Source organism: Chanodichthys erythropterus, chromosome 2 (assembly GCF_024489055.1).
Source record: "Chanodichthys erythropterus isolate Z2021 chromosome 2, ASM2448905v1, whole genome shotgun sequence".
Classification (NCBI taxonomy): Eukaryota; Metazoa; Chordata; class Actinopteri; order Cypriniformes; family Xenocyprididae; genus Chanodichthys; species Chanodichthys erythropterus.
The window spans coordinates 11,788,687-12,077,044 of record NC_090222.1 but is presented as its reverse complement, the minus strand read 5'-3'; the positions used below and the strand labels follow the sequence as shown (position 1 = coordinate 12,077,044).

The following is a 288,358-nucleotide window of genomic DNA, read 5'->3' as shown; positions in this document are numbered from 1 at the left end:
GCTACATGTACTTGTCCCTATTGCCGTGTTTCTACAAAATATAAGCATTGAGATTTACAATATTACAAGTATTGCTTAAAAATATTTGCGTCCTTGTGGAAATTGTGTGATTTTATTTTTTAAAAGCCTTAGAAATAACCAGGTTAGGGTTAAGTGATGGTCATGCAGAATACGGCATTAATATGTGCTTCATAAGTACTAATAATCAGCCAATATGCTTGTAATATGCAAGCTAATAAGCAACTAGTTAATAGTGAATAGTGTTCTCTAATCTGAAGTGTTACCAACAATTTCACAGAGAAAATTCCTTTAATGTTATTCTTTTGAGATTATAACTTTACTTTATTTGTGTGTGTGTGTGTGTGTGTGTGTGTGTGTGTGTGTGTGTGTGTGTGTGTTCTTGTATATATGGTCTATGAGGACACAAATGTGTATAACGACATAGGTATTACAACGTAAACATGGTTTATGAGGACTCTTCCTATGTGCTAATGTAAACCAAATGGCTTAAGAAACGCATAGGAATTCAAATGAATCTGTGATGGGTAGGATTAGGGGTAGGGTTAGTGTAAGGGGATAAAATACACACACTGTTAAAAATTGTCCTGTTAAAAAACAGTAAGTAACTGGCAGCACGGTTGCCAGCAAGTTACTGTTAAATTAACAGTGTCTTGCTGTTGTTGAAATTTACAGTTTGTTACTGTTTTTGTAAATACAGCATAAAGCTGTTATTTTCTACATTAACAGTAAATTACTGTCAAAAGTATTAACAGTTAATTAATGTTTATTTGCACTTTTTAACTGTAAGCTACAAATGTTATTATATTGAGAAATGGACTGCTAAGAAAAAAAGGTGTAACTATTTTTCTAGATATTTCTTTGATTTTATTAATTACCCCTTAGACGTCTTGCTTTAAAACCATAATACAATGTACAAATATATCCTTTGAAACATTACAAATTTAACACAATGCAGATTAACTTCAAAATGTGCTTTATTAAAACTTTGAAAAACTTGAAAAATAAAGCCACTTTAAATCACAAAATATTCTCAAAATTACTTACCCCCATGCCGTTCCACACCCGTAAGACCTTCATTCATCTTCAGAACACAAATTAAGATATTTTAGTTGAAATCCAATGACTTAAAGAGGTCTACATTGAAATCCGATGGCTCCGTGAGGCTTTCATAGGGAGCAATGACATTTCCTCTCAAGATCCATTAATGTACTAAAAACATATTTAAATCAGTTCATGTGAGTACAGTGGTTCAATATTAATATTATAAAGCGATGAGAAATTTTTGGTGGGGCCAAAAAAAACAAAATAACGACTTATTCAGTGATGGTCAATTTCAAAACAATGCTTCAGGAAGCATCAGATCATTGTGAATCTGTGTGTCGAATCTGCAGTTCGGAGTGCCAAAGTCATGTGATTCCAGCCATTTGTCGGGTTTGAACTGCGATCTGATTCATGATTCGATAGACTGATTCATAATGCTCCGATGCTTCATGAAGCAGTGTTTTGAAATCGGTCATCACTATATAAGTCATTATTTTGTTTTTTTGCCGCACCAAAATATTCTTGTCGGTTTATAATATTAATATTGAACTGATTTCGATGTGTTTTTAGTACATTATGGATCTAGACAGAGGAAGTGTTATTACTCCCTACGTAGGCCTCAAGGAGCCATTGGATTTGAACTAAAATACCCTAATTTGTGTTCTGAAGATTAATGAAGGTCTTACGGGTGTGAAACGACATGAGTGTAAGTAATAAATGACAAAATTTTCATTTTTGGGTGAACTAACGCTTTAAGTCCATTAGCTTCTTAAGTAGACTGGCAACCCGAGTGTGATAAGTCTTGTCCACCCTTGGTGCCTTTTTCAGGATTTATTCCAATGAAGTGTCTGAAAAACAAATGCATACATTCAGAATTAGTGTGGGTAAAAGTTTACATAACGAGAATGTGAATAGAAATTAAGGTAACACTTTACAATACGGGTAATATGCATTAATTCATGCTTAACTAATGCACAAATAATCAAGTTAATGTATGACTTATGAAGAACTAAACCATTAATTAATGATTACTGCATCAGCAACTAATAAAGTTTCTATATGATTAATAGATTAAGTAATCATTATATTGTTATTAGTTAAATGTGTCATAATATATTAATTCCCTAATAGCATATTATATTAACTAATAATGTAAATGAACGTGTTAATTACCACAATCGGTCAAAGCCATGCATTTCAACTTCCAGTTGTCTGCTTTAAATAATCTTTAGCTAATGATTTACAAAGGTATCATGTTATGACTTTACTTGTTGAGGCACATGACTATTAACTAATTCAAAATTAATTCAAAACCCATAACCACAATGACATATTACTTAAACGGTAAGTTCACCCAAAAATGAAAATTCTGTCATTAATTACTCACCCTCATGTCGTTTCACACCCGTAAGACCTTTGTTGATCTTCGGAGCACAAATTAAGATATTTTAGTTGAAATCCGATGGCTCCGTGAGGCCTTCATAGGGAGCAATGACACTTCCTCTCTCAAGATCCATTAATGTACTAAAAACATATTTAAATCAGTTCATGTAAGTACAGTGGTTCAATATTAATATTATAAAGCGAAGGAAAAATTTTTGGTGCGGCAAAAAAACAAAATAACGACTTATTTAGTGATGGTCAATTTCAAAACAATGCTTCAGGAAGCATCAGATCATTGTGAATCTGTGTGTCAAGATCCATTAATGTACTAAAAACATATTTAAATCAGTTCATGTGAGTACAGTGGTTCAATATTAATATTATAAAGTGACAAGAATATTTTTTGTGCGCCAAAAAAACAAAATAACGACTTATATAGTGATGACCGATTTCAAAACACTGCTTCAGGAAGCATCGGAGCATAAATGAATCAGTGTGCGGAATCATGGTTTGGATTGTGTGTCAAACCGCCAAACTGCTGAAATCACGTGACTTTGGTTCTCTGAACTGCAGATTCGACACTTTGATTCATTTATGATTTTGAAATCAGCCATCACTGAATAAGTCGTTATTTTGTTTTTTTGGCGCACCAAAAATATTCTCGTCACTTTATAATATTAAAATTGAACCACTGTACTCACATGAACTGATTTAAATATGTTTTTAGTACATTAATGGATCTCGAGAGAGGAAATGTCATTGCTCCCTATGAAGGCCTCATGGAGCCATCGGATTTCAACTAAAATATCTTAATTTGTGTTCCGAAGATGAACGAAGGTGTCAAATGGCATGAGGGTAAGTAATAACTGACAGAATTTTCATTTTTGGGTGAACTAACCCTTTAACAATTAGTCATGTGCCACAAGTAAAATCATAACATAACAAATATTAATAAAAGTCTTGAGGGCTTGGAATGACATGAGTGTGGGTAAAAGATGGCAGCATATTTATTTTGTGTGAACTGTCCCTTTCAGTGTTGCACAAAAGCATTTACCATGTTTGCTGAAATACAAAAGAAAAAAAAAGAAGAAAAAAAAAAACACCCTTAGAGGCTTATGTAATAAAATAGACTAGTTCTATACATACCAAGGAGTATCAGTCGAGGAGTTGCAGGTTGTTCAATATATTATATATATATATATATAATATTCAGTATACACCCAACGCTAAAGAAGCAAAACAGCAACAAAAGAAAAACTCCCCTCATAATACAGTTATGTACAAATTAGAACAAGCTTACCCAAATTTGCAAGCACAACGTTATCGAAATCAACGTTTTGTCTAATATAAACTAAATGTAGGCTATATTATCCAATAAATGAAAAGATCTTAAGCTAAAATTAGCAAACGAGATGACGACAATTTCAGCGCGTTAGAAATAACTTACATCGATATTACTTTGTTGCTATGATGTTAAAGGCTTACTTTGCAGAAGAGTTTATAGTATATCATATTTGAAAAACTTGTATAGGTATACATAGTGAACTCACCTCGTACTCGGGAAATATATGAATCCGAAATTCAGCTCCACTCTGTGACGCAGTTTGCACGGTTGGCAGGTTTGGCACTGAAATGGACGTATAAAACAGTTACAAGCTCAGCATCCACAATTATACAGTTATTTGCACAGTTATTTGCAATTGCAAACGTGTAGCCTATCTTGTGTAAAAGGAGCAAGGCAAAGGTGCACTCACCGGTTCAATCACAGTGTAAAGACGGATAAAAATCCAGATGTGTTCGCTGCAGTTTTCAGTTCCAAAAATACTGTTAAGTACTGTTTTCTTTCCTTTGTGGAATAAATACGGTAAAATGCTGTTAAAATTTGTGTACGTCATTTCACCAACCGTAAAAAAACAGTAATGCGCTGCTTTTTAATATAACAGGATTATACTGTTAAAATTTTGCCGTAAATTAACAGCAATTTTTAACAGTGCAGTTTGTACAGTACAAAAAACATTACACCTATGGAGTAAACCACACATACAAGTGTGTGTGTGTGTGTGTGTGTGTGTGTGTGTGTGTGTGTGTGTGTGTGTGTATCCTTGAAAAAAAAAGATAGAAGATGATATTAGAGGTACTTGACTTCACTGTCTTAAACCTTTACTACCAACAATTAACCAAGACAGTTTTGTTAGCACTTAATTTTTTTAATTTAATTGTTTAGCACTTTATTCTGTTTCGCAAACTTTGTCTATTTATTGTAATAATAAAATATAGAATACAATACAAGGTGTTAATGTCTATAAAGCATTGCATGATCAGGCTTCTGAGTATTTAAAAGACTTGCTAATTCCTTACCAGTCTCAACGTCATCTGCGCTCCTCTCAGAGTATGCTTTTAACCCTCTCGATTGAGGTGTAGTGGAAACCGCACTTTTTCTGTTGCGGCTCCTGCCCTCTGGAATTTGCTTCCTTTTTCTATTGAATCCTCGTCAAGCATGGACATTTTTAAAAAGAACTTATTTTATCAAGCTTTCGGAGTTTGATTAGGTCAACTGTGAGTAACTGATTGCATGATTTTTTGGTGTTTTGGTTGTCATTTTATGTTTGCATTAATTTTATTAATTATCTACTACTTATGGACAGCACTTTGGTCCATTTTTATGGTTTTGAAAGTGCTTTACAAATAAAAATTGAGTTGAGTTGAGTTGAGTAACACTAACTGGGTAATAACTAGGTACTTACTCTGAACCTACACCTTAAAGGGATAGCTCACCCAAAAATGAAAATCACCCCATGATTTACTCTCCCTCAAGCCATCCTAGGTGTATATGACTGTCTTCTTTCAGACAAAAACAATCTGAGTTATATTAAATAATGTCCTGGCTCGTCCAAGCTTTATAATGGCAGTGAATAGAGGATGAGATTTGGCAGCATCCATCATAAAAGATAACCACACAGCTCTGGGGAGTTAATAAAGGCCTTCTGAAGCAAAGCAAAACATTTGTGTAAGAAAAATATCCATATTTAAAACTTAAATAACTGGCTTCCGGCAGACGGCTGTTATGCTCATCAACTTGCGGCAAAAGAGTAACCCCAGATGTTATGTAGGAGTAGCGTAAGCTTTGAAGCCATTCGCTGTTCAAACAAATAGGCCTGGGCAACAAACTCAAACTCTTCTTCTCTTAAATCGAAATTCTCATTTTAGACTTCTAATTCGTGACCGGTGTTTTGTTTTGCTCTATCCTCTGCGTTTCCGTGCTCGTCAATACGTCATGCGTCATGTCAGAGGTTACTCTTTCGCCATAAATCTATGCGTAAGGCCATCTGTCGGAAGCTAGTTATTTTAGTTTTTAAAGTTTAAAATACACCTAGGATGGCTTGGGGTGAGTAAATCATTGAGTGATTTTCATTTTTGGGTAAACTAACACTTTAACCGAACTTTAACCCATGTAGTTACCTTATATTATTCAGTAACCTACTTCCATTGGTAAGTACACTGCGAGTTCATTAAAATTGCACATACTGTAAAATAAAGTGCATCCACAACTTTGGTTGGTACAAATTATATGTATTCTTTTAATTAGTGAACTTATATTTAACATAAGTTTAGCTTGTATTTTCTTTTGCTTTGAATAGTTCTGATGATGATTTTAGACGATAAATGCATGTCAGGCAATTTGTCCCTAATGCCATGACTATAAGATGCTTATTTTTTCATTCTGGTGCTGAACAGACGCTGTTTCCCATCCTCTTACATTGTACAGAAGACAATACTACATCTGTAGCATATGTAAGATCCTAACAGAACAGAAACTGAATATAACAATAAAGAGAAGAAAGAAAAAATAGAAAGACCAGGATGGATAAAATTGTCCGACCTTGGCGATCCTTTGCTCATTGTATTCAGAACACCCACTGAACACCCGGCTATGAGAAAATAACACAAAATTCAACACGACTTCAGGCAACCACTCGGTCTGTCTTCAAGAGGATTGACTCCATCATGGGGATGCAGGTAAATGCACTGTAGCCTGGCTCACATGCTCAGCCTCAAGCTTATATCTTCTGTAAGCTTAGGAATTACTTCTGCCTGACAGATGTTTCACAGCACTATTTCAAATGAGTAATAAAACACAAAAAACTGACTCTGCCATCACAGTCCAAATAGTTCATATTCACTTTATATTTCAACTAAGATATGTATTAGGTTACTATTGTTGACTCAAATATTTAGTTTAAATCATTAATATGAGTTCAACATCACTTTCTGCTGTAATAAGAAAATTAAATGACCTCTCAGCCCCATAATAATTCGAACACTGCTATACTCTAACACTGCATGTTGACGTGAATCCTGATTCACTAAAATTTGGGTTACAGAGCGAAAGTTTTGTTTTCTGTATTTAAACACATTAGCATTGTTTTATTAGCTAGAAACTTCATATCTCTATACTAATTTTCTAAGAAATATTTATTGTCAGTGAATGATGCATGCAACTGTGAGTCATAAAATGGAAGGACGCTACATTTCAAGTCTCAATGAGGCTTCGTGTCTCTTTTTAAAATGCATTTCTGTGTGTTATCATCGTGGGTTTGTCTTTTTCTGAAATTGCGCACACTTGACCACCTACTCCTCAAAATGGTGTGTGTATAAACAGCCACTTGTGTATGAGTGTCTAGACTCAACAAAGCAAATGAACAATGATTTATAACAATCAGTTATAATGGTCTTCTCTTGAGGGATCATTAAAACAATTGTATAACATCATAACAAAAGCTATTCTCTTTGAATATAGGGGTGAATTGAATTTAGACGTTGATTTTAGTACTGATACCAAGGAAACTGGAATCATGTCTAAAATATATCTTACAATTCTCTAAGATTTGGTTCAAAGACAGATGGTTGTTTTATATCTTCCAGGTGGAAAAACACTGAATGAATATTCTGATCCAATAATGTACGCACTGAAGTCATTTTCTGCAAAGAACAAATTCTGCACCCAAGATGTCAGCCAAATTATGTCGAGCATCAGAATAACTTCCAACATTCACAGTTAATGTTTGTCAGTAGGAATGAAGAAATAGGAGAAATTTGTATTTAAACAATTTGTATTTAGCTTTGGGAAGAAACAGACTATCAGAATATCTTCTGTACAATTTGGCTTTCAGTCAATTGTTGTGTACTTTTATTGTAGTTTTAAAACACTGTCTTTCCATTTAAAAAGATCAGCTTTATTGGCTGCTGTATCTATCTATAACATTCCTGAAATGATTACCATTCAGTTTACATGACTAGTTTAGAACTTATACAAACATAGACTATTATGTGTAGTTAAAATTACACCAAATTCACAAGATAACTGGTATTATAGTTATTTTAAGCCTGTTCTACAATTATTATCCATATAGCAAGTCACCTTCATTTATATAGAGCGTTTTTCAATACAGATTGTTTCAACGCAGCTTTACAGAGATAAATGGGAAATAAATGATTCAGTGATGCAAACAGAATTCGATTCTGCTGTAAAGCAGCTCTAACAAGACAATAGTAAACAGCCATTATTCAGTTGAATTCAGTACAGTGTTGATTCAGTTTGGTTTAATAACTGTGTAAAAGGTCATTAATTATGGAGAGAGTTCAATTTGTCTATAAAGCATCTCTGGAGAAAGCAGTGATGTCATCAGTGATGTCATAATCAGTTCAGTTCTAATTAAGAAAGCCAGAGGCGACAATGGCAAGAAACCCAAACTCCATCAGTGACAGAAATGAAGTAAAAAAAATGGGAGAAACCAGGCTCTTCAGGGGACAGTTCTTCCCTGGCCAGACAAACCAACATGGTGTAGTTATAATTCCAGGCTGCATCATCAGTCAGAATGTGAATTGATATCATTCAGAATATTTCAGTCCCTTCCGCTTGAAGATTGGGATACATTATGCCAGCATTTGGTGGTAGAAGAGTTGAAGCTGGGTCTGTGCAGAGGACTTGTCTGGTTCTTGTGGTCTTCTGAGGATCTGTGCCAATGGCTGTCTAGTCAACAAGGTCTTCACAGATGTGAATATCTAGGGCTCGTCTAGTTGTCATGGTCTCCACTGACATTCAGGGCTGTTGTGGATGTCTCTAGGTTCAGGTCCTCCATCTTGTCTGGATACAGACCGGAAACAGCTGACTATGTTAACCTCAGGATAAGAATGAGACAGACAGTCTAATATTAGAATAGATGCCGTTCCATAATGACCATAACTGACCTAATTTATGCAGCCTAACAGTCCTTTAAGGGATATTAATTATTGAACTGTGATAGTGTGTTAACTGACAGAGTGTGTTATACTGTCTATTATAGTCTATTATACAGAGTGTATTATACTGTTATTATATTTATATTACACTGTTTATATAACTTTGTTCTAAACCTTTAGTTTTCATCATAAAATGATTCACACACTAAAAAACTTCTTTCACATATAGTGCAAAAGAGCTATTGTCTTTCTGATATTTGCCTCTTGCCGTTAGTTAACCTGTGGTCAAGGTTGCAGGCCCGTAAAGCATCTCTTCTCAGAATCTCAACAGAACAACAAACTGCATAATGAATAGCAATGAGCTTCAGTCCTACAGAGCAACCAGCGTTCAACACTCCAAAACAGTCTCCACGAAAACAGGCCAACATGATTCATTAAATAATCCAGTGGCAGAGTCCATCATTTGGAGTGGATATGAGGACGCTGGCGTACGAGTGTAGCAATTACTTTGAGTGTGTGAGTCAGAGAAACTGTGGCCTCATTGTCTCCACCCGCCCTCTTGCCACAGGGATCCCTCAGAGGCTTCTAGGTTGATGTCAATGGGAAAAGTATGAGGGCTATCAGGAAGACTAGAACTTCATAACCATGGAAGGACACCAGAAGAGAGCAGATCTAATGATGATAGTGAGGACATGACTGATTATTCAACAGTACAAACAATAACACCAGATGATTGTTGGAATCAGACAGAATGCTAAAAAAATAAAAAGACCAAAATATAATTCTAAAGGTCCGTTTACACCAACTATAACATTTTAATAACTGTTCTAAATGAGAAATGAAGTCCACTACAACTATAACAATAACTACACAGGGGAACAATATTTTTGGAATCACTTTCAGATTTTTTATGAACAATAAGGCAATCAAAATCCATCTTGCCTTAAAGAGCTCAAGCATTTAAAGTGGTTATATATTTGGCGCCAATATAGTTATTATTATAATATAGTTATTATAATATATATATATTTATATTTATTGTTCTTGGCACCTAAACCTGGCTGTGAGCCTAAACTTGACATAAACTGTAAGCCTAAATGTGTCCCTCAAATCTGAATAGTTGATTGGATGTTGTTCCAGGATCAACAATGATGTAAATCCAATAACATGTCTTACTTGGCAAAATCATGGTGACCAAAATTACATTCACCATACAAATCAGCATCACATTGTACTTTGTCATTTTTCTTCTTTTTTTTATCGATAGTTGCAAATGAATTTTTGCACATTTACAGGAAACAACTTACTTCCACATTGACAAAAATTAGGATTCCACGATTCAGAAAATGAACAACAATATATTTTTTTCCGTGAATTCAATATTTATTTTTTTCCACACAATTCAGGATCCAGATAACCTCTTTTGTGGACAAAATGCATATCATATTCAGAGAATTAGCATTTTGTGGACAAAATACATTTTGTGACATTCTGAATAACTAAATGTAACGCAAAGTAAACATCTTGTTTTGTGATCCAGGGCCCCTTCGTGGATTAAATGGATATTTAATAAAAAAAACTGAGCATTTTGCAGATGAAATGCAGTTGTAACATGCTGAGAGCATTTTGTCAATGAATGGTGTCATCCACAAAATAATAAAGTACATTCACCTTTATGTATAGAAAATGGAAAGAACAGCACTGACATAACATAAAATGAAAAATTACATAAAATGAAAACTTAAAGACTTTCAAATCACATGAATATTTTATTCACAATAGAACATAGATAATATAACAAATGTTTAAACAGATACATTTTACACTTTTATCCACTAAATGAGCTAATTTCAAATTTGATGCCTGCTATAGGTCTCAAAATAGTTGGCACGGGGTCAACAAATGGCTGAAAAAGCAAGACATTTTGAAAGATTCAGCTGGGAGAACATCTAGCAACTAATTAAGATAACTGATATCAGGTTTGTAACATGATTAGGTATAAAAGGGATGTCTTAAAGAGTCTCTCAGGAGTACAGATGGGCATAAGCTCTCCAATTTGTGAAAGAGTGTGGAAAAAGATTGTGGAAAACAATGTTCATCAATATCAAATTGCAAAGGCTTTGTAAGTCTACATCATCTACAGTGCATAACATCATCAAAAGATTCAGAGAAACTGGAGTAATCTCTGTGCGCAAGGGACAAGGCCAAAGACCTCCATTGGATGCCTGTGGTCTTCGGGCCTTCAGACGACACTGCATCACTCATTGGCATGATTGTGTCAATGACATTACTAAATGGGCCCAGGAATACTTCCAGAAACCCCTGTCGGTAAACACAATCCGCCGTGCCATCTGCAGATGCCAACTAAGCTCTATAATGCAAAAAGGAAGCCATATGTGAACATGGCCCACAGGACATGACAGAGCTTCTGGACCAAGGCTCATTTAGAATGGATTGTTTCAAAGGGGAAGTGTTCTATGGTCAGACGAGTCCAAATTTGACATTCTTGTTGGAAATCACGGACACCATGTCCTTCCAGTGTGTTATCAGCGTTCAGTTAAAAAGCCAACATCTCTGATGGTATAGGGGTGCATAAGTGCATACGGTATGGGCAGCTTGAATGTTCTGGAAGGCACTATGAACGCTAAAATATATATAAAGTTTTTCAGATGACATCTATTTCAGGGAAGGCCTTGTGTATTTCAGCAGGACAATGCAAAACCACATACTGCAGCTATTACAACAGCATGGCTTCGTTGTGGGAGAGTCCGGGTGCGGAATTGGCCTGCCTGCAGTCCAGATCTTTCACCTATAGAGAACATTTGGCCCATCATTAAACGAAAAACAAGTCAAAGACAACCATGAACTCTTCAGCAGCTGGAAAACTATATCAGGCAAGAATGGGACCAAATTCCAAAACCAAAACTCCAGAAACTCCTTACCTTGATGCCCAGATGTCTTCAAACTGTTTTGAAAATAAGAGGAGATGCTACACCATGGTAAACTTACCCCTGTCCCAACTATTTTGAGACCTGTAGCAGGCATTAAATTTGAAATGAGCTCATTTTGCGCATACAATTGTAAAATTTCTCCTTTAAAACATTTGTTATGTTATCTATGTTCTATTATGAATAAAATATTGGCTCATGTGATTTGAAAGTCATTTTATTCAAATTTAAAAAATGTCCCAACTTTTCTACTACTCGGGCTCTATTTTGTGTCACGGAATTCATTCACTACACAAAATCTGTCAGGTTACGCTTGGTGACCCATATAGAAGTTCAAACAATAACAAAATCCAATGCAAGCAATTGCTTCTATAACAATACTGATTTAGTAACTCACAAACACCCATTAGACACATAACAACTCATGAATAGAATAGAATTACTGTGAATAGAATGCATTACTGTTGTGGCTTCTGTAATGTTTCTGGGAATGGAAAAAATGACTAACAATGTTAAGCAAATGAAGACAGTAGAAGCTGCTGAAGCAACAGGAAGCAGAATTGCAGCTATTATCAGCCCAGAGATGATGCTAGTAGTGCAGAAACACTGTATCGATCTCACTGTGAGAGCGCTTGGTCTCTTTAACCCCCTGAACTTTGTGGAAATTCTAATACCTATACAACTTGTTCACAAATCCAGCATGTTCAGATTAATTTAAGCAGAAATTCCTAAACATTCATAATATTGTTATGTCAATATCATCTGTTCCATGATAAAAATGGTAATTCTGTCATTATTTATTTACTCTCATGTCATTCCAATCTCATATGGCTTTTCTGCCTTTGCAGAACAACAACGAAAATTTAATAAATGTTTCATTCGTTTTTATCCATATTAAAGTCAGTGGAGTCCAAAACTTTCAAGAACAAAAAGAACATAAAGGTAGGGTGAATTGCTTGACTGCTATATTCTTCTGAAACCATACAATCACTTGATGAACAGATAACAATAAAGCCTATATTCACTCTTGAAACAAATAATTTCACATTATATCAAAACACATTCATTAAGAGTATACATCAAATATGGTGACATGGGGTGTGTCTCAATCAGCTCCCTAGCTACCTAGGTTGTGAATCAGTATATCATTACATGAATTCGGGCACTAGTAAGGACTGTAAGGACCCTGGTTCACTACACATTGGGCCAATGATGGTGATATGACAGTATCCTCATTGTACAACGTCACTGGTATATGAACAAGAACAACAGAACTGTTATTTTTCTGACATTTATTTCTTTAACATTATTTTCTTACATTATTTTCATTCTTTAACATTATTATTAAGTTATTATAAATACTTTGATTGGTACATATACCTGTAATGAAGGGAGACTCATGGTAAGATCCATTTGCGACAGGGACAGACAGGGACAGACAGGGACAGACAGGGACAGACAGGGACAGACAGGGACAGACAGGGACAGACAGGAACAGACAGGAACAGACAGGAACAGACAGGAACAGACAGGAACAGACAGGAACAGACAGGAACAGACAGGAACAGACAGGAACAGACAGGAACAGACAGGAACAGACAGGAACAGACAGGAACAGACAGGAACAGACAGGATAACGCTTGGAATTGACACACAAGGTAATCAAGACTTTGCGGTGAGGTGGTGTGTGTGAGTCCTTTATAGTCCAGGTAATGTGTGGCAGCTGGGTGTGGTGATTAGTGTAGTGATTGGTAGAGTGAGTGCAGGTGAATGGTAGAGAGGATTATGGGGAACGTAGTCCGGGAAGTGACAGGAACGTGACAGGAACAGACGGTGATCATGACAATACCTGTGACATTTAATCATAAATTATAAATATTAGCTACTGTAGATTATGTTCAGTACTTGTATAACAATGTATGTTTATGCTGAAATATATCTAAATAACAGTTTGTTTTCTTCAAAACATTTATGGTGTATTATATGTGTAGTGAGATAGCTCACATGATTTAAGTTTCGTGCTTCTTTTAATGGAACATAGCGAACATGGATGCTCCCTGGTTTTCACTGTGCATTGTGGGACTTTTTAGGGAGCGAATACTTCAGTGCACTGGAAGGATTTTGCGATTGAGACTGATCAGTGATCAGTGCCCCGACTACTGAACAAAAGAGCTGATTGAGACGCACCCGTGAACACAAAATATCAATGGTTCTCACAATGTCATGCCATTTGGCACATGGCATGTGAGAACCAATGAGTTTTAGAAATTTTTGAGATTCATATTTGATGCTTTCTGTGTATGAAACATTAATTTGAGAATGAATAAAAGCTTAAATTTCAATCTGTCTTGTGTTAGTGTTGTGCATACCCCTTTTTCTCCATTTTCATTCATATTGTAGAATGAAAAAAGATCAGAGGATATAACACCCACATCAAAACCAGAACCTAAAGGCAAATTCAGACTTCCTATGACATTAATCCCATTTATTCCTCTGTTTAATTCAAATTCTTTGTGGATGAAGACATCTATCTTGCACTCTCTTCCCTTGTCTTTCTGTCAAACTTTTGTCCTCTTTGCTGAAAAATCTGCATGGGAACATAAACTTTGTGTTGTGGTGGCTCCCCTATACCATTTTTCAATACAGTTTAGATAGATAGATAGATAGATAGATAGATAGATAGATAGATAGATAGATAGATAGATAGATAGATAGATAGATAGATAGATAGATAGATAGATAGATAGATAGATAGATAGATAGATAGATAGATAGATAGTAATTCATTATAATTCACAACAAAGTCACAGTTATTGTTTTTCAGAGCAGCAGCAAAGGCAGGTGAAAGACAAACTGAGAGCAGCTGAAGTATTAAAATCTGAAAGGAGGAATATAAGTAAAATAAGCCACGAGTGCAGGCAAAGCCAGAGACAGGGACAACTCCTACGTTTATGATATATGACATCTAACTTTAATTTAAGAGAACATTTGCAAATACTTTGGATCTCCATTGAGCAATACTGAGATTCTGTTTAAGTTGAATCCAGCAGCAAAAATGTAATCCAAATTTATTACTTCTGAAGGAAATTATACATTTCGTACCTTTTAGCTTGGGGCTCTAATATTTGTTGTGCTATAATCCCATTCTCAGCAACAATAAATGGGTTCTCTGTGAGTGTTTCTGAACAGTTCTTCATGGCAGAAGGGACACATTTAGCAGGCTAGGTTGACCACAATTCACACAGTAACACCTTCTGACTTGCTCCAGGGCATTTTATCCCTCTTTTCTATCTCTCCATCTCTCACTCTCTGCTATGAACCAAAGAAGAAAATGAGACACAGTAAACTGTAACATTTGCTATTAGATAAAAAAAAAAGTATCTAGACACAATCCACAAAATAGGAGCTGATGAATATTGATCACTAATTATGAGAAGAAACAAAACTTTATTGCACTGAAACGATGATCGATAGCCTTTCACATAAATGTTTGTTCTTTCAACATGTAATTTTCCATCTGAACAGTTCTGAAGTTCTCTTTAAAATGCCCAATGGCTAGTCTTGCAGTTATCGGACAAACAACATACCCTCTTTCCAGGTGGCACGGTAAGATCAATTGTCTGAATCAACGCGTTTAACAGCTGTTTGCACATTTCCTATCCATGAAATGTGACCTTTTATAGACATGTGTAAGAGACAAGAGCCAATGTACTGTCATAGTAAAAGCTGGAACAACATAAATGTGCACTTAAAAAAGTAACACTTTAGAATATTGTTCCATCATTAATGAATAACTACACAGGAACACATGACTAATGTAACATTAAAATTTGGTTATACTTTATTTTAAGATATCCGTTGTAAGGCTTGATTTTCCTGCTAAATGAAAACTGAGATCAAGCATCCTGCAATAAAGCAATAAAACTCGCCTAGAGAAGAAGATCTCAAAGAAATAGCAATTGACAACGCCTTGCCCTAACCCCAAAAGGACAATGCCTCCCCCTCCACACACACACATTACACACACACACACCCTCCTTCTTTTACCTTGGCTCAAGTCACTGAAAATTCTTCAAGACATATAATGTAACTTGTGTATTTATTGTTTTTCCCTTTTTATGTGTGGTATCATTTTAAATGTCTCAGTGCGATTGGTAAAATGGTCTCAATTTTACAGCAGTCACTAGAATTATGAAGAAGATGGAAAATTAAGGAAAATTCTGTCCTCTTTTTGGGTGGTGTCTCTTCTCCTCTCCCCCAAGACAGAAGTTGGTGTAATAAACATTTACGATCCTTTTGTTCTGGTCCTTGTATAAAAGGTAAAGTTGGCATGATACAATTTACTTATACTATTACAAATAAAATGTTATATTTGGTTTATTCTGTATTATTCTTAATTCAAGTAGATCAAAGCGAAGGTATTACCTCAAATGTGTTCAGGTTTGTTCATACAAAGGGTTTAATAGATGGAGCATGGGGACATAAATTAAGTCCATTTCGATTTCTGACTATCGCTGCCTTAAATAAGTTGCAGTTTTCATAAATATATAAAAACTAATTTGTATCAGTATTCTAAAGTGAATTTCATGGTAACCCACTAGTAATGACTCAAGTGTTACTACTTCCTTCTAAACAAATTACTAATTATTTGGATCAGTATTCTAAAGTGAAGATCATGGTAACCCACTCGTAATGACTTGAGTGTTACCAAATCGGTCAGAATCAATTACTATCCAAAATCTTACAAAAACCTCAGAAGCTTACAATGAATTCAGTCATTACTAGAGAGTTATCATGCTTTTCACTAGAATACTGTTCCAAATAATTGGTAATTCTATCTGAAAGATTTGGTAATACTTGTGTCATTACTAGTAGGTTACTATGCTCTTCACTTTAGAATTAATTATACATTATGCATTATTTGTGAACCTGTATATAGTAGTTCTTATAGTAGTACTGTGGGAGGAATTTAAAAAAATTGTAGTTATCAGACATCAGAAATCAGAAAGAGCTTTATTGCCAAGTATTTTTGCATACACAAGGAATGTGTTTTGGTGACAGAAGAAGCTTCTAAAATACAGAGACAACAACAGTACACAGATAGTAAAATAAAAAATAAAGATATATGAATTACATACACATATGTATATAATATGTAAATAAACAAAAATAGACACATTTGTATGTACATGTGTGCTATATAGCAGAGTAGAATGGAATTTACAGGGTATGGAATTAAAGAGGAAGGTAATTGTCAAATAAATATAAGTATTATTGCACATATGTATCATTTCACAGTGGGGAAACATTTAACTGTTCATGAGGTAGACTGCCTGGGGAAAGAAACTTTTATTTGTGGTTGTTCTGGTGCTCAGTTCTCTGTAGCACAGGCCGGACGCCAACAGTTCAAAGAGAAAGTGACTTGGATGTGAGGGATCCAGAGAGATTTTCTGAGCGCTTTTCCTCACTCTGGATTTTGGAGGATGGACAGGGGATCACCAATAATCTTCTCAGAAGTCCAAACCATCTTCTGTAGTCTTCTGATGTCTGATTTTGTTGCTGAGCCAAACCAGATAGTTATGGAAGTGCAGAGCATAGACTCAATGAACTGCATCAACTAATAATGAACTACCTGAATAGTGAACTACCTCATTCAACAGAGCTCTATTGCTTACTAATTAATCAGCTTCCTGTTAGTTAACAGCAGTTACTAGAGCAAATATTGTGTTATTTGTTTGTTCCTATGTAGTTATTCATTATTGATGGAACTATTCGAAAGCAGTGGTTCTAAACCTTTTCCAACTCGCTGCCTACACAAACAAACATGTAAATTTCCACGGCAAGAATTTTAATGGACCCAACTATTTGTGTCATGTTGGTTAAAAAGGACTTAGAAATGGAGATTGTTAACACATTGCTCAACACTGCAAATGCACGTTCTAAATAGAAACATTTGACGCTCTCCAGAACGCAAACACAAATACGCACTGGAGCGTCTGCCAATATCCTATTATTACAGCTTCAACTGAGGGTGCTCTTGCTTTCATTTGAGAGTGCTTAGCACCCTCTGCACCCCCGTGGAACCGGGCCTGACCGAGCCTCAAGAGACTCTGGCACATAACAATTAGACAATTAGACCGTATAAACTAAAATTTTTGTGATTCACCCAATGCAAAGGTTAGTGTTGTTTAGCATTTGCTAAGCACTGTATATTGGGCTGAAGAGAAGAAAGTTGCAAACGGAGATCAGGCTTGACTTGAAGCTTATTCCGGCAAAATAATGGGTCAAGCTAAAAAAATGTAAGGATAAGTTAACTAATGTAAAGCTTAATTTCCGCAATACAGAACGGTAGCTGCTTGTTCTCTGCTCACACATGTGAAGACTAGTACTAGGTAGTCAGTACTGTATTTTCTTTGTTTAGCTTTATTTTTAGTCTTCATGTCAGGCATTGCTGAAGATTTATCCTTACAATATAGAAGAAGAAACATCTGCATTTGTCCTTTTTAGCGACCCTGTTGATAACCGTTTATCCATATTTAAATCTGTTGTAGCCTACAGTAACTGTATGCAGCAAAAAGAGATAAATTGGTGGTTAATTTAACACAACCAATCAGCAAGCTTAAATAATGAATACACAGTAACAATTTAATATTTATTTTTCATGATTTCATTATATGTTGAATTATTATATTTAATTTAACATTTTTACATATATTAATAATACATCTGTTCTAAAGTGTTACCATTTTTTCCCCTTGAACACACAGTCCTGGAGTGGCTTAATTCTGAGGTCACACACCATGTTGCCAGCTTTTGTAGCTTTGCAAAAAAGACACGCTGAGTGGTTTATTCATTTTAGTGAGTCATGGCTATTGTGACTAGCACTCATATTGACTTTTGTCCATTCATTCTCATTGTAAAGGCAAAGTCGGTCCAATTACACAATGCATAATGCACATTATCCTCTTCCCAAACAAACCTCACCTACAATGGAGGCAAGACCTTTGTGTTTTTGAGTGCAAAATATTTCAGTGTTTGTTTTTCATCTGCTTTGCATTTAACCTTAGTTTCTAGTGAGAGAAAGAACTAAATGAAAGATGGAAATAACATTGTGAAGTCTAATGAAGCACAAAGCGCTCTTCAGTTGATCATCTGTATAGATTGCCTCCCTGCAGTCTTGACAGAAGCTGCCATGCACCGAGTCGGGCTATAGAGTGATGGAGTGACTCCAGTGACATAAACGCCAAAGTGTCCCCAAGGGAAAGGACAAACAGATAGGAGTGCAAGACAACCACCCACTCTCAAGTGGAGTATTGGAGATAGAGAGAGAGGTCTGATAGATTACAGTAATGTTGCTTTGATTGTGCTCAAACTTGGGCAGAAACCACTGAGCAAGTGATACATAAGACCAATTTATTGGTGGCCCTTCATGAACAATTTAGTGTGTCTATATAAGATAAATATCATAACTTAGAATATGAACTTTTAAAAATGTATTATGAAGTTAAAATTAAGGCTGTTTAATGTGTTAAAAACAGAATTAATGCAGCATTTTCTTTCTCACTTTATGTTTTCCCTACTTTATTTGGTTAGCATATGATCACTATTATTTAAGGCAAGTTACAGGCAAACCATTTTTTTTTTTTTTTTTAATGGTCACATCAATTTTGGGTTTTTGAGATAGCTTGTTTCCATAACATCTTCTTTTAGACTAGTTGTAAGAACATACACTTCTTAAATTCCACAACTTACAATTGTAATACATATCTTTAACTCATTTTCTCAAAATTAGTTTTTTTTTTTTCTCATGCACTGATCCAGAAATCTCCACTTCAATAGCACTTACATACACCAGACTTTCCAGTTTTGTACCTATCTATTTTTACCAAGGCTTTTACAGAGGATTTTCCCACTTTATATTAGATGGCCTTAACTACTATGTACTTATATTTAAATGAATAATTTGAAACAATGCACTTATTGTGTACATACACACTTTTACATTTATATTTTTAAAAAATACCTGCATGCAATAACATCTGTATTTAATTTCTGTAATTACATTTATAATTACACTGTTGACCCATCCCTTACACCTTAACCCACCCTTAAACCTACCCATACCACCAAACCTGTCCATAACCTTACACGTATCCCACCTCAATAGCAGCAAAAGTGTTTTATAATACAATATGAACACAATAAGTACACTGAACTTATTTTCTGATGTTAGAACATAGTAGCTAAAGGGGACATATTATGAAAATCTGACTTTTTCTGTGATAAGTGCTAAAATCGGGTCCCCAGTGCAACAAACCAGAAAACATGAAAAAGGACAACCCAGTAACTTTGTTTTGTTACTTTCTCTGCAAGCATGTGAAAAAACAAGCCTTTCAGATTTCACTACTGTTGGGACGTAGGAAGGGGATCTTATCATAATATTACCGCCCTCTGTATCTGTTTTCATCCACACCGCCACCATTTTGTTTTCGCAAGCGACAACGGTCAAGTCACCTTTATTTATATAGCGCTTTTTACAATGCAGATTGTGTCAAAGCAACTTTACATTGTTAACTGGTTTTCTAACTTTTCTGCACAGCAGCTCTACAAGAATAGTGTCAATGCAGGCAGATCAAAGCACTGTTGAATAAATGTCAAGACAACTGCTGAATATCAAATGTCAAGTCAAATGTCAAGTGTCCCCAACTAAGCAAGCCAAAGGTGACAGCGGCAAGGAACCCAAACTCCAACAGGTGACATCAGGTGGCAAACAAGTGGCATATAGGTGTTAAAATGGAGAAAAAAAAAAACCTTGGGAGAAACCAGGCTTAGTCGGGGGGCCAGTTCTCCTCTGGCGAACAGTGCTTTGTTACGAATCAGGTTGCTATCATAAGTCTGATAGGATTGCAACAATCAAAGTATTTATTTCAGTGAGTTCAGTTCAGTTGAGGATCGTATTCATCACGCCGGTATGGACGGTTTGTTGAGGAACTGTGCTACTGGCTGTCGTGTCGATGATGTCTTCTCAATGGATGATCTAGTCGACTCAATCTCTGCTGATACTTCAGGGCTGCATTGTGGTCGTGTCCAATTGAGAATCCTATTCATCACGCCGGTATGGTCGGTTTGTTGAGGAACTGTGCTACTGGCTGTCGTGTTGATGATGTCTTCACAATGGATGATCTAGTTGACTCGATCTCTGCTGATACTTCAGGCCTGTGTTGTGGTCGTGTCAAGGCGCAGGTCCTTGGTCTCAGCTGGATACGGCCCGGATCTGGTTGACTACGGTAAACCTCGGGATAAACAGAAAGACTAGTATTAGCATAGATGCCATTCTTTTTCAGATGTAACGAGTACATCTGGTGTTATAGGAAGTGTTCCCGGTTCCGGCTGACCTAATTTATGCAGCCTAATAATCCTTTAACGGATTTGAAAATATAAATTAATAATGTGTTAAATGTGCAACGGTGTACCAGTAACACTGTTCCTGGAGTGCAGCTGTCCTGCACAGTTTAGCTACAACCCTGATCAAACACACTTGAATGTCTTCAGTATTATTAAAGCTAGTGAAGGAAGGCAAGATGGGTCAGAGCAAAACTCTGCAGGACAGCAGCCTTCAAGAACGACCATCCCTGAGCTCATGATATGCTCAGCTATGTAAACATTATCAATGATCTGTTAACGGCTGTAATAGTAAACATATGAGTCTCCATAAACTCCCGGCATTTGAGCCACTAAGGATGCAGTGGTGTAATTTTATTTATGAAGGGAATGTGTCCAGATAAACTGATATACCAGTATGTGCAAGTCATTTTACACTAGACTGCCTTTGCACACGAGAGTCACTAAAACACAGGATTTGCGCAGAAGCTGATTCTCAAAGATGGATCAATACCAACTGTTCATGATCTAATTTTTATATATATTTAGTGATGTTTGCAGATTGTCTTTCTGAATGTGTTTCCTTAGCATGTTGCTAATAGGTGTAAAAGTTACCATTGTTTCTTATTTTCATTTTTAACCCAAAAACACTTGCAGTCTGTATAATTCATAAACTCATCTCCATTATTATTGAGTCTCTCAGTCTCTCAGTGCAGCACAATATCAAACTCATTCAGAATCAAATGTTAGCAAACATCCACAAAATACTACATGCCGTACCTATGTGATCTGATGTGCTGCATCCCGAACAGTTTGTTATTATTGATTTAGAGAGTTATATTTGCTGTGTGAGCTTCGCCTGTATTATTTATGCCTCAGTGTATTGGAATCATGAGCTTGGGGGCGGGGAGCACAAGCTCATTTGCATTTAAAGGTACACATACCAAATCAGTGCATTTTTTCTCTCACCCTAAAATAGGCAGTTAAAACATGATATAATAAAAACATCCATTGGGTATTTTGAGCTGGAACTTCACAGACAAATTCTGGGGACTTACATTACATCTTGTAAAAAGGGGCATAATAGGTCACCTTTAAGGCCACCTAATATAAGGTGGGACCGAGTTTCCTCATATACCATTTATCTGATTTATATAGCCTTTAATTCCTAAAATATGGTGATTTTTTATTTATTTATTTATTTATTTTTTTCTGGCTGTTGGCAGTAATTTCTCATTAATGGAGCGATGAAAAGAGATATTTAAAAGCCTCACAGTCAAAACCTTTAACTCTAATATACAACAAAATAAATAAATAAGTAAATATATAAATAAAAATTCTGGCTTTATCCAATGTTAAAGTCGGCATGAAATCAAAATTAACAATTCTTATTTTTTTATGGAATATTGTAGTATTTATTATCAATAATGTATCCGTGAACTTCATTATTTAAAAAAAAATTCATGTGCCCTCATAATCTTTAATCAAAATCATTAAACTCCCATCCCCCTTCAAAACGACTCATCGTCTCTTCCTGTCACATGCTATGGCGCAAGGGTGGAGCTATCTGGAATTGCAGGACGTATGGGGTAAATGCTGTGCTTCACTTTATAGAGATTAATGCATTAAACACCGCTGATGCCAGTCATTGGGGTGTACAGTAAACATGGGCAAACATGAACCTGCGACACGCTCAGTCAGTCAGGTCCACTGGAGCAGAGCAAGCAACCAGAGCATTTTTAGATTAATTCTTATGAAAGTTGAGCGTCACTTAACTTACGCGCAGCTCAACTTCCATAGGAATGATCCGAAAACACTCGCTCTTTTAACTGCTCGCTCCGCGCCAACGGACACACACCGTCAGTCAGCCAGTCAGTCTCTCTGGCTGTTTAGTGCCGTTAACCGTCCTCGTCATCCTCAATAAAGCCCTTACAGTAACGTGAGTGCTCGGAGTTAGTAATTCATATCTGCCTCCATTTCGTTAGCAACGGCCAACTTCCAATCAATTTCCGAAGGACGAAATCAAGTCCCGCCCTCTCATTTCAGATGCCGTTTCACTTGGATAGACGTCACAGTACAGAAGAAAAGACAATCGCAACTTCCGTTTCATGCCGACTTTAAATGTTATACAAAAATTTTGTAGTGGCTTGACTTAAAAATGTTTTCCTTTTCATTAATCCTACATTAATTTTGGGATTTAATGTGCAATTATAATATACATTTATAATTAGGAGCGATGCATTGTGAATGATCACAAATAAACTAAAAATTTTGAATCAGTTCAAGACTCTAGTTAAAAAAATAATCCAAATACTCAAGTAAAGGTTTCTCTAACACTACCCTATCTGCCATTTGTCACACATATTCCTACCCTAAACTGCTATTAGTTGAGTCAGTGTTGCTGTGTTGGGCTAGTCAAAGAGCAATGTTTGAATAGCACCACAGAGCCATTTGTAGGTTGATTTTCCCAAAAACATATGGTGTCTCAGAACATTTTGTTTATTTGAGCATCCTATCTATCCTGACATGGCAACACTGGCTCAATCAGTGGTGTGAGTTTTTATCCTTCAGCTGTTATACATGAGGACCAGCAAACATGAGGACATTTTCTTGATTCTATTTCTGTCGTGATGAATTGGTTCCATCCACAGTGAAATCTCATTGGTCCAAAATCCCAACCACATACTTGTATATTTAACATCAAATATGATTGGCTGTGAATGTGTTGCTTTTCTCAGCATTTCTGCTTTCTGAGTGAACAAAAAAATGACATAATTGAAGACGTCACTGGAAACGTCACTGGAAACTGTGTCAGAGATTCTAAAGGAGATGCGCTCAGAGGTTAGATACAAATATACTATATTCACATGTGTTTCATATACAGTATTTCACCTTTTGTAGTATTCAGTCATAATGCATTTACTGTACAGTGTATTCAGTGCACTTTCTCAATCTACTTCACATTCTGTGTTTTTCCACAGAAAGGTGGCTCTGTTTAATGGACAATGATTTTCATACTGGCGTGTGTGTCTTCTGCCCTGATGTTAATTGTGTCCTAAAGCCAATAGTCTGATGCAACATGAGCTCTGACACTATTATTAACAATAACATTTATCTGAGCGATAATTAGAGAAGGCACTCTCATATAAACAGCTTCAAGTGCAATAATTACGTGACAAACATTTTAGCGATAAGAGCGCATGGAGGTTGGCAATTAAGAGTTCTTTGACTTTATGAGAGGCTCCTAATATGATTTGAAACATAAGCAACGATTTGGAGCGTAAGTGAGGTCACAGGCTTTTACAGCTCACAGCTCTATTTCTCCAGCTGCTGCTGATTGGAGCTACATGTATTTTATCAGAAAGACATGCCATCAGGGAAGTTAAATGTGTGAAGCAACACATGTTTATTGAAGGAGGTGGAAGAATGAATATAAAACACAGAGTAGTAGGTGGTTGTGGTGACCCTGAGGTCAACTAGATTCACTATTTGTGCAGTTATTAGTGCAATGTTATTAGTGGTGTGTTATAGCATCTCTATTATTATTACTCATTCTTTACTCTTGTGAATGAAATTACTGGTAAAAATGTACGTTAAATGGTTAATTCACTCAATAATGAAAATTCTCTCATCATTTACTCAGCTTTATGTCATTCCACAAACCTGAATGACTTTCTTTCTTGGAACATAAAAGAAAACTAGTAAATATGTAAGGAATAAATGACAACGGGCTGTTGAAAATAATGCACATCCGAGGTGGTAACATGGCCACGATGCAAAGCGGTTCTTTCTTGCCTTATATAATGCACACCTCCACACCTATAATGCATATCTCAGTATGATAAAGTTGGTTTATTTGATCTTTGTCAAGTGGAAAGCTGATTTACAACACATTCCTGTGATCTCTTTGACACTGCAGAGAGGCATTAAGTATCATGTACTTTTGAATCCTGCAGGCTGAATGCTGGCAGTCTGAGAAAAACACTCGAGTAGATAAGAACAGATCAACGAGACAAGGACCCAACAGACCGAAGGCAAAATGGCAGTTTGTGAGAATGTCCCGGGAGGCCTTAAGTGCTCTCATATCCGCCTGGGTGGAAAAGGAAAAGAACGTCATCAAAAGTCAGGTACATTTCAGTCAACGCAAATTTGCCAGACTGAAACGTGTGTATGCTGGAATACAAATGTCAAAGTGTCTGGAGAGATATGAAAGCAGCAAATAAAATGACAATGATTTCCAGTAATACAGCGCTGACACATGTCACATGAGTTTAATCAGGTATCAGAGACAATTCCTTTTGTTACTGGTCAAGAAGTGAACATGTTTGTATTGCTGCTATGCTTAAAGAGCTATTTCCATACCTGACTTGACCCTTAAAATGACTTAATTTGCTGGCAAAAGGAGTCGGAATGCACATAGGCTAATTTCGAGCTACAGGCAAAACAAGTGAAAAATGTCATTTTAGGTTGAAAATGACCAAAAATGGCCATGCATGTCTGCCTCTGGAACAGGCTCACTCATCTTTATTGATGACTTATTCAATGATGACAGCGAAAGAATGAATTCAGAAGTGTACAAAAGAATCTTCCTACCAGTGTTCAAGAAAATGCCACCAGACTCACTGGGATGTGCTTCATATGGCAACACAACAATAACCCAAAACACTAGTACCGCCAACGGCCAATAAATTTGGGGTCTTAGATTTTCACAAGGTCAGTCTCCAGATATAAATCCAATAGAACAAGCATTTCACCAGCTGAAGTGGAGACTAAAAACTCCCCAAAACAAGCAATTTTTGAAAATGGCTGTACTAAAGGCCTGGAAAAACATTTTAAAGTGTGAAACTGATGAAGTCTATGGGTCACAGACTCGCTCCTGTGATTGCTTGCAAGGGATTTACAGTTAAATATTAGCTTTTAAACATTTACATTTACTTTACGTTAAACCGTCCCAATACTTATGCTCACATTAGGCAGAGGGATGAAACTGTAAAAGTGCTGTACTTCGTAGTTGAAAAACATTTTGTGTTAAAATGCGACATTCTGTACTTCTGCCTCATATTAATCTTTTAATTATATATATATATATATATATATATATATATATATATATATATATATATATATATATATATAGATGTCTTGACACCACAGCTAACAGAGCAATTTTGTCTTTACTGTCCCAATACTTATGGAGGGCACTGTATACTAATTTTAATATATTTTCCTGTGTAGTTTTCTTTCAAATGCACAGTTGTAACATAACATTTAACCAGATCAAAGTGCAAACTCTTCAGAAACCATATTTACTTTCTCCTTAATCACAGGAAGAACCATTCCATGTAAGCATTCTCATTTATTACTGTGAACCTCAGGTGAAATCTGCTTCAGGAAGCAATTAGTTAAATAACCCAAGAGCAACACTGACACTGACTATCGCAGATCAATTGAACAGGCAGCATTATTTGAGGTGATTAATGCTTTTATTAATTTAGAGTCACCATTGATAAGGACAGTAGCCGTCTAGAGAGAGGTAATGATGTCAGATGCTACGTGTTTGGCCATGGGGGATGGAATGTCAAGTGCTTGTTTTGCCCATACAAACACAGGATGGATTTTATATTATGTTCAGGGAACATTAGATTATAGGCAAATATATGTGAAATCCATGCATCTGTCAATAAATAATCCTGCATTCAGTCTGCTAAATATCAATTTTAAAGTTCTGATTAAAATTTTATTCTAGAGGGACAAAATAAATCATTACCATTTACATTTTCAGTTTTCAGAATAGTTTTCAGTTTTGTTCTCTGCAGCATCACTTGCTTTGGTTGAGGTGGGGATGATGTTCCGTTTGGGTCACTGAATAGTGAATCCTTGTGACCGAGCCTGGCTGTTCTCTGTAGCCAAGAATAGGAATAGTCTTTGCTTGTGATGCAGAAAACTGATTGCATCATAAACTTTTCTCTACTATGTCCATAGGAATTAAATCACTGCAGAAAAAAGCAGGAACGCAGTGTGTCCCTACACTCCTGACCAGTGATGGAATCTTGCTTGACAGAGCAAGAAGACACTAAGGTTTTTGTCACAGCCTTAGACATAGAAGAATATACAGTTGAAAAGAAAACATTTAAGCTATATTTCTGAATTGATGTAGCACCATGAGAACTTATTAACAAATTATTTACAACTTATTATAAAAAAAAAAAGAAAAAAAAAAAAGACAATTCTGTGATCACTTATTCACCTTCATGTTGTTACAAACCTGTATGACTGTCTTCTGTGGAACACACACACCAAAAAGAGATTTTATTGGTAACCAGACCATTCTCTTTCGAAGTGGAACTCTACACTGTGTCATGGAGTTGACGCTATGGGAACACTCCTCATGAGCCAGACAGGTGTGCCAGCAGGGTATTTAAGGGCACCTAGAGAGGACATCGTCAGCTTCTTTGTCTTCAGCCGTTTGTTTGTACGCTATGTGTGAACTACTTATGCTAATCATTGTGATTATAAATACACATGTTTATGAAAAATACCAGAGAATGCTTTAGGAACTTAGACAATCATATATGATTATAGTCATGTATTTATTTGTTTTAAAGGTGCCCTAGAATTAAATATTGAATTTATATTGGCATAGTTGAATAATAAGAGTTCAGTACATGGAAAAGACAAGTTTCAAACTCCATTGTTTCCTCCTCCTTATATAAATCTCATTTGTTTAAAAGACCTCAGAAGAACAGGCGAATCTCAACATAACACCGACTGTTACGTAACAGTCGGGGTGTACGCCCCAATATTTGCATATGCCAGTCCATGATCAAGCCATTAGACAAGGGAAGAACGTTTGGATGTGCAGAGCTGAATCAACAGACTAGGTAAGCAAGCAAGAACAATAGCGAAAAATGGCAGATGGAGCGATAATAACTGACATGATCCATGATTACATGATATTTTTAGTGATATTTGTGAATTGTCTTTCTAAATGTTTCGTTAGCATGTTGCTAATGTACTGTTAAATGTGGTTAAAGTTACCATCGTTTCTTACTGTATTCACGGAGACAAGAGAGCTGTCGCTATTTTCATTTTTAAACACTTGCAGTCTGTATAATTCATAAACACAACTTCATTCTTTATAAATCTCTCCAAAAGTGTGTAATGTTAGCTTTAGCCACGCAGCATAGCCTCAAACTCATTCAGAATCAAATGTAATACATCTAAATAAATACTATACTCACATGATCCGATGTATGCATGCAGCATAAATAACGAACATCTTGTAAAGATCCATTTTGAGGGTTATATTAGCTGTGTGAACTGTGTTTATGCTGTTCAAAGCAAGCACGAGCTCAGGGGGAGGGAGAGCACAAGAATTAAAGGTGCCCTAGAATTAAAAATTGAATTTATATTGGCATAGTTAAATAACAAGAGTTCAATACATGGAAAAGACATACAGTGAGTTTCAAACTCCATTGTTTCCTCCTTCTTATATAAATCTCATTTGTTTAAAAGACCTCCGAAGAACAGGCGAATCTCAGCATAACACTGACTGTTACGTAACAGTCGGGGTATACGCCCCCAATATTTGCATAATGCCAGCCCATGATTGAGGTATAACACATGGGCAGTTAGTATTACACAAGGGCAGAACGTCTGGATAATCAGACTAGGTAAGCAAGCAAGGAAAACAGCGAAAAATGGCAGATGGAGCAATAATAACTGCATGTCAGTTATTATTGCTCCATCTGCCACTTTTCGCTGTTATCATGTTATCCATGATTACATGATATTTTTAGTGATATTTGTTAATTGTCTTTCTAAATGTTTCGTTAGCATGTAGCTAATGTACTGTTCAATGTGGTTAAAGTTACCATCGTTTCTTACTGTATTCACGGAGACCAGAGTCGTCGTTATTTTCATTATTAAACACTTGCAGTCTGTATAATGCATAAACACAATTTCATTTCTTATAAATCTCTCCAACAGTGTAGTGTTAGCCAGTTAGCCACAGAGCACAGCCTCAAACTCATTCAATATCAAATGTAAACACCCAGATAAATACAATACTCACAAAATCAGACGCATGCATTCAGTATGCATGACGAACACATTTAGAGGGATATATTAGCTGTGTAAACTTTGTTTATGCTGTGATAGAGTCGAGAGCTCGGAGATCACGGGCATCCAGTATGGTTTTCCGGCCTTGACCCTTACGCACAGAGATTGTTCCAGATTCTCTGAATCTTTGGATGATATTACGCACTGTAGATCATGATATCTTCAAACTCTTTGCAATTTTTCTCTGAGAAACTCCTTTCTGATATTGCTCCATTTTTTGCCGCAGCATTGGGGGAATTGGTGATCCTCTGTTCATCTTGACTTCTGAGAGACACTGCCATATGTGTTCTCACATGTTCTTTTTATACCCAATCATGTTGCCAATTGACCTAAGAAGCTGCAAATTGTTCCTGCAGCTGTTCTTTATATGTACATTTAACTTTTCCGGCCTGTTATTGCTACCTGTCCCAACTTTTTTGGAATGTGTAGCTCTAATGAAATCCAAAATGAGGCAATATTTGGCATGACATTTCAAAATGTCTCACTTTTAACATTTGGTATGTTATCTACAGGTGCTGGTCATATAATTAGAATATCATCGAAAAGTTGATTTATTTCACTAATTCCATTAAAAAAGTGCAACTTATAACAAGCCACGCAATATCGCGTTCAATATCGACGGCGATTCATATCTATATTGAACGTGATATTGCGTGGCTTATCAGTGAACTACGGCTCTGTCTATTAAATGCCGCTCCATTTGAAAGCAGGTGATGGCGATTTAGCGGCAATCAGGGAACCGGCTTTACTGACGAAATGCGCGTGACAAAAGCATTCAATATATCACCCAGCCCTAATTGCTTGTACACTTTTTTCTACTACATCTTTTCCTTCCCTTCGCTGCTCTATTAATGTGCTTGGACACAGAGCTCTGTGAACAGCCAGCCTCTTTTGCAATGACCTTTTGTGTCTTGCCCTCCTTGTGCAAGGTGTCAATGGTCATCTTTTGGACAACTGTCAAGTCAGCAGTCGTCCCCATGATTGTGTAGCCTACAGAACTAGACTGAGAGACCATTTAAAGGCCTTTGCAGGTGTTTTGAGTTAATTAGCTAATTAGAGTGTGGCACCAGGTGTCTTCAATATTGAACCTTTTCACAATATTTTATTTTTCTGAGATACTGAATTTGGGATTTTCCTTAGTTGTCCGTTATAATCATCAAAATTAAAAGAAATAAACATTTGAAATATATCAGTCTGTGTGTAATGAATGAATATAATATACAAGTGTCACTTTTTGAATGGAATTAATCACCTTTTTGATGATATTCTAATTATATGACCAGCACCTGTATATTCTATTGTGAATAAAATATAAATTTATTAATAATATAAGTTATAAGTTTATTCCTTTTTTATTCACAATTTGTACAGTGTCCCAACTTTTTTGGAATCTGATTTGTACATATTTTCCAACATCTTGTGCTTTTATTTATTCAATTCCCTTTTGCTGAATAATGCTTTAGATTCTTTGAATTCATTATGTTTTTCATTAATATTATTTAAATTGCAAATTTAGACAGTTAAAAACAAATATAATGCTGCTCATCATGTATCATAAAACAATGACATAAAACATTGCACTTCATGAAAATTCAACATTATGCAATCTTATGAGAGGAAGATTACGAACATGAGGCAGGTGCCACTTGCACCTGCCTTTTTGAGACACCATGGTAGGCCAGTGGTTGGTCTGGTCCAGTAGTACTGGCTGTGGTGGCAGTGGGCAGGCAGGTCTCCGATGTTGATTTATTCCATAATACAAATGCCATGGCAGGTGTGATGGTGCATTCCAGCGGTGTTTGCATCCAGCTTGCTGTGCACACAGGGCAGCATTCGCCCCTGGGCACTTCAGCTAAGAGTATTTCTCTAAAAGAGCAAGCAGGGCAGCGAGGGTCTTTTTAAAGACACCCCTCTGTCTGTGCATTCCTGGATACGGTCGTTTCCTGTTTTCAATTGATGGCCAGGCGCCACATGCCCAGCATGTTGATGCAGCATTCGTAAGTGATTTGTGTGTTCATGGGAACATGATCACGACACGCAGGTCGTGACTCTCCTTTCTCGTAAAGGCTTGAGTCCCCTTTGTAGTTGCCCGGCCGCCGTTTGTGTGTAAGAGCACAGCCACAGGTCTGTTCAACACTTTGGGAGACTGAGGGTTACAGCGAGAGCTTTCTGCCAGGAAAACCCCTGCAGATCTCCCACTCCTCAGTGTGTCGTGTGCCGGTGAGCTGCCTGCTGACAGCGCATGTTGCCACGGTAACCCAGCACATCATTGCTCTGGATGAGGATCAGATGTCGATAGCTGCATCAGTGAGAGGGCTATTGTTGAGAGGGCTATTGTTCCTCTGTAGAGGAATATGAAGCTGAGCTTCCCCCTTTGGCAGTGTTGCTCATGCTGAATCAGATTCAGGTTTGACAGCAATGCTTTACCTTACAGGGATGCAAGATGTCAACAAAGTGCGCTTTCTTGACGCTCCCATCTCACAAGGTGATCTCTTGGTGACACCGTTGGGGATTGCACAGCAGTTCCTAACAGTTCAGAAGCAGACCCTCTGACCATGGTCCAATCTGCTTGTCGCCAAGAACATCCCCCTGTGAGCACTGCTCCGCTCCGGCTCAGCTGTGAGAAAGGTGATGCAGCCCATCCCCAGGTCACTGCTAAGCCTAAATGATTAGTGAGGTGGCTCTGGGATGGGTGACCCAGAGTTACAGGGAATGGCTCTTTCTCTGGAGTTGGTGTATGCACCACCCCTTCCCCCGAGGAGGGCCGGGTGGAGAATTTTACTACTGTTCCTCCATTGGCCCAATGGCCAGTGGTCCCAAATTTTTAAGAAAGAGTGGTTTACTGACTCTGCGGTCATACAGGGTGTGCGTGGGCAGTGAGCGACGCACTGCTTCCTCCTTCCCAGCCCCTGTTCTTTCGCCACAGGCATGGAGTGTGCGTTAGAGGATGGGACCCACAGAACCAGGTAAGTGCACCACACTCACTGCCTCTACTTCGGGAGGCTGTGCTTCCCGGGTTAGGCACAAGTGCCCTCACTGCTCCCGTGGGTACGTCTGTGTCTCCCTTGCGTGACACTCATACGGGCCTTGGGAGCCTCGCTAGAGCTTCCCAGCCCGTTCCGCTGGCCCATTCAGACAGTCAGGTTTGGCTATGCGATTCAGTTCGCCAAGTGGTCCCCCAGGTTCAGCGGATTCCTGTTTGCCTCATGGCAGACAAGGACGCCCCTGTCCTGTGAGCGGAGATTGGGACACAGGGACCTGGTGCTCAGGCACCTCAACAATCTGGGGTTTTGGGTCAACTGGGAAAATAGCAAGCTCTTCTCTGAGCAGAGCACCTCTTTTCTTAGTATGGAGATGGACTCCTTAAACGGTCAGTCCGTGGTCGGATCTTGTCTTTCTAAAGGCTGGAGTGTCTCTAGAATAAGTGTCCATGCATGTTGTTGTCACAACAGATGGCTCCACCACCAGCTGGGGTGGCGTATGCAACGGGCATGCTGCATCAGGCTCCTGGGCAGGATCCCGTCTGCAGTAGCATATCAGTTGCCTCAAGTTGCTAGCAGTACTCCTTGCCCTGCACCGGTTTCGGCCGTTGCTGCACGGCAAGCATGTACTGGTCCGGACGGACAACACATCAACTGTAACGTACATCAACCATCAAGGTGGTCTACACTCCCGTTGCATGTCACAACTCACCCGCCATCTCGCTACGCGCCATTTATATCCTGGGTGACCTAAATTGTGTGGCCAACGCGTTCTCACGACAGCTTACGCTCCCGGGGGAATGGAAAATCCACCCCCAGGTGGTCCTACAAGGAATTTCGGTCAGCAAATTGTGCCTAGAATTCCTCTTCCTCTCATGTTATCCTGAGACCCCGGCTTGGATATGTGCCCAAATTTCCTACCACTCCCTTCCAGGATCAGGTGGTGAACTTGCATGCGCTGCCCCTGGAGAAGACAGACCCAGCCCTAGCATTGTTGTGTCCCGTTCAAGCCCTGCACATTTATATGTACCGCACGCAGAGCTTCAGAAGCTCTAAGCAGCTCTTTGTCTGCTTTGGAGGTCAGCAGAAGGAAAAGGCTGTCTCCAAACAGAGGTTGGCCAACTGGATAGTGGATGCCATCGCATTGGCGTAACAGTACTAAGGCGAGCCATGCCCCCTCGGGTTGAGAGCTCACTCCACTGTGAGCACTCCACTGTGAGGGTGTTGCTTCCTCCTGGGCATTGGGCACACGGCACCATTATGGCGGACATCTGCAGAGCTGCAGGCTGGGCGACACCAAACACATTTGTGAGGTTTTATAATCTCCAAGTGGACCCGGTGTCCTCCTGTGCGCTGTCTACACGTGGATAGCCACGGGTTCTCGCTTGTTGACGAGGGAATGCGAGCACTTTTCTGCTCCTCAGTTCAGTTCCCCAGATGGTGAACCCTGTGGAGTTCCTCCTGCATCCGAGTCCAGTACTCGTGTGCATGCCCGGTTGGTCAGCCCTTGTACTTGGCTAGATACCCATATGACAGGGCTATTCAACTGGCACCCTGCGGGCCAAGTCCAGCCCACTAATCATCTTCATCCAGCCCGTGGGTACCCACACCACTAATTCTACCCAAGACTACCAAGCGTATTATATGCACATCATAAAGTGAGTATCATATGTACGGCAAAACTCATTTTGGTCTATATTTTCTATGAGATTACACACACATACTATTGTTACACATTCTCATGATCGGGTTGGGTGGCCGTAGTGGCGCTTGCAGCTGCACTGTTCGTACCATGCATGCTCCTCTGACTGACCTGAGAAATGTTTTCCATGCAAATATTTCAGCAGTTATTATGTGTGTCCCGTATTTCTGTCGATTGAACCAGGGATACCAATCATTCATGAATTAATCATTCTTTTGTCTCGATTCTTTTCCATGAATTGGCCAAACACGTTTGCATAACGATCTGAAATGATTTGGATTCGTTCAGACTGCTCTGTCACTGAATCATCTGAAGTTATTTCACGGTCAGTAATAACAAATACAGTACAAATAGCGCTGTTTTCAGGTGTTTCATTAGTTTACTTTGAACTACACAGCACGGCCCAGTGGATAACGCAAAGAAAGCTTAAAGTAGTTGCATTTATTCCCGGTCACCATTATTAAACAGCGTTGTGACAAACGCAAGAAACGTTTCAGTTCGACACACACCTTTTGGTTACAAACCACAAAACACTCGATGACTCGATGAACTAGTTTTAAATCGGATGAAACAGCCTCAACATTCCCAACGAGAAAAACAGGAGAAACGTGCCATGAATGAAGATAGAAGACTTTTAAATCCCAAAATCACCACACTTACAAACTTTTACCATAAATTAACGAAGATCCTAAACGTAATTTAGGGAGGAGCGAGCCTATCTAATCTTCCAATCAACAGCCAGAGTATATAAGCAGCTGCTTACCTCTCTTCAGTCTCAGCTGTTTCAGCATCCTTCCACCTCCCCAAACTCCACCTTCATTTCAGGTACCTTGCCCTATGTAATCACATCCTATTTATTCACTGGGGGGTGTATCAGAGCTCGAGTTGAAGATGCTTCATCGAGCCCCTCCTCAATGGACAGCAAGCCAAATTAGCTAACCTAATACCCTAAAGATTATATGGGCAAACGAACTCGTTAAACTGTAGTAATTTACCATGGATTGTGGAAATGTGGAACATTTATATTGAATACCACATTGTAGCCTTTTATATTGCAATATATTAATTAGGTGGGTAGGGGGATATATAATTCATTTCTTTGTGAAGGTCTGTATAGTTTTTAGCTGCATATAGGCCTATATAACATATCATGATATAATATAATTTGACAGTGGTAAAATGATGTGAAACTATGTGAATAGCCCTGCCATATGATGTGATTCCCTAGGAGTAATCCCATGTGTGTTTGTTCACGGTACAGTTCCCTTGACGGTAAACCCGTGTCTTTCCCTGGGCGGCTCTGCTCTGCCCTATCTCTGTTCCGTAGTGTTCCTCCCCAGTTAGGTTGGTCCTACCTCAGAGATGTCCATATGCGTTACTGCCTAACAGGTCAGTCCATATGTGTCTTCCACACGCCACCTCCCTTCAGGCAGGGTGTGGTCTCCGTAGCTTTCCTCTCCCTTGGAATGGGAACGCTTTCCTTGCATTTTGGTCATGGCTGAGAAAAGTGGGAATCGAGTCCCGAAGCACTCTTCCCCAGGGGTAAGGAACAGCAGCTTTGACCATCCCCTGATTAATGCCCTGTCTGCTCCATCCCACTGGTATGGAAGACTTCCTCGGGCTTACTCCGGATGCTGGAAGGTTACAACATCTGTGGTAGCACTAGCATTGGGCACACCATGGCTTGCCGGCATCTGCTTCCCCAACACTCGTAACGTGGTTCAGTTGCTCTGCGTTTTACATTGGAACATTACGTCAGTATTGACGTAACGTCAAACGTGACTGACTGAATGGGAACGTCTAGGTTACTATTGTAACCCCCGTTCCCTAAAGGAGGAAATGGAGATGTTACGTCCCCTTGCCATAGCCCTGAATCACCGCTGAATGGCCAGGTTCCCTGTCTCAGCTCCTCAGCAAACTATGAATGGAAGTGAGTATGCCGGTCCTATTTATACCCGGATGCCGGGGGTGTGGACTGGCATGTAAATCTCACTGTCCAGTTCCCATTGGCTTGTTTTGTACCACTTGGAGGTGGTATTTTACTTCAGTATCGACGTAATGTCTCCGTTCCCTCCTTCAGGGAATGGGGGTTTCAATAGTAACCTAGACGTTTTCGGGTACAGTCGTGCTGTATGAAATACAGACTAAATGGCAGCTCAAAACACCAAACCGCTTCATGAACATAGGACACACAAACTAAATCTCTCAGTTGGATAAAGAAAACCAGTGTCACTAATTCATTTTTGATGGATGATGACTGTAATGAAGGTAAAGAAGATTACAGTGACATACAGGAGTCGTACATTAGGCATGCACGCTAGTGTCACGGAAAAACAAGGCAGATGCAAGTGCAAGTTAAATCTCATTTATTGAGCTTCACACCAGGTAAACACAAGCGAAGTTCACAGGACTGCAGGAGAGCGGTGACGCAGGGACTTCGATGGGCCGTGGAACAGGTGAGTGAAGATCGTGGTTGCAGGTCCTTAATGAGTGAAGATCGTGTGGAAGTCCGTGGTGAGTGAAGATCGTGTGAAGTCCGTGGTGAGTTGGTCAGTGCGAGTATATCCAACGAAGAACAAGAGACAGGAACACGAAGACACGAAGAACTCCAATCCAACAGGTAACACACACAAGGAACACTGGGAACACACGGGAAACTCCAAACAACGATCTGACAAAGACAGGGCATTAAATAGGCTGAGTAGATGACAAACAGCGACGCCCACACAAACCGATTACGTGACAAAACACACGTACACAAGACAACAGGGTGAGACAGCAGATCAGCAACCGTGACAGCGAGTCCATCATTGATGCACAAACAAACAGTCTATGGGCTCTCTTGGCTCTCTGATGGCTATAACATTGTATTTCTGCATGATACTGTTTAATATATTCACATAGTTGTCAAAATGAATGTACAACTGTGAGTGTTTTATAATGGATGCTCGCTGAGGAAGCATGTTTTGGAGGAGTTTGTGAACTATTTCATCAGTGAACAGTTACTCTGTCAGAACAAGCAATTGTGTCTATGCTTGTTGTCAATCGTGTCTATTGTGTCTTGCTTGTTCTGACAGAAGAACTGTTCACTGAGGACATCGACCCTCCATCAGATCGCAGAGTTTCTATACATTCAGATTGTTTTCATTTTTCATTTGTATATTGGTGTGTTTAATAATTCTGAATGTATCTGTATAGTAGCTATATGCAGTCCATTGGCATCTCCCTGTGGTCTTGTTTAGTATGCCAGGTTGACTTGTGCTTATTTAAGTTACTGTATAACTGAGCTTTTTAAGTTGTAAAGAATGTCTGCAAAGTATGTTTGCAAAAAAGAACACTAAATTTATCTTGAATTTCTTTTGTTTAAAAAATAACATGGAGATAAAAAGTAATAACACTAGAATACAAATGTTTTTGTGAATAAAAAGGGCAAGGGGACTTGCATTTTTGATTCGGAGAGTCAGTGAAGTACAATTGATTTACATGCTGATAAAAAAACATCTGATAAAAATTCATCATATCTTATTCATCAATTTATAATCTTCCCCTATTTATAATAGATGGAATCTTAGAAATAATTTACAGATACATGGGATCTTTATTTAAGCTGCGACTGTGAACTTTATTCACAATCAATATCGTGTTTATATTTTTGCTCTTGGTTAAAAAACAACAAGTTTTGTGAAGGCATTAGATTTCCACAGTGCATCATCATCTTGAGTCTTTGATAGCCAACTCATGAATTAGAAAATATAAGGTGAGGTTAGTTAATGATAAATCTCATTCTCTTTTTTTTTTTGTCCTGAAGACTGGTTTTCAGATAATCTTTCATTAGTTTGCCAGACACAGGAAGGGAATAATATTTTTGTTTTCCATATATTAAGCTTCTTTTCATTTCTTGAATCTATGATTTTTTTATTAATGTATCTAAAGAGTAACATGTTTTCCTATAGAAATGCAATGATTTTTATATTAAGTCAAATTAAAAATTAACGATTTTGTGTGTATTAAAAGCAAATATGAGAGTTCCAGTCTGTAGTGTATTCATCCTACACATGAATTTCAGCAGAATATATCTTTTGCTGATTTTTTGACCTGTGGGCCCTGCTTGTTAAAGAGATTTTGGGAGATTCTGAAATGAAGCGGAGCACTCTACTCTATGCCTGCGCTAATGGTGACATGGTGAGATGACATGGATTAGCGCTAAGTCAGGTTTACAGTTAATGAAAGTGAAAATGTTAACAGTTAAAGTAAATTGATCAAAAACAACATCCACAAGTGTTGTTTCAGAAAGACACCAAATTTGTATTATAAAGCTACAACCCATTAAAGATTCCATGTCTGTCCACAGATATGCTGGAATACCCTTTGGATAATATTCAGTCTTGGATCTCAAATATAAGGATTTGCATATATTGAGTATAAAGGTTGTGAAGGTATTTTTTCAGTTTAATGAGACTGCAGAATCTTCAAATTATATGTATACCAAATAAACAGCCCATCTCTGACCACACTGTTAAAAATAAGTGTAATTTTTCATTTGTCAAATATGACAGCAACAGTTATGGACTTCAGTTGTAACACAGAGTTTTGACACCATCAGTTTAACCAGTTTAAAGGTACAAGTATGAAATCACTATCCTAATCACTAGCCTAAGGGGTTAATATAAAAATCATTTTTTAACATTTTAGTACATTTTATTAAAATTGAATGGACATTTTCTACACAACCCACCTTCTGATACACCTCACCCAGTAGTGGGATAGGTTGCAGCAAAACACAATTAAAGGTTAATTAGGAGGGTTTTAAAACAACTTTTTCAAAATTTTAGTTTTCATTTAAAAAAAAAAGAAAAGTAAATAGCACATAATAAAACTGGCATTAAAGAAAAAAGTATTACAATCATCCCTAGTCTCCATTAATTGTCTTGACTGCACTTAAAATGTCAAGCTGACGTGACTTAAATTTTGCCATAATTTTTGCCCAAAATTTATTTTATGTAACTCCGAGAAGATTTCTAAAAGCTGCAGTCCGTAAGTTTTGCCTTTGTCACCATCTCTGTTTGAAACCTACAATTGCAGTTATTTGCGGAATTATCATCTTTACTGTACGCGGGTTGTTCATCGGCATGGCTCTTCAGCACGGATGAATCTAAAGTTTGCTGTCAGTGACCACGCTGATATGGATACTATACTTTGAAATCACAGTTTCTACATCTTGGAAGTATGACCAAATTAAGAATTTTCATTGGAAAATATCACCTGAACAAGTAACATGTCTGCCACTTTTGTTCTGACCAACTGAGAAAAAAATCATTACAATAAATCATGCTGCCAGTGGTGATTAAATTCAATGATCGCTAAACTGGGCTCACGTCAAACCATGCAAATTATTATTGTCGTTATACTTAGTTTTCAAATTGTTAATGTTAACAACAACAGTAACACTTTAGTATAGGGAACTTGTATTCACTATTAACTATGACTTTTCCCTCAATAAACTCCTAATTTACTGCTTATTAATAGTAAGTTAGTTGTTAAGTTTATGTATTGGGTAGGATTAAGAATGTAGAATAAGGTCATGCAGAATAAGGCATCAATATGTGCTTAATAATTACTAAGAAACAGCCAATATTCTAGTAATATGCATGCTAAAATGCAACTAGTTAAAAGACCCTAAAATAAAGTGTTTCCACAACATCAGCATTGCGTAACTGTGTATTTAGTGTGTATTAGCGTTACCTGTAGATTTCAATTTCTGCAGCCACTCCACAGTCTTAAAGGTGATAGAGAGGATTTTTTCGTCGACTGAGAATCCAAAGACTGTTACTGAGTTTTTGAAATGAGTGCATGCGTAAGAACAGCCCCCCTCCTTCACAGCTAATTTCAAAGGAACGCCTCCCAAAAATCGTGCACGAGTATTGGAACACGAGTGTTTACCACCGGCATTCACTGTGTCGTTTTTTTTTTGATTCATTATGTCGGACTCACCGCAGGCAACTCATAATGTGCACTTGTTATTCCTGTCTCCTGACAAAAACATTGCATGCGGCGCCTGTGGAGTGTGGAAAGTTACTGGAGCGCGCAGCTGCGCTCGTCTCTCACAAGGAACGTCACGGCAGTGATTGATGAGCCAGAGGGCCAATCCGCGCACGTCTTTCACAAGGAACGTCACGGCAGTGATGTACAAGCCAGAGGGCCAATCGTTTGGCTGATGTTTTTAAGGCCCTACCTTGTGCACAGATGATGTATATTAATATTATTACTTTCAGTGCACCTAATAGTCTTTTATCAGTTAGTAAAGACAGTTTCAAGTAATATTGCAAAAGTGTATAAAACAAAACATCCTCTTTAGCACCTTTAAGTCTTTTGCTTTTGACTACGAGTGAATCTCCAGTTGTCACTGATGATTGTCATTTGGTCCTTTCTGGATTACAATCCACCATCAAAATGATGTTTAATTATTCCAGCTGCTGTAAAAGCAAAGGCTATAAATGATCCGCAGCATTCTCACGTGCCATATAGCCTACTAGCTGGGACTCCTTCTTTATGTAAACAGACGTGACGTAATGAAGCAAAGACAAACGGGTGTGTGCTCGAATTTCTGGCGGAAATTCACCAGTACCGCTCTTATTAGAGCACATTATTACAAGCTTACAGTTGCGAATCAGGCTAAAGTAAGGAGATAGTTTTGAACACTGGCTGGTTATGTACTAGCTCAAAAATGGATTTCAATCATTTTAACTGAAAAGTTACAGACTGCAGCTTTTCAGTTTCCTTTTTATTTACATTCCTTTGATAACATGTTATTTAATACTACATTGTTTAGTTATAATATTGTGGCGACCAGGGCGGGCGAGAGCCATGAGGGAATGGCGCGAGGCCGGTGGCGCGAGTGTTAATGAGCTTCACCTGGAAGGCACACCGGCCTTGAGTCCCTCACGGAGGAGCTCCGGGAGCATAAAAGGAGGAGCGACTACCGTGGAGGACGAGAGAGGACCAGGCCTGGATATTATTTTATGTTTTATTGTGTTTGTGTGGCCGGCAGACGTCCGCGAGGGTCTGCCGGCATTACTTTCGTTTTTGTTCTTCGTTTATTTTGGATTAAAGTTTTGTTGAATGTTCGCCGGTTCCCGCCTCCTTCTTCCCATTTACAAACTGTGTTACATTGGTGCCGAAACCCGGGAGGAAGGAGGGACATGCTGTCGGAGAGCCCTCGCTGCTGAGGGGGATCGCGGTGCTGCGGAGTTCGGGCAGCGCGGGAGTGAAGACCGCGAGAGGCTGCCCGAAGCGGTGGTACTTGAGCCTAGTGAAAGGTGGGACGGAGAGCTCGAGGCCGTGCCCCTGGGACGAGGTGGGGTGGCTGCCGTCCAAGAGGGAGCGGAGGAGTCGCCGCCGTTCGCCGTGGGCCGGAGCCTGCTGCCGTCCGCCATAAAGGGGAGGAGCAGGGAACGGGGGACTCGCTGCCGGCTGCCCTCAGTCGGAGGAGCCATCGCCGGCCGCCAGGAGGCGGTCGAGGATCGGGCCGTCCACCGAGCATCCAGTGCCACCGCATGGCACCGCGAAGAAGAGCCTCTCGGCAGGCTGAGGACCAAGCGGCAGTGTGTCGGGGAACCGGACCAAGAATTTTTTTTTCTTTTTCCTCTCTCCCCTCTCTCGTCCTGTCGCTCCCCTTGCTTCCGTCTCCTTTCTCTCGTCTCGTCTGTCCTTACCCCCAGGTGCTGCGGCCGCCGAGACAGGCCCCGGGGGGGAGTAGAGCGTAGTCTCGGGAGTACCCCCCCGGCCTGCGAGGGGCGATGGGGGTATGTGGCGACCAGGGCGGGCGAGAGCCGTGAGGGAACGGCCTTGAGTCCCTCACGGAGGAGCTCCGGGAGCATAAAAGGAGGAGCGACTACCGTGGAGGGCGAGAGAGGACCAGGCCTGGATATTATTTTATGTTTTATTGTGTTTGTGTGGCCGGCAGATGTCCGCGAGGGTCTGCCGGCATTACTTTCGTTTTTGTTCTTTGTTTATTTTGGATTAAAGTTTTGTTGAATGTTCGCCGGTTCCCGCCTCCTTCTTCCCATTTACGAACTGTGTTACAAATATGTTTTATATGTTTCATTCATGTGCTTTATCTCATAAGAGAAATAAACATGTCCACTTTAATTTACATTTGGAAATTTTGAAAACGCAAAATTTTGAAAACAGGTTTCAATGTGCAGGTTTTTAAAAACAATACAGTTATTGTCTCAGACTACAAATTGAATACAAAAATACAAATGTTTTTGTGTATGCATACATATTATGCATTCAGTCTATAGGCATGTAGTGTTTATTTACAAAGTGACATCAACTACTGGCCTGGCATGCATAATCCAGAGTTTTTAGTCGTTTTCGCAGATTCGTGTGAACGGGGATCATTTTGACAACATTGTCGTCTATACACGAAACCTTTCACAAATGCAAAGGAAAAACTTTTAGTACATCATTGTCATGCAATTGTACCCTTAATTCTTGATTTTACCTTATTAGTTTCTATATTTACTCATTAGCACCACCTGTCTCTAGATTAGTTGCCTTTGTCTACCCCCTGTATATATAGCCTACATTTCAGTTCCCTGTCAGTTATCGTCTTTAGTTATAGTGTGCATGGCTTTGTTATTCTCCTATGACTCTTCTGAGTATTCTCCTTGTTCATTAAATACTAGTATTTGCATTTATTAAATGAGTTGTGCGTATTGGAAAGCCACACTACAGAACATGACACATACATGAACGTTAAAAAAAAAAAAAAGGGGATTAATTTATCATTCAAGTGAGAAAGATTTTGAAGAGTCAGTGTTAATATTTGATCTTAAAAGTGTCAAAGGTGTGATTGTTGGAGTTCATTCTTTCTAATTAAGTTTTATTTGTTTTGTTTTATTTCATTCTTTCACAAACTCCCATATTTTTTTCAGGAGACAAGTTTTCAGCAGCATCAAATTGCTTTTTTCTAAGTGCTGCACAAAATCAGATAGAATTCAATCGATAGTGGTTCCATCTACTTATTACTGAACTTCACATCCTTTTTCATCTTCATGGCACCAGTGTCATAAGTGAAGTCTAGCATGCCACTGTAGTGTTCGGAAATGAGACCGTGGGTGAGTAAGACAAGCATGACTCATTACAGCCAGCAGAATTACATGAATGACTGAATCGCCAGACCGATCTGTCTCCAAATTGTGAACTCAACCCATTTGTGGTGACTATTTTCTCAGTTATACAAAAGAAAAGCAGAATGAGAGAAAACGATTGAAAAGGCAAAAGGTGTCTCAACTCAGAAAAGGGAGTTTGACCTTTAAATGAGTACACTAATCATGTTGTTTTAAATGAGTATTTTTTCAGTGTAGTCGTTTCATTTCCAAAATAACTTACTGATAACTGATTAGGAGTTGTCGTAATATGCCTATTTCATCTTCCAGGGTCTCTCATCAGCCAATCTTAACGCACTCCCTCACTCACCCAAATATTAACCATGCACACCTGCACCTCGTCTGGACCCTCAACAAGCCAGCCATAAAAGCACACACCTCGTCTCAGCATATTGTCCGGTATTGCTTTAACAAAGTGGATTACTTACCTGATCTATAGCGATTTCCCCAGCAATTAATCCAGCGATATTCTCCAGCGATTCCCTCCACTGATCATTCTCCAATGTCTTCCTCTCCATTGTGTCTCCTGTCTGCACCTGTAACCATACCTGTATATATATACCCATCCAAACAAGGTGTGTGCATCCCATCTGCCACTAGTCATCCCATCCACTATCTCCTGGACATATAAGACAAGAATTAACATTACCAAGTTGTCCTTTGCATCTAACATATCATTGCACTGCCTACTTACCTGTTATCACCGTTCTGCTCAGCTGTTGTCAATAAACATCTTCACTGATTGTCATATCTGTGTCTGAGTCTACATTCCATAACAGAAGACGGGACCAAGACAGTACCAGCAACCTAAGTTCACCTGACCCGTTCCAAGAGATCATGGATTCTACCGCCACTTTCATCACCACCACCACCCCTCCTTCACAGACAGTTTTCACCAGTCCCATGGCCAAACTAGCAGCCTAGTCTGGCTTGGCGGAAGATTGCAACGGATTTCTCCTCCAGTGTTCAGTGGCCGTGGAAATGCTGCCGCATCTCTACGCCTCAGACAGAGTGAAAACTGCTTTTATCATCTCCCTGCTGATGGGGCGAGTGCTCCAATGGGTGGAAACCATCTGGACTCAGGCTGGTACAGTGACACAGTCCCTAGACAATTTCATCAATCACTTTCATGAGGTTTTTGGAAAGCCTGTGAAAGATACTTCTGTTGGTGAGCAACTTTATCATCTCTGCCAAGGAAAAAATGTCTATTAATGATTATGTTCAGGACTCTTGTGGCTGTCAGCAGATGAAATGAGCACTCGCTCCTCACCACCTAACTGCAGGGACTGGAACCCAAAGTGCGGCTACATCTCACTGCATATGATTATTCCATCAGCCTTGAACACTTCATCCAGTTATCCTTCAGAGATGTCAATCATATGTAGTCGTCCATCAGCGCTCCACAATTAGGCATTGAACCAATGCAAATAGACAACACTAGACTAGATCCCTGACGAAGAGCAATCCAACCAAGACCTCAACGGTGGAGCAGGGGGAGGATGATGGCTGGCCTTACATGAGCATCACAATGGCTGGGAAGGCAGATGAAGGCTGGCACAAGGCTTGGATGAAGGCTTGGAACAAGAGCCCAGCAATTGAGACCTCAATCCGGTTGTTAAATCTGACGTCACGCGGCAGCGCTTCTGGGTCCTAACGCTCTATCTCATACCACAAGAAAACAACAAATGGTGCTAATGTACATACACGATGTGGTGTAATACTACAAAAAAATATATAATTACAACCTTTATCTCCATATCAAAATTCCAGATGGCCAGACAATGATTCATCTTTTATAAATCATTAAAATATCAATATCTGTGACGCTGTGACCACGGAGACTGTTGAGTAGACTGTAAGTATTTAAAATGTTTAACTTTTTTAAATGATTGATGTTTAATATGAATAAATAGCGCTCATAATCGATGGCATTCTCAAGTGAAACGAGTCGAGGCTTGGACCCGGAAACGGCGTTCTTTACGTCACGACTTAACAAGCGGATAGGATTCACTCTGCTCACCCCATGAGGGGAAGGGGCTAGAAAAGGTGCCTTAGAAATAGCCTTCCTTAAACCTCCTGACTGGATTATCATGTCCAGAGTGATCACCATTTGCAGTCAGAAACATAAAACTATGAACTTTGGAGCCTGGAATGTGCGCACAATGATGGATAGTGCAACCAGTGACAGACTGGAGAGAAGAACTGCAAACATTGCTAGAGAACTGAGAAAATACCGGATTGACCTAGCCGCCCTTTCTGAAACCTAACTAGCAGATGAAGGACAACTGAAAGAGGAGAACGGTGGCTACACTTTCTTCTGAAAAGGAAAAGCTGATGATGAGCCCAGGATCCATGGTATTGGGACTGCCATTAGGAACAATCTTATCAGTCACCTCTATAAACGTCCTGTGGGGATTAGTGAGCGTCTCACGACCATCTGCTTGCCAACAACCAGAAAGCAACAGTTGTGAGCGCCTATGCCCTTACTTTAGACTCTGAAGAGGAAGCCAACATGACCATCTTCACCACTACAATAATGCAATACCAACTTGGATGGACAGGCCATGTCATCTGCATGTCCAATACACATCTCCCCAAACAGATCCTGTACTCCCTGCTGAAGGCAGGTGGTCAAGCAAGTGTCAGGAATGTTATAAGGACAATATCAAGGCCATTCTGAAGAAATTTCAAATCACATTGAGGAACTGGGAGCACATTGCACTGGACAGAAGCTCCTGGAAGAAATCAATGCAGGATGGTGTAGCACATCATGAAATAGAACTCTGCCATGTGTCACAATCCGTCCCAGATCAGTGACAAAGATAAAACTAAAATAATAAGGGACTTAAAGTTATCGACAGTTCCTCCTCTCCTGTCCCAGCTCACAATAACCAAAAAGTTTTTGAATTGTAAATCTTTTCTTTATTCTCTTCGTAAACCAAATAATAAAAAAACATTTCTCCGGAAGGGGGTTCAGGCCAAAACAACAAACAAAAGGGGAATTAACTAAGGGTTTAGAAAATGCTAACTTACCTGACAAAGAAAATTACAAATAAAATACAATAGTCTGCCCTAGCACACCAACTAAACAAAAACAGGAGAAAACAAGATTGCACAAATCAAAAGTGATGCTCCCCCAACCTACAGCTTCAAAAATAAAGAAAAATGGGTTAAAGAAACAAATGTCATAATCACAATGTGTAGAACGAAATAAAGAACGAGATGAATGAATTCTCACTGAGTACAGTTTGTTAAGGGATCTCTATCACACAATTAGGAGAAAGCAATTCTTACGCAATCTGACAACAACAGCATCAGTCACACAATAACACTCTTAAAAGTTGTCTGGTGCAGGAGACAGAGGACAGAACACACATGTGGAGCCTCACGACGAGCACAACACAGCTCAGCACCACTGTCCTTGTTTCCTGCATTTAAGCGCTCCCGCCCTTCCACCTAATTCGCCGCAGCTGTTCTCAATCAAGCGGCGCTGCCAGAGAGAGAGAGAGAGGGGGAGAGAGAGTGAAAGAGAAGACCATGTACAACACGCACAATACCATATACATCACAGTAACACCCAAATAATAATAACAACAACAACAACAACAACAACAACAACGTCCATGACTTAACACATGCCACAGAGACAAAGCGAGGAGAAAAACAAAAAGGCTCAACCACCATCAATGATCAACAGTCCCCTGCTCACACTGCTCTAAAGTATGCAGATTGGCCTCTACAACCATCTGAAGTCTCACAAGTAGACCCAACAGAAAGGACAGTCATACTCTTTTCGAGTGACCGCCAATGATGATGATAATTCTGGAGCACTCCACAGTGGCTATTGCAGCATGATCCCACCATGTCCTGGAGGACTAGTGAAGTCTTGAAGTGCGGCAAAAAATGTTTCCACGATTGTTTCCCACAAGTTCCCTGACCGGTTTCTCATCAGTCTATGATACTTCCTGTGAACTCCATGTCCATCGAGAGTCCCATTGAGAAAAAGACTGTTGACATCCCTACCAGTTACACCCCGTTCAGTTATCTCTCTGCCCTAAAAAGCCCTCTCAGCTGTCTCCACACTGGCCATGGAACTGTGCCATCGATCATATTTCGGGTGAGAAGGTTCATCCCCCGTCACATCCCAAATAGAAGGCCATGGAGGAGTACATAGAACAGTCTTTACAACAAGGCTACATCCACCCCTCTGTGTCCCCTGCTGCTTCAAGTTTCTTCTTTGTGGCCAAGAAGGATGGAGGCTTGCAGCCTTGTATTGATTATCGTGCACTCAACAAAATGACAGTCACGTTTCCTTACCCCATTACCCTCGTCCCAGTGGCACTTGAACATTTCCGCAGAGCCACAGTGTTCACCAAGTTGGACCTCCGTAGCTCTTACAACCTCATCCGGATATGTGAGGGGGACGAGTGGAAGACAGCTTTTGTGACACCTACAGGCCACTATGAGTACATTGTGATGACATATGAATTCCTCCATTGTTTTGTGCTCCTCTATATTGATGACATCCTTGTCTACTGCCGGAGCCTGGCTGAACATCGCCAGAACATTGTAGAGGTCCTGAAATGCCTGAGAGAATACCACATCTTCCTCAAAGCTGAAAAATGCTCATTCCACCAATCCTTGGTGCAGTTCCTTGGGTACAACAATAGCAGCCATGGTATCCGGGTGGACGAAGGGGAGGTATAGGGGAACTGGCCCACTCCAACCACCATTAAAGAACTCCAAGGCTTCTTGAGGTTTTCCAGCTTCTACTTACAGTTCATCCAGAATTGCAGCACCATCGCCAGCCAATTCACCAGTCTAGTATAGAACAAGCCCAAGTCTCTGTCCTGGTCACTATACTGTCACGGATCTGTCAGGCTCTGTCATCAGCCAATCGCAGCACACCTTATCACCCGAATATTAACTACGTACACCTGCACCTCGTCTGCACCCTCATCAAGCCACCCATAAAAGCACACACCTTGTCTCAGCTCATAGTCTGGTCTCAGTTTAATGAAGTGGACTACTTACCTGGGGTGCGTTTCCCAAAGCGAACTATGGTCGCAAGTTCCGTCGTTACCAATAGAGTTCAATGGGACTTACGACCATGGTTCACCAACGATACTTTCGGTAAACTCACCCCTGATCTATAGTGATTTCCCCAATTACTCCAACAATTTTCTCCAGTGATCATTCTCTAGCTTCTTCCTTTCTGTGTATTGGGGAGAGTTAAAGGGTTAGTTCACCCAAAAATGAAAATTCTGTCATTTATTACTTACCCTCATGCCGTTCCACACCGGTAAGACCTTCATTAATCTTCAGAACACAAATTAAGATATTTTAGTTGAAATCTGATGGCTCAGTGAGGCCTCCATAGGGAGCAATGGACACTTCCTCTCTCAAGATCCATAAAGGTACTAAAAACATATTTAAATCGGTTCATGAGAGTACAGTGGTTCAATATTAACATTATAAAGCGACGAGAATATTTTTGGAGCGCCAGAAAAAACTAAATTTAACTTATTTAGTGATGGCCGATTTCAAAACAATGCTTCAGGAAGCATCGGAGCACAGATAAATCAGTGTGTTGAATCTGCTGTTCGGAGTGCCAAAGTCACGTGATTTCAGCCGTTGGCAGTTTTACATGCAATCTGAATCATGATTCAACACACTGATTCATTTATGCTCCGAAGCTTCCTGAAGCAGTGTTTTGAAATCAGCCATCACTAAATAAGTCGTTATTTTGTTTTTTTTGGCTCTCCAAAAATATTCTCGTTGCTTTATAATATTAATATTGAACCACTGTACTCACATGAACTGATTTAAATATGTTTTTAGTACCTTTATGGATCTTGAGAGAGGAAGTGTCCATTGCTCCCTATGGAGGCCTCATGGAGCTATCAGATTTCAACAAAAATATCTTAATTTGTGTTCTGAAGATTAACAAAGGTCTTACGGGTGTGGAACGGCATGAGGGTAAGTAATAAATGACAGAATTTTCATTTTTGGGTCTCTCTTTCATTTTGGGTTCATTTTGGCTAACCCTTTAAGTACACTTGAAGTAAATTCCTATATGTTCATTACCAGTGGACTACACAAAAATTTAAATACTCAGAATATAAATCGATATTTTCAAACAAATCTATTGTATAGGATGCCAAAACATGAACGCTTATAAGACAGTATGTAAAACTATGTGGGGGGAAAAATTAATACTAAACACAACTTCAAGCCAAGTATACTTAAAATACTTATAGGCCAAATGTACTTAGACTTTTCTGTCAGTCTAAGTGTAATTGTATATTTCTGAGAAGTTCATAAAAGTAGACTGAAAGTATACTTTCTTATTTTTAGTTTAAAAGAAGTATACTAATAGGACACTTCAATAAACTTAAATAAAGGGTAATTACTAAATGTTAACTCATTATTGTCTTTTTCAAAAATGAATTCATAATAACTTTTCTCAGTTAGTGGGTTGAATAAAAATGTGGCGGCACTGAGCAAGCCAATTAAAGCAACCAGGCTGGCTCTCTAGAAAAAGATAGAGGTGTGTGTCAGCTTTGATGAGCTGGATTAAGAGAGAAGGTCCTGGATTAGTACCAGGAGCAAATGCAGTACTCAAATAATAATGATGAATAGAAAACTAAAATAAAATCTATTTTCTGTTCTTATTTTCATCATCAGTCTGAATTTGTGGTTATTTCTGCATAATGGTTTAGAAGAGGTTACAAAGTAGTGCAGGAATATACACTGTCACGTACCATAAGACACCTCCTGCACTCATTTATGCCAGAATGCACTTCAACTCAGGAATTTCATCAACCCAATTTAACAAGCTGCCTTTTCTGAACATCCAGTGTTAACCAGTTAGCCACTAGTGAAGGCAGAAACATAAACAGCGATTGTTTGAACATTTGTTTGAAATCGTCTCAGAGATCCACTAATGATTTTAAATTGATTTTCATGTATTAACCTTAGAACTTACATTTTAAATAACCAACATTACTGTTTAATAACATCTAAACAAAAATATTTATTTATTTTGTTGTGTAGCAAAACCTCCCACATGCACAAAACAATCTAAAAATACACACAACAAATCCACACATCCTCAATTCACACACTGGAATAATGCACAAATGCATTTTCTTTGCTCATGAAAATGAATCATTGTCAATATAAGTCATATAGACATATTTGCAATATGCCCCTTATACCACTACTAACTCTACTACTACTACACAGTCCCGGCGCCAGGACATTTTAGCAGGGCGGGCTACCCCTGCTGTCACGGTGCACATAAAAACAAGATGTTGAGATCCAGTTGCAGCATAAGTATTTATTGGAGAATCCAGAAACGTTAATCCAAAGGCAGGCAAGGGTCAAAATCCAAAATATCCAGTCCACAAAACAAAAGCCAGAGAAACAAACAGTGCACATAACAATACAACAAACCACAACCAAGGACAGACACAACTCAGTATAAATAGACAGACACTAATAACATAATACAGAACAGCTGAGTGCAATGAACGAGGTTAATGAGTCCAGGGAAGTGTCTATTGGGTAATGTAGTGAATGTATGGGTGGAAATGAGAGTCCGGGATGGAGTGCCCTCTAGTGGCTAATTCGGGCACTCTCACTGACGGTCGTGACATTACCCCCCCTCAAAGGAGCGGCTACCAGACGCTCCACCAGAAAACAAAAAAACAAAAACACCAGCAACTCAGGAGGGAGGTGGACAGGAGGAGGATCAGGGGGAGGGATGGCGGGCCAGATCCAGGGTCCCCAACTGATAGCCAGGGTGGTGCTGGAGGAACTGACCAGGCTGGTGCCAGCGCCTCTGGAATCCTGGCTGAGTGCCAGGGCGGTGCTGGCGGAACTGACCAGGCGGGTTCCAACGGTTCCAACGGACGGGGCAGTGGCAGCAGGGCAGGAAGCCTGGACGACGGTGGCAGGACAGAAGATCTGGGCGGTGGCGGCAGAGCAGAAGGCTTGGACGGCGGCAGGGCAGAAGGTTTGGAGGGGGGCAGGGCAGTAGGCTTGGACGGCGGCGACAGGGCTGGCCAAGGTTGCGTCGTGGCTGTATCAGGGAGAACGAGCAGCTCGGTGACGGCCTCCGTGGCCGTATCAGGGAGAGCGGAGGACTCAGGGACGGCAGCGGGCTCGGACTGGAACTGCTCCGGGACGGCAGCGGGCTCGGGCTGCTCTTGCGAAGGCGGCAGGGCAAGGCGCTTCGGTGGCGCCGGCAGGGCAAGGCGCTTCGGTGGCGCCGGCAGGGCAAGGCGCTAGGAGAACCCACGATCAACCACTAGAGTGGTCTCCAGGCCTTGTAGGATGGAGGAAGCCCTTCTCCTCCTTCTCCTCCACTTATGAGGGTGAGGCGGTGGCTTACCCAAAATGGCCTCACTGGCTGGAGCGGACTTACTGACTGGAGCGTACTCTGGAGTGGACTCACTGACTGGAGCAGGCTCTGGAGTGGACTCACTGACTGGAGCAGGCTCTGGATTGGACTCACTGACTGGAGCAGACTCTGGAGTGGACTCACTGACTGGAGCGGACTCACTGACTGAAGCGGGCTCTGGAGTGGACTCACTGACTGGAGCGGGTTCTGGAGTGGACTCACTAACTGGAGTGGACTCACTGACTGGAACGGGCTCTGGAGTGGACTCACTAACTGGAGCGGGCTCTGGAGTGGACTCACTAACTGGAGCGGACTCAATAACTGGAGCGGGCTGTGGAGTGGACTCACTGACTAGAGTGGACTCACTGCCTGGAACGGGCTCTGGAGTGGACTCACTGACTGGAGCGGACTCTGGAGTGGACTCACTGACTGGAGCAGACTCTGGAGTGGACTCACTGACTGGAGCGGACTCACTGACTGGAGTGGACTCACTGAATGGAGCGGACTCACTGAATGGAGCGGGCTCTGGAGTGGACTCACTGGCTGGAGCGGGCTCTGGAGTGGACTCACTGGCTGGAGCGGGCTCTGGAGTGGACTCACTGGCTGGAGCGGGCTCTGGAGTGGACTCACTGACTGGAGCGGACTCACTGACTGAAGCGGGCTCTGGAGTGGACTCACTGGCTGGAGCGGGCTCTGGAGTGGACTCACTGGCTGGAGCGGGCTCTGGAGTGGACTCACTGGCTGGAGCGGGCTCTGGAGTGGACTCACTAACTGAAGCGGGCTCTGGAGTGGATTCACTGACTGGAGCGGACTCACTGACTGAAGCGGGCTCTGGAGTGGACTCACTGGCTGGAGCGGGCTCTGGAGTGGACTCACTGGCTGGAGCGGGCTCTGGAGTGGACTCACTGGCTGGAGCGGGCTCTGGAGTGGACTCACTAACTGAAGCGGGCTCTGGAGTGGACTCACTGGCTGGAGCGGACTCTGGAGTGGACTCACTGACTGGAGCGGACTCACTGACTGAAGCGGGCTCTGGAGTGGACTCACTGGCTGGAGCGGGCTCTGGAGTGGACTCACTGACTGGAGCGGACTCACTGACTGAAGCGGGCTCTGGAGTGGACTCACTGGCTGGAGCGGGCTCTGGAGTGGACTCACTGGCTGGAGCGGGCTCTGGAGTGGACTCACTGGCTGGAGCGGGCTCTGGAGTGGGCTCACTGGCTGGAGCGGGCTCTGGAGTGGGCTCACTGGCTGGAGCGGGCTCTGGAGTGGGCTCACTGGCTGGAGCGGGCTCTGGAGTGGACTCACTGGCTGGAGCGGGCTCTGGAGTGGACTCACTGGCTGGAGCGGGCTCTGGAGTGGACTCACTAACTGAAGCGGGCTCTGGAGTGGATTCACTGACTGGAGCGGACTCACTGACTGAAGCGGGCTCTGGAGTGGACTCACTGGCTGGAGCGGGCTCTGGAGTGGACTCACTGGCTGGAGCGGGCTCTGGAGTGGACTCACTGGCTGGAGCGGGCTCTGGAGTGGACTCACTAACTGAAGCGGGCTCTGGAGTGGACTCACTGGCTGGAGCGGACTCTGGAGTGGACTCACTGACTGGAGCGGACTCACTGACTGAAGCGGGCTCTGGAGTGGACTCACTGGCTGGAGCGGGCTCTGGAGTGGACTCACTGGCTGGAGCGGGCTCTGGAGTGGACTCACTAACTGAAGCGGGCTCTGGAGTGGATTCACTGACTGGAGCGGACTCACTGACTGAAGCGGGCTCTGGAGTGGACTCACTGGCTGGAGCGGGCTCTGGAGTGGACTCACTGGCTGGAGCGGGCTCTGGAGTGGACTCACTGGCTGGAGCGGGCTCTGGAGTGGACTCACTGGCTGGAGCGGGCTCTGGAGTGGACTCACTGGCTGGAGCGGGCTCTGGAGTGGACTCACTGGCTGGAGCGGGCTCTGGAGTGGACTCACTGGCTGGAGCGGGCTCTGGAGTGGACTCACTGACTGGAGCGGACTCACTGACTGAAGCGGGCTCTGGAGTGGACTCACTGGCTGGAGCGGGCTCTGGAGTGGACTCACTGGCTGGAGCGGGCTCTGGAGTGGACTCACTGGCTGGAGCGGGCTCTGGAGTGGACTCACTAACTGAAGCGGGCTCTGGAGTGGACTCACTGACTGGAGCGGACTCACTGACTGAAGCGGGCTCTGGAGTGGACTCACTGGCTGGAGCGGGCTCTGGAGTGGACTCACTGGCTGGAGCGGGCTCTGGAGTGGACTCACTGGCTGGAGCGGGCTCTGGAGTGGACTCACTAACTGAAGCGGGCTCTGGAGTGGATTCACTGACTGGAGCGGGCTCTGGAGAGGACTCACTGGCTGGAGCGGGCTCTGGAGAGGACTCACTGGTTGGAGCGGGCTCTGGAGAGGACTCACTGGCTGGAGCGGGCTCATTGACTGGAGCGGCCTCCGGGCCTTGACGTCCGAAGGAAGCCTTCTTCCTTCTCCTCCTCCTCCCTCTACCGGGGTGAAGCTGAGGCTCAGTGCCCACCTCCCCTGTGACTTCAGAGACGGATTCATGATATGGAGCATGCACACTGCCTGGTTGACTTGGTGAGGCCCAATCTACCCGATGGCGGAGATAGGCGGCGAACCTCCAAAAATCCAAGTCCTGTAGCCCTTCCATCTCACACTGAGGTAGAGGATCATCAATGCAGCCATTAAAAATCTCCTTCAGCGCTGCATCGTTGTACCTCAGCCCCACCGCCATCGTCCAAAAGACCGTGGCGAAGCATCCTACCTCTTCTCCCTCCTGGCGTAGAGCCATCACTGTCCCAAGCAGTGCCATACGCTCCCTGCAAGTGCCTGCCAGAATGGTCCTCATGCTGCTGGATCTTAATATGGTGGTTCGTTCTGTCATGGTGCACATAAAAACAAGATGTTGAGATCCAGTTGCAGCATAAGTATTTATTGGAGAATCCAGAAACGTTAATCCAAAGGCAGGCAAGGGTCAAAATCCAAAATATCCAGTCCACAAAACAAAAGCCAGAGAAACAAACAGTGCACATAACAATACAACGAACCACAACCAAGGACAGACACAACTCAGTATAAATAGACAGACACTAATAACATAATACAGAACAGCTGAGTGCAATGAACGAGGTTAATGAGTCCAGGGAAGTGTCTATTGGGTAATGTAGTGAATGTATGGGTGGAAATGAGAGTCCGGGATGGAGTGCCCTCTAGTGGCTAATTCGGACACTCTCACTGACGGTCGTGACACCTGCTGCCCGGGGGGGCACATAGCGTGAGTGTCAGTGGGCATTTGGTATCGATATAATTAAATTTTGCCTATAAAACAAAGTGATTAGTATTACTAATTATATCACTATTCGCAAATAAGAAAAATGTATTATGATTTTGCACTGGGCCGATGCCATCAGAACTGGTTCAAACTTTACACAAAAATTTTTTTAAGTCAGGATTAAAATAAGATGACGTTATAAACAAACGTTATAAACGCATTCTATAATAAATAGAATAATACCAACTTGCTAGAACAGCTGGAGTCTGCGGCGCTTACTCTCTTTACTTCTCAGTAGAGTCGTAGCTACTAGGAGACAAATCTCCGCCTACTATCAAGTGGCTCGCACACCGGACGCGAAGCTCGGCGCCACGACAAGTCTTTCAAATTCGAACGCATTGTTTTTCCGCTGTGCGAGCCCCTTCAGTCCTACAGTCATGTCATATTTTTGCCTGATATTTTTTTAGTGGTTATGGTATGGTTAAAACTCGATTCAATTTAAAATGAATAACGTTTTGTTTTTTGTTTTTAATTGAAATTTCAAATCACATTTTATGTCACACTGTACTTATTTAATTACGTTTTTACGTTCTCTTCTGCCAGGCTTGGGAAAGGAGGGGCTTGAGATCATCGCAGGGTGGGCTAAGCCCCCCCAAGCCCCCCCTTGACGCCGGGCCTGCTACTACATATATATTTCTAAAGAGATGTATATCCTTGATTGAGCTCTGCAATTCTGTACTGGTCTAGAGAAGACATAGCTAATTTTATGTGTCATGACAATGGTATTTTGTTGCTTCATTTTACATTCTCTCAAATCACTTTAGAGATACACCACGTTAAAATTTTTACCAGAAGAAATTGTTCATAGATTAGCTGTGGGTCACAACAAGAAGCCAGATAAAAGTGTGTTTCTCTGTAATATTGTTTGCTTGTATGCATAATCCCCAATTCCCCCTCTAAGTTTTAAAGAATTGCTTTCCAGAAGCAATAACGTCTTTTCCCCAAACAAATAGGCCTTATTAACAATTATCTAACCACAAGTGTCTTGCATGTACAGGGCTTTCACTTGGCTGTCTCAACTAAAGCAATCCAACTTTTGTAAAGAGCAACAGCTGTAAAGCCTTCTAACAAAATTTAATGATAGATAAAAAATCCCACATCTTATCACTACATTGACATTGTTTTTCTTTTTTTCTCTCTTTCTCTCTCTCTGTTCACATGAAACACAGTATAACAGGAGTATTTCATAGATTTTCTTTTGGACAAGCAGTATTTCCTCTGAACTCCATTTTTATGCTGTATCTATTACCATAAATATTGGGGTTGAGCGAGAGAACTCTGTATGCATTTCCATATTGCACTATACATTTATATAGTGATATTTTCTACATTTTGGAATCCCATTTACACAGGTGTATATTGTGGTGCTTTTCAGGAAATTTGAGTTCTCTGAGGTTATAATTTTTTCTTTTTTTTTTTTTCTTTACAATCTTAAGGCACAAACTTAACACTTATTTTGACCAAAGCTTTTTTTATGAATTGTGGAAACAGAATTATTTATTATCTCAGATTTTTTATCTAGATATTTTTTTCACATTTATCATTAATATTTTAATTATTTTACTCACCTCCAGGCAATCAATTTATTCGAGAGGGAGGGAGGGAGGGAGGGAACCCCCCCCCCCCCCCCCCAAAAAAAAAAAAAAACAAAACAAAACAAAAACAAACAAACAAACAAACAAACTTAAAATCTATATTCAAAAATATGAAGCCTCAGAGTCATGACTGGATGCATCATATATTCCTTGAATATCCTGTTGGTTGGAGAGCATGTCAGGTAGTTCCTGAGGAAGTTAAGATGTGCATAGTTGAGAAAATGAACAGTCATAAGAATAATGACATGTATTTTCCATCTCAGGCAAGTTTTTGGGTCGGGTTGTCACAGATAACAGTGCTGAGAAACACACTGATAAATAGTGACGCCTTATATTACTGCTACAAAACGTGAAAAAAAATCTTATCATCATACATCTAATTCAGGCCACCATGGTTGAAAAGGATGTAACTATCTTCTACCTATTACAAAATGTTTTTTTTTTTTTTTCCCTCACCCTGAGGGAACAAGATGAAAAGCTCTTTTCCAAAATGCTATAAATCCATTTTAATAGTTTTCATGAAAATGACATTTTTTTTTTACCCAGACAATGTATCCTGTTAAAATGGTCTATTGGCTCAGTCTGAACATGTTAAACAATGATTGTTAAATGAAACAACAATTTTGTTGATTATAAATTCAAAGTTTTTTTTGTTTGTTTCAAAACGCTACAAATCCATCCTTTTTTTAGCCTTTTTATATAAAAACATCTAGAATCTCAGTATTGAAAGGGTGACTATATGTTTTAAACATATGTGTTTTGAACTGGTTGATCGCCTGATACGATGTCTCACACACACACACACACACACACACACACACACACACACACACATACATACATACACACGAGGCGAGCCTCTTATGAAGCAGCCGTGAGTTGAGCGCCTCTTATTAGCCTTTTTATATAAAATCATCTAGAATCTCAGTATTGATCGGGTAACTATAGACCCCTTAATCGCCTACGTCACTGTGACGTCACCGCTCTAGCTGGAGGCAAAACATGAATAAGAACTAATAGGCTTGTTTGAGATGAGCAAATTCTGAGATGAGCAAAATCACCGGTGATCACCACGAGATGCATGCCGGTTAGAAATGTGTCCGAGGGTGGTCCGCCTTGCTGTGATGTCATGCTGACGTGTGTCAAAAACCTCTCGCGAGGGCGAGGCGGACGTGTCGGATTCTGCAGTCGAGCGCAGTTGCTCTCCACCGACTGCGCTGACCAAAAGCATGATGGGAAACGACTTGCTGACGACATAGCTTAAAGCTTATTGGTTTAAACAACCGTGATGTATTGATCTCTTTTAAAAATGTTTGGATGAACTAAATTTAATTTTTCTATGACAAACAGTTCAAATGTTAAAACCCTTAGAATGTTGAAATTTTGAACTGGTGGTGGCGCTATATAGTTGGTTCTAGAGACTCCAAATTTGGTCCAATCACTATTCATGAGCATCTCTACAACTATGCCAAATTTCATTTTCAAGAATAATAATAATAAAAGGGAAAACGTAGCCAAATGTGTCGTCCTAGTTTTTGATACGCGACGCGCCGATGCATGCAATACTATGCGTTGTCGGTGGGGGCGACATTGCAAGTATTGTACATTAATTCAAGTATATTGTGTTTACAGGTTTGAATACAATGGCGGGCGAAGAGGAAAAATTATGCGAACTTATACGTATTCATAAATTCGACATCCTAAAACACTGGAAATGTCTCTTCTCGTCCAGGCTTCGCATGGGAAGCACCAGAGACACAAACTCCCCATCCTGATCTCTTTTTTGATTCAAAGGGCGAACATACCACCGTCTATCTCTGCGTTGCCTTTGTTGCTGCCGATGTAAAATCAGCAACAGAATACATTCCTCTTCAGTTGCCGTTTTGATCTGAATCTCACCCGACTCTACTACCCCCTGTTGCGTGAGCAGTGTATTGCATACACGCATCGCCCGTGACGCTTGCGTCCACTCTTTAGACTATGAAAGCTCGCATTGCTCGCGTTGCTTGCTCGCGTTTCTCGCGTTGACTATGTAACGGCCCTAACACCATGATTTTACGCGTATAAATTATGTGTGAATATTCCAAAAGTCTCTGACACTGCGATCTCTCTATGGGTTATGTGATAGTTGTCATATTTATAAAAATATATAAAAACATGTCTGTAATTAAAATAAAAATGATTGATACACACATCCTTCGAATGGAAATAAATAAGTACTTTGGGTGTATTGTTCATTATGTTTATTTTCATATAAAAGCAACAGAACGTAATTTACATCCAGTTTATCAGCAACACAGCGCACAAGTGTGAATCCCGCGATATCCGCCTTTGATCTCGCAGGTGTCTGATGCACTACGAGAACGGAGAATTGTCCGTCTTGCCTGCACTTTTTTCACTCCTCCCCTCACTGCAGCCGCCTACTCTCGGCTGAACTTCAGGCGAGGCTAGGCGCATCTCAAACAAGCCTATTAGCGGGCGCGCTAAAAGTTTGAGGTTTTGACTTTAAAATGTCATCTTGTTGTGTTTTTGGCTGCTGGAATAGAAGGAACAGGACTTTTGGTTCAAAACTAAAGTTTTACCAGATCCCGGCAGACATTACTTCACAGAAATCAAAAAGATAATTGTGGTTGAATGCAATACGGCGTACAGACTGGACGGAGACGATCATAAATAATGCTTGTGTTTGCAGTGCACACTTCATATCAGGTCAAATAATAGATGCATAATGTTGTGTTGGTTTTATCTAGTACAAATCAGCACGTTTCTGTTTTATAGGTGAAAAGTCGCCAACTTTCAGTGCACTATAGCTAGCTTGAATGTTAAACAAACATACAGCGATAGATGTGTGTGCCATCCTTTGAATGGTCTCTTAAAATAATCCACATTGCTAGCCATAATCATAGTTAGCCCAGCGTTAGGTTACATTAGACAATAAGCCTTGACAAAATTCCCAGAACCACCCGAAAGTAATTCATATGTTGTCTAGGAAATGTCCAAAACTTAAGTTAATTTACAAAAATAGCTGTCACAGTCCCGCAGAGTCAGTGACTGTACATATTTGGACAGTTCTGAACCTTCTTCTGCATCTATGTTTAATAAATCCCTCCTAAAACATGCTAGCTTACGCTTGTCAACGTTGAGTCCAGCGTCTCTTTTTGCCTCCAGCTAAGCCCCGCCCACTAGGAAACGTTGCAATGTTTACAAACTTTTAAGGGGTCTATATGTTTTAAACTGTTTACTGAACAGGTTGATCGTCTGATAGGATGTCACACACTTGCGCACACATACACATACGAGGCGAGGCGAGTCGAGGCGAGGCGAGGCGAGGCAAGCCGAGACACCCTTATATTCAAACAAACCTATCTCGGGAACTGAGCCGTTGACACTCCGGACTCCGGCCCCCAGGTGTAGGTCTCACTGGCTCATCCAGGCCATCAAAAGTGTTAATAGAGTTTAAAGCACTCATTTTGAAGACTGAGCAAAAACCAAACTCCCTCGCTTCAAAGAACAGCCATGTTAGATTGCATCGAACGTTTGCCGAATTCTAGGCGTTTCTCAATGTCAAGGATACTTCCTTGGCAGGACTGGTCCTTCCAAGTCAGTTCCTTCAGAGGCTAGGAGAGGCTCCTCTTTAGCATTCGGAGAACACGTAAATGGAACAGACTAGCAAGTGCACGTCATTGCGTCATTACCCCCCGGTAAACAGCTGCTTGTTTTCTACACAGAGACGTATGAACGCCTCTGTTCGTTCCTTGTTCCCTGTTAAAAAAAGACAAGAAAGCTATGAATAACGCTGTGAATGGTATAATGGTATAATATTAAGGTTAAATTACTTTGGACAACTTAACTAGTTATTTATAAAAGAAATGCCGGTGAGGGCAACCTAACAATTGTTAAATGACGGTCCGGTTCAGTTAGCCATCAATAACGTAATTTGTATTTGTATAATTTATAATATCAATACGGTAGTAATTTGTATTGGCATTTAAACGTTAAACTTTATTTATCTGACATATTTACTACAGTTATAACAAATGTTTGGTAACGTAAATATACTTACATTTGAAAGCATATTAAAGCATATATGCAAAGCTGCACGCATAGGATTGTGGGTGATTTGAGAGCGCGAAGAGCGCAAAGGCTACACATATGCATCCTTTCCTGTGTATGGGATATTTGTCGAACGAAGGACTCAGTCGTTGTTTGAAATTCCGAGGATCCTCAACATTGGAACAGTCCTTTGACGGATGACGATGACGTAGCATCCTCGAAATTCTGGCTTCCGAGGATCCTTCCTTGACATTGAGAAACACCTACTGATTGGCCTTCTTCTTCTTCTTGTTTCACGGCGGTTGGCATCCAGCTTTTTGGTGCATTACCACCCCCCTTCTGTTCCGGACTGTGGATCAGAAAATAGGTTTACAGACTAATCATTCACCTTCCCCCATTCTCCCCTGTTCACACATACCATACACACATACTCTCACACACTTCTTCCCTACAACCCCTGTTTCTCTTAAAAAATTCATAAGAATTCTGGTCTGATCCCTACATTTTGTGCTCAATACCCCTTTTAATGTGATGTCTTGGACCCCTATCTCCCTCAGCTTATTCCTCATCACCTCTCTCTGTGTTTCATAGTTACTGCATCTCAAGACTACATGCTCTACTGACTCCTCTTCTTGACACCCTTCACACTGACCGGTTTCGTGTTTCCCTATTATCTTAAGTGTTTTATTTAATAAACAGTGTCCCAATCTTAACCTAGTTAACACCATTTCTTCTCTCCGGTTTCCACTACCACCTCTTGTCTCTTTAACATGACTCTGGATTTGACATAAGTGCCTCCCTTTCTCCTCTCTATCCCACATTACTTGCCACTTTTGATTTATTTTCTCCCATATCACACTTTTAACCTCTGCTTTGCTGATACTTACTTGCATTTCTATGTTTCTTTTTAATAACGCCCTTTTTGCTAATTTGTCTGCCATTTCATTTCCCCTTATCCCTACATGTCCTGGAACCCATATAAATTTCACATGTCTTCCTTGATTTACTATTCTTGTCACTGACTGTAGCTCTTCAAATAAAATATCTTGACGACTTTTTGAACAGAATGATCTTACACTCGCTAAAACTGATGACGAATCTGAGCATATCAAAACTTTGTCCAGTCCTGTCCTTTCCACCCATCTTAATCCAATTAACATTGCCAGCATTTCCACAGTATATACCCCTAGCATATTAGATGTTCTCCTATTAATCCCTATTCCTTTACTTGGTAACACCACCCCCAATCCTGTTACCTCTGACTCTGGTTTCTTAGCACCATCCGTATAGATCTGGATATACTCATTATACTTTTCCGCAACTCGATTTTTGAACACTCTATCCAAATTAATATCCTTCTTTGCCTTCCTTTTTTCCTCTAATACATACCAATCTACCTCAGGCCAAACTAACTTCCACGGAGCAATCTCTGGAAAGACTACAGTGGAACTTATCCTCAAATTAAACACTTCTAATTCTTTTGCTATATCATTTCTAATCCGGCCAAAATTCTCTTTTAGATTTTTCCCATACTCCCAGCTGTCCTGCAATACTTCTTTAGTGGGATGTGAATTTTTATGTCCTTGTAAGCCAGCCCAATAATTTGCTATCAACTGTTTCCTTCTTAGTTCTAGTGGAAGTTCTCCCATTTCTACCTGTATAGCTGACACTGGTGTTATTCTGATTGGTCGAGAGGACATATCGCATTTAGGCTAAAAACAGGTTCGGCGCTTATATCGGTTTGGAAAGAAACTGCATCTTGCGGTAGGCTACATTTTAAACAAGGAAATATAGCGATTTGGCATGAAACATTGATGGAGCAGAGAATAGGTTCAGTATACACAGCAAAATGGCATGACAAACTCTTTTTTTTTTTTAATTTGGCGTTTATCGCGTTTTGGAAAAGAGCTCTTCAAATATTCTCATGTTGAAAAAAACATATTGATTTCTTATTTCACCTGTCTGTACACAATAAAGGTCTCTTCTTCTAAAAAACAGTTTAGTGACTTTGCATATGCTCAACATGTCGACTGTTGCTTGACAAAAATTACATATTAATACGCCCAACTTTTTATTAGGTGTCTTTAACTGCTATAAAAATAAGCATTTATTTTGTTGCCGGGTCATTCTACAGAAACGTCCACTTTTGGTATGACAAAATGTCTTAAAATGTATTTCTTCTTTTAACATTTTAACTTAGACCACATTATTATATTACACTTTGACTTTATGAATACACATAAATGCCAGCTTAATGATTTTTTTTTTTTTTTTTTTTCTAAATTTATTTAAAGACTGCATGTCCCCTTTTTGTCACTGGTGTTACCTTACTTCTCTGGCATTTTTAAACATTTTTATGAAATATTATTTCTCATTTTTTTCAGCACATGCAGTCAGAGTTACAGAATAATAATGATAATGCAAAAAATAAGGAGATTATGTGTTTTATTTTATTCAGGTTAGTTAAAAGTGTGATTGAATTATGTTAATTCAATTGCACAACCATGTATTTGCTATAACAATGGAAATATTTGAAAAAACAGTTATAAAAAAGTAATGATGCAATCCTTTACATCTTAATTCTTGAGTGTTGCAGAATTCAATAGATGTAAAATTATTATCATGTCACATATGACACATTTTATTTAATGTGACAGACAAAAAACAGTAACACCAGTGACAAAATGAATCTCCAGTGACGTATACATAGGACCAAAGAACCTTAATTTTTCAACTATAATTAAGTAGATTGGACTAAATTTTTACATTTGGTGCAGGCCCGTCGCCAGAACACATAGAATGGGGGGGCATTCGGTTTCCATAGGGGGGCACACATTTTTATAATCTGAGAAACAGACGTTCGCCAAAATAATAATGTCCCGTATTTATTATTAATGAAATAGACTTCTATAATGAAATAAAGTTCTATATTACCACAAAAACACAAGATAGTCGATCCTAATTAAACTACACCAAAAACGAAACCCCTATGGCAATATACTTTGCAAACACGAGTCACAAAAGCTTTTCAATTCCTCGAACAGCACAATAATAAAAATGATACATACCAAAATAGCAATAAATAAGCTAGCCTACATCTGTAGCATATTTAAGTGTAACTAAGACTTTTGAGTGTACTCACCATTAAAATAGTTGAAGGCGGCAGGTCTCCGAGTGATAGTCAATAATAAATACGGCCTAATTATGTTTAACAAAAACTCGTTTTGAGCGGCGAGTGGATTTTGAGTTGTAGACGCTGGCAAATATTCCCTCATTATAATTCGTTCCAGAAATCAACAGATTTGTTCGTGATTAGCAACAATGCTCAACACTCTAACGTTGTAAAGTATTGTCGTTCTTCAGAGCGCAAACACAGAGGCAGAAATAAGAAAAAACCACAAATAAGGTTTTTGCTCTCAATCGGAAGTTTGCTGGATGACTATTAGGGGGGCACGTTGTGTCATCTGGGGGGGAACTGCCCCCTAATGCCCCCCCTTGGCGACGGGCCTGATTTGGTGTACAATAAAAGAATTAACATTGACACTTAGAGAAAACAGTCAGTAAAAGATCATAAACAACATTTTTAAACTGTCTGTAAAATATGCTGTCTGTACTGTAAAGTCGCTGCACTGAATCTAGCCATATCTGACCAAAGGAGGATTAGTAATGAGAAAGAAAAGTTAGATTCATGTAATCTTAGTGCTATTTTAAGCAAAATAACTAAATGAATAGCTTTAAATAAAGTTTATCTATAAACGGGTAACACCAGTGATGGTAACACCAGTGACAATTTCATAAAAAATGCATTTTACAAAATGGCTGCTCCAAGGTGTCAATCCACATGTTGTTAATCATGTTATATTCACTAAATCAAGTAGTTTAATCCATTTGTATTCTAGTTTTTTATAATTCCCTAGCAATAAAGTAGGTCACACCAGTGACTTCAACTAAAAGCTTCGTATGAAATTATGATTTTCTAATTAAAATTTCTGATAACTGAAAAGAGATAGTGGACTTTTCATTGGCCTTTCTTCATTGATCTTCAGGAAATAGGAAGAAGAAAGTCAAGTGATGTCATTAGTGTGATTATTTATTTCAAAATAAGAGATTTTTGTTAAAGGTAACACAGTGACACAACTCCAGGGGACAACTACATTCATTAAATATTTTATAATATTTATTTGCCATTTGTTTTTTGTTTTTTTAATGTCATTTACATTATATATTTGATAGTTATGCATACATTATTGTAGTTAAAATGGTAGAAAAACCTGTTTTTGACCTCAAAATAAAGCACTTTCCCTCTGTACATGACTGTGGGGACGAGCATTTCTGTGGTGTTTGGAATTTTTATAATTAATTAAAAAAAAACATATAGCCACATTGATGGCTCAAGAAGGTTTAATTGTTCAAATAACATATTTCATATTAAAATATATATAAAAAAAAAAATAATCCTAAAGTGTTTTTCAAATGTAATATTTCTGTAAAGTCTAGGGACAGAAAAGTAGACGTTTCTGTAGAATGACCCTGCCACAGCTGTGTGGCAATCCAACATGAATGACTCCAGTATAATTAGTCTTTATTAAACTAACATAACACACAGGAGAATCTCAGGACAGTAGCGACTTCACACTTAAACTAAGACGATGACCACCAAAGAACTGAACAAACCAGGGATTATATGTAGGCTACAAAAGGGAACTAAATGAGACACAGGGGTAACTAATCAGCAATCAAGGAAGCTAAAAGGGAATTAACAATAATTAACACTAAACTGAAAGGAAACAAGAAACACAGGCACATGAATAAAAGCACAAGAACACTGAACATAACCCCGACAGTTGTGTGCATTTTGTTCTGTAAAACCCGTTTGGATTCTCTGGATTTGGATTTTCTGCTATTGAAGTAGGTTTACAAGAAAGGATGGAGCTATATAGAATCAATTACATATTAATTACAGTGTAATAAAATACTAATAGAGTATAATTACATGCCCAACTTATTTTTTGCAGTGCACCTGATATTTATGTAAGATCAGGCATTATCTGATCTGAATTGGATATAATTTTACTTTATCCTACAATTAATGTCTATCAAAAGGAAAGTGTGATTGGTGACAGTCTGTATCAGATTCCATTTGCCTTTAAAATCTTTAACTGAGACTCATGAACTGATTTCCCTGTTGGATAAGTCTTAATTGACTCTGCACCAAATGAAGCCCCGAAGCTTATTTAAAATAGATGAACAGTGAAGCAAAGACTTAAAGCTATTTTGGTGGTAGTAACTGTTACAGTGATGAACTTCTCTCTTTAGCGATCTCTCACACACATACATACTGTACACATCTGCATACTGTCATACATATAGACACAAATTATTTTTAGAAAAAAGAATATGCATTGTGGCCATCTCTAGAGCATCAGGATCTGATGTATTTCTTCTTTGTTCTTTGTATCTCTTCTTGATATTTTTGCAGGTGATTTATAGGTCCACATTTAGATTAAGCAAAGAAATATGCTCACTTTAGCCTGTGATGAAGTGAGTAAATGGGCAGACTGGGCTGGTATTAAGCAGGTCTGAATTGTGTTTAATGGCCTCTGAGGATCCACAAGGCTCCAGGGACTTAGAGACAGGAGAAGGACCATATAACTGTTCTACACCAGTCGGAGTAGCCCGTTTAACACAGTGTCAAAACAGCACTTGAATTTCTGAATTTTGTTTTTCTTCTTTAACAAATGGTACTTAACCCTTAAAGTATGTCCTTATAAAACAATGTCCAGAATGGGTAACAGGGTTGCAGATTTAGCCCACATTAAGCTGTCGCTTAGTTGAGGTTAGCTGATTTAAGGGTTAACTGTGGTTTCTGCCATTTCCTAAAGTATATTTCTCCTTTTTTCTCACAATACCTTGGGTAACAGGGATGAAGGTTGAGCTTGATAAATACAGACAAATAAAATTTGCGTACAGATTGACAAAATGAATTTTCTTTTATATAGAAAGTGTCCCCATTCATGGTGGAAACTCATGTGGTAACAGTGTTGAATGCGAAATGTAGTGCACAGACAACATTTTGTTTGTGATGATTAAAATTAACTAATAATTAAAAGACTTATACCACAGTGATCTGAATATCATTTCAACAGAACAGATTTTGAAAAATGATGCTGTTATATAATTGTAATTGTTGGATACAGTTAAGAAGCTCAGTACTCCTGTGAGAGGTAGGTAATAGTTCACAACAGTGTGATTTGTGTCTCCAATCTTTTAAATCAGGACACCAATTTGTACTCTATTCATGGTAAATAATAAGGTTCAGGGAGTCTTTTCACTGCCTAATGCAACATCTTCCTGGTGTATCCTGAAGTCTTTGTGCAGCAAGGATACCTAAAAAACAAGAATACATAATTAAAAAAAAAAAAATAAATAAAAAAAAAAAAAAAAAAATATATATATATATATATATATATATATATATATATATACATTTTTAAAAGATTTTTTTTTGCATTTAAGTGTGCATGTGTATGTATATATATATATATATTATATATATATATATATATATATATATATATATATATATATATATATATATATATATATATATATATATATACATTTTTAAAAGATTTTTTTTTGCATTTAAGTGTGCATGTGTATGTGTAATAATAAGTTAAGCAATTATAAATATCTTTCAGAATCTGTCTGAACTGATTGTATGTGCATGTGTGTTAATGAGTCTCTGCAAATGTATTTGTCAGCATGTATTTTTATGGTTTTTAAACAGTTACTTCAAAAAGAAAGACAAAGCAAAAGAAAATAAAAGGGCTTTTGTATTTTAAGAATGAGTGTGATAATATGTTGAATATGGCAAATACATTTTTGTCTGCATGTCTAATAGTCTATATTAGACAAGTGTCATATTTTTTGCAAGTGCCATATTTGCAGAATGTTTGTGTACATTCATTTATATTCCAATAACACATAACAGTTTAGAATGTAATAAGAATTAATACTCATTTTCTTTGTGTTCCAAAGAAACCCCTTTGGAGCTGTATGTAAACACACAACCTTCCTGTACGCAACATTTGATAGTGTAACCACAGTAGCAGATTCACAGGTCCAACTGCAGGGCAGTTAGATGCTGTTTGTCTCCACACAAGCACAAATTTAATGGCACACTTTATCAAAGAGGCCAGCGCTCATATCCTTGCTCTCATCTGTCTCTGAATGCCCTCTGAGCCCAATAAAAGCATCTCCTTCACTCCATAATGACTTCCTACTCCATTGCAAATGACAGTCGCTCAAGCTAATTGTCCACATTGTAAATTACGAGTGGTGAAATGACATCTTGCTAGAATGTCCATTGCAAAATGATGGCTCAGAGAGCTCAGAGATGAATAGATGTATTATTTTCTTTGTATGAAAAAACAAATTGGTTGACAGGTAAACAAAAAAAAAAAAATGAATAAATGAATGAATGAGAGCAAACTTTGTATTGCTTTTAAATGGTTATAGATGGATGAATGATCAAACATACTCTGAAACAAAACTCCTTTCTTGGTTAATTAGAAATTTGCATTGATGTGCAGTTTTGGTTTGATCAAAAATTGTATGTGCAGTCCATTTTAATCCTAACCACTTTCAAATGAGCTGCCAGGGCAACCCTTGTGTCCCCAGAGCCGTCACTGGAGAAGCTGCCTTTCTGTCCTCTAGTGAAACTTTGACAGAGATCAATGCTTCATCCGTTTGCAATCAGAGAGGAACTGGTTATTAGACCACCTGAGGGTTTTACTGTTACGTCACATTAGGAAATGAACAGACTGCAAAGTAATTTTTGGACCGGCCAGTTAGCAGTCGAGAGTCCTTCAGAGTTCATCTTCCATTGCTAAAAATGACTGAACAATACATTATTTTTTCTGGAATGCTCCAATTTCCCCTGTACCCTGAGAGCAAGATCAGTTATAGTTACTAGCTCTGAATAACCTGAAATTTGCAGGCCATCAGTCATGATTCTTCTTTTCCATTCGTCACTCTTTCTCTTCCTATCCCGGCTTCATGTCAGTTAGATTAGTTTTCAGGTTCTCTGGCTAATAGGCTCATTTGAACAAATTGTAGTCGTACTGGAAAAGCAGTTACGTATGTCTCTCTTCACTGCATGAGGTGTAAAACGATAAATGTGTTTTCAGATCAGTGAGGTAAGGTTGTATTTTGACTAAAAGGTTTTACATACAGCATGGAAATCATGAGATACTGCATACTGCATACTGCAACGTGAACATGTTAAGGATCAGCCAAATTTCCAGGTGCATAGTGAAACGCAGATGTTCAGAAAAATGCTGAGGTGAGTTTTTGTGCCATCTAGTGGTTTAAGGCTTGTTAACACCAAGAATAATTACTAAAAAGTATAAATAGTTTTTTTTTTTTTCTAGAATGCTGCCATTTCTTCTTTGCCCTGAGAGCAGAATCAGTCATTGTTACTGGGTATTTGAATAACTTGAAATTCACAGGCCATCAATCACAACTTTTCCATTCCATTTTTCTACCTGTCCCGTCTTCATGTCAATTAGAGAGGGGTTTTTAGGCTCTATGGCTAATAGGCTCCTTTAGACAAATTGTAGTGACACTGGCAAAGCAATTCAATATCTCTCTTCACTGCATTAGGTGTAAAAAGATTCCAAGGTTTCACTAGTGAGGTGAGGATGTATTGTAACTAATAGTTTTTCCATACAGCGAAGAATTCATGAGATTCTGCATGATTAACAGTTATAATAGTGTAACAGTTTCTCTCACTGGAAGCTGCAAATTTCCAGTCTGGTCTAGACTAGAAGTGCTGGTTTTGTGCTGTTTTAGCTGGTGAACCACCATTGTGAATTTAAGCTGGTCTACCAACATAGTCTTTATAAGTTCTAATTCAATTTAATTCAATTAAATTAACATTTATTTGTATAGCCCTTTTCACAATACATATTGTTTCAAAGCAGCTTTACAGAGAATGCATGTCAACATTACAATTTAGAGTAATCTGTTATCAGAGATGAATGTGTCCAATTTTTGTAATTTCAGCAATGTACATATGCAAGTTACGCAGTTACATTAATAAGGCTGTGACTGAAGTCAGTTGTAGTTCTTGTGTTTCTATTTTCTTCAGTGATTCTGCTTGTTAACAGCAGGTGTTCATCACTAATGCACAATCATCACTTAATTAATTGCTTAATTATCTCATTAACTTTAAATATGCTTTAGTGTTATTTTAACACTATTTAGAGAGAGACCATATGTACTCTGAGCAGAACTGATTTAACTCTGGAGATTTTGCTGTGTAGCTAACAATGTATTGATTTAAGGTAGAAACAATTAGCTCATGGAAGTAATGAAAACATATTAACAATGATTAGGATATATTGGAATGGTGAAAATTTGGAACGGTGCATGTTGATCAAGAGTTTGCATCTTCTGAAGTTCTCGCAGGGGTTGGAGCCGTCTCATCACAGGTGTTGGTCAACTGAAGTCTTCACAGGAGGCTGGATCCAAGCCAAAGCTGATGTACTCTAGCAACCTCGGAAGGGGCATCCTGAGATAAAACAGAAAAGCAAATGAAGAATAATTAGCGTAGCTGCTGTTCATAAGATTAAGCAAAGATAGTCATGTGCAATTGATCTGATATAACTGGAGTACAAGGATATGAGATGCATTATGTTAATGCTTGGCTAAAGAGATACGTCTTTAATCTAGATTTAAACTGGGTGAGTGAGTCTGAGCCCCTAACATTATCAGGAAGGCTATTCCAGAGTTTAGGAGCCAAATGTGAAAACGGAGACTGACATGGAAAAGAAGAAATTGTTGAATAAAGATGTTTTTTTGTTTGTTTTGTTTCTTTGAGCACAACAAGTATTCTCGTCACTTCATTACATTAAGGTTGAATCACTGTTGTCACATGGACTATTTGAACAAATATCTTAATTTGTGTTCTGAAGATGAATGAAGGTCTTAAAGGTTTGTAACGACATGAGGGTGAATACTTAATGACAGAATTAACATTTCTAAGTGAACTAACCCTCAAAGTTTTTGTGCTTGTTATTACGTCATAGGTCACATGATAATATAAACATGGCAGATAATGGTCAGATCACATTCATGCTACACGCATCCAGGCTATATAGTACATATTCTTTTAGCACTCACTAAGTATGTACTTATTGAAATTAAGTTCCTACTCAGTGAGTATGCAGTTTCGAATGCAGCCACTGTCTAAATGAAAGAGTCATTCATTCAGCTGATTCGTTCAGGACCAAATCAAGTGACTGTCTTTATGAATGGATTATCGAATCATTGATTCGTTCAAAAAGGGTGATTCATTCATGAACAAAACACCACTGTTACTGTTCTGCAACAGTTCTGTTGTGGTCTTTGTTTGGAATATTTTCATTGCTGAAATAGAGCAAAAACAGACAATAATGTAACTTATAATATATCCTTGATAAAGTAATATTGATATACAAGAGTTCAATAAACATTTACAATCATGCTGATAATTGGAAAAACAGCATGCATGCTCGTGTGACATTTCTTAACTACTGTATAGATATATAAGAAAAAAAAAAAAAAACTTGGGCAATTTTGGGGTCATTTTTATGGCATTCTACTAAACTACATCAACGAGGTGAAAACATGCACTATGGCCCTGTCCCAAATGGAACCCAAAGCCCTCATGGTCTTCCTCCAAGTCCACACTTTCATGACTAGGGCTGCCCCCAAGCAAAGAATTTTCTAGTTGACTAGTTCATGGTTCATTTAGGACATCGACTAATGGCATGTTTATATTAACTGAATTACTGTAATATATACTGGGGGGAATACTTAACCATAAATTATGTTTTATTAACAAAGTTCGGGAGGAGCAGGTTCAGATAATTAACCTAATTAGCACAAGTGGAAAGCATTCAGCTAATCAATTCAACCAACAACAAGAGGTATATATACTGCAGACTTACCTCTTTTCATTGACAGTTTATCAGCATCCCTCCACCACCCCATCTCCTCACTTCTAGTTCTTAACTTAAGTTCTTAATTAATACCTGCACCTTATGGTTTGTTTTCGCCAATTTTGAATTAAATATTCACATTCTCCATGGCATCGTTTGCAGGGAAGAGAAGCTATTTTATTGCATTGCATGATAATTTGATGTTTTCACTGTAGTTTTGCAGAAATCCGTTCACAGTGTATCTGGTTACTATCAAAACAATGTCGCTGCTTCAACCATCACACTGTAGAAATATCCAAATAAAAATATGTGTTTAACAAGCAGATAGAAGTCGATATATTTCTTTGTTGGAAACGTTTAAATGTAACTGAAGTTTTATTGTTATAAATATATATAAATATTCACTTTCCCATGGCCACGGATGGGAATCAGAGATTGTGGGTCACATTCAGAGGACAGACTCTGACACACTGATTTTATTTAATTATTTCAACACACAACAAACAAAATCAAATTCCTAGAAGCTTTTTAGAAACACTTTTGTTGTGGATGCGTGCAAGTTCTGCTAATTCACAAGCTGACAGACTGTTAGAGTCATACTTGCAAAGGTAATTTTAAACCAAACTAAATACAAAACTTTCAAAAACACTCAGCAATGTCAGTATTTTTTATTGAATATTTTACTGAGTGATAGACCGTTTAATAAGTGACATTAATAGGCAGGTTTTAATCAGTGACATTATCAATAGATTTGCTATTCGGTGTCTTTTTGTCACCTATACATAGAAAAGGCATATTACATTGTTCGGTTTTCTCCCTGAACAATGATGTGAGTTACTATGGCAATTCTGATTGCAGCATGAATGACCTATGTGGCAAGGGGGCGTGGTTCAGCGAAGTCTGCAACGGGAGAGAGTACAGGAGACGCGTGGTGTGAGAGTGGATTAAATGCAAATCACGAACACCTGTTTCTCATTCTAGTAATTGGTGCGGAGACAGGATAAAATGCCAGGAGAAGCAGGAGTGTGTGAGAGAGAGAGGGACTACTGACTGAGATGCACGTGGGACTGATCGGGAGATCGCATTGGGGTGAAGCCCTTCTTCGGATGTGGATTATTTGTTGTGCGTTGCTCAGACTTTTTGTTGAATCCTTATTTTGTGTAATAAAAGCTCAGTCAGTAGTCAAAGTCGACCCTGTCCTCTTCCTTCCCTACAAACTGAACCTGAAACATACCACACTGGTGCCGAAAACCGGGAAGGAAGATGGGTTGCCGCCGCCATGCAAGCATCGTCCTCCGTGCCGTTTGCGGACGTCATCGCATCCCTCGCGGTCCTTCATCAGGAGCAACATCAGGCCCTGCTGGATCTGAGAACCGACCAGGAGCGTCGGTTCCAAGCCATCCTCCAGACCCAGCAGGAAGACCGTGAGAGGTTCTGGAGCTGGATCGACCGGGAGGTTCGCACAAAGACCATCACACATCCGGCTGTGCCCACCCACTTGCCCCTGAATAAAATGGGACCTCATGATGACCCCGAAGCATTTCTGGACCGGTTCGTCAAGTCTGCTGAGGCGTGTGGCTGGCCGCGGGACCAATGGTCCATCAGGTCCCGCTGCTGTCGGGGAAGGCGCAGGTGGTGGCACAGCAGCTGCCAGTGTAGAACCTCCTGGTCTTTGACAACCTTCAGCGGTCCATCATCCAGGGGGTCGGTCAGACCCCAGAGCAACATTGCCAGCGTTTCCGCTCCCTGAAATTGGGTGAGTCCGGCCGGCCATTCATTATGGCCCAACAGCTCCGGGACTGGAGCAGTTTATCACTCGGCTCCCGAAAAGAACAGTCCAGTGCCACCGCCCCACGTCGCTGGACTCTCTACCATCTACCTCTCTCTCTCCCTCTCTTCCCCTCTCTCTCTCTAAACCTGTCCCTCTCACCAGGTCTCGTCCGCCCGGCCCACCTCGTGTTCCGCCCCGGGGGGGCGGGACTGACTGCCGCTGGGCTGGACCCCGCTCATACTTCTTCCCTGTCTCCGCCCCAACCATTTAATCCACTCCCTGCCACGAGGTCTGGGCCGGCCTGTTGGCATTGCGGGGACCCGGAGCATTTCGTGGACAGGTGTCCTGTTTATGGAGGTGGGGACAAACTGAACCTGAAACATACCACAACCTACAATGGCAACATTTTTCACAATCATGACAGAAAATCAAAACACTGCCGTAAACTCATTAGCAGTAATCCAGTGCGGTCCTCCTAAAATGGTGTCTAAAGAAGACAGTTACCAAGAGCTCAACCCGGCATGATGTCAACTTCATATTCTGTGGCCGGAAAGGTTCAAATGTTGATACTTTTCTAGATATTGTGTCTTTCTGAGAATTATCTATACTGAACTTGAGGTGCATTTATATACAAAATCTTCATTTTGAGTAAATTACCTGAATACTGAACCCCAGCAGTGAGGTGAAAGCATGTTTTCCACGTTGTGAGCAGCGATAAGCAACAAGATTGTGATCTAAACATCGTGGGTTTGATTTCTGCCTTGTTTATCTTCATGAAATTATGTGTAATGTGTCATTTAGATTTGTTTATTATGCAGGTAAGCATGTAGTTCTAATGAATTTTAATTCAATTCAAAGGATATTTCAATAAAGTCTCCTTTCCACCAAGAGTTATGGTACAGTAGAGTACAGTACAGTACAGTACAGTACAGTACAGTACAGTACAGTACAGTACAGTACCGTATACAATTTTTCCATTCCAATTGTCAGAAGTTGTGAATGGTACCAAAATATTTTTTCGGACCCTTCTGTTTGGGTACCTAGCACAGTCATCCGGTACCTAAAGGGTGGAGATAGACTCAATGCAGAACATTGATTGGTTGACAAAGAATCAAACACAATAGGTGCCTTTTTTAATATACCGTTGAAACACAATACCGTTGCAACACAATGTCAGCACGCAGAAATGTACCAATGCACATGCCGAGAAGCAAGAACAAGATCTGCTGTATGTCCTCCATTGTTGTTTACTGTGTCGCTTTCTTCTTCACGAGAGAATAACATCGATCGCTACTTTCTGACATACACGACTCCTATCAAGTAAGGGTACTGTCGCAGTGGAAACGTAAGCTGGATCAGGGTTTACCATTCCGAATTGTACTGTACTGTACTGTACTGAAATGTACTGCTTGGTGGAAATGAGCCATAAGAGGCTGATGAAAGATAATTATCAATGTCTTACATAAATAAGGTGTTAACTTTTTACAAATGTTATTGTTGTTTAAAGTATAGTGCACCCATTTACTTGCCCTTATGTCATTCCAAAGGTAAATGGTTTGGTTACCGACATTCTTCAAAATATCTTTGAATCCCTCCAGAGCAGAGATAATACTGCTTTTACAGTGTTAACCCCACATTGCAGTGCCAAAACTTGTACAGTGAGAAATGGCATCTGTCCAATCAATTAGACTGACACAAATATGCAAATAGTTTACAATGTGCAACGTTATCATCTGAATACCCAGGATCAATTGTTAACACCAACAATATGAAACATGAAGCATGATAACCCAGGATTCCATTTACCCAGGGTTTAGAGTAACCCAGTGTGAAAAGCCTTGGTTGTCACACCTTAGAAAACATTTCACATTTGAAATAGTTAACCCTGGGTCATTCTAAACTGAGTAAGTCTGACTCTATTGTCTATAGTTTTCTGAATGGACTTTTCTGATTATAAAGGTAAGAATTAAATTTTCTGTTCTTCACTGAAAGCTGAAACTACTGTTTATACAATGCACTGTGTTTCCATGATTGTCCAAAGCATGTAAATATGAAGCACATGAGTCTGTTGCTAGCATCAAGTCAATTACAAGTGTGAAATGTTTCTTTACCTGGGGTTAAAAGCGAGGTTTAGGCCAGACGGAGTTATTTTGTTTTTTACTCACATGATCGAGGAAGGGATAAAAGGAGATTATAGCTTTGTTGCTATTTATTTTTTTCTGGCTCTTTTCTTGTGGCTTTGCTCCTCTTCTCTCCCTGAGCTTTGCATTCCTGTACAACTAGATTAAATGCCATAGGCCAGACAGACTCAGGTCTCTTTCTCTTAACATGCAGGGCACAATTGACTGTATGTGTTTTATCATCTTATACATATATTTTGTAACAAATTCAAATATAGCCATAAATAAATACTGTTATTAAACACTTTAAATTATAAATTGTTTTACCTAGTATGGAATAATATTAGTATTAATATTTAAGTGCTACCAGTAGCAATGCAACATAGCACCCTCAGCAATGCTCTCCCACGTATTTTGCTATTCTAAATGTGCTTATTTCCATCATTTGTATAAGTAGCAGTGCATGGTAATAGAGAAGAAAGGCAAAATTTTACACCATCATGCTGATAATGATTCTTTAGTCATTCATCAATCCTGTAGCCTGAACCACTGTAGTGGAACTTACCTTACATTATATGACAGAAATTATGATGCATATTTCAAAAAGATATCACAATATACATTTCAAAGCTGTAGTAAGTAGTAATTATAGCAAGTAAACATTGACCATCAAAATGTTTTAGTTTCATAACATTGTACTTTAATTGTATTTATAATATGTATTATGTATGTATTATTTTAACAAATCATGTTTAATATAACTTCAAATCGTTTTCAAAATACAAGTTTAAATTTTCATGATCATTTCCACTATCAGTAAATAATGTTAGAAAATCATTAAAACACCACAACAAAAAAGAAGGATTATTATGTGTCTAAGATACCTAACACCATGTATATGTCAATTACACATAGGTTTTTTTATATACAGTCAAACCAAAAAAAATTTAACCAGACATTTTTTATATATATTTATAGTGGGTGCAGGACACTATAGTTCATTTATGTAAGTGAGGATAGCAAAATAAAGTAAACTGTGACATATTATACCCAAACACTCTTCATACAGTGGACTACCAATAAAACTGATAAAAATTTGGAACCAAAAATTATTCAGACACTTTGACCTGACCATGTTTTGCTTAAGTGTTATCTGACATAATTAAGATTATTTTTTTCTGACACAGTTTAACTCTGAGATCTTGTAATATTTTATTACTTTTTTTTAACTATAGTAAATAAACTCTATTAATGAATGAAATGTTCAAGGTGTCTGAATAAATTTTGTTTTGACTGTATTTGTGAATAATCAAGAATCAGATAAGGAAAGAAGCCAATAGAAATAAGACTATTTTTTTTGCAAACATGCCAATGTTACTACATATTCATGTACTACTCTAAAGCATGATCAGTCCTCAGGTCTCTCTCGGGTCTCATCAGATCAAATTCAAGAAGATACTGAGAAAGCATACTGCAGCTGTAAGTCATAACAAGAAAAGAAAGAGTTATTTGAACTGTATATAACATAACTGTTATTATTGAATAAATTATGATGTAACATATCACTGGAGAACTTTTGAGAAAAGTATTTACCATGACTCAATAGACTGGTGAGTGTGATGCTGGCATTTGAATGAGCTGTGGTCTTAGTTGTGGTTGTAGTTGTGGTGCTAGCAGGAGTGCTAGCTGTGGTGCTTACAACATTAGTAGAATTCACATTAGCTAGATTAACCAGAACAGGCGACTCAAGTACACTTGTTGGTGTTCCCAGCACAGTTCCTTTAAAAGAAATTGATAAATGGCAGTATATAATCAGATCAGGGATTATGTATGTACAGTTGGGACCAAATGTCTAAGGCCACTAGTATAAATGCTACTATTTAGCATTTTTTATATATATTATACACTTTCCTCACTACAATTTATATCATACATAAACAATTTGAGTGAAGTGTTGAATCCAAAAATGTACATATTTCATAATGAGTTAGTCTTTAGTATGTCCACTTTTTGCTTTAATAAAAGCAGCACTTAAACCGACAATAACTCCTTAAAGGCACAATATGCAATTTCCGTAGCTTGATGACACCGTGCAATGAGCGTGGAATCATGGGAGTTGTCATTTTCAGCTCTACAGCAAGCTGATCAGGCAGAAATCATGTTCATTGGTAAGCTATCATATTAAAGGCTGAAAATATTTTACATACACGGCTGAAAATATTTTACGTTGCTGTTTTTATTACACTTATTTGCCGCAGTTGGCCGCTGCCACTCCTTTCGTTTTGTTGTTTATCAAATCAAGTCATCTTCATTTATATAGTGCTTTTTCACAATACATATTGATTCAAAGCAGCTTCACAGTGACAATAGGAAAATAATTATCGAGATAAGGTGGTTTTTGATTGAATAGAATATCGAAATCAACCGCAGGTGGTAGATCCTTCTCCTATTTGGCACCTATAAACTCTGGAACAATCTTCCTAGCATTGTTCAGGATGCAGACACACTCTGTCAGTTTAAATCTAGACTAAAAACGCATCTCTTTAACCTGGCATACACATAACACATTATATATTTATATTTTCAAATCCGTTAAAGGATTATTAGGCTGCATAAATTAGTTCAGCCAGAACCGGGAACACCAGATGTACTTGCTACATCAGAAAAAGAATGGCATCTATGCTAATATTAGTCTTTCTGTTTATCCCGAGGTTTACCATAGTCAACCGGATTCGGGGCCGTTTCCAGATGAGACCGAGGACCGGTGCCATGACACGACCACAACGCAGCCCTGTATCAGCAAAGATCGAGTCGACTAGATCATCCATTGTGAAGACATCATCAACACGACAGCCAGTGCCACAGTTTCCTCAAAATTATAATCACGATTATTAATCATGTTTATTCAATCAAAAGAGTAATGAAACTATGGCTATTTTGCAATTTCTTTACCAACCTACACTTCACCCAGAAGGCCTGTGACACAAAGACTTAAATTTAACCAACTATGATAACTTCATTAGATGGTAAATCAATACAAAACATGGTTTCGGTGAGCGCTTTGTAATATGTATTCACATTAGATTTTAAAGCAACACAATTTGTTTGTAATAAGAGAAACCAGATTCAAATTGCCCGGCAAATTCGTAAAGCAAAGAAAAATCATTTCTAGCTGATCAACATTATGAAAACTGGTAAAACTTTTAGGAACTTCAAAAGATAAAACAGCGAAATTCCTAATATTACTTCCAATATTTCCAAATTATGTTCATTTTTCATAGAGTGGGCCAATATCTTGACGATTATTTAAAATCAATTGAGAGAAGCAGATATCGTTATCGTGATAAAATACGATTAATCGTGCAGCCCTAATTTAATTTAATTCGACCTGACATTTGATATTCAACAGTATCCTTGACATTTATTCAACAGTGCTTTTGATCTGCCTGCATTGACACTATTCTTTAAAAGGAAAAATTATATACCAATTATCAATGTAAAGCTGCTTTGACACAATCTGCATTGTAAAAAGCGCTATATAAATAAAGGTGACTTGACTTGACTTGAATCACTTCCTTTGTAGAAATTATTCATTTCCTACTGAAAACCAAATACCTTTAATGCATTCTTGCCATTCATTTACATGTTTAGTCTATATGTTTGCGTGTTTGAGTGTGTATGTGCGCAGAAGCTTGGTCTTTTATTAAAAATGTGATATTTGCCAAATTACTTGTCTGGTCCGCATAATACAGAAAAATTTGTTGTGTCCGCAGATCTATGCAAACTGGAATCATTTTGATAACGTTTTATCTATACATAGGGAAATGAAAGGGAAGGAGGCCTTCCCAGGGGATAGTTTAGTTGAAACGTCAGGGCTGCATCATCGTCATGTCTAAATGCAGGTAATTCATCTCATCTGGATATAACCTGGATCTGGCAGGCTGCGGCAAACCTCGGTATAAACAGAGAGAGGCTAATATTAGCGTAGACAGCATTCTTCTTATGATGTAGCGAGTACATCAGGTGTTATGGGAAGTGTTCCCGGTTCTGACCTAATCTATGCAGCCTAACAATTTACATGATTTGAATTATAGAAGTAGATAATGTGTTATGTGTATGCAAGTTTAAACAGATGTGTTTTTAACCTGGATTTTAACTGACAGAGTGTGTCTGCTTCCAGAACAGTGATAGGAAGACTCTTCCAAAGTTTACGTGCTAAATATGAAAAGGATCTACAGCCTGCAGTTGATTTTGATATTCTAGGTATTATCAACAGGCCTGAATTCTAGAACGCGGTCACCGTGATTTTGCCAAGTAAGACATGTTCCTGGATCAAAATATTTTGTTAATCCTGGAACAACATTCCTATCTGAAAATTTTGTCCTAACCTTTTCCCAACCCCTAAACCTAATCCTACCCATAACTTATCCCTAAATGATAAAATGATGAAGCGCCTAACCCAGGTTGTAAGCCTAAACTTGACATAAATGGTAAACTTGTCCCTCATATCTGATTGGTTCATTGGAATGTTGTTCCAGATTCAACAAAGATGTTGATCCAGGAACATGTTGTACTTGGTGAAATCACATTCACCCTTAGGACGCAATAGACGTGAAGGACTATAATGCATTAAAAGCTTGCTCAGGTACTGGGGAGCTAAATCATTTAGTGCTTTGTAAGTAAATAGCAAGATTTTAAAATCTATATAATGTTTAATAGTGAGCCAATGCATTTTTGACAGAACCGCGCTAATATGGACATACTTCCTGGTTCTAGTAAAAACTCTAGCTGCTGTGTTTTGGACCAGCTGTAGTTTGTTTAACAGGTGAGTGGAACAAACACCCAGTAGAGCATTAATCTAGCCTTGAGGTCATGAACACATGGACTAACTGTTCCACATTTTTCATTGAGAGCATATGTCATAGTTTAGATATATTTTTAAGATGAAGGAACATGGTTTTTCAGATGCTAGAAACATGGCTTTCAAATGAAAGATTGGTAACACCCAGGTTCCTAACTGACGACGAAGACTTAACAGAGCAGCCATCACGTGTTAGACAGTATTCTAGGTTATTACGTGAAGAAGTTTTTGGTCCAAAAATTAGAATCTCTGTTTTTTCTGAATTTAGTTGTAAGAAATTACTGGTCATTTATGCAATTAAAGTTACGTTTAACATCCGCCTCCTTTTCCCATGAACTTGACTTTTCTTACAGTTACACTATATTGCCAAAAGTTTTGGAACGCCTGCCTTTATGTGCACATGAACTTTAATGACAACCCATTCTTAATCCGTAGGGTTTAATATGGAGTTGTCCCACCCTTTGTAGCTATAACAGCCTCAACTCTTCTGGGAATGCTTTCCACAAGTTTTAGGAGTGTGTTTCTGGGAATTTTTGACCATTCTTCAAGAAGCGCATTTGTGAGGTCAGGCACTGATGTTGGCGAGAAGGCCTGGCTCGCAGTCTCCGCTCTTATTCATCCCAAAGGTGTTCTATCTGGTTGACGTCAGGACTCTGTGCAGGCCAGTCAAGTTCCTCCACACCAAACTCGCTCATCTATGTCTTTATGGACCTTGCTTTGTGCACTGGTGCGCAGTCATGTTGAAACAGGAAGGGGCCATCCCCAAACTGTTCCCACAAAGTTGGGAGCATGAAATTGTCCAAAATGTCTTGGTACGCTGAAGCATTAAGAGTTCCTTTCACTGGAACTAAGGGTCCAACCCCTGAAAAACAACTCCACACCATAATCCTCCCTCCACTAAAATTTACACTTGACACAATGCAGTCAGGCAAGTACCGTTCTCCTGGCAACCGCCAAACCCAGACTCATCTGCAGAAAGTTTTTTTTAAATTATTATTATTTCTTTCTACTCTGCAGAAAGTTGGCGACTTCTGCGCACAGTGTGCCTCAGCATGTGCTGACCCCACTCTGTGATTTTACGTGGCTTACAATTTCGTGGCTGAGTTGCTGTTGTTCCCAATAGGTTGGTTTCACGTGACGTCACAGCAGCAGCGCGAATGTGTCCGGAGGGCAGGGAGTGATGTTTCTATATAGGAATCCTATCAAAAACTCAATATTTGTATGTTTTGCATTGTTTATGGTTGCTCAAATCGTTAAAATCGAGAACCCAGAGGGTGTTTTTATCGTTTACATATCTTATACCGTTTTTTATAACTTATTTAGTTTTTTTAACTTTCAAAGTTGTCGCCTTTTATAGCGTTTTGCGTCTGCTGATACTGAAATGAATATGGATACCTTACCTTTTGTTTTTGAATTGGTTAAATATTCACATTCTTCATGCTATCGTTTGCAGGGAGGAGAAGATATTTTATCCTATTGAATGATAATTTGGTGTTTTAACTTCATTTTTGTAGAATTCTGTTCATGTTGATCTGGTTACCATGAAAACAGTCACGCGCTGCTGCTTCAGCCGTCGTATTGTAGAAAATGTCCAAATAAAATAAATGTTTAACAAGCTGACAGAAGTCGATGCATTTCTTTGTTGGAAGCGTATAAATGTAACTAGTTTTAATGTTGTTTTTGTAAATATTCACTTTCCCATATGACCACGAAGGAGAATCAGAGGGTCACATTCAGGGACAGACACCGAGACGCTGTATTTTTGTATTTATTTCAACAAATGACAACCGAAATCAAACCTATAGAAGCTCATCAACAGTTTTGAAGTGGCTGTGTGCAAGTTATAAAGCGAGTGAGTCATACTCACAAACAATGTTAATTAAATATTACACAAAAACCAAATACAAAACTCAGCTAAGTACAGTATGTGTTTATTTTGAGTGAAAGATAGTGGGTTTATTTAGTGACATTATTACATTTGCTAGTCGTCTCACCTTCTCAACCAAGGCAAAAAATTGTATTAGCATTTTTTTTCCCCCGAACGATATAGTGAGTTCCTATTACAGTTCTCGATTCAGCATAAATGACCAACAATGGCGACATTTTTCACAATCATGACAGAAAATTAAAATACTGCCCTTAACATCACTTGCAGAAAGGCAGCGCGATGTAAACAAACCCAGACTAGAACTGAACACGGCGTTACGCAGCTTAACATCCTCTATATCTACCTCCTCGATGGCAGTCAAGTCTTTCAATTCAGTGGAAATGTAGCTCCTCTTCATAACATAAGTATCACGTCCAACATATGTTGTGATTTTCTGTCTAAATCAGCACAGAACTGACTTTTTCCCATCTCTTCCATTCTAATTTTCACTGCTTGCCCTCCACCGGAATTCCGCGCGTCTCGAGAACCACGTGACTGAAAACAACCTATTGATTCTACTTGGTTACGATACCACTAACAGTTGACCGTGGAATATTTAGTAGTGATGAAAGTTCAGGAATCAACCTATTGCACAGGTGGCAACCTATCACGGTACCACGCTTGAATTCACTGAGCTCCTGAGAGTGACCCATTCTCTCACAAATGTTTGTAGAAACAGTCTGCATGCCTAGGTGCTTGATTTTATACACCTGTGGCCATGGAAGTGATTGGAACACCTGAATTCAATGATTTGGAGGGGTGCTCCAATACTTTTGGCAATATAGTGTATGTTTTATCACATAAATTCTTAAATACTTTTTTTTCATTCTAATGAAACAGTCGCAAGTGCTGAATCATACAGGTTACTTTATCTGAAGAATTAAAACTGTGGGGTAACACAGTGCTGTTTTACTTGGTCAAAACAATCATACTAAAAATACATTTGAGTGTGTTGAAAGTTATAACGCTAGTCTGTGCATTCACTCGGTGGCTGGTATGAGACACTTGTTGCACACTGCAGTAAGATAGGTTGATATTATAATATATTAATAAAAGCTGCATGCGCTTGTGTTGCTTGGCATGCAATTAGTTTAAAATATATACTGGAGAAAATGCTTTATGACTATCACTACAAATAAAGCTCTTTCTGATTATGCTGTTAGACACTTGACAAAATAGCACTGTGTCTGAGGCATGGCACAATCATGTTATTCGCAGTAAAGAAAACAAGAGATTTTTACAATAAGAATAACTGTTTTGAGATATATAACAATGGTTAGTTTTCTGTCGATAAAGATATCCAAACAGTTGCTCACCTGTCTAATAAAACGCATAATTAAAGCGTCTTTGGTGTTTCCATGTTTTAATAGGATCGGAAATCAAGGGTAATGACATGGAACATTACACTAGTTAAAACTGCAAATTTCTCTGCATTTAAAAAATGTTGGAAACATATGGGATAATGTAAGTACACAATTGAAGAAAAATGTATAACACTGTGCTAGTAGTTTTTGGATTTTAATGCAAAAATCTTAAATATTGTGCCTTTAAGCAAAACCTACAGTTTGCTTATTTGATTAGTGACCTAGAAATAGTGCAAAATCTACAATATTTGATCAATTTTTAATTGATTGCTTTACAAAATAAGATGTTATTTCTAAAGCACATTTAATCACATTGGCCAAAGTGCTGCACAAAGGACATAAAAACCCATTAAAGGCTTTAATAAACAATTAGTAGAAGCTTAAAATGAATTCTAAAATGGACAGGGAGCCAATGAAACGACGTAGTATGAAGTAATATGATTAAATTTTTAATACCCGTCAACTGAACTATCTGTAAGTGTGTTAATGAGGACTGAAGAAGAGTCTGGTTCTGATGAAATATAAGCATGGATAACCTTTTTCAAATCATGAAAAGTCAGAAATTATTAAAGTTTAGAAATGGTTCTCAACTGGTAGAAGATATTTTTAATGGCAAAACGGATAATCAAGGCAGACATCTGAATCAAAAGTAACACCCAGATTTTTTACATTTGCATTAATATATGTTTGCTAGCGAAGCAGCTTCTGGACTTGGAAGGACCAAAGAAGATTTCTTTATCTTGATTATTGAAAATTATTTTAATGCCAGATTTTTTTAATGTCTTTAGACATTTGGACCCCACTGTATTTGTATTACAGATCTTTTTATGAAATATATTTCTTTCAGCATTTACTACATATCCCATAACAACCTGTACTGTGTGAAAAATGATAAAACTCACCATTTGCTGAACCTTTCCAGATGTCAAGGAATACGGGAATGTAGGAGTTAGCAATGTTGCTGGTGGTGAAATTTGAGCCGTTGACATAGCTTAGGAAGGATGTGATATTTTCATAAATGGGGATGCTGAAAACACACCGAATCAAGCTTGACTGTATGGAACCCTGGATATTGATTACATTCAGCTGAAAAAAAGGATATTGATTCATATATCAAAATATTGAATTCTTGTAAAAACTTAAAAGGCCATTGGTCTTTAGAAGTGGTCAAACAATATGCTCTCAGACATTATCCTTACTATATTTGTGATCTGCAGTGTATTATTGAAGAGCGTTGTAGTTCGGAAGAAAAAACTGCCATTATTGCCACAGACAAAGATGATATTGCGATCCTGAAAAAAAAAAAGGGGGGGGGGGGTATTATGAGAAGGAGAAAATGGACGTAGCACCAAGCAGACTGCCTTAGTAATGTAAAAGCAGGATTAGGTGGTTGGTTTCCAGCTAATCAGGAGAACACTTCTGCATATGATACTAAAAAAAAAAAAAAAAAAAAATTCAACATAATTTTATTGAGGTTGTGTTTTATAACTGGGTTGGAAAAAACAAACAAACATGGTTTGGTTCTCACCAATTTTCCCAACCACCTCAGGGTAAACTAGTCCTATCTGAATAGGTCTAAAGAAGTGACTGAATTACGATCTTATATCAAAGACTATAGAATAACACTTAAAAAGGGGCTTTGCTTATATCTATGAGGAAGGATCTAAAACCAGCAGTAAAACTTTAATAAATAATAATTCAAAATAAACACTTACAAGATTTATCAACAAGCAGGAACAAAACAACACTGAAAACAGACATACTATTACAAGTAAAAACAGACAAGGAAATAAACTAAACAAGGAGTAAATAAATGAGTTATCAAAGGGGCAGGTGGACACAATAGGTTGCTATGGTAACAAACAACTAGGAAACTAGAGGTGCGTCCCAATTTATGTAGTTATTCACTATTCTATGATGTTTTTAAGTATAAATAGTGTGAGTAGTGCGTTCAATCTGAAAATTCCAAAAAGAAAAGGTACGATTTAAACACCCGGATGATGCACTAAATTAACGAAGTGTGGAATGTTAGACACTTCATGCACTCAACTGTCGCAGCTTTAATTCCGTAGTGGAGGGGAAGGGACTGTCAGACTCCGATGTTAAATGACAAAATAACCTTATACAATTCACACACTTGTAGCGAATTAACTCAAAGGGGAAATATTAATAATTATTCATAACTCATTATGATTATTAATTATGATTAATTATGAATATGCACATGCGTTAATCAGATTAACTGGACATAGCTACATTAAAATTAATATTACAATCAGTTAACCTGTTCGTCCAGTGAACGCTCAGTGTTGATTGTTTATTAATTCTAAGAAATGTTAATTTCCAAGTTATGGAAAAATAATATTTCTTATTGTACTGTACTACTCAGAGCAGGTAGTCCGGATCTATCACTTAAGCGGCAATTCATTAGCAGACGGAGTCAGAACCAAACATGTCCTGTGCACAATCTTTATTAACTAACTCACAAACACATAACTAAACTAACAAACACGTAACATAACATACACAAAGGGTCACACACACATACACAAGTCAGAATGAGTAATGATAGAGTTGAACCGGAAGAGATGCTGTTACTAGAGCTACATGAAATGTCAAAGGCAATCTGGAAAGGAATCATCAGTTTCCTCAGCAATAGCAACGGTACATCTTACAAATTAATACTAAATTTCTATTTAGTGTTAAAATGTACGATACTTGCAAGGTGCCCTTAGGCTGAGGAGCATCGGTTCTGCCATCTGAGGAGAGGTCTTGAGGATTCAGCCCGGAGTTTTTATCAGTCTTTTCCATGTTGGATGAGGAGCACATGGCTCGTTTGTAGGCCGAGGCCTACAGGCCTTGCAGGCCTCGCCTAGGCCGGCCGCGAGGACAGTCCGTTCGGTCATTCAGGAGCAAGGAGAAAAAGAGGGAGTGGCACTATCCACTGACTTTTAACCTCTGGTCAAAGCCAACCTCTTAGGAATGATGTGGGCCAATGAGGATGTTGTATTTCCGGGTGACATACACCTCCCCTTGTTGGGGCTTTTATGACCGATTAAGATTAAACTGGCTGAGATTTGAAGAAGGACTATTACAAGATCCTTGTAATACTTATGTGTTGCGCAGGTATGGACATACCGCATACACAAACATTCAAATCTTCCCGCTGGGAACCCGTAGACACTAAACATGGCATGATTGAAGTTACCTTGCATGTCATACCACTTAAAAATCATAAAACATGTAAATACAATGAGTACAATACAACAACAGTAATAATGGATACCATTTCATGAGAAGGGTTCATTTATAGCACAGTCTGTCTATACATTAATGCCATAGAGTCTGTGTTCTGTGTGGAAAATGCAGGGAAGATGCAGATTTTCTGTGTCTCTACTCTGTTCTCCATGCGGCAACCACATTCCTCAGCGCAATAAACTTGTAACTGAAAACTTCCCGGGGGATGGGGACAGACTCCAGAGTGAGCTTAAACTATTGGTTAACTAACCAATAATTGTGTCTGATTTGCCTCAGTCATTACATAATTCCCCCTTTCGCTCGTTGTTGTCTCTCTTATGACAACAGTGAGCGACGTTGAAGGTGCCGGAAGATCAGACACATCACTGGCACACAAGGCTGCAAGGCTGTGATGGGCCCTGGTTGTGTGTGTCTCTTGGAGTGGTGGTCGATTCATGGCGGTTGATGCAGACAGTCTGTAAGCTCAGGTCTCTGAGCTGGTGCTGCAGGAATCAAAGCATCCAGTGCCTTGACAGTGTGTCACCTGTCACTCTAAAGTCAGTTAGTGGGGGCAAGAGGTTTGCTGGTGGCGAAGATCAGCTCTTTGAGCTTGCTCAGCAGGTGTCGAGATAGCAGGTGCCATGACAGTGTCATCTGTCGTTCGGACACCCGTGAAGCAGGTGGTTGCAGGAAGAAGTTATGGGAGTTGTAGTGTGAAGAGTGTTTCAGATTGACCTAGGGTTGATGACAGAAGCGTTTGTTACCTCTGCTCTCAGTCCGAGGGAGTCTGAAGTTTGCTGTGTCCCTCTGCTCTTGTGGCAGCGCCAACTTGAGCAGGTCTGAGTCTAGTGTGAGTGGCCAGAAGCTTGTGCTTCTGAGTACTTCTCAAGTAAGTACTGTTCAAGGGGCTCCTTACTAGCGTTAGGAGCTCCTACAGGTTTGATGCAGGCATGTCCGGTCACCCTTGTACTACCTGCTGTTGGAGATCATGCGGTGTCTGCAGGAAGAGGGTGTTTCCGTCCATGGCTTCTCCCTGTGGTAGGCCTGGGTCTGTCTGAATTAATCCTTCTCCTTCTGTAGCTTTAGAGGATTTCAGGAAACTAGCTGATAAGGTGTCAAGCAGAAGGTTTTGGCTCCCCCCTCTGTACCTCTGTGCTTGGCTGGGGGAGGTTCTTCTGCTGCAGGCAAGAGAGTCTTAGTTCTCATTGGGCCATGTCAAGTTCATCTTTGGTGTTGTCCAGCTGCTGGGTCAGAGCTTCAGTCCCAGATCTGGACACATCACGTCTTCTCTGGCTGCCTTTTCCAGCTGCTCTCGTTGCGGAGCAGCTGTCAGAGCCGTTTGCAGTTCGTGGCTTTTCTTCTGTGTCTCTATTCTGTCAGGGTCCTTGTGTCTGTCCCGAGCCTCCATCTCTAGCTGGTCTATGTGGCTTTTAGCATGCATCGGCTCCTTGTGAGTCTCTGTGATCTGGAGTTTGAGGTTGTTCACCTCCTGTTTCAAAACAGTGAGGATGTGGGTCAGGAAGAAGTTGACTTCAGTCAGATCATTGTGACCATACCTCTGGTTTGAGTCATCTGCCTTTACTTCTCTTCCATCTTTGTCCAGTTGCTTTGGCTCTGGTGCTATAATTGATCAGCAGCACTGGTTAGGAGGGTGTTCCTCACGACACCTAGCCAGTCCTTTTGGTCTGCCATCTGGGCAGTTAGGCTGAGCATCTGCAACATTTAGGCATGCTTGTGGTGACAGTAAGGGCAAGAGACTACTGCAAGATCAAACAGAATTTAGGGCTAAAGGCACAGTGAGCAGCCAGGTGTATAAAATACAGCTAGGTTCAACAAATGACTTAAGATGGTTCTTGTGGTCAAATTATTTCTTAGTATTTCTTACTGATGGCTCACGACAGGCTTGACCTCTGAACAAATAGGAAAGAAAAAGGAAGAGGAAGAGGAGAGCTTTCCTATTAGATTCTGCTTATTAGTGGTGCTCAAAATTATGCCCTAGTAATTGTTCAGATTACTTTGTAGCTGGCTCATAAAATTGAAGCAACTGTTGTAAATAAACAAAATCAAGAAGGAGAGTATGTCTAGTTGCTTGTGGTTATATTGGGAAATTAAACCACACCAGGAAAAAAAGGAAGATGTAAGTAAATCACAAAGATGAAAGAAATAATACTAGTAAAAATTAATCGCTGACTGCTATTATAATTAAAATCAATAAAAAGATTTAGTAAAAAGTGACTAAAACAGCAGAATAGGTTTAGATCAGTTCACACTGCATACACACAAGCTGTAGTTAAAGGCTTCACATAAATGATGCTAACTGTAGAAGCTATTAGTTAGCTTAGCCTGAGCGGAAGGGTTGCTAGGTGGGGTTAGCTTAGCCACCTAGCCTGGTTTCTTTACAGCATGGCATCACAAGGTGATGAGTTAGCACTTCCTGTGACAAGTCGTTGTCATGGGAACCAATGCACCCCACAGCAATTCAAACAGTTCATGAAGACTGTCTGCTCATTTTAAACTAGTTACGTACAGAGTTAAAATGTGACGCTTATACTTTCAGATTTTCAAAAACTTTATATTACATTCAGTAAAATGCAAATATGTTTTGGCATTTGCAAATTTTACTCATGTAAACTCTTCTCTCTACTTTAAACAACGTCTTGTACTTGTTTAAAGGGTAATTACACAGTTTGCATTAAGTCAAAGCTTGTTTAAGCATATATAGTTAAGTCAGTCTTGTGCAGGTAAACTGATATTCCTTTCGACGAGTGAAACACAGTTTTGGTCAAGAGGTAGCTATGCTTGTAGATGCAGCCAAAGTTTAGATGAATGACATCAATCTTAACTATAAAAGGGCAGCATTACCCAAATCTACATTTATATAACACTGTACTGAGATTCATTCATCAGAAACAGGTTAAGCAATACTGCTATTGGTATTTCTCCAACCAAAGCAGAATAATCAATTCTGGTACAGTTTACATGCCGCTGGGCTGAGATTTCTTCGTCAACACAGGCTTACGCTCTAATACTGAGATTAGGATTTCTTCGCTAAAATCAGATTAACTTTACACTGATACCATTTGAACATATGCTAAAATGTCTTAAGACTCTTTCTGTTACGGCAGAGGTGTCACTTCAAGCTATAGTTTTATCTGCACCTAACCAGCCAGCACCATCGATCTACATGCGAATCAAGCGTTGTCAAACGTCATGTCGGAATTATCAATTATTAAACACACTTTTAGTTGGACGATGGTTTAAGCGAGTGGCGTTAGGCCATGCTAGCTTAACCAGCTCAATCTAGTGTCATATTTCAAAATAGCTCGTCGTGGATGGTCATGAGCATTTGAGATTTATACATTCACACAAGGTTTCCTTCCACTCCTAAAGCAGACTCCTGCATTTCTGCGACCACACATTTTCATCTACTTTAAAAGCTTTATGCCCTATGCTGACTAGGAACCTTTGTAGAAGCAATGTGGAAGGCACTGTGTTTGCAGTTCACAGTCACTGGGGTCTTAAGAACCCCTGCTGAGGGACCTTGTGTGTCAGGTCCCATGAGTGGCATTGTATGAGGGCAGGTTGTGCTGTCCAAAGAGGTGACTAACTGGTGTAGGAGGCAAAGGTCCTGTGGGTGTCCTCCATTCATTCCAGGTTTGTCTGAGTCTGTGGCAGTAACCCTGGGACTTTCAGATCTGCCTTGCCTGGTGTCGAGGGCAGCGCTCAATCTGCATTCAGACTTATGGGTCTGAGGAGTCCTTTATGCTGACTGGTTTCAGTTGCTAATAGTCTGATTGGAGGTTGACTGGCTGTTAAGTCAGAAATCGTGGTGATTCTGGTTAGATCAAGAACAGAGAGCCTGTGTCTGTGGGTCACGCCAGTCAGGGGCTTCGGGCAAAAAGGAAGGTCTCATAGGTTGGCATGAGCGCTGTGGTATCCTAGGCTGCAGGCTCTGGCCCCTCCCCCCTTTGTGAAGGGTTGGGGGAGCTCTCACTGCTGCTGCTGCTGCGAAGTCCATCAGGTTGCAGGTTCCTTGTGTGGTCCATTTGTAGTTGTTCGGGCTGTTTCAGTTCTTTTCGGACCACAATGTGTTTGTCTCTCACGCTGCTGAATTGTGGAGTCAATGTTTGACTTTCTGTTCTGCATGCGGGTGGCCTTCAAGGGCCTTAGCTTTAGTGTCGCTTTAAATTCAAATAGTTCCTTACGTTCTTTAACTGGCAAAGTTCAACAGCTGTCAGAGCCTCCTGAGGACTGGTGACCTCCCTCAATTGCTCTGCTCTGTCATGGTTCTTGCATCTGTCCTGTGCCTTCTCATGCTGAGTGGGTTGGTTCTCTGTGGAACTCAGTGACTTGCAGCGTTCGTTCAATTACCTCCTGTTGGAAGGCCGTATGAGCATGGGCTAAGGAGAGAATGAAGCTCTTTGTGGCTCAGGTCAGGTGTCAAGTGTGTGCTTGTGCTGCCGATCTCGCTGTCCCTTGCTCTGCTGTTGCAGGTTGTTGACTGCTTTAGCTGAAGGGCAACCATCACATTGTTCCGCTGGGTCTCCAGGGGGTCCTGGATGGCAGGGCTGGATGTACTGGGCAGACAGGCACACTTATGGGGACATGAGAGAAAGAGATAGCACAGGCAAATGCAAGTTCGTACAGCTATGTGGGCCATATAGGAAGTGGCTAGCTGAAGTGGGGGAAGCCAGCATGAGACTAAGTTGTTTAACTATCTTGGATGACAGCTGTAAGCGGTGTTTACTGATGACGGGGCTGGTACACGTCATTACTCTCACGAGAGAGAGAGAGAGAGAAAAATTAAATAAGAAAAGGGAAAGGAAGGAAAGAGGTTTTTACCTATTTAGTTTTGCTAGGAGATATGGTTAAGCAGGTGTCACTGGTTCAAGTGATGACCTAATCTCTAGACTAACAGAGAAACACCAGATGCCTTGAGGTCGAAAGGAGAAGAAACAACGGGAAGAGTTTCTAGTCCTTTCCGGAGCCAAAAGTGCACTGGACGGTGACCGTACTTCATGTACTCAGTCAGCACTAAGGAGTGAGGAGGGGGAGCTGAGAGATAGGTGTTAGCGTAGTAATAACCTATAACTCATTATGCCTCATTAAGGAAACAACAGTTTCTAGAACTACTGTAATCCTATTAAAAAAAAAAAAAAGGGAAGAGGGTGATGGTAGAATAACACAAAAAGGGTAAAAACAGAAGGTCCTTTTAGCTCTAGGGAACCTAAAGAGAAGGTGAACACCTAAGTTGATTTAATTAAATGCTAAGTTTAATTAAAACCAACTTGGCTGAATAGAGATATTCAGACTGAAACCAAAAGGAAGTGAAGGAAATAAAAATGACATGTAGAGGAGGAATGAAGTTGGACAAAAATAGAATTAGAATTTCCTAATAGATTTAGAAATCTAAAAGGAAAGGTAAACAGACAAAATTGATTTAGTTAACTTTTCAAATTCAACCAAATTCAACTTGGCTGCATAGGGATAGTCAGGTGAACAAAGTATTAGCATGAAGTAGAGATAGGAAACTAAACAAATTGATTTAATTAAATTTTAAATTTAATTTAAATTCAACTTGACTGAATAGAGGTACTCAGACTTGACAAAGTGAGTGACGCCACATACGCACACACACGCACACACACGCACACATAAAAACGGTTTAAACCAGAGATGGGTGCCTTTTGAGGCGTGCCTTGTGAAGCTTTGGAACTCAAATTAATCGTTTGTTGCATCAGTGATTCGGAGCATGTGTCAAACTGCCACAGTCACGTGATTTCAGTAAACGAGGCTTTGTGATGCGTCCTAGCAGTTTCAAAGTGTTTCAATGAGCACTACAGTTTACTGAAATATCATGTCTTGACAGAAACCTCAGGTTTAAGGATATTAGATGATTTATTGATCACATTTAATTGATAACATTTGTGAATGGTTTATTAAGGATGTCTCATATTCGCTATTCGTATTCATGTGTCTCTAGTATTCACTACGCTTACTGTTCTGACTCGCAAAGGGGCGCTTTGAGCGGTTCGAACAGTGAATCGTTTGTGACGCAATTGATTCATTTGATTCGGAGCTTCACAACACATTGTGTTCCCATCAGCGGTTCAAATCAAAATCCCTCCTAAAGGGAATCCCAAAGTCTATAAAGTCTTTGGCTTGAATGCTTCACGCTTGCACATGTCTAGGTGCTAGCAGCTTTTAGTCGAGGTAAAGAGTTTTAACTCGTAGGGTATAGGCGTAGGGTTTCTATAGAGCTAGATTCGGCTACGCGTGATTCGTTGTTTGCACAACAGTCTGTGATGTGGGTGTGCTGCTATCAGACTTAGGTGTCTGCTCTACACGCTCTGTTGGCATGCGTTGCCAGGAGAACCATGCCAGCCCGCAACACGATCAGAATGGAGCAGAATTCTAACCGCGTTGCAAGCCCGCACTAAGAACTCCAGTGTGGTCACGCATAACTCACAAATCACAACAGCACATCACTTCACAGACGGTGGTGGATTGCTAGTCAGCTACACTAGAATTTACACCACAGGTTCGTTGCGTGTGTTTCATATGTGCGGTCCCGCGCATGAATATGAATACAGTGACGGAACGAACAGTAAAAAGGCCTTTAATCGGTGACTGGGGAGTCTCGCCCAGAACACCATTACAAACGCTGTAGTGAGATTACTTCGTCACACAGGTAAATTTATGCTGCTTAATCTGGAATTCCGTCATCAGAAAAAGGCTTATGCATTTACAGCTGAAAGTGGGGATTTCTTCGCCCAGATTCAGGTTAGTTTATTTGTTAGTGCTGCTAATCTGAGATTCCATCGTCAGAAAGACTTATGCATTTAAAGCTGAAAGTGGGGGTTTCTACGCCCAAGTTCAGGTAAATTTATTCTAATACCCTTTGTATGCGCTGCTAATCTGCGATTCCGTCGTCAGAAAAGTTTTACGCTCATTTAGCAACTGAAATTATGATTTCTTCGATAATTTCAGGTTAGCTTCTTCATACAATTTAAACATGCATTATAGCATCGAGGAACGTTCTGCCGTTCAAAAGAATGTGCATTGAAGCCCCAGTTTGTGCATGTATAAGATGTTAACAAAAATGATGCCAAAACACATGATTGATTACTGGTCCATCTGCAAACAATTGCTTAAAATGATGCCCGCATTCTCCACCAAATATGTAGCGAATTAACTCAAAGGGGAAATATTAATAATTATTCATAACTCATTATGATTATTAATTATGATTAATTATGAATATGCAAATGCGTTAATCAGATTAACTGGACATAGCTACATTAAAATTAATATTACAATCAGTTAACCTGTTCATCCAGTGAACGCTCAGTGTTGATTGTTTATTAATTCTAAGAAATGTTAATTTCCAAGTTATGGAAAAATAATATTTCTTATAGTACTGTACTACTCAGAGCAGGTAGTCCGGATCTATCACTTAAGCGGCAATTCATTAGCAGACGGAGTCAGAACCAAACATGTCCTGTGCACAATCTTTATTAACTAACTCACAAACACATAACTAAACTAACAAACACGTAACATAACATACACAAAGGGTCACACACACATACACAAGTCAGAATGAGTAATGATAGAGTTGAACCGGAAGAGATGCTGTTACTAGAGCTACATGAAATGTCAAAGGCAATCTGGAAAGGAATCATCAGTTTCCTCAGCAATAGCAACGGTACATCTTACAAATTAATACTAAATTTCTATTTAGTGTTAAAATGTACGATACTTGCAAGGTGCCCTTAGGCTGAGGAGCATCGGTTCTGCCATCTGAGGAGAGGTCTTGAGGATTCAGCCCGGAGTTTTTATCAGTCTTTTCCATGTTGGATGAGGAGCACATGGCTCGTTTGTAGGCCGAGGCCTACAGGCCTTGCAGGCCTCACCTAGGCCGGCCGCAAGGACAGTCCGTTCGGTCGTTCAGGAGCAAGGAGAAAAAGAGGGAGTGGCACTATCCACTGACTTTTAACCTCTGGTCAAAGCCAACCTCTTAGGAATGATGTGGGCCAATGAGGATGTTGTATTTCCGGGTGACATACACCTCCCCTTGTTGGGGCTTTTATGACCGATTAAGATTAAACTGGCTGAGATTTGAAGAAGGACTATTACAAGATCCTTGTAATACTTATGTGTCACGCAGGTATGGACATACCGCATACACAAACATTCAAATCTTCCCGCTGGGACCCGTAGACACTAAACATGGCATGATTGAAGTTACCTTGCATGTCATACCACTTAAAAATCATAAAACATGTAAATACAATGAGTACAATACAACAACAGTAATAATGGATACCATTTCATGAGAAGGGTTCATTTATAGCACAGTCTGTCTATACATTAATGCCATAGAGTCTGTGTTCTGTGTGGAAAATGCAGGGAAGATGCAGATTTTCTGTGTCTCTACTCTGTTCTCCATGCGGCAACCACATTCCTCAGCGCAATAAACTTGTAACTGAAAACTTCCCGGGGGATGGGGACAGACTCCAGAGTGAGCTTAAACTATTGGTTAACTAACCAATAATTGTGTCTGATTTGCCTCAGTCATTACATAATTCCCCCCTTTCGCTCGTTGTTGTCTCTCTTATGACAACAGTGAGCGACGTTGAAGGTGCCGGAAGATCAGACACATCACTGGCACACAAGGCTGCAAGGCTGTGATGGGCCCTGGTTGTGTGTGTCTCTTGGAGTGGTGGTCGATTCATGGCGGTTGATGCAGACAGTCTGTAAGCTCAGGTCTCTGAGCTGGTGCTGCAGGAATCAAAGCATCCAGTGCCTTGACAGTGTGTCACCTGTCACTCTAAAGTCAGTTAGTGGGGGCAAGAGGTTTGCTGGTGGCGAAGATCAGCTCTTTGAGCTTGCTCAGCAGGTGTCGAGATAGCAGGTGCCATGACAGTGTCATCTGTCGTTCGGACACCCGTGAAGCAGGTGGTTGCAGGAAGAAGTTATGGGAGTTGTAGTGTGAAGAGTGTTTCAGATTGACCTAGGGTTGATGACAGAAGCGTTTGTTACCTCTGCTCTCAGTCCGAGGGAGTCTGAAGTTTGCTGTGTCCCTCTGCTCTTGTGGCAGCGCCAACTTGAGCAGGTCTGAGTCTAGTGTGAGTGGCCAGAAGCTTGTGCTTCTGAGTACTTCTCAAGTAAGTACTGTTCAAGGGGCTCCTTACTAGCGTTAGGAGCTCCTACAGGTTTGATGCAGGCATGTCCGGTCACCCTTGTACTACCTGCTGTTGGAGATCATGCGGTGTCTGCAGGAAGAGGGTGTTTCCGTCCATGGCTTCTCCCTGTGGTAGGCCTGGGTCTGTCTGAATTAATCCTTCTCCTTCTGTAGCTTTAGAGGATTTCAGGAAACTAGCTGATAAGGTGTCAAGCAGAAGGTTTTGGCTCCCCCTCTGTACCTCTGTGCTTGGCTGGGGGAGGTTCTTCTGCTGCAGGCAAGAGAGTCTTAGTTCTCATTGGGCCATGTCAAGTTCATCTTTGGTGTTGTCCAGCTGCTGGGTCAGAGCTTCAGTCCCAGATCTGGACACATCACGTCTTCTCTGGCTGCCTTTTCCAGCTGCTCTCGTTGCGGAGCAGCTGTCAGAGCCGTTTGCAGTTCGTGGCTTTTCTTCTGTGTCTCTATTCTGTCAGGGTCCTTGTGTCTGTCCCGAGCCTCCATCTCTAGCTGGTCTATGTGGCTTTTAGCATGCATCGGCTCCTTGTGAGTCTCTGTGATCTGGAGTTTGAGGTTGTTCACCTCCTGTTTCAAAACAGTGAGGATGTGGGTCAGGAAGAAGTTGACTTCAGTCAGATCATTGTGACCATACCTCTGGTTTGAGTCATCTGCCTTTACTTCTCTTCCATCTTTGTCCAGTTGCTTTGGCTCTGGTGCTATAATTGATCAGCAGCACTGGTTAGGAGGGTGTTCCTCACGACACCTAGCCAGTCCTTTTGGTCTGCCATCTGGGCAGTTAGGCTGAGCATCTGCAACATTTAGGCATGCTTGTGGTGACAGTAAGGGCAAGAGACTACTGCAAGATCAAACAGAATTTAGGGCTAAAGGCACAGTGAGCAGCCAGGTGTATAAAATACAGCTAGGTTCAACAAATGACTTAAGATGGTTCTTGTGGTCAAATTATTTCTTAGTATTTCTTACTGATGGCTCACGACAGGCTTGACCTCTGAACAAATAGGAAAGAAAAAGGAAGAGGAAGAGGAGAGCTTTCCTATTAGATTCTGCTTATTAGTGGTGCTCAAAATTATGCCCTAGTAATTGTTCAGATTACTTTGTAGCTGGCTCATAAAATTGAAGCAACTGTTGTAAATAAACAAAATCAAGAAGGAGAGTATGTCTAGTTGCTTGTGGTTATATTGGGAAATTAAACCACACCAGGAAAAAAAGGAAGATGTAAGTAAATCACAAAGATGAAAGAAATAATACTAGTAAAAATTAATCGCTGACTGCTATTATAATTAAAATCAATAAAAAGATTTAGTAAAAAGTGACTAAAACAGCAGAATAGGTTTAGATCAGTTCACACTGCATACACACAAGCTGTAGTTAAAGGCTTCACATAAATGATGCTAACTGTAGAAGCTATTAGTTAGCTTAGCCTGAGCGGAAGGGTTGCTAGGTGGGGTTAGCTTAGCCACCTAGCCTGGTTTCTTTACAGCATGGCATCACAAGGTGATGAGTTAGCACTTCCTGTGACAAGTCGTTGTCATGGGAACCAATGCACCCCACAGCAATTCAAACAGTTCATGAAGACTGTCTGCTCATTTTAAACTAGTTACGTACAGAGTTAAAATGTGACGCTTATACTTTCAGATTTTCAAAAACTTTATATTACATTCAGTAAAATGCAAATATGTTTTGGCATTTGCAAATTTTACTCATGTAAACTCTTCTCTCTACTTTAAACAACGTCTTGTACTTGTTTAAAGGGTAATTACACAGTTTGCATTAAGTCAAAGCTTGTTTAAGCATATATAGTTAAGTCAGTCTTGTGCAGGTAAACTGATATTCCTTTCGACGAGTGAAACACAGTTTTGGTCAAGAGGTAGCTATGCTTGTAGATGCAGCCAAAGTTTAGATGAATGACATCAATCTTAACTATAAAAGGGCAGCATTACCCAAATCTACATTTATATAACACTGTACTGAGATTCATTCATCAGAAACAGGTTAAGCAATACTGCTATTGGTATTTCTCCAACCAAAGCAGAATAATCAATTCTGGTACAGTTTACATGCCGCTGGGCTGAGATTTCTTCGTCAACACAGGCTTACGCTCTAATACTGAGATTAGGATTTCTTCGCTAAAATCAGATTAACTTTACACTGATACCATTTGAACATATGCTAAAATGTCTTAAGACTCTTTCTGTTACGGCAGAGGTGTCACTTCAAGCTATAGTTTTATCTGCACCTAACCAGCCAGCACCATCGATCTACATGCGAATCAAGCGTTGTCAAACGTCATGTCGGAATTATCAATTATTAAACACACTTTTAGTTGGACGATGGTTTAAGCGAGTGGCGTTAGGCCATGCTAGCTTAACCAGCTCAATCTAGTGTCATATTTCAAAATAGCTCGTCGTGGATGGTCATGAGCATTTGAGATTTATACATTCACACAAGGTTTCCTTCCACTCCTAAAGCAGACTCCTGCATTTCTGCGACCACACATTTTCATCTACTTTAAAAGCTTTATGCCCTATGCTGACTAGGAACCTTTGTAGAAGCAATGTGGAAGGCACTGTGTTTGCAGTTCACAGTCACTGGGGTCTTAAGAACCCCTGCTGAGGGACCTTGTGTGTCAGGTCCCATGAGTGGCATTGTATGAGGGCAGGTTGTGCTGTCCAAAGAGGTGACTAACTGGTGTAGGAGGCAAAGGTCCTGTGGGTGTCCTCCATTCATTCCAGGTTTGTCTGAGTCTGTGGCAGTAACCCTGGGACTTTCAGATCTGCCTTGCCTGGTGTCGAGGGCAGCGCTCAATCTGCATTCAGACTTATGGGTCTGAGGAGTCCTTTATGCTGACTGGTTTCAGTTGCTAATAGTCTGATTGGAGGTTGACTGGCTGTTAAGTCAGAAATCGTGGTGATTCTGGTTAGATCAAGAACAGAGAGCCTGTGTCTGTGGGTCACGCCAGTCAGGGGCTTCGGGCAAAAAGGAAGGTCTCATAGGTTGGCATGAGCGCTGTGGTATCCTAGGCTGCAGGCTCTGGCCCCTCCCCCCTTTGTGAAGGGTTGGGGGAGCTCTCACTGCTGCTGCTGCTGCGAAGTCCATCAGGTTGCAGGTTCCTTGTGTGGTCCATTTGTAGTTGTTCGGGCTGTTTCAGTTCTTTTCGGACCACAATGTGTTTGTCTCTCACGCTGCTGAATTGTGGAGTCAATGTTTGACTTTCTGTTCTGCATGCGGGTGGCCTTCAAGGGCCTTAGCTTTAGTGTCGCTTTAAATTCAAATAGTTCCTTACGTTCTTTAACTGGCAAAGTTCAACAGCTGTCAGAGCCTCCTGAGGACTGGTGACCTCCCTCAATTGCTCTGCTCTGTCATGGTTCTTGCATCTGTCCTGTGCCTTCTCATGCTGAGTGGGTTGGTTCTCTGTGGAACTCAGTGACTTGCAGCGTTCGTTCAATTACCTCCTGTTGGAAGGCCGTATGAGCATGGGCTAAGGAGAGAATGAAGCTCTTTGTGGCTCAGGTCAGGTGTCAAGTGTGTGCTTGTGCTGCCGATCTCGCTGTCCCTTGCTCTGCTGTTGCAGGTTGTTGACTGCTTTAGCTGAAGGGCAACCATCACATTGTTCCGCTGGGTCTCCAGGGGGTCCTGGATGGCAGGGCTGGATGTACTGGGCAGACAGGCACACTTATGGGGACATGAGAGAAAGAGATAGCACAGGCAAATGCAAGTTCGTACAGCTATGTGGGCCATATAGGAAGTGGCTAGCTGAAGTGGGGGAAGCCAGCATGAGACTAAGTTGTTTAACTATCTTGGATGACAGCTGTAAGCGGTGTTTACTGATGACGGGGCTGGTACACGTCATTACTCTCACGAGAGAGAGAGAGAGAGAAAAATTAAATAAGAAAAGGGAAAGGAAGGAAAGAGGTTTTTACCTATTTAGTTTTGCTAGGAGATATGGTTAAGCAGGTGTCACTGGTTCAAGTGATGACCTAATCTCTAGACTAACAGAGAAACACCAGATGCCTTGAGGTCGAAAGGAGAAGAAACAACGGGAAGAGTTTCTAGTCCTTTCCGGAGCCAAAAGTGCACTGGACGGTGACCGTACTTCATGTACTCAGTCAGCACTAAGGAGTGAGGAGGGGGAGCTGAGAGATAGGTGTTAGCGTAGTAATAACCTATAACTCATTATGCCTCATTAAGGAAACAACAGTTTCTAGAACTACTGTAATCCTATTAAAAAAAAAAAAAGGGAAGAGGGTGATGGTAGAATAACACAAAAAGGGTAAAAACAGAAGGTCCTTTTAGCTCTAGGGAACCTAAAGAGAAGGTGAACACCTAAGTTGATTTAATTAAATGCTAAGTTTAATTAAAACCAACTTGGCTGAATAGAGATATTCAGACTGAAACCAAAAGGAAGTGAAGGAAATAAAAATGACATGTAGAGGAGGAATGAAGTTGGACAAAAATAGAATTAGAATTTCCTAATAGATTTAGAAATCTAAAAGGAAAGGTAAACAGACAAAATTGATTTAGTTAACTTTTCAAATTCAACCAAATTCAACTTGGCTGCATAGGGATAGTCAGGTGAACAAAGTATTAGCATGAAGTAGAGATAGGAAACTAAACAAATTGATTTAATTAAATTTTAAATTTAATTTAAATTCAACTTGACTGAATAGAGGTACTCAGACTTGACAAAGTGAGTGACGCCACATACGCACACACACGCACACACACGCACACATAAAAACGGTTTAAACCAGAGATGGGTGCCTTTTGAGGCGTGCCTTGTGAAGCTTTGGAACTCAAACTGTCACAGTCACGTGATTTCAGTAAACGAGGCTTTGTGATGCATCCTAGCAGTTTCAAAGTGTTTCAATGAGCACTACAGTTTACTGAAATATCATGTCTTGACAGAAACCTCAGGTTTAAGGATATTAGATGATTTATTGATCACATTTAATTGATAACATTTGTGAATGGTTTATTAAGGATGTCTCATATTCGCTATTCGTATTCATGTGTCTCTAGTATTCACTACGCTTACTGTTCTGACTCGCAAAGGGGCGCTTTGAGCGGTTCGAACAGTGAATCGTTTGTGACGCAATTGATTCATTTGATTCGGAGCTTCACAACACATTGTGTTCCCATCAGCGGTTCAAATCAAAATCCCTCCTAAAGGGAATCCCAAAGTCTATAAAGTCTTTGGCTTGAATGCTTCACGCTTGCACATGTCTAGGTGCTAGCAGCTTTTAGTCGAGGTAAAGAGTTTTAACTCGTAGGGTATAGGCGTAGGGTTTCTATAGAGCTAGATTCGGCTACGCGTGATTCGTTGTTTGCACAACAGTCTGTGATGTGGGTGTGCTGCTATCAGACTTAGGTGTCTGCTCTACACGCTCTGTTGGCATGCGTTGCCAGGAGAACCATGCCAGCCCGCAACACGATCAGAATGGAGCAGAATTCTAACCGCGTTGCAAGCCCGCACTAAGAACTCCAGTGTGGTCACGCATAACTCACAAATCACAACAGCACATCACTTCACAGACGGTGGTGGATTGCTAGTCAGCTACACTAGAATTTACACCACAGGTTCGTTGCGTGTGTTTCATATGTGCGGTCCCGCGCATGAATATGAATACAGTGACGGAACGAACAGTAAAAAGGCCTTTAATCGGTGACTGGGGAGTCTCGCCCAGAACACCATTACAAACGCTGTAGTGAGATTACTTCGTCACACAGGTAAATTTATGCTGCTTAATCTGGAATTCCGTCATCAGAAAAAGGCTTATGCATTTACAGCTGAAAGTGGGGATTTCTTCGCCCAGATTCAGGTTAGTTTATTTGTTAGTGCTGCTAATCTGAGATTCCATCGTCAGAAAGACTTATGCATTTAAAGCTGAAAGTGGGGGTTTCTACGCCCAAGTTCAGGTAAATTTATTCTAATACCCTTTGTATGCGCTGCTAATCTGCGATTCCGTCGTCAGAAAAGTTTTACGCTCATTTAGCAACTGAAATTATGATTTCTTCGATAATTTCAGGTTAGCTTCTTCATACAATTTAAACATGCATTATAGCATCGAGGAACGTTCTGCCGTTCAAAAGAATGTGCATTGAAGCCCCAGTTTGTGCATGTATAAGATGTTAACAAAAATGATGCCAAAACACATGATTGATTACTGGTCCATCTGCAAACAATTGCTTAAAATGATGCCCGCATTCTCCACCAAATATGTAGCGAATTAACTCAAAGGGGAAATATTAATAATTATTCATAACTCATTATGATTATTAATTATGATTAATTATGAATATGCAAATGCGTTAATCAGATTAACTGGACATAGCTACATTAAAATTAATATTACAATCAGTTAACCTGTTCATCCAGTGAACGCTCAGTGTTGATTGTTTATTAATTCTAAGAAATGTTAATTTCCAAGTTATGGAAAAATAATATTTCTTATAGTACTGTACTACTCAGAGCAGGTAGTCCGGATCTATCACTTAAGCGGCAATTCATTAGCAGACGGAGTCAGAACCAAACATGTCCTGTGCACAATCTTTATTAACTAACTCACAAACACATAACTAAACTAACAAACACGTAACATAACATACACAAAGGGTCACACACACATACACAAGTCAGAATGAGTAATGATAGAGTTGAACCGGAAGAGATGCTGTTACTAGAGCTACATGAAATGTCAAAGGCAATCTGGAAAGGAATCATCAGTTTCCTCAGCAATAGCAACGGTACATCTTACAAATTAATACTAAATTTCTATTTAGTGTTAAAATGTACGATACTTGCAAGGTGCCCTTAGGCTGAGGAGCATCGGTTCTGCCATCTGAGGAGAGGTCTTGAGGATTCAGCCCGGAGTTTTTATCAGTCTTTTCCATGTTGGATGAGGAGCACATGGCTCGTTTGTAGGCCGAGGCCTACAGGCCTTGCAGGCCTCACCTAGGCCGGCCGCAAGGACAGTCCGTTCGGTCGTTCAGGAGCAAGGAGAAAAAGAGGGAGTGGCACTATCCACTGACTTTTAACCTCTGGTCAAAGCCAACCTCTTAGGAATGATGTGGGCCAATGAGGATGTTGTATTTCCGGGTGACATACACCTCCCCTTGTTGGGGCTTTTATGACCGATTAAGATTAAACTGGCTGAGATTTGAAGAAGGACTATTACAAGATCCTTGTAATACTTATGTGTCACGCAGGTATGGACATACCGCATACACAAACATTCAAATCTTCCCGCTGGGACCCGTAGACACTAAACATGGCATGATTGAAGTTACCTTGCATGTCATACCACTTAAAAATCATAAAACATGTAAATACAATGAGTACAATACAACAACAGTAATAATGGATACCATTTCATGAGAAGGGTTCATTTATAGCACAGTCTGTCTATACATTAATGCCATAGAGTCTGTGTTCTGTGTGGAAAATGCAGGGAAGATGCAGATTTTCTGTGTCTCTACTCTGTTCTCCATGCGGCAACCACATTCCTCAGCGCAATAAACTTGTAACTGAAAACTTCCCGGGGGATGGGGACAGACTCCAGAGTGAGCTTAAACTATTGGTTAACTAACCAATAATTGTGTCTGATTTGCCTCAGTCATTACATACTACATGGATGAGTACATAGTGCATAAGTACATAGTATATAAGTGCATATTGTATAAGTGCATAGTGTATAGTGCGTCATTTGGGACGCAGCTTAGGTCAACTAAGGGACAGTTTACACGACACCGTTTTTAAATAAAAACGGAAAACATTTTATGTGTTTTGTCGTTCATTTATACGACAATGGCTTTTGTGGACCTAATAACGCAAACTTTTGAAAATGGGTTTCAAAGTACAAGCTTTTGAAAATTATACAGTTATCAACTCCTTTCAAACTACAAATACTCGAACGTGTGAATACGGTGGCATCATGCACATACGTATTCAGGGCCAGCGCTACCTATAGGCAGAGCAGGCAATTGCCTAGGGCCTCGGGTTTTGAAGAGGGGCCTCCATAACTGCAACATCCCCTAGACGCTAGTCCGCCAGTCAAGAGGGGAGCAAAATACTAGCCTCTTTGTTCATTGGATATAGTTGAATTGTCACTTAATGTCGAACCAATTAATGTCGCCGTGTCAGAGTAGGTCCAATCTACTCGCCAAAATGAACACATCCTTTGGGTGATGCGAAAACAAAATGCTAAATAGGCATGCAAAGAAGTACAGCTCCTGTGCAGGTGTGAGTTGTTGTCATCTGTTTTGGAGTGATTGCAATGTACTCTAAAAATAAACTTTTTCTCTCGTTCTGTCGATCTGCGTCATTTCAAAATAGATAATTTGCTGGTTTATTACGAGTTTAAGAGTGCGAGCGCCGTTAACACTTCAAATTTGCGCGTACACTGAATGATATCATGTCGGGAGCTGAGTGTGCAAAATAGCTACTAAAAGCAAAGTCGTATTCAAAAGTTAAAAAGAAAACACACTAGATTTTTTTTTTTTTAATTATTGTTCAAAAAAGTACCTTGGAGATGTAGGCCTATCTTCTAAATTCTGCTGATGATTAAATTACTGCTCTAACATAAAATTTCAGTTTTAATGAACTATTAACTTCTTTTCTGCTTAGTAGTGATTGTCTCTTTCACTTGATTTGTGTATATATTTAATTAGCATTGCACAACATATCTAGTGCTGTCAAAATTAACGTGTTAATGCATGTGATTAATTTTACCAGTTTAAAGGTCCCGTTTTTCATGGTTTGTTGAAGCTTTGATTGTGTTTATAGTGTGCAATATAACATGTGTTCATGTTTCGCGTGTAAAAAAACACAGTATTTTTCACATAATTTACTTATCTGTATACTGCTGTTTCCACTGTCATAAAAACGGGATGATGACTTCCTTGTTCTATGAAGTCCCTCCTTCAGAAATACGTAACGAGTTCTGATTGTGCCAGCGGTTCCTGTGTTGTGATTCGACAGCAGCTTAGCACTCCTTGCCCGGAAAGGTCTTACATGTGGATTATTGTGGTGTTGTGCCGAATGAACACAAAAGACAATAATTCCCGAGAGACTGAACTCTTTTATCTCCACAAGCAGCGACAGAAAATGTACAACGTTAGCACTCACTCAGAAGAGTACCTCATACGGAAAACAGCCATATACATAAACATAGTCCCCTCTTGTGGCCATTATGTGCACTGCAGTCCAACAATAACTATTGCAGTAAGGATATCACAATTATAATTTTCGGGAACCGAGTTAAACATAAATTGTAACCATTGATCTCAAAGTACAGCGCTCCTGGGAAGGCCAAACAAAGGTGATTGGACTGCGGGATGTTTCGTTTCGACGACATGGCGACAAACACACTCTACAAATGCAACTCTTGCTCTTCTCCGTGGGAGCGCAACAAGACCACGCCCCCTTTTTTGTGTATTCCTGTGGTCGGAGGTTAGTCAAAAAACTGTTTTAGTGACGTCATTAAAGAAGGAAGTAGAGGGATGTAGTCCAAACTGGCCGTTCGATGTAGGCGACTTCTGTTAAATAAAATATCTCGCATGGCATTGAACTTTGAGCTTTAAAATTTTACAGATTTTATTTATACTCTAACAACAACATTACATACTAACTAAAGTTTGAAACATGGGATCACGAAGAACGGGACCTTTAATGTGTTTAAAAATATTTAATGCAATTAATGCAGCATCCATTTTTTCCATCATAATTTGGCTAGCGTTACATTATATGATCACGTTCTTATTCACGCAGATGTTTTTAAACCATTCAAGTGTATTATGAGAATACACTGTCTGTGAATGTCGTGTCATGTGACACACACACACAACTCAAGTGCACAGAAAGACGCGCACCAGTATCGAGTTGTCTTTCACTCTTGTATAATTCAGATTTTGATCTCCATATCCATTTACATATATTATATATATCTTCCAAGGGGTTTTTTCCCTCCTAGGACTTTTTCCCAGTGTTAGCACGCTGGGTTTTTCTCCTAGGGGTTTTTTTCCACCCCTGGGAGTCAGCCAACATTGGCTTAATGTAGCACCATCTTGTATATGTTACACATTACCACGCTTGCTTGTACAGCTTATTTTTAACCACTTCTCTTTTTTTCTGTGCTTCTAATATGTAAAGCTGCTTTGAAACAAACTTTGAAATTTACCAATTGTAAAAAGCGCTATATAAATAAATTTGACTTGACTTGACTCTTGAACAAACAATAACACACAGAATTATGCCAAAATGCCTGTTTTGTCAACTATCCTCAAGTGCAGTCTTAAAAGAGATAAATAATGTCTTGAATGAACTTAAAGAGTTGTGAGAAAAGATCCGCCTCATGTTCGGCTGCAACAGCTCTTAAAGTCACAGTAGCCTAATAAACCAGCTGATGTGATGTTTGTCATTAATGTTCATCAAAGAACAAAGGCAACAGAGACAATTATAGCTTAAATAAGGATTAATCTATATTTAATTTATAATTTATGCTGTGAAAACTAGTGTTTGATCATTTTAATCAATTACTATATATTTCCTACCACAGATAAATGTTGTTTTTTTTTCTCTCTACGTTTTTTTTTTTTTTTTTTTTTTCTCTCTATGAAGTTGTTGCTTTAAGTTGGTTCTACATTAATTTGGAAAATAACTGTGAAATTATATAAAAATATTAAAGAGGTGTTGTGTGACATAAATTTTCCAAATGTCTAGAACCGGTGCATATTGCGTGTTAAGTCTATAGGCATGCAACCAAAACAGACCCTAACCCTGACATAAACCTCTGAATTAATTCAGATTTACTTTATAGACACTGTTTGTGTATCTGTCACTGTGTGTTTAATTTGTGTTTAATCAAGCCCATAATGGACTTTATTTCAAGCAATGTGTGAGAAGTTCATTCCAGTATTTTGTGCAAATAGTATTGTATTGGTATAGTATTGGTCAAAGGTTTGGAATATGTATTTACTTTATGTGTGTGTGTGTGTGTGTGTGTGTGTGTGTGTGTGTGTGTGTGTGTGTGTGTGTGTGTGTGTGTGTGTGTGTGTGTGTGTGTGTGTGTGTGTGTGTGTGTGTGTTTGTAGGAAGTCTCTTATGCTCACCAAAATAGAGACAGTAATATTGTAAAATATAATTACAATATAAAATAAATGTTTTCTGTTTTAATATATTTTAAAATGTAATTTATTCATGTGATGGCAAAGTTGAATTTTCAGCAGCCATTACTTCAATCTTTAATCACATTATGCTTCAGAAGTATTTAATATGCTAATTTATTGCCTGTTTTTTTGTAATTTATTGACTGTTGATAAACTGTAGATACTTTTGATAAATGTATTGAAAAATGGATTACAGTTTCCACAAAGGTAACAACACATTTTTTTCAACATTCTTGTTAAGAACCATTAATAATTGAGCATCAATAATAATAATATAATAATAATAAACAGCACAACATTTTTCACAGGATCATGTTTTTCTGAGCTTCATTGCTGGGCAAACTGCTGCGGCTAAATAGAATAGATTGTTGCTAGCCTTATTTAAGTGAATAGAAGTCTCATTCCCAACTCATGGAAGCATAATACTTTATATTGTATTAAGTTTTTGTATAAACTCTCATGGGTCTTTTCATATACTATTTAGCTCTTTTCTTTCAGGCTGCAGAAAAGAAAACACAACAGTCATTTCAGGTATGTACTAAGGAATATGCATAATATGTCGAGTCATGATTTATAGAGAAGAGCATTATGGTGACCAGGAAGGGACAGGTTTGGTTCACTTAGTTTTGTTGTGACCACAATTTTTTTTTGTTGTGTAAACAAAGTTTAATGTGTGAACAAATCTATGTGATCATAGCAACATGGAATTATCAGAAATGGATATTTGGAATTTTTATATACTTGTTATTATCATTCTTCAACAAAGCATGTTATATGTTTATTATTATACTTAGTAATATAGCTTTTAATAACTAGCCGAAATGAAGAAATAATGAAATTAAATGAAATGGCCTAATATAATAAATTATTTTAATGTGAGGTTATTTAATTTATTGCCAGCTACTGGTAATACAGAATACATATGTATATTCTGTAACGATTTTTTGAATGCTGTCATAGGCACGAGGTTTACGTTGTGTTGAAGATAATATATTATAAAATAATATAAGTTAATATTATATAATATAGCTATGTTATCATTCCGCACTGTCTTCATGCCATAATTTCTTAATTATAAATAAAAAGTTAATTTAGTAAAAATGTTCCTTTATGATTATCCCATTTTGGTCACAGGTTTGTTTACGCATTAAACAAGAAAAAGGTTGTACCCTCAACATAGAGGCCATATTAACATTGCATGGGCATAACATAAGGATGTCATTACCTCAACAAAATAATCTTGTGACCATAACATATTATCACATTCCCACTATTATATGTCACAGCCACAACAAAACTAAGTGTACCGAACATGTCCCTTCCTGCATCATAGTAATACATGTTGACTGGATCATTTAATTTAGCCAATCCAACTTGTATACACTGTCATCAATCCATCAGTCTTGCCTATAAACTTCTACATTAATGTCTAATTTCTTTCACTGCAGGGAAGAAGAGTCCAGTTTCAATTTCAACATTGACAATAATAATAAATGTTTCTTTAGCACCAAATCTGTTTTCAATTGTATGACTTTTGGTCAAAACGAGTTTTCCTCTTTGCTTTAAGGTATGCTCCACAGAGGCATTGAAGTGTGTGTGTTGTAAAATGTGTTTTACCTGAGACACATTAGATGTCACTCCAGCTGCTAAAGCGATGTAACCGGTAGAGTTTCCACTGAGCTCAACCTTGATGCTGATGTTAGTTAAGGTAACTGAGGTGAAGAAACACTGAGAGCTACCCGAAGGATCACATCCTTTAGGCTTGTCCAAACACAGTTTGGTTTTTCCACACTCATTGTTGGTGATGTTGGACTATGAATAAGAAAAATCAGAAATATTAGTTATGCCTTTGTCAACATCAACAGCCTAAACTGCTTTTGTGACATCTTACATATTGATTATATACAAATGACCTATTTGTCCATCATTGCTTAAAAGGAAATAATAGTTCTTTGAACCAAATAATGGTGGAAATGCATAAATCTTACAGTCAAATTTGTTGGTGGTGATAGGTGGCCATCAGCCTTAATGCAAGACACTGCACAGCCAATCATGCAAACCACTAAAAACATCAGCTTACTCTCCATGTCTGTGGAAGAGATTTTATATGCATTTAATCTATTAATCTGTATTATAATGATACATCTGATATCATACACATTTATTGAATTAATTATTTATGGATTACAATTTAGATAAAACATTTTATAATTAAACTAAATGTTGTCTACACTAAATGTTATTCTACAAGCAAGCATGTTTTACTCAAGTTGTTCAAATAACAATTAGTTAACTGTTTAAGAATAGAAAGGTTACAATAAAAAAAAAATGTAAATTAAAAAACATTATAAAATAAAATTAATTAGAAATATTATAGGTTGTGCACTCTTCCTATAGGTAACTAATCTCTCAGATTTAGTTCCTTCCACTAAAGCACAAGATCTTGCACACACATATATATATATATATATATATATATATATATATATATATATATATATATATATATATATATATATATATATATATATATATATATATATATATATATATATATATATATATATATATAAACCAGACAAAACAAAACCAGTCATAAGGGTCAATTTTTTGAAACTGAGATTTCCATTGATGTATGGTTTGTCAGGGCAATATTTGGCCAAGATACAACTATTTGAAAATCTGAAATCTGAGGGTGCAAAAAAAAAAAACTTGCCTTGAAAAAAATAGCCTTTAAGGTTGTCCAAATGAAGTCCTTAGAAACATATATTCACTCACAAAATTACATTTTTTATATATTTATGGTAGGAAATTTGCAAAATATCTTCCTGGAACATGATCTACTTAATATCCTAATGATTTTTGGCATAAAAGAAAAATCGATCATTTTGACCCATACAATGTATTGTTGGCTATTGCTACAAATCTACAAATGTACCCGTGCGACTTCTGACTGGTTTTGTGGTCCATGGTCCACAAAGAGAAAAAAAAGTGCAAGTGTTTTCAGTTCAAACAGCTCAAACATGCATTTTAGTCTGGGACTAGGCTTAAGCCTTGTCTTTTGGGGTAAATGTAGTATACTAAATTGCAAAATATAAAAATGCTATTTACTATACAATATAACTACACTTTAAAAAAAGTAAAAATTTAATTTTAAAATTTAATTTAATGTGTTCCAATGGATTTATATAATGCATTTTAAATTTACAAAATTAAAAATTGATCTCAACTTTTAGAAGTAAAATAAAAAAGCACTTAAAAAAGGAAAAGAAGAAAAAGCAGAGAAGAAGAGTTTAGTTTTTTACAGTGTAGTGATCTCAGACTTTGACATTAAAATACAGACAAAAATTAAACAAATTCTGCAATACCAATCAAAATCATAAACTTTGCATAATATATGCTTCTTTTACTTCTTTTACCTGTAGATGTTTTCACTAGTAGATATGTTGATCTTCAAACCATTGGAAAATGATTAAAGAATTCCTTCGTGTTTGTACTTTAAATAGAAGTCGAATCCCACTGAACCGGATTGAGCACACCCCATTAAATGCATGAGGAAATACAATTGTCATCAGATTGTTATGTAGTAGATTTTATTTAATGAAATGAAATATACTTTATTGTCCCTGACTCAAAAGCAACATTCCAACATCACCTGGTACACCTAAAATTATTAAAAGTACCATAAACATACACATCCATACACACCATCACAGGTATCTTAAAAAAGAACACATGAGAAATAATTTTTTACAGTGTAGTGGTCGCAGACTTTTGAATCTATTCACTTGAACAATTAGCATGGATTAATGGGTTAATGTCTTAATGAAAGTTTTGTTTGCCACCATTATGGAGATCCGTGTTTGTTTTAGCTGGACTTTTTACTTTTACATTTTTTACATTCGTTTTTCTTCGGCTGCTGCAACTTTGTTTTTATAAAGCACATTTGTTATGGCAAGAGAAAATATGATCAGGTCATAATAGTTATGTTTTGATGATAATGTGTTTCTAGCATCTGTAAAACTGCATTCTTCCATCTTAAAAATATATCTAAACTACAAAATTGTGTGGTGTGGTAGAGATGAGACGTTCCAGGAGACCCACAGTTAAGAGTATTTATTACACAAAACGAAGGAGATTAGACAAATCAGCAACCGTTTAAACAAACAATAGGACAGACAAAGAGTGAAAGGAGTCTATTATATAGGGAGTGCAGAAGATCAGGAACAGATGCAGGTAATCCGTGATGATGGGGAGATGATGAGGAAGTGAGTACAGGTGTGGAGACAGGAGGATCTTGGGAAATGGAGTCCGGGAGACAAGGGAACTGTGACAGGACGCCCTGGACGCAGGGAGAGGAGCGGACAGGAACGGAGGTCTCCAGGACGGATCAGAGGCATCAGAAATTTTTGGGGGGTATAAAGGATTAGTTCAGTTTAAAATGAAAATGCTTTGAGACATGAGATAATTTATTGCCATCTCTCTTCTCGTGATGATTTGCAGACTCTGCGTTCATGTGTTTTGGAGGAGGCATGACTTTGGAGAGTGCTCTGAAGGGAGGGTGGAATCTTACGCTTTCAAAGTGAGCTTGCTGTTGCTAGCCTCTCTGAAAATCTTTAATCCACCACAGCACAAAAAAAAAAAAAAAAAAAAAAAAAAAAAAAAAAAATCTAAATTTCAAATCACAAATCTAACCCTATCTATCTGTTTTCTAACATTTGATCTATTTTCTTATATTCTATTCTTCAAAATATATATTTTTGCACCCTCAGATTTCAGACAATATACAGAAAGAACAGTGAAACAACTGTCATTTATATAGTGCATTTTTATTTTGGTATAATTGAAAATCATCATTTCCAGTTTAAATATGTTGCATATTTTAAAGAGACATCACAAACATTAAAGTTTTAAAGTTGTTTTCATTTATAGAGTAGTAAGTATAGTAAGTAAACATTGACAATGTTTATAGTTTTATGTTAAGTGAAAATTCTTCTTTCATTGTATAGCAAATTTAAGTATGTTGGTATTTATAATAATAAATTAGCAAGCACATCATTTTACAGTCTTGTTCCTCATGTACATACATACTGTAATGTTCACCAGCTGGAGTGCCCACAAGAGTCAGCAGGGGGCACTTCACCAAGGACTTTCATCATTTCATTAAAGACTTCATTTCCCATCATCTGCTGTTATTGTTTTAGCTGTGTCTCATTTACCCCATTAGCTCTAGAAAAGCCTGGTCTTCACAGTCACTCATTGCTAGATCTTGTTTGTCTGTTAGACTGCAATTCAGAGCCTGAGTATTCTTGTTTTCCCATGTCTTGGTTTCCCATGTTCTCTGGATTATCTGTTTCTGCCTGTTATATGGATTTTAATCATTGTTTGGACTGCTCACTTGTGTTTGACTTCTGCATGTTTGACCTGAATTGTGGAATTCCCTTCAATAAATGCTGCACTTGGATCCTCAGCCTTCGTGTCTCTGAGCAGCTCATAACATATAGGCAACTATGTACTTATTATAGTTATTACAATAACTTGGTAATAACTAGATACTGACCCTGAACCTACCCTTAAACCTAACCTTAACCGATGTAATCACCTATCACCTAATCACATATTAACCAGTACTAGGTAAGTACACTGTAAGTACGTAAAATAAAAAGTGCAACCATAAATTACTTTTTACTTTGTATGTTTTTGTCTTTGGATTTTTATTTATTTATTTATTTATTTTTTATTAATATTAAATCAATTTGTAATGTTTAAACCATGCCTTAAATATAGTTTGAGAAAAAAAAAAAATTATTGTTTTTAAGTTAATCCAGAGTATTTTTTTTTTTCTTCAGCATAAAAATGAAAGTAAAATTCAACAAATAGTGACAGTGGTGTGCTGTCATTTGACAAATCTACTAACAGTTTGTCAAGTAATAATGGTTTCTCTTTCAAAATACAAGTTTAAATCTATCAGTAAATAATGTTAAAAGATCATTAAAACACCACAATAAAAAAGTAGTTTTTTATATGTGTCCAACATACTTAACACCATGTATATGTCAAACACATATGGGTTTCTTATATGTTTGTTAATAATCTTATAGAAAGAATCAGATAAAGAAACAAGCCCATAGAAATAGAAATACTTAAGGAAAATATGCCAACAATATCCATATAATGCTCTAAAGCATGATTATTCTTCAGGTCTTTCTCAGGGTCTCATCAGATCAGATGCAAGAAGATACTGATAAGGCAAACTGCAGCTGTAAATCAGAACAAGAAAGGCGTTATTTGAACTGCATGCACTGAGAAAACAACATAAATGTTATTGTGGAATCAACTGAGATTTAACACATCATTGGATAATTATTGAGAAATGTATTTACCATGACTCAATAGGCTGGTGAGTGTGATGCTGGCATTTGAATTAGTTGTGGTGCTAGCTGGAGTACTAGTTGTGGTGCTTACAACATTAGTAGAATTCACATTAGCTAGATTAACCAGAACAGATGACTCAAGTACACTTGTTGGTGTTCCCAGCACAGTTCCTTTAAAACAAATTGCAAAATGGCAGTATATCTTCATAAACATCTCGTGGTTTATGCAAATCTGAAGCCACTATTAAAAATGCTACTATTTTTCATTTTTTATTCACCCACAACAAGTTATATATAAACAATCTGAGAGAAAAGTTGAGTATAGAAAAATGTACAAATTTTATGTTAGTATTTGTTATGTCATTTGCTTTAATGACAGCAGCACTTAATCTGACATTGACTCCTTGAGCAAAACCCGATGATCCATGGAAGAAGAACAAAACATTGATATGGAGTTCACATGGTCAATGCGACAATTTTGCGTCTTTGATTATTGATCTATAAATTACAACATCTACAATATTTGATTAATTTCTGTAACGATCACCGTCTGTTCCTGTCACTCCCCGGACTACACTTCCCACAATTCTCCCTGTCAGTCACATGTTCACTTCACACCAATCACCTGTTGCCACATCCACCCTAGCACACCACACTGATTACCACACCCAGCTGCAGCTCATTAACAGGACTATAAAGGACTTCCAAACACACCACCTCACCGCGAAGTATTGTTTAACATTCATGTTGCAATTTCTGAGCGTTTTTCCCTGTTTGCCTTTCTGTTCCCGACCTTGTCTGTTTCCCGTGTTGATTCTCTGCTGCTTGCCTTTGGACCCCTGGATTGTTTATTGTTTCCTGTTCTATGATCGATATCTGCCTGCCTTTTGACCTACCGCCTGTACCCTGACGTCGTCCCTGCCTGTCCTTTGCTGTTCCTGTTTGCCCCTGATTAACTCTTTCTGTACGACCATCCTCACTGTAAATAAACGCTGCACTTGGATCTCCTGCCTGAGCCTCCCATTCACAACAGAATACTTCGCCGTACAAAGATCCAGCAGCTTCTCAGAGCATTACCAGCTTCAACATGGACCCAGCATGGTGCCTCATCAACCTGCAGCAAGGTAGCAGTACCCTCGAGGCACATATTCAAAAGTTTCTGGAGTTTGCTCATTTATCTGATCTGCCAGACTATGCCCTCATAGACTTCTTTATTTATGGATTAAATGAACCATTAAAGGACTATTTACTTGCCAATGGTCCCCGAGGATCGTTTATGGAATTCCTGGACTTTGCCCTGCTCACAGTTGGTTCAACCTTTACTGTGGGGTTCGCGGAGGAACGCGACGCCACGCTGAACCACATAATGGCAGCCGCTACAGACTGCGCACCCAAAATGGCGGATGCTACAACGCCTCATCACGCCTTCGCTGATCGCCCAGAGCAACGTCACGCCTTCGCTGATCGCCCAGAGCAACGTCACGCCTTCGCTGATCGCCCAGAGCAACGTCATGCCTTCGCTGATCGCCCAGAGCAACGTCATGCCTTCGCTGATCGCCCAGAGCAACGTCACGCCTTCGCTGATCGCCCAGAGCAACGTCACGCCTTCGCTGATCGCCCAGAGCAACGTCACGCCCTCGCTGATCGCCCAGAGCAAAGTCACGTCGCCGCTGATCGCCCAGAGTCACGTCACGTCTCTAGATCAGTCTGGGAGCGGAGAGGGTTGCGTTCCAGTGTGACCGATCCACCGTTGATTTCAGTCCGAGCAGCTGGCATCCCCAAGTCTCCGCCGCCCGCTTCGCTCTCAAGCCCGGTGGCCACTTCGCTCTCCGCACTCAAGTCTCCGCCGGCCACTTCACTCTCAAGCCCGCCGGCCGCTTCGCACTCAAGCCCGCCGGCCGCTTCGCACTCAAGCCCGCCGGCCGCTTCGCTCTCAGGCCAGTCTGCCGCTTCGCTCTCAGGCAGGCCAGTCTGCCGCTTCGCTCTCAGGCAGGCCAGTCTGCCGCTTCGCTCTCAGGCAGGCCAGTCTGCCGCTTCGCTCTCAGGCAGGCCAGTCTGCCGCTTCGCTCTCAGGCAGGCCAGTCTGCCGCTTCGCTCTCAGGCAGGCCAGTCTGCCGCTTCGCTCTCAGGCAGGCCAGTCTGCCGCTTCGCTCTCAGGCAGGCCAGTCTGCCGCTTCGCTCTCAGGCAGGCCAGTCTGCCGCTTCGCTCTCAGGCAGGCCAGTCTGCCGCTTCGCTCTCAGGCAGGCCAGTCTGCCGCTTCGCTCTCAGGCAGGCCAGTCTGCCGCTTCGCTCTCAGGCAGGCCAGTCTGCCGCTTCGCTCTCAGGCAGGCCAGTCTGCCGCTTCGCTCTCAGGCAGGCCAGTCTGCCGCTTCGCTCTCAGGCAGGCCAGTCTGCCGCTTCGCTCTCAGGCAGGCCAGTCTGCCGCTTCGCTCTCAGGCAGGCCAGTCTGCCGCTTCGCTCTCAGGCCAGTCTGCCGCTTCGCTCTCAGGCAGGCCAGTCTGCCGCTTCGCTCTCAAGCAGGCCAGTCTGCCGCTTCGCTCTCAAGCTCGCCGGTTGCAACGCTCTCAAGCTCGCCGGTTGCAACGCTCTCAAGCTCGCCGGTTGCAACGCTCTCAAGCTCGCCGGTTGCAACGCTCTCAAGCTCGCCGGTTGCAACGCTCTCAAGCTCGCCGGTTGCAACGCTCTCAAGCTCGCCTGTTGCAACGCTCTCAAGCTCGCCTGTTGCAACGCTCTCAAGCTCGCCTGTTGCAACGCTCTCAAGCTCGCCTGTTGCAACGCTCTCAAGCTCGCCTGTTGCAACGCTCTCAAGCTCGCCTGTTGCAACGCTCTCAAGCTCGCCTGTTGCAACGCTCTCAAGCTCGCCTGTTGCAACGCTCTCAAGCTCGCCTGTTGCAACGCTCTCAAGCGCCCTGGACGCGATGGACAAGATGGCTGCTTTGCCAGTGCCCACGGGCAAGATGGCCGCCCCTGCGGTGCTCAAGGATGCAGGGGTTGTTCCAGCCATTGAGTCCGCTCCAGCCAGTGAGTCCGCTCCAGCACAGCCTGCTCTCCTGGTCTGTCCTGTCTTGGCCCAGAGGGCTGTGCTCACTTTTTATGTCTTGGCTGTCCTACGTGCGTTGAGGAACTCGAGCTCTATTAACGTCCCGGAGCAGCCCGAGCCCGCTGCCGTCCCGGAGCAGCCCGAGCCCGCTGCCGTCCCGGAGCTGTCTGCTCTCCCTGATACGGCCATGGAGGCCGTCACCGAACTGCCCGCTCTCCTTGATAAGGCCACAGAGCAGCCTTGGTCGGCCCTGCCACCACCGCCTGGACCATTTGCTCTACCGCTGCCGCTCAGGCCATCTGCCCTTCTGGCGCCACCCGAGCTCCTTGCCCATGAACCCGCCAATGCCTCCCTTGATTTCCCCAAGAACTTTTTTGGGGGGGGCAGTATACCTAGGGGTGGGGAGCTTGTGGGTGGGGACCCTGCTCAACCATGGCCTTTAAGGGCCTCTGAACTACTATGGCCATTCATGGACTGTAGGCCACTAGGGCCATGTATGGACTCTGTCCTGCCGTGGCCGTCCAAGCCACCTGACCTGTCGTGGCTGTCCGAACCACCTGACCTGCCGTGGCCGCCCAGGCCACCTGACCTGCCGTGGCCGCCCGAGCCACCTGACCCACCGTGGCTGCCTGAGTCCCTGGGGCTGCATTGGAGATCCCGTTCCCGGCTGCTGTTAGATCTCCAATGCACCCACCCCCCCCTCCCTAGCTGTTCCTTTACGTCGTGAGGACGCGCCTTCCGGGAGGGGGGCGTTATGTAACGATCACCGTCTGTTCCTGTCACTCCCCGGACTACACTTCCCACAATTCTCCCTGTCAGTCACATGTTCACTTCACACCAATCACCTGTTGCCACATCCACCCTAGCACACCACACTGATTACCACACCCAGCTGCAGCTCATTAACAGGACTATAAAGGACTTCCAAACACACCACCTCACCGCGAAGTATTGTTTAACATTCATGTTGCAATTTCTGAGCGTTTTTCCCTGTTTGCCTTTCTGTTCCCGACCTTGTCTGTTTCCCGTGTTGATTCTCTGCTGCTTGCCTTTGGACCCCTGGATTGTTTATTGTTTCCTGTTCTATGATCGATACCTGCCTGCCTTTTGACCTACCGCCTGTACCCTGACGTCGTCCCTGCCTGTCCTTTGCTGTTCCTGTTTGCCCCTGATTAACTCTTTCTGTACGACCATCCTCACTGTAAATAAACGCTGCACTTGGATCTCCTGCCTGAGCCTCCCATTCAAAACAATTTCTAAATCATTTTAATATTTCTTTGTTTTATAAAATTGCTTCTGTTAAAAATAATTAAATGTTATTTCAATTGCACTTTCTTTTACAGTAAGTGCACTTATGTGTACTTACAGTGTACTTAAGAAAATACTGCAATATAATGTAACTGCATGGGTTAAGGTTAGGTTACCCACTTATTGTAATTACTATTATAAGTACATATTATGCACATGGGGAACAGGACTATATTATAAAGTGCTGCCATTATTTACAAAGCACATTTTAACAGCTTACTATGACCATGCTAGGACCTTAAAACATATTAAAGGTTTTAAAAACAATCAGAAAAATGTAACTGAATTCCAAAATGGACACATAGCCATTGGGTAACACTTTAGTACAGGGAACACATATTCACTATTAAGTACAACTTTTGCCTCATTAAACGTCTAATTTACTGCTTATTAGGGGTGTGACGTGACATGTAGCTCACGAGATGAGACACGAGACTGAGTTCACAAGATTTTTACACACTATTTTTAAGAAATCCTCAAAGATGAAATACATGATTAGAAAAGTAATCTGCAGGTGTATTTGAAACTAGTCATCTTGTAATGAATGTCATTTCAGTTCTACTTTCTGAGTTTAAATTAGCATATGCAGTAAAAGACAACAATATTCAAGCACTGTAAAAAGTTTTGCCGCAAACTGGCTTCTCTCCTGTATGATTTCATAGGAGTCTCTTCAGACCTTACTGTACAAGATTTATGAGCTTTTACCACTTTTGACCTCCTAACTGAACTCCTTTCCACAAACTGACCATAGAAATAAAAACAGTATAAATAAAATGGTAAAATTTTACAATAAGATCTCATTTATTAACATTAATGTATTAACCAACATCAACAAAGAGCAATATCTTTGCTACAGTATTTATTAATCTTTGTTAATGTTAGTTAAACATAAAAATAGTAATTCATTGTTAGTTCATGATAGTGTATTAACTAATGTTAACAAATACAACTTTTGATTTTAACAATGTATTAGTAAATGTTGAAATTAACATTGAAAAACAACAGTGGAGGCATGTTCTTTCCTAATTTCACCCTCACACTATCACAAGACTGCTTTTCGCCTCGACGAGAAATCTTGTCACAATTTAAATCTCGCGAGATCTTGTGACACGAGATCTCTTCACACCCCTACTGCTTATTCATAGTTAGTAAGGTAGTTGTTGTAGTGTTTAAGTTGAGGTATTGGGTAGGATTAAGGGATGTAGAATATGGTCATGCAGAATAAGGCATTAATATATGTGACCCGTCACGGAAACCAGGGACACAAGTCGGCAGCACAACTTTCGAGCAAAATGAGAAAGAAGCATTTAAAAAAAAAAAAAAAAAATTGGTGATTTTCGTTTTTTTTGCAGAATCTGTTAGTTGAGATCATGAAGAAGCCTTTCCGTGTTTGAGATAGCAGTATTGGTATATTTAAAAGCGTACATTTTGAGGTTGAAATCGGCTTGTTTTTCGGAGATTCTAGCACGCAGTAGGGGCGTGTCATGTCTGTGTGTATTTCCATACTGGGAAGCGTGGCTACTTATTATGCAGCGCTCTGGCCGGCTCTAGCTGATATCAAAATTCAATGAAGAACCGTGGCCGTTACACCGAAAATGTTTTGAAGTACTTTTTCGACAAGCCGGATGCTTATGAACAAGCGCTCACTGATTCTGAAGACGATCTGAGCGACGATGAAAGCGGCATAATAAGACATTACCTCTCTGGAGTCCGGTAACACGCCGGCTCATTTTGCAGGATTTTTTTCACATTGCAGCAAAACAGACTTAAAATACTCCGTCATTTTTTGTCATAGAGACATAAGTAATATATCAATTGAAACTATAGAATGTCTTCTTTTATTTGTATACACTCAGAGTAAAAACAAAATGTTGTGCTTTTTGTAAAATAAAGAAAACTAACATGATGCGTGATCTCTCATCTCCCTCTGAACGAAGTCCAATCTGATAGTTCTCAGAAAATGAACTGTAACTTAGTGAATACTAATCATAAAAAAAATTATACTTGTGTCTGAAAAAAACGTTGAAATGTCAGGTTTTACATCGTGTAAGTCAAATCGAAAACAAACCTTCTGTGTTTATGTAATCTGTATGAAAAAAGAGCCATGTCAGAAGTCTGTGATTCAGCTCATTACCCGCTAATGCGGCCACGCCCACAGAGGGAGCGCTATTCAGACACAAATTCAGTCAATACATGCATTCATCGTCTCAATCGTGTATTTATTGTCTTGAAAAGTGTTTTGAATAGCCATAGTTAGCGATCTCTGGCCTCTGTTAGTCCAGTTAGTTCCTGGATTGCCTATTCTTCTTTAACAGGCTTCTCAAGTGAGAAAATTTCATTTCATGATTATAGTGACCAAAATGATCACGGTTATCACAGAATCCTGTTCAAAAAGTAAATTCACCAAGTTTCATGTGGAAAACCAGCAAATAACAAATAAAATTAGCATCAATATGTACTTTTTCTTTACATAAACATTAAAATAATAACATTAAAAATGATGGGCAGATTTTAAAGGAGTGTCTTACAACAATCTACAATGCACAAGTTCAAATAGTTTTGACAAAAAAAGTCACATATTTCAGCCTCTAAATCATTTTTATAAAAGATAAATTACTGACATTTATAATGCACATTAACCTTTATTATTAATAGTATGTGGTCCATGCAGTTTTATAGGGGTATGGTTTATCTAAATGAGATGTAAATGAGCCCTATTGTCACTCCCAGCAGGTGAGAACAGGTGAGAACAGCAACTTTAGAGGCTCTAAACATTATTTCCATGTGTCACACATCATTGGAAAGCTTGGAGACTACACTTTCAGAATCTGCGAATAACTCAAAATTCCCCAGAACCAACTTGTGTCCCTCCGTGACTGGTCACATATGCTTTATAAGTACTAATAAATAGCTAATATGCTAGTAATATGCAAGCTAAAAGCAGCTAGTTAAAAGTCAGAAGTGGACCCTAAAATAAAGTGTTGCCAGCCAATGAAACAAGCCCAGAACTGAGGTAATATGATCATGATTTTCAGTTCCATGCAATCAACATTCTTGCAGCTGCATTCTTGATATTCAACATTTTTGATCTGGCTGTATTGACACCATTGTATGCAAACTGAACTGAGCTTTGGGGTCTCTGGAGACCCCAGGCAACAAAATGTAATATAGTAACAATATATATATATATATATATATATATATATATATATATATATATATATATATATATATATATATATATATATATATACAGCTATGGAAAAAATTAAGAGACCACTTAACATTGATTTCTGAACTTGGAGTGGTCTCTTAATTTTTTCCATAGCTGTATATATATATATATATATATATATATATATATATATATATATATATATATATATATATATATATATATATATATATATTTAAAACAAATGTAATTTTACACTGTTTATTAATGTTCTTACTTAAGATTTATGATATTTTTTAAATGTATATAAATAAATGTAAAAATATTTTCTTGTACAAAAACAGCTTTTTATGTAAAATTTTCTTTAATAAAAGACCCACATTTCTAACTTTCATTTGTGGGGATAACATGGGTAATTTGACATGGTTTAGTGAAACATTTTTGCCCATCTTTTGAAAAATACAGTTGTAAACGTAAAAAAATATCACTTTTACCAGTATATGGCTGTAGAGCTCCACTATTTGCTATTTGACTAACTGAAAGACATCTTTTCACATGTTTTTTTTTTTGTTTTTTTTCAGTTAGAATCATATCTAAATATTATGAAATCTCAATTATACATGAACATCAAAATGCAATGAACTGAACAGCAATAACAAATCAGCAAATAAAGCACATGGATTCTGTGTATTTTTTTCGAATAACAAAAAATGTCAAACTTTGACAAAAATAAGTTTTTATTGTTATAATTGTGATTTCATAATATTTAAATATGAATCCAATTGGAAAACAAATTGTGAAAAGATGTATTTCATTTAGGCAAATAGCAAATAGTGGAGCTCTGCAGCCATCTGGTAAAAGTGATATTTTTTTTACTTTTAAAACTGAATTTTCCCAAAAAATCTTACACTAAACCAATAAAAAATTATATATTTTTTTTGTATAAAAACCTATTAAAAAAAAGTTTTTAATTTATTTATATAAATTTAAAAGATATCATAAATCCTGCAAAAAAATGTTGAGTAAAAACATTAATAAACAAAGTAAAATTACATTTGTTAAAAATGTTGTAGATCTAGAAAGTGTTAACCACCGTACAGTTTCATACCATTTGGACAAAGATAACTTTTTTTTTCTTTTCTTTTTTTCTTTTCTTTTTTTTAGCAAATGTCATTTGGGGTCAAAATAATGAAAAGTCACATATGATTAAGTTTGGAAATAATTCTCAACTAATATAACATATGCGCTAACTTGTTAGCGAGTCAGCTGACATGGAAGGACCAAAGAAGATTACTTTATCTTTGTCATTAATCAAAATTATTTCCAGTGCAAGATTTTCAATGTCTTAGACATTTGGACCCCACTGTATTTGTATTAAAGATCTTTTTTATGAAATGTATTTCTTCTACATATCCTGTAATGTGTTGAGATATAAACAAACTCACCACTTGTTGAACCCTTCAAGATGTCAAGGAATACATTAAGTTTGTTGCTGATTTTGACATTTGTGATGTTGACATTGCTTAGGAAATTGGTGATGGTTTCATCAATTGGGACGTTGAAAACACACTGCATCAAGCTTGACTGTATCAAACCCTGGATATTGGTTACATTAGGCTGAAGGGGAAAAAAAAAAGATTCATCACAATAATTTCGTAAAACAAATTCATGCAAAAGTCCAGTGGATCGTAGAAGTGCTAAAACAATATGCTCAAAAATATTATCCTTACTGTATTTGTAATTTGCAGTGTATTACTGAGGAGCGTTGTAGTTCGGAAAAAGAACCGTCCATTATTATTGCCACAGACAAAGATGATATTGAGATTCTGAAAAGCAAAAAACAAACAAACAAACAAAAAAAAACACTGTAGATTTTATTATGAGAACGTGAAAATAACCCTTGTAATCTGTTAAGTGGACATAGCACCAAGAAGACTGCCTCTGTAATTCTGTAATGAGAAAGCAGGATGTGTTTGGTTTTTAGCTAGTCAAGAGAACTAAAGTGTGAATGGGATACGATCCCTCCCCCAGTTGAAATCACTCACTTCCAGATAGTGCTTGGTAGTAAAACATAAACTGAAATATTGTGACAGATTTATATGTGATTCAGGTTTTTCGACTGTCACGTTTAGAATCGCACGATGAAGACGAAGGAGATAACAATAACAGTATTTATTAAACTTTACAAACATTACACAATTACACCATACATTATCGAGAACCAAACCGACCAGTAGTAACTAAAGCACAGCGTATAAATACACAGGGCAAGCAAAAGGTGATGATACACAGGGCAACTTTTTGAGCAATGATGTGAGGCAATGTTGCTTGGGCACTTTCCCATTGAGAATAGGCAACAAATTTATATATGGATACTTTCGAAATTTGTTGCCCATTCTCAGTGGGAAAGTGCCCAAACAACATCGTTTGGCAACACTGCCTGGCGACATTGCTCAAGAAACTGCCCCGTGTATCATCACCTAAAAGGGAGCTAAATGAAATGCAGGTGAAACTAATCATAACTATGGAAACATACTAGAGCATGATCAGTAACTATAGAAATAAACAAGGATTGAGAACACAGGCAAACAGGAACAGAACAAAACCAAACTAAGGGTACGTTTACACAACAGCAACTAAAAATGGAAGTTTTCTTTTGCGTTTTTTTGCATACAGACGTCAACATTGTCAAAAACGACAATACGATCCCTATTCACCACAAAAACATTTAAAAACATTGTATTATGCTGCCAGGCCAGCAGTTGGCCATGACACTTTTAAAGAAACACTACACGCCTATAGATTGAACATGTAATACGCATGTGAATGTCTTCACCATTTTCATAAATTCACATTTTTGTAGTTTACACAGAGACGATAATGGTATTATTTTCAAAAACATGCACTCTGAAACCCATTTTCAAAAGTTTGCATTTTCAGGCCTCAAAATGCCATTGTCATGTAAATGGACAGACAAAACACATAAAACTCTTTCAGTTTTTTAGTTAAAAACAGTGTCATGTAAATGGCCCCTAAAACACAAACAAACTGAACATAAACTTGACATTGACAAGAAACACTTCCAAAATTAATAAACTTGAGTATCTATGCTTCAAGCTTCAACATTCTTATTCAGATTCCATTCAATTTCTCAAAGTACTTTAACTTGTAACTAAAAAAAAAAAAACTTTTTTTAACTTATATATATATATATATATATATATATATAAATACTTATATTTTTGTATTATATATAATACAAAAAATAAGATTAAAAGGAAAAGACTTCACACTGTTACAGATTACACTTTATTTTAGCCCCCGGTGCATGAATTGTGACAGCCTTATGAGTCATTGTCATTGTGAGTCAGGATTTTTTTCCCTATATGTTTTAATTACTGTGAAAATAACATGTTAATTAAACTTATTAATGCATTTAATGCTCTTGCCCCATCCCAGACATACATAGGTCATTTGACATTACATACAGTTGACTGATGACAAATATGATTCAGGGCAACAACTTACTGCATGGCATGATGGAGCCTATGGAATGTATAGTTAAAATGTCTCTAAACTTCAAGATATGGGGAAAAAATGTCCCTGTTTGAGTGTACCCCCGCTAGGGATGTTCCGATACCACAATTTTGGCTTCGGTACGATACCAGAATCTAATACCTCGGTATCGATACCAAATCGATACCATAGGTGAAAAATAACCAGCCTCAAAAGATAAGTGAGTTGAAACAATTTTATTAATGAAATGCTTAAAACTCTGCAGTAACAAATGTGCAAATATAATGTAACAAAACCTACATTCAGGGAATATGGTTTAAATTTAGATTTTTGAAAAAATAAAATAATAAAATAAAATAAATAATATATATATATATTATATATATATATATATATATATCTTTCTTTTATCACATAGTGCAAACAAAATAACCCAATTAAATTTAATTTTCAGCTCCTGACATTTATAATATTTATTAATCTTGGTTATTGTAAGGTTTGTGTTTGGGTTCATATTAGTTTAATGCACAAAGTAATGTTAACATGCTAAACATGTATTAGTCTATTTATAAATAATTACTGATAGATTAAATGCTATAATACTGTTAGGTCAGGTTACCTCATGAACTTTGCAAATGTAGATTTATTGTAAAGTGTTCATATTAGTAATATTCATAGTCTATTACCATTTCTCTCTCTCGTTCTTTCTCGGCTGCTTCCTCTAGGTGTCGCCGCAGCGGCAGTAATATGCCCTTCATACTAAAATTAATATTACTAATCTCTTTATTCATTCAAATTCAATTAAAATATGATTTTTGCCACAAGTGCACATATAACAACTAAACTTAATTGATTCTAGTGTGTCACGCACGCACGTTTGAGCTTTCGTGTTTAATGTTTGATAGCTATGTGCGTGTGCTGATCAGTGTTGTGAATAAAAGTCTAAATTAAATCAGTTGACTCACCTATCGATCTCCGAACTCTTTCGGGATGAGCAAGTGACAAGTGCTTTGCTAGACTTGATGTGTTGCTTCCCGCAGTAGGGGTTCAATCTTCAGCTGGCTGGCGGTAGCAGCCACTGACAGGTCACGTGACCTGGTGGCAGCTGCCAGTCTGATTCTGGCAGGTCACATGACCTGCCATTGGCGCTGGTGGCAGCTGCCAGTCTGATTATGGGAGGTCTGTCAGAGGTTCTGGTGGCTGGCAGAGTATAACACGTTCCCTATATCTCTGTCGCTGCATGGAAATACATAATTGTATTATTAATAATATAACATTATGACTCTATTCTTTTGTATAATTCACGTTTTAGATGGGTTTATCTCAATTAAAGCAGTAAAATGACCGTGATCTCAACTGGTGGAAAATGACGCTCAGCCCAGCCAGCCACTGCTGAGACGCGAGTATAACGCGTTCTCTAATCAGTCTCGCTGCATGGAAATACATAATTTTATTATTATTAATATCATATTATGACTCTATTCTTTTGTATGGTGGACGTTTTAGATTATCTCAATTAAAGCAGTAAAATGACCGTGATCTCAACTGGTGGAAAATGACGCTCAGCCCAGCCAGCCACTGCTGAGACGCGAGTATAACGCGTTCTCTAATCAGTCTCGCTGCATGAAAATACATAATTTTATTATTATTAATATCATATTATGACTCTATTCTTTTGTATGGTGGACGTTTTAGATGGGTTTATCTCAATTAAAGCAGTAAAATGACCGTGATCTCAACTGGTGGAAAATGACGCTCAGCCCAGCCAGCCACTGCTGAGACGCGAGTATAACGCGCTCTCTAATCACTCTCGCTGCATGGAAATACATAATTTTATTATTATTAATATCATATTATGACTCTATTCTTTTGTATGGTGGACGTTTTAGATGGGTTTATCTCAATTAAAGCAGTGAAATGACCGTGATCTCAACTGGTGGAAAATGACGCATAGCCCAGCCAGCCACTGCTGAGACGCGAGTATAACGCGTTCTCTAATCACTTTCGCTGCATGGAAATACATAATTTTATTATTATTAATATCATATTATGACTCTATTCTTTTGTATGGTGGACGTTTTAGATGGGTAAATCTCAATTAAAGCAGTGAAATGACCGTGATCTCAACTGGTGGAAAATGACGCTCAGCCCAGCCAGCCACTGCTGAGACGCGAGTATAACGCGCTCTGTAATCACTCTCGCTGCATGAAAATACATAATTTTATCATTATTAATATCATATTATGACTATATTGTTTTGTATGGTGGACGTTTTAGATGGGTTGATCTCAATTAAAGCAGTAAAATGACCGTGATCTCAACTGGTTGCTATATGCTTCGCTGGACGCTCAACCATCCAGCCACTGTTGCCTGTCATTCCAAAGAAATCATTCTAATTTGTATGCATACTGCTAATAGTTGTGACGATTTTATGTTTTGTAATAACACGAGTTATGCAATAATATATAGCATAAAAATGGCAATTAAAACGTGAATTATTCTAATAATACGGCCCTTTCTCAACATTAATCCTAAATCTGGATACAATCATTTTAGCGGCTGTGGGGAAGTTTAGGTCTCATTTCTTGACTTCATTTTAAAAAGGTGTGTTTGATGTAAATATTTAGATACATTGACTTTGTTCATTTCTTTTAAGGTCACGGGCAGCATAAGCAACATGACCACCTGTAAATATGTTCACCTTCTGAGAAAACTTGTTTCACAAATATGTTTCACATATTTACAATATTTGGAGGGGATTTGCATGTTTAAAAAGTTGTTGTTGAGTGTTAGCTTGTAAGTAAGTGTAAGATAAAAAATTTGTGGAATGCAGCAACTTTGATTTACCTAATTATTCATGCCTCCTTTTTTAATGTTAAAAATAATAAAATACATGTTTACATTTTTTAATGCTAATGTAAACAACAGGCGTTTGGGCAACATTTATTTGTCCATTTCTCATTAATTATATATATATATATATATAATATATATATATATATATTATATATATATATATATATAATATATATATATATATATATATATATATATATATATATATATATATATATATATATATATATATATATATGGGAGGATGTACAGTTTGTACAGTATAAATAAAAATCACGAGTCCCAGTGCATGTGTGTATGAAATATGATACTCAAAAGTATGTGCATGTTTTTGTTGTTGAGCATCATATTTATACATCAGGCTTTTATAGCTAAATTTTTTGAAAATCAATCATAATATAATGTTCCCCGAAAGCATGCTGTGTTATATTTGACACTTACATTAACACGAAAAAAGTAGTTTATTAGTAATAGTAATTTTTAGCATTAAAAATTGTGTATAAATATGAATAATCAAGTTGCTTCAGTACAGTACATTTTTGCCTTACACATAGGCCTACTTCATATGTAGGCTATGTACTGTCAATCAGAGGACAGAAAGCATTAAGTAGATTGTATATATATTTGAGGTAAACCCATCTGAAACGCCAACCATACAACAGAATATAGTCATAAGATTAGCTGTATTAATAATAATAAAATTATGTATTTCCATGCAGCGAGAGTGATTAGAGAACGCGTTATACTCGCGTCTCAGCAGTGGCTGGCTGGGCTGAGCGTCATTTTCCACCAGTTGAGATCACGGTCATTTGACTGCTTTAATTGAGATAAACCCATCTAAAACGTCCACCATACAAAAGAATAGAGTCATAATATGATATTAATAATAATAAAATTATGTATTTTCATGCAGGGAGAGTGATTAGAGAGCGCGTTATACTCGCGTCTCAGCAGTGGCTGGCTGGGCTGAGCGTCATTTTCCACCAGTTGAGATCACGGTCATTTTACTGCTTTAATTGAGATAATCTAAAACGTCCACCATACAAAAGAATAGAGTCATAATATGATATTAATAATAATAAAATTATGTATTTCCATGCAGCGAGAGTGATTAGAGAGCGCGTTATACTCGCGTCTCAGCAGTGGCTGGCTGGGCTGAGCGTCATTTTCCACCAGTTGAGATCACGGTCATTTTACTGCTTTAATTGAGATAAACCCATCTAAAACGTGAATTATACAAAAGAATAGAGTCATAAGATTATATTAATAATAATACAATTATGTATTTCCATGCAACGATAGAAATAAGGAACGCGTTACACTCTGCCAGCCACCGCTGACAGACCTGCCAGAATCAAGACTGGCAGCTGCCACCTGCGCCACTGGCAGGTCACGTGACCTGCCAGAATCAGACTGGCAGCTGCCACCAGGTCATGTGACCTGTCAGTGGCTGCTGCCGCCAGCCAGTTGAAGATTGAACCCCCACTCGCTTCCCGTGGCAACACATGATTTAAAGCAGCATTTGCAGATTTGTGCATGGAGGTCTTTTGTTTCACCTTTATTATCACTTTTGAAGGCAAAGTAAAGTCATATTTCACTCATACAGTTGTCTTTGTCGATTAGTTTCGGGTGTGTAGAACTAATATCTGTTTGATCCATCGTGTGTTGCTCTGTTGTCGCATTTGCCGGGTTTGTGTCTGTTTGAGCAGCACACTGCCACCTAGCGGTTAACTTCGGAACAGCAGCGCATAAAATACCGAAATGTGCAAAATTATGATATTGTATCGTTTGAAAAATAATAAATACCGGTATTTTTCCAGTACCGGATCAAGGAGGACTGGAGCGTGCAGAGGCAGAGGGCGGAGCCACGGGCTTCTCACAGCCGTGTTGAGATGACTCCCAGAGGGCCCGAGTTGTAGCCTCACCACTGAGAGGAGGCGCAGAGGGACTGATGGGAGGCATCAATGAAGGGATGACAGGAATAGCTGGGGACTGGGGCAAAAACTGTGGAGCAGAGGAAGGTCCAAAACAAAAAACAGAGTCCAAGGTGTGCTGGAGAGGTAGTGGATGAGGGAGGTTGGGAGGGAATACAGGGCTGGACGGGACCAACGGGGAGATGGACAGTTCAGGGCTGGACGGGACCAGCGGAGAGACGGACAGTTCAGGGCTGGACGGGACCAGCGGGGAGACGGACAGTTCAGGGCTGGACGGGACCAGCGGGGAGACGGACAGTTCAGGGCTGGACGGGACCAGCGGAGAGACAGGAACATAGACAGACTCAGGAGATAGAGGGGAAAACAAAACTACCTCTTCAACATAAAAAAAAATTCTATCCAGTGCGGTGGCCAAACACTCACTCTCAGTGGTGGGGGGTTGGGCGGGGCTAGCTTCCATCCCGTCGAACTCCACTAAGACTCCCTCAGCGATGGTTGAGGCAGCCGACTCACACACCTGGTCAGGCACGCGTTGCTCAGGCTCCATGGCGATGTTCAGCTCGGTCGTTCTTGTGTGCGCTGGCGTGTACATCGCGGCGGAGTGGCTCTCGTTGCCTGCAGTGGGCTCGGGCTGTCGATCCTCGCAGTCGGGATGTTGTTGGCTGGGCACTGGGTAGCTGGTGGGGCTGGTGTTGTCGTCGATGATGTTAACTGTGAGCGGCGAATCACAGGACACTAGCACCCACTCGACGTATTCCATGAAGCTCCCTCGAGGCCCCTCCCCGGACAGCAGCGCTTTGGTGGGGTTGTTGAGGCCGGCATACAAGAAGTTGCAAAGGCTGCTGTCCGGGTAATGTGTAGATGGTGCTAGGAGCAAAAAATCCTTCAAATGTGCCTCGAGGGAGCAGTCCTTCTGCTCAAGGCAGAGCAACAGAAATGCAGGTGAGTACATAGTGACGGGAATACAAAAAAAGTGGAACACGAAAAAACACTGACACGGGAAAAAAAAAAAAACACTGACGACAAAATAATGCCACAACTGCATTGGTCGGGTCTTCTGTTATGGATGCTGGTATATCAAACACACGACGAGGAAGAGTAACTTATAATAAGTCTTTACTAGATTATCCACAGGGAGAAACACAGAATCCAGAGTAGAGCATACACTAAACACATCCAAATACAAACGAGACCCGACAAACAACTGAACACAGACAGGACCTTAAATACACTGACACAAACAAGCTAGACAGGTTAACAAGTGGGCGTGGTCCAATGAGTGTCCATGGTGACGGAATGTGGCGGAAAACAGAACAAAGGAACATGTGACAATGCAAACAAACAAACTAAAAGTCCATGTGACTGTGACAGGTACAAATTGTGGTTTTGGTCTATACTGCTAATGTTGCCCTTCATGACAACTCTGAGGAGGGTGAATTTTTTTATAACTGATCCGTTTAAATTATATTAAGCCTTAAAGTTCAGCATAATTAAGGGAGTGGTCACTTGAGTGACAGGTGAATTGCGCTGCTGTCTGTGAGGCGTCACCTCAGCTAATTCCACCCGCTGAATTTGGCATCTCTGCCGTGTTTGTGCTTTTTTCGGGATTATTTTATACAATTATAAAATGATATGGTTTGCTGCATTAATGGTCGAGACTCGAGACAGATGTGCATCTGTGTAGATGTGCACGCATGCGGAAGGAAAGGATCGTGGCATTGGCTAAACGTTTTGTTTGTGAGATTTACTATGACTATGGCTGGAGAATATGCCTCTCAAGACACCACAAACTCTGACAGCACTGCTTGGATATTATAACTAAAACTGCTGCATTTTGAACGTGGGCTCATTTTTTTGTAAGATATATGATCATATACTGTACAGTTTTACAACATAAACACTGCTCAGGTTGCATAATTTCTTGAAGAACGATGATGGAGAGCCGATCATTCAGAAGAAATGTGATGCAAACAATGGATAATATATTAATATTTCATGGATTTAACGCTTTTTTGGACAAAAAGTACTGTTTTTTTTTTTGTTTGTTTGTTTGTTTTTTATCATTGGACACTCATGGACATTTTACCCAAGTGCAACGGATTGGATTTATTTTGCGATCACTATTTCATTATAAATGTATGAAGTCCCGTTTGATTTTTCGTGTTGTCATGTGCAAACCTGACACAAATTTCAATTAAGTTACTGGTGATGGATCATATCCTAAAAAAGATGCCGTTGATTGACAGTAAACCTTTATAACTTTCTAATGATATAACTTATTTATTAACTAATAAAGATAAGTTATATCATTAGAATATTAATATTTTAGATAGTATCTTCTTTGCCTGCTAACATGGTCACGTCGAGCTAGGCAGCATGGTTTCAGCGGCCTCATTTTCGCCTCAAAACTGCTGTTCAGAACTCTATGGGTGACATCACAGACACTACGTCCATATTTTTTTACAGTCTATGTGATTAGACCAGTTTCACAGCACACGCGGAAAAAGTGTATAGTGGGTATGCACGTGACGTCACCGTCGACCGTTATGACTGCGGTCACGCCCACTGAGTGGCAAAAGACCAATTGCGGCATTGCTTTTCAGCGTGAATGCCGTGAAAAACACAACAAAACACATCCAAAACAGGAAAGAGCTTTGTGATTGACAGTACAAATAGCTTTGACACAAAATCTGAGGTATATATTTCAAAACTGCCGAAAGCTACAGAAAAAAGAATCAAATGGATCACTGCAATTCAGCAGAGAAACATGGGTTTGCAGTTATCATTTTGTGATAACTGCAAACTAATGCTGCCACTCGATCTTTCTGCCACTCGGTGGGCATGACCGCAGTCGTAACGGTCGACACCCATGTTAACAGATTAGAGCATTACACCAGATGCAGGGTTGGCGTGGGAGCGTATCGCAGGAGCAGAGCAGTAGCGGCAGTACCGCATTTGTTTTGGCGCCGAGTCTATTTTTGTTGCGCCGCTCAAGCTGATTCTTGCATAAAATTGACCTGAAAATCATCTATATTTATATACAGCATGCTATGCATATGTGTGTGGGACAGAGGGGAACACTGTTGCATTGCAGCAGAGTATGCTGCCCATCATAATCAAAGCACGAAACAGACAGTGGTCGGAGGAGAACACCCGTAAAGGTGACAGTATTTGCAGTACACAAGCCGCAGTTCAGCTCCACGCAACAAACACATCAAACACTGTGAAAGCATAATGGGCAAGTGCTGCTCCCACTCTGCATACGTACAGTTTCTGCAATGACTCTGCACTGCTTGTGCATCCAGTGTGAAACTGGCGTTAGTGTCCACTGTAGTGGCTGATATGCAGTTGAAACCATTGAAATCAAAGCTGCAAGCAACGATGAAAGAATTCTTGCACTCGCACCACCAGTCATTTGTATTTGCCACACTTCCTGCTACCATCTGGTGGAGCTATGACTATAAATTTTGCCATACATGTCTTCAGGCCAGGGCACTTATCAAACATGTTTGATGCAGATTGGACATTGTATTCTCGAGTTACAACAACTTCCTGTTTCATGATGAAAATAGCATGCTTTAGCACTCAGCTAAGTGGTGCTAGCATGTTTTAGAATGTTTCTAGCATCTACTCAATGAACATTTTAGTATGTTGCTAGTAGTGCATCACAGTGTAAAAAAATGACATTTCCTGTTGCCCGCAGGTGGCGCTATGACTGTAACTTAATATTGGCATGTAGACGGACTTTTCAGGCCAGGACTCTTATAAAACATGAAGTTTAGGGCAGATCGGACATTGTATGCCCGAGTTAGAACAACTTCCTGTTTTATGACGAAACATCGAATTTTGTCAGGCTGCCACAGACACGACCTTCAGCGAAAAATTCAAGATCTTCACAATTTAACGATGCAAAGGCCTTTAGATTAGACTGACCAAACATGATGTTTAACTGATAAAATATCTGGAAATGACAAAAACAGCAAATATTTAGCAGAAAAATTTCTAAATATCTCACTTCCTGTTGGGTTTTCTGATTTTACTTCCAGGACTTTTTGTGTAGGGTATTGGGCTGTTATATGTGTCTACTAAATTTCATAGTTGTACGTGAAACATAGCGCGAATTGTGATTTCACGAGTTCACACTTACAAATAAGTCAGGTAAATAAATTGGTAAACGTATTTGCCGTGCTGTCCGGGGAGAGGGTTCCGAGCTCAGTAATCGGCCTGAACACAAAGTACGCCCCCCCCCCCCCTTTTTTTAGATTATATGAAGTAACCCAGAGAGTGCGAGGAGACGGGGTGGTGGAGGGATTCTGGAAACTGTTGAGGATCCTTGGGTGAGTTTTGACTGTGATTATATACAGGCCTGAACTCATGTCGATTGGGTAGATACGTTGATTACAGATTTGTTGACAGCTGGTTGAGATGACGTAATCATTAAGATGACAATGATTGGGTAGCTTATTTGACTTGTTCCTCCTGAACTACGTTAATAAAACATAATTCATTGAAATTTTGTAGGTGGCGCTATCGAGCCATTTTGCTACACCTAATTCTGAAACCCATATCGGACGAAAAGAAGAAAAACTGACCGAGCAATTACAATAGGGTCCTCACACTACTGGTGCTCAGACCCTAACTAGTGTTTATAAAAGAAAATAAAAACTGAATATCTGTCCATGTAGTAACCACCATGTGTCACAGGGCTAGATAACTTTTATGACAGAAAATTGACACACTATTTAAGACTACTCAATCTTAAAAACTGCTTAAACCTCTAAATGCAGTCAAATTTACTTTATAGTCACTGTTTGTGTATCTTAACTGCATGTTTAATCAAACCCATAATAGACCTTTTTTAAGCAATGTGGGAATAGTTCACCCCAGTATTTTGTGCTGAGTTAATATAGCAGTCAAACGATTGGAATGGTGAAGTTTTTTTTGTTTATGCATTTGAAGAAAGTCTCTTACATCTACCAACTGAAGTGCCCTTGATTTACACCAGAGGGAACTCCTTCCTTCTTGGTTATCTCACCATGGACTACTTTTCCAACAACCCATTACCTGGACTCATTATGCCTGATCACATCTACCTGTGTCTCATCTTCTTGTTAACCCTGCCTATTTAAACCCTGTTTGTTCATTCACTCATTGCAAAGTCTTGTTTAGTGTCACGCTGCATTTCTGAGTGTTATTCTGGTTCCTTACTGTATTGGATTTGATCTGTTAGTCTCACGGGGTTTGCCTGTGTCTTGGACCTTTTTTATGTTAGGACTGTTTGTCCGTGTGTTTGACCCCTTTGCCTGTTTTATGGATTATTATTCTGGATTGCTCTAAAGTTGCATCTTCAACCAAAGTCCCAAAGCAGTTTGTGACACTTAAGGCCAATTCACATCACACAGGCAAATGCCAACAAAGAAACTGGTCATTGGAATTAGAATTTCATGAAAAATAACACAGCCGTGTTCACACTGCTGCAACACCAAAAACACTGATTGAACATGATTAGTCTGGTGAAAACAAACTCCGACCAACTCCAACAGGGGTAACACACTGATCAAACAAAACCCAACAAACATGCTTACCGGTGCTTGTCTGTGCAGTGTGAGTTGGTCTTTATGCTCACCAAGGCAGTATTTATTAAATTAACAATAGGCCTACAATAATAACATTAATATTGTAAATTATTATTACATGTTTATATATATGTTATTACTGGTGCTCAATTATTAATAATGATTCTTATCATCAGTGTTGAAAACAGTTTGTGGAAACCTTGATCAATTTTGTTTCAGGATTCTTTGAGTAGAAAGTTAAAAAGAACAGCATTTATTTGAAATAGAAATCATTTGTAACATCATAAATGTCTTTACTTTTAATTTCTAAATTAAATTTTAAAATAAATTTAATGTGTCCTTGCTGAATAAAAATCTTACCGGCTTCTACAAAGATATTAAGCAGCAAAAAACTGTTTTCAACACTGATAATAATACATGTTTCTTAAGCACCAAATTGGCTTTCAATTTTATGACTTTTGGTCAAAACAAGTTATCATCTTTGCTTTAAGGTAGTATGGTCCACAGAGGCATTGTAAAATGTGTTTTACCTGAGACACATTAGATGTCACTCCAGCTGCTAAAGCGATGTAACCGGTAGAGTTTCCACTGAGCTCAACCGTGATGCTGATGTTAGTTAAGGTAACTGAGGTGAAGAAACACTGAGAGCTACCCGAAGGATCACATCCTTTAGGGTTGTCCAAACACAGTTTGGTTTTTCCACACTCATTGTTGGTGATTTTGGACTATGAATAAGAAAAATCAGAAAAAAAGGTATGCCTTTGTCAACATCAATACCTTAAACTGCTTTCATAACAATTACATCTTGATTCTAAACAAATGACCTTTTTGTCCAGCATTGTTTAAAAGGAAAAGAAATGTTCGGTGACACTTTATTTTACAGTGCCGTAGTTACACGTTATTACTATAGTAAGTACATGTAGTAATAGTAAATTATGTATAATTACAAGTAACTAACCCTAAACCAAACCCTAAACATCTCTATATCAAGTACATTGTAGTTAATCAATAGTGCTCAGTGCTTATTTGAGTAATTACAATGTAACTACGGCACTGTAAAACAAATTGTAACCAAATGTTCTTTGTACCAAAACAGTGGAAATGCAAAAATTATATTCTTACAGTCAAATTTGTTGGTGGTGATAGGTGGCCATCTGCCTTAATGCAAGACACTGCACAGCCAATCATTCAAACCAGCAAAAACATCAGCTTACTCTCCATGTCTGTGGAACAGATTATATATGCATTTAATCAAATTAATCTGAATTAGAATGATAAATCTGTTATCATACACATTTACGTCAATGAACTAATTATTTATGGATTACAATTTGTATTAAACAGTTTATATTAAAATTAAATATTGACAATAACAAACAAATATTTATATACTAAAGCTAAGGCTAGATTCAAAAGGCTAAGGCTAGTCTGATTCAAAATCTAACTTAAAATAAACAAAGTTTGGGGTTCTGAAAAATGTAAATTAAAGAAACAATATGAAGTCAAATTAATAAGAAATATTAAAGGTTGTGCACTTTCTATGTACCTAATGGAACTTCCACTGAAGCACAAGATCTTGTGATGTTCATGTCAAATTCTCTGCAGTTTAAATTCTCTGAAGTTCTAATCTTTCATTATAGTATATATATTATTTATACTATAATCAAATTAAACTACAACATATAAAATACAATTTACAATACAATCTCAGACTTTTTTACTTAAATCAAAAATGTATTAACTTGAATAACAGGATTTGATTAATGGAGTAAATGAATTTCAAAATGCAGACACATAAAATAAATGACACAAACCTTAATCCAAATCATAAACTTTACATAAGATAAGCTTCTTTAACTTTACCTGTAGATGTGCCTTTACCAGTAGATATTTTGATCTTCACACCCTTGGATCAATTAGTAAAGACATCCTTCCTGCTCATCTTTTAAATAGAACTCAAACCCCTGCAGCACCAGACTGGAAATGAGCACACCCCATTGAGTGCATGAGGAAATAAAACTGTGGTCAGATTGTTAGATAGTAGATAGTAGATTTGAAATAATGATACTTGTTTTGTTATGTAGCATATTGTTGAAGTCATTTGCATTGATGACCTTCTAGGGGGTTAGAGGTTATTAGAACATTGTCATGTACAAGTTCTTACATTGAAAGTCTTTTATATACTGTTATAGTAATGACTTGTAAAAAAAATAATAGGTAAGACTTTAGAATACTGATCCTTCATTAATTAATAGGAACAAATGAATAATGCATTATTAACACTCTAGTAAACTAACAAGAAACTCTGATTAATGAATTAGTAAGTAGTAGTGCCGAGTTGAAGGTGATAGTTCACTATTAGCTAATCAGTAACTACTGTTTTCATACCTCCCAGAGAACTACTAAGAACTATACAGGTTCGTAATTAATGTGAATAATGCATAATGTATAAAGTAAAGGTCATGGTAACCCACTAGTAATGACTGAAGTATTACCAATCCTTCAGAAGGAATTACTAATTATTTGGATCAGTATTCTAAAGTGAAAAACATGATAACTCTCTAGTAACTACTGAAGTCATTGTAAACATTTGAGTTTTTTGTAAAGTATTGGATAGAGTAACTATATTACTTAAGTAACTACTACTTATTTGTATCAGTATTCTAAAGTGAAGCTCATGGTAACCCTCTAGGTATGAAAAATATAGTAGTTACTGATTATCTAACAGTGAACTACCTTCAACTGAGCACTACTACTTACTAATTCATTAATCGGAGTTTCTTGTTAGTTAATAGTTACTAGAGTGTTAATAATGCATTGTTCATTTGTTCCTGTGTATTTATTCATTAATGAAGGATCAGTATTCTAAAGTGCTACCAAATAATATAATCTTATCTTTGTATATATTAGTTAAAAAAATGCAGCCGTTCATTGTTTGTTCATGGTGCATTAACAAATATTAACAATTCAACTTCTGATTTTAATAATGTATTGGTAAATGTTGAAATTAACATTAATTTAGGTTAATAAGTGCTGTAGAAGTCTTGTTCATTCTTAATTTATGTTAACTAAATGAAACCGTATTTTAAAATGTAACCAAAACTGTTGTTTTAAAGATAATAACTTCCTTATTTAACAAAGGATAGTCTGATAGTCTGATGGAATGGTGTGTTTTGTTTTTGCAAAACATTTCAAGATGTCGCAACACAACATTCTTTCATGAGGTCACAACATTGTGCTCTGTGTTTATTTATGTCCACGCATGAAAGTTGCACAGACAATGAGTTCTATTACTGATGATAACAAATAGTGGAGGCTAGTTTTTTTTGTTTTTTTCTCAATCTCAATTCTTCAGATCTCAATTTTGGTCAATTATATATATATATATATATATATATGTATATTTTTTATTTTTATTTTTTATTTTTTTGGTTACCAGCACCAGTTTCAGGAATTTACCTGAAACTATTCCTGCTTTGTGAAACTATTCCTCCTTCAAAGAAATGCATTCCATAACATTAAAAAAAACAAAAACAAAAAAACACTGTTTAACTTCCTGATTCTATCTTCTGATATATAAAAAAGGGTCTGCATAATGTAATTCCCCTGTTATGCTATTGTTTAATTTAATTTCTACTCTCTCATTTCCTATGTATGCATGATTTGTATGTCTGTGTGTGTTTATTCTAGCTACAGTGCCCTCCATTAAAACTGGCACCCTTGAAAATATGAGCAAAGGTGGCTGTGAAAATTAATCTGCATTGTTTATCCTTTGGATCTTTCATTCAAAAAATCCACAAAATTCTAACCTTTCATTTAAGTAAAGCAATTGAAAATAGGGGGAAAAGGCCATTATGAAATAAATGTTTTTCTCTAGTTTACATTTGCCACAATTATTGGCACCCTATTATTGCAATGTGCTTTTCTCAAGATAACAGCTCGCTTCTTCTCTTCAGATAACACCACTCATTTTCTTTAGGGTTCAGGTCAGGGGACTACGATAGCCATAGCAGAAGCTTAATTTTGTGCACCGTGACACATTTTTGTGTTGGTTTTGATGTTTGTTTTGGATCATTGTCCTGATGGAAGATCCAACCATGGCCCATTATTGGATTTTTAGCAGAAGCATTCAGGTTTTGAATTTTTATCTGTTGGTATTTGATAGAATCCATGATATCATGTATCTGAACAAGATGTCCAGGACCTCAAATAGGCCCACAACATTAAAGATCAAGCAGTATATTTAACCGTGGACATGGGGTACTTTTTATCCATGTGTGCACCAAACCCATCTGGTGGGTTTGCTGCCAAAAAGCTCTTTTTTTTTTTTAGATTCATCTGACCATATAAGCCGGTCCCGATTGAAGTTCCAGTCGTGTCTGACAACTGAATATGCTGGAGATTGTTTCTTCAATCAGAGGATTTTTCTTGAAACCCTCCCGAACAACTTGTGGGGATGTAGGTGCTGTTTGATGAGCATGAGAGCACATGGCACAAAAAAAAAAAAAAAAAAAAAACACATGACAAGCCATGTGCTCACACCAAACATAACAAAAACACAAGCACTAAATGAGACATGAACACGCAGCTAATGAGAGAACCCATAAGCCACGTGTTCACACAAAACAAGACAACATGAGAACACGCAGCCCATGAAACACAGACTGCGTGCTACACAGCAAAAGACAAAAACACAACATGAAAGCACGCGGCAGGTGGAAACAAACCGCGTGCTACGCAAAACATGACAATACAAGAGTGCCTGGCCAATAAGAACCGACCAGACGCTTCACAAAACACGAGACAGGAACGCACGGCAAGTGAAAGTACACTCAACCATATGCTCACAGTAAAGACAGGACAGGGAGCCCGAGTGTCCGAATCGAAAGGAAACCGAAACTGAACTAGACATGAATGCCAGGATCTGAACGCCACGCTCCCAACATGAAACAAGACACACAGACAAGAGAGCACATGGCTTGAGAACACTCAAGACCATACGCTCACACAAAGACAAAACGAGTGTCAGAGCTCTGTCACAAAACCAAGAAATAAACTAAACAGAAGTGACAGAACCCTGACAATCGGAGCACATGTCCTTCAACTGGTTAAATGTCTGTTCACATAGTCAAGTCAAGTCACCTTTACTTATATAGCACTTTTTACAATGTAGATTGTGTCAAAGTAGCTTTACATTGATAACTGGTACATTATTTTGGCTGCACAGCAGCCCTTAAAGAATAGTGTCAATGCAGGCAGATCAAAGTGGTTTTGAATATCAAATGTCAAGTCAAATGTCAAGTGTCCACAACTAAGCAAGCCAAAGGCGACAGCGGCAAGGAACCCAAACTCCAACAGGTGAATTCAGGTGGCAAACATGTGGCAGATAGGTGTTAAAATGGAGAAAATAAACCTTGGGAAAAACCAGGCTTAGTTGGGGGGCCAGTTCTCCTCTGGCAAACAGTGCTTTGTTACGACTCAGGATGCTATTATAAGTCCGATAGGATAGCAACAATCAAAGTATTTATTTCAATTCCATCCAGTTGAGGATCGTATTCATCACGCCGGTATGGACAGTTGTCAAGGCACAGGTCCTTGGTCTCACCTATACGGCCTGGATCCAGTTAACTACGGTAAACCTCAGGATAAACAGAAAGACTAATATTAGCATAGATGCCATTCTTCTTCTGATGTAAGGAGTACATCTGGTGTTATAGGAAGTGTTCCCAGTTCCGGCTGACCTAATTTATGCAGCCTAATAATCCTTTAACGGATTTAAAAATCTAAATTGATAATGTGTTATGTGTATGCCAGGTTAAAGAGATGCGTTTTTAGTCTAGATTTAAACTGACAGAGTGTGTCTGCTTCACAAACAATGCTAGGAAGATTGTTCCAGAGTTCAGGTGCCAAATAGGAGAAGGATCTACCACCTGCGGTTGATTTTGATATTCTAGGTATTATCAGCTGGCCTGAATTCTGAGATTGCAATAGATGTGAAGGACTATAATGCTTTAAGAGCTCGCTCAGGTGGGGAGCTAAACCATTTAGTACTCTGTAAGTAATTAGCAAGATTTTAAAATTTATACGATGTTTAACAGGAAGCCAATGCAGTGACGACAGAACTGGGTAATATGGTCATTCTTCCCAGTTCTAGTAAGAACTCTAGCTGCTGCATTTTGTACAAGCTGTAGTTTATTTATCAGGCGAGCAGAACAACCACCCAGTAAAGTGTTACAGTAATTTAGCCTTGAGATCATGAACACATGAACTAACTGTTCTGCATTTTTCATTGAGAGCATATGTTGCAGTTTAGATATATTTTTAAGATGGAAGAATGCGGTTTTACAGATACTAGTAACATGGCCTTCAAATGAAAGATTGGTATCAAAGAGCACACCCAGGTTCCTAATGAGGAAGTGATGATGAAGACTTAACAAAGCAGCCATCAAGTGTTAGACAGAATTCTAGGTTATTATGTGAAGAATTTTTTTGGCCAAAAATTAGAATCTCTGTTTTTTCTGAATTTAGTAGTAGGAAATTACTGGTCATCCAATTTTTTATATTAGCTATGCATTCCGTTAATTTTGTGAATTGGTAATTTTCGTCAGGGCACAAAGAAATATAGAGCTGAGTATCATCAGCGTAACAGTGAAAACTAACACCATGCTTCCTAATGATATCTCCTAAGGGTAGCATGTACATAGTGAAAAGCAACGGTCCTAGTACTGAGCCTTGCGGTACTCCATATTGAACTTGTGATTGATATGACATTTCTTCGTTTACTACTACAAACTGATAACGGTCAGATAAGTATGATTTGAACCATGACAATGCAATTCCACTAATGCCAACGTAATTTTTGAGTCTATTTAAAAGAATATTGTGATCAATAGTGTAAAATGCAGCACTAAGATCCAGTAACACTAACAGAGAGATACAACCACAATCTGATGATAAGAGCAAATCATTAGTAACTCTAATGAGAGCAGTCTCAGTACTATGGTACGGTCTAAATCCTGACTGGAAATTGTCACAGATACTATTTCTTTCTAAAAAGGAACATAATCGTACTTTTCTAGTATTTTTGACAGAAAAGTGATATTTGAGATCGGCCTGTAATTGACTAATTCTCTAGGATCAAGTTGTGTTTTTTTAATAAGAGGTTTAATAATAGCCAGCTTAAAAGTTTTTGGTACGTGTCCTAGTGGTAAAGATGAATTGACGATATTAAGAAGAGGATCTATGACCTCTGGAAGCATCTCTTTCAATAGCTTAGTCAGTATAGGGTCTAATATACGTGTTGTTGATTTTGATGATTTAACAAGTTTAGACAATTCTTCCTCTCCTAAAGTAGTAAATGAATTGAATTTTTCTTTAGGGACACTACAATGCACTGTCTGACATGATACTGCAGTAGATGGTTGCATGGTTATAATTTTTTCTCTAATATTATCAATCTTGCAAGTAAAGAACTTCATAATGTCATTACTGCTGTGCTCTTTGAAAACATCAGAAGTTAAAGCTTTATTTCTTGTCAATTTAGCCACTGTATCAAATAAATACCTAGGGTTGTGTTTATTTTCTTCTAAAAGTTTTGAAAAATAGGCACATCTAGCAGATTTTAAGGCCTTTCTGTAATCAGTCATTCCCTCTTTCCACGAAATGCGAAATACTTCTAGATTTGTTTTCTTCCAGCTGCGCTCCATTCTTCTGGCTGCTACCTTTAGGGCCCAGGTGTGCTCATTGTATCATGGCATTGGATTACTTTCCTTAATTTTTTTTTAAACGCAAAGGAGCAACTGAGTCTAATGTGCTGGAAAAGTCAGAGGCAATAGTTTCTGTTGCAACATTGAGGTCTTCTAAGCTGTCTGGTATGCTAAGGCGATGAAACTGATCAGGAGGATTATTTATAAAGCAATCTTTAGTGGTAGAAGTGATGGTTCTACCATATTTATGTCAGGGAGGCAGTTTAGCCACCTTGACTAAATGTAGTATACCCAAGACTATAATGATTTGAGATGTCATCACTCTGCTGCAGAATTTCAACGGCATCAATATCGATTCCATGTGACAATATTAGATCTAAAGTATGATTACGACAATGAGTGGGTCCTGACACGTGTTGTCTAACACAAATAGAGTTTATAATGTCTGCAAATGCCAATACCAATGAGTCTTTTTTATTATCTACATGGATATTAAAATCACCAACAACAAGGACTTTATCTGCAGCTAGTACTAACTCCGATAGAAAATCAGCAAATTCTTTGTTAAAGTCTGTATGGTGTCCTGGTGGCCTGTATACAGTAGCCAGCACAAATGTCAACTTACATAATGTTACGTAAAGTACCATCACTTCGAAGGAATTATATTTGAAAGACTTTTGACTAATACTGTAAATATTACTATAAATTACAGCAACACCTCCCCCTTTGCCTTTCTGACGAGGATTGTGTCAATAATTATAACCTTGAGGGCTAGACTCATTAAAAGTAATGTAATCGTCCGGTTTTAGCCAAGTTTCTGTCAAACACAGCACATCTAGATTATTGTCTGTGATAATATCATTTACAATAAATGATTTTGAAGAAAGGGATCTAATATTTAACAACCCAAGATTTATCATTTGTTTATTATTGTCACGATCACGTCTGTTCCTGTCACATCCCAGACTACATTTCCCATGATCCTCCATTGCTCATCACCTGCACTCACTTCACAATCACTCCACACTAATCACCACACCCAGCTGCCACTCATTACCAGGACTATAAAGGACTGTCACACACACCACCTCACCGCGAAGTCTTGATTACCCAGTGTGTCATTTCCAAGCGTTATCCTGTTTTCCTGTCTGTTCCTGTCTTTGACCCTTGCCTTGTTATCCTGTTCCGTGATTGATATCTGCCTGCCTTTGACCATTGCCTGTATTCTGACCACGATTCTGCCTGTTCCTTGTGATTCCTGTTTGCTCCTGTCTGATCCTGCCTTTACGACCACTCCTACTTCAATAAAGCTGCAAATGGATCTTACCATGAGTCTCCATTCGTTACAATCATTATGATCTCTATTTTTTTATTTGTTGAACATCAATTAAATTTTTACCATTAAATGTGTTTGGAAGTTTGGTCCCACTTTATACTAAGTGGCCTTAACTACTATGTACTTACATTTAAATTAATCACTTGATACAACGCACTTATCGTGTACATAGATGTTTTTACACTGTACTTATATTTTAAAAACACCTGCATGTAATTACATCTGTAATTAATTTCTGTAATTACATTTATAATTACACTTTTGACCCATCCCTTACACCTTACCCCTACCCTTTCCCTAACCTTACCCGTATCCCACCTCAATAGCAGCAAAAGTGTTTTGCAATTCAGTATGAACCCAATAAGTACATTGTACTTATTTGTTGATGTAAGTACCTAGTAATTAAGGCCACTTAATATAAAGTGGGACTGGAAGTTTTTTATTTTTACTAATTCAGGGTACAGATACAGTCTCTATGTGATAATATCTAGGTGTAAGAGTTTTTATGTGTTGGGAATTATCTGACTTCTGTAATGTAAATTTTCTGTAATTGCAAGTTCACACACCTCTTTAATGTTAATTTTAGTGATCTCCGACTGGCAAAGTCGAACATCATTAGTGCCAACGTGAATAATAATTTTAGAGAATTTATGATTAGCATTAGCCAGCACTTTTAAATTTGCTTTGATGTCAGGTGCTCTGGCTCCCGGCAAACATGTGACTATGGTGGCTGGTGTCTCTATTTTCATGTTCTGTGTAATAGAATCGCCAATAACTAGGGCACATTCAACAGGATTCTCAGTGGGTGCGTCACTGACTGGGGAGAACCTGTTTGATGTTGTTATTGGAATGGAAGAGTGGAGGCGGACAGGAGCAATCGTCCGTCTGTGTACAGGAGTACCAACATACATCAGTCCAGGGAACAGGGTTCTTCATGTAAGGCCAATAAAAACCGTGACCTTGTTTTTTAGCCTGAGAGTCCATGGAGTAGGCTACTGTGAAGTATTGTTAGATTATTACACGAAATGTCAGCTGGTAGATTGTCAACCAAAGCAACATTCAGTAAATGCAATTGTTCTTGGATGCATACAGTGAAATCGGCACATGGGCATTTTTTCACATCAACGTAAACACATTGCATAATGCTAGTTTCACCTGAACATCAGATTAATGGATTGTGTCTGCAAGGAGATCAGCTTGTTATAGTGGAGCCAAAGCACAGTGTGAAGTAACTTCAGTAGTTTTATCCTTGTTGATTTACAGATGATCAACTTGCATCAGAGGCTGGAGGAATGTTTGTGAGAAAGTTCCGGGTGCGTGGTTAACTGCATTGTTTTTGAGACTTTGCACAACTTGTTCTTATTCTTTCAATAAGCACAGTGCCACTTGAAACTTTTATGAACTTTTCAGTTTTGTTCAAGACCGTACAGTTTTTGAACAGTTTTGTTGAGTTTTGTAGTAATCACCAGGTGAACATGAGGGCAGACTCCCCTCATCACATCTGCCATGATGAAAAAGCAGAAAACTCATACCTCCAAAAGAAGTTCCACAAACAAGGAATTTGGCAGACTAGGAGACAAGCCTGCAAAGACAATTGCCATTTGTGCAAGGGAAGAATGATGACATTAGCATGGCATTTAGCAGACTAATCTTATCACCATTTTCCCCATTGTTCACCCCAGTTCCTCAGTCTGTGAACGGCCACTGTCTCCACTCACCAGACAGGTTTTGCCAAGTGGCTTGAAGCCACAAAAGATGTATTCTCTATATAAATATGGAAAACAATGGACAAAATGGAGCAATTCTTCTCCATTTCTATTAACAGAACTGTATATACTTAATGAGCGCTGTTTGTGTACATGTGAAATATACAAACTTGCCTATAAAGGTATACATGAATGCACAGGTAAAATTTCCCAATTATTTCCCAATGATGTTTGGATACTATGTTTTCAGAATAATGCCTAGGTTAATCTGAAATTGTTTTGGAAAGTGAATTATGCATAGGAAAAACCTTAAAGTCATTGATCTAAACATGAACTTTAAGTTATGTAAATTAACCTCATGCAAGATAGAGGCCATCCAATGGCCACCTCTGTCAGCATCAGCCAGTCAAAACACTGGATATGAAAGACGGGATGTTTTCGTAGTGAAAACGCTCATGTGGTTAAATGTGTTTGAACAGCCACAAAAGACCGCCTACTCTCTGTCTACTGACCTAATGTGTAAAGATTAAGGGAAGCACACGAGTCGGACAGGATATAAACTTTGCCGGCTGAAGACCCAAGTTTGGTTTGAAGACGATGTTCTTCTCCATTCCTGATTTCTAACACGCAGTCACAGTGTTCGTCCGGTCTTGCAGCTGTCAGCAAACAGCGCCAGAGATTGTTCTAGTTTCCGAGTTGCTGCAGTTTCCAGTTCTGGTTCCAGGCTCCAGTTCCTGTTCCAGTCCTGGTTCAAGGTTCCAGTCCCAAGAAGCTCCAAGTCCAGTGAAGTTGCTCTGTCAAGACTTTGAAGCCCTAAAGAGAGAAACAAGGACATTCTGCAAAAAGTGAATTTGGGAAGTATGAAAACTGCAATGGAAACAATGTTGACCAGCTCTCATCTTCAAAATATCTTCTGCACCAACTTCAAAATCCTCTCATCATGCCCTTTTTCCACCAGCACGAACCAGGTGCTAGTTCAGAGCTAGTGCTAGTGCCAGTTCGGAGTTGTTTCAACTGATGAGCCTTCTAAGAACCGATTTGCCTTTCCACGGGCTAGAGAGCCAGCACAAAGCCAGGTCTTACGTCACTGTATACGTCTCATATTTCACAGCAAAGCTAGTGTGGTAGCGCCAAACACACTAAGCTTGTTTGAGATGCATCGGTTCTTGCAGAGCGATGGGTGCATGACATCAAAGCACCGCAAGAACGATCCAAAAGCACAGGGAGTGGTGTGCCCACTGATCAGTCCGTGCTGCTCCATTGTATCTCAAACAAGCCTTTCATCAATAATGGCAGATGTTTCACCACTATTGATGCTCATGGCTTTGCACACCTACATCGCTGTAACAATGTTCAAGGTTGTAGGAAGGAAAAGGACCGGGTCGGCTTTGCTGAGGATTTGTACAATTTATTAACCACAGTGTTCAAGCCAAAGTCGTGCTCACTGCACTTCAATAAGCATCAAGCAAAATAACCCAATCCAATACAGATCTCCAGAGAATGCAGTGAACACGTACAGATCCTCAGTCCAGATTCTGTCTCCCCAGACTTGGTTTCCCTGGTGGCTTTTATCCAGTCTCTCCACACCAGTGGAGTAATTGGTTTCAGTAAACAAGACTCAGGTGTTCATCATTTGCACTTGACCCACTTACCCACCACATGTTTCCCAGCTCTCTCTCCTGTCACAAACCTCGCTAAACCACACCCCTCTGCCACAATCACATCCAAACATGGTTCGTTGTAATTTGTATATAGATGGAGATTACAACTGAGCTGCTATTTCAAAAATGAAAAGTTTCTTTTTAGACTCGGTAACCCCGCCCCCAGCCCCTTCAAACCCAAGTTGTTCTTACTTCTAGACCAGCAATGTTTTGGTGCTTCTTACAAATAATTTTTCCTGGTTCGGAGCTGGTGTTTTGGGTTTCCGAAGTCAAAGAACTGATTTGAATCTTGGCTCTGGCTCCGAACCAGCACTCAAACTGCCTCCAGATCGGCGTGTTCCTGACTGCCCGTATCTCCATTGACTTTATCTGCACAGACATTAGAGCCTTTAACTCCAAGGCTTCTTCTTCTGCACATTGCAGGAAAATAATGTTTGATTAACAAAGTTCAAGAAAACCTCATTCAAATGATCTGACCAATCATCACATCATTCCAACCAGCAGTCAGCAATCAACCCAATCAGCAAGAGTGGAGACCTATATATATATATATATATATATATATATATATATATATATATATATATATATATATATATATATATAAACACTGTGCTAAGTTCATAAACTTAGCAAAACCTTTCATTGAAGAAAAAGAATTGAAAGTGGGGGGAAAGTCACATTATGAAATAAATGTTTATATCCAAAACATGTTGGCCACAATTATTGGCACCCTTTTATTCAATAGTTTTTGCAACCTCCTTTTGCCAAGAAAACAGTTCGGATTTGTCTTCTATAATGCCTGATGAGTTTGGAGAACACCTGACAAGAGAACAGAGACCATTCCTTCATGCAGAATCTCTCCAGAACCTTCAGATTCCCAGTTCCACGTTGGTGCTTCTTCTCTTCAGTTCACTTGACTCATTTTCTTTAGGGTTCAGGTCAGGGAACTGGGAAGACCATGGCAGAAGCGTCATTTTGTGCTCAGTGACACATTTTTGTGTTGTTTTTTTTCATTTGGTAGAATCCATGATACCATATATCTGAACAAGATGTCCAGGACTTCCAGCACAAAAATAGTCCCACAACATTAAAGATCAAGCAGTATATTTAACCGTGGACATGGGGTACTTTTTATCCATGTGTGCACCAAACCCATCTGGTGGGTTTGCTGCCAAAAAGCTCTTTTTTTTAGTTTCATCTGACCATAGAAGCCGGTCCCATTTGAAGTTCCAATCATGTCTGACAACTGAATATGCTGGAGATTGTTTCTGGATGAGAGCAGAGGATTTTTCTTGAAAACCTCCTGAACAACTTGTGGGGATGTAGGTGCTGTTTGATATATATTTTTTTAATCGCTTTCTGAGACTCAAGACTCAACTAATCTCTGAAATTCTCCAACTGTGATTCTTGGAGAGTCTTTGGCCACTCAAACTCTCCTCCTCACCGCGCATTAGGATGATTTAGACACATGTCCTTTTCCAGGCAGATTTGTAACATCATTAGTTAATTGGAACTTCTTAATTATTGCCCTGATAGTGGAAATGGGGATTTTCAATGCTTTAGCTATTTTCTTACAGCTACTTTCTATTTTGTGAAGCTCAACAATCTTTTGCTGCACATCATAACTATATTCTTTGGTTTTACTCATTGTGATGAATGTTTAAGGGAATTTGGCCTTTGTGTTCCCTCATGTTTATACTCCTGTGGAACAGGAAGTCATGGCTGGACAATTTCATGTTTATGATCACCCTGGTGTGCTAAAAAAAATTATGACTGGGAATATACTTCAGAGATATTTTACTCATAAAAACTTCTAGGGGTGCCAATAATTATGGCCAACATGTTTTGGAGAAAAACATTTATTTCATAATGTGATTTCCCCCCCACTTTCAATTCTTTTTCTTCAATGAAAGGTTAGATTTTTACTCATTTTATGAATTAAAGATTAAAAGGATAAACAATGCAGATTTATTTTTACAGTCATCTTTGATCATATTTACCAAGGGTGCCAATAATTCTGAGCACCACTGTATATACAAAATTGTCCATTGTGTTTAGCCTTTACAGTAAAACAATTTGAGCTGCACTTCCCCACAGGAGAGGAGAACTCAGTGATTATCTCATGATAATCGCTGAACTCGCGCTATCATTTGGAGGTACCCACTTTTTTATCACAAGCTTTTTTCTGGCAAATGTGCCATACGCATATAGCCCAGTGGAACCAGTGCCCTTACTGGGGAGCTTTAGACTTGGATCTGCACAACAGAGTGTTCCTGGGCTGTCGTAACATAATTTGTGCAGTCTGCAGATCAGTCGCCCACTCCACCACAGCCTGTCCTCTGATAAAACCTTTAAAGCCCCCCTGCCCAGATTCTTCACAGGCAAAATCGACTAGTTACGTCCCGCGGCCAGCAAATTCTAATTTCAACTAATCAGCTTCAAAAGAGCTGATTCCAAAAGGAGGAATTATTTCACTTCCACTAACCAGGTCTTCATCAATTTCAAGACAGGAAAGTGCTCTAGACAGCGTTGCAGCTTCATGCACATGTGTATCTATTGTGACGGCGCAAACAAGTGGTCATTGTGCCCTGTCAAAAGTGCCCAAAATAAAGATTTAAAAAAATCCTTGTCGACTCCTGTGAATATTTCAGTAACACATTTTATGATAAAGTTAAGTTATAATTCATTTATAAATGATTTGTTAATGAGGAATTCATAATTTACAAACATGACTATTCTCACAGACACGCTAGGCTCTATCATCACCCAGACGCAGCGCACGTCATCACCCGAGTTCTAATCACACACACCTGCAGCCCATCAGCACCGTCATCAGCAGCAGCACAAAAGGCACACGCTCTCACACAGTCACTGTCCGGTCTCGTTTGCACATGGTCTTACCTGTATGCTTACCTCAAGGACTCCTTCAAAGATACTTACCTGACTTGCACTCCGTTTCTGCAACTGGTTGTTCAATAAACTATATTACCTGCATTCCTGTGTTTCTGTGCCCTTCTGTACTGTAACAACTATACATTCATAAATGATTAATAAGTGATATGTTAACATTTTATGAATGTTTTTTTAATGCAGTTATGAGTCATTTATAAATTATTAGTGTATAAAATATTGTATAAAAATATTAGTGTAATGATGAACGAATCATTTACAAAACATGACTATAAGTTCATAAATGAGTAATAAGTGGTATGCTAACGATTTACAAATGTGTTGTAAATTATCTTTTAAAAAAGTTTAATTCATTTATATTTGGTTTATAAATTATTAGTTGATACATTATTTATAACTTATAAATGATTGAAGTATTCATGTCAAAATTGTTTTGTATCATTATCTCAATAAACAATTGTTAATCATGAACAAATGATGAACAAGCCATTAGTAAATGATCAGTAAACTGATCACCATCATTTATCATCTTGCAACTCTTTCTGTCTTTATTTAAAAAAATATTTTCTTTCTAAGTATGAGATTGCAAGAGCACAATTATAGACACAATGAGGCTGTGAAAGTTGACTATGAGTTCTGTTTGGAATGATGATGTTTAATGTCCTTGACAACCTCTGTAGACCTATTTAGCCACATGTTTGCAAAAAGAATAAAACATGATATTTTAAGTTTGTGTTAACCACAGACCTTCAGGCACCAAAAACCAATTAAAATATTTAAAGGCCGTTGAAATGATAAAAATATAAAAAAAATATTTTTTTTGCTGATCTTGGAGGCTTGCTTTATGCTTTTATTTTGCTTTGATTAAGCCATATAGTACCTCAGAGATTATGTGTTTTTGTAGGGCAACACGGAAGTTCCCTCGAGCCTATGCATTTTTCCCATAGACTTTTGGAAATTCACAAAAAAATAAGCTCTGTTTAACAAAGGATGACACTTACATATTTTGTCTATCAAGATAATCTTTACAATTTTGCACAACGTTTATACATTTTGAAGTCTAAATAAAGTCATCAGATATAAAAGGCTAACAGTAGGCCATAAATGGACTACAGCACACCATGGTCGCGGATCAATGTCACCACCACAAAGCTTCCTCAAGCTTTATTTTAAAAACAACTTTATTTAAAAACATGCTTGCTGATTATGATCTGCGCTGTGTATGAATACTTATCCTCCTTTTTATGAGAAATGCTGTCCAAATGTCCTGTTTGTCATGATGACGTCTAAAGTCCCTGCCAAAGGAAGGAGTCCCTTTTAGCAACTTGTTAGCAACCGCCGTTGTTAAGACACAATAAAGGTTTTAAAAATTCACAAGCGGGTTATAACATAGATCAAAACATGAAAGCATGAAAACAGACCTTATTTCAGGCAATTTAGCAAAAACCCATTCAAAAAGCCTATAGACTCTAGGATGATGAAACCGGAAGTCCTAAAATGCTAACTCGCTTCCGGGTTTTGCATACAAAAACACGTAATCTCTGAGATACTCTATTGACTTTAGAACAACAGAAGTGCTAAAAATGCTAAAAAAAAAACCACAACAACAACAAGAACTCATTCCCAGGTATTGGCCTACAAAAAAAAAATATGTCTCCCCTGCAGCACTCAGTTATGTTGACATAACATAATTGAAGTTAGAACTGAAGTTAGGCAATCGATAGCCTAAATGTTTGGACTATACTGACGTCAACACTGAACAAGATCAATTCGGGTCTGAAAGGGTTAAGCAACAGTCCTCCAGTTCGTCCTCCAAACAGAAAGGTGGCGATCGAGTACATAAAGTCTGGTTTAAAAAAAACCTCGCGCGGTGGTTGTGGGTAATATTCATGGCGGAATTCTGAATCTGCTCTGGAGAGACACACCTTCCACTTTTTCTTTCTATAGATTAAAATAGTGGAATTAACTTACATCTTTACCCGTTGTAAAAGCGAATTAGCGTCCATACATTTGAAGGAATGGCTGAAACAGGCTCAGGTGAGCATTGTGTATAATATTCAGTCAGTCAGATAAACACTGCACTGTTCTTGAGCGCTGCGGGGAATGTAAACAGATCATTTTTCTTTTCTTTTTTTTACAAACAAATACTTGTTTTTATATTCGTAGACATTTAACTTATTAGGTTACAAATGTAGAATTAGTGTGGTAACAAGACCTAAACAGATAGTTAACTGCGTCAGTGAACTGGCCTAATACTGTTTGTTAAAGCAATACAATATCAGTTATGTTTGTATAATTAGTGTGATATAAGAATACATGATAATGATAAACGAAATGCTTTTAAGCATATTAAGATTTATTTTTTTTATTTTTTATTTTTTTGTGACGGTTAGACTTTTGAATTTACCTTGTTTCGATAGCTTGCATTACAAAGGTCAAAGTTATTTTTGTTTTAAAGGTTTAAAGCTGTTGAAGGTCTAGTTTATAGTGGTAGTGAATGCTGTCAGTAGTATTGCATGAGATGATTCAAACATCTGTCACTTAACTACATCTGTTCCCTCTCAAGATCAAGCTGGTGACATGAAACATGACAACATTTCATCCCCTGGGATCTCGGATCAAGAGAAAGAGATGGCAACTAATGCTTTTGAGGCCTTTAACGTAAATAACTAATACAGTTGTCTGAGCAAGTGGTTGTATGAATGAATATTAGTTGATTTTATATTGGGATGATGTCTCTTTAGGCTGGAAGCTATGATGAGTCCCTGAAACACCTCGACAGCCTTCAGGAGCTAAACAAAGATGACTACAAGATTACAATGAATAAAGCAATCACTGAGTTTTATAAAAGTGGGCAGACAACAACTGGCACCCTGAAGCAGATGTTAATGACCTTGAAGAATCAGGTATGGTATTACATTAGTCTCCGTTTCATTGTCAAATGTTGCTCATCAAATGTCATAAAAATACCCTGCATTTATAGTTAAGAGTTATTATTATTGATAATGAATCGTTGCTTGCAGATGCATACAGCTGTGGAAGATATTGATGGTTTGGATGATGTGGAGAACAGTATCCTTTACTACAATCAAGCAGTGATCCATTACCACATGCGACAGTATTCAGAAGCTATATCCATTGGGGAGAAGCTCTACCAGTTTCTTGAACCTTTTGGTATGTTTCAGAATACAAATGAAAACTGTTATGGTATTGCAGTGAGTTCTTGCTCTAGCACCAGAAGTATCTGGTGCAGTAGTGTGGCATGGCTTGATGGGTTTCTCTGTCCTAGAAGAAAGGTTTGCTCAAGCCGTTTGCTTCCTGTTGGTGGATCTGTATCTGCTCACCTTCCAGCCAGAGAAGGCACTGCACCTGCTGGCTGTGCTGGAGAAGCTCACCGTCAAGGAAGGGAACAGCAAAAACGGCAAAGGAGAGGTGAGAGATGTACAGCTCCTTCCAAATAATGAGTTTTTACTAGTTCTTACTAGTTCTTGTTGTTATACTTAAAGTAATAACATATGTAGGACAAATGTACACAGAATATTTTTAAAATAACATTACCGATAAACCAGTGTAAGATTCTGATGGCAGATGCTACAAATAATCATTATCAGTTACTTTGACAGGCTTGTACATTTTCTGTCATGCTGTAATTGTATCTGTCATTGTTTTCTTCTTTTGATTGATACGTTTGAGTTCAGGAAAAATTGATATGATTTAATTATAATCTTTATTGGCATCGTTTACCAAGAGAAAGCTATGTAAAAGACCAAATTAACTTCCTTTCAAAGGTTTGGTTTTATTTTATTTATTTATGTTTTTGAAAGAAGTCTCTCATGCTCACCAAGGTTGCATTTATCTGATTAAAAATACAGTAAAAATAGTAATAGTGCAAAATATTACCACAATTTAAAATAACAATTTTCGATTTCAGTATATTTTAAAATGTACAGTAATTTATTCTGTTGATGGCAAAGCTGAGTCTTCAGCATCACATGATCCTTCAGAAATTATTCTAATATGCTGACTATTTTTATTGCTTTTTAATATTTTTGTGGAAGCCATGATTAGGTCATTTATTAATAGAACGTTTAAAAGAATAGCAATTATTTGAAATAAAGGTAACTCTTTACATAAGGGTTCTATTTGTTAACTATATTAATTAACATGAAATGGTAATGAAAATTACTTTTAAAGCCTTTATCAGTTTCAGTTAATGTTAATTTCAACAAAGTTGTATCTGTTTGGTGTGAGGACGTACAACAAAAGTTGTATCTGTTAATATTATTTATTGGACATGAGCTAACATTGAACTGACGATGAACAGTTTTTTTTTATTAATTAATGTTAACATATTATTAAATATTGTCACAAATGTATTGCTCATTGTCAACAATGGTAGTAAATACATTAATATTAACTAAAGACTTTTTGTAAAGTGTTACCAAAATAAAAATATGTAACGCATACCTTTACAGTTACTTTTGATAATTTTAATGTGTCCTTGCTGAATAGAAGTATTCATTTCTTTCAAAAAATAAATCTTACTGCCCCCAAACTTTTGAAAGGTGGAAACTTTACAAAATCAATCCTGTGGTTGAAGTAAAACATTGTGTCCATTTTGAAAACATGCTCTTTCTGTTAACTGGTGAAGATTCTCCTTTATGCCCCTCGTGCCAGAATCCATTATCACTGAAGCATATTTTGATAGACTGAACTCTGGTAGAATTCTTTATTTTTCAGCTGACACTTATAAAGAGATTTTTAATGAAGTTAAAGGTTTTTTTTTTTAATTGTCTCTCTCTCTTTCTCACCATGAATATAGCCAGGGTAGCTGGCATGGTGCTAAATTCAGAGTTGTTGCTTCTCTCAACTTCAACTTTTTGGATCACATGTCATTTACAGGGCGCCAACAGCACGAATAAGGAATCTACTGCTCTGAAAGCAGAGTTCTCAGCTATGATCGAGGCAGCTAAATCAAAGATGCACCAGGTGAGAGCAGTAAGCATAATGAATGTTACAGCACCAATTTACAGCACTCTGATTAAACATAACCTGAAATAATAAAGGTTTGCAATCATTAACTAGTTCAAAACTATGCTGATCAGCTAGCAACCACAAACAACAAAATTGTCTAAAAATCAAGCTGTTACGGATATGTTTGTGTGTGCAGTATAAAGTACGAGCCTATATCCAGATGAAGTCACTGAAGGCCTGCAAACGGGAAATCAAATCTGTGATGAACACATCTGGAAATGTGAGGAGATTCACAGTGAACAGATTCACACAAAACATGCATGCTGTAAATGTTACTCCTGCACTTGTTATGTAATTGTTGACGGTCTGTATTTACATATTTCTCCCTCAGTCTGCGCCATCACTCTTCCTGAAGAGTAATTTTGAGTATTTGAGAGGAAATTATCGTAAAGCTGTGAAACTACTAAACAGTTCAAATATTGCAGAGCATCCAGGACCTTTGAAAACAGGTACATGACCTCTGTAATAGTTAAAAACCACCCATAGGTGTTTTAAAGAGAAAATTCACAGCTTATTTTTTGTTGTTGTTTTTTATTATTAACATAATCATTTAAATCTGTTTATTCCAAGAAGTGGTATCAGACATGTAAAATAAACCTCAGAAATGTCAGTAAATGTTTTGTTAAAAAAAAAAATATTCTGGGATGTTTTTGCTTAGATTTGTCCTTTGTTTTCCCCTTTAAAGGTGAATGTGTGAGGTGTATGTTCTGGAATAATCTTGGTTGTATCCATTTTGCCATGGGGAAGCACAACCTGGGTCTGTTTTACTTTAAAAAAGCACTTCAAGAAAATGACAACACATGCGCCCAGCTTGGTGATGGTGGTAATGGGCAGGGTAAGAGAAATGAAAACCTCCTACATGCCTGATCATAATAGATGATATGCAGATTTTTTGAAAAAAGAAAAATTTGCAGCTTTGTTAAATTAACTTTGTGTTATTTATTTTTTTCCACAGCAGCTAAGATGTTCACGGGCATCCCCATGTGTGCTCTGTTAGCTAATAAGCGCTATGAGTTGCTGTATAACTGTGGGATTCAGTTACTTCATATTGGGCGACCGCTGGCAGCGTTTGAGTGTCTGATGGAGGCGGTGCAGGTGTATCACTCCAGCCCTCGACTCTGGCTAAGACTCGCAGAGTGCTGCATCACAGCTAATAAAGGGGTACACACATGTTTTTAAAATGTCAAATGAAAGAACCACCTGCTTTTCAAAATGTGGCTGGGACACTTAAACTATAAACTTGAAGTTTATAAACTAAAATGATAGAGGTGTAAAGACCACCTGAAAACAATTCCTAAGTAAAATTACAGATACCTTACAGCGGAAATTTTACAAGTTACAAGTCACCAGTTCCAATACAACTTTTGAGTAAAAGTCTTAGAGTATCTGATTTCAGTAATTATTTCACTTGTACTAAATGTAGGCTTAAAGATGCGCTAGTCAACACCCAAGAGACATGCCAGTGAAAAACAAGAAAAAGTCGATTTATAAGGAGAGCAGTCACATGTTTATTTTCTAACATTGAAATAAAACTGAACACCTCAATATTGCAATAAATCAAGGTCGACACAACAGCCTAAAAAATCGTTTACAAATACTTCGATATAACGACTAAATGAAATAATGTTAAGTAAAATTAAATAGTCAAAGCCTACTTTCACTGGACATGCTGGTTTCAGCCTCATCACCGGCTGCAGCCATGTTATCATCTCATATTTGAAACGCCTGCAATTCAGCAACTTCCTGCTAATGCACTCATATTTGCGTGAAGTAGCCTTGTTGACAAGTTTGGGTGATTGAGGGCAGAACACACAATATATATAGTACCTTCAATGCCCTGTAGATGACGATATTGCTTCTTTTGTAGCAGAAATAAACTGCTGCAGAAAAAGCAATGAGCAATAGCATTACTCATCACAAATGTATTTGAGTGAAGAGTACATATACTTGTTAAATGTAGTCAGCTAGAGAGTAAAAGTTTCTAATATCTAATTAGCCAAAAAAATACTTCAGTACAGTAACTAATTAAATTTACTCAAATACTTTACACCACTGAAAATTGATGAGTAAGTTTTTGTTTAGAAATTAATACTTGATCAAAAGTGAATGTAAAGACCTTTGTAACATTACAAAATAATTATATTCACAAAATGCTATTCACCATCAACTTTTGAATGGTACTGTACATTTGGTTTGCCTGGTTTAAAGGCCTGTTCACACCAAATGCTTAAATGGCACCAAAGTATAAAATATATGCAAACAGTATTTTCCACACTAAAATGATTTACAGTTTAATATTTCATACAGTTTTTTTTTTTTAAATCTTTTGCACGCTGAAAACTTGGTATGAGCAAAAGCATTGTAATCCGAAGAAGATTGTAGAACCATTGCCACCAATGCTGTCTATGATCAACTTAGCTCATGAGGCTTTTGAGAAACGCAAAAAAAATCGGTAATATCTTTTGAAGTAGTAAATGCTTTGTGTAATGAGCAGAGGATTTTAAGAATCATTTGAGGTTTCATAAAATCCTTGACATTTTGAAGTTGTTTCTTTACTAAATAAACTTTCTGTTGTTTCGTTTAGAGCTCAGAGCAAGAAACAAAAGGTTTACCCAGTAAAAAGGGGATTGTGCAGGCTGTTGTTGGGCAGGGATACCATCGCAAGATTGTTTTAGCATCACAGTCCACACAAAACACCATCTACAGGTGAGGAAATCTGATTTAACTTCATGAGCCATGATATTTTCTAGTTATTATTGGTGTTAGAAAAGTAGCTGTGCGAGATTATCTGCCTGATTGAAGGGGTTTAACTAGATTTCAAATTGGTTAAAGTACTGTAATGTCAGAATTTCTCCAGAAGATGTCATCCTGTTGCACTTCTTCACAGAAGTAGCATTCAAAGACATTAAGTGACTCCATACAAATGTGCATCACACCTTTTAGGTTTCCAGCTTATTAAAAATCCCCAGTCTTTCTGATGCACTTCCATGCTAAAATAGATTTGCATACCTGTTTTTTTGTTTGTGTGCAGTGAAGGCCAATCAGCAGCAATCCCAGTGGCCAGTATGGAGTTTGCCGCAATCTGTCTGCGTAACGCTTTGCTCCTGCTGCCTGAGCACCAGCAGCATGACAGCAAACCAGACATCGGCTCCAAGAGTTGCAGTCAGTCGGGCAGCACAGAAAGCGGCAGCGAGACCAGCGACGCCTGCAGGTACATGTACTCACATGTATGCATGGAACACCAATGCTGACAATTCATAGTTTTCACATGACGTCACACACTTATAGGAACACCCACCTGGTAGGCAAAACAAGGCTTTCTTCCATTGCCTGCCAATGATTTTTACCAGGTTTGTACAAAGTACTAATGAAGTAAGATAGTAATAATAAAAGACCAAATCAGTATACACCTTATTGATGATGCTTACAATGTACAGGCAAGCAGATGAATCCAGAATATAAACAGAACACAGTTTCTCTTTATAATGGTTTTCTACGGAAAAACACTTAAAGAAAAATTATGTGGTGTTTTTCATATGCTTAGGACAAACCATGTGCAAATTTATAAGTCTAAACCATTGAAGTCACTGGTGTTTCTGACGTCACAAACTACCTTGTAACCAATCATGTCATCGTGTTGGCGGGCTTTAGCATATCATTAACCATGACCACTCTGATGTAGGGAAGTCTCAAGAGAATATATACCGGTATATTTTTTGTTGATGTGAAAAATTGGGTAGATTTAGCAATATAATATAGAGTGTATGACGTATATTACAATGTTATGAACTATATGCCTTTCTCCACTGATGTTCTGAGTTGTTCAAAGCATTTCTAAGGATACTGATTTTTAGAAGGCAGCTGTCTGACTCTGAGATGAAGAACTGGAACATGGTTTGTGTAATATTAGCAACACATTATTAGCAGCTGTTTGATATTGTAGTCAAGCAAAAGGATAATTCATATTAATTACCGTCATGTGTCCGATGTTGTAAAAAGCGATACCTTTGTGCAGCCCTTACCTCAGTAAGTCGACCAAGTGGATCTCTGAGCTCATGTGAGTGAGTGGAGGCGGGGCTAATTAGCATATTCATATATCCGCGTGTATTAAATGAAGGAAGGGTGTAGAGTTACGTTCAGGCTATTTTAAGGCATGAAGACATTTTTTTCACAGGAAAAAATGTGTAGATACGTCACTTTGGTGATCAAAGATGTTTTAAGGGATAAAATTATTGGCTACAGGGGACTTTAACCATTTAACACATTGCGTTCATATTCTGGGCTCATCTTGCCTGTATATTGTATTTATCATCAGTAGGTGAATACTGAATTTGGTCTTATCACTGTTTTAGTACATTAAGGCACTTAACGTGTTTTTCGCGTTAAGCGTTTCAGAGCGTCTCGGTACCTTTTAATGATTGTAAATACTGCAGCAGGTGTTGGATATGGATCACGGGTGCCCAAAACTTGCATTTTATTCACATATTTTTGTTTTTCTTCTTTTGAGATGGAAGATTGACAGGCCTGTAATGCAGTTCTATGGATGTTTTGCCTGCCTGGTCTCTGTGACTGAAAACTATGAATAACCGATCCCAGACTAGATTGAATAAAATTGAAGATTGAATTTGCTGAACACATTTAAGAACTTGTCAGATACTCTTCTCACCCTTTGATGCTGTTTAGCGATGATCTGGTGACTTGGATTTTCTCTTTGACTGACAGTGGGAAGACCCAAGAAGGAGACAAATTCATTCCTGCTGCTCCCTCATCACCCTTGAGAAAGCAGGAGGTGGAGAATCTCAGGTGAGGCTACAGGAGACTTTTTTGCTGGATTTAATTTCTCAGTTCATATAAAAAGAGCCTGAAGATGATTTAACAGACTGTTTTAACACGTTTGATTTGACTCAGCCCATTGTGTAATGAATGTTCTTACTCAGTTTTCCAGTACAAATATATGAACATTTCTAAATCAGGAAACATTTACTTGAGAAGCAAAATTACATCAGATAAGTCTTATGTTAAATCAAAATTAAGAGAGTTTATGCTTCAAACAATATCAAATATCTTGTTTTTTGTTTTAATTAAAGGGATAAATAAAATAAATATAACAAATAAAAATTGTCATTTACTCACCCTCAAATCTGTATGACCACAGAAGAAGATATTATGAAGAATGTTAGTAACCAGACAGTTGATGGTACCCATTGACATCCATAGTAGGAAAATAAAAATACTATGGAAGTCAACCGTCAACTTACCAACATTCTTCAAAATATTGTCTTTTGTGTTCAACAGAAGAAAGAAACTAGTACAGATTTGGAACAACTTGAGGTTGAGTAAAGGCGGTGCGATTTTTGTGCGATTTCAGCAACGTTACCAACTCACATTACGAGTAGATTTTGTGTGACATTAACCCAAACCGCACGATTTATGTGCTGACACTATGCGGTCCGATGATCGAGACATGACATGACTGCTCACACTATGCGTTTGAAATAGGTGCGATAAACCCCTGTGCTGGGTTGCGCTGATTGACCGTATGTTTCCAGAGATCATCAAAAGCGTTATTTATAAATATCAAAAACATTTAGCATTTCCAATTTATATATGAAATTATTATTATTAATATTAGGGTAGGCCTACTTTTATTAAATTGATATTAGCCTTCAATTCATTATGCTAATTTCATAGCACATTACTGCATAACCGACATGCTTCAAGCATAATAAAAGATTGCTGAAAATGATTTAAAGACATTTTTACAATGAATTATAGGCCTACAATTAAAATTATTAACAGCCTATATGTGCTGTAAAATCGATTATTTGCGATTTAATTAACATCTAACATAAAAGTTTGTGTTTGCATAGTGTGTTTTTATATATATATATATATTAGACCTACAACTACAACTTTGTCTATGCTTTGTGTGTATGCTTCTATGCTGTATATACACACATTAAACAGACACACACACACGCGCGCACACACACACACACACACACACACATATACAGTGGGTACGGAAAGTATTTAGACCCCCTTAAATGATTTTAGCAAATTGCTGCAATATAACAAAGAGTGAAAAATTTAAGTTAATTTTTTTCCTCATTAATGTACACACAGCACCCCATATTGACAGAAAAACACAGAATTGTTGACATTTTTGCAGATTTATTAAAAAAGAAAAGTTGAAATATCACATGGTCCTAAGTATTCAGACCCTTTGCTGTGACACTCGTATATTTAACTCAGGTGCTGTCCATTTCTTCTGATCATCCTTGAGATGGTTCTACACGTTCATTTGAGTCCAGCTGTGTTTGATTATACTGATTCGGACCTGATTAGGAAAGCCGCACACCTGTCTATATAAGACCTTATAGCTCACAGTGCATGTCAGAGCAAATGAGAATCATGAGGTCAAAGGAACTGCCTGAAGAGCTCAGAGACAGAATTGTGGCAAGGCACAGATCTGGCCAAGGTTACAAAAAAAAATTCTGCTGCACTTAAGGTTCCTAAGAGCACAGTGGCCTCCATAATCAAGATGTTGAGAAATTAGATTCTCTGGTCTGATGAGACCAAGATAGAACTTTTTGGCCTTAATTCTAAGTGGTATGTGTGGAGAAAACCAGGCACTGCTCATCACCTGTCCAATACAGTCCCAATAGTGAAGCATGGTGGTGGCAGCATCATGCTGTGGGGGTGTTTTTCAGCTGCAGGGACAGGATGACTGGTTGCAATCGAGGGAAAGATGAATGCGGCCAAGTACAGGGATATCCTGGACGAAAACCTTCTCCAGAGTGCTCAGGACCTCAGACTGGGCTGAAGGTTTACCTTCCAACAAGACAATGACCCTAAGCACACAGCTAAAATAACGAATGAGTGGCTTCTCAACAACTCTGTGACTGTTCTTGAATGGCCCAGCCAGAGCCCTGACTTAAACCCAATTGAGCATCTCTGGAGAGACCTAAAAATGGCTGTCCACCAATGTTTACCATCCAACCTGACAGAACTGGAGAGGATCTGCAAGGAGGAATGGCAGAGGATCCCCAAATCCAGGTGTGAAAAACTTGTTGCATCTTTCCCAAAAAGACTCATGGCTGTATTAGATCAAAAGGGTGCTTCTACTAAATACTGAGCAAAGGGTCTGAATACTTAGGACCATGTGATATTTCAGTTTTTCTTTTTTAATAAATCTGCAAAAATGTCAACAATTCTGTGTTTTTCTGTCAATATCGGGTGCTGTGTGTACATTGAGTAAAAAAATTAACTTAAATGATTTTAGCAAATGGCTGCAATATAACAAAGAGTGAAAAATTTAAGGGGGTCTGAATACTTTCCATACCCACTGTGTATATATATGTGTGTGTGTGTGTATGTATATGTGTATATATATAGATACAGATATATATATATAGATATATATATATATAGATAGATATAGATATAGATATATATATATATAGATATAGATATAGATATATAGATATAGATATATAGATATATATATATATATATAGATAGATAGATAGATAGATAGATAGATAGATAGATAGATAGATAGATAGATAGATAGATAGATAGATATAGATAGATAGATAGATAGAGATATATATATATATAGATATATATATATATATATATATATAGATAGAGAGATAGATAGATAGATATATATATATATATATATATATATATATATATATAGATAGATAGATAGATAGATAGATAGATAGATAGATAGATAGATAGATAGATAGATAGATAGATAGATATATATATTTAGATAGATAGATATATATAGATAGATATATATAGATATAGATATAGATATATATATAGATATAGATAGATAGATATATATATATATATATATATATATATATATATATATATATATAGATATAAGATAGATATAGATCAATTTTACATCCCTAACCTTGATATAACCTGCAGAAACCCTTATTAACAGTTACATTTTTACATTCAATTTTGAGTAATAACGTCTTAACTTTTTACATATATTATTTACCTAGAAAGATCTTTAAAACAAACAAACATAAAAAATACAGCTGATAATTCTTATGGTGTGTTCATTACTAAGGTCAAGAAGATAATTTTGGGATTAGGCATGTGACGGTATCAAATTTTCATGTTGCGATTAATTGATGAAGCTTTTATCACGGTATACGGTATTATCATGATATTAAAATAAGTTGCAAAACAATTTTTGTCAGTTTAACAGGTTTAAGAACTCTTTTTGTAATAAAACAAAAACAACTCTGACTGAAATTTTCAAACAGATTAAAATGCAAAAGAATTAAGCTATAACGAACAACAGATAACACTTTACTCTATTTAATGCATTAACTAAGATTGAGCAATAGCTACATTTGTTACAGAAAGTGTTATTTTTTTGTGAATGTTAGTTTAGAAACACAACTGATCATTGTTAGTTTAATCTCAGGTCCATTAAATAAGTTATTTTGATGTTAGTAATGTTATTAAACCGTAACTAAGAAATTAATACTTAATTTTAAATAACTTAATTAATAAAGAATTTTTATTGTCAGTTTAGTGATAATGAATTAACATGTTAACTAATGAAGCTGTATGTTTTCAAGTTTTACTGAACAATAACAAATAATCAGAACATTTCTAATCATTAGGACATGTTGTAGTCCAGATTAAAATATAAAAATGTTTAGGTTTGAAAATAAATATCCTTTTTTAAGTCTTTTTTTAAGTATTCAGTATTTAGTGCTGTAATGAACAACACTTTTTTACAAAAAAATGAATGGCTGTTTGAAGCATTTTAAAAACTTCACTAGCGCAGTTACTTTGTTTGCATGGTTTCCATGGTAACCGCTGCACGCTGCTGTTCCATCAGCGCCCTCTGCTGTCAGAGAGTGAACGCGCACTTTCATTCAGCTCGTCTCCTTCACTGGTTCCGCCATGTGCTTCTCGTGCACGTTGGGATTGTTTACATCTGAGCGCGTGTCCTTTTGACGCAGAATACAGCGGTGTTGTGCATTTGATACGATTGATGGGTAAAGTATTCTTAATTGCCTTATAAAAAATTAATAATTGGTAATAAATGATTATTTACGGTATTCTGAAGTGCCCACGATTACAATATCGTGCATATTCATTATCGCGATTTATCGCATTACCTTATATTGGCACAAGTCTATTTGGGATACGTTATCCCAAGCAGATTTAGTCACAAATTTTGTCACAAATGGTAGTATGCTATTTTTAACATAGCCAACATGAAAAAAAAACTCCCCTCAGTTTGAATTGTCCAAAGCCAAACCTTTATATATTGTTTTTTTATTTTTAATTGATGTCTCTCATAGTATGCTCATAATGGTTTAGAAATAGATTTGATAAATTCGGTACCTTAATATGCAAAATATCAATATAATACTGTAAATCAGGGGTCGGCATTTAAGTTTGGCATTGGGCCAAAGAAAAATTTCACCACTAGATGGTGGGCCAGAACATAGTCAAAGGATGATTTGAATGAATTAATGAAAAATGCAACTAGAATTTCCTGTGACAAACTGTTACATTGTATTTTGTAACTGGTATTGAGGTGTTACTCTGTGTTAAATCCTGTAGTAGGACAGCCATTAACAAAAAGCCACATTTGTGTGGCAGTGTCCGGGTTTTACACTGGATAAATGAATAAAGTAGAGTAGTGATACGTAACCTGGCAAGTATCTTCATTCACCAACCTGCAAAACAGACTGCCTTGCTAAAACACACATATGTGGGAGATGATGAATGGATCATTAATGACATGTTTGAGTCATGCTCTTAACGGACTATGTTTTATTTCCTCTTTCCATATTGTGAACAGGGTTCCTACGCGGTTTGGAAAAGTATGGAAAAGTATGGAATTTGATTTGAGTTTTTTCCAGGTCTGGAAAAGTATGGAAAAAAGAAATCAGAGTTTGGAAAAATATTTGTGTTTCCAGACTATTGCCTCTATTCAGTTTTCTAATTTATTATACCTGCAAACTAGTCACTTTGTGGCGAAATTAGCAGTTTTGAATCAAAATACATCATTTATGTGAATAGTTTACATCCGAAGAGTTATTTTGAAGGTATGTTGAAAGATACAGTACAACTTATCAAAATCTGTCATGTCACATGCAATCGATTAATCAGCGTTTCAACCGCAGAAAGGCGTCAATAAAACAGCTTGTAAAAATGTCACATTTAGCCTACCTCAGAAAAGCCTTACAATGTCCAATAACTCATCATTTAGCTACAAAAATGAACTTTGAGAGGAGCATTTTGATAAATATATGCTCTATAGGCTATTACATATTCATTGTATTTGTACTTAACATGTGCTTCTATATTGAATACATAAATCTGTTTTATGACAGTCACCATTTAAATGTTTAGGCCTACATAAAGAGTAGAAAAATAATTGTCACTTTTATTATAACGTTATTATAAAAACTTCCTTATGTGTAAGTTAGCCTATATGTAAGTAACTTATGATCAATTTAACCTAATATTATAATGACGTACCAGCTGTGGTTCCCTGTATTGTTTACAGCATTAGTTGAGAGATTTTTTTCTTTGAGGAAATTTGCCATGTACTGTACCTGATAGGCCCAAATTAATCAATACTGAATCAAAGGTAATCAAATCAAAATCAAATCGCAAGCTTCTGAATCAAAATCGCATTCAATTATGAAATTTGTCAATGCTCAGCCCTTGTGCCAAAATGTTTTATTTTTTATTTTTTACTTGAAGCAAATGTTGTTTTTTCCATTTATGTTCTTTTCAGAGTGCACCAGAATGCTTCCTTTACATGTTAAAATCACAAAAATCTTCTCCTGGGGGAGGATGCCCCCAGACCCCCTACAACTATCTACTTTCTACATGTCACCTTTTTCACCTCTCTTCACTTTGCAAATATGTTTATAGAGTTACGAATTTCTAAAATATTACGGAAACTGCTTGTGCTACTCAAAAATACTTTGATACATATAATATATGAAACATATAATGTTTCATATATTATATGTATATATGATATATGATAAGATATGATACATATAATGTCGAGAACAGAGCAAATGGATAAATCACAGAAGGATCTCTATAAAGGAAATGTATCGAATTAATAGACAAATTAAATATTCACGCCTATGTAGCGAGTGGTATGGCCGGAAAGGGAAACAAACTAAGTCATGACAACTTGTTAAACGGAATATATTAGTACTTGTAGATTTTATCCCCAACAAAAGTTACACAGGTACGTGGTTTTTAAGAAGAGAAGGGCCTAGGACATGAATACTAAATACAAAACTTTATTTCAACAATCAAACACTAATTTAAAAATCACTAAAAGACTGTAGGACCCGGACCACAAACATGAAGCAGTGACATTTCCTCTCTCAAGATCCATTAATCAGTTCATGTGAGTACAGTTGTTCAATATTAATATTATAAAGCGGCGAGAATATTTTTGGTGCGCCAAAAAACATAGAAAAGGAGACCGAGGCTCACCAATGGCAGAAATCGTTTGGAAGGAGGTCTAGAAATTTGAGTATGGAAAAGTATGGAATTTTGAAATGGAAAATGTGTAGGAACCCTGTGTGAATAATAAATGTGTATCATTTTAATTTGCTTGTTACACAATGGTGCAACGTGAGTCACACAACATAACACATTCCTGACAGTAAACGGATTTCCACTCTGTTTTTGACGTCGTCCAAGTGCTTTGCAACGGTCGGTTTGTCGCATTCAGTGTAAACAGCTTTTAGCTGTTGCGGTGCAGTGCGACACGGAAAAAAAGTTGCATCTGATGTAGACAGTGATAATATTAGACGCCACCATGAGACGAAGATCTATTTCAGAACCAGCCGCTATCAAAATAACATGGCTGGTTTTGGTCCACAGGCCGCCTATTGCCAACCACTGCTGTAAATGATCTTGGCTAAACCCATTCAAATTCTTTAATTTGCAAATAACATAAAATGCAACAGTTTTTAATTACATTAGTAACTGCAGTAAACCTCTATTATTTTAACCAACACAGTCTCAGTCTCTGACTCATCTGGCAACAAGCTTTGCTTCGGGGTATGCCCTATAATTGTGAATAGCCCTATAATTGTGAATAACCCTCTCCTGGCTAGCCCACAATACACCTCTCTTATTTCACGCACCCACTTCACCATTCACTCTCGCATTACTCTGTTTTTTTGCCTCGGGAATTGATAGACCCTCAACCCCACCTCCATCCCACTCTCTCCCCTTCCCCCTCATCTTTGATCCAGAGGCACAGTCTGCTCCCGAGGGCTGGCCGGACGTGGTTCCCTGTGAAGGGAAGGGGTGTGGTGTGTGGATTGTGTTGACCCTGCACTGACACCCTGATAGACTGACACTTTTACGAGCCCGAGCACCATTTACTCAGAGGGCTCTTCCTGGAATCCTGCAGGCTATTGTGTCACAGGCAGCCACTCAGAGCGTTGAGCATTTCTGTTTCCCCCTCTTTACTTTTACCCACTCTTTACCCTCTTATGTGCTTTTATAGCAAAATTTGGCGTTTAGGAAGCTAAGCAAAGATTATATTCAAAAAAATTTTCATTGAAGATTTAACATAAACTAGTTCATATGTGCCCACAATTGTGTGGCCTGTTCACATCAAGACTGAATTTAAAAAAAGGTAAACAAATTGCAAACAAAAGGACTTTTATGGAAAACTCATTGGACCCTTCTGTAAGCAAAAAATGGCCTAAAACTCACGAGGAAGTAAAGAATTCACTCACTTTAATTCAAAAGCTGATATAAATTTGACCTGTTTTAACGTACAGTTACTTAAAGTCATAATAGAACAGCTGCTAAAATATAATAAATTAGTGATGGATATAGTTATGATGATAAACAGTTGTAATCCTTTCACTGGATGCATTTTTGTCCCTGATTTTTGGAATGCATTGTTTTGATGCAAATTTCATTGATCATTAGCTATCTTTACATGCAGTAAAATAATAGTTATTGCATTGGTTGCTTAAAGGGATAGCTCACCCAAAAATGAAAATTATCCCATGATTTACTTACCCTCAACCGGAGATTTACTTCAAAATATCCTTAGTCCCCTTATTCCCATTCACAACCATTACAGATTACAAACCTTGGAGGACTAAGAGTATCTCTGATTGTGTTTGTCTAAAGAAGATATATACACCTAGGATGGCTTTGAGGGTGAGTAAATAATGGGATAATTTTCATTTTTGGTTGAACTATCCCTTTAATCAGATTGACAGGCCATCATGTTAACACTGCGATTGATCCAATTTAGCTCAATCTGAATTGCGTTTGATGGTGGTGCTTAACTTTTAAATGTAGTTTTATCAAATGTAAGGTCATGAAAAGTCTTAAATGGTATAACAAAAGTCTTAAAGGTGCAATATGTAAATTTTCACTGCTACAGGTCGCTTATTCAAAACACAGGCGTAGCTTGATGACGCCTTGATTTCGTGGAATCATGGGAGTTGTTGTCTTTATGTCTACAGTTGGTGGAAAAGAATCGGGATAGGAGTCAGGCAGAAATCATGTTCATGGATAAGATTATTAATGTTACTGTAGTATAAAGGAGGGTGTGGCTGAAAATCGCTCCAGTGGCCTCGTTCCACTCCAACGGCTGCTAATGAGAGACGAGCACGTCACATGGCTCGAGAGCAGTGGAGCTTTTATCATGCAACAGTTGCTGCTTCCTCTTCTTCTGGTCAAGTGATTGTGGGGTAAAGCAGTGCTGTTTTATCATATTAGATACATTTGTGTGCCAAAGTGGTTATAATGCTACTCTGTCCGTTTGCTCGGCGGCTACAATGAGACACTTGTTGCACACTGCAGTAAACTAGATCGATATTAGTCATGGTAAAACATGGTACTCACTGTAAATCAAGAAAACAAGATTTAAACAAAAGATTTATTTTGTTGAGCTATACAACATGATTAGTCATGTCGATGAATGTATCCATCCAAACAGTTGCTAACCTGTCTAAAAAAATATGCAGGTATGATGTCACTGATAGACTGCGCATGGACAAGGTCTGTCCTAGTTAAAATTGCTTATTTGTCTGGATTTAAACATTCTTGGAAACATTTGGTATAATATAAGTACACAAATAAAAAAAATATATATATATAACATTGTTCTAGTGGTTTTGGGATTTTTTTTAATTAAATCCTACATAATGTGCCTTTTAATTATCATTTATCATTGAATAAAATTTTAATCTTTTCTGGATATTATTGGTATTTGTGTACACATTAAGAAATGTAAAATATCATTAAATAAAATGTAACGTTTTACAAATGTACAGCAATTTATTTTGAGATTTGTATTTTTTTCTGTATTGACATTTTTTTGTGCAGGTTTTAAAATCTTAAATGTGATTTTTTTTAAAATGCCTCGCAAATACCCTGACTACGTCTGAATGTGTTTTACTGAACTCATTATTAAATGATTTGGACCTCGTTTACACTATTTGTGAGGCAGTTGACACATTTCCTGTGGTTAAGTTTGTTATGGCTGTTGTACACTGATTCATGCAAAGAATGTTTGTTTTTGTTTTTTTTTGCTTACTTCTCTTTGGTCTGTCTTTTTTCACAGGTGCTCAATTCTAGCCTGCAGCGCATATGTGGCTCTTGCTCTTGGGGACAACTTAATGGCTCTTAACCACGCAGAAAAGCTCTTGCATCAGACAAAGCTGTCAGGATCGCTCAAGTGAGTCTGTTTCTCTTCTTTTGGCTGATTTACATCTTTTATGGGTCTGCACTCACAGCGTTCAGTAAATATTTACCCTCCTAAAATGGCCAACCCTGAGTGATTGGATACTTGATGTACCAGTTTATGTTTTTTTTTTTCCTTTGTGGAAAGAAGTTAAAAATGCCTTTATTCTTTTGCAGTTATTTTAGTATCATTGACGCTTATATATAATTATTTATATTTTTTCTAGTTGTTTTTTGAATTAGTATTTATTTTTTTATTTAATTTTTTTATGTTGTGTTTGTCTATTGTTGTGTTGTCATTTGTATTTTTTTAAATGTCTATATAGTTAATTATTAATTCAGTTCAACTAAATGAAAATGAGAAATGTTTCCTTGGCAAACTAGCTGAATAATAATAATAATTATTATTATTATTATTATTATTATTATTATTATTATTGATATTCATTTCAGTTAAAATTTATTTTATTTCAAGTGCCAAAGGTTTTTTTTAATGGTTTTAGTTTCAGGGTGCTTTCACACTAGCACTTTTGGTGAACACTTGGGTTCGATTGAAGTCAGAGTTCAGATGTTTTGGATGATGTGAACGCTGTTTTCCAAACTTACCAGAGTTCAGATAAAAAGGGTAGTCTGGAATACGATTCATGTGAATTTGTACTTAATTGTGGAAGTGAACTATTCATAACGTATAATTCGAAACAAACCAAATGCTATGCTTTGTCACCTTCTCCTGCGTCGTCATTACCAAGCAACAGGGGTAAACACCTGCTGCTTTGATGCAAACGTGTGGTGGTTCACACCCAAATAATATAATGTAACAATCCAGCAAGGGAAAAATCATTTTGGTTCGGACAAGGCAATTGAACCAAGTGTCAATGCACCCTTAGCTAACTATAATAACCCTGTACTTTTGCAGCTACATTTTTCACCTAAATTGACATGCTATTTTGTAAATGTGCTGAAATACCAGATTATGATGTGCTAATTGCTTTAAAACATCAGTGTCTAGTTTAGTTTATTCCATCTAGATTTTTCAGACACAGATGAAGCGGAGACTAAGTGGGGGAATCAGCACTCACAATGTAAAGCAGTCAGTTTAGCTTTAGTCTTTTTCTTGAGAAGTGGCTTTAAATAATGTATTCAGCTGATCAATAATCAATTTTTGATGAGTTGTGTGGTGCGTGTGTTCTCAGGTTCCTGGGTCATCTATATGCTGCTGAAGCCCTGATCTCTCTGGACAGAATCTCTGATGCCATTGCACATCTCAACCCAGAGAATGTTACTGATGTCTCGTTAGGTGTGTCATCCAGCGAACAAGACCAAGGTATGAAAATGTGCACATAATCAAAACATACAGATGTGAAAGGATGTGATGTGTGGTTACTGACGTGCCTGTGCTGTTACTGACAGGTTCTGATAAAGGAGATCTGGAGCCTGTGGAGTCCTGTAAGTTTTTTTTTTTTTTTTTTCCTCTTTTTTTTTTCCTCCAGATGTATTACTTTATTTAAAAAATAAATGAATACCTCTTATTATAAACATGTTTTTAATTTCTGAATTTAAAATAATGTTGATTTTTTTGGGGGTATAAAGAAAAAAAAGTACCTGCATTGTACAGCCTGATACCATAAAAAAAGAAGAAAAAGCCTAGTTTAAAAAGATAATAGTATAAATATAATATTCTAAAAGATAATTATATAAATAAATATATTTCTATTTAAGGTAAATTGGTAAATCAGTGAAACAAATTTGTTAACATTATAAATATTTGGTAAAACAGCTTACCTTGGAAAAAAAGACATTTTGAAGCTAAATAATAAAATGTATACACTATGTATTCAAGGTGCAATATATGTGACCCTATATATGACCCTGGACAACAAAACCAGTCATAAGGGTCAAGTGTTTGACATTGAGATTGATACATCATTTGAAAGCTGAATAAATAAGCTTTCATTGATGTATGGTTTGTTAGGATAATATTTGAAAAATATTTGGCTGAGATACAACTATTTGAAAATCTGGAATCTGAGGGTAAAAAATCGCCTTTTAAAGTTGTCCAAATGAAGGTCTTAGCAATGCATATCCAGTCACAAAAATAATTTTTTTGTATATATTTACGGTAAGAAATTTACAAAATATCTTCATGAAACATGATCTTAACTTAATATCCTAATGATTTTTGGCATAAAAGAAAAATTTATAATTTTGATCCATACAATGTATTGTTTACTACTGCTACAAATATACCCGTGCGACTTAAGACCGGTTTGTGGTCCAGGGTCACATGTTATTACTGTTTTTCCAAAAGAGATTACAAAAAGTTTAGATTTCTAAAAAGTTTAACTATATTTTTAGAAAAAAAAAAAAAAAATCAGTTACACTTTATTTGGTAACACTTTATTTTAGTGTCATTGTTACATAAGTTACATGTAGTTACTATAGTAATAACTATAAATTATGCAGCTAACCCTAAATCAATCCAAATCCTAACCCTATAGTAAGTACATGTAGTTTCTTGATATTACTCAGTATTTAAATGTATAATTACAGTGTAACAAAGACACCTTAAAATAAAATGTTACCCTTTATTTTAAGTTGTCCTTGTTACACAGTGTAACTATACATTTAAGTGCTGAGTAATAATATTAACATACTGTTAGTTGCATGTAATTAAGCATAATTCACTGTTATTACTACAGTAAGCACGTTACATATGTAACAAGGACACTAAAATATTGTTACCAATAAATCATTTTGTAGAATTCCACTTTTGTAGAATTTTTTTTTTCTACTTTTCACACAAGCAGGGAAAAATAACCATTTAACTGTATACTATAATAATAGCAATAATAATAATGAAGTTATTTTTATAAATATTATTTCAAAATATAATTTTTAATCAGCACTGATTGTTCACAATTAGACCCAAGACAGATAAGACAGTGTACAGTCTTGTTTAATATGTATGTACACTACCGCTCAAAAGTTTGAGATCGGTAAGATTTTTAATGTTTTTTAAAGAAGTTTTGTCTGCTCACCAAGGCTTAATTTATTTAATTTTTCACAATATTACTGTTTTTACTGTATTTGTAATTATTACAATTTAAAATAACTGTTTTCTATTTGAATATATTTTACAAAGTAATTTATTCTCGTGTTGGCAAAGCTGAATTTTAAGCATCATTATTCCAGTCACATGATCCTTCATAAATCATTCTAATATGATGATTCGCTGCTCAAGAAACATTTGTTATTATTATCAATGTTTAAAACAGTTGTGTACTTTTTTTTCAGGATTCCTTGATGAATAGAAAGTTCAAAAGAACAGTATTTATCTAAAATACAAATAATGAATACTTTTATTCAGCAAGGATGCATTAAATCAAAAGTGGCAGTAAAGACATTTATAATGTTACAAAAGATTAGATTTCAAATAAACAGTTCTTTTGAACTTTCTATTCATCAAATAATCCTGAAAAAAATATATTGAACACAAATATTTTGTACAATTGTAAACAATAAATGTTTCTTGAGCAGCAGATCAACATATTAGAATGATTTCTGAAGGGTCATGTGACACTGAAGACTGGATTAACGATGCTGAAGATTCAGCTTTGCCAACACAAGAATAAATTAAATTTTAAATATTTTCAAATAGAAAAGTTATTTTAAATTGTAATAATATTTCACAATATCACTGTTTTTATTGTATTTTTAATTAAGTAAATGCACCATTGGTGAGCAGATGAAACTTCTTTTAAAAACATTAAAAATCTTACCGATCCCAAACTTTTGAGCGGTAGTTGTATGTATTTATTTTTGGTGTGTTGCAGCAGGGAAACAGACGCCTTTATGTTACCCCAGCTCAGTAAGTTCTGCCCGGGCCACAATGCTCTTCAACCTGGGCAGTGCGTATTGCTTGAGAAGCGAGTATGAGAAAGCCCGCAAGTGCCTCCATCAGGTAAACACACATTTCTGTGTAGTTTACCACTCAAAACCACAATAATGCAAATATCCTCAGTGGATACTAGATACATTAGGTGTTTAAACAGTTTTCAACCCATTTGTTTTCTGATTTCTGTCTATGTAGGCTGCTTCAATGGTGAACACTAAGGAGATTCCTCCAGAAGCCATTTTACTGGGCGTCTACTTGGAACTTCAGAACGGTGAGTCACACACACAGATTTTAATTACACAGTGCCTGCTGAGAAATGTCCCTGTATTTCCAGAGGGTGGCCAGTCACCTTTCCTCACCTGGAATTGTTTGTCACTTCAAACTGATTTTTTTATTTTTTTTTTTTTGATCATTTAAAACAGTGATTGTTGTTTCCACAGGAAACACACAGCTGGCCCTACAGATCATCAAACGGAACCAGCTCCTCCCCTCCGTCAAGCCCATCTCCTCCCCTGACCTCCGCAAGAAACCGCTTCCCTTCCAGTCATCACAGCCTGTACAGCCCATACAGACCCCCTCCTCATTTACACAAGTACAGCGCAAGTGATTCCACTCACACAAAGCCCTAAAAACATGCACAAACACATCTTTTTAAATTTTATTTATGAAACTGCAGCAACAAAGATGGATGATGGGGGAAAAAACAAGCAAGACAATTGTAGACTGGTTGTCTGTTGCAGTCTGTTAGAAATATGTATGTGTTTTGGGGTCTATGAAATTATAAATAAATTTTATTTACACTTATTAGTGGTGTGACATTAATGGGGTCAGTGACAAACTGCCATATATGAAATTATACAGATTATGAGTAAATTATTTCTGGAAAAAAAGATTGAAAATCTGCATGGAGTTCTTATAAGCAAGATCACGTGGATGTTAAAAATCGATGGACCAAAGGTCACTGTTAAGATGTAATTAGCATAAAATCATGGACACTTGTCTGACATTAGTCATGACAAATAAAAAAAAAAACAGTCCTTAAAAATGTAGAAGCTTTTAAATATCTTACTTGTATAACTTGATTCCTTCTCTACTGGTGCATAAGACTCAAATAAATGTCCTGATTTCTAAAAGCTTGTCTCTGGTGTGGGTGGACAGATGTCGGCTTTCTTTCATGTGTGGTCTCTCCTCTTTTTGCCCTTTTTTTTCCTGAGGGTGGCCCATCAACTTTCTCATGCTGAGTCTTTCTTATGCTAAATCGCTCTGCCCCCACACCCCCTCTTTTTCCACCCATTGTTGCCCCGATCTGACGTTCTGTCAATGATGCTTTGGAGAAGGAGCTCTTCTTTAAGCCTTTATGGGTTTTTTTTTTTTTTTTTCTTCAGCCATCTGATGCAAGTGCCAAAACACATCTCATTAGATTGTTCCCCAAGAGGTTTGTAAAAGCACATTTTGTCTATTTTAGAGCATCATGGGTAAGTAAACAATTTTATGCAAATTTCAGAGGTCAGCTGTTGGTTTCTTATAATAAATACAGCTGAGTAAGTGTTCTTATTTATAGCTATGCTGTTGCTGTTTTATGTACCCTTAAAGGATAAACTGGGATTTGTAGGTGGGTGACCCCTAGGAGCTGCCGAGGATAAACGATGTGAAGCGTGTATCTGAGCTATGTTTGCTGGTGTGGCAACACATGCTACCCTAAAAAACAATGGCACCCTATGGGGGTTCATGAGTTGAATTAAATGAATTAAATCAATTAAAATGTAAAACTGCAAAAAGCAAAGCTGAAAAATGAAGGTTTACCCTTAATCCCACCCCTAAACATAGTCTAGGATGTAAGCAGATTGTATGAAAATGTATGAATGAGATCAACCTGCTGGATATAATACAACTCTTCCTCCTACAAAATGCCTGCATGGTATATCCCAATCTTAAAGCAGGAGCTGGAATGCTATCCATTCACAATCTGACATGTGATGTTCAATCACACTGCTTGTTCATTTGGCCAGAGGAGAACCGGCCCCATGACTGAGCCTGGTTTAACCCAGGGGTTGTTGTTGTTTTTACTCCATTTCTGTCACCTGACTGAGTTTGGTTCCATCCATCATCCTAATATTCCATTCAGTTTTAGCAAATGAAAAATGGTCATTTTGTTTTTGAGAAAGTAAAAGATGGCCGTTTTCTTTTTGTTTGACAAAATGAAAAACACTATTTTGGCTCTATCTCCTTTGTGATATATAAATCGGATTATGGCTACAATATTTCATTCGCACATGTGGGCGGCACTGAACTGCCCTTTTCATCTGATTGGTCAAATCACCATGCATTAATTCATAAAGACTCGGCACTGCCAATGTTTTTACACTTTAATCACTCACTGTTAACTGTGCATTATATTAAGCAGAAATATGTTGCTGGGCACATAATTATGCTGCTTTCACATGCTATTGGAAAAAATAATAGTAGTTTCCTAGTAAGAAAAATGGTCATGATCGATCTCTCAGGTCATATTTACTACTGGGAATTTTCTTTGAATTTAACATTCCAGCCTAGTTTAGCCCCATCTTATTATTTACCCCCAGAACGGTTCCATCTGCCAGACAACAAACATTTTCCTGCAGGCTCAAGCTGACCTTTTGGGCTGCGCCCCGCCCCATTCTAACCTTTGACCTGTTGGTATGCAGGGACACCCATTTCTCAAACAGCATTGGTGGCCTTAAGAGGCTTTTGTTGAGTAATTTAGACAAAACAAAGACTCCTTGTGATAGTACTCTTTAAACAAGATGACAAATATTTCACAGTGATTTAAGGTGCAGTTACCATAACCTTGTCTTTAAATGCTATCAGAGAAAAGGTCATTAAGGTAAACAAATGAAAGCTCATATATGGGCTAAAATACCTCCCCACTAGTCGTCAAATGTCCGTATACAGCATCCTGAGGTTACTTGCATCAATCACAAGCCTTTGCTGTCACTGAAATGCTCCCCCGTCATTCAGAACAAAGAAAGCTCCTCAGATTACACACATTTCTAGACTACGTCGAAAAAGGTTTATTTGCATTCATCACTAAATCTACAACAACAGTGTATCTACAGGAATAGAATCAGTTTTTTCGTTGTTTTGTTCCAAAACCTGTCTTCTCTTTGACACCCATATTTAGTTTTTGGCCAAATCTGAATATCCCTTCTTCCCTACTATATAAAAGCTGCACATAAAATTAGTATGTCCGAATTCAGAGTAGGCAAAAAGTCCTACTAATTCCACTGAGATTCTCAAGTGCACATCCAAAGGGCACATTACTAATTCGTAAATGGTGGGGATACGTTGTAACTGACACCGCAGGTCACAGCTCATTAGCACAGAATGCGGGATTTGAATTGGGTGTGTCTGATAAGGGAGACATCCAAAATGTGCAATGGTGGGGGATCCCCAGGACAGGTTTGAGAAGCGTTGGTTTCCTCAATGGGACACAATCACTGTGATTGTGGTGCTTCATTTTAAACATTTTACACACTACATATAATCTCTGCAGTCCCTGATCCAATGAAATGTGCCAAACTTTACATTTTACAAGTAAATTATATGTAACATCTAATTATTTTAACTTAGACTGTAAAGTTTTCATATACATTACACAAAATCGGGGCACGTGAACATCATGAATGACGAGATATGCTTAACCTCAAAGATCGCTCCGAAGCGGATTTAGTGATTTAGCAGATATCATGTGATTTCGTCATTGTTTCCCGGAAAGCAGGTTTTGAGTACGGTAAATAAATTGCTTCTCTCATTTCATGTGTCACAATAATGATCAATCTACAGGTTATTTAGTGATGTAACACATCCTGAAGTTTGCCTTCAGTATGAAAGTAAATCAGGATTAAATATCAGGAGTTCCTGTTGGGACGAAAGTAACACTTGTTACTTTCGTCCCGCTGCAGTGACAAATGTTTATTTTGTCCCACTGCTAAATTTGGTGGCTTTCTCTGCATTGCAGCATTTATTAAAACATGCTTATGTCATATTATACTAGCAGAATATGCCAAGAGTGAGGGTCAGAAAGACAGACAGGTCTGATTCAACCAGATGTTTATGAGAGGGCATTTCTGGACATACCTGTTTCTGATTTCTGTTTACATTTACCTTAGTCTCATTTAGTTTTTAGCCTTACCTTAGCTTTTCCACATCCACCTATGAATTTGCATTTTCCATTCAGATTTTATGCATATTTTGAATTTATGCATAAAAAAAATTGGATTGGAAACTTGACTACTGTTATATTATGTTGAAAGTTTATACTATGCTTATTTAATAATTTCATATTGTTCATACTGTTGAAAAAAAGTTTTATAGAATAAATTGACATTGCCATATATATATATATATATATATATATACACATACTCTAAACAATTTAAGTTTGTACAGTCAGGGTACTTTTGAAACATTTGATGAAACTGAAAATGTAATTTAATATTTTTTTTTGCAAAGATAAAGGACAAAATATGTTTGTAGTTACATATTAACAAGGTCATAGTGAGGTATATTTAATAAAAACAATAACACACGCACACACACAAAAAAAAAAAATATCTAGCTTGTATTGTGTTACTTGTCCCAACTGAGAGTCGAAAGTAACAATGTGCAATTTATGTTCAAAGTGAAATTATACTGAAGCCTTTCTACATTTGTACAATACCTCCTGGTATTGATAGATCATACTTGTGAGTTATTGTCCACAGCAAAAAAAAAAAAAAATTATATATATATATATATCGCAGTCTAAAACAGTATCTTTTAAAATTACATTTTTGTGAAAAATGGTACTTTCGTCCCTGCTCTCCCATATATAAAATGCATATATCATTGGTACTCTAGCCCCCGGTTTCACAGACAAGGTTTAAGCTAGTCCTAGACTAAAATGCACAATTGAGCCGTTTTAACTGAAAGCAACTTATACCGACATATTTTAATATACGTCAGTGCCATTGTTTTGTCTCAAGATGTATTTTAAAAAGGCAGTAATGTTTTTTTTTTTTAGTGTACGTTTATAAAAGATACTTAAATATTCTAGTTGAAAAAAGGCCTAATCCCAGTTTAGGCTAAGCCCTGTCTGAGGAACGAGGCCTATATCACCCAATAAAATGTCTAAGTAAGAAGAGATTTAAATTCTTAGTTTTATGATCATAGCTCTGTAGTTTTTAGTGTAGGCAATGCAATACAATGTTATTCTTAGGATAAAGTAGGCTTTATAAGATTTAAACAGCAGTTTAATGTTCAATAGCTTAGTTGTTCTACTTTAATAAAACAGTAAAAACACACCACATATACAGGATCCAAAGAGGTACAACTTTATTTAATTGTAAACAACCAAACATTAAAAAACAAAACAAAACAAAACTGCATAGGAAATGTTTAAAGTCCACAAAGACAAAAGAACAAGACTGCAGACCACCAAATATTTCATATAGTCTCATCAGCCTTATTCAGAGTAATAAATGACTTATGTTGCTTTGGTTGAGAGGGTGACAGATGTCGAGTTATGAAACAAAGAGAAAGAGATGGAGAGAGTGGTGGGCCTCTTAAAGGGCACCTATGCCAATATCATCCACCTGAGGACAACTGGCCTGGAATCAGCATTTGCTACTTTGATTCTACCCTAATCGTTGTATTTTAAAAGGCAAAACTGATTCCAGGTGAGATCTTTGTGGAGAATCTCCCCACACCCCTTTGCTTAGCCTGTCTCACAGCCAAGCCTCTTAAAAGCACTGTGACTTTAGGGCTTTAGAAAGCACTGATGTACATATCAAATTTCAAAGCCAGGGACATGGGGTCTAAATGTCCATCTTCACCACCTTTTTAATTCTGAGACAGACCTCAAAGTTCTTGAAAACTTTTGTTTTCCCAAGCTTTAAGGCATTTCTGATCATCTCAAGGCAATGAATTTTGTAGCAGCCTTTGAATGCTAATCCATTTAATCATAGTATATCCATCCATAAAATTAAAGAGGTAAATGATTCCTTTAGTTAAATGGAGTTTAAAGTTATAAAAATCAAGATGGTATTGTGTGAAGAACACAAAATTGAGACATGCTGGTATTAAGGTTATGAGTTGTTCACCCTCTCATTGACTTATCTGTGACATGGTTGAAAAGGATCCCATGGAATTCAACAACAGCATTTTTACCATCAAAACACAAAAAGCTCATGAGGTACTAACAAAAGGATTCACTATCAAACTGTAGGAAACAAATATTGAATTTTAATCAAATCACAAATCTCTACAAAGCTACCTGAGTTGTTTTAATGTGTGTATACACATCTTTTTTTTTTCCCATAAGATAATACAATCATAAAAGGGTCTATGACCACACAATTCTGAACTTACATTTTCTGTTTTTCCCCAGTAAGGAAGAAGTCATAAGCTGGAATACACCAGAAATGGTGACAAAACCCGTACAATTAGAGACCAGAGGTCCAAAAAAAAAAAAAAAAAAAAGAAAAGAAAAAAAAAAGAAAAGAAAAAGAAAAAAAACTGCAATGATCTGAAATTCAAAGACACAGACTGAGTTTGATAACAGCGACTTTCATGTCCATTGAGGCAGAAAGTATGTAGATGGCATACAGTATCAGTCCTAAAAAGTGAATTGTCTCTCTCAAAGTATAACTTACACTTTTAATAGTGTCCTAATCACTGCCAAAGGGGTTTTAAATAGTGGCTTACTGATCTCACTTCAGTCATCACAACCAAGAAAATGGCTGCCTGATTCCTTCGCCAATTATAACGCTACCACCACACAGTTGGAAATCGGTTTTCATCGGGAACTGTGGGAGCTGGATTCAAACATTTTTTTCCATCTTTGGTCCTGTAGGGCACCTGCTCAAAAACTCGTGTTACACACAAAAGCCAACGTCCAGGGACGTGTTCAGCGAGCGTTTTGCCTCTATGTTAAGATATCGACAGCGTGTTGAAATACAAGAATGGTCAATGCCAAACATATTAATCTTTGGGCAAACGTGAAAAATCGATTTATAAATACATCCACACACTGAGGTTTCATTTGAACAAGGTCTTTGGCAGTTTTCCAGTTCTGATTTGATTTCAAAAGCTAAAGCTAAGAAGCTGTGGTAAGGCATCTGAATGGAGCCCAATGAGGTACCTTACTCTGTAAAGCTATCTAGAAATAGTACAATCATATAGTCAACCACTCACCACAACCTAACAAATGATATTCGCTTTTTTTTTTTCTCCTTTTTTTGGTACATTATAAAAGTGTCCATTTTCTACCTCCCTCACCTTATTTTCCAACAACCATGTTTTACATCCACCTGTCTTCAAGGACCTTTACAGCATGCAAAAAATATACATTTAAAGTTCCCTCTTAAAGAGAGCAGGGATTCAGGGTGAAAACTTTGCAGCTAAATTCTAATCAGATCAAATATGATATTAATACTGTAAGACAGGGAAGATGTGTGTTGGTGGAAGCAGCAAATCTTTTTCTTTATTGCATAAGCTTCTTACATCCATCGAATGGGCTTCCGTTAACCATGCTGGTCCTTTTATTCTTCTATTATGGTCTAATGTGCAGATGTCTATTAATTTTCGTGAATCTACTACTACTACTACTTTCCACTCTTACTATATGTAAAAAGCAACATCATCATATAATTCACATCTCTCCTTTAAAATTGCAACATAAATATGCCTGATGATCCACAATTTGAAGTCAATATTATGTTAATAATGAGGTAATATACATAAAGAAAAGACCACTAAAGAGATTCACTTTATAAATGAAAAACAAACGCTCGATGCAATCATGACCTTCAGAATCATTTTTGGCACATGCCTATTTCCTATAGTCACCCTTTGGCAAAGACATTCAATTTCGATTTATCTAGCATCACGAAAGGCACAGGTAACTACATGCAAGCACGTTAATACTTATGACAGGACACAAGATAACGGCAGCCTACAGGAAAACACTGGGGCAAAACATTGTGACCACTTTCCGATAGGTCATCCAGCTCTCCCACAATTTCTGATATTAAATGATACCTCAAGTCTAAAATGGAAAGCATAATGCAAATTTTCCTCAAAAGTTATAAAGGGTTGGTTCTGTAAGTGGGCCTGCAATGTATGTACGGTCCAGCACGCACTCAAAACAAAAAATAAAATAAAAAATTAAAGTTCACCCACTTCGAAATATCCACCACACATGCACATGATGCTTGCAAGAAGAGGAACATACAAATTAACAAGGGCCACAATGAAAAACTGAATTTAGTGGTTAATGATTCTCATTGCCTCTTTGCAAACTTCATATAACAACTTGTGATAACTTTGAGGTATGACAACAATGGCGAGATATACTTTCCTGTCATCATAAATAAACTTCCATAAGAAGTTTAGGCAGACTATAATAGGAGAGCCATGTGCTTTTGTTCAGCTGTATACCAGTGCTAAATATTTATATATTATTTTTTTTTCTCTTTATCCCAATATACTTTGCTTCTGTGTTCAATTGATTAAGAGGAAGCAAACAACACTTTAAAGTGGTTACCCACAAGACAGGCACAAACTATCCAATTTCAAACTGGGTTCAATTGATTCTAAGTGTTTTCAGTTTTCAAATGATGTTACAATGACAGAGTGAATGGTCTTCCTGGAGAATTTTCTTTAAACTGGCACAGGAAGCACTGTAGGCCATGCTCTAATCAATAGAACAACAAAAAAACAACTTGTGATCTAATGCAGCTGTCTGTAATGAGACTCTTACAAACTTGGTCTCACAATACATCCAACATTGAAAAAACACTATAAAAAAAGTTTCCCAAGTCTGAAATCCTAAATCATTCATATGAAAAAAAAAAAAAAAAAACTATAACAAAAAGATAAGGGCTGGGCCATTTTTACACTTAGATATTCCATTTAGTGTCTACATTTTTTCAATTCATCCCACCCCAAAAATAAAATAGATCTGAAGATCTTCTTTGAAGAACATCCTCCATTTCACTCTTTTTTTTTTTAATTATAACATTTAAAATAATCATGGGTATCTTCTGCAGCTGCATTTCTTTTGTTGCAAACTCCTGATTACATCATGATCCTATTAAATTACTAAATTCAGATAATTTGCTAAGTTTAGCAGTCTCTTTCATTAGTTATACAACATTAATTTTTTGGTAACTGCTTGCATAATTTTCAAATGGAAAAGACCGTAATGTGAGGTAAATGTGTAATGAGGCTCATGGACCCAGAGGTATAATTCGGTAAATGAGGTAAGAGGTTTAGATGAGGTACGAGATAAAGATGATTTAAAATGTACACGAAAATTCAAGCAAAGAAAACATAGCAGTAGATATATCAAAATGCTATCCTAATGTTTCTGCCAAAACATGCAGCTCTGTTTTTGTCCATCGCTATGAGAAACATTCAGGGATATAACTTGCGTTCTTTGCACAGTAACAATCAGGAAAAAATTGTGCGAACTGTGCAAATATCCAAACATTGCTTCATTTAGTTTTTTTGTTTTTTCTGTTTTTTTGTCCTCACATTTTACGAAAAAAAAAAAAAAAACACTGAGGTAGACATTTCTTTATAAAACTTCACGGACTACGTCTCTGCACAAACGTGAGTACATTCATACATAAGCTAGATGAGGTAGGTGGGATGCAGAGAGAAAATATTTCAAGAATGCAAGTAATTCCCTGAGAAAAAAAAGAAAAAAAAAAGAAACAAGATTTGAAGACGCATACCAAGAGCAAAACACTCTCAGCTTGCAGCAGTCAAAACTGTGCTGTAACGGCAAGCATTTGGTGTTACACGATCACTGAGATCGTACAAAACTATCCACAACTGTTGTCACCTCGCCAAGATCAAGCTGCATTTGCTCATGATAGATGTGCAAAATCTCCTTTTCCATTTGTCCACAGCTACAAGTTTTGTATTTCAAAAGGATAAAAGGTCAGAACACGAGGATTCGGTTGTTTCCAAAGTCCACGGCCACAATCATTCCATCTGGGGTAACCGCTATACCAGAGGGGCGATCCATTTGGCCAAAGCCACTTCCTTGAGTCCCAAACTTGCATAAAAAGTTGCCGTTGGGTTCAAACACCTGAATGCGATGGTTGCGGGAGTCAGCCACGATAATACGATCCTCCTGGTCCACGGCTACACCTTGCGGGCGCAAGAACTGGCCATTTCCGGTTCCCTCTGACCCAAGGAAGCGAGCTGACTGGCAGTCGGGCCTGATGACAAGCAGCCGATGATTGTTGAAGTCGGTCACGACGAGGTGGCCTTCCTGATTGAAGGCCACACCGCGAGGAGAGTCGAAATGTTTCCAGAGGGCACCTTCGAATCCGTATTTGTTAAGGAAAGTCCCGTCAGGCCCAAAGAGTTGCACGCGATGGTTGCGGGTATCCGAAACCAGGATCTTTCCCTCAGAGTTGACGGCAACATCCCATGGGTAGTTGAACTGCCCATTTTTGGTTCCCTTCTCGCCAAATTTCAGAAGAAACTGGCCATCGAATGTGAAGATCTGGATGCGGTGATTGTCCTTATCTGCCACAATGATTCTTCTCTGGATGTCACAGGCGACCCCAGCTGGGCGGTCAAACTGGCCCGGTCGTGATCCCAAAGTGCCAAACTTGTGGTGGAACGTGCCACAAGGCTTGAAGATCTGCACACGGTTGTTGCTTCGGTCAGCGACCACCACATAGCCCTCCTTATCCACGCAAATTCCCCAAGGCCGACACAGTTGCCCATCCCCATCACCCTCTCCTCCAAAGGTTGCAATGGGCAAGCCAACACCACCGTAACTTCGACCGGACTTGACCATCACTTTGAAGGGACTTCCCTCAATGTGCTGATTGCATATAAGCACCGAGAGCAAATGGTCACCCTCGCTCTTGGGCAGATAACTGACTGTGTACGTTCCATCTTGGTGATCAGAAACATCTGCACTGGACAGATTACCATCCGGACTCATAAGCACAACTGAGACGCTGTCACCACCGGACAACCGAGGTTCACCATCATGATCATACCCTACAACAGTAAAGGAAGCTGGCTTTCCTTGCAGTGCTCTTTTGAGGCCTTCACCGTGAGCTTTGGAAGCTGTGGCGAAGGCTCCACTGCTGATGAGGCCCATGGACTTGATGGCAATCAGAAGAGCCTGGTCTGGAGGGGTAAACATGATGCGATCATCTTCTTGGGGCTGTAGGAAGCAGCGGAGGGATTTAAGCTCCTGTAGCTGATTTAACATGTGCTCGCGTGCTAGTAGGACGTCTATGCTACGGCCTTCTTCTAAAACCTGCGTCACTGTGGCGATAGTACTATCCAGTTTGGTGAGATTCTGGTGTAGTTTCTCAACCTGCAGGTAAAGTGATTTTGCCTTCACCTGGCGGATCTTCTCCACCTGTGCAGGAAACAAAATTGATTGCTGATGCTTAAAAAAGTATTTCAAAGCAGAGCCATGACTATATTTTATACTTTAAGAAGACAGATTTTTTAAAAGGTAGTTGTTATACTCCATGAATTTAAATGTTCATTCACCTTCCAGAGAAGCTCACATTCTCGTTCCTCCAGAGCTTTCTTATGACGTAGAGTGATCGTTTTCACTTCTGACTGCACAACCTTAGCCTTCAGCTCCACCTGTTCTGCAATGGCTTGGGCTTTCTCGATGCTCAGCTGAAAGAAAATTCAAAGAAAGTGTTTAGATGCATGCACCCTTGTAAGGACATTGCAATTCACTGAAGGAGTCATTTCATTTTAGGCTATTTGAAATGGTCATAAGAAATAAATCTTATATATACACACACTATTGATATAGTGTGATACTGTACACAAAATAGCTGATTATACAATATCACTGCTTCTATGAACAGTGCCAGGGCCACAGACTAACTTTACCAGAAGGGCAATAATCTGCAATAATTTAAACCGTAGCAAGAGCCCAAAACTTTGATGATTTGTGGATTCATTACATTTTTTTCAGAAAATTAGCTGTTAGTTGGTTACGTCATTAGAATGTCTATCTTCACCAGTCTTTGACAAAGCACACAGAGGCTAAGAAGCTATGAAGAAAGAGCTAAGATGGACAATGATGAACCTCAATGTCTAAATCAGGGGTTTGCAACTCTCGATGTAGACTTTCCTGCAGAGTTTAGCTCCAACCTTGATCAAACTCAGCAGCCTGTACCTTTCTAATAAGACTGAATACCTTGATTAGCTTGTTTAGGTGTGTTTGATTAGGGTTGGAGCAAAACTCTACAGGAAAGTGGATCTTGAGGGCCATAGTTGAGAATCTCTGATCTAAATCAGTGAATGAATTCATCCTTCAACATGTTTGAATGACATTTCAGAAGTTTGTGTTTTTTAGGTTGTCATGGTTTACAAACTGCAACATTTGAATTTGGATCTTGACAGCTGAAATAATTTCACTTCTAGTGCAAAGATTTAAAGTAATTTCTTTATTCTGCAATTTATTTACCACCTAAAATATCTACTTAAAAATAGATATAAAATTACTGCAAAAAGGTCCAAATCAAACTAATAAATAAATAAAAGTAAATTAAATTACAAACTCTCCTCCACCAACCAAAACAGCTAAAATGTATTAATTTGAAAGGCTCCAAGAATGAAGGCTCCCTTTGTGATTTCACACAAAAGAGGGATAAAAGGTCTATCTTGGGTACAATGACCTCAAACATCTGCTTTAACAGCGATCTGCGCACAGTCCTACCTATGCATGTCAGCTAACATCTAAACTGCCCACCAATCTAAAATATCAATCTTAATTTGTGTCTGAATCTAATTGAGCTTTCAGGGATTCCGCTTTAATCTAAGGGGCTTTCCCACTGGACACATTTGCTGTGATCCGAGTCCGATTGTTCCCAGTGCCCACCATAGCGTTGCTCTTGTTTCGCACTCACTTTATTGCATCTAACCCTGGTGAATGTGTGTTCATATTACATCACAAATGTACGGAGCCCCCTTTTGCACTCTCTCGCTAATGTTTTGCATTCCCTGAGGAACTTTGCGAGCGAACGCAAACGTTTTTGCAAAAGAACGCAAAGAGCTCAAAAGGTTGAGAGCTAACGGTAAGTTTCTCGGGGGAATGCTAAACGTTTTGTGAGGTAACACAAAAGCAGCGACTTATGGTTTTACAGTCCCATTACAACCACAAGGCAGCTTTCATATTACCAGTTTTTATGGTTCAAAGAGCATCCAGGGGTCTAATACATAGAGCAAAAACATAACAGCTTTAAACAAATGCATTTACAACAAAGCAAAATCGTTCAATAAATCAAATTTTCAGGCTTTCTAGACACACATTTAACTTTGCCCTGAAAAACACATAATGCACTGAATAATTTGAGTCTTTGTACTGAAACCTTTGTGTGGCATTATACCTTTTTTTTTTTTTTTTTTAACAAAAAAAGACTTGTGTTTTGTTAGCAATATACTCATTGTACAGTTAATTATTTTTATTACAATTATTTTTTAGAAGTACCACTTCTTCCCCAACACTGGTTAAAAACCAATTGTAAATAATAGTCTATATAGAAAATTAAAGTTATAAAATTATATATATATATATATATATATATATATATATATATATATATATATATATATATATATATATATATATATATATATATATATATATATATATATATATATATATATATATATATATATATATATATATATATATATTTTATTTATTTAGATAGATAGATAGATATAGATACTGTGCACTGTTAAGGGTCTATCAACAACTATTAACAACTGTCCTCTAACTAAGATATTATCACGATTCCAGGACTGAGCTGTCAATCACAGAATGCAAACCAATCAAGGGTCAGATACGGAATGGAGGGGAAGAATAAGCAGCTGCAAAATGACAGGCTAAAATCCAGTAAATGAGATTATGCAGCGCTAAGGAAGACTAAGCTGTCAGGTGTCGGATATGGAGTGGACCCTTTATGGGCAGCATGCTCCCAGAATAGAGATTACGGCCTCGGGCTGAGGCCATTGTTAAAACTCTGCATGCGCTTTCAAACATATGAACGTTTAGAGGCTTCCCATTTAACACCATCCAGTAACAGGATTAGAGACACACTAGAACAAGCAGCCAATCAAGCGCATGAAAACACAGGTCAAGCTCTTTTAGCTGATGCTATGGGGCTGAGCCTGATGAAGCTTTAGGAGAAGTTTAGATAACTGCTGTGTAAATGCATGGGCTGTTCGGAATGGAATATTAGCTTACTACTTAAATATACTACTAGGGGGTGGACAATATGGCAAAAATATATCACTCACCCTCATGTCGTTTCAAACCTGTGACTACAGTGGTTCAACCTTAATGTTATGAAGCGACTTTTGTACTTTTTCTCCTCCCTATCATTTCTACTACACTGTTTACGTTCAGCGCTTCCAGGTTCTATCTTCTATGTGTTGTTCAGGTACTTCTTGGATTTCACCAAAAATATCTTAATTTGTGTTCCAAAGATGAACGAAGGTCTTATGGGTTTGGAAGGACATTGAGTACTTAATGACAAATTTCATTTTTGGGTGAACTAACCCTTTAAGACTATTTTGCAAGTGCACTGAGCAGTACAGCCAAACTAATCTCCCTATTTTAAAATTTTAGCCTTACAAGGTAACAAAAAAAAAAAGAAAAGAAAAAGAAAAGAAAAAAGAACAACAGACCATTTAGGTCAAAGTAGGGGTGGGCGATATGACCAAAAACATTTTATCTTTGTTATTAAAAATAATAACAAAGATGCAAGTTACAAATAATAATAGGACAAATACAATATATATAAGATACAAGATCCATACACTTTTATATAAGATACAAATAGAATAAACAGTGCATTCATTCATTTCATGTACAATAGCTGTATTTACAGTAGCATTCAAGAAAGAAGTACATCACTGTATGAAGTAAATGTACACTGATTCATATTTAATAAAGCTTATTAAAAGTTAATCAGTTATGAGCAGTGAGTGATTCTTTTTCATTTGGTGTTTGATTAACATTAATGACAAACAGCAGCAGGTTTATTAGGCTACTTTCACTTTAAGACAAAATGCATGGATCCAATATATTGAAACGCATCCGAACGGTTTATATTCGCTGAAGATATAAATTACTGTGTTCATGTAAACCTTGTGCGTATGACAGTTTAAGTTCAATAAAATGTGAAAGATCTTAGTTCAGTAGTCGCTCACTGTGTGACAGGCTTTTAATGCGCAAAAATTTATGTCAGAACAGCGTGTGAATAAAATTTTTAACTGGCAAGGCTTTATAACGGATGCAAATACTACATTTTCAAGATGTGGAAGAACTGCAAATGATGCACTGTAGCACGATACTACGATCTCTCTTCAAAGGTAGATCATAGAGACATCTTAATTGCTCATGATCTAAAATCATATAATCATATCACCACACACCCCTATATACTACTTGCATATCCTGCTTGCCAATTAAAAAAAAAAAAAAAAAAAAAAGGTAATGCAACCGAATGCAATATCCCATGATAGACGCTTAAAAATTTACTAGGCTACATTGTTTTCACAGTCCATATTAAAGTGACTGCTCACCAAAAATATAAATTTATTCAACCTCATTCAACATGCATCACTTTCTTCTGTATAATGTAATTCAGTGGTCACCAAATTGTTTGGATACCAAAATTCTTCAAAATATCTTTTGTGCTCCAAAGAAGAGCAAACCTTATATGTTTGAAATGATGTGATGGTGAGTAAATGACAAATTTCAACATAAGTAAATGATGATGGTTTTGAGTAAACTCTTTCTTTTAGATTGCATGTGATTGCCAACCAGTTTAACTGAAATCAAAATCTTTTATTTTGCATTATGAAATTACATTTTGTGTCAAAATGTATTAATGTAATATCAGCTGTGATATTTAATTCTGTGTCATGTTACAGTGAAAATGGAAATTGAAGTTAAGAACATTGCATTGTGGGAGACTTCTGTGTAGTGTTCTTTGTAATACATACTATAGAAACAGAATTTGCATTCCAAGCAAAGCCCTCAATATTAAAGGGTTAGATCCCCCAAAAATGAAAATTCTGTCATTAATTACTCACCCTCATGTCGTTAAGACATTCATTCATCTTCAGAACACAAATGAAGATCATTTTGATGAAATCAGTGATTCCCATTCCTCCATAGACAGGTACACAACTATTGATTAGATTTACGATCACTTTATGAACTTTTTGTAGCTTCAAAGTGGTAGACATGCAGCTGTCTATGGAGTAGAGTTGTCAAAAGTAGACTTTTATCGAAATTTTAACACTGTTGAGCAGAGTCTTTGACATCTCTGATTGGCCATTGTGTTCACGGCTCATCGGATACGTCTGTGATTTGCTTCAATGATCATCGCAGTAAAAACGTAAAGAGTCAATGAAGCTCTTTAACCAAGCACTTACACAGATACACACGGGAGTATGCTGATAGATGCCTGCTTTCAAATGCTCCCGCTTTAAAATTCAAACACTTCCGTGTGCTTTCAAACACCCCATGTGCTGATCATTGTAGCCAAAGACATATGCAATGAGCGTGTCAACACAATGGCCAATCAGAGGTGTTTACGAATCCGCTCAACAGTGCTCAAAGAGTCACATTTTTAAAATTCAGTATAAGGCCCAATCCCAATTCTACCCCTTACCCCTTCCCCTTTGTTTCGCGCGTTCACGTGAAGGGGTAGGGGTGTCCCAATTCTCATTTGGTTGGAGGGGAAGGGGTAGGGGGAAGGGCCAGGTAGACCTTCAAATGAAGATTTTACGGGACCACACTTCAGACGAAGGGGTATGATAAATTTCCAACATGGCCGACCGAGCGAGCAGAGAGACCCATAAATGTAAGTATTTTTAACGGTAAACAGTAATCTAGTAATAAACAGTTCGCTAATGTTTTTCACTTTATGATAGTTCCACAACACATTTTTTTATATTTTATTGAAACCCGCATTGATTTGACAACAAATTCAAATCCGGTGGCAGCTAAAATGTCTTTTTGCCGCATGCCTGATTAATGTATTGTTTTGTTGTGGTTACGTCCATAAATACGTTACGTTACATGATATAAACAAAACGTGCATTCAGTTTGCGTGCTTATTCATCAGTATTGTATGTTCTGTATCAACCAGGGACTCCTGAGGAAACACGCATGCTCGTCTCCTTTGTCTTATCACACCGATCCAACAAACTCCAACAGACGAGTGTTGTCGGTGCGGTGTGAATTGGCCTTTAGAAGTGTGTGATAAACATCGGCGCATCTATGACGTAGGAGCTAGCGACGACTTATGATGACGTGTAACGGTCTAGTAGTGGTGTCCCATTTCTTAGGGGAATATTTTCAGCCCTACCCCTTGACACTCTGTTTCAAGGGGCAAGGGGAAGGGGTAGGCGTAGGGGGAAGGGGAAGGGGTATAAAATAGAATTGGGATTGGGCCTAAAACTCTACTATGGAGGGACAGAATGCTCTCAGATTTCATCAAAAAGAAAAATAAGAAAAAATCATTTGTGTTCTGAAGATGAACGAAAGACTTGAACGAAATGAGGGTGAGCAATTAATGACATAATTTTTGTTTTTGGGGAACTATCCCTTTAAGTGGTTATTTTACCACAGGAATATTTCCCAACTGCCCGTTCACAACTTAAAGTACCCAAATTAGGTGATGTTTTGTATAAACTAGAGAAAGGGGGAAAAAAAAACAAAAAAACTTTAAACTGTCAGGGGAGTATTCAACTGCAACTGCCACATTTGAAAAGAATAAACTGCCATTGGAATTCATTCTCTTTAGTGCCTTTAACTGCAAGCCATCTCTTCTGCCTTTCACTTTCAAATTCACTTTTTAGTTTCCTTGCCAACCGACTCCATATCACTGGAGAAGGATGGATTTGAACATTCCTAATGGGTGCGGTTCTCTCCCCCCACCCCTCACCCGTAGTGTTTCTTTTGAAAAGTGACAGAGAAATAGAAACATTTCCTCTGTGTGCGACTAATGATCCAACCTGCTAGGGCCATCAGGAAGCTGAATAGAGGCAGTGACCGAGCACTGGGGCAGTGTCCCTCCCTCTCTTCTATTCTCTTCACTCAGGCCAAGTGGGGGTGACATGCACAGTGATGCTAATAGAAAGTCAGCTTGATTCTACAGCCTCTTTTTAAAAATCCCTTTACCCCCACAAAGCAGAGGGAAGGACCCTCACTCACAGTCTTGTAGCTGCAAGTGTGTTTATGTGTGTGTCCAAAATCACAAAGTGAAAATGACCACTAACATTGAAAATAACAAGGAAATAATATTGAATGTAATATTACAGACTAAATACAACTTGTATAAAATAAAAATGGACAAAACAATTACAATAATGAATTTACTATTGACTTCTATGGGGGGGGGGGGGGGGGGGGGGGGCAATAAGTTTATTGGCCAGTAAATTGAACAAAATGTTTTATTTATGTACTGGTATGACTATGGATGAATTATATCAATACATTCAAATAATTTGTTGCTGTGATGATAAAACTGAATTTTCAGCATTACTCCAGTCTTCAGTGTAATATGATCCTTCAAAAATCATTCTAATATAGTGATTTGGTGCAAGAAACATTTTCTATTCTTATCGTCAATACTGAAAGCATTTGTACTGCTTAATATTTTTGTGAGAACCATGATCAGGATTTTTAAGGAGCTTAAAGTTCAAAAGAACAGCATTTATTTATTTATTTATTATTATTTTTTTTTTTACTTTTTTTGTAATAATGCAAGTCTTTACTGTCACTATCAATTTAATCAATTTTTCCTTCTTGAATAAAAGTTACACCTTAATAAATAAATAACAAAATTATATAATTATATATATATATATATATGATATCTATACATCTTACTGACCCCAAATTTTTGAGTGTATTTTACCAAAGACAACAGCTCAACATGACACTGAAGCAATGACTGTGGACTGTAAAGGCACCACACTAAACAACACACAATGACTTCTATTTATTAGTCTATTCATTGCCCTTATTTATTACTTTTGGTAATCAAAGTAAAGAAAATTAAGAGAATGGAAGTTTTGTTGCACCTTTAAATCACAATGAGGTTCAAGTAAAACAGCAGGATGGATAAATTAAAAAAAGAAAAGAAAAGAAAAGAAAAAAAGAAAAACCTTGGGAAAAACAAAAACAAACAAAAAAAAAAACAGCAGGTGTTTGTGCTGATGACTGTTTATAAGAGATTGTATTTGCTCACTAACCTGTATAGCCTGTCTGCCCTGCTGTGCGTCTGCGAGCAGCTGGATTGTCAGCGCTCTGGAGTCCTGCAGTGCTTCCTGCAGGTAGGTGAAACTGTGACCTGCATGTCTGCCCAAGCTGCACTCCCTACAGATCGGCACAGCACAGCTGTCGCAGAAAAAACGCAGCACCTGTGAACCAAAACAATACAAACTGTTTGAAATTAACAGATTTGCAGCACAATTTAGTGTGATTGACTGTGCAGTACATTGCATGTGAATTTCTTTGAATCCTCAGAGACTCGAGCATTGATAGGAGGATATTGACTACATACAAACATCCTAACATTTAGGCATCTTGTTTTGAGGTCACTTTTTTAGAAAAACAATATTTAGAAAAAAATATAATTTGCGTGTTACATATTACTTTGTTTTTTCTTTCTTTTTTTCCTGGTAAATCATTCCATTGGTCAACGTTTACATCTGTCTATGAGTTCTGCAAATATTTAACCAATGAAAAGTATTAAAAAGAACTATGACAAATGTTAGTCTAAGATGCTCTTTTCCAGTTCTCAAAAACATAAACAATATGGTCTTTAGTAGCTTTAACAACATGAGATTTTGGCCAAATAAACAAAAAACTGAGTGCCCACATAACTAGAGTAAACTTTATAACATAAACTGATGAAAACGTAATGTGATGCACTTACGGCCATTATAATAATGGACAAAACACGCATGTTCAATATTCTGCAAAATATGCTGGTCAAAAACCTTGTAACTACATTGATTTTGGTCAAATGTTAATGATATAATGACACATGCAAGTGTCTGGCTATATATGAAACTACAATATCAACTTTGACAATGCAGCTGGATTATTAAAAAAAAAAAAAAAAACCTTGTGGTTTTTCCATTTTCATGAAAAATTACATTTTTGGAGATACAAGGTTTCCAAAACAACATTTAATTATTTTTACATATTTATATAACTTCTAAGGATGCTGGAATTTTTCTAAATCACTATTTAAGTCTCAATTCCCGCTCTGCTTCATTATAAAATTCAAATGGTCTCTCTCGACAGACACACAGACAACAGGTCGCCTACTAGACAGCGCTGGGAAATCCAGAGATGGAGAGAGAGAAAGAGCGCGGGTTTGAATTTGCCGCAGCAAATATGAATTAACTGCGGGAGAGACAGCTACATTTATAAAGTGTTTGTGTGTGTCTCGACAGTTACAAATAAAGCCACAATAAGCTCATGGAGCTAGCTTGTCAATCATTATTTTGATGGATGACGCAGCGAAAACTCTGACCAATAGAGGACAGTTGTACTCGAATGTGACTTGCCTGAATGCATTTTGGTACGCTTTGAAATGTTGCCATGTGAAAGCGAACCGAACCAAGAAGAAAATGCAACATTGTAACAAATTTAGTCCCTGTTTCGGAACAAAACAAGCGATCCATAGGTGTGAAAACACCCTAAGTTATATTAACCTTACTTTCATGTTATAAGTTAAACAGATGTTATATTAAACTTGGTCTTGTCAACATTTTGGAAATTGTTTTTGTGTTTATTATGATATTGTTTAAAATGTTACTTTTCAAAGGGGGTGTACTCATTTATGCTGAGCACTGTATATATTTTAGTGACCAATCTAAAAGAAGCCTTTAGCCTGTGCTTTAGTTGTTTACATCGTGTTTTTTGTCAAGGTTTTGCCATCTAATCGTTCAGACAGCTAGTCAATAAATGACTCCATTCAAGTATAGTTACAATAATCAAAAGTCTAGTTTAATTCTGCCCCAAACTGAACATTTAATTTAAACAGTAAGAATCTATGACATGACACAACAAAGAATCTGAAGTCTTTCAAATAACTTGGGAAAAAAAGTAAAAGATCTCCCCAAAACAGGAATTCAGCCCTGTTCTGGGTTTCCTGTTTTCCGACAGCCTGCTGATGGATTGCTTAAAGTCTATTGTTCTGTCAATCATCTGACCCATTTAGGAGTCAGTTCATTGTTGTTTTAAGATATTTTGACACCAGATAAACAGGACTTTCAATCAAAAGACAAACCTTATAATTAACTGAGACAGGAAAATGAATAAAAACTAATATGAATAAAAATAATAAAATAAATCTCAATTCTAAATAAGAAAAAAAAATCTATCATAATAATAATAAAATCTAAAATAATAAATATAGTATGTTTAAGATAATGCATTGGTAAAACCAAAAGTGAATTGGATCCACTCAGGATAATTCTTTGGAGTCAAGCTCAGTGTCAAGTACAGTATTCCTTTTCAAACCCCACTAGACCGCCTTCCTGCAACCTAATGACTTTACCAAAGACCAGATCAAACGCTAATTATATCTCACTTGGCTATACGGCTGAAGCAGCTGCATGTAAATCTAGAGTCATGATTCCACTCGAGTTACCTGCTCGTAAAAAAAGCGGGTCCCCTCTCTGTGGACCAGATGCTACAACTGCGCTAGTGGGTACAGAGGTCACATGGAAGCATTTTTGGGAAGCAGCTTTTTGGAGTGACTGGAATTAGCAGGAAGCAACAGAGGGAGCAAACTTGCCACCCAGGATTCCCATGATCCGATAGCTCTGTTCAGTTACTTCAAAAATCACAGGCACAATGTGTAGCACAACTATATTCGTGGCAGCTGGTGTATCCAGCAACCTTGAATTAAGGCCCAGATATACTCACGGGGAAGTTCTTCTCGTTATTCTCTCTGCTGGAAGCAGCTTTTAGATGACTATGCAAATATGTGATGCATGCTTTCCTCTCAATGACAAAATAAACACAGACTGACAGCAATGAGAAAACAGCAGTTAAGAAAGCATGTGATCACAGTGATGTGGATATGTTGGACGAGCTCTGTAATTTTGCACTCCAGTCAAGTCAAGCCATGTCACATTTATTAATATTGCACTTTACAGAATTAAAGGTGCCCTAGATTCAAAAATTGAATTTATCTTGGCATAGTTGAATAACAAGAGTTCAGTACATGGAAAAGACATACAGTGAGTCTCAAACTCCATTGTTTCCTCCTTCTTATATAAATCTCATTTGTTTAAAAGACCTCCGAACAACAGGCGAATCTCAACATAACACCAACTGTTACATAACAGTCGGGGTGTACGCCCCCAATATTTGCATATGCCAGCCCATGTTCCCAACATTATGAAAGGCATTAGACAAGGGCAGGACATCTGGATGTGTGCAGAGCTGAATCATCAGACTAGGTAAGCAAGCAAGGACAATAGCAAAAAATGGCAGATGGAGCAATAATAACTGACATGATTCATGATAACATGATATTTTTAGTGATATTTTTAAATTGCCTTTCTAAATGTTTCGTTAACATGTTGCTAATGTACTGTTAAATGTGGTTAAAGTTACCATCTTTTTTTTACTGTATTCAAGGAGACAAGTCATTTTTAAACACTTGCACTCTGTATAATGCATTTACACAACTTCATTCTTTATAAAATCTCTCCAACAGTGTAGCATTAGCCGTTAGCCATGGAGCACAGCCTCAAACTCATTCAGAATCAATGTAAACATCAAAATAAACACTGTACTTACGCGATTAGACATGCTGCATGACGAACACTTTGTAAAGATCCATTTTGAGGGTTACATTAGCTGTGTGAACTTTTTTTTATGTTGTTTAAGGCAAGCGCAAGCTCTTGGGGGCGTGGAGCACCAGATTTAAAGGGCCACACACCCTGAATCGGCTCATTTCTAAATATGCCCCAAAATAGGCAGTTAAAAAATGAATTTCAAAAAATCTATGGGGTATTTTGAGCTGAAACTTCACAGACACATTCAGGGGACACCTTAGACTTATATTACATCTTTTAAAAAAAAAAGTTCTAGGGCACCTTTAAAACATGGAAAAAAAAAAAAAAAAAAGTCAGTGTCGCTTTCAATTAAAATTACAACTTCAATTTCTACTATAAAGCAGCTATCCAGAGTGTTCATGTTTTACTTGCATCTGACCTTGATGGACTGAACAAAAAATGAACATGAGAAGATTTCCATGTCAAAGAAGGTGGAGCCACAGAGCACACCTAGCTATTATGACCCTTCGCAAAGACCTGCCACCCCTTAGTTACTGTCGGTACGTCCGACAAGCCATGGCGCTCTCAAGCCACACTTCATGTTCTCATGCAGTGAAAAATGCATCGCAGAGCAAAGAGGACACCGACAAGGTGCCGACAGACAAGATAGAGGTGGTTACTTTTGGTATGAAACAAAGTCTTGGCTTTCAAATGGTCTTTTTTTGTAAAGAAATTCAAACAATACAGTTTTGTGCCTCTTTAATGTGTCATGACAGATCGCTGAAGTGCCTCAGTTCAAGTGGCATGTAAACCGATCATGTTCAAACTTTTCTAAACATCACAATCAGAAGGTATGTTGTTTCAACTGCAGAAAGATGTCAATACACCATTTTTCAAGTCCATGTCCACTGACGTTAATCTACTAACTCTGTCTGGTTTGTTTATCGGACAAAATGGTGGATTCGGCGTTATGAGTCATCGCATTTCAATCAAACTCCTGTAGTTTGAAAGTGTTTAGTTTGGAAAGCTGTTTCAAACTCTCACAAAGAACTCCAAACAAACTCTGTTTTGGTCTGACTTTGTTCAAAATAACTACACACCAACTGTTAAGTCCAATGTATACTTCCGTTTTAATGCAAACGCTTAGTGTGGCATGGGACTTAATTTGCCTTATTTACTGATTATTTGCATCTTTATCAGAAAATTGTTGTCCACAGTGATGTGGAAAATGGCATGAGGGAATGGGATTTTCATTGGCTGTGTGGCTGATGCATTTTTAGATATACAGAATAACTTAACATTCCTGTTGGCTGCTTCTTTACGCTAAAGCCGTCACTGTACGGACTGATACATAAATCTTTGACAAAGTGCACATGCTTCTTTTCCTGCTTATGCATTGACATCTATTATCTTCCATACAGGACTCAACTTTCAATCCTCCCTACCCCCATCGACTCTCTCTCTCTCTCTCTCTCTCTCTCTCTGAAGATTAGGGCCTCTTGTTGTGCCTGTGGCATCCACCAGTTTTTCTTTAAAAACAGGTGTGGAAAGATAGAGTTTCCCCTCTCTGAGGTAAAAAATAAAAAGAAATAAAGAAAAGAAAAGTTAATTCCTCAGAAACAGAAGTGTTCTGCTGAATGTAGGCAATTTGAGCATCATACATACACACACACACATGCATATACACACTATTATTATATTATATTATATTATATTATATTATATTATATTATATTATATTATATTATATTATATTATATTATATTATATTATATATTATATTATATTATATTATATATGTGCCGCCCAAGTATATAGGAGACACATTTTTGCTTTTATTATATTTATCCTCTTATACTTTTATATCCGCCCAAGATAATGAAACCATCCGCGATCGATTAACTAGTCGTTTCGTACCTGCTCGCTATGTGCGTGTCAGAACTGTTTACTCCCGCTGACATTCCCACGGGCGCTTCATTTTGCAAAGGCACAAGGGGGCACGGTTGCGTGTTCTACATGCTCGCGCAAAACTGCTTCAAAGTGATTCTCAATCAATGAAAAGCGCAGATTTATGCCAAGCAATTGCTCGTGAACTTAAGTTGATGAATTATTGCAATGTCTACTTTATGGCCTTTATATAAAACATTTTATATGGTTGTAAGAATCTGAAGGATCAGCCTGCAATAGAACATGCATTTCAAAATAAGAGTCCCTGTGTATTTCGGGCTTGTTTATAATTAAAAGTCACACGCCAAGTTTTTTTTTTTTTTTTTTTCCTATTGGGCATTATTAGTAATTTAGTTACACAGTAAATTGTATTTAGTTTGATTTTCATTTAATTCATAGTAAATTATTGTAGTCTCTCCCACAGGAAGAAAAGACTAAGAACATTATTTGACACACAATATTCATTAAATAAATTTTACTAGTAAAATCTTTGTCCCATTCACTGAGAGAGATAATATATGACAGCAAAGAAAACATAGGAAAAGTAGAACCATTTAAATGCTGTAATTTTGCATAATTTACAATTCATAATATTAGTATGTAATTAAATGTAATAGTATGCTATGTAATTAAAATTAAATAAAAATAAAATAAATAATGATAAAAACATTATTTGTTTGTCACATGTAGTAGACCATTTTTGTGCCGTGGGTTATAGGAGGATTTTTCACCCGGCTACCACCGCAAGTATATTTCAAACCCGTGGGAAGCACACAGACGGCTATACAGAGCCTCTGCGAGCTTTCATCCTCTGGGTTTCCAGATGTCAAGAGTTTAAATCCCCCAATCAGAGCTTTTCTCTTAAAAAGATACATTTTCTCCCCAGTGTTTTACTTAATCTTTGCAATCTGGTAACCATGCGTTCACACTCTATACAATGTGAAAGCTCCGCCAATGAACCAAAAACACAATCAAACAAGCTGAAGTTTAGCAATCTTCATTTGAGATATTCTGCTTAAATGGAGAGAAAAAAAAAAGAAAAAAGAAAAAAAAAGTCACTCAGTCAGTCTGCATGTTGCCACGATGCATGCATGTCACGAGCTGCTTGTGCTGTTTGCCGTGAGTAAACCAAACCTTTTCTGCAACCAAACCTGTGATTAACTGTAATAAATCCAAACATGGATCTCTACTACATTGTTTGCGATTGTGGTTGCTGAATAAATGCACTTAGACAACCTCCATGTGACAATATAAAGTCTTTTTTGCTGGTGTTTTAATAGGAAATGTAATTTGGAATTATTGGAATTAGTATTTAGAATTTCATTTTTAATTTAAGAGAAGTTACTACTTTAACCAGTTGTCATAATGTAGAATCTCTTACTTAATATGATAAATAGCCGATAATAATTCAGGAAACTAGATGAGATAAACCATGCGCATGAGTTGACGTTCCCTTGATTTGTGCTTATAGGCGAAAGTGCAATAATTCTGATGAAATGTAAAAATAAATCTCAAATGACAATAGTTTAATATAATTTTGAGCAAAATAATCTTGATTATCAATTTAACCATTATGCAACATGATGAAAATGTGACAAAAGTTTTCATTGACGGAATCTAGACAAACACTCTAGACAAAAAACTTGACTAAACAAAAACAGGACAAGGTTGACTAAATATAATAAAAAATAAAAGATACTTGAAAAGTATTTGACAACTAAAACTAAAAAAAAAAATAGCTGACAAAATTAACACTACTGCTGAAGATTAATACTTATGATTATGTGTTTGTTCAAATCCCTAACTGTACAGAAATGAGCAATAGTAATCATGATGCACACCTTAGAAATTACAAAAAGAAACAAAAGTTGCAAAATGCATGAAGATCCCAATGGCGATCTGAACATATTTGCAATGCCTTGACCACATTGAGACATGTGGGTTCACTTTAGCTTTATGGCATTACAGAGAACAAGTCTGATTTTTTTTTTTTTTTTTTTTTTGGTAAGTGATGCCACATTACTGCAGTATAATAAAAGACATTTATTGAGGTGTATCTCAATACTTCATGTTTCACAAAATAAAAATACTATGTATCAGATCATGGTCCAAGTAACATCTTAAAGTGATTTACACCCTCATGACAGTTATTCAGTTGCAAAGAGGTTTGCAAGCCACTAAATCTAACTTTTCTTAGTTCTTCACCATTACAAAGTCCAGCTGGGATAGAGGGATGTTTACCCATGGTAGATCTGTTTGACAGAACAACTGCCATCATACCAAAATATACTAAAAAGTAAAAGCAGATGCATGTGACAATATCAATTTCAAGATTTCAAATTATAACCACATTTCCTATCTAAATATTATTATATAAATTATCTACACAAGCATTAAATCTAGAATGACAGGCGCTGGTAGGTTTAAAGTCAAGGGTAAAGGGCAAAGCTTTGTTTAAAGACCACAGAGGACCACACTAATTTAAGCACTATGAAGTAACCGTCAGGCAAACTTAAACTGCCCTCTGCTTCCTAATTTTTTTTTTTTTTTCTGGGAAGTCACACATCCCCTTTGAGGTTCTCTCTCTTCCCAAAACACACATGGACAAAATTCTCTCTCTCCACACAGAACCACATGGCCCTCCACCCTTCTACCCGCTGTGGGAGGTGTCTGCCCATTTAAATGACCTTATTGGCTGCTCAAGAGGGGCAAAAACAAAATCAGCTGGGCCTCTGGCACATTGGATTCCAGAGTGCACGTGTGCGAGTGTTTTAGTGAAGCGTGAATGAGTTTGTACAGACATGCTGTGCAGGTGGCTGAGGTTTGGTCTGGTTTCACTAAATGGAGATTTATTTCCTTTGCACTTTTAATTGCCCAACTAAGAGAGGCTGGTACAACGGTATATGATATTAGCTTTGACTGGGTCAACAGTTACCCGTAACCTCACATATAAACTAAATAATGGAAGCATAGTATCAGGAATAGTGGTTACGCTACAATAGCATTGCAATTGTATTATATCAATGAGATCATATTTTAAGTGACAGGCCTCAATCCTTTGATGCTGGCCTTTCCACTTGCTTGGGTTTTAAGAGTGTAAGCATTAAACTGCAAATAACTGACTTGCTAGCAGCTCATCTCCAAAATAAAACTGATCTGAACAGTGGGTCTCATTCACTAAGAATGCGTACACAGATTTGTGTTACAAAAACAAAAAAAATCTGCATATGAACAGAGAGTCTGAATAAAAGGCGTGTATTGCGTTTGAACTGGTTTTGAGGATGGCTTAGGTTCATGATGCGGTCTGTTCCTGTCACGTTTGTCAGCTCAGTGACAAAACTGTCAAGTCACATCCTGCTCCTCTCCAGCCGGTGTTGCTGGCAGATGGACCATGGCAGAAAGCGGCTGAGGATATAGTTGGGCCATTTGACACTGCGGCATCCGACTGCAGGTTTGCTGTAACATTAACTGATTATTACAGCAAATGGCCTGAGGTCTTCTTTACTCACACTGTCACTATGAATTCTGTGGTTTCGTTTTGTTTCGTCTTCAGCCAGCATGGAACTCCATTGAGTATTGTTACTGATAATGGTGTTTACGTCAGCTGCATTTGCGGCTTTTCTGGAAGGAACATTCATCACCATTGTTCCTCTACTACCCGGCAGCTAATGGTGCTGTAGAAAGGTTAAACCGCGTGCTCAAACATACCGTCCAAATGGCCATCTAGCAACATCAGCCATGGAAACCTGTGGTAACTGATTTCTTGGAGGTGTACCGTGCCACTCCACATGCTGCGAATGCTACTTCACCCTTTCAGCTCCTCTATGGCAGGCAAGGAGGTCTATTTTGCCAGATGACGTGACAGTTCGGCCAATGATTATGCGGCTGCAACACAAAATGATGAGTGGGGTGATGCTGAGAACTGTGGGAGCGAAGGGATGTTGGTGATGTGATTGTTAATGAGACACCTGGGCACCACTCTGGCCCTTTTCTTCCATGGCTGTTGGCCCTGCCTCACTTGTCACAAAAATTTATTTCTCGAGTTTACTTTATTTTGAAGTAATAAGTTTCCTCAAATGTTTTAAGTATTCTGAAATTGGGTTTTACAGTGCAAGAATTGTAGTTTGAGTAAATCTGCAAATTCCTCCATTAACGGTAGCTGCCTTTGTAATAATCCTCTGATATGTGCAAGTGAAAATCGCAGTGCAGCATAAATGATCAATTTATTAGGCAGCATCATAGCAAAAGTGTTTTTCTTCCTGTTTTCTTCCATAAATTGCATGGTATAGGACATATGCATGCTCCGGCCTGGAACATTAAGTGCAATGTGAGTGCAGGCCAGCGGGGGCGGGGGGACAATCATGCATGGGCTCAGTTCAAGGCAACCGTGCCTAGTAAGAGTACACCCTTAGTTTGGAATGCTTCCAATCTCACAGCATTTCCATGCACAACAACTCCGGCTGAGAGCACTGCTCACACACTTATAACACTAGACCTAAAACTGATTTTCAGAAGCGTAATTGGTTAAATGACTGTCACTTAGATCTGATGTGCTGTTCTGGATCCGATGTGTGGATGTGTTTGCAGTTTCGATGTAACTCTGATGTTCTTAAAAAAAAAAAAAAAAAAAAAGGGGGTGGGGGGGGTGGGCAAATGTGCTCCTGAGTGAATTGTATTGTTGACTACTATTTTGAAACAGGAGGTCTGAACTGTTGAAGTGTTGTTTAATGAGAAAACCAGATTGAACTTTTATAAAATCAATATCACATTTGCACTCTTGCTATTCAAGACAACACCACTTGTGTGATATTGCGCTAGTTACTCATGTGATATTACTTAACTGTATCATGATATAAATATTTGCCCAGATATCTTGAATAGTAGGGGCATTATAACTGCAATCTATAGGCTACAGCACGCAGTGAGTTGTTGCACTGCTTCATGATCATCACCAATCAACTTTATGAAATGAATGACGAGCTATGTGGGTCAGATCTCTGTATAGGCGCCTCAGTTCAACCGGCAGCGCATCCCGATCATCTCAAAAATTGTAAATCGAGGTTAAATGTTAAATTAATCAAGGTTTTGATTTTAAGCCATAATCGTCCAGCCCTATTTTTTATTTATATATATATATATATATATATATGTATAAATGTTCTCCCTATGGCAGTATGCTGACCATTAGATATGAAGTTAGTTCTGTACCCACAAAGAATTAAAAAAAAAGACCCATCACTATCTCAAAAAATAGTCTGCATACCATACCGGCTTCTTTGATGAGCTGCCAGAGGTTTCTTATATAAAATTATGAAAGTGCTTCCATGTGGCATTGCTGTATGTATTCTATAGAAATGGGGAAAAGAAACTCCATCTGGATCGCCGCCTAACCCCTCGAAGCTCATGCAAGCACACACATATCAAAGCAGACCTGCTTTCCACATACACCAGTTGAAATGTCAGAGGTGAAGGGTGAACAGCTGTAATGATGAAGTCAGACTTGGACAGGGCTTAAATTGCTTGCATTAGAATACACCACTGTCCACTGCCACACGCTACTGTATTTCAGGATGGCATTTCCAGCATCTCCATGAATGAAGCAGTAAATTCAGTGAGCTCACGTACATGCTAACATCACTTCAGGCTCATAAAATTCAACTGCTGTCCAATGGATGGACTGGCCATGACACCAAAAGGTCTGTTTGTTGTCTCAATGTAACAAATGGCCTGCAACATAACTCTTAATAAAAATCTTGCTGTTTAAGCCTTGAGATAAAACAACTGAAGTCTAGACGTCGACGAAGTGGGACGTCTGGTAAAATTTGCTGTGGAGTGTTTTGACTGGTGGAATTACTAAAAGTTTCCACTGTGGGTCCTACTGAGTGCACTCCCTTTCTCCATCCTGACTGGCTACATCTGTCTTTCTTCCTCTAACAGCATTAAATGTTCAGACATATGTTGCTCTTTCACTGCATCCTGCTTTACAGCTCTGGGCAGAGCCTCTGGCCAGACACTTTTAAAATGCTTTCAAGAAAGGCTTGGGGGAGGATGGAACGTAGTATGCCATGTTAAAACCATGTGTGAAGCTCTTTCTCTTAAAGATGCTTTTTATAAAACTGTACAGACTAGTGTGTTTTTGAGTACAAATGGGGAAATATTTAGAGGAAGTCTTATACATGGCTAGACGTTGTATCAGTGAGGGATCTACTGCATAATGTGCTCACATTCCTCTTAAAGGTTGCCTCAAAAAACCCATTCTGCAAACTCTTAACCCCTGAAAGACTCTCTTGCATATGGTTTGCGTCTTGGTTCCTGAGTTCAGTTTGTTTTAAGTGTGGACCACCAGATTCTATAGCAAAGAAATGAGATGACTGCCCGATGGCCCGGGGCCAGCATGAACTATGTTCGGGACAGTAGAGGGAACGGTCACTTGCCCGATCGGGACAGTGCTGTAGGGTGTGCGATATATATCGTCTATGTCTATGATATCGTAATTGTTGATTTAACGATCTGAAATTATCGAGTATGTCCCACACTTTATAAAAACCAAACAAAAAAACACACCCATTGAGTGCACGCATGCACTACATGATGTAGTCTAGTAGGTTAGACTAGTGCGCATGCATATATGGTGTACGCTTTCACTGCGTGATTTATTAAAATGCCTTTAGAATGCACCAGAATTCAAGAAAGGGGCAAAAAAACTCCCAAGTATATTGTTTATATTTAAATAATTTAATATAGTTAACCAGTATTACACAGCGCCATTTTTTCTCCAAATATCAACAATTACAAATGTGATATTGATTTTATACAGCGTACAGTTTAATGAACAAGAACTTAATATCAAGTGACTTACATTTTAGACACCAAATCGCCTGTTTTACTCTATTTCGCTTATGAATATAGTTCCAAACAAAGAATCTCAATGACTCGCTCATTAGTAGGGACTTGCTGCCACCTACTGGCGGGTTTAATTTCAGGTTTACAGTGTCTTCGTTTTTAAAATAATTTCAATTTAACGTTTTTTATTTTCAACATTTCAAAACATTATTTATGCATCTGTAACTGCTCTTGACTGATTAATAAAGTTTAATCTATAGTAGTTATATTATATATCCATTATATAGTTATAGATATTACAATTTCTGTACCTGAAAATCTCGTTTAAACCTACATGAAAAACTTGAAAAGCATTGATTATTTCATTTATATGTTTGTTCTGTTGTATTCATTTGTGCTAGTACTCTTAATTTGATTATGTATTACTATTTTATCACTTGCTATTTATTTATCTAAAAATATTTAAAATTTAAGTGAGTTAATCTAGTAGCTTTTGGTGTCATAACCTTATTTATTAAAGGTTACATGCATCAAAAACAACGAAAACAATAACTTGGCTTATTTTATAGGCCCATTTTCTTTTCTGTTACTTTTCTGTTATTTTGGCGGGGCAAGTAAAAAAACTGAACCATTGGCCCAACCGAGCCAGTAGAAAAAAATCCTTAGCGTTGAGCCCTGGAGATGAGTTCAAATGAAAATGGCTAAAACAAAGAGTCACAAGGTAATGGAGTTCCTAAGACAGGAATTAAACACTCAATGTGTTCTAGATCAGTGCAATAAAACATTGAAGGGTTACTTATGGGCCTTTCTGGATCACAGTTTAATTTGGTCAAATTTACAGCTGAGAGACTGTCATAATTTGTGTAAAAACTAATATTGGTCATTTTTCCATTGCCTTTGCCAAAAAAATTCGTATTACCATCAACGTTAAAAATAACTGTGCTGCTTAAACCATGATACATTCCCTTTATGAATAGAAAGGAAACAGAAATTTGATCTGTTGTTTTACAGAAACTTCACTGTCACTTTTGATCAATTTAATGCATCCTTGCTGAAAAAAAGTATTGAAGTCTTAAAATCTTTGGGTGCCTTCACATTAGCACTTTTGGTGCGTACCCGGGTTCGACTGACGTCAGAGTTCAGCACGTTTGGATGATGTGAACACTTTTCTGAGTCCGCTTAAAAAGGGTGGTCTGGGCCTGGTCTGGGATGAAAGCAAACGTACCAAATTGCGGAAGTGAACTGCTATTAATGCCGTATTATTTGATAAAAATGTGTAGCTGTAGTGTAGCTCATCTCATTTCTGCTCGCCTTCGGCGTTCTACATTCACGGCAGATAGACGCAAGTGCCGTTATGAACAAAACCAACAGTTCAAAAACAAAAATATAAAAGTAATTATGCATTTTCTCCTGCGCCGTCATTAGGAAGCAACGGAGTAAACAGCTGCTGGTTTGATGACGCAAACGAACCGCGGGTCGGACCCAAATAATATAATATGAGCACAGTCCGGTGGGGGTAGGGGGAGGGGGGAGCAATCGAACCAATCATCAATCAGCTCTCAGCATAGGCCAAAAGAAAGGATGATCACATATTATGGAAACATGGATGATATCCAGCCAATTAATCCTTCCATCCTTAGCTCCAGTAACTCTGTGTTGGGAACTAAACTAAAGGCAAAGGAATCTGCATTCATGTCACAAAAATGATGGATAGTTCACATAGGAGAGCAGGGAAGGGGTTGGTCTCTATGGTACTTCACTGACCCAACTAATCCCACATAGAATCAATTTTGGCTGTTTGGGATGACCCCTAACCTAAAGCCTTAAGCAAAAGAAGACAACAAGCTTTTAGATATTATGCTTTCCCATGCTTCGCCACTAAGAGCAGGCAATCAACATATGGCACAAACTAATTACTATTCTGAACATCCTATGATTTAAAGTTAGCATGCCATGCTCAACTGAATTCCATTCATAAAGCCTCAATTTTCACCATGACACCGAGAAAATGTCAGTATTTCAGCACCCAGTTCACACAAAAATAAAGTTTCAGAGTGCAAATGACAAGCGGCTTCTCTCAAATGCTTTCACATCAGCGACAACTCGAGATCTATCAGTGACGCCCAACTACGACTCTGGGCGGTGTTCAAAACCCCTCCACTCACATAGCTTTTCATTGATTTACATTAACAACAATGTGACTTCCTGACATACTGACTTCATCCTAAGGTGACAGATGGTGTACAGTGTGTTTTTCAGTAATAAGTTTGTGGCATGAATAAAGTCTAAGCTTTCTATACAGATCACACTTTTTATTTCCATTTTGTTTTTTCACCTAAACACCTAAAATCAAACTCAGCGACTAAAATCAAACTCAGTGCACTTTTTTTTTATTTTAATACCTATACGATGTCAGAGCCGTGATGTGATGCTTCTCGTCTGATGTGCGAACAGATCCCTATGAGACGAGGCCATTTTTTTTAATGGATGTCAATGAGGAGAGGCTTCGAGACGCTGAATTCTGTACGCTGACTTTCGTAAGGAAACTGATCACTTTATGAAATGACAGTCTGTCCAGATTTTCAATGCGTTTACCAATAAATATTCACTTTGTAGCTATATTCAGAAATTACAATGACATTTTTTTTATATTTTTATAAGAAAAGTATAAGAAATTTTTTTATAACCATTTTATTTTACGTGGTATCCGCAAATAACGACTGACTGTTTCAGTTTCAGATTTAATACAAATATTTAAATATTTTAATCTGGCTTATTTCTGATATTTTTGTTTTGGCTAGTTAAAAGTTCTGTATGGCCACAATGTGATTTAATTTAGTAGCCAAATTGGCTGGTGAGTGAAAACATTCATTTAAACCTTGAAAAAGAACTTTAACTGGCATTTAATTATTGGGTCATAGTTTTCAATGGAAAAAAAAAAAAACATCAATGAAATGCAAATTAAAAATATGTTCTTACAATTTACATATTTTGTTCATTTTTGCTACTTAAACAGCTTTTATCTGATTGAGATGAATGGGATATGCTGACAGCTTTCCCCAGGTATATTAGACCTTGTTGATGTAAACAGTCATTTATGCCTTAAGTGAATGTAAACGAGTAAGACAAAAAAGAAAAGATGTGAAAAATATTGCATCAGGGCATTAGGCTTGCAGTGTAAACGCATCCTAATAGACCAGTCCTTTACGCAACAAAAGGAGTCGATAGTGCAAACTGTGGACAGTGCATGAATAATGCAAAGGCAATTACTTTCAAACAAAGAGATGGACACCATTAGTCCTTCCATTAATTAAAGAGGAGAACATGAGGATTTTAGGCCAGGTTTCAGCATATTCAGGCTTATGAGCACAAAATGTTTCACATCTGCAGACTTACGATACAAAAATAATAATAAGCCTTCATATTTCATTGTTTAAATGGGTCTAAGTAAAGGAGCAGATGTCATGATGGCTGAAAGCGCTGTTGAATGCAAAACCTAAATCGCTTTAGGAGGAGGATGGGGTTGGTTGTTACTCACCAGCCTCATGCGCTTACACACACTACTGTTTGACCTTTCACCAGGAGGATTGCTTCACCTCTAACATACACACACAGAAACAGGAATGTAAAAAGCTTCTAATGGCCAGTTCAGTTCACTCCAACCAAACCAACCAGACAGAGATGCAGACAATGATTAAGAATCCCACTGGTCTCCCAGGTGACTTCTGGGAACTGATGTCATAGCATTCCATAGACACAGCCTCAGAGCATGAGCTTCCTGTTTCCCCCCTACTGGAGGTTTAACTCCACTCTCTATAGAAATCATTTCATATTGATTCACTATATACACATGCGCACACACACACACACTTCTTAGTTCCTCTCCCATAAACACAGCACATATGCGTCTAAGAAGCCAACAACACGACGCATAATTTATAGCTTAAATCTCAATTTTCCAATTCAATAATTTATACTGGGAGAAAATATTGCTGGAAAATATGGCCTTGTCCACCGAGATCACTTCATGCTCAGTAGGCTACCGAGATGCCACTAAATTATGTCATGTTATTAATCATAAGTTAGGCAGTAAATCACAGTTAATTTGTTCATAATGTCAGAAGAACATGAATAAGCTATGCTGTTTACGACAGTAGCTGTGGAAAACATAAGGGCTCAGCGAAACCAGAGTCCTGCTGTGTGGATGCGGATATGAAGGCTGATGGACGGGGTGGTGTGTTTCAGTGCAGTGCATTGTGGACTATATGTGAGGTAAGCAGGATGAGCGCTCACAGCTGATGCCACCAGCATACAGACATTAACAAAAAGAAAATATTGATTGTTGAATTAAATTACACTAAAAAAGAAAAGTTGTAAATATAACAGACTGTTTTTTGATTGTAACGCGAGTTGTGATATCAGCTTCATTGATTATAAAGGAACTGCTCTTTGCTCGCTTTCTGTAAATAACCCATTCACAATTTGAATCAAGTTTTATTTTTCATACTGCAAAAATTTCAGAAGAGACAACCGCATTAAAATTTGCAGTGCAAGTGCAATAGACCTGCCACCTGATTTGTTACCCATAATGCGTTTCTGTTTTTCATTTTATTACTAACTAATTATATATATATATATTTTTTTTTTTTTTTTTTTTTTAATATACACCCACACATATTTAGCCTATGTAAATGAATATACTTTAATTTGAGATAATTTAGATCAGAAACTAACTTTAGCAATAATAAATATAATAGCATGTATTAATAATTTAAATTTATAATGATTGTGTTTTATTACATAAAATATATGCATGCTTTATGATCACTAAACGCCTTAATTGAAAACGCCACAAAAAGGTATTTTAAAATTTCAGAATTCAAATGAGTAGGTTTCTCGCTGTATTATTGTTGGCAACACTAGAACTCTACTAGATAAACAATCAGGATTCTCTAGGCCTGTGTGAAGTACAGTGCAAAGGCCACAGGTAAAAACACAGTGAGAATTTATATATGCCTGTGACGTTCATGCAGCACTGGGCAACAACACTGCTCTAAGAGAACAGCATGTCCCAGATAAAGACCTGGAGAATAAAAACACCTATGAAACAGCAGTGAGAGCTCTCACATCAGTCTAGAAAACATGTGGACGCCTGAAGCTATACTATACTCAGCTGCTCTCCATATAGCTTTGGAATGCATAACACTGGTAAGAAATATATAGTGCATCATGACAGGGAGATCAAACTCTGAAAGACTAAGACAGACATGAAAAAGGCCTGTTATTTAAAACCCTCAAGCAGATGCATGGTCAGGAATGCTTGAAATAACACAAGCAGTTTTTAAAAACAGATATGTACCATTTGAATTGACACAAGTGGAGATGATCAGTTTTTTGAAGTGATATTCACAATTGTGTACTTCAATACCATTAGGACCCATGGTTTGCATAAATAAAGTTAATTATAGGTAACTTACAGCTAATCAGTCAAGTTAGAAATACACATTTTATGCTAAACATCCAAATCAACCCTAGACACATACATTTGAAACCCTTTAGCTCAGAAAAGAACTGCATAAATAAATGTAACAGCATGAATTAATCTTTTAAATTAATAATTTTAAATAATTTGAATTCATGATTGTTTTTTATTATTGTAATCTAATTACATATTGAAAAAAATATGAGATTACACAAAATTAATTAATTAAATATACATACATACACATATACATATATATATATATATATATATATATATAATATGTGTATATATATAAATGTATATATAGACATACATTATATATAATGTAATATATGTGTGTGTGTGTGTATATTAGGGCTGTCAAACGATTAATCATGATTAATCGCATGCAAAATAAAAGTTTGAGTTTGCATAATATATGTGTGAGTACTGTGTGTAATTAATATGCATATATAAATACACACAAGATAATGTATATATTTAAGAGAAATGTTATGTACAAATTATATGTATTTATATATAATATAAATTATATAAAAATATAAATACATATACTTGTAAATATTTCTCAAATATATACATGAATGTTTGTATTTATATGTACATAATAATTACACACAGTACACCCACATATATTAGGCAAACTTAAACTTTTAGTTTGTATGCGATTAATCGTTTGACAAACCTAGCGTGTGTGTGTGTATATATATATATATATATATATATATATATATATATATATATATATATATATACTTAAAGCTGATTTAAATTAAATTAATTTCTGCATACTGGAAAACGATACAATTTTTAGTGGTTAAAAAAAAAAAAATGGCTGATCTATATAATCTCTATTTTCAGTTTTCAGCATGAAATTTTAGCAACAAGCTCCACAAATCAGGCTTGTAACCACCAAAGAAATTTTAGATGACATATCCCCCCAGATTAGTGGTCAACCAACATAGGTTTTTTTTTTTTTTTTTTTTTTATAAATGGTCCCCTAAATCTTGAATAAATCCTTGACCACAAAGCTGTGCATCAATGACCTTTTTTGCCGTTTTGACGGTTATTAATTTAAGCAGATTAGCATTTTATCCAAAGAACTTACTACATTTGCAGTGACTATGTGAAAACATCAGTGATGGTTCTTAGTCCAACCCTTGTGAGGTTCGAACCCACAACATTCAGTGAGCAGCTCAGATCTTTAACCACTAGACGAAATGATTAGAACATACGGTGAACAAATATAAAGAATCAATGTAGATCAAACTCACCGCGTTATCATGTTGCTGGCAGAATTCCATCCTCTCCTGGAAAACATTCAGCATGGAGAAGCTGTTATGGAAGGACTGGGAGATGTTGACCGGGGTGTTGGAGTTGTTGGTGCGGTTGGCCAGGTGAAAGCTCTCCAGCAGCCCCTCGATGAAGTGGTCTTTGGTGAGTCGGACCCTCTGGTGGGCCCGCACGCAGTTGTCGCACAGGTACTCCTGGCAGTCCAGGCAGTGGGAGGTAGCGGGGTTGCCCTCGTCACACGAGCTGCACTGAGGGTCTGAGAGCTGCTGGGGTCTCAAAAGACCACCGTGATGGACCACCGATGAAGACCGACCGTTCTTGCCCTGTTCCTCAGCAGAGACCACCACATCCAGCAGGTTGCTGAAGAGAAAGTTGGAGGAGGGCAGCGAGTCCACGCCTGATTCCGACAAAGACACTTTTTGGTCGCATGTGGGGCATCTGAGCTTCAGAGGGTCACCGGGGCTCCGGTGGCCCTCCAGGCACTGCCTGCAGAAGGCGTGCAGACAGGGCAGGACGTGCAGTCTCCTGGTGGATGAGGTAGATGAGGAGTTGGAGGTCTGGGAGGACGAGGAGGAGGTAGATGAATTGGAGGAGATCGGAGCAGAGCAGCCGCACAGCTCCTTGCACAGCGGACATGTTTGCAGGTCGGAGTCTGGGAAAGACGCCATTTGCGCAGAGGACCACAGAATAACTTCACACATAAAGACGGGTTAAGACACACGAAGGCTGCCGAAATGGTTCCCTGATCAATTCAAGCAAGTAATGCGGATCATAGACTGGACATGCTGTACTGTGCGCTACATTCAACGACACTTGATATATACATTCCCGTTTAATAAGTTTAGGTCGAATTGGGCTCTCTGGTTTTGTTGTTACCGATATTAATTCGCAGAACAAACTCTAAACGCAACTTCTCGAGTGCACTTTAACCATTTGGAAAGCAAGTGTCATTTTGAGGCCTTATAATCCCTCGTTGTGGGGCATTAACATTGTTGCGAAACATGAAATCCGCTGCGAGGTCCCTGCTCCGATCCTCCCCCACCGCCGCATGACGAGAGGGGCCAAACACGCTCGATACAGTGTCAGTTTTTGCCTTTCCAAACACAAATATGTCCGTTTTCCATGAACGCGCTTTAGTCTACCATCTGCGCGTCACTATTCTCAATTCGCACTTGCGCGAGCCGCAATTAAATAATTCAAAGTATGTCCCATGTAGCTCGTTAGCAGCACGCAGCGCCCCTCAAGATCCTGTTACTGTGGTGAGGCTGAAAAAGCCCCTTTAACTTCTCTCAGTTCGCTTACAGTAACAGTTTGGCGAAGGGAATGAAGTAACCATTCAACGTTTCGTTTCCACTCGTTCCTGAGGTTTCAACTGCCCATGTTCGTCTCGCGTCTACAGCGCAAAACAAACGCTCTCCACGCGTGCCGCTTCAATCCGCATTCATTTTCTTTGGGAATGACGCTCGCGCGTACGGCAAATCTACAGCGCGTGACCATCAAGAGAACGCGTCCATACTAAAAAAGCCTTGAGCGCACTTCCGCCTGAGAACACTCTGGGGGGGGCGGGGCGTATGTTGCGAGGGGGCGGGGTTGGCATGGCATTGACTAATAATATAGTATATATTCAGTGACCAAAAAGATAGATTTTTTTTTAATGGGCAGCAGAATACCTGCTCATTTTATTTAGGATTTATCCTGTAGTGTTTTTTGTTTGTTTGTTTATTTGTTTTTTTACAGAAGAGATTTTGTTTTTGTACATGGATCCTTGTGTCTTTTGCTGTAGGTTTATGTATCTGCGCATGCGGAAAAACACAGACCAGTTAACAACAGAAAGACCAAAACTTTTTTCTTTTTTTTTCTTGTTTTTTCATTTAGCTATATTTGTCAAGGCAACATATGCGTATTTAATTTTAATTTAGTTTAACGATATGAGCTACTAAAAAATAGGCCTAATTGAAATCTTTAGATACATATTATTAAAAAGGCAACCCTATGGGGGAATCCGATCCCATAGCAACCAATAAAAATGACAATAAACACAACAAATGTTTCATTAAAACTATAGTCTAATAGTTTCTCAACAATATTAAAAAATGGTTGATCTGAAGGCTAAAATAAATTTTATTTTCTTATTTTCCATATTTCACATATATATATATATATATATATATATATATATATATATATATATATATATATATATATATATATATATATATATATATATAGATAAAAATCTTTTTTGTTTAAATAAAGCAATGATTCATGATTTTCAGCTCCATTTTGAGGCAAAATAGACATTATAATATACAAATATAAAAGGATAATGTTATTTAAAGTTTTATTTATGTTTATTTTATCAACATATACAGCATATATTTTTTATTACTTAAATATTATCTTCTTTTTTGCTTAAAACAACGATTTTTCAGCAATTTATGATGATAGCGCTAAATGATATGGAGCGTAATGTTATTTAAAAGCAACACAGTTCTGGTTTGGTGTCGATGAAGGGGTGATTGAGCATTATTGATGGGGCCGTGGGGTTACATAAGACAAAAAGGTTGGTAAACATGTTCTAGCACATGAAGATCCTTTTGTTCTCTTATTATTTCTCATTAATTCTCCCGGCCGTCATCTCTCAACAGTACATGCTAATTTCCCACCCACACCTGAACCTATGAAATCAATCTCAACCTTTTTGTAATCGATGCTATACACCTCCTGAGGGCCCCTCCTGTAATAGATAGCTACCACATGTAGGACTGGCTTTTGTGAGCATTTATGGGCACTTAGGACGGGGTGCTGGGGTGGCTCTTGTGACAAGGGAGGAAGCTTCTCGGTGGGGCTTAGGCTCCAGATGCAGGCTGCCCAATAAAGCAGTGGGATGCCAGGCTGAAAGACAGGGCTTTGGGAGGGACCTTTTGACCCCATTATTATGGCTGGGATTAGGGGTAGTGGAGGCTGCCCACACTCAGCTGCAGAGCTCTGGCCATCCCAAGGACATTCCATTGATCTACATGAGGTAAAGGCCAGAACGGGGGGTTGGGTGAGGGCAGAGGCTCAGCAAAACCAAGCAAAGCAAGGAAGGGTCATGTCACATGGTGGAAATGACCACAGGCAATATGGCCAAGGGTTATGTGTACGTGTGTGGATCTGGGTACGTAATGGAGCGCTGATTCTTTCTCGGGCACAGGAAATAACTAGTCATCAACCCTATTACACTCATTTTTAAGGCATTTGCTGAGAACCCTGTTGTACACAACCTACTACATGCCTTCTTTTGACTGAATTACAGTACTTTTAAGCAAGTAAAAGGCCTTTTAGTATAATTCTAAAAAAGTTATAAGAAATACAGAGCTTTTATCATAAAAAATAAGCTTTTAAATATCATCTTACTAAGACATATTACTGAAAGATATAGAGTGTCAACTGATATTTATATGCTTTTTATGTAAGTAGTCTGCTATTGATTAACATTACAAGCTATCAGAATTTCTTACTTCATATTTTTTTTTTTTTAAATATCAGCAACTGCATCAAATTGCATATTTTTTGTCCTCCTCAAGCTTATTCTCCTATATCATACTATATGGATTATAAAAGGCTAATGTATCAAATATGGTACTCAACACACACACAAATACAAAAACATATATGCATTTTTTTTAGATCATCTAAAAAAATCATCTAAAGTAATATTCAGTATATATATATATATATATATATATATATATATATATATATATATATATATATATATATATATATATATATATATATATATATATATATATATATTGATTTGACTGCACTGGAACTGTCAGATGAGAACAAAACTGAACAGAATGGAGCTGAATAATAACATTAGCTGCTTTATAGCAGAATTAAACTTGTTTCATAATGAACTTTACACATTGAACTGAACTGAATAAACACTGAGCATTATTAATTGCTATAATTTGAACCAGTCTCTTATCTGATAAAGTTTGCATCATAATTCTGTTACTTTCCTGTTTAGAATTGGAAAGCTGCTTTAAAACAATTTCTATTATGCACTATAAAAAAAAAAAGTTGACTTGACTTAAAGGTTCAAAAACTGTTCCATTTCAAAGAATTAGACATTTCTGACTATTAATTAATGTATCAATATATAATGGATTGTTTTATTAAAGTCCGAATTATCTTTGTGGTCATAAGTGAATGTTCATTTGTGACTTTATTCACTGTATTTGATTGTGACTAGTGACATGGCCCAATTAAACTATCTGTATGCAATTGTCCATTTTTTTTTTTTTTTTTTTTTTTTTGGCTTAATGTGCTTAAACCTCAACAATGCAATTGATAGATTTGTTATCAGCAGGGGTTTCCTGCAGGCCTGTCTTAATCACGGGATTACATTTATATCCACTTACCTAACAAAGAGTCTTGCCCTGTCTTACCTTGTCATATCACCTTTGTCCTGACTAATTGATAATTAGTCTCTTGTTTGGCTTGTGAAAGTCTCCCAGATAGCTTTCACTGTAATTACTATGAAATACACACTGCTGAAAATGTTGGTAGAAAAAATATATATGGTATATATATTTAGTTCACAAGACTCATCTGCCATATTTATGGCCATTAGTGGGACAAAGTAATGGCACTTAATACAAAAACACATGAAGCCTTTAATAAAGACTCTTTAAATCAGTTAAAAGTTTGAAATAATTAAGCTTTTTTAATGTTTATGATCACATGACACTGAAGACTGGGGTAATGATGCAGAAATAAATTCCACTTTGCAATCACAGGAATCAATAACATTTAAAAATATATTAAATAATTTTAAATTGTAATACGATTTCACAATATTAGTTTTTACTGTACTTTTCATCATATAAGCCTTTCACTCACTTACTGGTAATAAACTCAGGTATAAAGATGCAGTGAAAATGTTCTTTAGTAAAAATGTTGCATGAAACATTATGAATAGTTGAATAGTTAGTAATAATAGTATTTCCAAAGCTGCTAATTGTGCTAATTATGCCTATATTTGGGTGCTCTCCTTTTCTTTGGACATCTTCCTGGATTCTAATGAGGGGGTTTCTTAAAGTTCACTAATGAAGGAAATGAAGAATATCCTCAGAAAAAAATGTGATGTGGTTGTATATGAATATGCCAAACATAATCAATCAATCAATCAATCAATCAATCAATCAATCAATCAATCTATCTATCTATCTATCTATCTATCTATCTATCTATCTATCTAATCTATCTATCTATCTATCTATCTATCTATCTATCTATCTATCTATCCATCCATCCATCCATCCATCCATCCATCCATCCATCCATCCATCCATCCATCCATCCATCCATCCATCCATCCATCCATCCATCCATCCATCCATCCATCCATCCTGTTATTGTTTGTTTGCAGCCACACAATGGTTGATTAATAGATATTCAAGTATTTTCAAAAAGTTTCAACCTTAAAGATAATTAATTAAAGACTTCAAGGCAAGGTTTTTGATGTATAATGACCAAAATTAGAAGAAAGCAGAAAATCCTCCATGCCCACAGGGAAGCAAATACTTTTGGTTGGTCTGTGATCTGCTTGCTGATAATCTTTGTCTCAATCCTGCATGTGTAAATCTGTCTAAAAGCAGACAGTACAGTGACGCAGACATCGAAAAGACTCGCCGGTAACAGCTGAAAGTGATGATTCACATTCAGTCATGCAGGGCTGGGATAATTTTCAAAAATGCGCGGGTGCCTGCAAATTCAGCTTTGAGACGCATTAAATAACAGCTACACTAACAGATGGACATTTGGAATAATTGAGATTTTTTAATTTTTGAAAGGTGTCTCATGCTTACCAAGGCTGCATTTATATGATGAAAAATAGAAAAAATGTAATTTTGTGAAATATTATTACAATTTAAAAGAACTTTTATTTTTTATTATTTAATATTTTTATTCCTATGATCTAAGCTGAATTTTCAGCACCATTACTCCAGTCTACAATGTCACATGATCCTTAAGAAATCATTCTAATTGGTGCTCAAGAAACATTTGTTATTATTATGAATGCTGACAACCATTTTTGTAACTTAATATTTTTGTGGAAACTGTGATGCACTACCACTCAAATGTTTGGGGTCAGTACAATAATAATAATAGAAAAAGATATTAATACTGAAAAATCTTGAAGAAAACAAAAGTGGTTTCCACAAAAAACATTAAGCAGAAAGGCTGTTTTCAAACATTAACAAGAATAACAATGTGATAAATTCATAGTAATATACAGTCATATATGACATAACAGAATTATTATATTTCATATCTGTTAGAGTGGGAAATTCATGGACTATCACAATGAACAAAACCTTCAAAAACATTACAACCAAATAGGTACATAATAACAATGCATACAACAGTGACCATTAATGCTTTGACCATTGTTTGAACTGTGTTACACAGTTTGATATTTCTCCTACATACAGATATCATGTTATAAACCTTTGAAATGCAATAGCAGCAAACAGCATAGATACACTGCACACATCTCAAGACAGACAGTACAGCATTTAGGATTTATAATGTACAGAGACTACATCTGAACTTTTCAAATTTTCAGAGAACACTTTTCCATTTCTCAATATTTGTATACACTAGAAGAATTATTTGTCCAAAAACACTTCATCTGAATTTTGACTGCATTTTAGATTCTAGCAATATGACAAATCAGTAAATGTGTATCTCCTGTGAATCAGGTACATTCAGGTTTTGAAATGATAAAGACTCAAGCAGTCAACTGATTGTTTCAAGGCAAAAAGAACCTTATCGGTATTTCCAAAAGCTATTTTTATAATAGACTGAGACATGATGCTTAAAAAAAGAGATGATGATTATGTTTTTGTCTAAGTGTTACACACATTAGTGATGTACATGGTTGGCAGTGCAAATAATCAACAAACTTCCTGTGCTAAGTTATAACATCACATCACTGGGGTCCACTGCAAGTATTTTAGAACCAAAGTGCATTTATAATCATGCCTACACAATAGGCTGTTTCAAAAATGTCAGAATCTTATTGTGGCTACATAAGCCTGAGAGTCATAGTAATAAAGTCCCAAAAAAGTTAATTGTGTTTCAGCCTTTCCAGTCCCAGGGAATGCACAGATCCCCATCCTGCATGACTGAATAGAAGTGAGAGATGCACAGATGAAGACCCTGCATCTGAGGGGATCTCTCTTCCATCAGACGCCTGCAGCAGGGGATCATTTGACTGCTCGACACGCTGGGCTCTTTAGACAGACTGCGCAGAGACAAATCCTGCAGACAACTCGAAATGATGTCTTCTTCCTCCGCCTCCAACCTGTATAGAAGGGAATATTTTCCATTTGAATGAAAGACGGCTTTAAACAGTGGCAACATTACAAAAATATATAACAAGCGTCCTTGTTATATATTTTATATGCACTTATAGTAATAACAGTATATTATGCATAACTATAAGTAACTAACATTAAACAAACCCTACCTAACTGTATAATTACAATGTAACATATAAAATAAAGGGTTGCACTTTATTATTTTAAGGTGCCATTGTTACAGTGTAATTATATATAATATATACTACTGTTACGTACGCTGCGCTATGTAATTGTTTTTTTTCATGTCGCTGCATATATGTGCGTGTCTGTACTCCATTTCAGGTGTGACTTCTGATTGGACGATCCGTCTGTCAATCTGCTGGCGTAAGGGTCTGACGTCAGGGATCGCGCTACCAATCGCGGGTTACGGAGCGGCTTGTGAGCAGCTTAAAACTTCAATGGCGGCAGCTCGAAAACAGACTCTGGGTTGGGGAGATGGGACATTCTCTGTGAGGATGGTTTTCTCGTTCGAGAGACCAGTTTGAGAGACTGATCAGTGTTTGCGACTTTACTGCTGTTATTATCTTGCAGTTGGGTCAGTTTCTCTTGTGTTGGGAGTGCTTATGTTCGTTTGTGCTCGTGTGTTCGATACATGCTTTATCTAGGATGCCGATTGTTTATGACCGCTGTATTCGCGGAACCTTCATCTCATGTTCCGGTTCAAAGCTGACCCGTGAAACCTTCATCTCATATTCTGTTTTAAAGCTATGTAGCCTGGCTGGAGAGGTTGCGAGTCAGGTAAGCAGGTCGCGACCTACATTTACACACGCAGAAGAAATATGTATTAGACACACTAGCCTTAACGAGTGGTGCTATTTCTGTATGTTTTGTTTGGTTAGACAGCGTGGTTTAGTTATAGCGTTTTGAACGTTGAAGATGTTTCTTTCTGCATTTTCTTTTGTTAGTTAGTTTAGCCCTTTAACTTTAGTTAGTTTTGTTTTGTTATACTTAGTTCTTTGATTTAAGCTCCACTCTCTCACTCCTTCCTCTCCTCCAGATCTTTTGCTGTTTGTTTATTCTTGTTACGTTGTATATATTGTAAATATCTACTTTATTATTATTATTATTATTATTATATTACTTCACTTATATTTACTGAAATTAAACCTTTGCAACGAAATTGCTGGTTTGTCTGTCCCTTTTCTTTTTGCCATCCTGTTACTGCCATTATACACACATTGCCACTGTTTTGTTATGTCTGATAATATTCCTAGACAAACTACATCTAATTAACGAGGGACGTAACATATTTGGGGGCTCGTCCGGGATCCCTTTCTCTTTTTGGGGAAGGGATCTCAAGTTTTTATATTGTTTTCAATATCTCGGAGGATAGTTGTATGTGTGTGTTTTTGTATGGTGCAGGAAATGGCAATGAAAAGGGCATTGTTTGGTGCATTGTGAAGTGTATAGTGATAATTGGACACAATGAGTACTTTTGACTTGCAATCATTTGTTGCTAATCCAACTTTGCAAGTGTTTGAGCGATGTAGAAAAGATGAGTTGCTGCAGATAGCTGACCACTATCGCATTCCTGTGGTGAGGCAGTCTCTAAAGCGTATTATTAAGAATGAGATTTTGAAACGTTTGGTCGAATTAAAAGTGTTTCTATTTCCAGATGCGGAAAGTGAGCGAGCTGACACTTCGGCTGTGGAAAAGCGTACGCCTAGCGTGGGGAATTTGGAGGAGGCAACAGGTGAGAATGCTGAGGTGGAGGCGGAGGCCGAGCCCAAGGCTGTCTTACCGCCCTTCTACCCACTGTCTCCGTCTTCCGTAGAGTCTGGGGGTGACGCGCGACTTAAGGTTCGCATAGCCCGACTCCAGATGGAAGTGCAGGAGCGAGCTGAGACGCGCCAAGCTGAAATGAAGTTACGCTTAGAGATCCGTAAAATGGAAATTGAGGCAGAGACGCAGGTGAAATTGCGACAGCTCGAGTTAGAGTCAGCGAAGGCTGTCTCTGACCGAACTGCGCGGCTTAATCCTGTTAGCCCTGTTGTTGCGTCAGTAAATTCGGCAAATTCTGTGAGTGATTCGACCACTACATTCGATATTAGTAAGCAAATCGCTTTGGTGCCTCACTTTAGAGAATCCGAAGTGGACACGTACTTTGCTGCTTTCGAGCGAGTAGCTGCTGCACTTCATTGGCCGAAAGAGGTTTGGTGTCTGTTACTACAGTGTCGACTCGTTGGAAAAGCACAGGAAGTTTGCTCTGCGCTATCTTTAGAGGAAAGCTTGCGATATGATGTCGTAAAAAATGCTGTACTTCGTGCATATGAGTTGGTACCTGAAGCGTATCGGCAACGCTTTAGGAACCATAAGAAGGTAGCTCAGCAAACATTTGTGGAATTCGCCCGGGAGAAGGGAGTTCTTTTTGATAAATGGTTGTCTACTAACAATGTGCAAGATTTAAGTTCGTTGAGAGAACTAATGCTTTTAGAAGATTTTAAGAATTGTTTGTCGGAACGAGTAGTCACATACCTGAATGAACAAAAAGTTACGTCATTGTCACAAGCCGCGATTCTTGCGGATGAGTATGTGTTAACGCATAAGAGTGTGTTTGTTTCAGGTCGGCCAGAGAAAGCACTGAATTCGGCTTCAACTCAAAATTCGAATACCCGTAGTAAAAGTAGTTCCCCACAGAATAAAGAAACACGAGAATGTTTCTATTGTCACAAGGTAGGGCATGTTATTTCTGATTGCCTGATGCTTAAACGTAAAAACCAGCAAGGACAGGTAAAACCTGTTAATTTTGTGAAGGCTGGGTCTGAAACTGTTCTAGAGAAGGATGAAATTGATGCAGGGTTTAAGCCATTCTTGATGAAGGGGTTAATCTCCGTAAATGGTAAACCTGAGGAGCAGAAAGAGGTACAGATCTTGAGGGATACGGGAGCAATTCAATCATTTGTAATATCTGATGTACTTCCGTTGTCGGAACAGACATCTTGTGGGTCAAGTGTACTAGTGCAAGGGATTGAAATGGGCGTAATTAAGGTACCATTGCATCAGATACACTTACAGAGTGACTTGGTTTCAGGTTTCGTTAGGGTGGGTATACGTTCTTCCTTTCCTGTCAAAGGTGTGGCATTCATTCTTGGAAATGATTTGGCAGGAGGTAAAGTGTCACCTGTGCCAGAAGTTATTGATAAACCTGACTGTTTTATCCATGCGGATGACATCGCTGATCATTTTCCAGATGTATTTGCTGCTAGCGTGGTTACTCGTGCGCAAAAACGCAGAATTGGAGATGACATTGTTCTGTCTGACACTTTTATGTCACCGGTGTTCACTGAAGAAAGTTCAGGGTCAGATCAGAAGGGCGCGGATGATGTTCAGCATGATAAATATTCCGCTGAGTCTGAATTGTTAGTTGAACCGTTTCTCATGAACGGATTAAGATCGCACAGCGAGAAGACGTGTCACTGACTAAATGTTTTTCTGCTGCTGAAAGTACAGACTCTGATAAAACCAGTTTTGTAAAATACGTGATTGAAAATGGGCTACTGTTAAGGAAATGGCGTCCTAATTCAGATGGGGAGAATGAGTGGGAGGTTGTGTGCCAGATCGTTTTGCCTACTGCCTACCGCAAACAAGTGTTGAGTTTGGCACATGATCACGAGTTAGCAGGTCATTTAGGCGTGACAAAACCTATAACCGCATCCTCCAACATTTCTTTTGGCCTGGCTTGAAGAGAGATGTATCTCAGCATTGCCGTACTTGTCATGAATGTCAGGTGATGGGTAAGCCGAATCAAAAGATTCCACCAGCTCCGTTAGTTCCGATTCCTGTCATTTGCGGACCGTTCGAACACATAATTTTGGATTGTGTTGGTCCGTTGCCGAAATCCAAGGCAGGAAATCAATTTTTGTTAACCATTATGTGTTCTGCGACACGTTTTCCAGAAGCTGTTCCATTGAGAAAAATAACTGCACCTGTTGTTATTAAAGCTTTGCTTAAATTCTTCTCCACCTTTGGGTTGCCAAAAGTCGTGCAGACAGATCAGGGGACGAATTTCCTTTCTAATGTTTTTAGACAAGTGTTGAAAACCTTGGGCATCACGCACCGAATTTCGAGCGCCTACCATCCTGAAAGTCAGGGTGCGATCGAACGTTTCCATCAGACGTTAAAGTCGATGTTGAGAAAGTATTGTCTAAGCTCTGGGAAAGAATGGGATGAGGGAGTACCACTTGTACTATTTGCAGTTCGTGAGGCAACTCAAGAATCTCTGGGATTTAGTCCTGCAGACTTAGTTTTTGGTCACACAGTTCGAGGTCCGCTAAAAGTCGTGAAGGACAGGATGTTAAATGACAAAAAGCCAACCGAACAAAATGTGCTGGATTATGTCAGCCGATTTCGGGAACGATTGCATAATGCGTGTTCATTTGCACAAAAATCGTTGTCAATTGCTCAGGAGGGCATGAAGAAACGGTACGATAAGAAAGCTGTTGTGCGTGAGATTCAACCCGGTGACGAAGTTTTAGTACTGTTACCAGTACCTGGTTCAGTTTTGACCGCCCGTTTTTCTGGTCCGTACAGGGTATCTAAGAGATTGAGCGAGACTGATTTTGTGATACACACGCCTGATCGCAAACGAAAGTTTCGAACATGTCATATTAACATGTTGAAATCATATTGTTCTCGTAAGGTACCTGAGAAATTTTTGGAGGAACAAGAAAAGCCAGTCGCTGTTCCTACGGAGGTTTTAGCCGTTGCTGCTATTGCTGTGCCTGACTCCACTGCAGTGAATGATGAGGTTCTGCTGCCATCTCCTGGTGAGTGTTATACTGACGATGGTGTTACACTTCGTAATGATTTGTCAACGTGTGGTAGACTTTCAAATTCTGAAGTTTTAAAAAGCTTGCCAGAAAACCTTGATAATTTGCTTGGGTCACAGAAACAGGATATTATGAGACTAATTCGAGATTTTCCTATGTTGTTTGGTGATGTTCCGACTCGAACTAATGTGTTACAGCATGATATCCAAGTGACGTGCAGTTCTTCTATTAAACAACATGCTTATAGAGTGAACAATATCAAGCGTTCTGTGATGAAGTCTGAGGTGGATTACTTGTTAAAAAACAACTTGGCTGAACCTAGCTACAGTCCGTGGAGTTCACCTTGCCTTCTTGTACCGAAATCTGATGGCACATTTCGGTTTTGCACAGATTATCGAAAAGTAAATTCTGTGACTGTACCAGATAGCTATCCTCTTCCTAGGATGGAAGACTGTATAGATAACTTGGGTTCTGCTAAGTTCGTGACGAAATTAGATTTGCTGAAAGGGTATTGGCAAGTGCCATTGACCGCTCGAGCTGCGGAAATTTCAGCTTTCGTTACTCCGGATAACTTCCTACAGTACCGGGTTATGGCGTTCGGGCTGCGAAATGCTCCCGCCACATTTCAGCGCCTCGTAAACATTGTACTGTCAGGAATTCAGAACTGTAATGCATACTTAGATGATTTAGTTATCTATTCGTCTGATTGGTCTGCGCATTTGACTGTTCTTCGGACAGTTTTTAAAAGGTTAGCTGACGCTTCCTTGACAATTAACTTGGCCAAGTGTGAATTTGGTAAAGCAACGATTACTTACTTGGGCAAAGAAGTAGGTCAAGGTCAAGTCCGTCCTGTTAGTGCCAAAGTATCTGCTATTGCTGACTTTCCCGTTCCAACGACAAGACGAGAGTTACGTCGGTTTTTAGGAATGGCTGGTTACTACAGAAGTTTCTGCCGAAATTTCTCAACTGTAGTACATCCTTTGACCAGTTTGTTAAGCCCATCAAATGCTTTTATTTGGAGTGATGCGTGTCAGCATGCTTTTGACAGTGCAAAGTTGTTGCTGACTAGTGCACCTGTTCTCGCTGCCCCAGATTTTACACGTACTTTTAAATTGGAAGTGGATGCTAGTGCTGTAGGCATGGGAGCTGTTCTTCTCCAGGAAGATGACGTTGGTTTTGAGCATCCAATTTGTTACTTCTCTCGAAAATTCAACCGACATCAGCGAAATTATTCTACCATTGAGAAGGAAGCTTTAGGTTTGATCCTGGCCTTACAGTTTTTTGAGGTTTACGTTGGTTCATCTGTTCTGCCTGTTATTGTGTACACGGATCACAATCCCTTGGTGTTTTTGTGTAGAATGTACAATCACAATCAACGTCTTATGCGTTGGTCGTTGATTGTGCAGAATTATAACTTGATCATAAAGCATAAAAGGGTTCAGAAAATATCATTGCTGATACTTTATCTAGAGTATGAAGCTGCTTTATGTTAAGTTTTTAAGGGGGAGAGTGTTACGTACGCTGCGCTATGTAATTGTTTTTTTTCATGTCGCTGCATATATGTGCGTGTCTGTACTCCATTTCAGGTGTGACTTCTGATTGGACGATCCGTCTGTCAATCTGCTGGCGTAAGGGTCTGACGTCAGGGATCGCGCTACCAATCGCGGGTTACGGAGCGGCTTGTGAGCAGCTTAAAACTTCAATGGCGGCAGCTCGAAAACAGACTCTGGGTTGGGGAGATGGGACATTCTCTGTGAGGATGGTTTTCTCGTTCGAGAGACCAGTTTGAGAGACTGATCAGTGTTTGCGACTTTACTGCTGTTATTATCTTGCAGTTGGGTCAGTTTCTCTTGTGTTGGGAGTGCTTATGTTCGTTTGTGCTCGTGTGTTCGATACATGCTTTATCTAGGATGCCGATTGTTTATGACCGCTGTATTCGCGGAACCTTCATCTCATGTTCCGGTTCAAAGCTGACCCGTGAAACCTTCATCTCATATTCTGTTTTAAAGCTATGTAGCCTGGCTGGAGAGGTTGCGAGTCAGGTAAGCAGGTCGCGACCTACATTTACACACGCAGAAGAAATATGTATTAGACACACTAGCCTTAACGAGTGGTGCTATTTCTGTATGTTTTGTTTGGTTAGACAGCGTGGTTTAGTTATAGCGTTTTGAACGTTGAAGATGTTTCTTTCTGCATTTTCTTTTGTTAGTTAGTTTAGCCCTTTAACTTTAGTTAGTTTTGTTTTGTTATACTTAGTTCTTTGATTTAAGCTCCACTCTCTCACTCCTTCCTCTCCTCCAGATCTTTTGCTGTTTGTTTATTCTTGTTACGTTGTATATATTGTAAATATCTACTTTATTATTATTATTATTATTATTATATTACTTCACTTATATTTACTGAAATTAAACCTTTGCAACGAAATTGCTGGTTTGTCTGTCCCTTTTCTTTTTGCCATCCTGTTACTGCCATTATACACACATTGCCACTGTTTTGTTATGTCTGATAATATTCCTAGACAAACTACATCTAATTAACGAGGGACGTAACAACTACCGTTCAAAAGTTTGGGGTCAGTAAGAGTTTTTATTATTATTATTTTTTAAAGAAATTAAAGAAATTAATATACTTTTATTCAGCAAAGATGCATTAAATCAATCAAAAGTGACAGTAAAGAAAAAAAAATTACACAAATATTTTGTATAATTGTAAACAATAAATGTTTGAGCAGCAAAATGACGTCTTTCTGAAGGATCATGTGACACTGAAGACTGGATTAACGATGCTGAAAATTCAGCTTTAGAAAAAAGAAAACAAACGCACTACCGTCTGAGGTGCCAGTCAAAAGAGATAAATTCAAATGTGTATGAAAAAGGGATATATGACCGCACACTCAACTTGCGAATAATTTATTAGCCAACGTTTCGGCAGAAGCCTTTGTCAAGGTATACTTTCACTCCAAGTGGAAAGAGCATAAATAGACAATCAACAGGTGCATACAATTAATTCCAATCAAATATACAATCAATCAATAGACAATAATCAATAGTATATATATATATATATATATATATATATATATATATATATATATATATATATATATATATATATATATATATATATATATATATATATATATATATATATATATATATATATATATACATATATATACATACACTACCACTCAAAAGTTTGGGATCGGTAAGATTTTTAATGTTTTTAAAAGAAGTTTATATATATTAGTACTGAGTAACAGTGTTGTCGGTAATGTATTATTACAACAACGCAATTAACATAGTCACATTACTTAGTAACACATTATTTTTTAATTTACAAAATATCCGAGTTACTTTTTCAAATAAGTAACCCAAGTTCCTGCTCTCCTGTCCCCATTTTGAGAGAAATTTTGAGAGTCATTGTACGTAAACATGATGGTTATTGTAGTTCTAGACTAAATGTGAGCATTTAATCATCTCACTTGCACAAAAACAGATTTACTATTAAAAGTGAATAAAAACAGGGAAATGCAAACTCAGAATATTACGCAAACCTGTACTATTTAAATGAGAAATAATACAAATATACTTTATGTATTTTATCTAATTTTATTAACCAATATCTTTGCTGCTGACTCTCGATTAAAAACATTTAACCATACCAATAAGCAAAAATTACTTTAGATAAACATCACATTTGTTTAATTTTATATTGCTGAAGTAAGAGTGTTGAACTTTCTGCTTTTGCACCCTATTCTTCTTCAGTCCAGAATTGCAGCACAGCTGAAATGTATGTTTGAGCTGCACCCTCTACTGTACAGGCATGAATATGCATTTCCTTCAGCCTGAGGCTTAGTCATTTCATTATGGTGTGAAAGGGCCTTCATATTTGCTAAAAATAGAACTTTTTTGTTGTTAAAAAACAAGCAAGCCTATCCCAGATGAGAAAAAGTAACGTAAAACATTGCTTTCCATAAAAAGTAACAAAAGTAGCATTAGTTACTTTTTTTTAGGGATTAACACAATGTTGTAACACATTACTTTTAAAAGTAACTTTGCCCAACATTGCTGAGTAATATTAATTAACAACATGTACTTACTATAGGGTTAGGATTAGGGTTTGGTTTAGGGTTAGTTACAACATTAATTACAGTAATTACATGTAACAAAGACACTAAAATAAAGTGTAACACAAAATAATTCTTCAGTTTGTTTGTTCTTGTGGTTGTCTTGAGTATGCTTAAAACAAGACAAAACATCATTAGTCACGAGACAAAACACAAGATATTTTCTTTGAAGACTTTTGGAAGTTTTGGTTAGTGGGTAAATTTATCTAATTTTAACGATGTTTAGATATTTTTACTAACAACAACAAAAAGATATTGGTAAGAATATAATATATGCAGTGATTTTCATGATAGCACTGAAATATGTATGGTTATGGAAATTTTGACATATATACTGCTAAATCATACCAGTCTTTCTAAATTAGTGCTTAATAAAGTCCAACATACTTCACCATCCAAATGTTTGGGGTCGATAAGATTTAAAAAAAAAAAAAAAATTGTCTTATTGTCCTATGATAAGTCTCTTATACTCAATAAGGCTGCATTTATTTGATAAAAAATACAATAATATTGTGAAATATTATAACATTTTTAATAAGAGTTTTCCATTTTAATATATATTAAAATGTAATTTATTCTTGTGCTTTACTCCAGTCTTCAGTGTCACGTGATCCTTCAGAAATCATTCTAATATGCTGATTTGATGCTCAAGCAACATTGCTTATTATCAATGTTGTGTGGCATAACATTTTTTGGAAACGTGCTACAATTTCTTTTCAGTATTTTTTGATGAATAGAAAGTTCAAAAGAACAGCAATTATTTGAAACAGAAAACGTTTATAACATTATAAATGCCTTTACTTTCACTTAAGATCCATTTAATGTGTCCTTGCTTTAAAAAAGTATACATTTCTTTTAAACAACAAAACAGCAAAATCTTACAGACCCCTAACTTTTGAGCAAAGATAATAATTCTAGTGGCTAAAAACAACAATTATGCTATCCTAAATTATCAAAGAAAATATAAAACAGCTGTATATAAAACAATTTCTGTATTTTGATGTTTTTATAAATGTAACGGTACATTCAGTAGAAAATAATTTAGGGTGCAACTTGATTTTATACATTGGGACTTAGGATTGGATTGTGAAACATTATGAATCAAGAACATATTAAATATAGTAATAATAGGGGTTAACATGGTTTTCCCTGCCCTCACATCCCTGGTTACATCAGAAAAATAGAAACTTTACAATTTGATACAAGATAATGCAAACAAACATATTTGGTCTTTAGAATAATTTACTTATGATTCATGCACATTCAATGGTCAATTTTGATGTCACGCTAATGTGCAATGATAGGTCAAGCACTCACTTGTCCTTCCGCTGAATGCGTCTCCGGGCCTCCTGGGCCTGGCTCTGGAGGAAGTTCTGCAGCTGGAGGGTGTCACACATAGTGGGGATGATGAAGTGGCCCGTCTCATGCAGGCAGGGGGTGGAGCGGTCACTATGGCAACAGAACAGAATAGAAAAAGCAATGATTGACGGGACATTAAGCAGCACAAAGACTTCTCAGTGAACACTGAGGATATATCAGTCAGAAATACGACAGAAATGAATAGAACACAGGGAACGGCAGGAATTAAGACAATACCATTCATCTACAATCTGTTGTTAACAGTCCAGTATGGTCTCTCTTCTGTTTCTTTTTTATGTTTCTCTTGTCCTCTCAGTGGAATACTATTATTTACAATAAAACATTTTCAACGGCAATCCATTTAAAGCTATAATATGTAATTTCTCATAATGCTGTTTGCTGCATCAAATGCAACTGAGTTATAAATGCCACATGAGTTTAAAGGCCGATTCACATCAAGAATTATAGATAACTATGTAAGCGGCCACACCAACGGACGATACGTTCTGTTTACTCTAAACATATACTGTAATTCATTTTGCAGTTATTATAAGCCAGGTGGATTCTGATTGGCTGATGGTACCAAAAGAAAATAGTTAAATAAATAAATAACCAGGCAGGAACTAATAAAACATCTACTATAATGAAATATCTGCAATTTATGTTGATTGCAAATAATTTTATTTTGTCAGATCACACAGCTAAGTTTAAAACCTGTCAATGGAGGATTGGCTTTTTGGCTACATAATTTTATAGTTAGGGTGGTTAGATTTTGTCCATAGTGATTTCATTGCACTGTTGACTATGGAAGCTTGTTGAATAAAGCAATTTAAAAGATAAATGTGACTTTTTAATCTCACAATTATGACTTTTTTTTCTCTCTCACAATTTCTACTTTACATCTCGCAATTCTGAGAAAAAAGTAAGAATTACAAGTTAGAAAGTCCAATTCTTTTTTCCCTCAGAATTATGAGATGTAAACTAGCAATTGTGAGAGAAAAAAGTCTGAATTGTGAGATAAAAACTCGCAAATTACCTTTTTTAATTTTTTATTCCATGGCTTCCATAGTCTTCGGCTATGACATTGTTGGCTAATATTATTTTTAATTATATTATATTTATATATTTTTATTATAATATGCCACTGTTCAATTTTTTTTTTTTTTTTTAAATGCTTTTATTCAGCAAGGATAAATTGAAGTGACAGTAAAGACATTTATAATGTTACAGAATATTTATATTTTAACATTGACTGAAGATTTTACACTGAAGCCTATGGAAGAGGATTAGGGCCAAGCAATAATAAAAAAAATAAAACCATCTTGAGATTAAAGCTGTTAAATTTCGACAAAAAAGTCAAGATAAAATGTTGAGAATAAAGTCATTAAATTACAAGAAAAAAGTTGTTATATTATGAGAACAAATTGGGGAACAACAAAATGTTATTCTCAACATTTTATCTCAACTTTTTTTCTTGAAATTTAACGACTTTTTTCTCATAATTTAATGAGTTTATTCTCGTAATTTAACAACTTTTTTCTCGTAATTTAACGAGTTTATTCTCAACATTTTATCTCGACCTTTTTCTCAAAATTTCATGAGTTTTTTCTCGTAATTTAATGTGTTTATTCTCAACATTTTATCTCGACCTTTTTCTCAAAATTTCATGAGTTTTTTCTCGTAATTTAACGAGTTTATTCTCAACATTTTATCTCAACTTTTTTTCTCGAAATTTCATGAGTTTTTTCTCGTAATTTAACGAGTTTATTCTCAACATTTTATCTCAACTTTTTTTCTTGAAATTTAATGATTTTTTTCTCGTAATTTAACAAGTTTATTCTCAACATTTTATCTCAACTTTTTTTCTTGAAATTTAATGATTTTTTTCTCGTAATTTAACAAGTTTATTCTCAACATTTTATCTCGACCTTTTTCTCGAAATTTAATGAGTTTTTTCTCGTAATTTAACAAGTTTATTCTCAACATTTTATCTCAACTTTTTTTCTTGAAATTTAATGATTTTTTTCTCGTAATTTAACGAGTTTATTCTCAACATTTTATCTCGACCTTTTTCTCGAAATTAAAGAGTTTTTTCTCGTAATTTAACGAGTTTATTCACAACATTTTATCTCAACCTTTTTTCTCGAAATTAAAGTTTTTTCTCGTAATTTAACGAGTTTATTCACAACATTTTATCTCAACCTTTTTTCTTGAAATTTCATGAGTTTTTTCTCGTAATTTAACAAGTTTATTCTCAACATTTTATCTCAACTTTTTTTCTTGAAATTTAATGATTTTTTTCTCGTAATTTAACGAGTTTATTCTCAACATTTTATCTCGACCTTTTTTCTTGAAATTTAATGATTTTTTTCTCGTAATTTAACGAGTTTATTTTCAACATTTTATCTTGACCTTTTTCTCGAAATTTAATGAGTTTATTCACAACATTTTATCTCAACCTTTTTCTCGAAATTAAAGTTTTTTCTCGTAATTTAACAAGTTTATTCTCAACATTTTATTTAGACATTTTTCTCGAAATTTAAAAACTTTAATCTCGAGATGTTTTTTTTTTATTATTGATATTATTTAGCTTTACAATCACAGGAAAAATGACTCTTTTTTTTTTTTACTTTATTTTGATCATATAAATTCAGCCTTGCTGAGCATAAACTTTTTTCAAAAATATTAGAAAATGGTAACGCTTTACAGCAAGATCTCATTTGTTAACATTAGTTAATGTATTAACTAACATGAACTAACTATGAGCAATACATTTGTAACATTTATTAATCTTTGTTAACATTAGTTAAAATCCAGCTGTTAATAGTTTGTTCATGTTAGTTCACAGTGCATTAACTAATGTTAACAAATACAACTTTTGATTTTAATAATGTATTAGTAAGTTGAAATTAACATTAAGATTAATAAATGCGGTAGAAGTATTGTTCATTCTTAGTTCATGTTAAATAAAGTAGTAAACTAATGTTAAATAATGAAACCTTATTGCAAAGTGTTACAAAAAAAAACAAAAAAAACTTACCAACCTGAAACTTGTGGTGATATAAAAATATTTTATTCATTTTTCTCACCGTTAATCATGTCATAAGAAAATAAAAGTTGGTTCAGAGGTGGAGAAAAATATTTCCTTATCCAACAATCTGATACAAAAATGTTTGGTTATACTTTATTTTGATGATCCCTTTTAAATATTCTGTTGACTATAAGTAACTATAAGCACCTACATGTCAACTAACTCTCATTAGAGTATCAGTAGAGAGTATTAATGGACTGGTAGTGTTTGGGTTTGAGAATAAGTTGACATGTACTTGCAGAGTTACTTATAGTCAGTTGAATGTCTGTTGAGGAGCATCAAAAAGTGTAAGCAGATATTAATGAGACAGTCTACTAATACTTTAATGACTGGTAGTTGATATGTAGGTGCAAAGTTATTTATAGTCAAGAGACTGTCTAAAGGGGACCATCAAAAAAAAGTGCTACTGATTTTCTTTTGAAAATCATTTATTAAAAAAGTAAAACAATTTCATGTTAACTTTAAGCTGGTGTTTTTCCGAAGAGATTGGCCAGTGCGTAAGCACTGCTCAAGCCTGCTATCACTGAGGCTCAGTCGTGCTTTTAGTGATGGGAATTAGTGCATTTCTGAGCACCCTGCCTAGTTGAAGGTTGTAAACAAAGAAAATACACACGAACAAATGGCTGGAATGAAAGTATATGACTATTTACTTTTCCAAGGTCATCGTGAGGCCTTGCAGGCTGCGGGGGTGCAGGAAGAGGCGCTGAGGCAACAGTCTCTTGTGGAAGGTGTTGAGGGTACTGTAATGTTCCTCCAGAGGAAGAGCTGGACCCATCCGCTTGATGTGAATCACCTGAATCCCTCCCAAAAGGTGACTGATGCGCTCCTTCAGCCAATCCGACTGCTGGAACAGGCTTCGGTAACTTGGTAATCTCTCAAAGAGCTGAACATACACATGGACAGACACATGCCTCATAGTCAGCATAAATGTTTGCCATGATATTTTAAGCTTTTTTTTTTTTAAATAAAGATTACCATGACTCTGGTTTAATAAAAAAGCTGTACCTTTGACCATTGATGGTGGACATCCATTGTTCCTAACATCACATGCCCTGAGGCATTCATCCCTGACTGGTCAGTAAAAACTATTATGTGTCCTATGTTTTGGGAAAGAGAGACAATTGAGTAAATATTTGTGCTCATTTAACATTTGGGCCATCTAATCCCATCTCATGAATCCTATTTCCATGGTTACCTTTCAGGTTGTGCAGAGCCTCAGGGCTTTGTGTGTAAAGACGACTCAGACTCTGCAGCTGACAGCATTTATGTGAAACTCCCCATTTGCGCTGCCACCTACAGGACAGAGAGCCACATGATCAAAGGTGAACATTCTGACAACAGGAAGAACAAGATAATGTGTCCAACAGGCCTTTTTTTTTTTTTTTTTTTTTTTTTAAGATTTTACTGCATCATTTGAGAATAGTTTATTTTTGTTATCTAATAAATTCCAAGTCAATTGACTACTTGCTAACCAACTCAAAATAAGTAAATAAATAAAATATAAGCAAGCCACACCATCAGACATTATAACCAAACTGTCACCTGGGGTTGATTAATGATTTGACTGTATTCTTTCCAGGACATGCAACAAATGCTTTTAACATTGATTAAACCGTTTTAAGAATTAAGACTTCAAGTTTACCATTAACTGAAGAACTACTCATTATAGGGATGCTAGTCTGGAGCATTAACCACTACACCACACTAATATGCTCGGTGATTAAAAATAGGACTGTCAAACGATTAATCACGATTAAATCACGCATACAAAATAAAAGTTTATGTTTGCATAATATATGTGTGAGAACTGTGTGTAATTAATATGCATATATAAATACACACAAGTTAATGTATATATTTAAGAGAAATATGTTATGTCCAAAATATTTGTATTTATATATAATATAAATGATATATAAATATAAATACATATACTTGTAAATATTTCTCAAATATATACATGAATGTGTTTGTATTTATATGTACATAATAATTCCACACAGTACACCCACATATATTAGGCAAACTTAAACTTTTAGTTTGTATGCGATTAATCGCGATTAATCGTTTGACAGCCCTAATTAAAAATCACACTTAAACTATAAGAGTACTTTAGTCTGTGTTAGAGCTGACCTGATATCCAACAAACCAAGTTTATGAATTAGCACTCTTTTCAATCTTTTCAGCTCCTCACGGTGTGGAAGACTGGCATTCTGTTTCTTTGTGGCCTCCGGCTCATTGTTTCTCAGCCATAAACTGAAGATAAACACAAAGAAAGAAAGAGAAACGTTTCAGATTTGCCAATGAGTTAAATCAAGCATTATATATCCCAGATTCATTCAAGAATATTGCCAATGAACTTTGTCTGACATAATATACCTTTGTTCAAATATTACATAAAGCATTTGACAATACTATTCAGGTATCCAAAAGTGTCCCAAACCCTTTTGTAAAGTTGTCACAAAGCTCAAAGTTCCTCCTCTCAAATGGGTCAGGGAGTACACAGTAGTCGGGTTAAGATTTAGCCAATTCAATTTTCACTGCGCCATGCAAAACTAGAGCAAACAATATTAAAGTTCGGGTTTAACCCTGTATAATCAGATTTTGAACAGTTGAAATCAGAAAATAATCAGAAAATTGAACAGTTTATTGAACCTAATCATAAATCTTTAAAATATGATATTTTTGTTGAGTATCATATTTGATACATCAGGCTTTTAAGGTTATATAGTATAGTATAGTGAAAATATGGAGCTCATACTTGAGAAAAAAAACACCTCAGTTTTACTCAAACTGAGCAAAAAATATGGTGCAGTTACTGATATTTATATGGCCACAAAGTGAGATGAAATTCTGATAGCTTGTTATGTAAATCGATGAGACCTTGATAACAGTATTTGCACAACATGCAAATAAATATAAGTTGTCTCTCAATATGTCTTAGTATGATGATATTTAAATGCTTAGTTTTTATTGTGGGGGCAAAACATATAATGCAATGCAATACAATGATGATTGAGGGATACACAAATAAACGTTAATCAATCACCTGACAGATCATATTTAATACTCACATTTGAACATGATTGTTATTTAAAAAATAAAATTGATGTAGAGATAAGTAAACCTGTTACTTCAGTCCAGTAAGTGTTCATCTTGAAATATTAGTAATATAAAAGTTATTCTTGGTTTTACTTTATAAAAATCAATAAAGATTTCAGAGCAGAAATCAGCCTTTTTAATTAAAAGACAGTAGGCATGTTGTAGACTGAGTACAACAGTTTTTTCAAACTTTTGATCATCTTCATAATTAAGAGGTCTGTGGAATTTGCATACCAAATAAGCTTTGTACAGTTAAAAGCGTGTGCCAAGGTTTTCATTGAATTTCCACAGCCTCAGGGTTTCCAATGCTTCATTCTCAGGCTGTAGGGTTTCTGTTGAGTCTAGGCACATCTGTGGTTCAATGTACAAATTACTCATTGTACTAAATGGCACAAAAACCATTAATGGTAGTACTGTAGAAAGAATGGCTTGGGAAGATTGTGTTCTGAGGAGAAGGACAAGGCTAAATGTAGGTTTCTGGTGAGACACTAAAGTTGCCAGCTGGGCTCTTTCTGGCTGCTCTGATATAACCCACTGGTGTCTCAACAGTTCTACATAATTTCTAATTGAACATTAACCAAAGCTGCTGGAGCACTCGTCTAGCAGTTAGGTGGTATGACACATTAAAGGAATAGTACGGCCAAAAATGAAAATGTCCTGATTATTCTAGAAGACATATATACAGTGGGTACGGAAAGTAATCAGAATTTTTCACTCTCTGTTATATTGCAGCCATTTGCTAAAATCATTTAAGTTCTTTTTTCCTCCTCATTAATGTACACACAGCACCCCATATTGACAGAAAAACACAGAATTGTTGACATTTTTGCAGATTTATTAAAAAAGAAAAACTGAAATATCGCATGGTCCTAAGTATTTCAGACCCTTTTCTCAGTATTTAGTAGAAGCACCCTTTTAATCTAATACAGCCATGAGTCTTTTTGGAAAAGATGCAACAAGTTTTTCACACCTGGATTTGGGGATCCTCTGCCATTCCTCCTTGCAGATCCTCTCCAGTTCTGTCAGGTTGGATGGTAAACGTTTGTGGACAGGATTTTTAGGTCTCTCCAGAGATGCTCAATTGGGTTTAAGTCAAGGCTCTGGCTGGGCCATTCAAGAACAGTCACAGAGTTGTTGAGAAGCCACTCCTTCATTATTTTAGCTGTGTGCTTAGGGTCATTGTCTTGTTGGAAGGTAAACCTTCAGCCCAGTCTGAGGTCCTGAGCACTCTGGAGAATGTATATCCCTGTACTTGGCCACATTCATCTTTCCCTCGATTGCAACCAGTTGTCCTGTCCCTGCAGCTGAAAAACACCTCCACAGCATGATGCTGCCACCACCATGCTTCACTGTTGGGACTGTATTGGACAGGTGATGAGCAGTGCCTGGTTTTCTCCACACATACCGCTTAGAATTAAGGCCAAAATGTTCTATCTCGGTCTCATCAGACCAGAGAATCTTATTTCTCACCATCTTGGAGTCCTACAGGCGGGTGTCCTTTCATGTATCTTGCACTGAGGAGAGCCATAAAGCCCTGACTGGTGGAGTGCTGCAGTGATGGTTGACTTTCTACAACTTTCTCCCATCTCCTTACTGCATCTCTGGAGCTCAGCCACAGTGATCTTTGGGTTCTTCTTTACCTCTCTCACCAAGGCTCTTCTCCCCCGATAGCTCAGTTTGGCCGGACGGCCAGCTCTAGGAAGGGTTCTGGTCATCCCAAACGTCTTCCATTTAAGGATTATGGAGGCCACTGTGCTCTTAGGAACCTTAAGTGCAGCAGAATTTTTTTGCAACCTTGGCCAGATCTGTGCTTTGCCACAATTCTGTCTCTGAGCTCTTCAGGCAGTTCCTTTGACCTCATGATTCTCATTTGCTCTGACATGCACTGTGAGCTGTAAGGTCTTATATAGACAGGTGTGTGGCTTTCCTAATCAAGTCCAATTAGTATAATCAAACACAGCTGGACTCAAATGAAAGTGTAGAACCATCTCAAGGATGATCAGAAGAAATGGACAGCACCTGAGTTAAATATATGCGTGTCACAGCAAAGGGTCTGATTACTTAGGACCATGTGATATTTCAGTTTTTCTTTTTTAATAAATCTGCAAAAATGTCATCAATTCTGTGTTTTTCTGTCAATATGGGGTGCTGTGTGTACAATAATGAGGAAAAAAAATGAACAAATGATTTTAGCAAATGGCTGCAATACAACAAAGAGTGAAAAATTTAAGGGGGTCTGAATACTTTCCGTACCCACTGTATCTTGGATGGCCTGAGGGTGAGTAAATAAGGAAATTTTTATTTTTGGATGAACTATATCTTTTAGCTACAGTGCTCTTTAAGATATGGAATACATGCCTTCGAATCTGGCCTGCAACCAGTTTCCAGTTTCCATTCCCCCTTCCTTTTGGATTCTATACACTGTCCTCTCAATTAAAGTGCAAAAGGGATGTAAATGAGACATGTGGTAGTGCTAAGAGTGTAGGGTGATATGGCCAAAAATAATATCATATTTTTTTCCATATCATACGACGATATCAATATTTATCACGTTATTCATTTACCACATAAAAATTAATGTAAACATGTAAACTTGTTTTTTCACAAGTAAACTCCACATAGTAGCAACCTTTAAATTTAGGGCCCCATTAAATCCATTTTAATTTACCATAAATTCTGTGTTTTCCATTTTATTTTAGGGGGATTCTGTATTTTATGACTTAATACAAATTTGTATAAACTTAAGTATAAGTATAATGTAATTGAATGAAAATATAACAATTAATTTTTTGTCAAATAAGATACTCCACAACAGAACTGTATAAATGTAAAACATGAATGAAAAAAATATCTTGATTGTATGATATTCCGGTTACACTTTATTTTACAGTGCCGTATTTACATTGTAATTACTAAAATAAGTACCGAGTGCTATTAATTAACTACATGTACTTACTATAGTTACAGTTAGGGTCAGATTTAGGGTTAGTTACTTGTAACTATGCATAATTCACTGTTATAAATTCGTTCTATTAGTTGTAGTTCAGTGTGTCTATTTTTTTGTCAAATGAAATGGTGAAAAGCTTGTTAAGAGACTCTCAAAGTAGCTCTGGAGATGAAGTTAATGTGTTCATGCTAATCATGTTAGCATTATGCAAATTGTTTAAACACCTAGCTAAAAATATGCTAGCAGTGTAGGGGGCAGTTGTTGCGCATGGCAAGCACCACTTGCATTTTCTTCAGGCAAATGCTGATATCACCGTGAGTGTCACTTCTGTGAGTTTGTGTATCAGACAAAACCACGTCATTCATTCACACAGAGACATGCAGAAATCACATATTAGAGACATGCACTCCATGGCTGTCGTCGTTTATTTTCACTGTGTGATAGGTTTTTAATTAATTATATTAGATTAATTATATCGAGTAAAAATGTCCAGTTTATCATCGTTGTCGACGTAAATTTTATTGTGATCTCGATATGATATCATTTATCGCCCAGCCCTATAAGAGTGTATAGGCAACCTAAACTGACTTAAAAAAAGAAAGATTAATGTGAAATGGCATCCAGGAATGGTCTCCCTCTCAATACCTGAGTGTGGGCTCCACTCTCTTGGCTTGCTCCAACTCCTGCTCTGGGTCCCTGAAGCCGGTGAAAGTGTAATAAGTCTTGTCCCATTTGATGGGCCGATAGAAAGCTGTTTCAGGCTGCTGTGTTGAGCTCTTCTTGGTCTCAGCCTTGAGCACATCCTGCATATGTTCAACCGAGAGGCTACAGGACCTCAGAACATCCAGCACTGTGCTCAGAACATCCTTAGAATGCAGGGTGAAACTCACAGATCGGAATCCTGGGAAATGTAGGGTTCTTCAATTAAAATCATGCACTGTAAACAGAACATAGATTTCTATTCAAACATTTGGAGTCGGTAAATTTAAAAAAAAAAATGTAAAGTCTCTTATGCTCACCAAGGAAGCATTTATTTATATACAGTTATATTGTGATATATTGCTACAATTTCAATATATTTTAAAATGTAATTTATTCCTGTGATGGCAAAGCTGAATTGTCAGCAGCCATTAGTCCGTGAGTCCACCAAATTGCGACTTTTTTAGCAATTCTGACTTTTCTGAGAAATAAAGTCTAATTTGAGAGATAATATCCCAATGCTGACTTTTTTCCATGCAGTTCTAAGTTTATATCATGCAATTCTGACATTTTTTTTCAGAATTGGACTTTATAACTTGCAATTGCAAGTTTACATCTCACAATTTGAAGAAGAAAAAGCCTGAATTGCAAGATATAAACTTGCAAATGTGAAAAAAAGTCATAATTTCAACATATAAATAGCATTTCTGACTTTTTTTCTCGCATTTGCGAGTTTACATTTTACAATTCTGACTTTATAATTCGCAATTGCGAGTTTACCTCTCACAATTCTGAGAAAAAAGTCAGAACTGTGAGATGTAAACTCGCAATTGTGAGAAAAATAGTCAGAATTGTGAGATAAAAAGTCGCAATTACCTTTTGTAGTTTTTTTTATTCCATGGCGGAGACAAGCTTCCATACTAAACTTCTATTTCACGCTGAGCGCTTGGCATTTTTTTCCAGATGCCGAGAGTTGAAAAAAGTTTTACCCAGCCATCCAATCACAGTAAAAGAGAGGCGGGACAAATACCACACAGACCAATCGCCACATCCTGCTTTTACAATGGCAACAGAAAACAACAACTTTAAGTACTTCACGTTGTGTTAACATTTTTATATTCAGAAATTTGATACTAGTAACACTTCCGCAGATATTCCGTATAATAGCAACCAAAGCGTCTTAGCTGAAAAAAAAAGAAAAAAAATGCTGCTAGGTGTTTTCAGAAGAGCGCCTGACCTTTTCATCTGGTTAAAAAAGATTTGGTGGACACACTGCCTTACTTTAGTGCCATTCTAATATGAGGATTATGTGTGGAAACGTGAAACATTTTTTTCTTGAATTAATAATTTATTTGAAATAGAAATCTTTTGTAACATTTTGTCACTTTTTTATCAATTTAATGCATCCTTGCTGAACAAAAGCATTAACATCTTTAAAAAAAAAATAGATTTTTGACCCCAAACTTTTAAACTTTTAAATGACACCTTACTGTCAAAACTGTTAAAATAAGGAATTAAATATTTTGTGAGGAAAACAAACTGTACAACATTATCACATAGCTTCAGGAGACTACTTTTATTTAATTTTTTTTAGTTTGGCAGTACAAATGACAGTGTGAATTAGAAATGAACTGGTGTTACCTGAGGCTAGTAGACTACCACTGGAGTCTGCTCTTTCTTTTGTGTCCCTGACATAAAAAGTGAGTTTTGTAGGTTTGGGGAATCTCGCCCCAGGCTTTTGAAGATTTTCCAGATAACCATTTAACCTTTGGAGGGAGTTTTCATTCACTTCCTATAACACAGAAAAAAAACAAAACAATATAAAACCCTCACAACTGCTCTGCAGAGAAATGTGGAAAAGGAGGAAAAAATATCATACATTCTCATTAAATTGTTTATATATATAATAATATATAATAATTTAATTATTATTACTCTCTCTCTTGGATGCTGGCCAAAGAAATCAGGGTGTACTGCAAAGTAAAAGGGCCGCAGGGCATTAATGGCATCCGCTCCTGAGAGATTCCTCCTCTGAATGATACGAGCAGAGAAGCATCTACCACCAAGCCTGTAAGAATTAGAATGATATTGGTTGGATGCATGAGAACAGCAATAATAAAACTGTGTAAATTTTTCCCTTTGTTTTTGTTTAATTTGGATAAAACGTACCTAACATAACGCAGGAAGGTGGTCACATACATCACGTTAGTTACTTCTGGCAAGAGAAATCAAGTCACATGATAAAAGAAAAGCATGACAGACTTTAGCCTCTTTAACAGGTCAAAATCAGAGGACAAACATTATACATTATACAGAATGTCTGCTGGATCAATTAATCAATCCCCCATGCTGTATAATATATATATATATATATATATCATAGAATAGAATAGTTGATAGAATAGTTTTCTAAATATAATATTTTAATGTAATATTTTAAAACGCAATATATTTGTAAAGAAAATGAAACATTTACAGCAGCCAAAAAATGACATATAAAATTAAATATATAGATAGATAGATAGATAGATAGATAGATAGATAGATAGATAGATAGATAGATACATAGATAGATACATAGATAGATAGATAGATAGTATTATCAACAATGAAATCAGTTGAGCTGTTTAATATTTTTGTGGAAACTGTGATACATTTTTTCCCTTAATATATGAATATATATATGACCTCTAATAAATATATAATGGATTTATGGTATTTAAACAATGAAAAATAATTTAAACAAAATCAAAACTACATTATATTTTAAAATTTTTAAAGCTAGCCACCCATTGGCAAGAGACAATAGCTTTGCTTTGAGGTGAATGACATGGCTAAGGTTCACAAAGGATTCATGGAATGTCATAAACATTAATGATTTTATTCACAAAAATCCATACGCTATGGGGCCAATTAGACATATTGGATGTATGCATGGATTAACTTTTATTTTATTTTTATTATTTCCTATTCTCAAAGACCAGGTACACACCCCCATATAGTCATATACACAAAGACAGTGCTGTCTACCTGCAACTAAATAATTTCATGCATTATATATTAAGATATACGGTTGAACAAGAATAAAAGCTTGACTGGACTTGAGCAGAGACTGTCAACTCTGGTCAGGTGCAGACATGTAGGCCTATCGAGTGTGTTCTTGACCTACATAACGTTAACTGTGGATAGTGTAATCACAGTCCTCTTATTTTGACACATATCAAACAAGAAAAACAAACAACTCGACGAGAAATGGTTCCACCCTAAAACAGCATTCTATTGATTACACTTTAGAGCCATTAGATTTAATCCGCATTCAAAACCCTCAATTCAACACATAAACACTGATCAACACTGTAAACAAGGACAAACACAAACTCTGTGCGCTCTTAAAATACACATAAAAGTCCCAAACTTAATCAGCCGCACACACACGTTAGCATGAAATAAAAATGTCAGAGACACCATAAAATTATTTACCTGTGATTATGCAATTTTACATGTTCGCTGTGGTCAAAACACAGCTTGAACTCATGTACTCCATTCAGGCCTAATCATCGAGACAGGAGTAATCAATTGCCTATCTTTGAATCAAGCGCAGCTATTGGGAACTGCTCCCATCATGAGCCAGGCAGAACTAATCGTCATTCCGTCTTTGCCTGAGCAATCAGTCAGTCCTGGCGCCATCTATAGGTTATCAAAATCAAAACGCATGAATAGTGTATTTCAGTTTTTTTTTTTTTTTTTTTTTTAATGTTCCGCTGAAGCTAATACCTAAAATAAAAAATACCTAAAATTAAATTTAGATTACACGTGTAATCTAAGTTAAGGTCAATAATACAACATGCGTAATAAAGACATAATGACATGGCTTAATGGTTTTTGTTACTTGTATGTGTATGCTAATTTGTGTTATTTTTTATCGAAAGATGGTGTTTGGAAATCAACGTGTGGGTTAATAGTTTTCATGTACTCGTATGATTAGCCTACTATCATTTGTTTTTCTATTGTTGTATTATTTGATTTGTATAGCCTTGTATAGCCTTGTTAGCTATCATTTGTAATTGTAGGCCTACTGCTGTTCTATAGTATCATTAATATATAGTCAATATACTGCAATATTGCCTCTATCTATCTATCTATCTATCTATCTATCTATCTATCTATCTATCTATCTATCTATCTATCTATCTATCTATCTATCTATCTATCTATCTATCTATCTATCTATCTATCTATCTATCTATCTATCTATCTATCTATCTATCTATCTATCTATCTATCTATAGGCATGGTCTGAACTAGACCCCTGAAGGTGTGCTGTGGTATCTGGCACCTGCGTCGTGTGGATTCATAGCAGCAGCAGATCCTTTAAATCCTGGAAGTTGCAAGGTGGGGCCTCCATGAATGGGATGCATCCTGGTGCCATGTGTTCCCCAGGTAAGTGATCTGGATCGAACTACACAGGCCAACCTTTGTTCCCCACGTGCATCAATGAGCCTTGGCGGCCCATGACCCTGTTGCTGGTTCCCACTGTTCCTTTCTTGGACCACTTTTGATAGATACTGACCACTGCAGACCGGGAATACCCCACAAGAGCTGCAGTTTTGGAGATGCTCTGACCCAGTCGTCTAGCCATCACAATTTGGCTCAATTGTCAAACTCACTTTTTCCTGCTTCTAACACATCAACTTTGAGGACAAAATGTTAACTTGCTGCCCAATATATCCCACTCACTAACAGATGCCGTGATGAAGAGATCATGAGTGTTATTCTCTTCACCTATCAGTGGTCATAATATATATATATACTATGACCACTGACAGGTGAAGAGAATAACAATATATATATATATATATATATATATAAATCATCTAATATGCATTTGGTGCTCAAGAAACATTTGTTATTATTATGACATTTGAAAATGGTTGTACTGCTTGATGTAGCGTGAAAAACATTTTTCCAGGATTTTGTGATGAACAGAACGTTTGAAGAACAGCATTTATTTGAGATAGAAAACTTTTGTGACATTATAAATGTATTTACTGCCTTTTTTTCATCAGTTTCTTTGAAAAAAAAAAACAAAAAAAACAATCCCAGCATTTTAAATGTTAGTGTATAGGGTTGGTTCTTATTGCTGCTTAAAATTTTATATTTATATTTAAAATGTTGAACTTTTAATGTCATATCAATAATTTTATCATATAGGGCTATAAAAATAAATCCTCTTTTCTTGTACTTTTCACCTTTTATTTTGAGCTTATCACCTCTTTGCCTCCCTCACATGAGCCCTAGTTTGTTTCAAGTCCTCTTGAATGCATTTTCTGGCAGAAACTTTCTGTTGTAACACACTGCAACGTGCCAATAACAGGAATACTTGTTAGGAACACTAAACCTGCGAGATGAAGGTGGAAAAAATGCTGATCGGTTCACTGTAAGAATGAAGTAACACTTAGTTAGATTTCAGTACATTCCATAATGTGACCGTCAGCAGGAGTAGTTAAAGAGCATATAGCCATTGGCGTGCTGCAGGCAGACGTGTCATGCTCCCGGGTGCCAGACATCTTGACTGCATATCTCAGTAGGGTCAGAACAGATCTGGACACTCTCCAATGACCAGAGCACGACTCACAAATGTAGAATTCATTTTTGATATGGCACATGTTCTGAAGCCCACATCAGTGACTGGACAACGAGAGACAGCATCCTGCTGTCCTTCCAGCAAGACCTTTTGCTCACACTTCCGGCCCCTGCACCTGACTAACTTGAGCCAGACAGGCGCTGTAATGGTGCTGTCAGCAGTGGCATCGGCGCCTCTTCAGGAGAAAAGAGGAGAGAGGTGTGTTGATGTCTAGTGTGTGTGTCTAGTGAACCCTCAGGGAAACCATAGTGACACAATGCAATTCAGACTAGACAAGGAGGTGGATTGGATATTTCATTATGTAGCCCCGCCCCTTTTCAGCACTGCGCTTGTTGTCTTTTGACTCCCGGTTTGTATTTCCACAGCGATCTTATGTATTCAATATTAATGGCTTCAAACAGTTCATGAGTAGTTGAAAAATGTCTCCCAGTTCGTTTGAGTTTAAAACATGAGAGCAAATACTCACTATAGGGTTCAAATCTGGACTCTGTCCAGGCTAATTAGCCTGATGGACTTGTTTTCAAGCCACTTCCTGGTTGTCTTTGCAATTTGGCCAGGAGCATTGTCTTGTTGAAAAATAACTTTTCAATTGTGGGTAGTAAGCCATTCTGTAATAAACTCCTCTTCTCCAAAGCAGTAAATGACTTTTCACAGTGAAGTAGCTCACAAATATCAGCAGCTAAAAAGGCTACCCACACAGTGACATCTTTACCTCCATGCTTTACTGTGCTAGAGATACATTTATTTTATTTCTCACCAGATTATTATTTTTTGTTTGTTTCATTATGATTCATCACTCCACACATAACTTCCCATATTCTGCCAAAAACTTCATTCTGTCTTTGATGTTTTTCTGAGACAGAAATAGCTTTTTAAATAGTGAAATTGCTTAAATTTAGCTAATTTCTTGACCAATAATTTGTGGTTAAAAGCTTAGTTTTTAGCCATTTTGGTTATATATAGTTTTGTATTTGTATTACTTTGAATAAGTTTTATATTAGTCATATTAGTTTACAGTAGTATATATTTTAGCAATATTAGTTTTCCTAATTTACCATTCTTTTTTTTTTTAAACTGGAAAAGCAAAACATTTCCTTTTAAATGGGGGAGGTTAAGATGGCCTGTATCCACTAGAGGGAGCAAGTACTAAACTTTCTCTGAATTTTCCAAAATGTATCTCTTGAATAATGCTCAGGTCTACTTATAATTTGGTGAATATAATAAATATAATTAATATAATATAATATAATATAATATAATATAATATAATATAATATAATATAATATAATATAATATAATATAATATAATATAATATAATATAATATAATATAATACTGTTAGAAAATCAAAATGTGTACATTAAAAAAAAAAAATCATTGGATCATTGGACTTTTTTATTACACAAACGCATCGATTCACCTTTAATAAGGCCTTTGTTAACCCCCTGGAGTTGTATGGATTCATTTTTTTTTTATTATTTTTATAGATGGATGCATTTTTTTGTCTTCAAAATTTGACCAGCCATTCACAATAAACCTTGGAGGACTAAGGATATTTTTTGAATATATCTTTGAATGTGTTCGTCTGAAAGAAAATCATATACACCTAGGATGGCTTGAGTAAATCATGGGATAATTTTCATTTTTTTGGGTGAACTATCCCTTTAATATAATTATTAACATAATTCAATAAATCTAAACTTTTATCTCATTTTAAATGAAGAAAAAAAAGCACACAGTTATTTGCTTTTATTTTTATCATTGTACATATTAATTTACAATCCACTTCTGCTTCATAAAAAAACATTTCAAGTCATTTTAATGGCAACCTTCTTACTAAAATATTTGCAGTTCCAGTCTCACAGTGACATTAAATTCATATAATTAAAATCAACAATGTTGTTGTAATTAAATCCACTGTACTTACCTGTCCAATATGAGAATTCAGTCTGCTGATATGATCTGCTACGAAACACACATCCACATAACACACCAAAATCTCTGAAAGTTCAGATCAGAGAATATACAGCACCTCTCTTCATCTGTCATCTGCACAGGTTTATTTTTCTGACATATATTTGTGATTGGTGCTGGGAAAGCTGTAACCTCTCACTTGGTCAGTTGACGGGTGTGTGTGCGAGTGTGTGAATGGTGTCGTTGTGTGTGATGAGGTGAGACCCTGGTGTTGTGAAGAAGCCGTACCCTTTGACCACGGCGGCCTGATTCACAACACCAGCTGCCCTGCCTCATCATAGAGGTCTAAACACATATCATTCATCGCCATTCTCCTCCGTGCGGATCCACCTGTCAATCAAAAAAAAAAAAAAGAAAGAAAAAAAAGCATCACATATGCACCTTTGACTGATTGTATCAGATTTAGATAAAACTACAATTTGATTGTAATATTTGCAACATTTTCTGTGAAGCTGCTATGAAAATATTCATATTGTCAAAACAGCTATGCAAATAAACATGATTTGAATTGAACATAGCAATATATTACTAGGAAATGTGTACAAATGTTTATAAATACACTCTTTAGTGTTAGCTAATTTGAATTTTAGAACATTGATGTTCTTTATTTTCATGAATGTTTTTTTTTTTTTTTTGAGAACTATAGTTACATTTTTCATTCTAGCAGGATACAACAATTTTAAAATAATGTAAATACATTGTAGTTAAAATAGTAAAATATTCAATATAAATTTTACGGTCCCACTTTATATTAAGTGGCCTTAACTACTATGTACTTACATCAAAAAATAAGTACAATGTACTTATTGGGTTCATATTGAATTACACTTTTTCTGCTATTGAGGTGGGATATGGGTAAGGTTATGGAAAGCTTTGGTGGTATGGGTAGGTTTAAGGGTGGGTTAAGGTGTAAGGGTTGGATCAACAGTGTAATTATAAATGTAATTACAGAAATTAATTACAGATGTAATTACATGCAGGTGTTTTTCAAATATAAGTACAATGTAAAAAACATGTATGTACACAATAAGTGCACTGTATCAAATGATTAATTTAAATGTAAGTACATAGTAGTTAAGGCCACTTAATATAAAGTGGGACCAATTTTACATTATATAAAATTAATGGTAACACTTAATAAGGTCTCATTTGTTAACATTAATGTATTAATTGTCATGAACTAACAATGAGCAAAATATTTTACAGCATTAATTGCCTAATATTACTGAATAAAAATAGTCATGTTCATGTTAGTTCACAGTCAATTAACTAATGTTAATGAGCTTAAAAATGTGTTGAGATTAACATTAACTAAGATTAATAAATGCTGTAGAAGTATTGTTCATCGTTAGTTCATGTTAACTAACATGAACAAATGAAACCATATTATATAGTTACCAAATTATTAATATTATACAGTAAATATTACTAAAATGAAAAGAAGTTAAAGGACTGTATGATTTTAAATAACAATTTTTTTATGTATTATGTACCTTTTCCTACTAGAACAGTGCTGATTGGTTGGTTGATTGATTGATTGTCAATTCTTGTATATTTACTATGAACACTTTTTTTTTTTTTCTATACAACAAATGAATAGCCAAATAATAATATGCATTACAGTTTTCCATAAGTTGAAGAAGCTGTTAATATACCACCGCACACGACGTTAATAAAAATGACCTCACGTTACAAAGCACTCTGCGCGACCCGTAGAACAAAAGGCGCAATTACGGTGTTCACCACACTGGGGAATGTTGACTTCCTTTTAATTCCAGTCCGGTTACAGGAGAACCTCCAGGGTAGAGGTCTTATGAGTGTGCCGCTTATGTTTCTGATTTCAGCTCAAAGACTTAAGTGAGTTGAACTAATTCAATGGAGTTTTTTCTTCACAGAAAAACAGCTATTTCCTGTCACTATTATTTGGCTGTTCTACTATCCCATCTCTACCCACCGCAGGTTAATCCATGTTAATTCCTGCACAGATGAACATGTCACAGCACATATAATATCCAGGCTATGCGTTCCCCTTCTAATCCTGTTTCATCAGCTCGCATGCCCTTTATGGTCAATCTAATTGCGACAAAGCCCACATAAGGGCTTTTGAGCCAAGAACTTCTTTAAGGTTTCAATTAAAGGCCTTGAGAGGCAAGAGATTTTTGGATGTCTGCCAGTGTCCTTCAAACAGAGACTGTCACAGCACAGAGTCGAAGCCATAAAAAGAATAAAACAAGCCATGTGTGTAGGGAAAATACATGCAGGCATGCTTTAAAACTTTGAGCAGGGAACTGTGTGTGTGTTAAAAAGTGACATGTGAGCCGTCTTCAAGACGAGCAGAAATAATGCGCTCTCTCTACTCACTGCCAGCAGTCTTTGAGGATTTTAATACCCTCACTGAAGTTAAATTTTCAAATTGACCTCACCGATTTGTGCGCATTTAATATTAAGTCCTCTGATATCTTCAACCGTGCAGCTCTCACCTCAACATGTCTCTGTGCTCTAGTGACTTTTGATTTTAAATGAAGGGAATGAGATGGGACAACTCCAAACTATTAAATACATCAAACACAATGTGGGGCTTTTGTTACCTGATATGTTTTAAAACAGCTATAGAACAGTATAATATGTAATAATGATATAATAATGTTGTTAACAATTTATAATATGGTTCGATTAGTTAACATTAATTATTATTACATAAAAGTAGGCAATACATTCGTTACAGTATTTATAAATCTTTGTTAACGTTAGTAATAAAGTAGTAATAAAGTAGTAGTAAAAAATACAATTGTTCGTTAACTCAGGTCCATTGAATAACATTAACAGATACAACTTTTGATTTTAATAAAGTATTGGTAAATGTCGAAATTAAAATATGATTAATAAATGCTTTAGAATAATTTTTCATAGTTAGTTAATTTCTACCAAAGAGTTAACTAAAGTTTACAAATAGATGAATACATTTTAATTAAGATTTTATGCATTACTTTTTAAAATGATTTACAAATATTTATGGAAATTATCTTTCAAGTTGTAAAACATTTTTAACAATATTAGTGACAAATGTATTTTTGAAAATAGGTTTTGGTCATTTTAATTCTATTGAAAATGAAATTTAGTTTCATTCTATTCTTTTTTTTTTTTTTTTTTTGAGTTGTTAATGCGAATAAGAATAATAACTACTGAACCCCAAATCCTTCTCACAGACAGATATAGATATAGTAATGGACCTTGATATTGGAGAGTAACTTTTGCAGTGATGTTTGTGCAGCAGTGCTCTTGACGTACAGTGCTATGGCTATTTCCTGCTGGAGCACCAGCTGTTCTTCTGACAGTCTGTCTGGTACATCAGAACCAACTCATTTATCTCACACATCCCACACACGGCGCACCGACAAAACCAAAGTCAATGTCTCATCATCATCTTGTTAGTATACAATATGTGAAAATGTGCAACTTAATAATGAAAGCTTTTAGATTTTTAGATTACCTGACAAAATATTCTTTACAGTATAGTAAAAGATACATAGATATAGATCTGGAGAGAACACATGTAATTTGTTTTAGGTGTTAAATGCCATTCCAATATACTTGCTTTAAATGGTCATGAGAACTCTTAAAAAAGAATATGTGAAAGTATCTGCAAAATTGTGAACAAATAGCAGGGGCTTGTACAAAAAAAGTACATTAGTAACACGTGGTTCAGTGATGGTGTGAGGTGGTAATACCATAGTGTTTGATATATTCATCAATTCATATACAATGATATTTGAATGGTAGTTCAAGATACGGTACTGCCATGATTCATGTCCAAAAATCCATGTAAGTATCATGGTGCGAAACTTCATGATTAGTTTTTGGCTCATGAATATTGATCAGATCACACATTAGTACCTGATTTGCCACCACTGAAACATTTTACAGTTCTTATGAGTGTTGACAGTGACCATAATTAAAGTATAGTGCTGTAAATAAGTAGTTTATTCAGTGTACGGAGGCACACATTGCTGTTTTTCAGACAGAACAGCCTCCCTGGGAAATGGTTCAGAAAAACTGGTTGGAAAACAATCATTATTGTTGTAAGTTATGATTGTTACACCCCTTTAGTTATCAGACTATATTGGATACACTAATGAGTGCTAGTTACAAATAACATTGTTAATTATTTTTACACTGTAAAGTGTTACCAAAATATTTTAAATGTATATATATATATATATATATATAAAAAAACTGTAAAAACGCTACCGTAAAAATATACTTTATATGTTGAAAATTGGACATTTCATGTAATTATATAGAAAAATACTGTTAAATGTATAGTCTTTGTAAGTAAAGAAGAACAAGTCATCTTATAATTTACAGTAAAACGTAAATTGATATTTCCAGAATCCTCGGTGTGACAGCTCACATTTGATGACTGATATTACATTTTCTGTTGTTTATTGCATTATTTTAGTGTAATTTGTGTTGATCATGATGGTGTTTTGTATTTGGCTTTTTCTTTTCCACCTGTTTTTACAGTGGTTTACAATATATTATAAAGTATCTATATTTTAATATTTTATAAATATTTAAAAAAAAATGATTGTAATAATTTGAATACATATTTTTTACTGTAAATTTAAGTTCAATCTGTAAAGCCACATTTTTAAGGTACATTCTACATTTATTAAACCATAAATTTCATGAATATATATATATATATTTTTTTTGTAGTTTACAGCATCTTTTGTTGCTTAACTACACCCAATTAGAGCATTATGAATTTTTGTTAAGCAAACAACTCCTCAGACAGGAAACACGGACAGTTTGTCATGCTTGGTCTGCTTGCTAAACACTGGTCCAAACATTAATGGCTCCTGGCTGTAATTAAAGCTCTTAAGGAAATTACCCTGAGCTGAGTTCTGCGGAGGCTGCTGCGGGGGAGGATTCCGTGGCACAATCCCAGGCAGCCTTGCCTCCTCAGACGCGGCCGATTTTGCATCAAAGTTCTGACAGACCGACCCATTCCTTCTGAGCTCTCCTGACAGCTAGGCTTAGTCAGCAGAGCGCTGGCCCGCCCAGCTCGCATTCTGGGACTTTACTTAGCAGTTTCAACATATCTCGAAGTCCCAGCAGGAAACCTAACAGAAGGATCAATCAAACAATTACAGCAACACAGAATCAGACACAGGCTGGACGTGTCTGACTAGCTGACGCTCTGCCAAAATACAACTGTAATAAGAAGATGCAATACAATACATTTAAAGAGACAAATATTATTCCCTTACACACAAAAATAACAGAAATATAACATTAAAAAAATAATATAATATAAAAAAATTTAATATAATAAAATATAATCAACACAAAAATAAGACAGACTGGAACAAAAACTGTGGAACAAAAGCTATGGTATGTGCCGACTTAATGTAGATAACTAAGTAAACTGTGTGTGCGTGTGTGTGTGTGATTTTGATGGTCATTTTAAAGGCATCAGACAAAATGGCAATGCGGTTTATACTCTTATCACATTCACTGCAGCTGCCAAAGGCAAACTGCAAGGAAATACGAAATGGAAAAAGATCAGCCCATCTCCCCTATACACTTTCTGGGGTAAAAAAAAAAAAAAAAAAAAAAGTTGACAGACATTTTAGGGACCCAAGAATGCCATTTTGAAAAACTCAACTCAATATGATTCATAAACATGAATGTAATTTACTCCTAAATATAATTTCATTTCCAACAGCTAATAATAATTGCTGAGCTTCAAACATGTTAAGACATGTTAGCAGTTCACTGTAAATATGACCTGTTAATTGGTAAATGCAATCAGATTGAATTGCCTGTAACTTACTGCACAGTGATCGTTTCGGTTTCTTACTTAAGCGCAAATCAAACTGTCTGTGACTATCAATCCAATCAACCAAAGGGGAATGCATTTTAATGTTAATGATAAGAGAGAAATTACTTGTGAAAATGATTTAATACCTACATCAGCAGATCCATTTCTTGAATCTGTTAAGCCGGAAGGCAGTTTGCTCATTACTAGTGAAATCTTGTGACGAGCTACTGGTCTGAATCTTGCTTCATACATTAAACAACTCCTCTGCAAGTGGGCAAACCACACACAAACTGTCTTGTCTGATGGCCTTGTGATCTCCAGACTGTCAGTAAACGCATCGCATGCAATGATAGTTCCCGAAAAAGTGTGCTTTGTAAAACAATGCTGCATCTAAAGAGACAAATCTCCTTTTTACTTTTTGTTTGCAAGGTAACATACAGATATTATAAATATACTATTAAAGATTCTAAAGACTAAATCTAATAATTATGATAGGATAGGAAGATAAATCTGATTCCACGCTGCATGGCTGTTTCTCCATGTTTGTGTTCCCTGCTGTAGTCAGACAGTTAGAAACAGCCTCTAGACACAAAATGGCTGTCTTCATCACCCATTACAAGCGTAAAATGGTTAGCAATGCTAAATGTTACGTATGCTTTCTGCTTTCTGTCTAATTTCACTAATGGAAATACTGTCTAGTCACGTTGCTATCCTCAACCTATTATGCGAATTTAAATCCTCTTCAATGCATGCTCAAATGAATGAAGATAAATTCTTAAATAGACTTGTGACTGTAGACTGGGGCTTATCTGGACCTGTCTGTATCCAGACAGGTCTGAGAGTCTGAGAGTATTTGTGCTGGGCAGGCGTGGCACTGCAGTCAGAAAGAGAAAGAGAGACCGAGAGAGAGAGAGAGAGAGAGAGAGAGAGAGATGTTTGTTCGTGTGAATGAGTGTGAGAGAGCAAGATACACAAAAAGAGAGTTTCCCTTTACATTGGACCTCTCATGCAGCACAACAACTTTTTAGGAAAGGAAAGGAAAGGAAAGGAAAGGAAAGGAAAGGAAAGGAAAGGAAAGGAAAGGAAAGGAAAGGAAAGGAAAGGAAAGGAAAGGAAAGGAAAGGAAAGGAAAGGAAAGGAAAGGAAAGGCAGTACAAAATTAAGGGAATCTGTGTTAAGCAAAAAAAGGTGAAGACAGTAAAAAGAATGATAGATCAAAAAAAAAAGAGAGAGAGTAAAGGGAATGACAGATGAAAAACAAAAAACAAAAGAGAGTAAAAGGAATGACTGATCAAATACAAAACAAAAGAGAATAAAAGGAACAACAATTTAAAAAACAAAAACAAATTAAAGAGAGTAAAGTGAACAACAGATCAAAAAAACTAAACAAAAAAGAAAATAGAGTAAAGGGAACAACAGATCAAAAAACAAACAAATTAAAGGGAGTAAAAGGAATGACAGACCTAAAAAAACAAAACAAAAGAGAGTAAAAGGAATGACAAATCACAAAACAAAAGGAAAGACAGTAAAAGGAACGACAGATCCAAAACAAAACGAAAGAGAGTAAAAGGAATGACAGATCACAAAACAAAACGAAAGAGAGTAAAAGGAATGACAGATCACAAAACAAAACGAAAGAGAGTAAAAGGAACAACAGATCAAAAACAAAACGAAAGAGAGTAAAAGGAACGACAGATCATAAAACAAAACAAAAGAGTAAAAGGAACAACGGATGAAAAACAAAACAAAACAAAATGAAAGAGAGTAAAAGGAACGACAGATCCAAAACAAAACAAAAGAGAGTAAAAGGAATGACAGATCAAAAACAAAACAAAACAAAAAAGAGTAAAAGGAACAACGGATCAAAAACAAAACAAAACAAAATGAAAGAGAGTAAAAGGAACGACAGATCCAAAACAAAACAAAAGAGTAAAAGGAATGACAGATCATAAAACAAAACAAAACAAAAGAGTAAAAGGAATGACAGATCATAAAACAAAACAAAATGAAAGAGTAAAAGGAACAACGGATCAAAAACAAAACAAAACAAAATGAAAGAGAGTAAAAGGAACGACAGATCCAAAACAAAATGAAAGAGAGTAAAAGGAACGACAGATCCAAAACAAAATGAAAGAGAGTAAAAGGAACGACAGATCCAAAACAAAACAAAAGAGAGTAAAAGGAATGACAGATCATAAAACAAAACAAAACAAAAGAGTAAAAGGAACAACGGATCAAAAACAAAACAAAACAAAATGAAAGAGAGTAAAAGGAACGACAGATCCAAAACAAAATGAAAGAGAGTAAAAGGAATGACAGATCAAAAAACAAAACAAAACGAAAAAGAGTAACAGGAATGACAGATCAAAAAACAAAACAAAACGAAAAAGAGTAACAGGAATGACAGAAATATAAAAATAAAATAAAAAACAGAAAAGAATTTGTGTTGCAATTTGACAGAAAAAAGTGGCATTTTTTCATGGCATGAATCTGAAAGGAGAGAGTTACTCTTTCTCAGTTAAACTGCACTTCTGAACACATACACTGTAAATACCAACCCAGCAGATCTGATCTACAGATTAGGTCGACCACTCCACAAAAGCTTATGAAAAAATCCAGCCACGACTCCAGAAAAACAGACAACAACTATCTGTCCATCCAAAAGAGAAGATCACAGGTTACATTAAACAAGTGTGATCACATTTAATTCATTTGAGCTATATATGTGCTAAATGAAGTAGCAAAGATAATGCTTTTTTTTTAAAGCTGGGACTCCCTGCAATAAAAAATATACTGTGTAATATAATTTACTCCCTGCATTAAAAATATATTAGGTAAATAATCTTCTACCTTATGTCCTGCTAACTGAGCAGACGGACGGTAAAGACATTCACTGGAAATGCTTGAGAAAGTCCATTAAAGTTGTCTTCTGCTAATTAGTCCCGCTATAGGCCTCCCTGTAGAATCCACAAAATGCAAGTCATTCTGCAGCCATTCCCTTCCCCTCCTCCCCCCATCACGATCTTGCCTAATCATCATCACTATTAAAAAATCCATAATGACAAGAATCTGTTGAGCTGCATGGTACGTGATAAAATCAGTCATCTTGTAGAACTGAGATTTTGACTGACAGCAGACTGCAGACCCATTACTGTGGGCGGATCAGAGGCAGGAGAGAAAAGCTGCTCTAACATGATGTACAAGGCACACAACATTAACTGCATTATGTAACGATTAGCAGTTATGGCTAATGATGGCCAATAGGTTGCTAAATGATTCAAAAATTATGTTTCAATTTAGTGCCATTAAAAATGTGGTCCAACCAAGAATCGCTTGGTGTAAAAATGAACACTGGATGAAGGTGTATTTTGTGTTTTTGAAAGAAAAATGACTTGAAATGGCAATATAAATGTGTGCTTTAACTGAAACAATGCAAAAGCAAACAACATGCAAGTAAAATACTGTATTAACAAATTACATTTTTACGCTTTTAACAGCTTTAAAATTATAGTTAAAAAACCCCTTAGAATTATATTAGCTGACGCTGTATTTTACAGTGTCCTTGTTACACATTACATGTAGTTACTATAGTAATAACTACATTGTAAGAAAGAATTATCGGTTTAACTCAAAAAAAGTAAGTTACCTGGTTGCCTTAAAATTTTGAGTTCACTGAAATTAAAAATTTGAGGTGATTGATTTAATCAACAGAAACTCGAAATGTGTTATCTGAACCACATTATCTAAGTTGATTTGACAAAAGAAAAAGATTTTTTTTACCTAAACCAACCCCTAATCCTAACCATAACCCATAGTTAATTAATATTACTAACCATATATGTTTAATATATGTTTTAATAAGTTCTGCAAATCATTATTTCATATGTTTTGTAATTAAATTATTAGTTCAACTGTAGATTTTTGTTGTCCAAATTGAATAAAGAATTTGGAATGAACTGTGAGTTTTCCTTCTAAATGATATATTTGTACATTTTAGAGGTTTAACAGTCGCAAATTGACAAATTAGAATCTGTAAAATTGTATTAACATAATTTTCTCAGCAATGAACTGAGAACTTCCTTCAAGATTATTTCATTAACCAACAACACTGAGCTAAATAAACAGCTGTCAAAATGTAAATAAATTGAGTTCATATTTTCGATTCAGTCATGACTTGGCACACTTAAAAGGAATCTTTCAGTAAGTCACAGGAAGCAAGAAGATTTACCCCGAAGCCTAAAAAGACTGAATTTATTTGATTGATAATCTGATTACTGGTGAACACAGCGCGAGTAGAGAGAGACCCGAAGAAATAAAAGAAACTAAAGGACGCCTGCATGCTGTCGGGGTTATATTTGCTGAAAAGATCTATTGGCATGCCAGCCTGGTGCTTTCACACCATTCAAAGACACACACTCGCTCTCACACACTCTGACACAATGGACACGCGGCTACTCTTCTACCTGTCAGTCTAAACAAAGAGACGAAAGGAAATACAACTGCGCTTCACAACAGACACTGCTGCTGCAGAGCCGGGCCAGCGGAAAGCATGACGAAGCAAAAATTGGAGAATTTATTCACCTTGAGTAATAATATAGAACATTTTTCATGTGTTCATTTTTGCACACATTTGATTTACTAGCTTTACAATGAATGCATACTTTCACTTGATTTATTTTGTATTTAGCCTAGAGAATAGTTTTACGGTAACACTTTATTATAGTTGCTTATTAGCATGCGTAGTACTAGAATATTGGCTTTTTATTAGTACATATAGTGCGTTATTCTGCATGACTTTATTCTACATTTCTAATCCTACCCAATAGCTACCTAAACTTAACAACTAACTTACTAACTATTAATAAGCAGTAAATTAGGAGTTTATTGAGGGAAAAGTCATAATTAATAGTGAATACATGTTCCCTATACTAAAGTGTTACCAGTTTTGCTATAAATTTGTTAAACACTCCAGAGACGAGAAAAACTGTTAAAAAGACAATCAGAAAAGTATCACTTTAAAAAAAATAAATATTGTAAATGATATTATATAAGTATTGATAATAAATATAACTAATATAATTTAAAACTTAAAAGTTATACCTAGTATATATTATAAGTATAACTTAAATGGGTAACAATTTACAATAAGGTCTCATTTGTTAACATTAGTTAATGTATTAACTAAAATGAATGAGCAATACACGTTGCATTATTTATTAATCTTTGTTAATGTTAATAAAAATGCTGTCATTCATTGTTCATGTTAGCTCAAAGTGCATAAACTAATGTTAACAAATACAACTTTTGATTTTAATAATGTATTAGTAAATGTTGAAATTAACATTAAGTAGGATTAATAAATGCTATAGATGTATTGTTCATGTTGATTTTAATTTTATTTTAAATAGTTGCTTCATCATTGATCATATTGTTGCAGATTCAAATGTATGAATCTTCACATAAATACAGTAAAAAAAAACTAAAAAAAAAACTATTTTGCATTCTGTCTTAGAGTAGATTTAAAATGTTGAATCTCACACAACAATAAGCAGAGTATGAGTTTTAGTGTCAGTTGATACTTTTCCAGCTGCTGTTCATAATGATGAAAGCATGAACAACAAGAAAATAGTTTATAATTTACATTACGTCTTTATGAGATTTTTAGTGATGAATATGGGTTGGTTTTATGCAGGAAAATCATTAAAATATGGGCAAAATTAGATATTATTATTGCAATATACTTACACTTTAGAGGATCAACACAGTCTTGTGTAACATCATTCAGGAAGCGCCATTCTGACTGCTGGAAAACACACACACACACACACGCACACAAGGGACATTATTATTTAAAGTTTATTGCACAGATACAAATATTAAACAGGCACTAAGTAATATTTTCAATCCTTCACTCTCATTGTTGACAATTATACTACAGAATTATAAAACAGCAAACAAATCAAAACTAATATATGGAAAGGCTGTTATAATCTCTCTCCAATTTATTTTAAAAGACGTGAACTCTAATTAAATATTTAAATGTCAATTTCAGTTTCTAAAGGGAGATTTGGTTGACTGATTTTAAATAGAAGGTTAAATTTGCATGACATGATTTGGAAATGCTTTATGCTCTATGAGATTTCCAGTCTAACACACACATTTGAATACACACCTCTACACTCAGTTCAGCTTGTTCAAAAAATAGTGAAAGTTCATTCAGAAATGTTCTTTTTTTTAAAGGCGGAAAAAAAAAAACTATTTGACTGGCATGTTGGGAGCACTTCTTTCACCGTGATGGAGTGAGAGTGACAGAGAGCAGGCAAAGAGCATGATCGAAAGGGGGAGTAAGAGGACATCAACACAAACAAACAGAAAGGTAAGACAGTAGAAGAAGAAAACAGTGTATTTCTGGCTTTGTCCATGAGGGGGAGGGTCAACCGCAGCTAGACTCGTTTTTCAAAGTTAACAGTGTCATTAATCACCTGGCTCACAATCGGGCTCGATATCAGATTTAAGCCATATGATTACACTCATTGATTGAGCGGAGGTTTTCTCCAGCCGCCTGCTTGGTGCTGTTCCGGCCCGATTGTTTATTAATTGACTAAACGATTCAAGGACAAAAGCTGACAAACTGGACCATGAATAATTCTCCCTTCACTTGCACTGCTAGAATCACATGAATGTATTAGTCAGGCTATAATTTTCATGAAGAGAAGATTCACTCTAATGGACTTATGATTTGTGATCGTGTGACATCGGACGCAGCAATGACTCATCTTATCATCACTGAATATGAAATATTGTTCTGTGTTTCCAAAGAAATCCCCTAAAATGTTCCTTCAAAGACAGCATCACTTATGTTTGTTAAATAATGATGATGCAAAAAGTGAAATATTTATAAATTATATTTTTACTTGTTTGATTTTATTATTGATTTTGTAATAAATAAAACAAATGGCTACACACACACACACAAAATTGTTTTTGTGAATTATGGGGACATTCAATAGGCATAATGGTTTTTATACTGTACAGTATTTTCTATCCCCCTACACTACCCCTACCCCTAAACCTACCCATCACAGAAAACATTTGTACTTTCTCAAAAAAACTCATTCTGTATGATTTACAAGCCTTTTGAAAAATGGGGACATGGGGTAATGTCCTCATAAGTCACCCTCTCCTTGTAATAACATACCCATGTCATTATACAAATATGTGTCCTCCTGATATGTCACAAAAACACTCACACACGCACAAATAACATTTGCATATTGGTTTTGTAAATTTACCAGATCATTAGTACATTTAGAACATTTGGTTTTCAGAGGTTTGGATTGTTTTTAGAATGTTTGTTCAAAATCTAAAGATAACACAGATATGACTTCTACATAAGCTTATGTAAGTGAAATATTTATAAATTATATTTATATTTCATTTTATTATTTTATTATACTTATTTTGTCAAATAAATAGACAACCAGACAGATAGATTGATGATTGGTTTATAAATGAATGAATGAATTATATTTATTATTATTATTATTATTATTTATTGATTGTCAGATAGACAGACACATATTGATTGATTGATGATTGTTTAAGAATGAATTAATGAATATATTTTTTATTATTGTTATTATTATCATATTTTTTTTATTATTTATTGATTTTCAGACAGACTGCGGTGCGTTTCCCAAAAGCATCGTTAGCCAACTAACATCGCAAGTTCCGTCGTTACTTACATAGTTCACCGATTTAGTGTTTCCCGAAACCATAGTTCAAACGAACATTCGCAAACTGCAGCACAAACTTGTGTGGTTGGAACGACAGCTCTCGAGCTGTGGTTAGAAGCATAGTTTCCTGTTTTTATCACATGTGGACTTAATAAATCGTTATCTTGAACAAAATAAGCAAGCTGACATTAAGTACAATGTATATCTTTTATTTCGAATATATAAAAATGTCATTGATATATTTTAGTTTGTCAAGAGATCTAAAGCACCGTTTTTGAAGAGCGCGCATGTGTGTACGTGCTCTAGTACAAGCATTTGATTTAATCTGGAAATAAAGCAAAATAACTGAGGAAAATGAGAATTAGTCCTCTACTTTCATGTTCGTAATTTATAGCAGAAATTCTAGCATTAATTAAATCTCAAACAGATTCATTTAAAGAAGTTATTACTCCACCACCTGCGTGACGTCATTCACCAACAAGTTTGCGACAATATGGTTTCGGGAAACAGTCGTGACTAGTTTATTTGTTCAACGATGCATCGTACTATGGTAGTGAAGCAGCGAGTAACATTGTTGTTCAGGAAACGCACCCCAGATAGATAGACAGACTGATTGATTAATTGATTGATGATTGGTTTATGAATCAATCAATGATTTACTATATTTATTATTATTGATTGATTTTCAGATAGATAGATAGACAGACTGATTGATGATTCATTTATGAATGAATGAATTAAATATTTATACATTATATTTATTATTATTATTATTATAGACAGACAGACAGACAGACAGGCAGACTGATTGATGAATGAATGAATGAATGAATATTTATTTAGAATATTTATGAATTAATATTTATTTGAAGACTTCAGATGCAGAAGCCTCTAAGTGCCATCTTAAATATTCTTCTAAAATGATCATTTTTATCAAGCTTGTATGTTTAGGTTCAGTAATTTTACTTTAATGGCAATTAATAGGTCCTTTTCATTGCCATTAAAGTGAAATAACTGAACATAAACATACAAGCTTGATAAAAATGCTCATTTTATAAGAACATTTCAGATGGCACTTAGAGGCTTTTGCATCTGAAGTCTTCATTTATACATTATATTTATTATTACAGAGACAGACAGACAGACAGACAGACAGACAGACAGACAGACAGACAGACAGACAGACAGACAGACAGACAGACAGACAGACAGACAGACAGACAGATAGATAGATAGATAGATAGATAGATAGATAGATAGATAGATAGATAGAGATAGATAGATAGATAGATAGATAGATAGATAGATAGATTTATTGTTGATTGATTGCTTTATGAATTAATTACATATTTATACATTATATTTATTAGTAGTAGTAGTAGTAGACAGGCAGACAGATACAGATACAACTACTACTGTTTTAGTTTTTTTTAATGGAACGTTTAACTAAAGATGATAGTAATCTACAACTGATGTAAAAATTATAATAAATTAATCTTGATTTTTTTTTTTTTACATATTAATCACTTTTAATGAGATTGTAAATACAAAAGCATTATCAAAAAAGTTAGTTAGTTAATAAGTTATATATTTTTATAAAGCTAAGCATTTGCACATTTGAAAGTGATCTTTGGGCTTATTTCTGGAATGCCTATGAATCAGGTGACGGCTGTAGACACACACAGCATGAAACACACACACAGTAGAGCTCAGCACAGCCAAACAGAGACGCTCTCAGCAGCTAGACTGTCTAGCACAGCTGTTTCTCCTCTGTGAGGCACACGCATGTTGATTATTTCACAGAATGCCATTAGTGACTTTAAAGATCGTTTGTGGTGTGGACTACAGGCTGATAGACGGTTAAGTGTACAGTACATTAACCTTCTCTCTTTCAGATAATTGCTGACTTCCTGCATGCTGATTCAATCTGTGAGGCTTTGCTTCTTGCATTACAGGAAATGGTATTCCTTATTGTTTTTATTGAGTATAGTGATTTATACATGGATATAATTGTGTTGATTATAAAAAATGACTGTTAACATATTTTTTTTAGGACATGAATATGATTGAGGATGCTTTATTTAAAAAAAAAAAAAAAAAGGTAGGCCCTAGAATGAATGAGTGTGAATTAGTCATTGACGGCAAAATGCAAAAGCATTTTCACAGAGATCATTACAATTAATTCCATCACACTGATGATTTTAATTGAGATCTTCAGAGATATTTCTCTAACAGAGTCAAGAAACGCTTACAGCTCACTGGAAGCTGATAAAAGAATATCTGTCCACAACCTTTTAAAATTAGGATGGGAAATTGGAGCAGCCAGAAAGGAGACTTTAATTTTACAGAATTATTGTGACACCCAGGGGGCATGGAGCAAATGATTGCTGCCTGTTCTAAATTGTGTAAAAATATAGTTTGCCATACGGACTAGGCCGTCACTGCCTCTACTGGGGCAACCTGTATCATTATCTAGATCAACACATCGCTCCACATAAAGAGCGACTCGGAGTGTAATGGTGTTTAGAAGATAATTATTCATGTGAGCAGCTCAGTGCAGCGTGATGAATATAACCGAAGAAAGAGCCGAGAAGAGAAACAACTGAAGACACACATGACAAGAGTGTTAAAGACAGAACTGACGGAATGGTTGCGATTAACATTTTAAACCTGCTTTTTTCCCCCTCCCAGAGATCAGACTCTTCCCTCATCTGACTCCCCTTCCACAGCTCTTGACACTCAAGGGATTATTTTTCATTTCATATTTTTCATTTCATTTCATAGAAGTCAGGTGAAGTCTGTTTCTTAGAGAGGGAATTAAAATATGAATTGTGAGTACATGTGTATATGAGTGTGTGTGGTTGTACAAGTGAAATGATCAAAGGAAAACAAAATGTCTCTTATTGGAGATTCATGTTTCTAAAGCTCGAGTCCATATGAAAAATACTAAGGTGACAATATTGGACAATATTCCCCATCAGTACCAGTGAAAGTTCATTATAGTGTGTTCAACTATGGGAACATTTATGTCAAACAGGTTGATTTTTAATATATAGACAGTTTTTTTTTTTAAGTCATTATTATTATAACAACAACAACAAATTTTAATTTTTACTACATCATTGTCAACTTTCTCGGAAATGTGTATGTTGTAGCTATCAGTGTTGGGGTAACGCATTACAGGCATGCGAGTTACATATCAGATTACTTTTTCCAAGTAACTAGTAAAGTAATGCATTACTTTTAAATTTACAACAAAATATCTGTTACTTTTTCAAATAAGTAACACAAGATACTTTGATTTCCCATTTATTGACCGACAGCTATCCTGTCTGCATTTTGAGAGAAATCGTGATTAAATGAATATTACGCAAACCTGCACTATTTAAATGTTAAATAACACAATTATACTTTATGTATTTAATCTTACTTTATTAAACAATGTCTTTGCTGCTTACCTTCAATGGTCCAATTCAACCATATTAAGCAAAAATGACTTTATATAAACATCACATTTGTTTAATTTTTGTTTTTATTGTTGAAGAGTGCTGAACTTTCTTGTCTGAGTTGCGCCCTCTACTGTACAGGAGTGAATTCATATTTCCTTCAGCCTGAGGCTTATTCATTTCACTTATGGTAAAGGGCCTTTACATTTGGCAAAAATAGAATAACTTTTTTGTTATTAAAAAACAAACAAGCAAGCCCATTCCAGATGTAACAAATTACTTTCCATAAAAAGTAACTACAATTAGTACAATAAGTTACTTTTTTGGGGAGCAACGCAATATTGTAATGCATTACTTTTAAAAGTAACTTTCCCCAGCATTGGGAGTCATATATTTCCAATATTAAAAATACATCACAAATATTGGTTGCATTTTTGAAACTGATTCAAAACCAATTTAATAGGCCTATTTATTGTGTGGAAATGATTAATATCATAATTTCCACCACAACAAACAATTTTGCCAATAACAAAGTTTAAGTAAAAAAAAAAAAAAAAAAAGTTGTTTTTTTTTCCAAAAGCGAATGTACTTGTTTATTGAGGAGACATCTGTGTCAGTGAAGAGAATACTTGAGATGAAACAGAAATATTTTTATTGTGCTTCACATCCAATATTTTGCAGATTATTGTTATTATTATTTTGTTTTGTCAAATTAAGTGTGTTGAATATGATTTAATTGTGTGTATTTTGGATACATAAAACGCTAGCTAATACATTTGCCTTAGTAAGACAATATATATGCACGTATGTATGGTAACACTTCATTTTTATGGTTTCCTTTAGACATTCTGTTGAATATAAGTCAAATTTCATGCATATGTCATCTAACTGTCATTAGATTTATTAGTAGACTGTCTGCTTAATGTCTGCTAATACTTTATTTTGATGCTTTCTCCTGACTATAACTTTGCAACTACATGTCAACTTATTCTACTAACCCAAACCCTACCCCTAACAATCTACTCTTACATATATACTTAGTTTTATATATATATATATATATATATATATATATATATATATATATATATATATATATATATATATATGTATATAAATGTCCACAGAAGCAGAAGTGCCCATATTTGAATAATAATAATAATCATCATAATCATAATAAAATATCCTACAAAATCCTTTTTTCGAATGTTCCGCAGTTAGAATTCATGGAAAGGAAGCATCTGTTATCCTCAAGCAGCAAATGTAAAATTGCTGACAGTTTGTGGCTAAGTTTGGGCCCAGCAGCAGAAAATCTCCCACCGAGGAGGTATGGGTGTGAAATCCATTTAAGACTGCCGCGGGCACAAGCAATGTCATCCTGTAGAAAACAGGCTGTGCAAACTAGTGCTACAAGCCCTTTGTGTGTCACTCAATCACAACTGTGCAGAGCAGAGCAGGATCTAAAGTGTTTGATGGCTGAACGGATAAAGTGTGAAGTTTAGTTGTGCGGATATGAATGTGTGATTGTTTTTTATACAGTGAGGAGAAAGGTTCAGTGAAGAGCCAGAGAGGGAGTGCAGAACAGAATTACTTCAAAGCTGCGGCTATTCAGGTCTTGCCATCTATTAAAGCACACATATTAAGAGTGCGTGAAGAGCTCTTCTGGATTATAGAGCCACGGCAATTCAGGTTTCAAGGCAACCGTTTCCGAAATCTGCTCTGATCCTCGCTGCACACATGCTTCACGTAAACCCGCAGAAGAACAGTTCAAATGGATATCAATATTGATTTAGGACAAAATGTTCATCTTTGTTAGCTGATGTCCATTTTGCTTGCCTGTTTTGCCTCGAGTGCACAATTTCATTATTACCATCACAGTTTGTCTTCTGGCATTCTATGAAAAATGCCAATTATCCTCATGTCATAATCCCAGTGCCGACACACTCATGATGCCGACAGCACCCTAATGCCATGTAACTAATCCTCTTATACACTGGCAATGCAATTTCAATGCATAAATATTGACTGTTTTTACAAATTTTTTCTCCATTATTCATAAATGACAAAGCAGAACTCTTTGGGATTTGGATCTGCACATTTGTGGAGTCAAAGAACAGTATTTTGAAGAATAAATAACAGGTAAGCAGGGGTGCGTTTCCTAAAAGCCAACTATGGTAGCAAGTTCCTGTTCATCTCTGTTGGTAATGACGGAACTTGCGTCCACAGTTGCTTTTGGGTTTAATACACAGAGACTCATCTACAGTAAGTAGGCCATTCATAGGCTAATTTAGAAATTAGCAACATTGCTCAACCAACCCAATCTCATGAGAAAATGTAACCATTTTATGTATTGGCAAATTAGTGGTGAAGTCCTAGGAATTTGTACGATTTGAGTCATATGAAAATACGATTTTGAGTGTATACCTCAACCTAAACTTTTGCTGGGCATAAGAATATCTCACAAAAATGTACAAATGAGATTGTACACATTCATACGAATTCACCACCAGTTCGGCAAAATGTAAAATACTTATGAATTGCCGGCTTAAACAATAGTGTGTTTATATCTGGTTGGTGAGTGTTTAAAAAACATGTTTGATAACATAAAAACATTTGTTCTTTTGGCTATTAGTTACACTAGGGGTGCAGAAATTACGCACTTTACCTTCAAAAAAAAAAAAAAAAAACGAAAGGTTTCAATGCTATACTGAATGAATTAACTAATTCCAACAAAAGATGTCAGATAAATTTCACTCATTTTAAGCTATCACACTCCCCTGCTCAACTGAAACTGAATATTACATCAATTTCTCAATCCCAATTTCCCCTGACATCTGTTAGGCCCGCTGTCTTGGGCAGAAAAAGGTAGCTCCTACTGAAGATAAAATCTAGTAAATCTTCAGCCGTTTTAACATGGATTTATAGTGTGATTTACGCTCCTGACCCTTTTGTAGCATGCTAAGCTGTAGAAATGAAAGTACAGGGAGTGGAAAGGAGGGGGAGGAGGAGAGAGATGAACTGAGGGAAGGGATGGAGTGAGTTCACATGAGGCTGAGTCTACAGTTCAAGCCAAATTCTTCCACTCTACTGAACACAGAACCGATGACTCTGTGAACTACAAAGCATTCAGAAATATGGCAAAGAATTTGCCAGTAGTGTACTCATATATTTCATTTAAAGTGGATCACCACTCTCTTCTAGTTGATTTTTTAAGGGAGGGTACAACTCTATGCTTTGTACTTGAGTCAAAAATTAGTCATTTAATCTATATATGTACAATGAGCTGAAGAATACAAATACACAAAATTTACATCAAATTCATCTTTGTTTGACACATGGAAATAGCTTCTATTATAAATAGTGTTCATCTACTCTTTTAATGCATTTTGATTCATTATAGTTCATTACATTCTACATTTTTTTCTTTTGTGAATCAGCATTTTCAGACAAACGAGTCAATTGGACCAAAAGCAAAGGATTTGCTCCTAATAAGGAACAAAAGGGAAGTATATACTATTGTGTTGAGTAACAAGTCCTGTTCTTCTGATAAGTATGGTGCACAATACCTCCTCACAGTTCTGGCACCGGCATCTGAAAGCTGAAAAAAACCTTCTCTGATAAAAGCTCTTATAGTTGGTAGAGCTACGAACAGATAATACCAAGGTGAAACCTATAAAAATATCTCAGTTAAACCTCAATCAAACTTGTCAAACAGAACTAATATTATACTTGTCATAATAATTACCCACCAATAACTCCCGTGGTGATACCTCACCTTTTGATATGGAAATAGGCGAACACGGATTCGGCACGTTTCCGCTAGGCAGTTGAGGAGGACAATGAGAGGAGGGAGAAACGGAGGAGAGAAAGAGAGAGCGGAAAGGCCAGGCAGCCCCTCGGTAAACGAGTGTGATGGAATGTGGGTCTTTGGGAAGCGCTTTACAACCGGCAACATGGTTCGGTCTTGCCACGTTATGGTAAATGAATGAATGCGAGATGTCTGCTCTTACGGTCATGGGAACGTTGAGGATGGATAGAGATAAAAAATGTATCAATTGTAGTTCAATCACAACAAATTCCCATAATAAATTTCCATCTAATATTTAAGAAACGCATGGTCATGTGGCATGTAGGTGGTGTGAAGACAAAGGCAGTCATTGGAATGGTACGATTTCAAACTGAATTCTGTTTAAGCCTCAATCGTTTCATTTCGCATTGCTGATGAGCTAAACAAAATTATATGAGCAATATAATAACAGACCATGTGCAGCATCAAGTGTAGCACTATACATTAAATCTAACAGGAATCTTCTAGGAAATGAAACTAGGTGTAGCTAAGACAGCAAAAAGAAGAAAGTGCTTACCTTTGTGTTTAAGTGCATCAGAACACCGGAGACTCACAAACACACACATACACACTCACGCACGTCCTGACGCGAGCGACCAGACAGACAAGAGAACCCATCATTGTTCTCCACTTTCTCCACCCACACAAAGCCCACGCAGCGAGAGTGTGTGCAGATACGCAGGAGCAACAGAGAACATACACACACATACAGGAACACGCGTGTGTGGTGTGTCTGAGTGTGACAGCGTGAGAGGCTGCACACAAAGAACTCAGAGGAGACTCCAGTGCGGTCACATGACACGCGTGCGTGTGCCTGAGTGCGGTATGTACATGAAAATACACGCTGGTGCATGTGTGTATGTAAATGAAGGGGAAACAAATGAGGGTAAACCCTACACACCACCATCAAAGAGATGTGGATATAGAACACGTCTGTTTTACGAGGCCCTCGGGGAGCGCAGACGCTCAACGCACACACACAATCATCCCTCTCTGTATTATTAATAACTTTTAATGGTTCCATTACATGGAATATTGGCTGTATTGCTTTAGCATGGATGAGTGTCAGAATTCATAAGATCAAGCAAAGAGAGAGAAGACCCTATTCAGCTTACTCTCTAATGTCCCATATTTCTATCTATATCAATGTCTATATCGATAATTTTATTAACTGATATATAGATATGCCAATTGATGTATGGAATTAATTGTAATTAATAGCATTTTTTAATATTTAGCATATTTAGCATTAAATATGCTAAATGAACATTAGCATATTTAAAATGTAAGGATAATTGAAATGCATTACATTATTGTGTAAAATAATAATAATAAAAAAATAAAAAAACATTACAAACTAAATTACAAAATTTGCCATTTTTATTGCGTTATTTTTGTTACAATTAATCACACTAACATGTTAATTTTTTTATATTCAAATTTTATTGTGTTCGTAAACAGATATTATGCCACTATGGAGGAACTGTTTGGAGAAATGGAAGGTAATGAAGAAAGATGAGAGTAGAGAAGTGTTTTTTCATTCATTTCAGTCCCTAATGAGCTAAAGATCTGAATTAGGTATGTTAAATAAGAAAAACATACAACATGTGTAATGCTGTGGATCTCCAGGACCAGGATTAAAAACCACTGGATAGAGCATATAGTTCAGGAACGGAAATGGTAGGCTAATTCCGGCATAGGAAACCAATCAATGAGAAAAATGAGGTAGTGTATGTGAGAGAGAAAGAGAGAGATCGAGATGGGTGGAGGGGGATGGGAGGCATGTTATCTCTTTAATAGACTAATCAGCGTTGGTATTGTGCATTTGCTCTGCTGAGAAGCTTTTGTCTGATATCGGCATTATTGTGGCACTGAATAGAATTTAGTATTAGCAAGTGCTGTGCTGAGGATTAACCAATAGAATAATGCATGCCAATACATTCCTTCACGTAAAGACGATTTTCATAATAACGTCATTGACGCTAATAATAATGACTTGTTTTAAATCAATATTCTGCAGATTTAAATGAGCATTTTCTATACTTTATTGCTTAGACACACTGAACACTGTCTTGTTTAAAGGGGCAATTGTTGTATTAAAGAGATTTTAAAGGAGCTTGTTGGAGTTTAATTATTTTTGAGACAAAAATTGGTCATAGAAATGTGTTTATCCAGTGATTAATTATTGAATTAATGTAGTAGCTGAATATTTTTTTTATATTAAAATGACTGTGATAACATATTAAATACTAGATAAACAGGCAGAATTAAAAAAAAAAAAGTGAAAATAAAAACGTTTGATATATCGGTTCTAATGTGCTTTTGCATTTCAAAATAATTTTGTTGCTTTAATAGAAAGATCACTGAAATGAATGCCTAATTTATGAATTCATGAATATTAATTATGTGTTATTTATAAAACTGGCCATTGTAACTGTACTAAACAAACGAGTGAAGGAAACCCTGAATGTTGAACATGTAAACGCAATCACAAAACCTCCACTCAGTCAACACAAAGCAAACGACACACTCATTCGCTTTACGTACAGGTACTGTACACACACACACCTTTATCTCCTGACATCCTTTAAAACGCATCTAACATAATTCGCATTGCACAAACACAGACGGAAAATGGATTAATTAGAAAATGAATTGCTGCCTTTGTTAACGGTTATGGTTTAGAGAACAAAGACGAGGAACCTCCCTGGTGCACTGGTGATTCTGCCTACACACTTCCTGCTCCTCACCATATAGCGCACATCCATCCTCGGAGGAATTCTCTGTCAATCACAGAGCCTGTGGGCAGCTCTGCCTCTACGGCCATTTTGTGAGCGGATCCTCAAGGAGGGCTTCGTATTATAGAGATAGATTAATGCTATTATTATTTAACGGTCCCAAAAGCTCATTCATATATAGATTCTATACATATATATTACGTTAAAGTAAATGCAGAATACTGAATACGGACTGAATACTGAAGATTCATCTTTCTCTGTCATTTGCAAATACAAATACTGTTTTCCTAAAGCGGCTAATAATGGCCACTGACATTGGAATAAAAGTCAGCCATGCATGCTAAGGTGCTCTATGTCATATATCCCAGATAACAAGGTAACAGTCGGAAATAGTTGGTCTTAAATGCATCTTTTGCTTTGCAGTGCTGCTCGTTTACAAATTACATTAATTACCTCTTGTACAAGAAAAAACCAACAGTGTTACACAACCCCTCGCAGACACACAGCTTAGGTAAATCCTCACGGTTAGTCCAGCATTTGGTTGCGTACGGCACCACACCCAAAGCCACAGTGAGCATATGGAGCGCAACTGAGTCCAAATGGTACACTGAACAAGCGCTATAATCCAAATAATGTGTATGAGACCTAAATCGTGTTTTGTTTAGGGAGCAATGCAAGTGACTTTTAAACATGGCTTAAAATGAACCTTGACAGATGTCAATGAGTCATCTTCAATTAGGATAATGAGAAACAGGCCTAAATATAATTCAGTCTATGGCCATTTTAAAAAGGTTTCAATATGGTGGAATTTTCTAGACGCTCATCAGTCAGTGTTTCTTCAGGGTGTGATGAACACACATACAGAGAAATGCACAAGCACAACCAAATCGCTGTTTGTAGAGCAGCTAGGCGCCACAATAGGGGCCATTTATTCAGGGCATCATGCAAAACCATGTATGAATTACACGCCGGGCGGAACCTTATTGCTTTATGGGGCTCATCAAGCTGCCATTATCATATGTCAATTCTATTCACAGGATGGCATCAAATGTGCACCACACACTTACGCATATGTGTCCGTGAATAATGGAAATGTAGACGGCTGACACTGACATCCTTGTGCTAAATACGTAACGTTCAACTCAATATGAAGAATTTCAGTTGATTCAGTACATAATTTGTGTGCGCTTCAAATCATTTATCTGTTGATAAACTAAATGCATGGTGAATGGTAATTACCTTTAATAGTCAATGATGCTCAAAAAATGAACCTAAGACCACGAGCATACATTCAGTAAGGCAATTTTCCTTGGCATATCTGCGATAAAGCGCGTATCTGTGGATGTTGTTTTGTAATACGTGGTAAATGGCCTTTCGCATTATGGTAAGCTGAGAAGAGGAAATGTCATTGTAGACTCCTGTGTGGATGGACGCAGGTGAGAGATGCAGGCTAATGTACCTGGGTTCCCTCAGCTCACTAATGAAGCCTCCCACTGACAAACACACACAGAGATACATAGCACACATACATTGCCTTTACCTAAACACAAAGATGTTCTGATAGCACATACACAAAAGTATTATAGATATATAGATTCCTGTGAATATTACACATTGCACAGTGAATTTGTAGCACAGATAGTATTCTGATAAAGGTTCATTTGTATGCAGGTCAATGCGAAGAGTCGACTACCGCCTAGGCAAGGTGCCGCCACGGTGCGACCACACCTGACCTCTGACTAGTTCTCTTAGAGACATTGGCCTCCCAGGTTTCCCCACATTAAAAGTACAGCTATTAGAGCACAGAGGCTAAACGTTATCTACGGGGTCTCTAAATTGTCTCTCACTTCTAGCCTTAAATGGCTCTATCTATTCCATAGGGCAGGGCTAACTGGAGCTCTCTGCATCTATGCTTCCTGCACCTTCGCCTAGATGAAAAGGCGACTTATATACTCACAATGACTCCAGCTAGTGCTATACTCTCTGCTTTATCTCACCCAAAGGTGCATATGAACACATATGTGTCCATGTGTATGTATCAGCATGTGAACCGCTTCCGATTCTTTGCAGTGTGAACAGGGTTTGCGCAGTGATTTCTGGACAGCATTTGCGGTGTAACATAAAATTGATTGCATAAAGGTGTGCGTTTCTCGCGGGCAAATGCGTTTTCCGTTTTTTTCGAAAATTCCGAAGGCATCTTTGAAAAGTCTCATTGTCCCCCAAAGGGACAGTCCCTCGTCCACATCACAGCTTGACAGAGAAGTCACTGTTCTTAGTGTGACGCTACAGTGGACAGGTTAGCACAAAAATGTGACAGACCGTTATAAAAAGAGAACATGCACTTTCACCGGTGGTGTGCAGAAGACACACACTCCAAATAAAGGAAGTATGGTCTGCAGGGCCTCAGGCATTAGAGCATACACACATAGACAATGTCAGTGAGCACATATATGTCTGTGTGCGCGCTTGCCGCCTCTACTTACCCCTCGGATACCCTCGTGATCTTTGCAGACAGTGGTGTTGATTGTGTCCCATCGCTTCCATGAGCTTCCCAGCTCTGATCTCACACACACTCTCTTTCATACTTCCTTCCTCTTGCCCTTGTTCACTAACTATGTTTCTTTCTCCATCCTTGCTTCCTACCTCCACTCACACACTCACACGCTCCAGGAGAATGAGATCGGTAGCCTCACCCTGGCACAGAAGAGTAGAGAGACACATGGGAGGGGTGTTTTGTAATCTGCCAGGTTGTACCACCCACGGGAGAGTGCTGACAAGAGGGGGAACGGGAAGAGGGGAGGGAGAGAGGAAGCTATGAGCACTCTCCATCTATACCATCACCGACACCCTCCGTCTGACTGTGAGTGGTCTCTCCCACCCTCCGATTGGAGCTCCTGCCTTGTCTTCATTAAAATTCAAGCAAAAAAAGAGAGTAGAAACAAGGGGAATGCCTTCACACTCGAGATTGATTCAGCTATTGGTATTTGCCTAAGACATAAGGATTAGGATAAGTCATCGAGACATGCTAGAATGAGCACGCCACCACTGCCGCGCTGTGCGTGAGCTGATGAAGCAGCATGTGTAAGCTTGCGGTGGGGGTAAAATTGGTGTACATGACAGTAGTGTCACTGTGCGCACTGGAAAGTGAGTGTCTATCATACAAAAAACAGCTTGCCTATATAATACAGTAAGTTATCACTCAAGCAGATCAAACATAAATCAATGCTAATGGCACTAATTTGAGGGATCATGTGCCTAGGGGTTGACGCCATGATGACGGAGGCTGTGCTTCTCACTACGTGCTTCATTATAGCATTTTATTTACTCACTGACTGGGGTCTGAACAACACAATGACTCCGTGTCATGATTTGCAGGAAATGACATGTCAATGCAGTTACAGTGCGCAGAATGTGTGGCTTCGACTGTGTGCGGCTGCGTTCCTGCATCTGGGTTTGTTGGGTGGGGTTTTCTGCTTTGGCTTTTGAGCGAAAAGAAAACCAGATAGCGTCTTAAAAGCACTTTTCTATTCGCGAAGGTTGTTTATTTATCTGTCGGAAAACGAATGGAACGTATGCTCGGATCGTCGTGTGAAGATGCATGAATAGCTACATTAGCCGTCCCATCACCCATCACTGTCTTCAGCAGTCACTAAAATCAATGACAGAAAAATGTTTGGAGAGATCAGCATAAAAGGTAGTGTTCCTCACGCCATATCTCCATAGCCAGAACTTATCGAATCCAAACTCGATAGGGCTCAAATTTCAACATGTATGCAGTCAGGATTATAGAGATTGAAACTGATCCCTAGGATTAAATAAAACCATGGGTGTTGTGACATATCTGAGCACCTTGGGCAGCACGCTAAAGATAATTTGATGCGAGTCGGTTGGGCGTATTGTATCAGGTTTGATTGACATAGATCCCTGCAGTAAAACAACCAAAATCCATCAAGGCTCACGTTGACAGGCGATTTGATTGGCAGGTGGGTGTGGGAGGGCAAGTGCAATGTGTTTAATAGTATTTGTCTATATAATGTTGTTTGACAACGTGAAATCTTGAACAGTGAACTACTGACGGACAATTTGTCAGCTCTTTAAATGTATAGTGGCTGAATTCACATGCCTTTTTCTAGTCGTTTCAAATGCGCATGCATACCTATGAGCTTTGCGTGTATTTCTAAATGGTTTGAGTTGCACACGCTTGAATTAACATGTGTTAGTGCTTAAGATTTAAGTGTTTCTAAAAGTGTTTGTAAAAGACTGTTGTGCGTGTGTGTGAAAATAGAGACTGAATATGGTTCTACTCCCTACCCCCAATGAAGTGAACACATTTACACGCCTCGCTGCCACCCCACGGTACTGACACTAACAGTGTGTGCGTTTGCATATTTGTGTGTGTTTTTACAATTATTAACCTTGTTAATACTCCCTATGTCAAGATTTTAAATGCACCATAGAGCTTGCATGCATCTGTGTACGGATGTGTGCATGAACCCGGTGGCTATTGTATTCATTCACACCATCAGATTGCCTTTCTACCCTCGGTTCATTCTCGGTCTCTTAAAGAGGTGTTTCTGAAATAAAAGAGGAAGGCTGTTTCAAGTGGTTTGGCAGTGGGCACACCCTATAGGAACGTCTGTCTGCCTCCTGTCTTCTTCGCCATGCCACAGAGGGGATATGATTAGCCAGCACTATACTGGGGTTTGATGCAAGGATGCAGGAGAATAAAAGCATGTGGGGGATGGTGGGAGGAAATTGGCCATATATGCGTTTCTTTGTGATGGCCCTATTGATTTTGATGTATCATGAGACAGTGGTGAGGTTAGACAGTAAGACGGAAGAGAATTAACAGGAAAGAGGGATCGAGAGGGAGAGGCGACAGATGGAATCAAGAGACTAGGTATGTATGGAGCATATAGGGGAGACCAGTGCTGATTGTCAAATGGAGAAGGTAACTATGAGGTTAGGAGTCAAAAGACAAATTACACAAATGTGTGTTTTCTCTAGCAGCTGTTTCATAACACCTACTGTAGTTCAAAATCGTTTTAAAGGGACAGTTCACCTAAACATTGTCAAGTTCAAACCCACCTGTCATTCCAACTTGTATGACTTTCTTTCTTCTGTGGAATATAAAAGAAGATATTTTGAGAAATGGTGGTGGTGTTGTTGTTGTTCATATAATGGAAGTCAATGGTAAAGAAAACTGTTTGGATTCCAACGTACTTCCTCTTTTGTGCTCTTCAAAAAAAAAGAAAGTCATACATGTTTGGAACGAAATCAAGGTAAGTAAATAATAACATAATTTTCCTTTTTGGATAAGCTATCCTTATAAGTGCCCCTTTTATGGTATTTGAAAGGTTCCTAATTTAGTTTTGGAGGTCTCCTACAAAGGTTTACATGCATCCAAGGTCAAAAAACACTTTCATTTTCTCATAATATACATTGCATATGACCACATTGTTCAATGATTCTCAAACGACACGATGGATGAATCTTTCTAAATCCCTCCTTTCCGTGAGCCTCTGATTGGCAAGACGGCCCAATCTGTTGTGACTGGTCTTCCGTGTACAACGCAAGTCGGAAACAAACGCCCATTACCATAACTGATTCAACTCTGTATGCTTCCTAAAGCTCAGCAATTGTACACATTGTAAAGACAGTAACGTTGGCGTCGATTTTACCATAGCAATCTGAGCACGAGAAATAGACTTGAGTTTCTCAGTGATAAACCATCAAGTGTATGACCATCAACAAACCGATGTGTATATTTCTAATTTATTGTGGTGCACATGTGGTAACTTTATCATTAACTGTATCAACAGTGCATACATTAGCCAAGCACTAATGTGAATGACTGATTTAACATTAGTTTGTAAAACAAATCTTGCTCCAGCCTTTATCGTTACTCAAAGTAGTATGAACGACAGACAATCTGTATTAATGGACACAGTTTTAGGTAATAGTGGCCAACAGCTGATTAGCAGAAGTATTTCACTAAGACAGTAATAACTTGAGTTAGCCAGAGACATACACAATATAGCTAATACACATGCATTTTGAACACTGTATAAAATAAATCAATAATTAATTACACTTACAGTTTGTGATTCTGAGAAGCAAGTTGGTCCAAATAAAGCAGGTACTGTCCCATCTTTAAACTCTGATTTTTTAACAGCCTCACACTTTGGAAGTGAAAGTAAACCGAATTTCCTTTCACAGAGCAGAGCACAGCAGCTTGCTGACATGTTATCTACACAAACGAGGTACAGGGGGGGTTTGCGTTTTGGGTTTTAGCATTTGGGGGTTCAAGTTTTCACGGGATGTTCAGGCAGAACTTAGGCAGGCATTATGCAAATGTATTAACGTGTGAAGTTTGTGAAATGGGATTCAAACTAAAAATGACTCGTTTAAGCAGTTCAGAGTTGACTCTTTCTTGTGAGAGACAATAACTTTATTTATGATGCACTTTCAGCTTTACAACTGTGCGGTCTGTTCACATTCACATACAGCTACATTATACACTGCATAAAAGGTAGTTTTCAAAAATCCATAATAGGGGCACTTTAAATTAGAATCATTTGTGTGAATGCTTTTTGTATGTTAACTTTTCCATTCTTCTTTTTTCATTATTTTTTTGTGTTTCATAAAGACCCTGATATACTTCAAGTGAAATCGAAGACTGAACTGGTGAGACGTAATTTCGAAAATGTGAGAGACCACAAACATGAGGACAAAAAAATCCTAGATTTCTCTCGAGACTTCAGAACAAACATGGCCGACAATAGGCAGGAAAAAATTGCGATGATAGTGTTTGGAATGATTTTGGTATGTTTTACAGCACACTTTGTATAAACAATAGTGGTGTTGCCACAAATCAACAATCTGATCCTCCATCTCTGTTGTCCAAATCCATTTAACTCTGTGCTGCGCCATGACTGCATTTGTTACGCTTCCGTCTTCTGTCAGCTCGCTTTCTAATTGGATATTGTTTTGTTTCTCGTGATAATCTCCAGAGTGTGCGCTCAACATGTTGAATATTTACGATACGCAATTGGGGCAGCTTTGACGTTCTTCCAAACAGATTCAGTCACTCTTAACACACCTCGTACCACAGGAAAATCTGATAAAATAATCTGTAGAACCATCAAGATAATCGGGACATTACCTAGGATTGTCGGAAGGGGAGAAATCGGCCCAAAATCAGTCCGATTATCTTGTGGTGTGTACCAAGCATAACTTTCTCTAAAAGTTCTTTCTTGTTGGTTAACACTCAAACTACCATTGGTCCATAGCAATTATGTAATAGGTGTGCTCTAAGGCTCCGCCTTCTTTGATGTGGACATTTTCTCCAATTCATTTCTTCTGTTCAGTCCATCAAGGTCAGGCATGACTAAATACATGAACACACTGGAAAAGCTCCTTGTTTTAAAGCAATATATTGTATAAAGTGCCATATATATATATTCATGAAATGACCTGACTTGACTAGAGTGCTGAATTGCAGAGCTTGATGCAGAGATCGTTATAATCAGATGCTTTCTTGACTGCTGTTTTCTCACCAGCCATTTTTGTTGTCTTTATTTTGTTATTGACAGCAAAATGTGCAGCACATATTTACATATTCATAGTGTAGGTGGCGTCGCGATGTTCACTTATGGTTGTGTGCGCACCAAAATTGAAGCGAATATTCGCATTGCGTTACTCGCTCTAGATTACTTGTAAGATTACTTTTTTTCACGTCACTCATGCAAATAAAAACATTGTGTGATGAGGAGTGTCTTACGCACATCCAACTTCCTCGCTTACTTTTCTCCAAGCTATCTCCCTTTTTTGTCTAGATGGCTACAATAATGCTCTCTTCCCTTTTCTGATACAACCAGACATGTCAAACCGGACGTGACAATAATCTCTTCGCTAACTGACTTGCGTGACAACACGTCATGCGAATTTTCCGCTCTATTTGAAATTTGCGCAGAAGACGTGATTGAGGCAAATATTATGTATTCACGGCCATCGTGATACCCAATTCTCATCATTCGTGTCGCCTGCCACAAATTTGCATCTATTCACGCCTTACATTGACTTTGTATGTAATCTACTCGCACAAATAATTAAATTAGTAAAAATAACAGTATACCGATGCTCAGGTATTTTGAACTTATTTTTAATCCCTAAGCGATGAAAGAAAAATAACTTGTATTTTGTGACCCATATAGTTTGAAACAAGCTGTGCTATTAGTTTATATGTATTCAATAAACTTTATATTTTTTATGGACAATAATAGTAGCATAGCTTTTGGTAACACTTTATTTTACAGTGCAGTAGTTACACGTTAATACATGTACTTACTATAGTAATAACAGTAAATTATGCATAATTACAAGTAACTAACCCTAAACCAAACCCTAATACTAAGTGTAACTCTATAGTAAGTACATGTAGTTAATTAATAGTACTCAGTACGTATTTGATTAATTACAATGTAACTACGGCACTGTAAAATAAAGTGTAACCTAGCTTTTTATAGTCAAGGCTTGAAGGGCTTGAAAGATATTCACTGGAGTAAAAACTGACAACTAGTCCCAGCATCTTTGATTATTTTTTCCTCTTCAAAGAACCATTTGAATGAAAAACATCATCTATTACAATATATGATCTATAAGAGAATCATAGAGGGTGAATAAAAGAATAGCAGTGAGATGGCAAGAAAGGGAGACAGATGGAGAAGAGAAGAAAGAGAATGTGGGAATATACATTTCCTCCTGTGATGGCGAATGAGGAAGCTCCATTGATTTGACTACATCATGTGACATCCCCTTTGGCAAATGTTACAGTCTAAATAGAGCGTATTTTGTGTGTGTGTGTGTGTGTGTGTGTGTGTGTGTGTGTGTGTGTGTGTGTGTGTGTGTGTGTGTGTGTGTGTGTGTGTAAGCCATCACAAGCTCCATAGACCAGCTCTTTTTCTAATAGATTCCATCTGTCTGCCCCAAGCCCCCACCGAGCAGGCAGAGATACTGCTAATGTTTATGCTCACACTTCTGAAAAGATGGAGACCCCTGGTGCTTGTTCTCAAAGGCTGGACATCAGGGTCATCATAGCTTATCATATAAAGATACAGTGGTGTGCAGAAGTTAATTCTGTAGATTAACATTACTAACTTTACTACATTTGCCAGTAACGTGACATTAGAACCGTTTTTGAAACACTATAGTTTGTCCAGTAACAAGCTACTTTTACAACAAGATGTAATGTTGTTGTGTTTTGTCACACAGGGCATTACACTTACAGCTTTTTGGCTGAGCGATCCAAGGCAATAATGATATTTGGTCTGATTCATGTTAGTGAATCGATTCATTCAGAAGGTTCCTCTAAATAAATGATTCAAGGACAAAATAAATACAGTAAATCATCATCAGTCCCCATATCTTCATTTTGTAGTTAAATTTAGTTAAATGTTGCTGTGTTTTTGATGCAGTTGAGTAAATCATTATGTTTTCTAGTTTTGATTCTTGTATTTAGTGTAGATTTAAAGTGGTGGATGAAAGACACAAGCACATCACACCATGAGCTTCAGATCTTTGCATTTTACTGCAGATTTTGTTTAAAGAGTTTACCCAAAAATGCAAAATTCTGTCATTAATTACTCACCCTCATTTTGTTCCAAACCCGTAAGACCTTTGTTCTTCTTCAGAACACAATTTAAGAATAATTTTTGATGAAATCCGAGAGGTATACGACTCGTCCATAGACAGCATTATAATCAACACTTCGAAGGTCCATCAATGTGGTTCAACTTTAATTTTATGAAGTGACAAGAATACTTTTTATGCGCAAAAACAAAACAAAAATAACTTTATTTAATAAAACTTGATTTAGCGCTTCCAGGTTCAATGTCAGAACGCCGACTCATTATTGGCTGGTTCCTGCGTCAGCATCACAAGCATGTGTTGTGCTTTTCACACGAACAGCATCGGCCAATACTGAGCCGCCATTTGGACGTTGTAACGTAGGCAGTCCACTGGAGGCGAGTGTAGTAGAACCCAAGTGCAGTATTTTAATTTTAATAATCCATAATACAAACATGAACATGAACATGAACATGAACAAAAACAAAGACGTGACTTGACTTGACTTGACTTGACTTGGCTTGACTAGACTAGAGCAGACTTAAACATGAACAGACTTGACTTGAACAGACTTGACAAAAACACTCACCGACAGTAGGTTACATTTACAATACATGACAAAGGAACATGGGGAAGACAATGGCTATAAATACAAGAACTGATGGAACACATGACTAGGACAACCAATGGGGAAGTGACACAAGGAAAAAGAGAACTAATGACAGAACATACTTCAGAAACACATGACCATGAACAACCAATCAGAACATGACACATGGACAAGGGAGAACATGAGGAGCAAGGGAAGCATGACACGAACAAGAAACCTAAATCAACTACAAAATAAAAGACATGAAATCATAAACGTGAACACCAAAACCAAAACACCCGTGACAGGCGTAAACACAGAAACCTTCAGAGTGCTTACTGCTTCACCTACTTAAGGATAATGACAGGGAAGAGAAGAGATTGTTGAAAAAGTTGTTATTTTTGCTTTGTTTTTGCGCGCAAAAAGTATTCTCGTCACTTCAAAAAATTAAGGTTGAACCACTGTAGTCATCTTGACTGTTTTAACGATGTCTTTAGTGCCTTTCTGGACCTTAATAGTGTTGATTATATTGCTGTCTATGGACAAGTCATATATCAATGTGGATTTCATCAAAAATATTTTAAATTGTGTTCCGAATATGAACGGGTGTGGAACAACATGAGGGTGAGTCATAAATGACAGAATTTTCATTTTTAGGTGAACGAACCCTTTAATTTACATGCAACTTCCAGTAATTTTTTTCTTGTACAGTAAAAGTTCCTAAAATTCAATATAACTAACTTACTTTTCACACCATCAGTTAAATTCCCTCACAGACTCAAGCTGATAATCAAATTGCTCCTAGTTCTTGGCTGATTTTGAGTAGGACAAACTCAGCGAGATTCGCTCTAAAAGGATCATTAAATCAGTGAGTCATTCACTTGAGCAGCTGCAACTGGATCATTTATCAGTTCAATATAATAAATGGTTCAGTGTGATTTGTGAACCGATTGAATGGAAAGGAATTGTCTCAAAAGAATGATTCTTTCATGAATAGAACACAATTATCAGGTCTCAATTTCTTCAATTGAAAATAACAAGGAACATTGTTTTAATGAAATGTAGTGGGGTAAAAAGTAAGATATTAAGCTTCGGAATTGAAGTAAAAGTTTCCCTAAATAAAAATACTCCAATGAGGTACAGATACTAGAATAATTTACTTGAAGTCACAATTAAATAGATGTAGCAACATCCAAATGTAAAACATTTTTGAAAAAGAAAAAATATAGATGCTTCAACACATCATTTGTTGATTGGATTTGGAGATGTAGGTGCTGCAGATGAATGCAAGCTCACAGAGGCAATAGCTGTATGACAATGAAATGTGGAAAACTTGTCAATGGCGAGGAGGTGTGGTGTCATAAATGATGGAAAATCTTGTCAATGGTGGGGAAAGAGTTAATAGCTTTTAGCTTAAAGAGTCATGAAACCCCCCTGTTTTAGCCTGGTCATTCACACCTCTGAGCTGGAAAAACTCTGTAAAAATGGGCGTGTAAAGCTCTGGAAAAGTGGGAGTGTAGAGGGGGGAAGAGGGGAGAGAACTACCAATGAAGCACAGACATAGAACACACTCATTATACAGAATAATGAATATTAATATATTAGCACAGAGAAAATGACAACAAACTCCCAAGCACAAGGGAGAAATGCGAAAGAATACTTAATAGGGCTATTAATAGGCTACTTTGATTATGTTTAAGAGCACTGCACTCAAAATCAGTCTTTTGTCTATTAGAATAATCGTGTCGTCGCGTTCAGATTGGCTAGACCACTGTATCAGTGTTCAGTTTGCACATATAATTCATTTGAAGAAGACTTGATGAAATATGTGTGCATAACTACACCGTGCTGGTTAATGTTTGGTGCAGGAGAATGTGTGAAATAAAAACTTTAAACACGGACACTTTATTCTGTATGAGCTATGTGACATGTGGCTAGTGTTATTAAACTCATCGCGGAGCTCCGCGCTGAAACCGTTCATATGCGCGCTACACGTGTACAATCGTATTTTTCATGTGTTCGTATTCAAACTCCAGTTCTGACCGCATCGCGAGCAAAATACAAACAACACACGTGCTGCTGTGCGGAAGGAAACATAAATAACATTAATGAGTACCTTTAGTGTTTTCAATGATGTGCAGCCTATACATATATGTTTATATCTCAAAAAAAGTGATTTGGGGTTTCATGACCCTTTAACAAGTTACAGTTTCAAAGTAGCTTCCCCAACAATGCTAGTGGCACTGAGTTAGCAATTTATCTATTTGTGGTTGTGTAGTGTGGATATGACCTGCAAATTAGCACTAAATTTGTTGACTATCGCTTCATGGAGTAGGTTTAGTTGGAATCATGGTCCAGTTATAGAGGTTGCTGGGAATTTATCCTCTCATAATCAAATAAAAGCCACTTACTCGCCTTATTTCCACTAAGATGCTGAAGCCAGCACAAACACCAGGCTCATCATACACTGAGGTCTTGTTAAATGTGCCTTGCTGTCTGATATAAACATTAACTCATTTCCAGTATGGCTTTGTGTGTGTGTGTGTGTGTGTGTATGTGTGTGAGAGAGAGAGAAAGAGAAAGAGAGAGAGTGTTGAAAAGTAAAGAGCAGGCTGTCAGTTTCCCTGGCTCTTGAAATGCATGGCTGCCCACACGCCTGTTTGAGATCCACCCAGATGTCTCAGGCCCAGATCAACCCTCCTGCTCCTGAGTAGGATGAGAGGATGTATATGCGTGCATGTGTTTGTGTGTGTGTGTGCATGTGTGTGTGTAGGTAGCACACAGACAATTGTCAAAGCTCAGCTATTTAAAGCTAAACTCCACTGCAGTTGGAAAAAACGATGGGAGTGAGAGAAAGAGAAATGAGAGAAACAAACAGGGAGGAAAATCCTTTCAATGGGAATGAACAGACTTGTCCCTTTTTTCTAATCAATGAATAATCAGTTGGAGCACATATCAATCAAATTCCTAATTGTTTTATTGATTATTCTTTTGTAAATGGCTACCTACACTGTAGAAATGTGTGGAAGTATGGTCTGACATGATGACACTTACATCAGTGTTCACATGAATGTTGAGAAATGGCTACAGGAATAGCAATGTGTGCATGTCAGGGGCATTTGACAGAGCATATTTTATTATTTCATTATTAGGGGTGCATATATTCGTACTGGATATTTTCGGTAAGCGTCTTTCGGTTTGGTATACACATGTACCGACGAATACAGAGTTGTAGCCGATTAACCGCTTTTAACCACCAATAATCGCAATAAGCTCTTTGTTTTGTTGATTTTGATAAGAAACAATGTCTCATCCCTTAAATTCGGTCCATTTTATGGCAAAATTCAAACAAATCATTGTGCCGTTTTGTCACTCTTTTGACAGATCGCTGTATATGCGGCTCAGTTCAAACAGCAGCGCGGAGCGCGAGTGAACGTGATCATCTCTTCCTCTTTAATACAAGTTACAGAAATAAACATAAATGAACATCTGAAGGTATGTTGAAAAATATAGTATTTACTGAAACGTGTCTTAATCGCTCAGTGTTTCAACGGTGGAAAGACATCAATGAATCAGCTTGTAAACAATATGTCACGTAGCATTAACCTCAGAAATGCACATCTTTGCATACAATTTTGTGTTGATTATCTAAAAATAAACACTAAAATAATGATTTCTGCAAAACTCTATACAAAAATGCCCTTATTTTACAGTGGTTTCACAATGTTCTCATTCAGAAAACACAAACACATAGTATAATTAACTCAAGTGTCACTATGTAAACTCTAATAGCACACATTTATCCATTGTGTTTATGGTTGTGAGAAAATGGTGAATTGTTTCATTGTTGTTAAATCTAAATGTTTCGTTAGCATGTTGCTAATGTACTGTTAAATGTGGTTAAAGTTACCATCGTTTCTTACTGTATTCACGGAGACAAGAGCCATTGTTACTTTCATTATTAAACACTTGCAGTCTGTATAATTCATAAACACAACTTCATTCTTTATAAATTTCTCCAACAGTGTAGCATTAGCCATTAGCCACAGAGCATAGCCTCAAACTCATTCAGAATCAAATGTAAACATCCAAATAAACACAATAATCATATAATCCGATGCATGCATGCAGCATGCATGACGAACACTTCGTAAAGATCCATTTTGGGGGTTTATATTAGCTGTGTGAACTTTGTTTATGCAATGATAGAGTCGAGAGCTCGGGAGGGGGCGGAGAGCGCAAGCAATTAAAGGGGCCGCAGCCTGAATTGGCGCATTTCTAATTATGCCCCAAAATAGGCAGTTAAAAAAATAAAAAATAGAAAATCTATGGGGTATTTTGAGCTGAAACTTCACAGACACATTCAGGGGACACCTTAGATTTATATTACATCTTGTAAAAAAACGTTCGATGGCACCTTTAATAATAAAAAATATATATATATATATATATGTTTAGTTTTCTCCCTCATGCTGATATATTGAATCCGTACCGAACCGTGACTTCAATACCAAGGTACGTACCGAAACCATTGTTTTTGTGTACTGTTACACCCTTATTCATTATACAGCTCTCAGGAATATTTGTTTATGATTTGGTCAACTGCATCATTGAGCATTCAAATATTTTTGCACAATCGATCTGTTTATGGTTACAATTTTAGTTCGATAGTCCATTTTAGACATTTTACTATCTATAAGTAACTTTGCAACTACATGTCAACTAACTCTCATTAATTTGCAACTACATGTCTACTAACTCTCATTAGTAACATGTTAGATTAGGGTAATAAGTTGACATTTACTTGCAGTTATAGTCAGTAGAATGTCTGTTGGGGAGCATCAAAATAAAGTGTTAGCAGATATTAAGCAGACAGTCTACTAATACTCTAATGATTAGTTGACATGTAGTTGCAAAGTTACTTTTAGTTAGTAAAATGTCTAAAATGGACTATCGAAATAAAGTGTTCCCCTATTTCAACCTTGTCCATAGCAAAATACCAGTGTTACCTTTATGCCTCTCATATCACTTTGTGGTTTCTATATTTTGTTTTCTTTCTGGCCTTGGAGAATTTAATATTAATTTTAATGAGAACAACATCGCTTAGAAGAGCAAGGAACCCATAAAACATAAACTTGATATGAAAGAACTAAAAAAGGGAAAACATGTTACTCTGTAGCTAAATAAGGTAATTATAAAGTAAATTAGATTGCAGATTAATAGTAATAAAAACATACTGTAATATTTTGCAGTGTTCTGCAATGCTGCAGTGTTTTACAAGTTTAATTGTCACTGAATTAACTTTATGATATCTACACCACTGCTGACACAAAAAAGTTTGTCACATGGTACATTTCTCAGCTCCAGGAACAGAGATGGCAGACATAGATACCCATTTGCATATCAGGTATCAGCTGTATACTAGATTTAAACAAGCATATTTTTCATGTGCAAATACATAGAAAAATAATATATAATACAAACAGTAATTATAAACATAAGAAAGACCCCTTTGTTTCGCATACACGATTATTAGCCAACAACATTTGATGGCCAGTTGTCATCATCAAAATTACAAATCGTAATTGAAAGTGAAAGTATTTTCTGTAATATCTCTCTAATATAATGGTGTTAAAAGCATATCAAAACCTGTAATAATGTATCATACACTACTACACTTCAATGCAAAAAATACGCCCACCATGATAACCAGATGTACTATAAAATATGAATTCAGTGGCCTTGGGGTTGTTTCTTTTGTCTGTGATTTTCTTAACAGACTCCATTTTGCCTCTAGGACAGTGGGTTTCATTGAAATTACATAACAGACAGCATCCATTAGCATTTGCTTTAGATCTTCTGAGTCATAATAAAGATCTGGGGTAGCTTTCACGTTTACACAGACTATTACTGAGTGACATGTCCATAGGGCATGTAAATTTGCTGTTGAGTTTATTTTCACGCCTCCATTCTGTTTGCATTACGTAGGAAGAAAACTGGAAATTTGTAAAGGGAGAGGACTGTGGATCGCAAGTGAATGGTTAGAAGCACTTAACGACCAGAGATGGGTTTGGTAAATGTCTAAATGTCCAGTCTGGACTTGCCTGGAAGTGCAATCTCCATACCAGCCATCCTATTGACCCCTGCTGAACCAATGAGTGTTTCTCTGAGCCGTGGAGGAAATTGCATTCACTCATGTCTCCAGTCTCGCAGCTCCCCCTTATCAGCTCTAAAATGAGTCAGCACTTCTGTTCAGCCTTTTTCCCTTTCCCCAGCCTCTGCCACCTTCCCAGAATACTGTGCAGGTTTCCAGACTGAGCCGGGCCAAGTGCTCCCTTAGGACTGGTTGGAAAGCAATGACCAATAGCAGTCATCATCATGCTAGACATGAGTCAACTACAGATCACTGCACATGACTTCAGCCCATTGTGTCATTATTTTGCAGTGGAGGATGAAGTACACAAATCAAATTCTTGAGTAAAAGTACAGACACCTTAATGAAATATTACTTGGTTACACTTTATTTTCGCCGGTCCACTTTAGACATTCATTGAAACTTTTCAACTACATGATAACTAACTCTCATTAGAGTATTAAGAGACTGGTAACAGACTTTTAGGTGTTAAGGTTCGGGTTAGTAGAATAAGTACAAGTAGTACATGTAGTTGAGAGTTAATTACAGTCAGTAGAATATCTTTTGGGGAGCATCAAAATAAAGTGTTAGCAGATTTAAGCAGACAGTCTAATAATACTCTAATGAGAGTTAGTTGACATGTAGTAGCAAAGTTACTTATAGTTAGTAGAATGTCTAAAGTGGACCAACAAAACAAAGTGTTACCTATTATTATACTCCAGTAAAATATAAGTACGCCTTTTCCATTTGAGTACAATCACTTAAGTATTTTCTTAAGTTTTAAAACATACAATATAAACTAGACAATGGGTTTCATGCCCTTTTACAACAGATTTAGTTCACAAATAACTGACATGACCTATTCATTTACAATAATCAATACTGAAATTCAGCATTAATAACTTACTTTTCATGCTATTAGTTGTGCACACTCAAGCTTTGAAGTTCTCCCTGTTCTTGGCTCATTTTGAATCAGATATGAACAATTCAGTGAATCTGGAGACTCGCTCTTTGACTGGATCAGTAGCC

The 288,358-nt window shown here is 37.5% G+C and overlaps 5 protein-coding genes across 7 annotated transcripts; 1 reads left to right on the top strand and 4 right to left on the bottom strand.

Annotated features, from left to right (window-relative positions):
* Nucleotides 1-75,957: 75,957 nt before the first annotated feature.
* LOC137024780 (putative ferric-chelate reductase 1) lies at nucleotides 75,958-110,471 on the bottom strand. Its single transcript, XM_067392661.1, has 7 exons — nucleotides 110,442-110,471; nucleotides 109,011-109,111; nucleotides 108,640-108,834; nucleotides 84,620-84,712; nucleotides 84,323-84,506; nucleotides 76,862-77,047; nucleotides 75,958-76,745 (listed from the first exon to the last, which is right to left on the bottom strand). Exons 2-7 carry the CDS (start codon nucleotides 109,107-109,109, stop codon nucleotides 76,705-76,707), a joined length of 798 nt encoding a protein of 265 aa, XP_067248762.1. The 5' UTR covers nucleotides 109,110-109,111; nucleotides 110,442-110,471; the 3' UTR covers nucleotides 75,958-76,704.
* Nucleotides 110,472-113,150: 2,679 nt separating this feature from the next.
* LOC137029054 (putative ferric-chelate reductase 1) lies at nucleotides 113,151-135,990 on the bottom strand. The gene is made up of 6 exons (XM_067398566.1): nucleotides 135,925-135,990; nucleotides 135,333-135,527; nucleotides 122,651-122,746; nucleotides 122,366-122,537; nucleotides 113,406-113,567; nucleotides 113,151-113,282 (listed from the first exon to the last, which is right to left on the bottom strand). The coding sequence occupies exons 1-6, from the start codon at nucleotides 135,988-135,990 to the stop codon at nucleotides 113,242-113,244; spliced, it is 732 nt and encodes a 243-aa protein (XP_067254667.1). The 3' UTR covers nucleotides 113,151-113,241.
* Nucleotides 135,991-152,005: 16,015 nt separating this feature from the next.
* On the top strand, nucleotides 152,006-175,651 carry cnot10 (CCR4-NOT transcription complex, subunit 10). Of its 2 annotated transcripts, none has more exons than XM_067392647.1 (19): nucleotides 152,006-152,161; nucleotides 152,691-152,785; nucleotides 152,869-153,030; nucleotides 153,148-153,298; nucleotides 153,417-153,556; nucleotides 155,027-155,113; nucleotides 155,295-155,378; nucleotides 155,490-155,607; nucleotides 155,844-155,993; nucleotides 156,114-156,319; nucleotides 157,743-157,864; nucleotides 158,190-158,369; nucleotides 159,842-159,961; nucleotides 169,806-169,919; nucleotides 171,118-171,248; nucleotides 171,335-171,370; nucleotides 173,758-173,885; nucleotides 174,015-174,090; nucleotides 174,260-175,651. In XM_067392647.1, the coding sequence occupies exons 1-19, from the start codon at nucleotides 152,143-152,145 to the stop codon at nucleotides 174,424-174,426; spliced, it is 2,286 nt and encodes a 761-aa protein (XP_067248748.1). In that variant the 5' UTR covers nucleotides 152,006-152,142; the 3' UTR covers nucleotides 174,427-175,651. The 2 variants fall into 2 exon arrangements, with proteins under 2 accessions (XP_067248748.1, XP_067248757.1); XM_067392656.1 differs by having other exon boundaries at nucleotides 159,881-159,961; nucleotides 174,260-175,212.
* Nucleotides 175,652-178,916: 3,265 nt separating this feature from the next.
* trim71 (tripartite motif containing 71, E3 ubiquitin protein ligase) lies at nucleotides 178,917-213,784 on the bottom strand. The gene is made up of 4 exons (XM_067401117.1): nucleotides 212,229-213,784; nucleotides 193,128-193,295; nucleotides 185,376-185,510; nucleotides 178,917-185,238 (listed from the first exon to the last, which is right to left on the bottom strand). Exons 1-4 carry the CDS (start codon nucleotides 212,946-212,948, stop codon nucleotides 183,787-183,789), a joined length of 2,475 nt encoding a protein of 824 aa, XP_067257218.1. The 5' UTR covers nucleotides 212,949-213,784; the 3' UTR covers nucleotides 178,917-183,786.
* Nucleotides 213,785-217,620: 3,836 nt separating this feature from the next.
* On the bottom strand, nucleotides 217,621-243,382 carry tcaim (T cell activation inhibitor, mitochondrial). Of its 2 annotated transcripts, XM_067401144.1 has the most exons (11): nucleotides 243,248-243,382; nucleotides 241,937-241,982; nucleotides 241,703-241,835; nucleotides 241,409-241,559; nucleotides 239,714-239,969; nucleotides 235,153-235,275; nucleotides 234,215-234,312; nucleotides 234,025-234,116; nucleotides 233,670-233,902; nucleotides 229,887-230,018; nucleotides 217,621-219,613 (listed from the first exon to the last, which is right to left on the bottom strand). In XM_067401144.1, exons 2-11 carry the CDS (start codon nucleotides 241,966-241,968, stop codon nucleotides 219,388-219,390), a joined length of 1,476 nt encoding a protein of 491 aa, XP_067257245.1. In that variant the 5' UTR covers nucleotides 241,969-241,982; nucleotides 243,248-243,382; the 3' UTR covers nucleotides 217,621-219,387. The 2 variants fall into 2 exon arrangements, with proteins under 2 accessions (XP_067257245.1, XP_067257250.1); XM_067401149.1 differs by lacking the exons at nucleotides 241,409-241,559; nucleotides 241,703-241,835; nucleotides 241,937-241,982; nucleotides 243,248-243,382 and adding an exon at nucleotides 240,644-240,812.
* Nucleotides 243,383-288,358: the final 44,976 nt, after the last annotated feature.

Coding starts and splice junctions, on each gene's coding strand:
- tcaim (XM_067401144.1), bottom strand. CDS start 241,968: ATGTATGTGACCACCTTCCTGCGTTATGTTAG. Junction 241,836..241,936: donor ACCTTCCTGCGTTATGTTAG/GTACGTTTTATC, acceptor TAATTCTTACAG/GCTTGGTGGTAGATGCTTCT. Junction 239,970..241,408: donor TGGTAGTCTACTAGCCTCAG/GTAACACCAGTT, acceptor TACATTTCCCAG/GATTCCGATCTGTGAGTTTC.
- LOC137029054 (XM_067398566.1), bottom strand. CDS start 135,990: ATGATTGGCTGTGCAGTGTCTTGCATTAAGGCAGATGGCCACCTATCA. Junction 122,747..135,332: donor TGACATCTAATGTGTCTCAG/GTAAAACACATT, acceptor TTTGCTTTTCAG/AATCTCAATATCATCTTTGT. Junction 122,538..122,650: donor CACTGCAAATTACAAATACA/GTAAGGATAATA, acceptor TTTCCCCTTCAG/CCTAATGTAACCAATATCCA.
- trim71 (XM_067401117.1), bottom strand. CDS start 212,948: ATGTGTGAAGTTATTCTGTGGTCCTCTGCGCAAATGGCGTCTTTCCCA. Junction 193,296..212,228: donor GCCAGCAACATGATAACGCG/GTGAGTTTGATC, acceptor TTTGGTTCACAG/GTGCTGCGTTTTTTCTGCGA. Junction 185,239..185,375: donor AATGTGAGCTTCTCTGGAAG/GTGAATGAACAT, acceptor TTTCCTGCACAG/GTGGAGAAGATCCGCCAGGT.
- LOC137024780 (XM_067392661.1), bottom strand. CDS start 109,109: ATGGAGAGTAAGCTGATGTTTTTAGTGGTTTGCATGATTGGCTGTGCA. Junction 84,507..84,619: donor CACTGCAGATCACAAATATA/GTAAGGATAATG, acceptor CCTTTTTTTCAG/CTGAATGTAATCAATATCCA. Junction 76,746..76,861: donor CACCAGTCTATTGAGTCATG/GTAAATACTTTT, acceptor TATGACTTACAG/CTGCAGTATGCTTTCTCAGT.
- cnot10 (XM_067392647.1), top strand. Junction 152,786..152,868: donor ATGCTTTTGAGGCCTTTAAC/GTAAATAACTAA, acceptor ATGTCTCTTTAG/GCTGGAAGCTATGATGAGTC. Junction 155,379..155,489: donor TGATGAACACATCTGGAAAT/GTGAGGAGATTC, acceptor TTTCTCCCTCAG/TCTGCGCCATCACTCTTCCT.